Raw genomic sequence first — 275663 nt, forward strand, 5'->3', positions numbered from 1 at the left:
CCAGCCCACTGTGGGCAGTTGTTTCTGAACAGGAGTCCAGACCTGAACTCTTTGCACATAACTATCTTGCTTTGCCAGTGACCTTTACACCCTCCAGATCATGATTACGATAATTAATAATTACACTAGCAAGCATCCTGACATGATTAAGAACAAAGATATAAAATTACTACTCTTTGCAATTGTCTATCTTGATCTGTGTGGTCATTCTTCTTCCAGTACCCCCACTCTCACCTTCCATCCAGGGGAAATTCTGTGTTAGTCAACTCTGGATTTGGTTATGCAGAACTAGGATCGGATTTAGAAAGAGCTGGAAAGTAACTGCAAGGTGTAACCAATCTAAATTGGAAATGGCGAAGTTTAGTTCTTGAAAGAAAAAAAAATTGAGTGAGGAAGAGGCAGAGTGTAGAGAAGGACCAGCCAGACAGGTTCATAGAGTTTTCTGATAGACACTTTGGTTGGAAAGAGGGGTGCAGTCTGTGAGGACTGATGGGGAGAGATGGTTTTTACTAGTGAGATGTTTACAGCACAATAATAATCCACTCCCCTGTCTCATAATTGCATTCAATTCCCCCCCCCCCCCGTATGCTCCTTATAAAGAGCAGGCTGTATCAGCCTCTACTTGTACTCACATTATACTACCATTTATTTGGCATTTATGTGCCAGGCATTGTAAGAAGCACTTATGCATTTTCTCATTTGACCCTAAAAAAATACCATTGATTTTGGTATTATTACTATTTTTATTTTTATTTTAGGGATAAGAAATTGAAGTTCAGAAAGGTAAAATGATATGCCTGCTAGTTAAGGGGTCAGATTAAGATTTAAAACCAGGTCTTTGTGACTTTTTCATTCAACAAATAGTTACCAAGTGCCTCCTCTGTGCCAGGCATTCTCGTACCCTGGGATATAGCCATAAACTAGACAAAATGCCTTTCCTTACGGAGACCACCTTCTGGTAAGGGAGAGAGAGGGAAGAAAAGCAAACAAGTAAGTGAATACCACTTCAGATAATGAAAGGTGCTATGAAGACAATCAAATGGGGGATGGAGGGGGTAAAGGGGGGATGGCAGACATTTGTAATACTATCAACAATAAAAAAAATTATTTTAAAAATATTTTTTATTGGTTTTTTTTACAGAGAGGGAGGGAGAGGGATTGAGAGTTAGAAACATCGATGAGAGAGAAACATCGATCAGCTGCGTCCTGCACACCTCCCACTGGGGATGTGCCCGCAACCAAGGTACATGCCCTTGACCGGAATCGAACGTGGGACCTTCAGTCTGCAGGCCGACGCTCTATCCACCGAGCCAAACCGGTCAGGGCAATAAAAAAATTTTTTTAAAGAAAATCAAGTGAGGCATGGAGATGCTCAATCACTAATCCATAAGCAGTCTTGGGGTAGCAGGAGAATAACCCTGACTTGGGTCATTACGGTGCACTGGCATCCTGATCCCGAAGCTAGCTGGGAGCAGAGACCACACCCGACTGGCCAGCAGGCGGCGCCCCAGGTGCTGACAGGAACTGCCGGAGGCCAGGAGGGGGGTCCCTCGGGCCGCTGGAGGACCCTGAGTCCCGGAGACCCAGACACTCGTGGGCCAGGCCGTGGTGACTGTTGGCCGTGCCGTCCACACTCCAGCCCAGGCCACCCTACCCTCACGGTTCCACCCCTGCCACCAGCCCCTCCAGCCCCAGAGGACCCCATCCAGGCCTCGGAACCTTCCCAGCCCCAGGTGACCCTGCCCTTGTCCGGCGACCCTTCCTGCACAGGTGGCCCCTGCTCCTGCCTCGGGACCCTATCGTTCCCACGTGACTCCGACCCCTCCTCGCTCCCCTTCGGTCCAGCCCGACCCATTACCCTCCTCCCCAAGGTGACCCCAACTTGGCCTTGGAACCCTCGGGTCTGAGGTGGCCCAAGCCCTAACCTGCGGCTCCCCTGCCTGAGGTGATTCTGACCCAATCTCGGGACCCCCGCCCCCCCCCCCCCCCGCCTCCCCACCCTTTGGAACTGCACCCGGTCACCGCGGTCACATCCCGGGATGCCCGGCCTTCCTGCCCACCCCTACGGCCGTTTTCCAGAAAGTTCCTGGCCCTCCCAGGGCCTCACCCGCCCCAGCAGCCGTCAGCACCAGGCCGAACCGGGTCTCCGACCCAAAAGACAAGCTTGCCCACCAAGAGGGTGAGGCCGAGCTAGAGGTCCGTGAGGAGAAGGGGCACCGCACCCAACAAAAGACAGTGCTGAAGGGGAAATGGAAGGAAGCCAACGAAGGCCAAGGTTTCGGCACTGGCTGCTTCCGCGGCTTCAGGGATAATTCTGCTCAGTGTCGGACACCGCGCTCGCCGGGCTGGACGCCGCACGCCCCCTGCGGGCGAGGCACTGCGCAGGCGCGAGCCGGGAGGGGCGGGGCGTCCCGGGGAGGGCGGGGCACCCGCAGGGGCGGCCCAAGGCGCACGCGCGAGCCGGCCGGTGCGCCCCCTGCAGGATCCTGAGCGGCCAGGTCCGTCCTGAGGCGGGTCGCCGGCGCCCCCTCCCCTCCGTGCCGGCTTCCTCCGCGAGGCTGGAGCGGAGCTGGGAGCCGAAGGAGTGGACCCCGCGAGAGGGCAGAGCGCTGGCCGCCGCATCCCCGGTGCCAAGGGTCGGTGAGTGCCGTAGGACCCGCCGCCAATGCACGTGCGGCTGCGGAGCCGCTCCCCGCCCCGGCCGCCCCCAGCCCCAGCCGACCTGCCCCGGAGCCCCGCCACCCTGCACCGCCCCGCTCTGCCCGCGCCCACCCGCGCCCGTCCAGCAGGTGCACCTCCCTGCAGCGCCAGGCCGCCCTGACTAAGGCTTCCTCACCGCTCGAACCTCTCTGGGCGTGTCCCCATCCCTGCAGGCAGGTCGCTGAAGCCACTGGCCTCGGAGAAACCTAAACCTTCCCGGACATTAGAATAGCTGCGGAGTCCTTTGTGCCCAGCCGAGATGAGACCCGCCGCATTCGTCCAGCAGGCACGCTCAACACCTGTCTGGTAGCGCCCTGCTGCGTCCCAGGCTGGGCAGCCGTGGCAGGGCCTCCGGGAATGCTGCTGGCTCATCTCTCGGTGCAGAGTCCCAATGTGGGTGGTAATCCTTCTCCATACTGAAGTCGCCTTGCTCCCAACCCCTCAGTCCCAGAACCCGGGTTCATTGAGGATCCGGGGGTCCACTGTTGGTGGTGGGAGTTGTGTGGGGGACAGCAGGAAGGGTACTCCTGGTCTAGGCAGAGAGGCCTTCAACAACCCGAAATACAACCTTCTGATGTCCATGGTCAGTCCCGATTTGGTATAATTTATGTTTGCACGGGTATCTGTCCTCACACAGTACACTCTAAGCTTAATGAGGGCAGGGCCTGTCTCTTGCAGGAGGGTTTAGGGCAAGTGTCTATTTGTACGTGAATGCATGCCCTCTCCTCACTTCTTTGGACATGATCCAATTAAAGCTGTTGCCTTATAGGATTATTTATGTTTGTTTGTCCCTTTGCCTCTGGAACTGTGAGCTCCTTGAAGGTACTGATTGGCTCTTGTTTGGTCTTGCACTCCCAGCACATGCCAGGCCTAGAGACTCAGACAAGGTTCAAGTGAAAAAGTTAATGCTCTTTTCTCCTGAGCAACTATACCATTTGATTCGGTATATTTGGTGCTGCCTTTTGTGAACTTGAAAGGATGAAGGTTGTTTTCCTTTAGGAAGTTTGCATCATGGGAAATGTAAGAGAAAAAGAAAATGGGTAAAAATGGATGCCATGAGAATCCCCCCACCCCCATCTTTTTAACTTTTTAGAGAATTAAAAAAAAATAAACACTTGCTTATTCTGTCTGACAAATACGATGGCATCATTCCCTCTCTACGGTGATCTACCACCATTCTGATGAGACAGCCTTTTGGAACAGAGGGTAGCTCAAGCTGTTTTTAAAAAAGATGTTAGCCTCCCATGGTGCATGTGCCAGGCAGTCTCATAGGACCCTGTTTTGACTTAGTCTCAATTGGGAAGGCCCACGTAATACTCCCTAGTTAACAGTTTCTTCTCCAGACCTGCTTCTTGAGATGGCAGTAGACTCTTCTGCTATTGAGTCTGTTGAGGCGGAAAGCATTCTAGAACTCCGAGAAAAATGTGGGCAAGGCTCTGTGAATGATTGAAAGATTTCCTGGACATGGTCCCTGCTCTGGGGGACTTTCGGGTAGCGTTAAAGAGATGACTTATTCACAAGTAACTGTGACATAAGACAGGACAAGATACATGATACGTGAGACATCCAGAAAAGCTGCTGAAGATGTCCAGAGGTGGAGGGATAGCTTTCAGCAAGAGCAGAAGGTCTCACTCTGGCTGAATGTTATAATCACTTGGGAAAGAGCCGCATGTCCAGAACAGAGTCCAGAATCTCCAGGGATGGGCCTCAGACATCAGTTTCTGTCTTGAAGCTCCTCCAAAAGATTCTGTTGTTCAGCCAAGATGAAGAACCCTTGAACCAAGGTTATCAGTGGCTGATTGACAGGTGCTAGGACTGGGCTGAGAAGTAATAGGTGGGATTTCAGAAGGTGGAGACAGATATGGTGGATGGAATTCCAAGCAGACAAAACCCTAGAAGGCCCAGACACCTGTGGGAAAGTGTAAGGTGTGTCAGACCCTGTCCTGGGGGACTTGTGCAGTGTATGAATGGCTCAGAGTTATTTGCACATTTGAAGAGAATTGGAGTCAACAGGCAGGTAGGAACCGTTGCAGGAGATGAGTGATGAGTTGCTGCTGCCTTGCTCCTTACAGAAGATCCATGGTTACCTCTCCCTGGGGATTCCCGTTGCCCTATTACTTCATTTCCTACACCCAGAGAAGCAGATGAGCTAGCAGGACTGGAAATGGGACTGAGGCTACAGCAGGGGTTAGAAAAGCAGGCAGCACTTTCTTTTGTAAAAGAATTTAAGTGTGTATCCCCATATATTATATTTATTTATAAATTATAGCCATACACTACTGTAATGAATATTATGGACATAGAAATATACACAAATATAGACGTTTTAAAGGGATGAGCAGCGCAGATTTCATAGAACTTTCTCCCAATAACCTCCTTTGGGCCACATCTTTGGCAAACATATACCCTACCAACTCCCACCAGAAGCTTTACTGTAAACTCAGAGCCATGTGATCCTGAGGAGATGGCTGCTCCCAACCCTGAACAGAGCTGGTGGTAGTGTTGAGTGTGAAACCAGCTCACTCGGTTTCCCCCTGAGCGCTCACTCCCAATGCAAATGACCACAGCCTCAAACCTGGCCTAGAGAGGGTGGAGGGGTCTGCTCACAGACAATGACTGAGCCTTAGGGATTTCTTCCCATCTCATTCATGCCAGGACCACTTGTGTAAATAAGTTGTCTAAAGACTATTTTTTGTGCACTTTCTTGTGTAAAAGAATTTAAGTATGTTTCCCCCATATATTATACAGTGGGGCCTTGACTTACGAGTTTAATTCGTTCCGTGACGGAGCTCGTAACTCAAATTACTCGTATGTCAAATCTTAAAGTGAACGAATGAGACACGTGATGCTGGGCTGATGTTGTGGCGTTCACTGTGACGTTCGCTGAGCCAACTAGCGGTGGGGTATCTGAAGCTGGCTCGTAACCCGAATTTTAGCTCGCAACTCAAAGCAAAAAATCGGCCGAGAGATGGCTCGTATCTCGAAAAACTCATCAGTCGGGACACTCGTAAGTCAAGGCCCCACTGTATTTATTTATAAATTATAGTTATCCACTACTGTCCTGATATTATGGACTTAGAAATATACACAATATAGAACTTTTTTTAAAAAAATATATTTTATTGATTTTTTACAGAGAGGAAGGGAGAGAGATAGAGAGTTAGAAACATCGATGAGAGAGAAACATTGATCAGCTGCCTCCTGCACATCTCCTACTGGGGATATGCCCGCAACCCAGGTACATGCCCTTGACCGGAATCGAACCTGGGACCTTTCAGTCTGCAGGCCGACGCTCTATCCACTGAGCCAAACTGGTTTCGGCACAATATAGAACTTTTAAAGAATGAGAGGGAAAGTGAACACGATTAAATTTTGTCAGTGTACTAATGCTACAAAATCTACCGCACCAACATATGCTGTTTTTAAAAGAAACCATGTGATCAAGTCTGCATCGCATTTATAAAATGGTGAAATATATGTTCCAGCCTTTGAAGGTCTGGTGCTGGTTCTGTGTCCTGTTTCTCTGAGTTCCTGGTTCTTGTGGTATGTGATACCACACCTCATAGAGACACAGAGACTGTGCTATGATTCCAGTACTTGTTTTTCAGTCCCACTCACCAGTCATGCAAGGGCTCTTGAATGTGGGCTGATAAATGTTCATGGGCTATCGGAGAAGCTGGCAATCTAGTTCCCAAAGCGTTGGGTGCAGGTGTAGATGTTTGTGAAACAACGCTCTTGCAGCATCCTTGGCAACACAATCACACCTTTTCCTTAAAGGGACTGATTTGAGTATGTTGGCTTGAAAGAAATAAGCTTAGCCGACACATTGCTGCAGTCATTTGCCCTTGAAAAAAGAAAAGAAAAGAAAAAAAGGTCTCCAGATTTGGAACTTTTCATGAAAGAAAATGCAGATTTCTTTTTTTTTTTTTTAATTTTTTTTTAATATATATTTTATTGAGTTTTTACAGAGAGGAAGGGAGAGAGATAGAGAGTTAGAAACATCGATGAGAGAGAAACATCGATCAGCTGCCTCCTGCACATCTCCTACTGGGGATGTGCCCGCAACCCAGGTACATGCCCTTGACGGGAATCGAACCTGGGACCTTTCAGTCCGCAGGCGGAAGCTCTATCCACTGAGCCAAACCGGTTTCGGCCAGATTTCTTCCTTAAGTTCTAAATCACAAGATAACCAGTGAACCTCTGTGCCATAAAAGATCTTCATAGGTATTCCTGAGTCACTACCAAGTATTATAATGTTTCGGCTATTTAAGAGTCTGGCTTCTGTTTTTAATTGAATACGACCATATCTTTTAAAAATATAATTCTTTGTTGTTGAAAGTATTACATATGTCCTTCCCCCCGCCCCCAATGACCTCCACCAGCCCATCCCTGCCCCCCACCCCAGGTCCTCATTGCCCCATTGTCTGTGTCCATGAGCCTTGCATATATGCATACAAGGTCCTTCAACCATGCTATCTTGAAGTATGTAAACTCTAACATATCTTAGAGGCTTCAAGTAAACTAGTGGGAAGGGCCCACTGTCACCCCCGTATCACAGAACCTCTCCTCCATCGGGGTGCCCATGCTGCTGACACACAGGCCAACAAGGGTGCCAGGGTCCGTCCATGCATTAAATATTAGTAAAGCTGCCTAGCTGGTGTGGCTCAGTGGTTGAGCATTGACCCAGGAACCAAGAGGTCACTAGTTCGATTCCCAGTCAGGGCTCGATCCCCTGCAGAAGGCAGCCAACCAATGATGTTTCTCTCTCATCAATGTTTCTATCTATCTCTCTACCATCTTCTCTCTCTAAAAATCAATAAAAATATTTTTAAAAAATATTAGTAAAGCCAACTTTTCTCATTTTTAAAGAAAAATACTTATAAATAATATTCCTCACCATTCCATTACTCCAGCAGCTAATCTTGCTTACCACACTTGGAGACTAATAGTGGGTTCACTGGCAGGGACCATACTCAATAAATGTGCCTGCTAGTTTTAGCCTGTTTTTGTCTATTGTTATACTAGAGGCCCAGTGCACAAAATTCATGCATGGGAGGGGGCAGAGTCCCTCAGCCCGGCCTGCATCCTCTCCCAATCCGGGACCCCTAGGGGAATGTCCAACTGCCGGTTTAGGCCCGATCCCCGATCTCTTCTAGGGAGCCAGGGAGTGTCACATGCCACAAAAAGCCCCACACCTATGCTGTTTTCCCAGGTGAACCAGGAATGGGGGAGTGCAGGCAGTAGAACTCTTTTATTCAGCACCCATGGGCCTAAACTGGCAGTTGGACATCCCTCTTGCAATCTGGGACCACTGGCTCCTAATCACTCACCTGCCTGCCTGCCTGATTGCCCCTAACCACTCACCTGCCTGCCTGATCATCCCTAACTGCTCACTTGCCTGCCTGCCTGATCGCCCTAACCCCTCTGTCTGCCTGCTTGATCACCCCTAACTTCTCACCTACCTGCCTGATTGCCCCTAACCACTCGCCTGCTTGCCTGATCGCCCCTAACCACTTGCCTGACTGCCTGATCACCCCTAACTGCTCACCTGCCTGCCTGATCGCCCCTAACCATCTCTGCCTACCTGCCTGATCGCCCCTAACCACTTACCTGCCTGCCGGATCACCCCTGCTTGCCTGCCTGCCTGATCACCCCTAACTGCCTCGGCCTCGGCCTCCACTGCGGCGGCTTCGTCCGGAAGGACATCTGGATGGTCGTCCAGCTGTCCAGTCTAATTAGCAATATTACGCTTTTATTATTATAGATGAGCATTTCATCTGAAGAATTCATTGAATTAGACATTTTCACATATTTACTGTCCACTCCGCCCCAGAAAAGGATCATGTACTGGGTAAAAGATTAAGCAAAACAAAACACCACAAGCAGCATTACTGCACATTTCGAGACCCTCTCCCCCATGCCCCACCCCAACTCCCTTCTTGTTGGCTTCCCTTTCTGGCTTATTCCCTGCTGTTCCCCTACCACCACCACTCCACACGACTTGCTGTTCCCCCCACACACTCTTTCATTTCTCCGTGATCTAGTAATGCCCTCCCACCCCAACTAACAAGAAACTGGAGACCAGTGTGCTCCAAATGCTGCAAAATGTGGCTCAGTGAATCCAGAGAGCACCAGTTCTGCCATGAATATTTTGATCAGACATTTTGGATAAATCTGCCTATATATTTATGTCTGTTCTTCGCCTGACACCAGGAGGCATGCCTGTGGCTTTATGGAGACCCCTCCTTCCCACCCGTTCCTCCCTCCAGGCCTGTGCAGAGTTAGGCTTCCATGGAAGGAGATGTACTGAACCTGGGATATGACAGGAACATAATAGGGTATGTGCCTTGTCCACTTCTGCTCACTGGTCCTGAGGATAGCTCAGCAGTGACTCTCTTGAATCATTTAACACCATTCTGTTCCATATATGCAGAAGTAAAACATTATTTTTGCACCGGCATATATATAAATTGTAGGACATATTTAAGCCCATAATGAAAAAGAAAGTCCCCACAAATCTAAAAAGTGGAAGTGTCTGGGTTGCAGGCTTGATCCCTGGCTCCTGTCCAGGCACATGTGGGAGGCAACCTATGGATATTTCTCTTTCTCCCCCCTCCCTTCCTCCCTTCCTCCCTTCCACGCTCTCTAAAAATCCAAGGAAAAAATATCCTCAGGTGGGGATTAAAAAATAATAAATAAAATTGGAAGTGTCTAGACTCCTCAAGATGCACTAAGCAGCAGTCGCCAACCTTTCAGACCTCACGGACCACCAGTGGTCTGTGCTGCTGGGCAGTGGGCCCCTGAACAACGGTGGGTGCTCGTGAACTGGCACGCCCCACAGCTCTTTAACAAAAGCTACTGGGAAAACCATTTTTAGAGGAATTCTATGTGCCATCAAGAGACTTCTCAGAAATTAGCAGCCCCCTGTATGCACTCACTCTGGACCAATTCAGTTGCTCACCTAAAAAGCAAATATTGAAATACTCAACAGTTTGTGTAATGTTTAATATTTTAACAGTGAGCAAACAAGCCTTTTCGTCGGGAAAATAAAGTTTTCCCTTCCCTTCCTGGCTCTGTCCCTGGGGGAGTGAAGTGAGCCTCTGCAGGGGGAAGACATGCTCTTGTGGGGCGGAGGTGGTGGCTTTGCCAGTGGCCAAGTGTTTGCCTTAGAGTAGAACCCGCCTGGGGTGGTTCTGGATCGAGGCCATTTCCACTTCTGGGGACTCTCGGTGCCACCAGCGTCAAGTGTTTTAAGGAACTTTAGCTTCCTTTCCTCGTGTACATTTGCTTATGTAACCAGAAAGCTTTCTTGGTTTTGTAATTCCGGGAATCTCCTCCTTTAAATTCTTTTTTACTCAAACAGAACAGACACAAATGCAGCATTTAGTGAGCCTTTGGATGAAGCCTGGCGTGTACAAAGCCACAAGCTGGGTGCTTCGGGGAGACAGCAATAAATAAAATACTGAGGTGGTGGGGCTCAAGGGACATTTTTCTCCTGATTTCTAATGTTATGTTCTGGAGGCACTGTGTACAGATTTTACACAGATGTTTGTTTACTGCCTTAGGATACGCAAGGATGTAGTGGCGTAGTCGTTAAAAACACAGCCCGGGGCGTTCAGACCCTGGCTCCGTGGCTTTCTTGTGGTGTGATCCTGGGCCAGGTTTTTCCTCCCGGTTTCTTTGTCCATAAAAGGGTACTGATACCAGAAGCCAGAGTTGAAGTGAGAGACTGTGTAAGTGTAAAAGTATATCATATAAAAGCTTCTTATCTTTTAATGTAGCAGGAGAGAACAAAGAGTCAGCCCTGCGGTCTGGTCTGTTTTCCTACATCCATATTTCTTTGTTATTGGCTCTGTTCTTTTTAAAGTAACATACTTGCAATCTGCTTTGCGCTTTGATTTTCTAACTTGGTGAGGGATGTTTTATGTTTATTTTTCAAATGATTCTCTAGCACCCTCCATTTGCCCAAAGGTGCCAGGGAGTCATGCCAGGGAGCCCTGGGCCCCTCCTGATGTCCCAAGAGGCGTCAGTGCTCCTGATCTCCAAGGTCACCCTGCCAGCCCCACCCCAGAGCCCTCTGCACAGGGCTGCCTCCTTTCCGCCAGTCCTCCTGTAGCCCCGGAGGAAACCTGCAGCCAGGAGCCTCTCCCAGGACTCAGGTCAGTTCCCAGATACTGCCGTTCAGGCTGGTAGGAAGGTGGAGGGTCTGTCCTTCTGCCCCACCCCACCACCACCCTCCTAGAGGGACAGGGTTGGGCTTGTTGATGTGCCCTTCCTTGGACAGACTTTTCCAGAAAAGGAAGTCATCAACGTCTCTGACCAGAAGACCTCTATGAGCTGTGACTTTTTTTTTTTACATTCCCCTCTGGAGATAGAGGAAGGAAGATCATCTTGGCCAGGCCAGATGACCGCAGGAGGACTGGTCCCCGACGGAGGCCCTGTCTTCCCCTCTTAGCCTAACCCACTTGTAGAAATCTTTCCTAAACCACAGGCCTCCACGGATATCATTAAATCCCTGCTCTCTTACTACATGTCTACAACCGATTTTTAAGGCATGTGGATTTTAAAACAATTGGGATAATTTATTACTTTGCCACTTAATGGCACTTTATACTATTTTAGCTTTAATTTCTTTACATTTCAACCATGTAGTTAACCGAAAGCCATATTTTACATTAATTACTTCTTGCAGTTGTGTTGTCTATAAATATACAAAATATTTGTTGACTACACTTTAAAGCGTACATTTTGAATAATTATAGACACATCTTTTCTTGTGTTGTTTTATGTGTTTTTGTTTGTTTTTTTTAAAGCAGGATCTTACTTTGAAAAAAGGGCTTTAATGGAAATTATTTTCAACTGACTGGAGCCAGAAGTGAAACTGGCTGTTTTAAAAAGCAAACAAACTCTCATTCTGCGCACACGGGGTCTGAAGGCAGGTGCTTGGGGCAGTCGTGTTAGCTTGTGTTCACTGATGAATGACTGACTAGCCGTTTGAGTCTTCTGCGTGATTGTAGGCCACTTGATGGATGGTGTTGGGTTAGTATCAGCCTGAATGTGGAGCCAATTCATTGAACTCAGAACTCTTCCCCTGTGAGTCACGGAGGTTTCTCCCCACTTAAAGGGCCGTGAGCTGTGAAGGGTTCCTCTTGCTCCACCTGCGTCCTCGGTACATGGACGGTGACCAGGAGCTCTCTGGGGCCTCCCCTCCTCTGCCATTCTTGCTGACCACCGTAGGTCTGAGCAGCCTGCTCCACACTTCAGCCTCCATGCCCGCATCTTCCAGAACGTGACCACCTCCTTCTCTGGCAGGTAAGCATTTAATAAACTGAGCTCGGCGTCTCTACTCACACCTGAAGTCTAGCACAATGGGTTTCCTCAATTGAGAGTAGATACATATTTGTATTTATTGATTGGTTTGAGAGAGAGAGGGAGAGAAGGGGGGAGAGAAACATTGACATATTGTTTCACCTACTTATGCATTTATTGGTTGATTCTTGTATGTGCCCTCCCCATGGAGCCAACCTGCAACCTTGGTGTATCGGGATGGTGCTCTAACCAACTTAGCTACCCAGCCAGGGCCGAGAGAGGCCTTTCTAAACCCCACTCTTGTTTCTGCTATCTCTTTTTTTAAAAAATGTTTTTCTTTATTGATTAAGGTATTGCATATGTTTCCTTATCCCCCCAATGCCCCCCCCCCACTCATGCCCTCAGCCCCCTGTTGTCTGTGTCCATTGGTTAGGCCTATATGCATGCACACAAGTCCTTTGGTTGATCTCTCCCCCTTACCCCCACCCTCCCTTACCTTCCCTCTGAGGTTTGACGGTCTGATCGATGCTCCTCTGTCTCTGGATCTGTTTTTGTTCATCAGTTTATGTTGTTCATTATATTCCATAAATGAGTGAGATCATGCGATATTTATCTTTCTCTGACTGGCTTATTTCGCTAAGCATAATGCTCTCCAGTTCCATCCATTCTGCTATCTCTTGTGTTTCATAATCTCTCAGCAGACTTTCCCAGTTTATGTACCAGATTTAAATATAACATTCATAGTGACACAGGATAGATTTTCTTTGAAGGAAAATGACCACTCTTGTGGGAGGCTCACATACCAATGCTCAGTTAAAGCAGGAAATACTTCCTTAGGGTTCGAGGCAGGAAGGTACATTCCATCATCCCGGTGTGTCTGCTTCCTGTATCCCGCTCCTGAGTCAACAAGGCCAGTGTGGGCCCCCATTTCAGGCTTCTCCCCGCTCCCTCCCTCCACAGCCCTCTCAGACTTAGAAACCACCCCGAAGCCAGCACACTAAGATGAGTTTCCTTTCACTGGTGCTGTGTTGGTTGAGAGGAAAGCCAGTCACGGAGAGGAATTCCATCAGCCTGAGTATTTTGCTAAGAAATAGCAACTTCATATGAACTACAGAGAACATCTGAATAGCTTTTTATCAAATTATAAATACCACTCTAGCAGTTACATTGCACATAAAAGCCTGTTGTTGATCTTAAGTTTCGGGAAGAAAGAAGGCCCGTTTCCCAAAAGAGTGTACTTTAAACAAGCAATAGAACTGTTGTTTCTCTCTCACGTGTGCTATTTTGAGTGAAGATGGTATGAAAAAAGGTGAGGAGAAACATGGAGAGAAGGTTATGTGTCCCAAGACTCAACCTTCCCCTCTTTCCCCTGTGCTCCCCCAAACACAAAGCACATTTTCATGGCACACCCTAACTTTTTGTCCTTGGTCTGTAACTAGTGCTGAGGGTCCCTCCTGGTGAGAGGATGGCAGTGCTCAGGCAGCTGTCCCTCCTGCTTTGGAAGAACTACACGCTGCAGGTAAGTCCCACTCTGGGGGCATGGCAAGAAGAAGTGTGTGCCCCCTGTGTGGGCACCTTGGGAGACAGGGCCTCGGGGGGAGAGTGGAGCTTGGAGGGGGGTGTCCCCAGGGGCCGGGGTCTATGAGGCCACTCCTGTGCTTCTCAATCCGTCATCATGTGCTTTTATTCCTCTTCCAGAAGCGGAAGGTCCTGGTGACGGCCTTGGAACTCCTCCTACCCTTGCTGTTTTCTGGGATCCTGATTTGGCTTCGCTTGAAGATCCAGTCGGAGAATGTGCCCAAGGCCACCATCTACCCCAGCCAGTCAGTCCGGGAGCTGCCCCTGTTCTTCAGCTTCCCTCCTCCAGGAGGCGCCTGGGAGCTGGCCTACATCCCGTCCCAGAGCGACGCAGCGAAGACCATCACGGAGACGGCCAAAAGGGCGTTGGCGATCAACATGAGAGGTGAGACATCCACTGGGACCCTTCTTTCTGTGAGGTTCAGGGCCATTCAGCATCTCCTCTTGTTGGCCATGTTGCCAGGGCCAATCCCCCAACTCTGTCTCATGTCTCTCCTTTTTAAAAATGTTTACTTATTGATTAAAAAAAATTTTTTTTTTTTTTTAGAGAGAGAGAAGCATTGTTTGTTCCACTTATTCATGCATTCATTGTTTGATTCTTATATGTGTCCTGACCGGGGATTGAACCTACAATCTTGGCATATTGGGATGACACTCTAAGCAACTGAGCTACCCAGCCAGGGCTTGTATCATGTCTTATTATAAAGAGTTGTGAGGGCCAGATGAATTGATGTGTGGCAGCTTGAGCAGCACCCAATTACCCACAGGGGGAATAGGTGACCACATACCCAAAGAAACCCTTTTGGTTACAAGGGTAAGATGTAGTGTGAGAATATGATGCCAAGAATCTTTTCTGGGCCCTAACTGGTTTGGCTCAGTGGATAGAGCATCGGCCTGCAGACTGAAGGGTCCTGGGTTCGATTCTGGTCAAGAGCATATACCTTGGTTGCGGGCACATCCCCAGTAGGGGGTGTGCAGGAGGCAGCTGATCCATGTTTCTCTCTCATCGATGTTTCTAACTCTCTATCCCTCTCCCTTCCTCTCTGTAAAAATCAATAAAAAATATATTAAAAAACAAACAAACAAAGCCCCCCTCCCCCCCAAATGAATCTTTTCTGGGATGTGGTTTTGAGAGGACAGCTCTAAAAAAGAGTTATTAGGCCTGGCCCATGGCTGGGGGTGGGCTGGAGGGAATCAATGGGGGGAAAAAGGGAACATATATAATACTTTCAACAATAAAGAATTATTTTTAAAAATAATAAAAATAGCCCTAGCCGGTTTGGCTCACTGGATAGAGCGTCAGCCTGGGGACTGAAGGGTCCCAGGTTCGATTGCAATCAAGGGCATGTACCTTGGTTGCAGGCACATCCCCAGTAGAGGGTGTGCAGGAGGCAGCTGATCGATGCTTCTCTCTCACCAAGGTTTCTAGCCCTCTATCCCTCTCCCTTCCTCTCTGTAAAAAATCAATAAAATATATTAAAAATAATAATAATAATTAAAATTAAAAAAGAGTCATTAGGCCCTGGCTGGGTGGTTTGCTTGGTTGGAACATTGTCTTGTACACCAAAGGGTGTGGGTTCTATTCCCAGGCACATACCTAGATTGTGGGTTCGATCCCTGGTGGTGGTGGGAGGGAGTGTGGGAGGCAGCCGATCAATGTTTCTCTCTCTCTCTGTCCCTCCCTCCCTCCCCATCCTCTCTCTGTCTCTCTCTGTCTCTCTCTCTGTCTCTCTCTCTCTCTGAGATCAATAAGAGCATATATTCAGATGAGGGTTAAAAGAGAAAAAAATGAGTCGTTAGGAGCCTATTGAAATATACTCCCAATAAACACATGCTAGTCATGTTTTCTAGCTCTTTACTTTGAGGATAAAAAGTATGATCTCTTTTTTTCTCTCCTCTTGATTTTGGCATCTACCTCCTGGGGCTTGTTGAATTCAGCGTAGCAAACACTTAGGAGAAGATCCTTGGTCCCTCACTGAGTGATTACAGTAAAACCCTTTATATGGAATGGGGTCTGGGTGATAGAAAATCAGTTAACAAGCTATATGTTAGTGTCTACTCAAGTTTTTAAAGCACACCGCTATGGGTGCAAGGCTATAAGAGGACTGCCCCTGGCAGTGGACCCCAGGGCAGGTGGCTGCCTGCATGGAGGAGGGAAACGGATTTGGCATTGCTGCCAGCCCTGCCTGCAGTCTCAGCAGAACCCCAGGGCTGGCTGTGGTTTTCAGGTTCTGCCTGCCTCTCTGCCAAAGACAAAGACCTCCTCTGGTCTTAGGAAGGTTTACACAATCCTAGAGAAACGTGTAAGTTTTCAGTCTTTTATCTGCAAATGACCGAATCATTTAGATTTTTCAAGTGGGGCAGATGATTGGGCAACTCAGCTCCAATGCTCTTCACAGTTCGCGGCTTTCCCTCGGAGAAGGACTTTGAAGACTACATCAAGTATGACAACCGCTCCTCCAACGTGCTGGCCGCCATCGTGTTCGAACACACCTTCAACCACAGCAAGGACCCCCTGCCCCTGGCGGTGAGGACTCAGCCCCACAAAGCCGAGTCCTTCCCTACCTGCCCCCACCCCAAAACTAATTTAGCCTACAAAAGTGCTCTGCTGGCCTGGGAGTAAACCAACTTTTTTTGGTCCAGTATTGCCATCTTGGGCCCTACTGAGGGAGCCCTGGGGACAGTTGAACCCATCAGGCCAGAGCAATTTAGAAACCTTGCCTGCTTGAAGAAAGCAGCCTATAAGCCATCACTATAGGCCCCTTTATGTCCTCTCATTTCATAAAAGGTGTTACTGGTCTCTAGGCCTCTGTGGAAAGAGTCGTACAGGAGAGATAAGAAAGTAGCAAATACTTGGGAATGAAGTATGATGTGGCATTAGCATTACTGCTACATATTTAAAACAGCCCAGCCCAAAAGTTTTTTGCTTGCCCGATGGGATTAAGACTGGGAAACCATCAAATCCCTCTAGCATTATTTTGAGAGTTCATGTGGGTGGACGGCAAGAGAGGCGTGGCAAAGAACACCCAAAGTGCCCCTGTGGGGTTCCCTGTTACCCCTGGGGCAGGACCACTTGCTCTGACATTGGGGAAGACACTGGGAGTGGTGAGTTCACAGAATAAGAGTCCCCTAACCTCTCTCAGTTGATGCAGATGTGTGTTCCTCTGGATCCCTCAGAGCAGTTGGTTTTCTCTTTGTTTCCACAGGTGAAATATCACTTACGGTTCAGTTACACTCGAAGAAATTACATGTGGACCCAAACAGGCTCGTTTTTCGTGAAAGAGACAGAGGGATGGCACACCACTTCCCTTTTCCCACTTTTCCCAAACCCAGGACCAAGGGAACCCGCATCCCCTGATGGCGGAGAACCTGGTGAGAAGCACCTTTCAGGTGGTGTTACCCCCCAAGTGGTGACTGACAATCACATGGGGAGCCCACCTTGCAATTCTCTGCAGAAATACTTTTTAGGAATATTTTATCTTCTTTGTAGGAGAAGGAAGAAGACATCCCGTAAAACTGTCTTCTGTAAGGCTAAAATCATCTTTGAAAACAGCGAAGGCTCTCTTCCTGCTTGAGAAGACATGTGCTCTTGAATGAAACATTTATATTTCCGTTTTTAGGGAGCTTCAGTTTGCATTGAATCTTTTGGGCTTGGTTTTATGTTTTCCTTCTCTTCGCTGCCGCCTCTGTATACAGTTTTATAGGCTCTTTAAGGTCTGTGGTTGTTTAATGATCTGTGGTTTAATTGAGTCAGTGGGATGTCTGTAGAAGCTGGATCTTGGGTAGCCAATGACGAAGGGTAAATGTTTTTTGTTATCTAAAGTACTTCTATAAAGCAGTTAGAAAAACCTGAAGGCCTCGAGCAGTGTGGAAAGGATGGGAACTTGGCACACAGCAGGGACTGGGTACATTTAGTCCAGTGTTCCTCCCCAGCCCACCCCGAGAGGTCCATGTCTTAGACTCACTGATTCCCCTGATAAGAATTTAACCCTGGAATCGTCTGAAAGAAGGAGGAGATCCACATGCACAAGTATGTCCACCATAGCTTTACTTATGATCACAAAAATGTCAGCAGTGGGTGGGAAATGACTGGTTACAGAGTGTGGCATCGTTCCTCAGAGTGTTGAGCAGCCACACAAGTCAGGCAGATGAAGAGCATATGGTAGCATGGCAAAGCCTCACGGGAGAACGGTGTGTGAGCAGGCAGGCAGGATATTTCGTAGGGCAGGTGGTGTGATGTTTTGAAAAGACACAGGCTTTGAGTCCAGAGACCAGGGTCCCATCTCACCTTTGCCCCGCCACCAGGTGTGTGCCTCAACTGCCCAGGTCTCAGTGGTCCCGTCTGCTCAGTGGGGACAGCGTTACCTTCTCTGCTGGTTAGTTGCAAAGATGAGAATCAAACCCCCACCCAACACAATAATGGGTGACCTTAATTGAGCACCTACTATGATCGCAACCATAAAAAGAGTTAAATCTAAGAGAAATAGTGGAAACACACAGGCATGGTAACCGCATGTGGGGGTATGGTTGGCATATTGCTTTTCTCTTTTAACAGAACCCAGACAGTTCTGTTAGAGACACACGTTACAGATGTTCTCAACGTCACTATTTTATGAGTGAGGGTGCCCAGACCTGCACCCCATGTTCCCCCTCTGTTTCTTGGGCGCAGGCCTCAGGAGCTCAGGCTGCCTTTTTCTCTCCTGTGACCATGCCAGCTCCTTTCTTAGGCTCAGTCCCTCCCTATCTTAGCTCTGGACTGGAATAGCATATCCCCAGTTTATCACTCCTCCCAGGCCCCTTTCACTTTAAGAATTTTATTACAAACCACTTTGGGGAGTCTAAAAGGGCCAGCACGGAGAAACCACAAGGTACACAAAGGTCTTACAGCAGTGGTCTTTGGGCTGCAGTGTCTGCCTCCTTTTGAGATGGTAACTCAAGGGCAGAGCTCTCTGGTCGGCAGAGTTATGGCCCTCCAAAGAGGTCCACATGCTAATCTTCATAAGCTGTGAATATGCCAGGACACGTGGTGAAGGGGAATTAATGTGGCAGATGGAATTAAAGTTGCTAATCAGCTAGCCTTAAGCTAGCCAGATTATTGTCGATTATCCCAGGGGGCCACTGAAATCACTAGGTCCTTAAAAGTAGTAGACAAGGAAGGCAGAAGAGAGGGTCAGAGAAAGATGTGATGGCGGCAGGTGGCTTTGAAGGGGGAGAGAGGGGCCCAAGCCTGGGCATTATGGAGGTCCCTACAAACTAGAAGAGTGAAGAGGCCTTAGGGCGTTGGGCGATGTCGCTCTGCGGCCCAGTTCAACAGGGAGACCCGGGTACAGCTCGGTGGATGTGGCTCTCTGAGGGCGCAGCACCCCATGCTGCAGCTTTCCCAACATGTGTTGACCTCATTTGCTAGAATGTCCTGTGCTCCCACACGTAGGGTACATCCGAGAAGGCTTCCTGGCTGTGCAGCACGCCGTGGACAGAGCCATCATGCAGTACCACACAAACGCCTCCACACAGCAGCTGTTTGAGAAACTCACCGTGATCGCAAAGAGATTCCCATACCCGCCTTTCATTTCGGACCCCTTTCTCGTGGCCATCCAGTACCAGCTCCCGCTGCTGCTCATGCTGAGTTTTATTTACACCTCACTCACCATCGTCCGGGCTGTCGTGCAGGAAAAGGAGAGGAAACTGAAGGTAAGCCCATTTGCATCTGACTTTTAAACATTTGGGCAAGTTGATTCTAGGCACAGGGCCGCTGTGCGTGGCTGTGTCCCGGGCGCTGTCATCAGGCAGGGGCCGCTCATGGACGCGGCAGCCGCAGAGCGGTGTGGAGTGAGGCAGGCGCCAATGGTGGCTTTAGCCTACTTGGGGCTTCTTTGAAACCAACCCTGGTATATCCAGATTTTAAAAACCATAAGAAAGTATCATATTTTGTGTGCAGTTTATTAAGGCTCTGGAGCTGCCTTGTCTAACACGGGAGCCATAAGCCCTTGGGCTTCAGCACACGCTGTGTATCTGGTCTGACCTGAGTCATGCTGAGAGTGTAAAACACCATATTTTTGAAGCCTTAGTACAAAAAAAAAAAAAGAGAATGTGAACTGTTTCATTAGTACTTTGTATATTGATTATATGTTGAAAAGACAACATTTTGGACATGTTGGGGTAAGTAAAATACATTGTTGAAATTAACTTTACTTGGTTCTTTTAACTTTTTCTTTGTGGCTACTATAGAATTCTAAATTACGTATGTGGCTCGCATTCTGTTTCTGTTGAACAGAGCCGCTCTAGTGGTTAGATCAGCAGTGAGCCAAAATGCTTAAATATATGGCTGAGCACAAAGCTAATTCACTTTGCATATGGATCAAGGACAACTGTAGTTCTCGACTGCCAGGCACAATAGGATGGGAAATTCAAGTATATGAAGTGTCACTTTAAAAGGATATCATGGACTTAATTGAGTACACCTGAATGAATAGTGTCATCTGTAAACCCATACCCATGACACTGCCAAAAGCATCCAAATATTTATTTAAAGTTTCTCTTTTGGCAATATCTGCAGTGCCCGGAAATGACATTTAGAAGACTCTCCCAGGCACCAAATCTGTGATTATTGGGGCTGGGAGAACCGATGAGGTGGGTGCTATCTGCTTGGGCACCTTAAATAACTTTGACAAGATGGCAGAATGAGTGGTTTAAATAGTTAGCAGTGGACAAAGAAATGGTTCAGAAAATAATATATGTACACATGCATACCTGCAGATACATAGATAAAACCAGTGTGGCAGAATGTTAAGCGACCATGGAATCTAAGTGGTGGGTACGTGAGTGACCTTTGTACCAGTCCTCCCCTTTTTCTGAGGCTGGGAAATTGGGCATAAGAAGAAGCTGGAAAATCAACAGCCTGGCTCTTGGCTTACAAGAGACAATCAGTGCTGATCCCCTCCTCCAGACTCGTGCTACCCAATGGGACATTCCGCAATGATGGATGGACATGTCCTGTGTCCAGTACTGTCACCACTGGGCACTGGTGCCTAGCACAGCTGAGGAGCTAAATTTTTAATTTTATTAATTTCCATTGACATGTGGCTACTGGCCACTCTATTAAACATCACAGCCTTATGTGTCCTGGGACTCCCTGGTCAGTTTGGTCAGTGGAGTAGCTGGGTTTCCTCACTACACCTCCTGACAGCCTGACTGGGACCCTCGAGGAAGGCCTGTCCCCAGCATCACTATGCTCCTGTCCTTCTTGTAGGGGCCCCTGCCCCTCACAACAATAGTCTGGACCCCTCATTTCAGAATAGCAGGAGGGGAGGCAGTGCCTCTGGCTTCTAAAGAATCCCACAGCCACTGTTGATCCTGGAACAGACAGCCCTGGCACCACACTTTGCAGCAAGGGCATTAGTGGGGTTGGTACTAGACAGTGGAGGGACCGGGCTCTGCTCTCCTGACTCAAAGCCCCAACACCAGCTGCCCCACCACACAGCTTCTTGGGGGGCAGTTGGGTACCCAGAAGAGACTGGGAAGCACAAGCTAGGAGTTTGGGATTGCTTCAAGGAATGAAGGACTGCTGAGGGGGTTCATTAGCTTCGTCAACACAGTGCATGCCCCCCTCAGGCCCTGACTGAAGCACGAACTCATGGGGAAGGGGCTGTAATGGCTGAGTAGAGGGCAAGGGAGCTCACTCGGGTGAAGGAGAAGATGGCTAGTGGTGGCTGGGAACAGAGAGGGCATCTCAGGTGGGTAGCACTGAAGAGTGGGGAAAGGTAGGAAGAGGGCAAAATTCCTCATGCCCCAAGGTCAAGGGCTGACACGCCAGTGGGACCCATGTCTTCTGCCTCTGGCCAGTGTGTGTTTCACTGTTCCTGCCCTTGGCTGTGGCACAGGTGGCCCATGTACGACACCGCCATCTACACTCACACTCACACACACAGAGGCTCTAAGGAAAATCATTGTGAGGACGGCACCAGGGTCTGGCGTGGCAGGCGGTGGGAACTTGCCCCAGCGGGGGTGTCTGGCAGGGGGTGTCAGGGTGTGTGTGTCAGGACATGCGTTGGGGCGTGTGTCGGAGTGCGTGCTGCTCTTCCCCCAGGAGTACATGCGCATGATGGGGCTCAGCAGCTGGCTGCACTGGACGGCATGGTTTCTGCTCTTCTTCCTCTTCCTCCTCGTCGCCGTCTCCTTCATGACCCTGCTCTTCTGTGTCAAGGTATATGTGGCTTCAAGAGGGGGCCTGATGTCAGGAGTAAGGCATTCAATTTGATGGGAGAGCCAGAGACGGCCGTAGTATCACCATAGAGACCCCAAGATTCCACGTTTGCAGATTTCAGGGGAGTCTGCCTGGGCTCAGTAGAGAGGAGCAGTGGTTTCATAGTCATGCACTCAGTGTAGCCCCTTCACCAGTCCCCACCCATTTCACTTATGGCCGGAACATGTCCTGTCCCCACCTTCCCGGTTGTCACCTGCGTGTGCTGACCTCTGGGGTGGCACCCCACGCAGGTGAAGAAGGACGTGGCGGTGCTTGCACACAGCGACCCCTCTCTGGTGCTGGTCTTCCTGGTCTGCTTTGCCATCTCCTCCATCTCCTTCAGCTTCATGGTCAGCACCTTCTTCAGCAAAGGTGAGTATTCCTGACCCCGGAAACAGAGGACAGGGGGTGATAAAACCCCAGAAAACCTGGCAGTTTCATTTGTGATAAATAGAAACTGAAGAGTTTTTGTATCCGCACTTTCCTTTGGACTCAATTTTCTAGGTGTTGAAGTACATCCCTGACTAATTCTTTTTTTAATTTATTTTTAATTATAATTGACATACAGTAAGTATATTAGTTTCAGGTATACAACATAGTGATTCAACATTTATGTGCCTTACAAAGTGATCACCACAATAAGTCTAGTCATTATCTGTCACTGTACTTAGTTATAATGATGTTATTGACTATGTTCCCTATGCTGTACATTATGTCCTCATGACTTATTTTATAACTAGAGGCTCAGTGCATGAATTCGTGCACAGGTGGGATGCAGCTGGCCCTCCCTGATTGGGCTGATTGGGCTGTGGGGAGGTGATGCAGGGGGAAGGAGGGCTGGCCGGCTGGTCGAACTCCCAGTGGAGGGGACAATTTGCATATTAACCTTTTATTATATAGGATGGGAAGTTTGTACTTCTTAATCCCCTTCCCCTTTTCCACCCCACCCCACAACCCTCTCCATTCTGGCAACCATCAGTTTATTCTCTGTATCTCTGAGTTTGTTTCTATTTTGTTTTATTTGTTTGTTTTGTTTTTTGTATTCCACTTATAAGTGAGATCATATAGTATTTGTCTTTCTCTGTCCAACTTATTTCATGTAACATAATACTCTCTAGTTTCAGACATGTTGTCACAAATGGCAAGATTTCCTTTTTTATGGCTGAGTATTATTCCATTGTGCATATATGTACCACATCTTTATCCATTCATCTATTAATGAATACTTAGGATGCTTCCATATCTCTGCTGTTGTAAATAATGCTGCAATGAACATAGGGGTACATATATCTTTTCAAATAATTGTTTTTGTTTTCTTCAGATAAATACCTAGGAATGTAATTGCTAGGTCATATGGTAGTTCTATTTTTAACTTTTTGAGGATTCTCCATACATGGTGGTTACATTAATTTACACTCTCATCAACAGTGCACAAGGGTTTCCTCTTCTCCACATCCTCACCAACACATTTTTGTTGTCTTTTTTATGATAGCTATTCTGACAAACTGAGGTAATATCTTATTGTGGTTTTGATTTGCATTTGCTGTTGGCCATCTGTGTGTCCTTTTTGGAGAAATATCTACTTGGGCCCTCTGTTGTATAATAAAATGTGTTAACACTTAGATCTGCATAACTCAAGCAATATTATCCAAATGACCAAGGCATCATGTTATAAATCATGCAAGAAGATTAATCCATTTAAAGTGCAAGTTAGACCAATGGATTTCAGTGTAATCGTATGAAAAGTTCACTGGTTAGTTTCATTCCACATGGCACCTAACCTTTAAGAAACTACCACTTATTGAATGGTGTAGTGTCAAAAAAGAATACCCACAAATATCTAAAAGGCTTTTAAATACCCTCTCTTTTCCAACTACTTATCTGTGTGAAGCTGATTTCTTTATTCACTTGACCCAAAAAATGTAACACAAGCAGCTATGACAATTCAGCTATAATCTAAGTCAAACATGCAGAGGTTTGCAAAAATGTAACCTCTTGCGCTTGTCTTACTAAATTATGAGAAATAGAGTGTTTTTCATAAAAATATTTATGTTAGCCTGTAATGGGTTTATTATTTTTATTCTTAAATATCTTTAAATGTCCTTAGTTTAATTTCTAATGCAGTCAACATTGATGTGTGTGTGTGTATAACTCACATAAACAAAAGTTCTTTGATGTCCTTAATAATTTTTAATGAAGTTAAGGAGTCTTAAGAACAAAGCATTTGAGGGCTGCTAGCTTGGACTACAGCCACACTGTTTCCCCCACACCTCCACGACCCATCCTCACCTCTCTCAGGTCTTTCCCACATGTCACCTTCTCGTCAAAGCCTTCCTTGGCCACCTGGTCACAGTCACAGCCCCTGGTCTAGGGAATGTCTCGTCCTCCTTCTTCGCCTTGCTGGCTATCTGTGTCCCCACGGGATTATAAACTCGGGTGGGGCTTTGTCTGTCTTGTTTGCAGTGGTCTCCCTGGTGCCTGGAGCAGGCCTGGCACAGGGTAGGCACTCAGTGATTACCCGTGAGATGAATGAGTGAATGGGAAGGGGAAGACCAGGCAGGAAGCAAGGCTGTGGTGAGGGGCTCAGTGTTAGTCATGTCAGGTGTCCAATGTCGAGGCAATTGGAGGTGAAGTCTGTAGGAGAGGGCTGGAAAATCAATGTGTGGTCCCAGGATGAAGAGGACATGTACCGCCCTGAGCAGGATCACATTCCCTAGGGCACAGGCACCCAGACTAGAGAAAAGACTGCAGGCCAAGCCTGGAGTCCCCAGCACCAGCGCCTGTGTCCTGGGGGGGGGGGGGGGGGGGGCTGAGGCTCACGGGCTTCCTGCTGACACATTCCTGCAAACTCTCCTGCATGATTTTATCACACTTACCTTTCTCTCTTCATCTGTAGCCAACATGGCGGCCGCCGTCGGGGGCTGCCTGTACTTCTTTACTTACATCCCCTACTTCTTCGTTGCTCCTCGATACAACTGGATGACCCTTAGCCAGAAGCTCTTCTCCTGTCTCCTGTCCAATGTCGCCATGGCGATGGGAGCCCAACTCATTGGAAAATTTGAAGCAAAAGGTGAGTATTTTCCTTCTCACTAGCTGCCCTTGCTGATTCAGTGACACCCAAGAGAGTCTGAGCAGACGCACCTCCAAATCCGGTAATAGACACATCGGGACAGCTGAGCGAGTGATGCATTTGGAAGACAGGTTCTCGGCCTCCACCACCTGGATGGTGTAGTCCCGGCTTTGAGTTCCCTCAGAGCTCTGCCTGGAACCAGCTGTTGCTGCAGGAAAACACTGGATGTGAGCATCTGCACCTGCGGACGTGGGATTGCACTCGATTACCCGAGCCTCTGCCTGCAGCAGGAGGCATTCAGAGTTATTACATCCAGGTCTCAGAGTCCATGTTTGGTTTTTTGTTTGTTTGTTTGTTTTAATATATTTTATTGATTTTTTTATAGAGAGGAAGGGAGAGAGAGGAGAGAGAGATAGAGAGGTAGAAACATCGATGAGAGAGAAACATCGATCAGCTGCCTCCTGCACACCTCCTACTGGGGATGTGCCGGCAACCAAGGTACATGCCCTTGACCGGAATCGAACCTGGGACCTTTCAGTCCACAGGCCGATGCTCTATCCACTGAGCCAAACCGGTTATGGCCATGTTTGGTTTTTTAAATAGCTGTTTATTTTTCAGTTACAGTTGATGTACAATATTATATTAGTTTCAGTTATACGACCCAGTGATTAGACATTTATAAAACTTATTAACTGATCACCCCCATACATCTAGTACCCATCTAACACCATGCATAGTTATTATAATATTATTGGCTATGCTGTACTTTACATCCCCATGGCTATTCTGTAACTACCCATTTGCATGTCTTAATCCCTTCACCTTTCTCTCCCATCCCCCCAAACCCTTCCCATCGGACACCCATCAAAATGTTCTCTGTATCTTTGAGTCTGTTTCTGTTCTGCTTGTTCGTTTATCTTGTTTTCAGATTCCACGTGTAAGTGAAATCATAAGGCGTTTGTCTTTCTCTGTTCTGTCAAAGCCCATGGGTTTTGATCCATGCCTCTTCTCTGTAAAGTGGTACAATTAGCACATCTCCCTTTCCCGGCCCCCTGAACCTGCAATGATTGGCAGTGAGGGTGAGGAGGCCTGAGGGAAAAACAAGGACAAACCAGAACATTGTTTTCTGGCTTCACTAGCAGGAAGTGAGATGCAATCTCCTTTCTACATGACTGACCTGTGTGCAATTTAAGGCCATGTTGGCCCTAACCCATCCAGATGGTCTCTTTTTCAGGATGAATGCTCTCATTTCTCCCAACCACGCAATTCCTAGTTATTGTAGCTTCTGGTTGGGGGAGGGAGGGCCTATGGAAGGAGGCAGGTGGATAGTCACAGGAGCCTCAGTGTGGCTTTATCTTTTCTTTTTTAGTGCGGCTTTATCTTTACTTAGAATTTTTTTCTTCCAACAGTGTCTTCCAACACTTTCGTTTTAAATATATGTTTCCATGTTTAGTAGTGTGAAGTACAATGTGGACTTTTAATGCACCGTCCCTTTCAGGATTCAAATACTTTTTTTTTTATTAAATCTTTATTGTTCAGATTATTACATTAGTTACTTTTTCCCCCCATAACTACCCTCCACCCAGTTCCCACCCCACCCTCCGCCCTCACTCCCCACCCACTGGCCTCATCCATAGGTGCACGATTATTGTCCAATCTCTTCCCTCACCCCACTCCCCTTTTCCCCCCAAGAGTAGTCAGTCCATTCCCTTTCTATGTCCCTGATTCTATTACAATCGCCAGTTCATACTGTTCATCAGATTATTTATTCCCTTGATTTTTAGATTCACTTGTTGATAGATGTGTATTTGTTGTTCATAATTTGTATCTTTACCTTTTTCTTCTTCTTCCTCTTCTTAAAGGATACCTTTCAGCATTTCATATAATACTGGTTTGGTGGTGATGAACTCCTTTAGCTTTTTCTTATCTGTGAAGCTCTTTATCTGGCCTTCACTTCTGAATGATAGCTTTGCTGGATAAAGTAGTCTTGGTTGTAGGTTCTTGGTATTCATCACTTTGAATATTTCTTGCCACTCCCTTCTGGCCTGCAAAGTTTCTGTTGAGAAATCAGCTGACAGTCGTATGGGTACTCCCTTGTAGGTAACTGACTGTCTTTCTCTTGCTGCTTTTAGGAGTCTCTCTTTGTCTTTTGCTCTTGGCATTTTAATTATGATGTGTCTTGGTGTGGTCCTCTTTGGATTCCTTTTGTTTGGGGTTCTCTGTGCTTCCTGGACTTGTAAGTCTATTTCTTTCACCAGGTAGGGGAAGTTTTCTGTCATTATTTCTTCAAATAGGTTTTCAATATCTTGCTCTCTCTCATCTTCTGGCACCCCTATAATTCTGATGTTGGTACGCTTGAAGCTGTCCCAGAGGCTCCTTACACTATCTTCGTATTTTTTGATTCTTTTTTCATTTTGCTTTTCTGGTTGGGTGTTTTTTGCTTCTTGGTATTTCAAATCTTTGACTTGATTCTTGCGCTCCTCTGGTCTGCTGTTGGGAGTCTGTATAATGTTCTTTATTTCAGTCAGTGTATGCTTAATTTCTAGTTGGTCTTTTATCACAACATCGAGGGTCTCATTAGATTTCTTGAGGATCTCACTACATTTATCGGCGGTCTCACCAGTCTTCTTGAAGATCTCACTACATTTATCGGCGGTCTCACCAGTCTTTTCGAGGGCCTTATTAAATTTATCGGTGGCTTCTAGACAGTTCTTTAAAGACCTTAAAAGTGTGGTTTTGAACTCTATATCCAGCAGTTTGCTTTCCTCCCATTCTGTCGTTTGTGTCCTGTTTCTTTGTCTCGGCATTTTTTTACGCTTCGCTGTGTCGATAGAGTGCATTTCTGTGCTAAGTGTCCCAATTACCTGAGGTAGACACTCTTGGTGCACCCCCTTGTGGGCTTTGGGCACAGTCTTGTTGTAATTAAGCCTTGATTGTTGTAGTTATCACTAGGAGGAATTGACCTCCAGGCCAATTGGCTGTGAGAATCAGCTGTGTCTGCAGTGGGAGAACTTCTGTGCTGGAGACACCCCTCTGGGGCTAGATTTGCTTCGATGGGGCTTTGCTGCTCACTGAGTCTGCCCCCGAGTGTGTCTTTTATGGTTCCATGGAGCTGCAAACTGGATGGTCCCACTCTGACCTCTGGGCTTCCTGGCTCCTGGATCTCTAGGGAGGTGCTAATCTAGCCTTTGCCTGAGGCTATCCAGCAAAAGTCTCCCTCCAGGGCTTGAGCGGGGCGGGTCCCATGGGATCAACAGGGCGGGTTAGCAATTATGGCTGCTCTCAGTCTTGCCCTCAGAGGCTCTGCTTCTCAGTGTCCCAGTAATCGCTGCAAGCCCCACGGAGAGAAAGCTGCCCTAGGGTTCTGAGCGATGCCAGACAGTCCCGCTTCTCCCGTATGAGTCTGGGTCCCTAGAGACTTGCCTGGAGCTGGAGCTCAGAGCCTGAGACTCCCTCCCGATCGAAAACAACAACCACGCCCTCAGCCACCAGCCCGCTCCGCATGCACTCCGCACCTTAGTATTTTACTTCAGCATTGCCCCTCCTCTGAGTCTCGGTATGTTTTTCTCTTTCCTCCTAGTTGTAGAACTTCCACTCAGCCAGCCTTCCTGTGGTTCTGGATTATGTCCGTTCCGTCTTTTAGTTGTATTTTTGAAGTGGTTGTTCGAGGCAGCAAACTCCGGTGTTTACCTATGCTGCCATCTTGGTTTCCTTCAAATACTTTTTAAAAAGCCATTTACAGAGAAGAATATAACTGTATGACACCTCTCATTTTTCAAAGTTCTATACTGAATTTTCGAAAAACAGACAAATTTCTAGTTGTTTCAAAGTAAACATTGACCAAGGCCAGAGAGCAGCCATTTTCATCAGAGGTTCTAGATCCAACAGGTCGTCTGGCTCCACAGGATACCCAAGCATCGTTGGGACTGTGCTGTTGCAAAACAAGGAGAAGACAAAACACTATGAGCATCACTACATAGAGCTTTCTATGTGTCCAAAGCATTTTCCCATTTTTAAAAAGACATATGAAATGCACACTGATCCAATATTGGGCTTACCCCAAATCACATATATGTATGCGTATGTGTGTGCATAATGTATATGTGTATTATACATAAAGATATTTGTTTATGTATATGTGTTTGTGTTTGTGACAAATAGAGCAACAATTAACTGACATGCTAAACACAGGCAGCAGTCAGTCCTCACAATCAAATTTGAGCCTGTCTTGTCAGTTAATGAGCTTTTGCTGATTCTATAACATCGATTTTGTAACTTACTCTTACCTTCAAGACCTGAAGAGCCCTAGCTGGTTTGGCTCAGTGAATAGAGCGTTGACCTGCGGACTGAAGGGCACCAGGTTTGATAACAGTCAAGGGCACATGCCCAGGTTGTGAGCTCGAGCCCCAGTGTGGGGCGTGCAGGTGGCAGCCGATCAGTGATTCTCTCTCATCATGGATGTTTCTATCTCTCCTCTCCTTCCCTCTCTGAAATAAATAAAAATATATATTTTTTAAAATTATATTTAAAAACAGACCCAAAGAAAGTCATCAGATTGGCCATAAGAGCAGGAAGGGAGAAGTCATGCTGGCATTGCTGTTGGCGGGGAGAGGAGGCTGCAGGGCCATGTCAGGCTCATTTCCTGGTCTGTTTTCCAGGCACTGGCGTCCAGTGGCGAGACCTCCTGAGTCCTGTCAACGTGGACGATGACTTCTCCTTTGGGCAAGTGCTAGGCATGCTGCTGTTGGACTCTGTCCTCTACGGCCTGGTGACTTGGTATGTGGAGGCCATCTTCCCGGGGCAGTTTGGTGTGCCCCAGCCCTGGTACTTCTTCATCACGGTGAGTCCTGATGCCCCTGCTCCTCATGCTGACCAGTGGGGGGCGCAGGAAGCAGCTGATCAATGATTCTCTCTCATCATTGATGTTTCTATCTTTCTCTCCCTCTCCCTTTCTCTCTGAAATCAATGAAAATAAATAAAAGAAAATTATTTTAAAAAAGAAAGAAAAATACAGTTAATATTTTAATACTGTGGCATACCATGATTCCTAAGAACCAGTCTGATTTCAAAGTCACGTAAAACATGTGGTTTAAAACCAGTGGATTATGGTGTGCTAGAACTATTCCAGGCATTGGAAATGCACTGGGAACATAACTGTGGGTTAAACCAAGTCTCCCCTCGAAGGCGTACCTCTACAGGGAGTTCTAGGGCCCTGTTCTCACCTTACCTGTGGCCCTGTGTTACCTGTGCCCACTGGCCTCCCTCGAGTGTGGGGCATGGGTACGGTTTGTGGTTAGTCTTACCCCTCACACAGCCTGTCCCTGTGATAGCCAGACAGAGGGTGAGAGTCATCCCCTAGACAGGGCGGGGCGGGGCGGGGCTTCCTCATAGCAGAGGGAGGCCTGGCCCTTTGGCTCCTCCTATATAGTTCATGCGCTTCTGTGTAGGTGAGTAAGGGTGCAGTTGAGGGTGTGAAGACACAGCCTCCTTCATGTTCTGTGCCAGTGGTTCTCAAGCTGTGGGTCACGACCCCTTTGGCGGTTGAACGACCCTTTCACAGGGGTTGCTTAAGACCATCCTGCATATCAGATATTTGCATTACGATTCATAACAGTAGCAACATTACAGTTATGAAGTAGCAACGAAAATAATTTTATGGTTGGGTCACAACATGAGGAACTGTATTTAAAGGGCCAGAAGGTTGAGAACCGCTGTCTATCCTGACATCACTCTGGGCTGGAACATCCAGTAACCTGTCTGTATTAAATGTCACTGTTTGCTTTTCCTCCGTGTCACATCTGAGTGGATATGATATGACAATATGCGTGTGAGTTGTCGTCATGCCATATGGCAGATTAGGAAGCTGAGGCTGAGTGCTTCCCAGGAGTAGAGAGTGGGGGGCTGTGCTGGATCCTGACCCAGCCCTGGGGCTCTAAGCAGCGTCTCCTGTGCGCAGCCTTGTGGGCGGGAAGACCGGGGCCTGACTGCTGCCTGCCTTTAGCATGTCAGTTCATTGTTGCTCTATTTGTCACAAACACAATGACTTGACATGAATCAGCCATCTGAGACCCGTCTGCTTTCCAATCTAGCCCTCGTATTGGTGCGGGCACCCGAGAACGGTTTTAGGGAAAGAGGAGGAAGACCACGACCCTGAGAAAGCCCTCAAGACAGAGTACTTTGAAGCTGAGCCAGAGAACCTGGTGGCCGGGATCAAGATCAAGCACATATCCAAGGTGTCACACCCTGTGGGGACAGGCAGGGAAGGGGGACTTCGGAGTCACGGGTGGTAAGACCTGCTGCCTTGCCTCTGGCTCTCTCCAAGCTGGTGCCTGTCCTCTGGGCCTGTTGCCTCCTGGATCCTCGGGGCTGCTCTCTGACCAGCTCTCCCAGGCGCTGGCCACCACTCAGACGCTGCGTCCCCAGGGCCCAGTGTGGAGACGCGGGGTTGAGTCAGTAATGCATGCCACTGCGCAGACTTAACCTCTCAGCAGCTTTGCAGTGAGTGACGCGGTGCTGGCTGCACAGTGGTGCCTTGGCCTCACAAGCCTTTGATGCCAGACACCAGGGATGTTGGGGAGCTGTTGGGGGTGGAGGAGTCAGAGAACAGCGGGAGGCAGCATGGCCACTAGTCAGCACTCTGTCCGAAACTTCCGCCTCTCTGCCTGCTGAATAGTGATGGTGGGAGTGGGAGGGACCCATGGAGCGAGTTCCTGAGGGCCCCTGAAGTCCAGGGCCGCCTCTGCCTTTCCTGCAGGTGTTCAGAGTGGGGAACAAGGGCAAGGCAGCCGTCAAAGACCTGAACCTGAACCTGTATGAGGGGCAGATCACTGTCCTACTCGGCCACAATGGTGCAGGAAAGACTACCACCCTCTCAATGCTCACAGGTGAGGGGCCACATGGCCACCATGGCAGGAGCAGTGTGACCAGCAAACCGCTCACAGGCCAGTCCTTGGGTGAACTGAGGCAAAACTGCAAGGACATGGCAAGGCCGTTGCGCCTCGTGCTGGCTGGCAGGGTATCCGCTGAACCTAAGCCTTTGGTCTTCTCCTTGGCTGCAGGTCTTTTTCCCCCAACCAGTGGGCGGGCATATATCAACGGGTATGAGATTTCACAAGACATGGCTCAGATCCGGAAAAGCCTGGGCCTTTGCCCGCAGCACGACGTCCTGTTTGACAACCTGACAGTAGCAGAGCACCTGTACTTCTATGCTCAGGTGAGCCGCAGGGCATGGGATTCAGAGGTTGTCCTTGTCATATTTGTTCCTTAGTCCGCATGCTTGAGTTCCCCAGGCAGCCAGCTGAGCCCTTAGCCTCCCGGCAAACCAGACCTGCTCCGTGGAGCCCTCCCATACACTTGGAGCAGGGGAGGTGGGAGGGAAGCCAGGGCTGGGAGGCCCACACATGAAAGGATGAGACAATGCCAAGGCTAAGGGGTTCACTGGATGGCCCCTCAGAAGCCCCTGTCGAACCCTCTGTTCCCTGCTATTTCAGCTGAAAGGCTTGTCCCGCCAGAAGTGCCCTGAAGAAGTCAAACAGATGCTGCACATCCTCGGTCTGGAGGACAAGCGGGACTCACGGAGCAGGTTCCTGAGCGGGGGGATGAAGCGCAAGCTGTCCATCGGCATCGCCCTCATCGCGGGCTCCAAGGTACAGGGCAGCGGGCCCGACCTCCTGAAGGACACGGCCAGGGCCCCCATATGCGATGAACAAACACTTGGGGCAGTGGGCCCAGAGGCGTTGCCCTCTAGCTCCCACTCGGCCTGGGCTGGCTGCTGGCTCCGCAGCCGTGGCTCAGAAACCCTGGCCCTGGACACCCTGTATGGGCAGTTAGGCAAGGGCGGTCCTGCTGCGTCTTTGTGGACTTGAGCTGCATGGGCCGAGGATACGGCCAGCCCAGACCTGTTCCCAGGCTGTGCCTCGCCCTCCAGGTCCTGATGCTGGATGAGCCCACCTCGGGCATGGACGCCATCTCCAGAAGGGCCATCTGGGACCTCCTTCAGCAGCAGAAAAGTGACCGCACCATCCTGCTGACCACCCACTTCATGGATGAGGCCGACCTGCTCGGGGACCGCATCGCCATCATGGCCAAGGGGGAGCTGCAGTGCTGCGGGTCTTCGCTGTTCCTCAAACAGAAATATGGTGAGTGGCCGAGGGTGGGAAGTGGGCTGGGTAGACCAACCTATAGGTTGGTCTATATGTGGTCAGTGTCACTGACCCAGTGTGCTGAACAAAGTGCCCACTGTTGCCTTGGCCGGCGTTCTCAGTGGTTAGAGTGTTGGCCTATCCACCAAAGGGTTGTGGGTTCGATCCCTGGCCCCAGTATGGGTGCGTGTGGGAGGCAACCAATCCATGTGTCTCTATCACATCTCTCTCTCTCTCCCTCCCTCCCTTCCACTTTCTCTAAAAATCAGTAAAAAAATATCCTCGAGTGATAGGCCCCCGAGATCCGTCAGGGAGAGGCCTTCCCTAGACTTCTGTCTGCTACGTCTGGGTGGAGACCCGAGGCCCCAGGCAGAGGGGATTGTAAGAGTGGAGAGGGAGGGAAGTGGAGCAGATTGTCTTGATTGGATTAGAACAACCACCAGTCATGGTCAATGGAATAGCAGTTGAGAATCAGGGCTGCCCAGAGCAGCAGTGCTCTTGGAGAGGCCACGCCGTGTGCCAGTATTGCAGCTCTCACACCAGCAAGTGGCCTATGACATGGTCCAGGGCTGGTGGGTCGCATGTGGAATCAGGATCCTCCTTGCTATGTCGGCATGATTTTCCTCAAGGGCAGCTCATGTCCAGTGTGCCAGGTCCCATCCACATTCTGCCAGCGGGAAGGAGCAAAGACAGAAGACAAGATACCTCAGGAGTTGGATACCTTCCTTCTGTGGCTCCCCCTGCTCAGCACACAGTCCTGTCAAGTAGATGGTGACCCAGTGTAGTCACCATCAGGCTGGTGGAGACTGGATGGCCTCCGTCCTGGGGTTCCATTACTGAGAAAGCAAGGTTCTTGGGGATAGTATCTACCACAGCCTCTGAGACTTGAAGTCTGAAGTCTGGCTTGGTTTCACCTCCTTATCATGCTTAGCTCCCACTTTTTCCAGCATCTCTTCCCAGCTAGGGAGCAGGAGGCAAACCCTCAGGATAGCTCTGAGGAGTTCTGAGAGGACCCCTGCTCTCCAGCCCCTTTCCCATGAGCCTGCCATGGTCCTGAGCCTGAGGACCTGGGTAGGCCCAGAAACATGGGCGACAGCCTCCTGTGGGGCTCCGCTGTGCTGCAGGTGCAGGCTACCACATGACGCTGGTGAAGGAACCTCACTGCAACCCAGAGAGCATCTCCCGGCTCGTCTACCACCACATCCCCAACGCCTCCCTGGAGAGCAGTGCCGGAGCGGAGCTGTCGTTCATTCTTCCCAAGGAGAGCACGCACAGGTACGTGTCCCGAGAGCGCGCACGTGCGGATCAGAGAATGGGGCTCAGTGGGCTGTGAGGGCTCCAGGCTCAGAGTCACCCGCCCTGCACCTGTCAGGCCTGGCCAGTGGGCATCTCTCAGGTCCTGGGCCTGTGACAGTCAGCACAGTGAGCATGGCGATTCTGCTTGCTGGGCCCAGGGTGCCAGGCCTCCCTGTGCAGTGGAGCTGGGGGAAACACACTCATATCTGAGAAGCAAAAAAGTGTCTTACTCATCAAAGGGGAGCTCAGTGCATCGCTCACACCGGGTGAAGCATGCACAACAACCCATCCAGAGTTCTCTGTGGAATTGCGAATTTGTATGTCTTCTTGGTCTTAGAATTTGAGTCACAGACACATGCCTCATAAACAGTGCAGACTACCAGGGTGGGGAGGTAAAAAACCAAACTTGATTCACATTCTGAAACTTTGGGACATAAATCATAAAAGTACTTTTAATCTTGCTACAAGCCCGATTGAGTAATGTGGGGTTTTTTGTTGTTGTTTTTAATGTTTTTATTGATTTCAGAGAGGAAGGGGGAGAGAGTCAGAAACACCAACGATGAGAGAGAATCATTGATCGGCTGCCTCCTGCACTGGGGATCGAGCCCGCAACCCAGGCATATGCCCGTGACCAGAATCGAACTCAGGACCCTTCAGTCCACAGGCTGATACTCTATCCACTGAGCCAAACCAGCTAGGGCCTTCCTGGTTTTTCAGCCTTGCTTTTTCTGCATATTATGTGTTCATATCTCTTTCTTATTTATCAGTCAGAGTGTTTTATATGTAGTTGACCCTTGGACAACGCAAAGCTTAGGGGCACTGATTCCCCTACCCCTGCACATTAAAAAATCCACATATAAATTTTGACTCCCCAAAAGCTTAGCTACTAATAATAGCCTACTGTTTACCAAAAGCCTTACCGATAACAAAGAGTCAGTAAACTCGTGTTTTTTCTGTTATATGTATTGTACTGTACTTGTACAACAAAATAAGCTAGAGAAAAGGAAATGTCAATAAGAAAATCAGAAGGAAGAGAAAATACATTTATAGTACTGTATTTTTTATTTTATTTTATTTTTCTTAGAGAGAGGAAGGGAGAGAGAAACATCAATATGAGAGAGAAACATTGATCTGCTGCCTCCTATATGCACCCCAACTGGGGACCAAACCTGACCAGGAATTGAACCTGTCGCCTTTTGACGTACGGGGTACGCTCCAACCAACTGAGCCACACCGGCCAGGGCTATGTTTTGTTTTTTAATTTGCCTGTAGTGGACCCATTAATATCATGTTGATAATTAATATCAACCATTTTTGTTGCAACTTTTCCAATTTTGTAGTTGCCTAATTTTGTGAGATTTTTTTCCATACAGATACGTTACATTTATTTTTTTTAATTTTATGTTTTGTTTTGTTTTATTGCTGTTAGAGGGGTAGGGAGAGGGAGAGGGAGAAAGAAACATTGATTGGTTGCCTCCTGTACCAGGAATTCAACCTGCAATCCCTGCATTTACTCAGACTGAAAATTGAACCAGCAACCCTTCGGTGCACAGGATGACAATCCAGCCAACCTAGCCGCACGGGCCAGGGCAGCTACTTTACATTTAATGGGTTATATCTTCTCCCTTGTGATTTCTTTTTAGAGAGAATTGTCCTTGCCCTGCAATCAAATAAATATTCACCATTGCTTTTGGTTGGTTTTATGATCTCATGTAGGTGTATACTATTAAAGAATGCCTTTGTACACGTTACATGGAAACAAAGGGGGGGTCAGGGAACCCTGGCTGGATGGCTCAATTGGTTAGATCATCGCCATATATGCCAAAGTTGTGGATTTGATCCCTGGTCAGAGCACATAAGTGGAACAACAAATCTCTCTTCTCTCTCTTTTTCTCTCTCCCTCCCTCCCTCCCTCCTCCCCTCCTCCCCTCCCTCCTCTCTCACTCTCAAGTCAATTTTTTTAAAGGCAGGAAACAAAACCTGACTTCCTTTTTTTTTTTTGAGATGGTATTTCAAGGAGCTCACTTCTTTTGCCCCTCCCCCACACTACACGGGGGTGATTATTTAGGAATGAAGTATCTGGAACATCATTGAGAAGGGACTCATCACTCCAGGTCTTTTTTCAGGTTTGAAAGTCTTTTTGCTAAACTGGAGAAGAAGCAGAAGGAGCTGGGCATTGCCAGCTTTGGGGCCTCTGTGACTACCATGGAGGAAGTCTTCTTACGGTCAGTAAGTGTGTCTAGGACTCAGCAATGGGGATGATTTTTCCCCACTGCTATTTGCTTATTTAATGATATTGTTTGTAATATCTTGTAGAATTGAACCAGAAATCAGAATTATAATTTGTGAGTGGATGGTTTTTTTAGAATGATAAAGCAGTCCTCTCAATTATATCTCTAACACCCACCTGAGGGTGGACATATGCCTGGGGTGGAAGCAGGGCAGTGGGCCAGCTATCAGAGCCCGAGTTCGAATCATGACTCTGTTATCAAGACCACGTGAACTCAGTGAGGTTTCTGACATGCACTGCAATTCAGAAAGCGGAGAGCAGCTGTGCTCCGATCCTGTTGGGAGTGTGTACGCTTCCCCTGGGGTCTCTCTCCTGGCAACAGCAAGTTTGCCAAACTCCTCTCAGGTTTAGACAGTAGTCCAGAGCATGCCTCCACCCCTAATGGAGATGTGAAGTTTAGCATTCAGACCTTCAGAACTGCAGGGTGAGCTCGATATGACTGACGCATGCATCAGACATTTGTTGAGTGCTTATTTGACAGATACAGTGTTAAGAACTAGAGATGCAAAGAAATAGAATGTGAGGTAGGGATTTCTCCTTGAGGGCCCATGCCTAGAGCAGGCAACAGAATAAGTGAAGGTAAACACAGTGTAGCTGTCATGACCCAAGCCTCCTTGTGTCCCCTGGGACAGCCCTGATTATAAATGCTGAACTTGATCAGGCTCCCCAAGAGACCAGGATCCCCATGAGCAGGGTCTCTGTCTGCTTGTCTTTCTCTCCTGGACTTTCCTTGCTGCAATAGCTGGTGTTCTGGAGGTATTTACTGATGATTGAATGCATGCACAGACCAGCCAAAGAAGCTGATGGCATTCTATTTTAGTGCCTCTGACAATCTCCCTCTTTTCCCCTCCTCTGCTTCCTTTCTCCGTGGAACAATAGCTTCTCCCTCCCTTATGACCAGGCCTCGTGTGTTTGGTGCAGGGTCGGTAAGCTGGTAGACACCAGCATGGACATCCAGGCCATCCAGCTGCCTGCCCTGCAGTACCAGCACGAGAGGCGGGCAAGCGATTGGGCACTGGACAGCAACCTGTGTGGGACAATGGACCCAACTGACGGCATTGGCGCCCTGATTGAGGATTGCACCGCCATCAAGCTCAACACAGGGGTGAGTGCTGGGGCCTGGAGCCAGGCAGTGCAGGAGGATTGAGAGACCCCTAAGTCCCACGTGCTAAGGGTCCATGAGGGTAGATGTGGACTTCGGGAGGGTCAATGTGCCAGGAAGAGGGTAGATTACAGCTCGTGCTCCCACGGGTTGGCAAAGAGAAGGAAAACGTGAGCATTTTTATTGAGCAGTTGTAATTTCTTGACCTTCTAACTTGGCCCCTTAGGAATAAGAGTGAATTTTTGCTTATGATGCTGACAATGCTCCCTTCACCAAGATCTTGACGTGTGCCAGCATTTGATGAGGTAGAAGCAGCACTGGTTCCATTTTATGGATAGAAAACAGAGGCCTGGGCCAAGGTTGCATGGTCAGCATGCGGCAGACCTGGGGACTGGTTCCTGTGACACTCCCCACACTTAGGAAGCCAGTTAAGAGGTGAAGCTGGGGGATATGGGCAGCTGAGGGACTTATTTTTTTCTGTAAGCGCAGCCGGTGTCCTCATACCAGTAGCAAGGGGAGGCTGAGGCCTCAGCGGGAGAACTGTGGGACCACAGCCAGTCCCCTAATTCCCGTGACAAGGAAACAGTGCCTGCCCTGCCTCCATGGCTGTTGCAAGACCCCCTGAGGCTCATATCAGGACCTGCAGGGACACGAACACACGTGTCCTGCATGTCACTGACTGAGCCCTGCAAGAAGTTCAGGGGCCCCAGGGCACAATGTCAGCCAAAGGCCCCAGGCTCACATGGGAACCATGCCTGCTGCTGGTCAGATGCTGGCTCCCGAGTGGCAGCCGTGTCACCTCGTCTCCTCTGCTGCAGCTCACCCTCTACTGCCAGCAGTTCTTGGCCATGTTCCTAAAGAAGGCCACATACAGCTGGCGGGAGTGGAAGATGGTGGCGGCCCAGGTGCTGGTCCCTGTGATGTCCATCACCCTAGCCCTCCTGGCCATCAACTACTCCTCCGAGATCTTTGACGACCCCATCCTGAAGCTCACCTTGGGCGAGTACGGCAGGACTGTTGTGCCCTTCTCGGTGCCTGGGACCTCTCGGCTGGACCAGCAGCTAGCTGAGCACCTGAAGGACATGCTGCAGGCTGAGGGCCAGGAGCCTCGGGAGGTGCTGGGTAAGGGGCATCCCTGGGGCTCAGGACCCAAGCGGCACGAGTAGAGAGCTGTAGAGATTTGGGGTCGTTAGTTCTTCTTTGGCCTGTGCACCATAGGCCCCCTTGCTCCCCCACCCACCCCACCCCATCATGACACCCAGAAATGCCTCCAGACATGCCAGGTCTCCCCTGGGGGAGAAGATGGTTGCACTGAGTCAGAAGAAGACGTAAGACAGCATCTCTAGGGCCAAATTTTGTCCAAGGGGTCATTTCCTGAAGTTTTATACTTAGGCCCATTCAAAGGAAATGTGAAACTTCCATGATCTTTACATTGCCCTTTCTTTGTTGCTGGCTGGTCACAGTATGCGTTAATGTGACACAGTGTTTTCTTCCATCATCCTAAAACCAAAGCCATCCCATGTCCCCAGGGGTGGCAGTTGGACGCTGCCATGGGTTTGGAGCTGGCATCACTCTAGTGACATGGACTATGCTTGAAGGTTTGCTCCCCTCACTGCTCCCCTCCCACTTCCTGGCCAGCTACTTTGAGATTCAGTATACTGAATGGTCACCAAATCTTGGCAGGAATTCATTTATTCTGTAGCTATGTGAATGGGCAGCCTAGAATGGGCTGGCACTGTGCTGGGCACTGTGCTGGGCAGGAGCTCCTGCAGCCCAGAGTCCCCACTTGGCCCCGCCAGTGACTGTGACCCTGACTAGCCCCATTGAAACAGTGGTGGGTGCCCCTCTTTGTCACCCCATGTGCCCCCAGCCTGACCCAAAGATTGTGGGGCTCTCATGGTGCACAGTGGCTCTGGGGATTCAGGACGCTGCCATAGTCCATCTGGAAGGTTCAATTGCCTGCTCCCTGGTGGAGTGTGGGGCCTTTAGTTTCTGACCACCTCACGGCGTGGTGTTGTACACTGTACTCAAAAACACCTGACCGAGGTAATGACAGCAGGCCTTATGGAAACCAGTGTAAATATCAGTACTAGGGTTCACTGATGTGTCCCTATTCCCTTGCTGACCCTTGGGTCCTGCGATATAGGTGGCATCACTGTACCCATTTTACAGCTGAGTGAGAGGCAAGACAAGAGCAGTGAGCCTGCAGGCAGGGTGGAACAGCCTGTGTGTAGGGTGGACAGGCCATGGACAGTTTCTGTGCGCCTGGAAGGTTGTGTGTCTTTCCCTTGGCTCCTCCAGGCTTTCAGAACTCCCCAGAGCGTGGGCCATGGGCACCAGTTGTCCACACTGCTGACTCTGCCATTGTCCCCCAGGTGACCTGGAGGAGTTCCTGATTTTCAGGGCCTCGGTGGAGGGGGGAGGCTTTAACGAGCGGTGCCTGGTGGCAGCATCCTTCAGAGATGTCGGCGAGCGGACAGTCATCACCGCCCTATTCAACAACCAGGCATACCACTCCCCGGCCACCGCGCTGGCCATTGTGGACAACCTCCTATTCAAGCTGCTGTGTGGCCCTCGGGCCTCCATCACAGTCTCCAACTACCCGCAGCCCCGGAGTGCACTGCAGGCCGCCAAGGACCAGTTCAACGAGTATGTGCACTGCCCCACCATCCCTGTGCCCCGTCAGGACTCCATCCCCATCAGATCAGACCCCTGCCTCCTCCTGTCAGGACCATTCGTCAGAACTGACCGCCTCAGCACTGCCTGGGCCACCAAGGGCCATGGAGGTGGATGAAGCATAGTTTATGCCCTCAGGAAGCTTCGAGTTCTTGGCGGGGAATCCTTGCCCCATATCTTTCTCAGCTCCCCTTACCCACCCTTGACTTGGGTAGCAGATAAGGTGTTGAGTCTCTGTGCCACACACACTGAGGTCCCTGCAGGGAGCTCCTGAAGATGTAGAGGGTAGCCATGCCCTCTTCCCAAATCTGCACCCCGCTCCTCCCAGCCACTGTCCCCAGGGAATCCCAGCACACACTCGTGCTCAGGGCATTCCTGGCTGTGTGTGTGAGCCAAGACAGCAGAACGCAGCAAGACCAAGTGTTCTTGCTTCTTGATGGCGAGTCAGGGAGCCCAGGAGGCGTTTCTCTCCTTAGGCCTTGTCATGCCATCATGTGTGTCGGACTCTCAGCCGCATCCCTGTCACGGAGCCCCCAAACCTCTGGGACCATCCAGAGGAAGCCAAGAAAATCAGTTAATTTCAGAACAGTCACTCCACTTCAGGGCAGCTTATTAATGGGGGAGAGAGGTTCATCTGCATCCTCCATTCTAGACTGGGACCTGGGCCTTACCATATCTTCCTCTCCCTCTGATACCTCCCATTTCCACCCCAAAAGAAGAGACACAGTGGCAGTCACTTGCTCTCCTTGGTATATCAGAAACAGACCAGCACAAGGTAAATACTTGTGATGGAGCAGACGGCAGGGCTTTGAAATGATACCCAATGGGGAAGGGCTTCCCCTCGATGGAGACATCAGGAAGAAACGGGCTTATGGGGCCTTCAGGCCCGGGCAGGTCATCGGCAGCTGCAGGCAGGGGCTGTGCTGGAGCACCTAGAGGGGGCAGCTGCCTCCTGGTGGCTCCAAACTAGGAGACCCAGAGGTCAGGCTGAGTAGGTCCAAGCGTAGTATGCTAAGAGTGGGCCAGGCAGCAGGAATTGTTGTTTTAACAGCTTAGGAAATATAATACAACTACCATACAGTATCCCTGTTTGTAGTACAATTGTATGATTATTGGTATATTCACAGAATCAGGGAGCCCTCATCACAATGTAATTTTTCAGTATATGAAATATAGCATTATGGTAGTCTCAGGTGTACAACATCATGATTTGATACATGTATTGGGAAATGGTTGGCCACAATAAGTCTAGTTAATATCTGTCACCATACATAGTTACAAATATTTTTTCTTTTTAAAATATTTCTTTATTGATTTCGGAGAGGAAGAGAGAGGGAGAGAGAGATAGAAACATCAATGATGAGAGAGAATCACTGATTGGCTGCTTCTTGCACTCCCCCTACTGGGGATCGAGCCCGCAACCTGGGACCCTTCAGTCCGCAGGTTGACGCTCTGTCCACTGAGCCAAACCAGCTAGGGCTCAAATACTTTTTCTTGTGATAAGAACTTTTAAGATTTACTCTCTCACAGCTTTAAAATATGTAATACAGTATTATGCGCTATGGTCACCATACTGTACATGACATCCCCATGACATATATTTAATAACTGGAAGCTTGTACTTTTGGACCCCCTTCCCCCATTTCGCCCATGCCCCACCTCTCGCAACAACAGTCTGTCCTCTGTATCTATGAGTTTTGTTAATTTGGGGTTTTGTGGGGCTTTTTTTTTTTTTTTTTTTCAGATAAGTGAGATCATACAGTATTTGTCTTTCTCTATCTGTCTTATTTCACTTAGCATCGTCCCTCCAGGTCTATTCGTGTTGTCACAAATGGCAGGATTTCTTTCATTGTTGTGGCTGAATAACACTGAGATTTATATTGCATTTCCCTTATCCGTTCCCCCATTGATGGACACTGAGGTGGTTTCTGGGTCTTGGCTATTACAAATAATGCTGCTGTGAACATGGGATGCAGCTGTCTTCTCAAGTTAGTGTTTTTATTTCCTTCGTGTAAATACCCAGAGGAATTGCTGGATCATACAGTAGTTCTACTTTTCATTTTTCTTTTTTTTTTTTAAGCATCATATACATGAATGTTTATTCTTTATTCTTTTTTTTTTAATTTTTATTGCTTAAAGTATTACAAAGGGTATTACATATGTGTCCATTTTATCCCCCCGCCCTAGACAGTCCCCTAGCCTCCCCTATCCCCCAATGTCTTATGTCCACTGGTTATGCTTATATGCATGCATACAAGTCCTTTGGTTGATCTCTTACCCCCCTACCTCCTGCCCCGCAACCCTCCCCGGCCTTCCTGCTGCAGTTTGACAATCTGTTTGAGGCAGCTCTGCCTCTGTATCTATTATTGTTCAAAAGTTTATAATGGTCTCTATTATCCATGAATGAGTGAGATCATGTGGTATTTTTCCTTCATTGACTGGCTTATTTCACTTAGCATAATGCTCTCCAGTTCCATCCATGACGTTGCAAATGGTAAGAGTTCCTTCCTTTTTAGAGCAGCATAGTATTCCATCGTGTAGATGTACCACAGTTTTCTAATCCATTCATCTACTGATGGGCACTTAGGCTGTTTCCAGATCTTAGCTATGGTGAATTGTGCTGCTATGAACATAGGGGTGCATATATCCTTTCTGATTGGTGTTTCTGGTTTCTTGGGATATATTCCTAGAAGTGGGATCACAGGGTCAAATGGGAGTTCCATTTTCAGTTTTTTAAGGAAACTCCATACTGTCTTCCATAGTGGCTGCACCAGTCTGCATTCCCACCAGCAGTGCACAAGTGTTCCTTTTTCTCCACATCCTCTCCAGCACTTGTCCTTTGTTGATTTGTTGATGATAGCCAGTCTGACAGGTGTGAGATGGTACCTCATTGTTGTTTTGATTTGCATCTCTCGGGTGATTAGTGACTTTGAGCATGTTTTCATATGTCTCTTGGCTTTCTGAATGTCCTCTTTTGAAAGGTGTCTATTTAGGTCCTTTGCCCATTTTTTTATTGGATTGTTTATCTTCCTTTTGTTAAGTTGTATGAGTTCCCTATAAATTTTGGAGATTAGGCCCTTATCAGATATGACATTGGCAAATATGTTTTCCCACACAGTGGGTTTTCTCGTTGTTTTGTTGATGGTTTCTTTTGCTGTGCAGAAGCTTTTTATTTTGATGTAGTCCCATTTGTTCATTTTCTCTTTCGTTTCAAGTGCCCTAGGAGCTGTATCAGTGAAGAAATTGCTTCGGCATATGTCTGAGATTTTGTTGCCTTTGGATTCTTCTAGAATTTTTATGGTTTCCTGTCGTACATTTAAGTCCTTTATCCATTTTGAGTTTATTTTTGTGTATGGTGTAAGTTGGTGGTCTAGTTTCATTTTCTTGCATATATCTGTCCAATTTTCCCAACACCATTTATTGAAGAGACTATCTTGGCTCCATTGTATGTTCTTGCCTCCTTTGTCAAATATTAATTGAGCATATTGGTTCGGGCCGATTTCTGGGCTCTCTATTCTATTCCATTGATCTATATGCCTATTCTTGTGCCAGTACCAGGCAGTTTTGAGAACAGTGGCTTTGTAATACATCTTGATATCTGGTATTGAGATCCCACCTACTTTGGTCTTTTTCAGGATTGCTGCAGCTATTTGGGGTCTTTTTTTATTCCAGATGAATTTTTGGAGAGTTCGTTCTAGATCTCTGAAGTATGCCATTGGTATTTTAATGGGAAGTGCATTGAATTTATAGATTGCTTTGGGTAGTATGGACATTTTAATGATGTTGATTCTACCAATCCATGAACACGGTATGTTCTTCCATCTGTTTATGTCTTCCTCTATATCATTTTTCAACGTCCTGTAGTTTTCTGAGTAGAGGTCTTTTACCTCTTTAGTTAAGTTTATTCCTAGGTAGCTTAATTTTTTTGGTGCGATGGTAAACGGGATTGTTTTTATAATCTCTCTTTCTGAAAGTTCACTATTGGTGTATAGAAATGCCTCGGATTTCTTGGGGTTAATTTTGTATCCTGCTACATTGCCAAATTCATGTATTAAGTCCAGTAGCTTTTTGATGGAGTCTCTAGGGTTTTGTATGTATAATATCATGTCGTCTGCAAATAAGGACAGTTTTACTTCCTCTTTTCCAATTTGGATGCCTTTTATTTCTTCTTCTTGCCGAATTGCAATGGCTAACACTTCCAGTACTATGTTGAAGAGGAGTGGTGAGAGGGGGCATCCCTGTCTTGTTCCTGTTCTTAGGGGGAATGGTGTTAGTTTTTGTCCATTGAGTATGATGTTGGCTGTGGGCCTGTCATATATGGCTTTTATTATGTTGAGGTATGATCCTTCTACTCCCACCTTGCTGAGAGCTTTTATCAAAAATGGGTGTTGAATTTTGTCAAATGCTTTTTCTGCATCAATTGATATGACCATGTGGTTTTTTTCTTTCAATTTGTTTATGTGATGTATCACGTTTATTGATTTGCGGATATTGTACCATCCTTGCATCCCTGGGATAAATCCTACTTGGTCATGGTGTATGATCTTTCTGATGTACTGCTGGATCCGATTTGCTAAGATTTTGTTGAGGATTTTGGCATCTATGTTCATGAGGGATATTGGCCTGTAATTCTCTTTCATTGTGTTGTCTTTACCTGGTTTTGGTATTAGGGTGATGCTGGCTTCATAGAATGAGCTTGGAAGTGTTCCTTCCTCTTGAATTTTTTGTAGTAGTCTGAGGAGGATAGGTTTCAGTTCTTCCTTGAATGTTTGGTAAAACTCCCCTGTGAAGCCGTCTGGTCCTGGGCTTTTGTTTGCTGGAAGCTTTTTGATGACTGCTTCAATTTCTTCCATAGTTATTGGCCTGTTGAGATTTTTAGATTCTTCCTGATTGAGTTTTGGAATGTTGTATTTTTCTAGGAATTTGTCCATTTCCTCCAGGTTGTCTAGTTTGTTGGAGTAGAGCTGTCCATAGTATTTTTTAACAATCATTTGTATTTCTGTGGGGTCTGTTGTTATTTCGCCTCTATCGTTTCTGATTTTGTTTATTTGGGTCCTCTCTCTTTGCTTCTTGGTGAGTCTGGCTAGAGGTTTGTCAATCTTGTTTATCCTTTCAAAGAACCAGCTCTTGGTTTCATTGATTTTCTGTATTGTTTTTTTGGTCTCTATGTCATTTATTTCTGCTCTAATCTTTATTATCTCCTTCCTTCTGCTCACTCTGGGGTTTTCTTGTTGCTCTCTTTCTAATTCTTTGAGTTGTAGAGTTAGATGATTTACTACCATTTTTTCTTGTTTTTTGAGATAGGCCTGTAGAGCTATAAACTTCCCTCTCAGGACTGCTTTCATTGTGTCCCATAGGTTTTGGATTGTTGTGTTTTCATTGTCATTAGTTTCCAGGATGTTTCGAATTTCTTCTTTGATTTCATTGGTAACCCAATCAATATTTAATAGCATGCTATTCAGCTTCCAGGTGTTTGAGTATTTTGGGTTGTTTTTATTGTAGTTTATTTCTAATATTATGCCATCGTGGTCTGCGAAGACGCTTTTTATGATTTCAATCTTCTTGAATTTGGGGATACTTTGCTTGTGACCCAATATATGGTCTATTTTTGAATATGTCCTATGAGCATTTGAGTAGAATGTATATTCCCTGGCTTTCGGGTGAAGTGTTCTGAAGATGTCTATTAAGTCCATCTGATCTAGTGAGTCATTTAGGATTGCTGTATCTTTGCTGATTATTTGTCTAGAAGACTTATCCAGTGCTGTCAGTGGTGTATTAAAGTCCCCTACAATGATTGTATTGTTGTCGATCTCTCCTTTGATATCCTCCAGGAGTTTTTTTATGAATTTGGGTGCTCCTGCATTGGGTGCATATATGTTTACCAGGGTTATATCTTCTTGTTGTATTGATCCCTTTAGTATTATGAAGTGGCCTTCCTTATCTCTTGTTATGGCCTTCACTTTGAGGTCTATTTTGTCCGATATAAGTATTGCTACCCCAGCTTTCTTTTCCTTTCCATTTGCCTGAAAGATATTTTTCCATCCTTTCACTTTCAGTCTGTGTGAGTCCCTTCTAATGAGGTGGGTTTCTTGTAGACAGCAGATGTATGGGTCATGTTTTTTTATCCATTCAGCCACTCGATGTCTTTTGTTTGGAGCATTTAGTCCGTTTACGTTTAAAGTTATTATTGAAAGGTACTTGTTTGTAGGCATTTCTGTTTTTGTGTGGCTGTTTTCTTTCTGAGCTTTTTATTTCTTATTTTTATACCAGTCCCTTTAGCATTCCTTGCATTGCTGGCTTGGTGGTGATAAACTCCCTTAGCCTTTTTTTGTCTGTGAAGCTTCTTATTTCCCCTTCAAGTTTGAATGATAGCCTTGCTGGATAGAGTATTCTTGGATTCAGTCCTTTGCTTTGCATCACTTTGTAAATTTCCGTCCATTCTTTTCTGGCCTGATGTGTTTCTGTTGAGAAATCACTCTCTTTGTCCTGAACATTTGCCATGGTAATTATGATGTGTCTTGGTGTGGGTCTTTTTGGGTTCACCTTGTTTGGGACTCTCTGGGCTTGTGTGACTTTTTTCTTCCCCACCTCAGGGAAGTTTTCTGATATTATTTCTTCTAATAGGTTTTCTAATCCTTGTTCATCCTTCTGTTGTTCTGGTACCCCTATTATTCGTATGTTGTTTCGTTTCATGTTGTCCCAAAGCTCCCTTAGGCTCTCCTCCTGTCTTTTCATTTTTTTCTCCAATTGCAGTACGTTTTGGGTGTGTTTTGCTTCCTTGTCTTCTAAATCACTAATTCGGTCCTCCGCTTCTCCTAGTCTACTGTTGATACTTTCAATGGAGTTTTTCATTGCAGCTATATCACTCTTCATTTCTTCTTGGGTCTTACTTAAGTTGTTGATTTTTTCATCTGTTTCTTCTAGCTTCTTGGAGAGGTTGTCGATTTTTTCCTCCATCCGGTTTATGCACTCTAGGACCCTTATTCTGAATTCTTTTTCTGTCATGTTGCATGCCTCTGTATTACTTAGCTGCTTTTCTGGAGAGTCCTCCTTCTCTTTCCTTTGGGGGTTTCTTTGTCTACCCATGTTTGATCTCGCTGACATATCTAGACGTTGAGTCGTTCAGTGGCTGCTCCCTTGGTGGCAGTGACTCCTTGGTCTGTGGTTGCTCTTCGGGCGGTTGCGGTAGCAGCTGCTCTTCAGTTGGCAGCAGCTCCTCTGGTGGGTGCTGTTCACAGCTGTGGTGGCTCTTCTGGCTGGTGGAGCAAGGTTTCACGTACAGCTGCTGTTCCTCAGCAGAGGGTGTGGTGCTCAGGAGGTTGCTGTTGCTTGGATCTGCTGCATTGATTTAAAGGCACAAAATACAACACAACAAGGCACCACGTACCAGGCACTATACACAAATATATTCACGATATGAATAACCCCAAATAAAGGTGACCACCTGAATTAAGAGAATTAGGGGATAAGGAAGAAGGAAGAGAAAAAGAGAAAAGAGAAAAAAGAAAAGAAAATTAGGGACCAAAAAAAGGAGTGCAAAAATGAAATTGGGAAAAAGGAGGGGGGAAAATAAAAGCGAGAAAAGAAAAGAAAAGAAAAAAAAAGAGCGAAAAGAGAGAATGAAGTGGAAGAGGGGAAGAGACTTTTTTATATGAGGAGAATACTCCTATAGAACAGCCATTAATCCCAACAAATTCCAGCAACAGCTCCCTGGAGATGAATGCAAACTAGAAACAACCAATAATATAACGATGAAAATAGAATGGAGAACACTAATCCCAAAATAAAATAAAGAGAAAATAAAATGGCACTTTAAAAAAAAAATGGTAAAATGGTAGCAGTAATAATACTGGTTAAAAATAAGAAGGTAGTAATTAAAAGGGTAAAATCAGGTGATGGAAAAAAGAAGAAAAAAAAAAAGAAAAAAAGAAGAAGAAAAGAAAAAAAGAAAAAAAAAGAGAAAAAAAAATTGGTTTCTTAGTTAAAAGGTGAAAAAAGAAAAAAAAATATTGCAGTAGTGAAGGTCCTTCGGTTCTTCTATTCTTCAGTGTGGCTCGCCTTAGACCTGCCAGGTATTCAGGAGAGTGTTGAGTTTCCCTGCGATACACTGTTCCTCTGTGTTGTAAACCACAGTCCTTATTTTAAAGCAAGCCGCATTTGTTTCCCAGACTGCCTTATTTTGTGTTTAGCAAAGAGTCAGTTTGTGGGTCAGCCTCTGGGTGGCAGTGTTCTGGGGTTGGCCTCTGAGGCTACAGGGCCTCTCTGTCCAGTGGAAGTTCACTGCCCAGAGCTGGCTGCATAAGAGTTACCAGTGCTGTGTTGTTGCTGGGATTGAAAATCCCTCTATAGGCCAGACCCTGTTAACTCCCAGGGACTGATCAGGTTATTTTAATCCTTGATCTCCTACAGGGTGGAATCTGGGTGTGGCTGTGCTCCTTGCCTGGGGGCTGTGGGGAGGAGTCTCACTCTCCGGAGAGAATGGCTGCCTCAGTCCTGGGCTCAGGGGTGTCTCAGCACTCAATTCGCTGCCGCCTCTCCCGGCCCCCCTTCTCTCCTCAGTCTCTCCCCAGATTCTACTCCTCCGCACACTCTCCCTCTCTTCAGCACAGGTGAGTGTCTGTATCCGAAATGTCCCATGAACAGGGTTCAGTGAAAACAAACAAACAAACGCCGGCCGCGGAAACGGGGAAGGCTTGGTTTCTGTAAGCTTCTTCTCTTACCGGGACTGCATGGTCTGGTCAGCTCTTCAGGCTGCCCCCTTTAGGCTCAGTCCTCTGTGATCACAGACCCAGCTCTCAATTCCCCCGGCGGCGCCAGGAATCCCGCAGTTCTCCTTTCCCCCCGTCAGGGGCTCTGCCTGTCCCAAGGGACGCGGCTGTCTGCCACGCGGTCTCCCTCCGACTCTCTGGGCTCAGAGGTGTGGCAAACTTTCCTGCCCAAATCCCTGGTTTTTTTACCTTTCCAGGGGAGTTCTGCTCTTCCCGGCTGCAAACCGTCTCGCCAGCTGAGGAATTTCGCCAATTCGGGGTGGATGTTACTAGTTTCAGCTGCTCACTCCATTTGCTCAGGGACACGACCTGGGACGCGTCTGCCTATACCGCCGCCATCTTCCAAAAGCCCTCTACTTTTCATTTTTCAAGGAAACATCGTGGCTTTAACTCGCATTTCCCTGATGATTAGGGATGTTGAGCATCTTCTCATGTACCTGTTGGACCACCGTATAATTTTATTGCACCTTTCATCACCCCGAAAAGACACCCTGTGACCACTGGCAGTCACTCTCCATTCCTCTCTCCTCCATTTCCCAGCAGCCACTCGTCTACTTTCCATCTCCATGGATATGCCTGTTTCAGACATTTAATGTAAATGGAATCATAGAATACTAGAGGCCCGATGCACGGAATTTGTGCAGGAGTAGGCCTTCCTTCCCCCGGCTGCTGGCACCAGCTTCCCTCTGGCACCAGGACCCGGCTTTCTTCCCTCACAGCCCCAGCTTTGTCCAGAAGGACGGCTGGTCTAATTAGCATATTACACTCTTATTATTATAGATGTGTCCTTTTGTGACTGGCTTCTTTTACTTTCAAGGTTCATCTATGTTGTAGCAGGTGTCAGTACTGCATTCCTTTTTTGGGTCAATTGATATCCATTTGTCCCAGTATCATATATTGAAATGGTCAGGATGTGTTTAAGCAACAGAATGAAGCCATAAAAGCCAGTGTGTAGAAGGTGTTACCGGCAATTAAATGTAGAATGCCCTGGAGGGGTGGCGTGGGGGGAGATGAGCTGCTGCAGCAATACCGGCACCAGTGATGGGGGTCTGACAAAGACAGAACAGAGAGAGGCAGAGCGTTCTCAGATGTGGGAAAGGCAGAGCGACACCCGAGTGTCTGTGGGGAGTGGGGGGCACAGGTTGAAAGTGACTGGGAGAGTGGCACTGTGTCACTGGAGACAGGGAATCCAGAGGAGGGGCTATTCTGGGGATGGGGGGATCTTCCTGGTACTGGACCATCCCAGCTCTGGCATTTCCCCTTAACCTGCATCGCATGCTTTGAATGGTGGTTACCAAGGACCCCATCCCCCATCTGCCCAGAAGTGCTGTGCTCTGTCCCTGACCTGCCTTGTCCCCCCACCCCCGCAGGGGCCGGAAGGGATTTGACATCGCCCTCAACTTGCTCTTCGCCATGGCATTCTTGGCCAGCACATTTTCCATCCTGGCGGTCAGCGAGAGGGCTGTCCAGGCCAAGCATGTCCAGTTTGTGAGTGGCGTCCATGTGGCCACTTTCTGGCTCTCCGCTCTGCTGTGGGACCTCATCTCCTTCCTCATCCCCACTCTGCTGCTGCTGGTGAGGCCGCAGCTGGTGCTGGAACCTTCCCTGCATGTCCGGGGGGCTTGCCCTGGGGCCCCTGTGCAGACCAAAACCAGCCCGGGGCCCACCCTGGCAGCTCAGCCCTGACTCCAGGAGGACAGTTGGAAATGCCAGGCAGCCCCCCTCATTGATCTCCATGCCCTCAGCTTCTGCCCCCTGTGGTAGGCAGGGCCCCGGGGCCAGGTGCCCTGGTGACAGTTCTGTCAGCAAAGGGGAGAGGGGGGGTCCTCATCAGGGAAGATCCCAGGGTGAAAGCCACCATGGGGGATGACTGGTCCTGGGGGGCGGATGGGCCTCTGCAGGCATACCAAGCCACCCTCTCTGTGCTGCTGCAGGTGGTGTTCAAAGCCTTCGACGTGCATGCCTTCACACGGGATGGCCATGTGGCCGACACCCTGCTGCTGCTCATGCTCTACGGCTGGGCCATCATCCCCCTCATGTATCTGATGAACTTCTTTTTCTCGGGGGCGGCCACTGCCTACACGAGGCTGACCATATTCAACATCCTGTCAGGCATCGCCACCTTCCTCATGGTCACCATCATGCGCATCCCAGGTGGGTGCCTGGAGACCGCCCCCTACTCCCCACAACCCGGACACCCATGAACCTCTGCCCCAGTGTGGAGGTGTGGGGGTGGGGGGTACCAGTGCAGACACTGGGCCAGACCACACTCCAGCAGCACCTCCCCTTGCATTTGCAGCGGAGCGGGTGGGGCCACCCAGGGAGGACACCCAGCTAGTTGCCCTGGCTTACACACACTTCATAGGGAGCATCAGGAACCTGCCTTCCCTGATTTGATCTGAGCTTGGGGGCAGGTGTGGCGTGTCCTCCTGCACTCACTGTTCTGTGCCTTCTCCCCACAGCGGTAAAATTAGAAGAACTTTCTAGAACCCTGGACCGCATATTCCTGGTGCTGCCCAACCACTGTCTGGGGATGGCATTCAGCAGCTTCTATGAGAACTACGAGACCAGGCGGTACTGCACCTCCTCAGAGGTGGCCGCCCACTACTGCAGGAAATACAGTGAGTGTCGGCAGCCCCTTCTCCGGGCTCTCCCCCGAGACCAGCCAGGGCATCCCCAGGAGCCTTGTTCCTGTGAAGGGCTCCTCTGGGGAGGCTCCACATGGTGTGGCAGGCAGGGCAGGTCCCTGGTCCCAGGACTGAGACACCCCAGGTATAAGCATGAAAAGGGTCCTCAGAAGATGTGTGCTCACGGCCCCTGCCCAGTGATGTGCGCTTCCTCCTTCCTGCCTGGCTGACCCTAAATCTCTGTAAGATCAGCCTAGGTGGTCCCTCTCCTGGGTGGGGAGGCTCTCCCACCCCCAGCCCTACCATCACTGGGCTGGGCACCCCTTGCGGCTTCCGCAGCACTCGGACACACCCGCAGTCCCCTGCTTCTTTGACCAGCTCCCACCTGATTCCACCCATTCCCACCACCCTTCCAGCTTCTGCTGGCTCCTGGGCGTTCTTTGACTGTTGGGCTCCCTTCTCCATCTCTGTCTTCACGTGGCCTTCTCCGTGTGTCTTTGTATCTCAAACCTCCCTCTCCTTTGTTTTGTAAAGACATTTGTGTTGGGTTTAGGGCCCACCCTAAATCCAGGATCTTACCTTGAGACCTTCACTAATAATTACATCTGCAAAAACGCTATTTCTAAGTAAGATCATTCACAGGTTAGGGGGATTAAGACCTGGATGTTTCTCTGGGGGCCACGATTCATCCCCCAACACAGCCCTTCTGCACCTGGAGCAGTCTTTAGCAGGCAGCTTAGTTGTCACATCGACAGCCGTGCGCATCCCCCTGGCAGGCTCCGTCTCTGCTCTGTTCCTACCACTTTCTTACTTCACAGGACCAACTTGGGGGAAGGGAGGCGCATCCTACCTGTCTTTATGTCTCAGTGCAGTCCCCAGGCAAGGAAGTGAGAGTATGTGTGAGTGAGTGACGGCACAACTTGGTCACTTGTCGTAGGTGCCCCTTGCGAGGTGAAACTGCCCCAAAATACAGGAAGTGTTTGGGGCTCTTGGGTGGCAGTGGCAAACATGGTATGCACCCTTGGGAGATGAGTGGACCGTGGACCTTCACAGCCTCCATGTAGAGGGCTGGGGTGCCGTGCCTGGGGGGCCTAGAAGAGGGACTTGGGCTGGCACCCCAGTAGAGAAGTGAGGGCAATAGCAGCACCCTCTCCCGTGCCCACACAGACATCCAGTACCAGGAAAACTTCTATGCATGGAGTGCCCCAGGGGTCGGCAGGTTTGTGACCTCCCTGGCTGCCTCAGGGTTTGCCTACCTCATCCTGCTCTTCCTCATTGAGACCGACCTTCTGTGGAGACTGAAGACCTGCATCTGTGCCTTCCGGAGGAGGCGGGGGCTGGTGAGTGGCTCCTGCAGCTCTGCCTTGGGCAGGTCTCCCACTGAGGCCAGGCTTCCTCGGGCCAGCACACAGGGAGGGCCTCAGCACCCAGCAGGGGCCAGGGTGTACGTGCACCCAGGACGCGCAGCCTGGGACAGGGGCCACAGTCCTCCTGAGCCTTGGGGGCCTTCATCTCAGCAGAGGCGGTGCTGCCAGGCAGCGGCATGCTTGCCACATAGATCCCGTCCCCCAAACAAACAAAACCTGCTGAGACCACACTGGATGTTCAGATTAACCCAGGGCAAATTAGCTTCTCTAAAATCTTATGACTTCTCTAAAAAGAGGGTTTTGGGGGTTTTTTACGTATTAAAATCTCTCACCCTTCAGTGAAATTTCCTGGTTTTCCCCAAGGGTCTGCACTGTCCTTATTTCTCAGGCAGTTTTCTGCTCGGTGTTACTTTCAGTCCTTATGGCCCCCTCAGCTCTCTCCGTGAAAGGCCTGAGTCTGCACATGTGAGCTGTCTCAAAGACCTCAGCCCCTCCTCCCAGAGAAAAGGACCCCTCGGGCTGGAGCTCACCCCCTGTGGTCTTCTTCCGGAACAATTAGATGGAAGTGTACACCCGGCCGTCAGCACTTCCCGAGGACCAGGACGTGGCGGACGAAAGGAACCGAATCCTGGCGCCCAGCCTGCACTCCCCACTGGACACACCTTTGGTCATCAAGGAGCTCTGCAAAGTAAGGTGGCTACACCCCGCAGGCCCCAGGTCTGTCCCCAGTGCCCGGCTGCCTGGAAGCTGGCTCCCTGCCTCCCCATTGTGATTCCTCCCTGGAACCTAACAGGTGTATGAGCAGCGCATGCCCCTCTTTGCTGTGGACAAGATCTCCCTTGCAGTCCAGAAAGGGGAGTGCTTCGGGCTGCTGGGTTTCAATGGAGCTGGGAAGACCACCACTTTCAAAATGCTGACCGGGGAGGAGACCCTCACTTCTGGGGACGCCTTTGTTGGGGGCTACAGCATCCGCTCAGACATCGGGAAGGTGAGTGACACTAGGGAGACGGGAAGAGGGGGCACCCTGGAGGCAGGGATGCAGCTCATCTCTGGCTCAGGAAGTGGATGAGGCAGTGGCTGTGGGCAGAGCTAAGCCGGTGATGGGGTAGAGAGAAAGGATAGGGAGATAAGGGCCCCCTTGACTGGAAAAGCCCAGGCCTGGCCGGGGGTCAAGACTGGGCCCCTCCCAGAGAAGCCATTTCTCTGGACCTGGGAGGGCATGGTGCTCACAGCACACTGCCCCGCTCAAAAATAAAAATAAAAACAGGCTCTCTCCAGTCTGTGCACAGAGATGTACAATAATGGTCCCTGGGCTGTTCAGACCAGCCATCCCACCAAACACCAAAAGCCAGATAAAATGTTAGTCACAAACCATATTGGTAAGAACATGGAAGAGCACACAGCATGGTAAGGAACTCAGACCGAAACCCAGGATCCCTGAGAGGCACAGGGCCGTTGGTTCTAGGCAATGGGCATGGGTTTAGGGGCCTTGCTGAGTGAAGAGAGCAGAAACAAAGAGCCAGGGCCTCCGTGGTAGGGGTGTAATAGGAGACTGTCCCCATGTGGGGCTGAACCCCAAAGGCTGCCCCTGAGGGCAAGGATGAACCAGGCCAACCTCCTGCTTCCCGGCCCCTGGGGGTTGCCCGGAAGGTTCCCCGGGTGCTGAGCGGAGCAAGAAAAGGAATGAAGTAGAGCCTGTGCCAGGGAGTAACCGCGTCTCCTGAACTTGCAACAGGGCTGGGCCGCAGCACACCCCTCTCTGGAGGAAGGCCTTCGTCCTAGGCCTCAAAGAACACCCCAAATAGTGTTTCAAGGCCTATGAGTGCACAGCTAAACAAAGAAGACAGTCCCTGTGACTAGAACCTGCAGACACAAGGGCCCAGCAGGAGAAACAAGCCCACCACTTTAGATTTGCAATTGCCAGACCCAGATTACAAAACAGTTGTGTTTACTGTGTTTAAAAATAAATAAGACTGTAAATATAGGAAAGTGAAAACTATAGATGTGATCCAGAAAGTGGAAAGAAGGGTGAGAAGTCCTCAATATATTTAATCTGAGTTCCAGCAGGAAAGAAGAAAAGGGAAAGTTAATCACTGACAAGGTAATAGCTAGGAATTTTCCCAGACCGATTAAACACAAAAGCTGGAAGTGTAAGTAAATCCCAAAGAGGATAAAGGAAAGAAACCCCATCTTGGGAATCCACAGACCTCAGGCTCACCCGTCCCCAGCCAGCAGCTGAAGGTAGGAGATAGATGGCAGCGGCTGTGGGGCACCCTGGCTCTGATGAAGGTGGCCGTCTGACCAGGGGATGCCCCACCCCGAAGGTGTTGCCACCAAACCTCTCTTTCATTAGAGGGAGAAGAAAGAAAAGTCCTACCGCACATTAGGTGTTTGTTAAACATCTGATGAAGGAATGAGTGGATGATACACCAGCAGATATTTGCATGTGGTGATCACTTTGTATAACCTAGACATTCTTGTACCAACCTGCCCCCACCCAGCCCCTAGTGGATGAGGCGCTGGCCCCTCTCTGACCCCTTGTTATGGGGCAGTGTGGCTACTCGTGGCATCCTTGAGCCAGCCAAGCCCTCCTGTGTCCCTACTGAAGTGCCGCTTAGCAAGCTTTGGCTGTGCCAATGCCAGGCCTGTGCACTGGCTGATGAGAAACCTGGAGTAGCCTCCCTCTGACCTGTCACCTCCTCGGCTGTGTTCCCATCCCAGGTGCGACAGCGGATTGGCTACTGCCCCCAGTTCGATGCCCTGCTGGACCACATGACAGGCCGGGAGACGCTGGTCATGTACGCCCGGCTTCGGGGCATCCCCGAGCGCCACATCAGTGCCTACGTGGAGAACACACTTCGGGGCCTGCTCCTAGAGCCTCATGCCAGCAAGCTGGTCAGGACTTACAGGTGCACCCATGCCTCAGCCCCTCCCCCGCCCCATGACTTGATGACCCAGGGTCTTCCCAGGATGGGGTCAGGGTCTCCCTGAACAGACAGCCACACAGGTCGGGAGCCAGAGCTCCCAGGTGAGAGGCGCTGCCTGTTGGTTCTTGCCTCCTAGAGGTAAAGCCAACCTCCGGTGAGGTCAGGACCCCCTTAGGTGCAGACAGATGGTGATGCTCCATGTGGGGTGGGAACTGACCCCTGGGCACAGCTTCCTCTGGGGCCTCTAGCTCTCCAGGCACACTCCCTCATTCCTCTTCACCTGCGGCCTCTGCGGTCATTGGGCCCTGTCACCTATCGGGACCGGGAATAACATGCTAATAATAAGCCTTGCCCCCTCCTGCACCCCCTCTATCCCAGCGGTGGCAACAAGCGGAAACTGAGCACGGCCATTGCCCTGCTTGGAGAGCCTGCGGTCATCTTCCTGGATGAACCGTCCACTGGCATGGACCCCGTGGCCCGGCGTCTGCTCTGGGACACTGTGGCCAGAGCACGTGAATCTGGCAAGGCCATCGTCATCACCTCCCATAGGTAGAGCCTGGGTCTCTGTGGGTCGATGGATGAACTGGGACGGGGGCTATGGCGGGGGATGGGCTTGAGGGACTGGGTGGAGAGAGACTGACATCAGTGGGAACAGAATCTGTGAGGAGAATCCTCAGGCTCTCGCCCTCGGGCCATACTCTGAGCATGGGAATCAGGAACAGCCTGCTCTGGGTGCTGGCACCTCGCCATCTGCACATGGAGGATGGGTGTCAGCATACCCAGCCCTGAGTCAGGCCTCCACCGCCTCTCCCCAGCATGGAAGAATGTGAGGCCTTGTGCACCCGGCTGGCCATCATGGTGCAGGGTCAGTTCAAGTGCCTGGGCAGCCCGCAGCACCTCAAGAGCAAGTTTGGCAGTGGCTACTCCCTGCGGGCCAAGGTCAGGAGTGATGGGCAGCAGGAGGCGCTGCAGGAGTTCAAGGCATTTGTGGACCTGACCTTCCCAGGTGTGTGAGCTGCACAGAGGGCATCTGAGCCTTGCCCCTACCAAGTCCCATATCCCTGACCCTTGGGACGAGGGCTGAGATTCTGTGGGCCCGACCTCCCACCCAGCCCTCGTGGGGACACGGTCTCTCCTTTGTGCAGGCAGTGTCCTGGAAGATGAGCACCAAGGGATGGTCCATTACCACCTGCCTGGTGATGACCTCAGTTGGGCAAAGGTGAGCATGAGCCCCTCAGGGGCTGGGGAAGTTCCCTCCAGCAGTCACCTCTTCTGTGGTGATTCCAGGCTCTTTCCAAGGAGGAATCACTTTAGTTTCTGTTCTAACACTCACCGTAGTATCGACGAAGTTTAGGGGTTTATGCCTCAAATAATTGAGTTGGAAAAATATTGGTCCAAGAAAGGAAACTAGCCCTAACCGGTTTGGCTCAGTGGATAGAGCGTCGGCTTGTGGACTGAAGGGTCCCGGGTCGATTCCAATTAAGGGCATGTACCTTGGTTGCGGGCACATCCCCAGTAGGGAGTGTGCAGGAGGCAGCTGATCGATGTTTCTAACTCTCTATCCCTCTCCCTTCCTCTCTGTAAAAAAAAAAAAAAAAAAAAAAAAAAAAAAAAAATCAATTAAAAAAATGCTAGTGCAAATAAACTAAACTTTTTAAAAAAAGAAAAAAAAGAAAATGGGAACCAAGATGGCGGCATAGGTTAACGCCGGAGTTTGCTGCTTTGAACAACTACTTCAAAAGTGAAACTAAAAAACGGAACGGACATCACCCAGAACCACAGGAACGCTGGCTGAGTGGAAGTCCTACAACTAGGAGGAAAGAGAAACGCATACGGACACTCAGAGGAGGCGCAGTGCTGAAGTCAAATTCTGAGGTGCGGAGTGCGCGGATCGGGCTGGCGGCGGAGGGCGCGGTTGGCGTTTACAATCGGGAGGGAGCCGCAGACTCTGAGCTCCAGATACAGGCGAGTCTTTAGGGACCCAGACTCAACCGGGAGAAGCGGGACTGTCTGGCTTCGGTCAGAGCGAGTGCAGCTTTCTCTCCGAGCTTTGCAGCGGGTGCTGGGACTCAGAGAGGCAGAGCCCCTGGGGACAGGACTGAGAGCTGCCATAACTGCTCTCTCCGGCCCACCCTGTTGATCCTGTGCGACCCGCCCTGCCCAACCCCTGCACAGAGGCATTTGCCGGATAGCCTCAGGCAAAGGCTAGATTAGCACCTCCCTAGAGGACAGAAGTTCTCTCACTGCAGACACAGCTGATTCTCATAGCCACTTGGCCTGGAGGTCAAACCCTCCCTGGTATTAGCTACAACAATCAAGGTTTAACTATAAGACTGCGCACAAAGACCACTAGGGGGTGCACCAAGGAAGCATAACAAAATGCGGAGACAAAGAAACAGGACAAAATTGTCAATGGAAGATATAGAGTTCAGAACCACACTTTTAAGGTCTCTCAAGAACTGTTTAGAAGCCGCCGATAAACTTAATGAGATCTACAAGAAAACTAATGAGACCCTCGATGTTATATTGGGGAACAAACTAGAAATTAAGCATACACGGACTGAAATAACGAATATTATACAGACTCCCAACAGCAGACCAGAGGAGCGCAAGAATCAAGTCAATGATTTAAAATGCGAGGAAGCAAAAAACACCCAATCGGAAAAGCAAAATGAAAAAAGAATCCAAAAATGCGAGGATAGTGTAAGGAGCCTCTGGGACAGCTTCAAGCGTACCAACATCAGAATTATAGGGGCACCAGAAGATGAGAGAGAGCAAGATATTGAAAACCTATTTGAAGAAATAATGACAGAAAACTTCCCCCACCTGGTGAAAGAAATGGACTTACAGGTCCAAGAAGCACGGAAAACCCCAAACAAAAGGAATCCAAAGAGGACCACACCAAGACACATCATAATTAAAATGCCAAGAGCAAAAGATAAAGAGAGAATCTTAAAAACAGCAAGAGAAAGAAACTCAGTTACCTACAAGGGAATACCCATACGACTGTCAGCTGATTTCTCAACAGAAACTTTGCAGGCCAGAAGGGAGTGGCAAGAAATATTCAAAGTGATGAATACCAAGAACCTACAACCAAGATTACTTTATCCAGCAAAGCTATCATTCAGAATTGAAGGTCAGATAAAGAGCTTCACAGATAAGGAAAAGCTAAAGGAGTTCATCACCACCAAACCAGGATTATATGAAATGCTGAAAGGTATCCTTTAAGAAGAGGAAGAGGAAGAAAAAGGTAAAGATACAAATTATGAACAACAAATATGCATCTATCAACAAGTGAATCTAAGAATCAAGTGAATAAATAATCTGATGAACAGAATGAACTGGTGATTATAATAGAATCAGGGACATAGAAAGGGAATGGACTGACTATTCTTGGGGGGGAAAGGGGTGTGGGAGATGCGGGAAGAGACTGGACAAAAATCGTGCACCTATGGATGAGGACAGTGGGTGGGGAGTGAGGGCGGAGGGTGGGGCGGGAACTGGGAGGAGGGGAGTTATGGGGGGGAAAAAAGAGGAACAAATGTAATAATCTGAACAATAAAGATCTAATTAAAAAAAAAGAAAAAAAAAGAAAAATGGGAATTAAGAAAAAAGAAGCTAGAAGATTTGAAATGTAGATGCAAATATGCCACAAACTAATATAATACCAGAGCCAGATGAAAGAATAGAGAAAAATTGCAGAAGGCAGATATTGCATGATTCCACTTATATTAATTATCTAAATAATAAAACTCATAGAAACAGAAAAAAAATAAAAATAAAAATAAAAATAAATTAAAAAAAAAAAAGAAAGAAAGGAAACTGGCTCAGGGAAGGAACACAGCTTGCCTTAGGTCATATTCTAAGAGTCAGGAGGACACCCTGTCCCCCAGTCTGCTCACCAAGCATAACCCATCTCTTCCCTCTGGGATCTTGGCTCACCCTGTAAAGCCAACTCCCTGTGGATGCCCTGGGGGCTGGACTGGGCAGGGATAGGATCTCTGTGGCCATACCACCCCTTATGGCCAGGGGCTTGTTAACAGCAGCTTGTCTGTGTCCCAAAGGTGTTTGGTGTCCTGGAGAAGGCCAAGGAGAAGTATGGAGTGGACGACTACTCTGTGAGCCAGATCTCATTGGAGCAAGTCTTCCTGAGCTTTGCCCACCTGCAGCCACCCGCCGAGGACGAGGGGCCGTGAGGAGCCTGGCCGAGGTGGGATGAGGGGAGCACAGGTGGACATCCTCTCCCTCCGAGTTCACCGTATCCTGCACCTTTATTTCTAATCACTGTTTTCTATGATGGACATGAAATCAAGGCACAATGTGGACTGGGTGTGTCAGTGTCTTCACAGCAGGGATCAGCATGCGAGCACCTGCGTCTAAGGTGGTTGTCGAACCCCACTCCCAGAAGTCAAGATCCCAACCGAGAGCCGGTCCGGTCCGGTCCGTGTCGGCAAGCTGCAGGGCTGTTGGGGAGAGCTTGTCCCGGAAGGGGCCACAGCTGACCCGGGGAGTGAATTTCCCTACGAGCTCGTGAAGAGAGCACTCAGTGACATCTCCATGTCCACACGTGGCACAGAGCTTCTCTGGGTGTGAAACGGGAAACCGGCTGGGCAGTTGGCAGCCGACTCGCCAGGCTGCCCAGAATGGACCGAAAGGTCACCATTGCCATCCATGAGGGAGATGCCAGCTGTGATGAGGCACTAAAGTCTTGGCTCCCAGGATAGCCGGGGGCAACCAGAGAGTCCATGCTCCTCAGAGTGTGGACACAACACCAGGCAGAGCTGACCCTTCGTGTAGCACCATCCCGTCAGTAACTTCCAGAGTCGGCCAGCACAGGGAGGGAAGGCAGTCCTCCATTCCAGACCCTGGCCTTCTGGGAAGCCACCAGCCAGGAGACCAGGCAGGGACTGAGCGGCCATCTATGGAGGGTGCACCGAACACATGGTGACTCAGTGTCCAGAAAATAAAGGCTGGAAGGGAACATGACCACAGTCTGTGAGTCACGCACAAGATGGGAGTCACGGGCCCAGTACCTCACCCGCAGTCCTAACACAAGCTTTCTGTGTCAAGTTTCAGACAAACAAAAGCAAGAGCCCATTTCTCCCAGTATGTAGTAAACTTACAGAATTCACTGTCATGAGGTGAAGAAATAAGCCAAAAATACAAGTGCAAACGCAGGTTATATAAATAGCCAACTGACAGATGTTTGTCTACAGTGAGGAAAGACAGGTGTAGGGCTGGTGTAGGAAGGTGCGTGAACAGGAGACCTCTAGCCCCAGGGCCACTCATGGGCTTTAAGCCTCTTCCCAGATTATTCTTCAGCATCAGCTCCCTTTTTATTTATGTACTATTTATTTCTCAGCTTTCTACATTTTCCATTATTTGAATCTCTGTGCCTTTTACATTCTCTCAGAATTTATAGTTTTAGAAAACACTTGTTTTCATCACTGGTTCATCTTGGTCAGTTTCAAATTTGCATTTTTATCAGTCTCTCAAAGTTTATAAACACTGCAAATGGTTTCCAGTAGCTTTTTTTCCCCTTTAAAATTCTTCAAACTATCATCCTTTAGTTCCATGTTATAAAAAATAAACCTTGGGGTGGTTGTGGTCCTAAACATGGGCCAACGAAAAACATCTGAGAGAAGGGCCTCAGTTGTTGGCAGGAACTGTGGTTGCTATGCCCATATTGAGTTTGCTGGGTCACTGGAGGAGGGTAAAGGCCAGCACGGCTTGGCTGCATGTCCACACTTCACAACCCTACTGCAGGGCTTCCTGGGCTGTTTTATTTTAAAATATGTTTTTACTGACTTTTAGAAGAAGGGAGAGGGAGAGAAACATCAATGAGAAAGAAAAACATCTATTGGCTGCCTCCTGCACTCCCTACTGGGGATCAGGATCAAAACCTGGGCATGTGCCCTGACCAGGAATCAAGCCAGCCCCTCTCAGTGCACGGGACAACCCTCAACCAACTGAACCATACCAGCCAGGGCTCCTGGGCTGTTTTTAAGCCCATGTGTTAGAAATGTGTCATTTTTCTCCTTTGATGACACAAAAAAGGATGTGAGGAAAGATGTTTAGGACTGAAGGAACATTTAATCCGTATGTGAGGCACATATATGAAGTCAAGACTGCATCAGTTCAGGGAGAGTGGGTTCGTTGACAGAAGATGAGGTTCAGAGATTAATTTGAAGGAGACTGGCAGGATGAAAGTGGGGACAGTCGTAATCAGAGGTCCTTCTTAGGAAGATGACCTGGCAGCTGTGGAAAGGCTGATACAGGCACAGCCGAAGCTGCAGCAGTGGGGACCAGAGGGACAGGCCCACAGCACAGGGGGAGAGCCCAGAAGACTGTCTGTGAGAGGAGCACCCACACATGGAGCTTGGGTAACTGCAGGAGGGACAATGAGAAGGGACCCCGGGAGCAGCAGGAAGGAGCACTGCTGGTAGGGTCCAGTGTGTCCCAAATCATCTACAAAGCTGCTGAAAACCTGGTGTGAAGCTGAGTGTCCTCAAGGAGCAGGAGTGGGGCCTAAGAAACCATACACATACCCTGTCCCGGTTGGTTTTAGCTGTGGCAGCTCGAAGCCCGGGAGACGGGTGTAGAAAGGAGCCGTGGACATCGTGCTCCCCTCCCCCACCAGCAGAAAGTCAGTCGTTGTCATCCATCCTCCCATTCCTATCACTCTCCTCTAGACCTTCAGCCCAGACAGTCCCTAGAGATGCTGGTCCCAAACAGCTGTCACATCTGGCAGGCATAGCCCTCCAGGGGGACTCCACTCCTGCCCTGCCCCCAACAGCAGTTAGGAGACCCAGGAGACGAGGTCCTGCCTTCCCTGCCCTGTGCGGCCTGGTCGGGGGCTCCTGAAGGACAGACACCCACATCAGGGCCGAGAGCAAGGCCCAGAGAAGTCCTGCCCAGTCCAATGGTGTGGCTCAACAGAAACAGGCAGTGGGCAGAGGGACTGACCTTCATTCAGCCTGACAGCTGCCCCCAGAACTTAGAGCTCTGACAGGGAAAGGGCAGCCATGTGTGAAGGGTGGCGGAGACCTTAGTGGGGGGCAGGGCTGAAGCCAAGCCTCTCCATCACTTTCACTGTGGGGAAGGGCTGCCAGGCAGTAGGTCACAAGTCAAGGGGACCCCACCCCCCAGGCCACAAGAACAGCTTCTGCAGAATGAAGACCGCAGCAGACTTGCTGAGCACATCAGAAAATCCCAGATTGCAGTGGTTTAGAAAAGACAGTTTATTTCTCTGCCAAATACAAAGTCCAGAGCAGGCAGTGCAGGCATTCTGTCGGAGTCAGGCTGCATTTGCCTGCTCCATGCAGGTGCAGGCCTCCCTCCTCAAGGTTATCTCTCAGGGTCCAAGGGCTGCTGAGGCTTCCAGATGGCATCATCAGAAAGCAGCACAGGAGCAGGAGGGCACAGCTCCCAGCGGCTGCCAGACACTTCTGCGTCCATATCACTGCCCAGAATGCAGGCATATGGCTGCACCAGCTACAAGAAGCTGGGACATGCAGATAAAACCCAGTCACCAGGACACAACTACAGTTTCTGTCGTGATTGTAGCAGGCAGGTTGGCATCCTGAAGGTGACCCCCCTATGTATGCCTTCGTTGTCCACCTGAGCTCACCTTATCAAGTAAGCTCCAGAGACCAGCAGAAGTGGCCACATCCTAAGGCCTGCTCCCTACCCATTCTCCATGTAGTGCCCTGGCCCTCTGGTTGCAGGGGCTCAGAAAAACAAACTGGACAGTTTCTTGCTGAGCAAATTCCAATCCCAGATCTCTGGTCTGGGATCCCTGGCCTGGCCTCATAAAGTAGCAGCAGACAAAACCAAGGAGTGAGCCAAGGCCAGCACCTGGAGGGGAGGGGAGGCGGGGAGGCAGGTCCAAGGGAGGCCACAAGCTCTTTGGGGGTGAGGGGGAGAAGGCTCCAAAAGGCTGGCATAAGGCTAGACTGCCAACCAGGGCAGCTGGTTCCTGCTGCTCCATCTGAGTGACACCCCGTGCCAGCTGCTGTTAGCTCACCTCTGGCGTAGGCTCGCCAGGCCCTCTGGGACCCCCACTCGCACACAGGTGGGCCAATGTGAAGGTGAGTGCCGCCCACACTCATCCAGAGCCTGCCCGCTGCACTGAGGGACAGAGTGTCACCTGCAGACAGAGGGACGGACGTTCCTGGGTTGTTGGCCTGGGCCCTACCTGGACCCAGAGGGACTAAGTTCTATCCACTCTTGCATCTCAGAGATGGCCCAAACATTCTAAGAGGCACCCCACACACACACCAACACCAAAGTTAGGGTTAGGCCAGTGGTTGGCAAACCGTGGCTTGCGAGCCACATGGGGCTCTTTGGCCCCTTGAGTGTGGCTCTTCCACAAAATACCACGTGTGGGTGCGCGCGTACAGTGCGATTGAAACTTCGTGGCCCATGCGCAGAAGTTGGTTTTCGGCCTGGGCCAGTCTATTTTGAAGAAGTGGCGTTGGAAGAAGTGGGGGGTGTCAGTCGGGATACACAGCGCAGGGGAGGTACATTGTTTTGAGGTACATTCGCTGAGGCCGACCCCTTCCAACTCTCCCATCCACACTCATCTATCTGAAACAAGTATAGAAGACCAGTGTGGATGGGAGAGTTGGAAGGGGTCGACCTCAGCGAACGTACCTCAGATTGAGGACGTTTTTAGCAAAGGCCAGCTTAGGAGTCCCCTAATTAAGCTAATAACAGTGTACCTACCTATATAGTTTTAGTTTTAAAAATTTGGCTCTCAAAAGAAATTTCAATCGTTGTACTGTTGATATTTGGCTCTGTTGACTAATGAGTTTGCTGACCACTGGGTTAGGCTGCTCACCCCACGCCACAGCTGAGGCCAGTAGGCAAGTGTACGATATCCCACCCTCCACACAAAAGGCTGTTCCCTGAACCCTGCTAAGGTCTGATCCCAAACCCCGGAATGTTTAAGCTCCTGCAACCCGTCTCCCTTCCCCAACAGAGGGCTCTCTAGGGACCCTGCATGAGAGGGAGCTCAGGGAAGGTGGGCCTGGAGACCACCAGAGAAGGGCAGCAATGCAGAGGTCCAGGCACCTGAGGAGAGGCAGCCAGGAGGCAGCACAGTGCTAGGCCGAGTCCCATCCCCACATGATGGGCCCACGTAGTCTGGGCTTCAAGCAGACAGGGGGAGGGGCTAAAGCTGTGGGGTCAGGCCTGGGGAGCAGGGCCCCTGCCTGCCTTCCTTAACACGTGCTGCTGCCCAGGCCCCACTCCTGGGCCTGGCCCATGCCCCACAGGTGCTGGCTTCAGAGGCCTCTGAGGTCAGAGAAGCTCCAAGTTGACTAGCTGTGTGAGGCACAGGGAAGGGGGGAGGGCTGGGGGCTTGGCCACACAGCCCAAACCCACTCAACAGCACAGCATGACCTGAGGCCTACCCAGTGCTACAGCACACAATTCACCTGCTCTGCACCCAGTTCTGGCCAGGCCCCATCCTGTTCCCTGTGACCGTCCCAGAGTGGGAAGCTCAGGTGTTACTACTGACTTCCTTGGGGCAGAAACAAACATGGGGCTTTGAGCATTAAAACCAGCACAGGCTCCCAAACCCACTGCTCAGCTGGCCCGGCCCTGCAGCCCCTACTGATTTTGATAACAAAAATCAGTAATATTTAGAAACAAATTTGATTAATTTCATGTGATAAATCACATTTTATATAAAACGTGTTACACAATACAGTGTCTCCTGGGAGAGTCCAGAGATGCCTAGAGCAGGGGGGACCTAGCTGGGAGGTGGGGCTCAGGACTTGATGCCCCACACCTTGGAGACACTAACTGAGGACTCCAGACCTTCACTGGCTGGATGGCCCTTTCAGACCCAGTCAGTACCAACTGGGCTCCTTCATGATGGGCTGCAGGCATTCACCCCCACAGACAGGAGCCAGCCTTAGGAACCCGTTGCCTCTTCTAAGGCCTCCCCCAAGGTCACTGAGCCATCACACCTCCCTGACCCCACCCAAACCCCTCTTCCACCTGGCTGGGCCACCTCTGCCCTGGCACAGAGACTGCTGGCAACGGGTAAAAGTGCAGGCTTACAAGGGGTCAGAATGCCTGCTCAAAGCTTCTCAGGGGCCCACCATGACCTCCAGCACAGCCCTAGCTATCCCTGACCCTCTCTGTGTCCAGGATCACCAGCCTCCAAGGGCAGGCACTGCAGAGGGTATCAGGCCCACAGAGGATGGAGGCAGAGGGAACATTCTACTCCTTTGATGTGGGTACACTCTCAAAGCGAGAGCAGCCCCACATCACCAACAGGTGGCCGGCCCTCAGCACTGGGAGGAGAGGGAGGGGGACTCAGGACACTGGCCAGAGCCTGCAGGATACCTGTGGCTGGCGGCCAAATGCCCTGTCCACAGGAGCCCTGCCCCACCCCCTCGGTCAAATCTGGGCCAATGACCTCCTAAAGTCTCCGAAGGCCCCTGCTCCTATCCCTCAGCCCCCATGGCCTCAGCATGTTGGCACTGTGGGCTGGGGCAGGGGGAGGGACAGGGGGAAGGACAGGAGCCTCTAGTTTTATTTTTTTCATGTTTCTTCCAAACACATTCTGCCAATCCCCAAAATGGCAAAAGCCAGGATGCTTAAACGTTAAAGCTCACCAGATGATAATACACTTGATAACAAAAATCAGTAATATTTAGAAACAAATTTGATTAATTTCATGTGATAAATCACATTTTATATAAAACGTGTTATACAATGCAATACACAGATTATAGAACTGTACACCCAAAACCTGTAATTTTATTAACCAATGTCACCCAATAAATTCAATAAAAGTTCCAATAAATTCAATAAAAGTTCCTAAATAAAAAAAAAAGATTAAATGTGTTAAAATTTAAATGCATGTCAAATTACTAGTATATTACATTAGGACATTTTCAAAAAGCAGAGGGGGTTTGTGAGGCCAGCTGGTTATTTCCCCATCCTTCTCTCCTCATGCTAGGGACATGGGCCTGCCCCCCTCCCAGCCGGGATGTCCCTGCTGCCCTGGGCAAAAACTTGGGAGTTCAAGGCCCTTCAGGCACCCACGGAGGGTTGGCCCAGGATGTGTGGGGCTCCAGCATGCTGCCACAGCCTCCTCACAGACCTCCAGGCCTGGACCACCAAGGCCACCCCAGCCCCAATGCGAACACTGGGCCTCTGCACTGCTGCAGGACCAGGGCTGCCCCTCTGTTCCACTGACCCTTCCATGCCTGGCCTTGGCAGAGGTGACAGTGATGCAGAGAATTTAAGTTGCTCTAAATGTCCCCTCATCCCTGCCATCAAATCTAAATCCAAAGGGAAGACACCAACCCAGACGGACTCAACCTGCCAACCCAGCCCCAGGAACATGTTGGTGCCTTAGTGGAGGGGACTGGGGGGGAGGGGGGGGGGCCGGACTTGGGGGGGCAGGTTGCTCCTCCCACGCCTCATTTGTCCGGACTCCTCAGACACCCTCAGTACAGGGTGGGGTGTTAGGGGCACACTTGACATCCCTGGGTGGGAGACACTATTGGAGGAGGGAAAGGAGTCACCATCACTGGCTGGGAACACCAGCAGAACAAGGAGCAATGACTTGCAGAGGGCATCCACAGCACCGTCCATCCACCCCAAGTCACCAAGCCAGTCCTCCCCGATGACATCTAATCCGTCTCCAAGTCACATGGATTCCTTCCTCCAAAAAAAATCATCTAGGATCTATTCCCTTCTCTTCCTTACAGCACCTAACTGTGCAGACAACGTCTGGGGCTGGGTGCACATTCCTTCCTTCCACTAATAAGTCAAGGAAGGACTTCTTGTCAGACACCGAGGCGGGGGGGGGGGGGGGGGGGGGTGCTGGGGGATGGGGGCGGAAGTGGTGGGTAGCGGTTGGCACAAAAGGGAACAAAACCCAAAGCCTGGCCCTCTCAAGTAGGCTGGCCGGGTCGGGGCCTCTACACCCTCAGCCTTCTTCTGCCTTTCCTGTGCCTCCCTGCCCACGCCGTCCACAGGCAGGGAGGGTGGTTGGGTGGAGCAGGGAGGCCTCAGGCGGTATCTGGCTCACCCTCCACGTCCCCCCGCACCGCTGAACTGCACCTTCCCAGCCCCGGCCTTCGAGCTGCCACACGGGCCTCCCTCCGCGTCTTCCAACGAGTCTCCGCGCCTTTGCATATGACGTTCCCTCTGCCGGCGCGCCCTTCCACGGGGCTGCAGTGTCACCTCCTCCGAGACGCCTTCCCTTTGGCACCTTGTCTTCTGCCTTTCGTACCCCGTCCGTTCTGGCCGCACTGCCCCGTCCAGTCCCTCCGGCCGAGTTCCGCCAGTGCAGAAGCCAGTCTTCACGGCCAACACGCACACCACGCGTGGTTTCTAACCGCACGAACCCATCCGCTGACCCGCCCACGCCCATGCCCATGCCCTGCGGGCCTCCAAGACCTGCAGCCAAAGGCCGCTGCCACCGCCCGGTCCCCCAGGGCGCGAAACAAATCCGTAAGGAGTTTAGCGCCCGGGAAACCGCCAGGTCCCCTGCGAGCCCAGACACGGGCCCACGGAGAGAGGCGGGGCCGCGCTAGCCAAACCCGCGCCGCCCCTTCAGCTGCCCGAGCGGCTCAGGCCTTCCAGCCCCAACAAGCAGCCAACGTGTCGGCCCCCTGAGGCGCGTAGCCAGCCCAGGGCAGTCCAGCACCCCTGCAGAGGGAGTGACCGAGTAAGAATTCCCAGTGCGTCTCCCCACAACCCGCCTTGGCCCTTTAACACTCCGAGCGCTCGCGCCCATTGGCGGAGAGGCTCTACGTCATCGCTGCGCGCCGAACGGCGTCTTCCCGCTCCCTAACCCTGACAACTGAGCGTCGCCGACCTCAGCGGCTGAGGAGAGCGGGACGAAGTCGCGGTGGCGGGAAGATGTAAGTGGGGGAATCCGACCCCATCCGACCTTCGGGGGGTCGCGCCCCGCTATCGGCGGGGCGCATCTTGGAGCCGGCGCGCTCCTCGGCCCCGCGGCGAGGACGGCGGCCCGGCGGTGCAGCGCGGGGACTAAGAAGAAAAGAGTGTGGTCCGGGTGGACAGAGTGGGAGGGTTCGAGGCCGCGGCCCGGAAGTAGTTGGAGCCGCGGCGGGCGGAAGGGCGGCCTGGCATCGTCCCTTCTGCGGCAGGCCCAGCTAGGCCCACCGGACTCGGAACAACCGCGAGCGTGGCCTCTGCCCTCAGGACCCTCTCGCCGGGCTGGAGATCCGGGCCTGCAACGCCGGGCCCTGCCCTGGAAGCGCTCGCGGTTCGGCGCCTGGACTGGGGAGTTGTGAGTGAACGGGTGCGGCGAGGTCGCGTGCGAAGCCCGTGCCCGGTGGGTGCGGAGTTGCTTTGTGGGATAGATGTCGTCTAATCCTCCCTTCAGGGCCATTAATTCAAACATTTACTCCACGAATGTTCACTGAGCCCCTGTGCGCCCGCCATTCCCGGTGCTAGCCCGTGGGGATACGGCCCCCTGAGGTCACGGAGCGCGGATTGACGGCTGAACCCAGAAGGGAAGGTTAAAATCTATGGAGGAGATACGTGGCTTTTTCTCTTTGTTATTTTGCATGAATCGTGCCTAAAACGTACTTTTAAGTGGGGAAGGCTCTCTGAAGATTTGAGCTGAACGCCATCTGCTCGAGATTTAACTAATTGTTCTCTCCTCTCTCTGACTGTCGGACGCGCACCTTCTCCGGAGGATGGGGGAGGTACCCGAGCCCTGTGCTGTTAACCCGAACGTGTGTGAGCAGAGAACCTCAACCTTTGCTGGTTAGCGTTCGGCCACACCCGACGAAGAGTTCATTTACTCTGTGGTTTAATTTTTAGTGTTTAAGAGTAATTGATGGTGCCTGTTTTCACGAAGTACATTCCAGCAGATCTTTTAAGTCAGTGTAGGTAGCCATTGGCCACATAGGGCTATTGGGCACTTGAAATACCAAATGGGGGGTGTTTTTAGGCTTAATAGTGGGTGTTAAATGTTATACTAATAAGATTTTATACCGATTGCTGAAAAGGTAACACTTGTTGACTTCTACTTTTTGTGATGTGGCTTCTAGAAAATGTTAGGGTATGTTTGGAACGCTGTTGGACAGTGCTGCTCCTAGTGATCCTAAGGGGGCTGTTCAGGGACCACCTGTTGAGCACTCAGGGATATGTGGCTTTGGGGACAAGGGTTTCTATAGGGAAAGAGCCTCCAAACATGAAGAAACAGCCCTTACTGAGCCTTAACTAGATGCCCAGTCTCTTTCATGAGTTAATTTGATTGATGTCCTTGATAATTCTGAGGTGTAGGAACTGTACTTATCACCATTATACTGGTGAGAAGTTGAGGCTCAGAAAGGTTAAGTGACTTATCCAAGGTTACACAGCAAAGCTAACTCAAGCTGACTTCAGAGTCTTAACCCTAATCACTGATTGTCCAAGGACGCTAACCTTACCTGGTATTGCCAGCTCGGTGTCTGTACTGTGTTAATGTTTTAAGGCAAAACATTAAAGATTTTACAGCCCGAGAAAAGAGGAGCATTCATTTGATTGTCCAAGGCCAGGCACTTTGTTAACCATACCATTATTCACATTTTGGACACTCCCTTCACACACGGAAACAGAATCCCAATGGGTGTGCTATGTCCATTTTACTTACAGGCTATTGAAAAAGGTGGGACAGAAGTACTGACATCCTGAGATCTTTGCTTACAACTCAAGCAAATTTTACAAAACCTCACGGGAATTACTGAGGCAGCAGTCGCCAGGAAGTAGGGCACATAACGAATTAGCAGTTTGTTCTTGAGTAAAATTTACTAATGACCATTTATTGAGCATGTACTGCAGTTCAGGCACTTTGCTAAATCCTTAACCTGTGGTATTTTGTCCAATTCCAATGTCTACTTCCCATCCCCAAGCATTTTATCTTTGAAAGAATATAAACATACAGAAAGGTTGAAAGAATTGTACAGTGAATACTCACATTACCACCACCTAGATTTTATTAGTCACATTTCTGCAATATTTGCTTTATCATATATGAACCAAAGTTCAGTGGTTACAATGACTACTCTTTAACGTATTGTTTCATTGCTTTTAATTTTATAATTTATGTGTGTGGGTAATAAACTTTTTTTTTTAAACCTCATCTGAGGACATATTTGAGAGAGAGGGAGAAAGAGACATCGATCAGTTGCCTTCTATACATGCCCAATCCAGGGTCTAATCCACAGCCCAGGTATGTACCCTGACCAGGAATCAAACTGGCAGCCTTTTGGTACAATGCTCAGCCAACTGAACCACTCTGTTTTGATACCAGTACCAGTCACTTTTGAAGTAGTTTTTGCTTCCAGTAATATCATATATCCAAAGTATCCTATAAGGAAATTAGAGCAATAAAACAAGATCTAAACCTATCAGGAGAGCCACACACATTCACTTAGGTTTTTCTCTATTCTGCATGCAAATGTGCTGTAGTATTTCTGAGGGATTGTAAAGGGCTTATCGTCAAACTTAGAAGTGAAAAATGGGTAAATAACAGTGGCCAGCATTTCCTTAAGAAAAAGACAAGCTGAGGTGACGATTCTACTGTGTGTCCTGTGAAGATGGGATCTTCCCTAGGGAAGTGGTCCCCGGGTGTTCCTGGCTTTGTCGACCCTCGCTGCTGTGTTCCCTGCCGCCATCTTGTGTGCTCAGCTTTTGGTTGCGAACTAGATTTGTTGCCTTGTCAATTTGTTCACTCTGTAAATCCTTTTATCTTGTTATTAGGCTGCACTTTGGCGTAAATTGCAATCGATTAGGGATCGTTTCTCTGACTCAAGTTAGAAGTGAGAGTTCAGATAAGTGAGGCCACCATTGCTGCTTTGAACACCTCAGAAGGGGAGAATGGATTTATCAGGAGTGAAAAAGAAGAGCTTGCTAGGAGTCAAAGAAAATAATAAAAAGTCCAGCACTAGGTAATTCTTCTGTCAGATTTTTCTAGTGCTACTTTGGGGGTGCTTGTTGCTAGGGACTCTGAGAAAGGGGAAGATTGGAAATGTCTTACATTGTACGGTGAAAGTGACCTAAGCCACAGATCATTTTTGGTCTATGATGGCCTGGGATCTGTAGCCGCATGGATCCCCTCTTTTGGGTTGTGCTGTTGTTTCTGGGTTTGATCAGAGGGGCATGTGATCTCACACTCTTCTTCATCATCCAGGGCTCCTTCTCCTTCCAAACGCAAAGACCGTTCTGATGAGAAGTCCAAGGATCGCTCTAAAGATAAAGGGGCCACCAAGGAGTCGAGTGAGAAGGATCGTGGCAGGGATAAAACTCGAAAGAGGCGCAGCGCTTCCAGTGGTAGCAGCAGCACCAGGTGGGGCTGACGGGATTGTGTTGAGAGGCCTAGCTTCCCTCTTGAAGAACCCCGGGAGAGCTCTGTCTTTTTTATTATTTGTGAAGAAATCACACTCTGTTAATTGGCATTCTACTTGTGGCCAACTGGTTTGGGGTTTGCTCTGGTTATATATAGGAAGTTGGTGTCTGGTTTTTCTTTCCTGGAGATGTCGAGGAATGAGATGTCTTGGGGTATATTTTTCTCTAAAGTGCTTTTTATTCGGAGTAATTGTATTGCCATAGCCCTGAACTTTTTTCTTCCATTGAAAACCAGCCTCAGTCAGCCAATCAGTAGTTACCTTTCAAGCTGAATTGATGGCTCTGACTTGCCAGGCTCCTTCCTTACCTTTCAGTAGACAGGGCTTCTGTGTCAGTAGGAAGCAGCTCATTCTTCCTTTTTTGTCACTGCACAATGTGAATGCCGTTTCCTGTTCCTCCCAATGGTTTTGGCTTGAGTGTGAGATGGTAAATGTTTTCCCCGCTGGGGAACGTAGTGCCACTTGGAAAACAGAACAGCTATTTACTCTTGGGAGCATGGTGCAGGCTTGCTTATGCTGTAAAGAAACATTGCTCCCACCTGTTGTCTGTAACACCCGCCTCCTCCATCTCACTCCTCAGGTCTCGGTCCAGCTCTACCTCCAGCTCTGGCTCCAGTACTAGCACTGGCTCAAGCAGCGGGTCTAGCTCTTCATCAGCATCAAGCCGCTCCGGAAGTTCCAGCACATCCCGAAGCTCCAGTTCCAGCAGCTCCTCCGGCTCTCCGAGTCCTTCTCGGCGCAGACATGACAACAGGCGGCGTTCCCGCTCCAAGTAAGCTCCCCTCCAACACCATTTCTCACCAAACTTGTGAATTATCTGTAAACGTAAGTTTACAAAGGGGGACTATAAAGTTACTGTAATTCTAAAAGTAGACCCCAAAGGAGTCTTTCTGTCTTAGTAGTATTTCTAAGACAGGGATAATATGTATGAACTAGTAGGAAAGGCTTCCTTATTTAAAAACTCACGCTAGCAGTTAACATCCCAACAAAAAAACTTTGACAACAGAAATTGATTGTTTTGGTATTTTGTTTTTTCAATCAGATCCAAACCACCCAAAAGAGATGAAAAGGAAAGGAAAAGGCGGAGCCCTTCCCCTAAACCCACCAAAGTCCACATTGGTAGGCTCACCAGGAATGTGACCAAGGTGAGGAATCCCAAATGCAGTGGATCAGGGATGGTAGCCTTTTGGAGGACTTGTGTGATGGATGGTACATGATTCAAGTAGTGCACTGATGAATTCATTTTAATGGAGTAAGTGTGTGTGTGTGTGACTAGATTTACCACCAATGCCAACAATGTGGTGAATTCTCGTGTGTGTTGTTTGTTTTTATTAATGATTTCAGAGAGGAAGGGAGGGAGAGAGAGATGGACACATCAATAATGAAAGAGAATCACTGATCTGCTGCCTCCTGCATGCCCCACACTGGGGATCGAGCCCGCTACCCGGGCATGTGCCCTAACCAAAAATTGAACCATGACCTCCTGGTTCATAGGTCGACGCTCAACCACTGAGCCACCGAGGCCAGGCAGTTCTCTTTGACTCTAATACAAGTGACTGGTGCTTAAGCATTAGTGACACTCCTTTCCCTTTAGGATCACATCATGGAGATATTCTCCACCTATGGAAAAATTAAAATGATTGACATGCCTGTAGAAAGGATGCACCCCCATCTATCTAAAGGCTATGCATACGTGGAGTTTGAGAATCCAGATGAAGCTGAGAAGGCGCTGAAGCACATGGATGGAGGTGGGTGTGGGTGGCCCTTCCAGCACTCCTGGACGCCCTTCTCTGTCTCCTATCCAAGACGGGCTACCCACCACATATAGGGACCTTTAGAACCACTTTCCAACGTGGCTGCACATCAAAATCTCTCTGGAGCTCTTTCAGGATTTTAAATCCTATTCAGTGGGTGTGTTTTTACCAAAAAACATGTATATGGAACATTATTGAAAAAAATTAGCAGACATGAATATATTAGCATTTTAAGAATTTTTCAACCTGTTAAAAAGCTTAAGATTGAATGGTGTGGGTTTTGTGGGGGTTTTTTTTTTTTACAAAGAGTATATTATGGATATAATGGAGCCATTTGACTTTTGTATGAGAACATTTCCTGTAATCCTCAGTCATTTTTCTATTTTGCTAACATTTCAGCATTTTTAGGATTTTTTAAATTACCTGAATTCACAAATTTAACCCATTTTCCAAAAGCTTGTATCTTAGCTGTTTCTGATGACATTTGCAGCCATTTGGTATTGAGCAGAATGGTTTTAACGGTTAAACATTTGTGAATAGTTTCAGATGGCCAGTTTTCATTTTGTCTTTAAGGAATGTGTAATTTGTCTCTGCCCCAGCTCACTGACTGTTTCAATTTATTTAAATCCCTTTGAACTGTTTTAGGGAGTAGTTTAGTTCAGAATAAACTACAGTCCATCACTTTGCATGCATCAGCTTTTGGCTTTGTGAGTCACACCTTCGTATTAGAGACTGTCAGTCATGTTTGATGGCTTGTGCACTTGCTAAAAATTCAGGAGACTTGGACACATCCAAGGTGTACCTGATTTATAAACATTCCACATTTTCTTTTAAGATTCTGGTGGACTTTTGTGTTTCCATATTGTGCTATCCACCATCGAATGGAACAAGTCTACATTGTCTCCAGAAGGAAAATCTTGAAAAGGCTTGGCTTTTACTAGCAGCTGGCCAAAAGGTGTATTTGTCTCTGTTGTCTTATAATCAGTACCATGAATTTCATAACGGGCTGGCTTTGGTAGTGCCAGGGCCAGCTTAGGCTGCAAATACTTAAGCCTTTTGAGTCTTTTCTGAACACAGTTCCTCGTGCCTCAGTTATCCCCTCCATGCCTTTGCCATTTCCTTAAAGGTTGGAGCTGAGAAGATCAAAGAGCCCTTTACCCTGTGGGGACACACAGGGGCTGTGCTTGGTTCCCTGAGCAATTCCTAGACTGAGGTTGCAGTGTATGCTTTCCTGGGGTTCCTGGGTCTGCGGCTCAGTGTCCTTTGGTCTTTCACTGAATCTCTGCAGGCTCTTCTGGCCTCCTTCCTATGCTGCCTCCCTGTGAGCACTTCCAAACTCTTAGGGTAGACTTGGCATCTCCTGAACCTCATTTCATTTTGTCCCCTCACCCCTGAGGTTTTCTTCCTCCTGAGCCCTACTTCCCAGGTGATAATTCATCTAAAACCTGGTGCTGATCATCTGTCTCAGTTCTTGTGAAACCCCCTTGTGAGTCTCCCTTCTCTTGCCTGTCCCCTTCCCATTGTTTTTGAGAAGGAAGCTCAAGTGCTAATCCCATGGTCCGGCTCAGGGCCGGCACACTCTTCCCCTCAGTTTTGCAGATTCCAGCATGTTCTTTAGATGTTGACCCTGGGAGGCCATCCCAGTGTGTCAAGATTGAGTCCCCAGTAATGTTCTATGCCCACTTAGAGTTTTCTAAATGAAACCTTCAATGATAGTAATTTATGTGGTTATTTCTGTGAGGAGCTGAGTTTGTCCTTATTCCCAGGGCCCATTTGTCTTGCTTTCCATGGTATGCCTACATCTGACATGGGGCCTGGCCTAGATTAGGGGCATGTTAGATATTATGTGACTTGATCCTTTTTTCAACAGGACAAATTGATGGCCAGGAAATCACAGCCACTGCTGTGCTGGCCCCCTGGCCTAGGCCACCCCCTAGGCGATTCAGCCCTCCCAGGAGAATGCTACCACCACCTCCCATGTGGCGTCGGTCACCCCCACGAATGAGGAGAAGGTGAGTCAGTTTGGGGTTTCACAGGAGACGGGGGCCAGTCTGGGTTGGTTTTATTTACACCACAATGTGACAGTAATGACTTTGGGATTTTATTCGGCCCCACACGTACTCATGCACGAGTGCACACACACCATGATGCGCCTTCAAAGCTCATGTTCATTACAGCAGGAGAAAGGGAGAGAGACCACCAGAAGGTGTGGCCCTTGCAGGTTGCACCAAAACTCCAGAACATCTTTCCTTCGCAAGCTATCCTGACTCGGAGTATTGAACCAGGAAACTGTACAGAATTGTTTCAAAAAGCCAGCGTTGCCCCTGCAGTCCAAGATGCAGAGCTGCTTCCATGGTGTGTGCTTCAGTGTCTGATGTTTTTCCTCTTCCCACAGGTCACGCTCCCCACGGCGCAGGTCCCCCGTGCGTCGGCGATCCCGTTCCCCCGGCCGCCGCCGCCACAGGAGCCGCTCCAGCTCCAATTCCTCCCGATAAGCAAACCGCCGAAACTCTGCCCCGAAACGTATATCCCATCCAACTCAGTTCTGTCACTTTTCTAGCTGAAGGACAGTCAGTAGGAAACGAATCCTCACTCAGGGGCAGGCTTCCACAGGAGCATCGAGATGTTTCCTCTGAAGGCCAAGTTTGGCTGCAGAAGTGTTGTTGATTTGGGGTTGTGCCTATGAAGATGCTCTCCAGTTTCTTAGCTAGAAAGTTCCCACGTTCCCAGTCTCTGAGAGTCAGTAGCAGAGCCAACAGGAACAGAGCAGGGTTCCAGGTGGCAATGCCGCCCCAGCCTGGGAGCACATTTCCATTCCATAGATGACCTAGGGCCCATCTAGTAGCCTGAGGATCCTTCAGGAAAGGGCATGCTTTTGTGCAGCTGCTGTTCCTATAAACCTGGCCGTGCTCCCCTGCTTGAGTTCTGACTCTAGAGAAACATCCCATGTTAGTTGATGTAAATGGTTCTGTTTTCACATGTACTCATGTACATACATCCATGTGGCACATCTCCTTTTTCTCTGAAATTGGTAAGCAAATTGAGAGCTCTGCAAGGTCATCACAGACCTTCCCCCCCTCCGTGGTGGTCTTTGGGGTTACCTTGGCAACGTGTACATTGCTTTTTCGGCTATTATTGTACAGTCAGTACTATGAATTTTCTGTTTTGAAATTTTTTTGTAACTTTGTAGCATTTTAGATAATGTGTTTATACTTTGTTGTGTAGAGTAAAAGAATTGTGTTGAATAAATCTAGGATTAGAATACAGATTGAGTGTTGGGTTCACTGCTTTCTTCCTGTCTCTTGGCCCCAAAGATAGCTATGATTGTGAGGGACATGTGGCTGCCTAAAATCTTAATTGGTTTCGTTTTCAAAGTCACACCTCTAAAATCAAAAAAGAGCACTGGTCAGTTGGGTTGCTCCTGCACATAGACATATATGAGGAAGATGTTTTATCACCTTTATATCCCCAGGAACTTCTAGTTCTGCCTGACTGGAAACATGGATCTCATTTGCTGCTGCTATATTTGATACTACGGGAAAAAATATTTTTCCTCATAAATTGGTTTGTTCCAAGAGGAAGACTTTGAAACACTTAAGGTGTTAAAGAGCAAAAGTTCAAATTATCCGACATTGCACTTGACCCTTGTTGTGCCCACTGTGCATACCGAATGGTCAGAACAAGACCATGTCCTGCCAGGCGGTCCGAAGGCTTGCTCCCCATGCCTCTCAGGTCATCTTTATTTGTTTATTGGGTATCTTTTCAGTGTTTCTCCATGTGGGATCAAGCAAATGAAAACACCCACTATTTCTTGTGGAGGAGAATGGTCCTGCCATTAGTGCCGGTTGCAGTCTGCAGCAAGTGTGCTGCCCTACTGGGCTGTGGGGGAAGGCAGATATCCTTTCTCAATCACCAGGCTGTGCGGATTGCCGCGCCTACATTACTGTCCTCAGTGTTTTCCCTCCACAGGCAGCAGGCAGAACTCACACTGAGGCAGCACCCGGCTCCCATGTGTTTCCTGGTGTGAGTTTGCCAGGGTTCCCGGAGTCCCTATTACCTTAAACTGACAAGCCTCCATGACCTCTGTGAGTTATGGGCAGGCAGTCCCAGTTTCAACACTCCTGCTTTGGTAACTTGATCTTGGCCAGGTTGGGAAGCCTGCCAGCCTTCCATGGGCGCAGCTGTAAGTGGGGGGAGGGGGGGCGGGTCTCTTCTGTGAGATTTATGGGGGGGGCCTGTCTGGGACCGGCGCCCCACGCCAGTTCCTGCAACCCCGCAGCCCGTTGCACCTGGCGAGCCAAGCGGGGCGGGGCCGCGCCGGCCTCCAGGAGGCGTGGCTTGAGGCCTGGGCGGGGAAGATGCGCAGCCGGGGTGACCCGGGGCCGCGGTGGAGTGGACCTCGGCGGGCGGGGGCGTGGCCTCCCGCCGGCAGCGAAGCCACACCCCTGCCCCGCGGCCGCCCGCTTCAGTCAAGATGGCGCTGGCGACGGGGATGCGCGTCCCGGCGCGCGCCCTGCTCCGCGCGTGTGCGTGACCTCCGGGTGGGCTGGGGCCGGGGATGGCGGGCGGGGGCCGGGGTGGGGGGCGAGCTCACAAGCCTCGCGCTGCCGTTCACAGGGGCCTGGCTCCCGGGCGCGGCCCTCGGGCGGACAGGACCGGCGGCCGGTGGCGGCGTCCGACGATTCGGGAACCAGCGGGTGCTGGTGGAGCCGGACCCGGCCGCAGGTAAGCGCGCCCCGCGCCCGCGAGCCTGCTCGGCGCAGCGGCCCGCGGGCCCGGAAGCTCGGCGCCATGCCGGTGCCTGGCCAGCGTCCCGGCCATGCCCGCCGCCCAGGGGCAGGAATGGCGACACGGGATAATGCCTTGCGGTGCTGACAGCGGCTCCATGTGCCGTTTGTCGTATTATTCTCCTCCAGGGTAATTGAAAGTAATTGGAAGTATGTTTGGAATGGAATATTTTAATTTTTCTTAATACTTTCCCGTGGCACAGAACCCAGCAGATATTGCACTAATTAAAGCAGGATCCACAGGTGGAATCACTCCTAATGCCACCGCCACTTTCCAAAGGGGATAGAAAAGGTAGAAAAGGCACCTTTGAGAGAGACACCTGGGCACTGCAGAGCTGGGTACGGAGCAGGCGTGGGGGCAGAGGTGGGCGAAGTTTTGGGTTTTAGGACATGCTGTGCCATGGCCTCCCCGCTGTAAGGCCTTAGCCAGACGACAAGTGCAGCAACACATTTTAAACTTCTGGAATGGATGGCGGTCATGGCTGCACAACATTGTGAATATATACTTAACGCCACTGGATTGTACACTTAAAAAATGGTTTAAATGGTAAATTTTATGTTGTTTCTAAAAAGTATTGTTGAGATAATTTTTTTTACCAAAGTGTGTTCCCACCCCACCACAGAACTCACTAGCTGTGCTGGCTTGTTGGAAAGTCAAGTTTGGGGTGTGAAAGCCAGAGCTGGTTTTGTCCTCACTGCTGGACCCACTTAGCTTTCAGGAACCTTGAGGCTTCGATGAAGTAATGCAGTAAAAGTGCTTTAAAAATGTCTTATTTCAGTGCTGCTACTGAAGATGATCGTAGATTCGCTTGTAATATTTATTTTAATAATCACCCTGTGCCAGGAGTGTTGTTATTTGTCTCTGGTTCATCCAAGTTCAACCAAATTTCTCTCTGTTAACTCATGTTCACCTTTGGCCTCTTAACCTTTCCCCCAGTGTCCTGAATTCTGCCCCACCAGTCACCACAAAACTCCAGGGTCACCTTCAGGAACTTCCTTCTGAACCAAGTTTGGGTAGCTCACTTCTGAAAGTTTTGGTTGCTTCTTATATGTAATAATTACCTCTTCCTCCTACATTAATGGCCTCAAAAGATTCTTTAGGATTAGTTCTTACTCTTACAGAATGGTTTGTGTGGACGGTCCAGGGAAACGCACCCTAAATGAACGGTGCCATATCTGAAGTCCTTGGGGGCTGCCCTTGCTCAGCAGTGAGAACAGATGGCCCCAGCCGGCCCGGGCTAGCAGCTGCACTGTCCACAAGGGCAGGCCCTGTCCCTCCTGCTTTTCCTGCTGCTGGCGTTATGAATGAATGAAGAACATCCGACACCCCCTCCCCCCAATATTTTTCACCTCTATCCTTAGATAAGCATAAACAAAAAAGGGGGCCTTCCATGTTATTCTTTGAGATAACATGGAGAGACCTGGAGATTATGCTAAGCAAAATAAGTCAATCAGAGAAAGACAAATATCACATGGTCTCATTTATATGTGGAATCTAATTAACAAACTGACAAACAAAATAGATCCAGAGACATGGATGCATGCGAGAGACTGATGATTCTCAGAGGGAAGTGGGGAGGAGGCAGGAAGAGAATAACCAATAACCCATGGGCACAAACAATAGGTGTGGTGAAGGCCTGGGGAGGGGTCAATGGGGGGAAAAGGGGGGCAGCTATAATACTTTCAACAATAAAGATAAGTTTAAAAATAAAATAAAACAAGCGAGAACCAGAGTACCTCACTGGATTCCTCCTTGCACATCTACTTCTCAGAGTTGGCTCACTCACTCCTTAAGAAACTAAGGCTGTTTCCTACTCCCATGGAGACAGTGGACTTGTGTGGAAGGAAAATCTGTACATGAATGTTCACAGAAGCATTATTCACAATAGACAAGAGGTGGAACCAACCCAAGTGTTCATCAGCACATGAAAGGATAGACAAAATGCAATGTACAACAGGATGTTACTCGATCTAAAAAGGGAATGAGGCTTCCCTGACGTGTGGCTCAGTTGGAGCGTTGTCCCATGTGAGTTTGATTCCCAGTCAGGGCACATACCCAGGTTGTGGGTTTGATCCCTGATCGGGGCATATACAGGAGGCAACCAATTGATGTTTCTCCCTCTCCTCTCTGTTAAAAAAAAAAAAAAAAGGAATGAGGCGCTGATACGTGTTACAACATAGGTGAACCTTAAAAACATGTTAAGTGAAAAGAAGCCAAACACAAAAGGTCACATGTGATTCCACTTATATGAAATGTCCACAGTAGGCAAAATCATAGCAGCAGAAAGTAGATCAGTGGTGGCAAGGGGCTAGGACGGGAGGAATGGTGACTGCCCTGCCAGTCGGTACAGCGTTCCCTTTTTAGGTGATGGGAATGTTCTGGAACTCAATAGTGATTGTACAACAGTGAATCTACTTAATGGACCTGCATTGTTCACTTTTAAAGGGTTGATTTATGTTATGCAAATATCACCTCAACTTTTTTTTTTTTTAATATATTGATTTTTTACAGAGAGGAAGGGAGAGGGATAGAGAATTAGAAACATCGATGAGAAACATCAATTCAGCTGCCTCCTGCACACCCCTTACTGGGGATGTGCCCGCAACCAAGGTACATGCCCTCGACTGGAATCGAACCTGGGACCCCTTAGTCCGCAGGCCAACGCTCTATCCATTGAGCCAAACCGGTTAGGGCGACCTCAACTTTTAAAAACCATGTAACTTCCCATGGCCAGGTTGTGGGTGCAGGGTAACTAGGGGCACTTTTCCAATGCTGGGCATGAGCTTTCTCTTCACTTTCACACTAGGGATTGCTGTGATGAAGTTCAAGAACCCCCCAGTGAACAGCCTCAGCCTAGAGTTGCTGACGGAGCTCGTCATCAGTCTGGAGAAACTGGAGAACGACAAGACCTTCCGAGGCGTCATCTTAACTTCGGTGGGTGCTTGTTAGTGCTCCATGGCCCGGAGTTCCCTGGTCAAAGTGTGAACCTGTTACCAGATCAGAGTCCAAACTCGGAGACCATCTGTACATCCTAGTGTGGAAGAACTAGGCAGCCTTGGACGCAGATGCCCACGAGAGATTTCTGGGGATCGTGGTCCTAGGCAGGTGACGTTTTTGCAGGCACAATCCTGAGCCCACATTGATTCATGAAGTCTAGACCTGTGCAAACTGGGCAGTGGATTCCTGGGGTGCCCTCCCTGGGTGGTCCTCAGAACCTGGGCTGGTTTTAACACCAAGACCCGCAGGATTTGGCATCTCGTGTGTTTCTACCCTCCTCCAGTGGGCACCAGGCTTACCTGCTCTGCCAGGCACCAGAGGTGCCAAGAGAGGACACCGATAAGACCAGGCCAGGGAGGTGAAGTGTGGACCCAACATAACAGGCCATTTGTTGGGTCAGGAAGAGTATTAGGGTCACCTTTCAAGTTAGGAGCCACAGACAGCATGAAGGTCCCCCAAAGCTAAGTGCTATCATATTAGAGACCTGCCATCAATCAGTAAAGGTGCAGGAAGGAGACTGCCCAGCCTCTTTCAGCCAAGATTTGGAGCATCCACTGTGGGTGTACATCTGCTTTCTTGTCCCTCAGGTTGTCCCAGGGGTAGCCTGGTATTGTCAAAGCTCTGAGGAGCCCGGCTGTCTCTGACCCTGGGGGAACCAGCACTGTGCCAGCGACAGGGACCAGCAGGGGACTCCCGGGAACTGGGTGTGATGTAGGTGCCTGGTGGACCATGTGAAGCTGGCGTTTGCAGGACACCGCGTGGCCCCTGCCTTGGCAGAGAGATTATCCCATGTTTCTCCGAAGGTGGGACCGATACTCGTGGGTGTAGGTAGTTGAGGGCCTGGTGACAGAATCCCAGGGAACCTTTTGACAATCGCAGCAGAACTTTCTGGAGATGCTAAAATTGCCTGGGAACTTTTCACCCTGGGTAATTTCTGAAAATACTCCATTTAAGATATATCCTAGCATGACATTTTCTTTATTGTGCTCTAAAGTGAGGGAACTGTGTGTCACCAAATACAGGACCTTCAGAAAGAAAGGGGGAAAGCCATCGCCTCCCCAAGGCCCCAGCCTCTGTGCTGTGGACACGGTGCTACACTGTGAAGGTCCCTGCTGTCTCCAGGCCTCAAAGTCACACGGCCCTGAAGGGGGGAACCAGGGTTTGTCCCTCCACGGCCCATTTTCTCCCCACTACAGCGTGATCGCCCCCCACATGTGTCTCTGTATTGAGTGCCTGCTGTGCATGGAGTAGCACAGGCCTGCACAGTAGTTCCTCAGCAGATGAGTGTGGAATGATGTCACTAGTGTCATATGACCACCATCACAAAGCACACAAATGGGCTGGTTTAAAACAACAGAAATGGACCCTCACGGTTCTGGAGGCCACAAGGTCAAAATGAAGGCATCGGCAGGGCTGACTCCTACAAGCCCTAGGAGAGAATCCTCCTTGGCCTCGTCCAGCTCTGGGGGCTCATGGTGTTCTCTGCTTGTCTCCACCACCAGCCTCCTCCATCTTCACAAATGTCTGCCTTGTGTCTCTGCTCTCCTTAGAAGGGTACCAGTCACAGGATTTAGACACCCCCCCTCCCCTCACTGCAGTATGACCTCATCTTGATCACATCTGCAAAGACCCTATTTCTGAACGAGGTCATGTTCACGGATCTGGGGGTGAGGAGCTCACCTTGTCCTTTTCAGGGATGCAATTTGGCCCGCTGCCGCTGTGTCGCTAACTCACAGAAACAGGCCGTCCCACACCCCTTCTAGTTTATCTAACGGAGACCATCCCAGTTAGGATCATGTGGTTTATTCTCACATCCGAAATATGCTTTGCCTTTGATTTCCTGAATATGGGCAAATGCTGTTACCCTGCCCTACGTCTGTGCTGATAAAATGTATTGGATTTTGGGGGGGAGGGGACCAGGGGATTTTGGGGGGAAAAGGATGAGGAAAAGGCAGAAGCTGAATGTACTCTTGCCGTGTCCTTTAAGCAAGAGCAGCTCTGTCCCTGCTGCCATCCCTTTCCCAGCCCAGGGCTGCCTGGCTTCCAGGTCCCTGTGTCTGGCCCATGAGGAACCGTGGACTTGGTATAATGACTTCACATCTTTCTCTGTTGAGTCTTTTTAAGTTACAGGAGTAGGACACAGTCCATGGGAACAAGAGGTCAGCCTCCCAAGTATTTTGCACATACAAGCCATTGAGTATTGACTGTCCCATATTTTATCTGCCTGCTCTTCACAGGCAATGGGTGGTTGTCATTCTCAAAAGCAGTGTGGTACCCACGGTCAGTTCTAGTTGCCACCAGCCTCAAGCACCCCATCCCCCAGCCATGGGAGTGTGGGAGCATCTCCTTTGCTCAGAGGTGCTGTGCCCACATGGGAGCCCCAGGGGTGGGTGTTTCCAAGTGAAGGCTGCTGAGCCATCCCTCCCTATCCGTGTTCTTGGCCAACAATCCTTTCAACACACAGAACTTGGTGCCCATTGTGCTGGCAGCCCTTTATTTCTGTTTGTCGTTCCTCCTGTGTGTTTGCTCTCCCTCCCTTCCTTGGCAGCTGTTTCAGGACCTGGGGCATCAATACAGGACATATGTCTTCAGAGTCATTCCCCAGGCTTCTGTCTTACATGTGACAGCCCAGGGCAGAGGTCTAGCTTCTTGACTGGTCACTGCCCCTTTCCTGACCAGACAGCAGCATCTTCCTGTCTGCAGCAGTCGGCAGCTTGCTAGACCTTTGGGAGTATATCAACATGGGCCCCCAACAGACTGTCAGAAGTCCTCCCCATGCCTCTTTTAAGTTTTCTGCCTGGGATACCACATAGGTTTGCACAGAGCCTGGGGGAGTGCCTGACCCTGCCTGCCTGTTCTGCCTTTTCCAGTTTGAATTTGGAAAGGGAAGAACTTCCCAGGACAGAGAAGGAACTGAGTCAGAGGGAGGTGGAGGCTGAGTCCTTGAGCCCCAGCTTTGGGCTCCTTGGGACAGTGTCCTGCCTCACCCTGAGCAGGACCTCAGCTTTGCTGCCCCTTGAACACCTGTGGGCTCCCCCTGCTCTGGGAGCACATTGCCCTGGAAGGTGGACTCTGAATGGGCCCTTGCTCCCTCACTCACCCAGGACAGCCCCGGGGTCTTCTCAGCTGGCCTGGACCTGAGGGAAATGTGCGGGAGGAACCCGGCGCACTATGCTGAGTACTGGAAGGCTGTGCAGGAGCTGTGGTTGCGGCTCTACCTGTCCAATATGGTGCTGATTGCCGCCATCAATGTGAGTGTTTCCACTCTCCACCGGCCTTTCTGCCTCCCTGGAGGCTGGGGGATGTGGAGGGGGGGAGGGGGGAGCAGATGTGGCCCTGCCCTCGGGAAGCCCTCAGAGGGGAAGGGTGCCTTGGGGAGAGATGTGCACAGGTAAGCGTGCCATTACAGATCACTGTGACATGGTGACAAACAAGGTAGGGGCCACAGGGGTCAACTCACTCAATGAGGTGGGGGCAGAGCCCAGGATCCAAGGGCTATATGGGGAGCAAGTGGGGAATTGGATCCACATTTTAAAAACATCACTTTGGCCCGACCTGGGGAAGGCAGGGACAAACCGCTAAGGTAAGGTGCTGAAGCTAAGGCTCCAGAACTGGTGTGCCCTGAAGAGATGTGGTGACAGCCCAAGTAAGGTGCAAGGAGAGCCTGCGCCTGGTGGAGGGAGGGGTGGGGGTTAGGTCACTGTGAGAGCTCACACCCACTAGCAGGCATTCCTCGGGACCCTGACTCTCTGGAATACTATTGGGACCAGCAATAGCAGCACCCAGAGCCCAGTGGTCTTGCTTCCCCTGCAGGGAGCCTGCCCTGCTGGAGGCTGCCTGATCTCCCTTACCTGTGACTACCGGGTCCTGGCTGACAATCCCAGATATGCCATTGGGCTGAATGAGACCCTGCTGGGCATCGTCGCCCCTTTCTGGTAAGGCCAGGAACTGCACCCATTTTCCACTTGGCTCAGGGATGAACCAACCCACCTGGGAGCCCCCAGCCCCAGGTGAGTGGGTGTCTGCATTCCAGGTTCAAAGATACGCTTGTGAACACCATTGGGCACCGTGCCGCAGAGCGTGCTCTGCAGCTGGGGTTGCTCTTCCCGCCAGCAGAGGCCCTCCAGGTCGGCATAGTGGACAAGGTGGTGCCTGAGGACCAGGTGCAGAGCACAGCGCTCTCAGTGATGGGCAAGTGGCTGGCCATTCCAGGTGAGGAGCACAGGGATGGGCAGCCACTGTGGGTACTGGTGAGCAAGCAAAGCCTCCTTCCCTCCCCTTCTCTTCCTTCCCTTCCCCTTCCCTCCCCAGCCTGATACTCCTGGTGAGACCGGAAAGTTCTCAGGTAAAAGTGCACCGTGCAAGTCAAGAACATGCAGACTGGCTTAGTGCCCTGGGGCTACTATAACAAATAATCACAGGTGGATCATTTGTGCTTAAAACAAATGTATTCTCTCACAGTGTGGAGACCAGAAGTCCAAAGTCAAGTTGTAAATAGGGCGACGATCACTCCAGATATTCTAGGGGAGGCTCCTTTCTTCCTCTCAGTTCCTGGTGGCTCCAGACATTCCTTGGTTTGTGGCCCATCACTCCAATCTTTGATTTCATCTTCACATAATCTCCTTTATCCCACATCTCCCTTTCCTTTCTATTAGAAGGACCTCATCTTAATTGCATCTGCAAAGACCCTTTTCCAAATAAGGCCACGTGCACTGGTTCTAGAAGGGTGGTTAGGACTTATATCCTGCATATCTGTTTATAGAAATAGGGCTGGTTGTGTTAATTACAATAGGGACTTGGATCAGCAGACTAAAGAGCCAGGTGGAGTTCTGGCTTTGTGGGTCACACAGTCTCTGTCACAGCTGTGGCATGAAGGTAGCCACAGAGAGTATGTGAACTAATGAGCATGTTGATGTTCTGATAAAACTTAGGGCCACTGAAATTTTATTTCATGTAATTTCACATTGCAACATATTACCCTTTTTGTTCAACCATGTAATAAAAGGCTAATATGCAAATTGACCAAACGGTGGAGCAACTGGTCGCTCTGATGTGCACTGACCACCAGGGGGCAGACACTCAATGCATGGGCTGCCCTCTGGTGGTCAGTGCACTCCCACAGGGGGAGCACCACTCAGCCAGAAGCCGGCTCTCGGCTAGCGAGTGCAGAGGCTGTGGTGGGAGCCTCTCCCGCCTTTGCAGCAGCGCTAAAGATGTCCACCCAAGGGCTTAGGTTCTCCCATAGGGAGTGGGCCTAAGCCCTCGGTTGGACATCCCCCAAGGGGTCCCAGACTGCGAGAGGGCACAGGCTGGCCTAAGGGACCCCACCTACCCACCCACCCCCGGGATTCACGTATTTCATGCACCGGGCCTCTAGTACTATATAAAAATGTAAAAACCATTCTTAGTTCACAGACATGGGGATGACCAAATATATTGAGTGACTTGAAAAATATTCTTTTTTTAAAAAAATATGTTTTTATTGATTTTAGAGAAGGGAGAGAGAGAGAGAAACATCAATGATGAGAATCATTGATCAGCTGCCTCCTACACGCCCCACGATGGGATCAAACCTGCAACCTCGGCCTGTGTCCTTGACCCAAATCGAACCTGGGATCCTTCAGTCTGCAGGCTGGCGCTCTATCCACTGAGCCAAACCAGCTAGGGCTGGAAAATATTCTTGATAAGTCCTGGCAGGTGTGGCTCAGTTGGGCTTCATCCCATGCATTAAAAGGTTGCTGGTTTGATTCCTGGTTAGGGTACATGCCCAGGTTGCCCACTTGATCCCCAGTTGGGGGCATGTAGGAGGCAGTCTCACATTGATGTTTCTCTCCCTTCTCCCTCTCTAAAAAAAAAACCAAAAACCTTTAATAAGATGTTATCGATAATATAGTTGAGTGAAAATAAATAGGCTAAAAATGCAAATTATTTTTTTTTTTATTGGTTTCAGAGACAGACAGGGAGAGGGAGAGAGACATGGAAACATCAATGATGAGAAAGAATCATTGATAGGCTGCCTCCTGCACAAACTGTACTGGGGATTGAGGCCATAACTGGGACATGTGCTGTGACCTGGTTCGTGGATTGAAGCTTAACCACTGAGCCACATTGGTCGGGCTAAAAAGGCAGTTTTTACAGTATCGTCCTATCTGTTTTTAAAAGATAACGGTAGTGGGAACATAGGTGATTTCATTTTCTTTTTACTTATGTTTAACTTCTGCGTGTTCTGCTGAAGTTTGTGTTGGAGCTCTTAGGAAGGTTGGGAATTATTTTCACACATGGACCCTGTTATCTTTAGATCACGCTCGACAGCTGACCAAGAACATGATGCGAAAGCCCACAGTAGACCGCTTGGTGAAACAGCGCGATGCTGACATCAAGAACTTTGTCAGTTTTGTCTCCAGAGACGCCATTCAGAAGTCCTTGCAGATTTACTTAGAAAAGCTCAAACAGAGGAAAGGCTAACGGCGGGGCTGCCCACACAGGCTGTAGGCTTAGGCACCCTTCCAGGGGCACTCTGGTCCCACGGGGGTTTAAACAAGGTATTTTCCAATTTAAAAATCCTTGCAGCTCTTTGTTTTGCTGATCTTTCCAGAAGGCCATGTTCCTTGTAGCCAGGGCGGAAGACCCACCACCATACACGAGTGCGTTTTCTGCCTGGCAGGTGGGGTTTGCAGGCAGTGTCTGGATTGGGGAATCATGAACTGGCAGGTGGACCTATTCTGGACCTGGGCAGTGTCACCGCTGAGTGCCTCCTTTCCCAAAGAAATATGACTGAAGCCCTGGCAGGTGTGTTTCAGTGTTAGAGCATTGGCCTGTACACCAGAGGGTCACGGGTTCAATTCCCAGTCCCTGGCGTGTATGGAAGGCAACGGCTCAATGTGGGACACATCAAGGTTTTTCTCTCTCCCCCCACCCCCTCCTTTCCACTCTCTAAAAATTAATGGGAAAAATATCCTCAGTTGAGGGTTAACAAAAAAAAAAAAAGAATTGTCACTAAAGTTCTCAGGTTGTCCTATCCCTGGCCTCTGGGCTGCCTGATTGCTAGAAGCATAAGGGAGTCATGGGCCCTGATGATCCACACAAGATACCTCCCCTCTCCCCCCCATCCTTGCCCCCAGAGAAAAACCCTTTGGCTACCACATTTGTTCATTTAGATGGAAGGAATGTATGACAATTCAGAGAAATCAGGGGGACTTGAAGAGGATCAAGGGAGGCATTATTTGAGAGGCATTCTATGTTGCAAGTGTCCTATATCTTAATTTAAAAAGACTTGTCAAGAAAAACTTGCTCGAACTTTTGACAAAAAGGCTTTTCCTCCCACCGTACAATTCAGGACAGTTACCAAATCCTGCCAAAAACTAGAAACCTCATCAGGCCCCTGTCAGTTATACCTTGTACTCCCGATCCTCAGGGGATGGGTTTACCTGGGATACAGGCCATTGTCCTGACAAGTCCTTGCCCAGCCCAGGGCTCGTGAGGAGAACCTACCCAGGAAGGCACCACCGAAGGGCTGTACCACCTGGAGTTCTGTGGGCAGGATCTTAACCTGACCCCCTGCAGTGATGGACAGGACTCCATACAGACCAGTGCCTGGGGGTTGAGGAACATTGGGGCTGGAAGGTTGGCCTTGCAAGGCAACACTATACCTGTGTGTGTGCTGATCCGCACTGCATTCACAGTGGTCTGGAAGTGGTGGTTTCCAGCAGGATGTGAAATGGGCAGGCCAGACTGTGCTTGTCCCCTAAAGTAGCAGTCGCCAGCCGGTGGTCTGCGGATGAGGTCCAAAAGGTTGTCGACCGCTGCCCTAAAGAACCTGCTGGGCTGCAGGACAAGGTTTGTACCACAGAAAGACAAGCTAAGAAAGGACACGAAGGCCTCTAAGCTGACCTGTTTGTGGTCCTAGCTTAACACTCTTGTTTATTGAACAGAGCCACACCCAGTGCTCTGGGTTGCTCCTCACACCCCTGTGAGGTAGGTAGTGGTAGGCCATTTACAGATGGGGGGATCAGCTCACTGTTCCAGTAACATGTCAATGGCCACCTGTCCAGGCCCAGTTCCCCCTGCCCTGCAGCCTTGCTGAGGGCAAGCCAGCCACCTTGAGTCCTGTGGAGCTGTTCCTCATAGCCAGTCTGCAGGCAGCATGCCCTGGCCAGTCCTCGGAGCTGTCAGTGGGGCTTGAGGGTCACCTCCACAGGAAAATGGTCACTGATGGCAAGGGCCTGGAGGGAGAGGGGCCAAGTCTCAGTGGTCCTGCTGGGCAGCCTGTCCTTCCTGAGGCTTCACCTCAGAGAACTGGCCCCCCACCTAGGATGAAGCCCACTGGGTTTGTAAGAAACCACCTTCTAGGGGAGTAGGCCAGTGAGGCCTGAGCTGTTCATCCCTGCTGTTGCCTGCAAGTGGGGGGTGGGCACAGACTCAGGACCCTACCTCTGGGAGAGGCGAAGGCATCCTATTGTGCCTTCCCAGACTTGTTCCATTCAACCACAACTGACCCTGTAGGGGCCTTTTCCAGAAACTAGGGCAGGGAGGGGATTGCCAGGTGCACTGAGGCTGAGCCTGGTCCTGGACAGAAGAGAGCTGGCTCCTGTCTGCCAGTGCAGAGCGGCCAGGGGACACCCCCCTCTCCCCACTCCATGGAGCTCAGCACTCACCTGAGTCTGGTCCAGGCCAAACACCTCCTGGAAGTTGTGCACCGTGGCCGACTGGGGCTTCAGGCTCCTGCGCAGGTGAGCACCACAGACAACAATGCGGTCGTAGGCGCAGTCCGAGTTGCCCACTGTAGTGTCAGCGCTGTCCGGGATGAGCCACTTGAACACTTCGCTGCTGCGCAGGCGGATAGCCGCCCAGTCCTGCTCCTTCACGTAGCTGCAGTCCGCGTTGAAGTCGCCCAGGAACAGCATGTCCTGCAGGGGACCAGGGTCAGCCAGCCCACGCCTCTATGGCCGCCCCCAGGGCCTGCCTCCGGGGACCCAGGGCTGTGCGGGCGCGGGGCTTACGTCGGTGCCCCACTTGTCGATAATGTCCAGGTACACATCGTAGAGAGCATCGATCTCCGCCACTGCGTGGTGGGGCGCAGCGTGCAGCGGGACCAGCACAAGCTCCTTGGCAGCTGTTGGAGAGGGTGGGTATCAGGGGTGGGTGGGGCCCGCGGGGGGAGGGGCGGGGCCTGCAGTAGGGGCGGGGCCTCACCGGAGCTGGGGGCTGAAAATTTGACCACGAAAGGTTCACGACTAAAGGTGTCCTCCGGGTCCGGGTACTGGTACGTGTCTACCACCGACACCGCGTCCTTCCTGGGGGCAAAGGGCGAGTGGGTGCGCCGAGCCAGCCACCTCCTACCCCGCACGCTGCGACCCCACTTCTCACCTGTAAACGAACAGGTACATTTCCTTGTACTGATCCCGCCCCAGGGGCTCACTGCTCACGTAGCTGTACTGGTGCCTAGACACGCTGCGGAGATATGGGCCAAGCCCCGAGTCAAAGCACCGCTCCCGGGCCTCGGATGCCGGCCGGAGCTCCCGACGCTGGGCCCTGCCCGCCACACCTGTTGATCTGCTCCATGAGCACGGACACTGCGCTCAGGTCCGGGTCTCGCACCTCCTGCACGAGCGTGATGTCATAGCCAGCCAGGATCTGGAGAGGGGACCGTAGGGGCGGGTCACGCAGGGCAGCTTCACCCGCAGAGCCCAGAGGCAGCAGCCCCAGCCCAGGCCCCGCCTCACTTGTGCGATGACGCTGGCACAGTCTGAGTCCAACACTTTGCTGTCACCAAAACTCTGGATATTGAAGGCTCCAATGCGCAGCGCTGCTGCCCCGGCAGCCCCCAGGGCCCAGAGCGCAGCCAGTAGGGCCCGGGGCCGTCCCATTGCTCCGAGGCAGTGGCTGGGAGGACAGACACAGCCCTGAGCACCCACCCGGAGTCGGACACACCCAACCACCCCTCACCTCCCCAGGTGTGGGGGCCTGACAGGGCATGCCACCCGATGCTGGCCAGCACCAAGGGCAGGCTCCCCCTGCGCTCTCCCCAGGGTGGTGTGCTGGGCTCATGGCCATTCTCCTACTCTGTGGGAAAACTGAAGCCCAAACAGACGCACCCCATTACCATCCAGCTCGACTCACCTGAGATGTGGATAGGGCAGTGCCAGAGGCTCAGGATTTGGGCCCAAGTAAGGGTTTGAGGTCCAGGCTGGGAGTGTGTCCGTGGTACCAGACTCCAAGAGCTTGGTCTGGCAAAAGGTCTGTCTGATGCCTGGGCACACTCAGGTATTTGAGGCCCTGGTCCAGGGAGGGGCCAGCTGTGCTGGGTCCCGCCCCCTCAAAGTTGGTGCCAGAACTCCTGGCTCCCATTCCCACAGAGAACCCAGAAGACAAGGCAACAGGGGATCCACCCTGAGGCTCCAACCCCCAAGTCTGTCAGAATCAGGACTCAAGCCCCTGCCAACACCCCAAGATCTTCATGAGGAATGAGGGAGATGGCCAGCCAGGCCCTGAGTCCAGGCCTGCTCTTGTCCCCACCCCTCAGAAACTGGGTCATCCAGAATCTCCCTCCTAGAACAGCATCCCCTCAGGGAAACTAAGGCAGTACACTTAGGAAAGCCCCTCCTTAGCTCCACGTCTTCCACTGTTTCTGCTACACATTGTTAGAAGCTCCTGGTCTCCTGGCCTAAGTCCCCTGCCCCAGGGAACCACATCGGGCCTCAGGAAGCTGGGGTCACAGATCCCAGTGGGCAGGGCACCAGCAGATGGCTGCCTGTCCACATGCCAGTGACACCCACACGCAGCCAAGGTGTCGCCAGCCCCATCAGGAATACTGGGCGGGGTGGCCCGGGCAGGCAGGTGCTGCCATGGGAGAGCCTGCCAGGGCTGCCACTGCCGCAATATCACAAGCGGTGGGTTTTCATGTTTTATTGTAAAGCAACAAAAAACTCTATTTACACCCCCACATGTCTGAACATCTGGATTCTGTGCCGTGTCTTGTCCATACTAGGCCAAGTAGGAGCGGGGAGGGCACTCAGGTTCCTTGCCCCTGACCCAGCCCAGCCCAGTGGGACCCTACAGGCACCCACGCTAAACAATGACAGTCTGCACCTCGAGCTGGCCCTCTGGCGAGGCAATAACCAGCTCGCCCGCGTGCTCCAGGATCTCAATGTCCTCCGATGAAACCATGGTCACAGTAGCCTGTTCAGTGCCATTTGCACCCGCACGGGCAGTAAGCACAGTGCCCTCGCTGATGGCTGAAGCCAGTGTCATGGCCACCTGCTCTGTCAGGCTTTCCGGGGTGGCAATGGTAATGGTGTCTGCAGCAGCCGCTTCTGGACCTAGCTCCGCCTCCTGATCCATGGTCACATTCTGCACAATGATTTGGTGCCCGGCGCTGGCCTGGTGTACGATCTGCTGCACCACCTTCATGATATGGCTATCCACCTGTGGGTGGCTCACAGCTCAGCCCACAAGGTTGGGTGAGGGCACCACACCTCCCTTCTCCCTCTCCCCCAGCCCCTCACCTCTGTCTGGGTGCCCTCGATGATCTCTGTAGCTTCACTGGTCTCTGTATCATCCGTGGTGGCCTGGAAAGAGGGTCAGAGGTCAACCTTGCCTGTCCCTGGGCCACATCCCAGCCCTGCCCTACACCCACCTCAATGATGTACTCCTGGGTGTCAGCCACCACGGATGAGAATTCAACCAACACAGTGTGCGGGTCTTCATCAAGGACAGTGGCAGCTGCTGTGGGGCTCTCTTCGGACACCAGCAGCTCCTCCACCTCCAGTAGGCAGCCCCCTGAGGTGGAGAGCTCAGTCAGGGCTGGCCTCCTGCTGCCCCTCACCCCCTCCTGCCTCCCACTCGCCCCCAACCTTTAGTGCGCAGGTGCCGGTTGAGCGTGCCGTGCTCGGCAAAGCCACGGCCACACTTGTAGCACTTGAAGGGTTTCTCGCCCGTGTGGTGGCGAACATGCCGCACCAGTGAGCCCTTCTCCCGGAAGCCTCGGCTGCAATATGGGCACACGTGCGGCTTCTCTTCCAGGTGTGTCCGGAAGTGTACCTGCTGGGCATTCTGAGGAGGCCACTGTCAGGATCAACCTGGTCTTGTCCACACCTAAGACTGAGGCTTTCCCCACCCACTTCTAGGGCCGGGGAAGGGGGGGGGGTCCGAGCCAACACTGGGCAGAGGGGTAACACGGGAGGGCTGGGGCAGAAACAAGGGACGGAGCTGGCCCACAGAGTGGGGAGCTCATGGGCGGGGGGGTCAGAAGTCAGGGCTGGAGGGCCCACCTTGGTCTTGTAGCGCTTGCCACACTCAGGACATGGGTAGGGCCGCTCATCTGAATGGACACGCCGGTGGCCGCGCACGTGAGCGATGGTCTTGTAGAGCTTCCCACAGTCCCCACAGCGGAAGCGGCGCTCGTGCACGTGGACCTCCTGGTGCTTCTTGAGCAGGTAGGCCTTGGGGAAGGCCTTGCCACACTGCACACATGTGAACAGCTTCGGCCCTGGGGCCACAGGCAATGTCAGGCCACGTCCCATCCCCAAGGGCCCCCCCGCCAACTGCCTGCTGCCTGCCCACAGGCCACCCTGACCACCATTGCCCAAGGGACCACCCTGGCCACTCACAGTGCCCCACTCGCCACCCACCTGCGTGGCTCCTTTTGTGGGCCTCTAGGGTGGCAGCTGTCGGGAAGGTTTCACTGCACTGAGGGCACAGGTGGGTCCTGGATACCGCTGAGGCTTCATGGGCCACCTGCTGGGGGACCACAGCGTATTTCCAGCATCCACTGCAGGCTGGGTCCCACAGACAGACCCGTAGCACCCCCACCCTGAGAGGCTCATCATGGGCTCAGGGGTAAGCAGCTCAGGGGACAAAGTCACTGCAGAAAGTGACAGCAGAGAGCACAGCAAGGAGGCAGGCGGCCAGGCCAGGGTAGTGAGTAGCTTCCTCTATGGTGCGGCCCCCAGGAGTGAGCACACTGGCAGCACAGGTACCTACTGTCTCCACCTGCTCCACCTCCAGCAGCGGCAGTTCTGGGGGACCATCTCCTAGGGGCTGGGCACTGGACGCAGCGGGAGGGACTGGTTCCAGGGGCCCCTCCTCCCCAGTGACCCGCTCAAGGACAATGCCAGAGTTCTGCATGGCCTGGTGCAGCAGGTTCTCCCGACTGTCCTCGCTGGAACAGGGAAGCTCCTTGGGAGCAGGGGGCTGTGGGGATGGGGAGGGAGGGAGGTTGGCCAGGCGGCTCCGCATATGGCGCCCACCCGCACCCACCACACAGGAGAAATCCAAGGTGCCCAAGGACCACTGTGCACACCCAGCATCTTCACTCAGGAATGCCCCTGGGAGCCCCATAGTCCACTCCCATCTGCTCTCGCCTGCCCCATCTAGGGCAGCCATTGGTCTTTCATCGCCTCTACCACCACACAGAGTGCAGGCCCAGGTCAGTCCCATTCCCACTAGAGCCAGTGCCCAGAACAGATCCTGGCGCTGAGCAGTCAGAGGCCACACCCCCACGGCCCCCACCTCTGGGGTTAGGGCTTTCATGCCCAGGGGAAGCTCTTGCATCTGGACATGGACTTCATGAATGACAGTGCCCTTGGCATCTGTCACCAGATGAATCACGGGTGATGTCTCCATGGGCTCGCCTATCACCGATGATGATGTAACGGTCCCCACGGCGGAGGCACCGGACCCTTTAAGGCAGAACCAAGAAGAGTCCTTGAAGAAGCCTCCCTGACCAGGGCAGCTTCAGGGCTGGAACAGGGAGCCTTCACCATGCTGACCTGTATGCGCCTCCTCTTTGCCAACAACCACATCCTTGCTCATGGTGAACCGGATTTTTTCAGTGCACGGGGTGAGAGACTTGAGGTGCCGGGTCAGTGCACCTGACTCCCGGAAGCTCTTTCCACACTTGGCACATTTATAGGGACGCTCATCTGTGGAATGGAGTCAGCTATGGGTAAAGAAGGCAGGCCTGGAGCCATAGCCTCCCACCAGGAGGCAGGGGTGCCCCACATACTGAGCGAGCTCACCTGTGTGCCGCCGGTGGTGCCGGATGAGGGAACCCTTGGTCCGGAAGGAGGCCCCGCACAGCTTGCACTCGTGGTCCTTACGACTGCTGTGGGTGACCATGTGGGCCTTGAGGATGCTACCCTGAGAGGGAGGGGCAGCGAGGCTCAGGCAGCTGCCTGGGCAGGAGGCCTGGTCCCCTTAGCTGACACGGCCCAAGATCTGGGGCTCACCGTCTTGAAGGTCTTGTGACACAATGCACACACGTAGCGGCCATCCTCGTTCACTAGCAGCTTGAGCTGGGCCTGCTCACCCTGCCCGGCCAGCCCGGGCCCCTGAGGATCGGGGCTGCCTGAGGCCTCTGCCATCTCACTGTCGCCTGGATCCACCTCAGCAGCCACAATGACTTCTTTGATGTGTCCACTGTCTAAAGAGAAGCAGGTCAGCCTGAGTCTCAGGATGCCGAGGGCCCTACCCCTCCTGGGACCCTGGCCCAGGAATACTGCTGGAGTATACTGGAGCTGCTTGGAGAAGTTCCAGGCCCCCAGAATGTATCCAGTGGAGACCATGGTGAGCAAATGCCCCCTCCCCTAAGCCAAAAGGAGTACAGCACTAGATGTGCACAGGGGTCCTACCACTTCTAAGGGCAATGGAGTACCCAACACAGAGACAGTGGGCAGGCCAACCCAGCTCACCGTAATCTATCCTGCTTGCTGCCTCAGCTCCCACTAACATAAGAAAATGCCTCCAGAGTCACCCACTAGCATCTATTCTGAAGCAGGCAGGCGAGGAACCCGGCCTCAAAGTGAATGCTCATGAGACACCTGGGACAGCCTGAGGTTTCTGCACCTGTCGAGAGCGTTGAAGAAATCTGACAATCACGCTGGCTGGGTAGCTCAATTGATTAGAGTGTCATCCCAATGTGAGTTCGATCCCCATTAAGGATACAACAAGAATCAACCAATGTGCCCTGTCTAGTGTAGCTCATCCCTTGCACTGGGAGGTCGCCAATTTGATCCTGTCAGGGCACATGCCAGGATTGGGGGCTCGATCCCTGGTAGGAGTGTGCAGAAGGCAGCTGATAGATGTTTTTCTCTCACATCAATGTTTTCCTCTCCCCGCCCCACCCCTTCCTCTCTCTCTAGAATCAATAAAAACATATTTAGAAAAAATAAATCTGACAATGTGTAAAGCTAAGCTGTAAACACTTCACAATTTCTGTTCATAAAAATGACAGTTGGAAATGGTTGTGAAACTGCTTCTTTGAAGCCTCAATCAAGCTGGCACCATGTGTTGACAAGTCATTCCCTCCAAACAGAATGGAAGCACAACAAATAAGGGCCCAGCCAGTGTGGCTCAGTGGTCGAGCATCAATTTCTAGTCAGGGCACATGCCTGGGCTGCCAGCTTGATCCTCAGTAGGGGGTGTACAGAAGGCAGCCGATCAATGATTTTCTCTCATCATTAATGTTTCTCTCTCTCTCTCTCCCTCTCCCTTCCTCTGAAATCAATATTATATTAATAAGAAGAAGACGACGATAAAGCATGCCTGATGCTTTATCTTTCCTCTGCCCCAGGATGTGTCATACAGTAGACCAAAGGTTCAGGGAAGGGGTAACAAGTGAAGTGCAAGTTTGTTTCCCAAGAAGAGGCAGGAGTGGGTATCTAGCTGCTAATCGGCCCCAGCAGCCTCCGCTGACCATGCAAAGACACAGAACTCTCAACCCTGGGACAATAGCAGATGGTAGTTTAGAGTCTGGCCAATCCTGGGCTGTGGACCACTGAGCAGCTAACACCAAGGGGACATTTGGGGCACCCAGGATGCCTGCAAAAGGAGAGACTCCCAAGGATGTAAGAGAGGCAGGGGTGCCCACAGAGGAGCCCCCAGAGCTGCCGAGCTGCAGGCATGGGCAGGCTGGAGGTCAGGGTGGTGGGAAGATGCCTGACTGAACAAGGGTCTGCAGCCCGTAGATGCTGCCCAAACACAGAATTTGTTTTTTCTTTCTTTATTTTTATTTTTTAAATCCTTACCCAAGAATAAGCTTTTTTGATTTTTAGAGAGAAAGGAAGAGGGAGAGAGAGAAACGTCAATGTGAGAGAGAAACATTGTTCAGTTGCCTCCCATACGTGCCCTGACCGGAAACCGAACCTACAACCTTTTGGTGTACAGGACAGCACTCCAACCAACTGAGCCACCCAGCCAGGGCAGGGAACTTGTTTTTCTATGACACCACCCACCCCAGAAACCAAACACCAAGCCAGGACTGGAGCACGGCCCCACCTCCCACAGGACAGCATTCCTATCCCAGAGGGGCACCAGGTGAACTTCCTTGTCCACAGGAACCTCAGGGGGAAAGAGCATGGAGACAAGGATAGGTGTCCCCTCACCTCCCTGAGGTGGGGCCTTGGCAAAAAGCCTGCTCCAAGGTTCCCCTCCCCCACTCTCCTCCCCCACCCCTTCCTTCTACCCCAGATGGTCCTAAGAGCTTCCCAAAGGCAAATTCTACCTGTTGCCCAAACTTCCTGTCTAGCTCCTCAACCCACTCATGCACCTGCCAAGGTCTCTGCCCAGCAGGCTCCCCAGGTAACCACCATTCCCTTCCAAATTTCCCAAGGCAGCAGGCTCAACCCAGCCTTCCTCCACTGCTGTGCACACACCCAGCACCTCCCCTCCCCCCCACAACTCTCTTCACTGCCCCAGCCCTGAACTACCCTTTGAATGTCCCCCTGCATTGGCCTGTCCCCAATTAATGAGTGTGTGATCCAATCCAAACATCTCAACACCCCTCCCCTATTGTACATCAGAAGGTACTTTAACAAAAAAAGCCATCAAAGGGGCTGACTTGGCGTTGTATGCTCATAAAAGCCTTGTGAGAATCAGGTCAGGAATCACTATCCCCACAGGGAGTGAGCACTGGGGAGTAGAAGGCCAAGGTCAGGCAGCAGATCAAGGCCAAGCTGGAGCAGCAGATGCACCCCATGCATACCCACCCGGAATCTCCAGAGCCAACTGTGGGGGGGGGGGGGGGAAGGAACCAGGGAGGTAGCAGAGAAGTAGGGAAGATCCTAGGGCAGCCCAGGCAACATGCTTTCCCTTTCCTGGCAGGGGAGGGCGTGATGCCCAATGCTCAATCCTCCCATAGACCTTGCCCTGAGGAAGGTGCACACCAGGCCTCAGTTCCTCCTGGGCCAGGCCTTGCTCTCGGGGATCAGAGGAGTGCGGGCAGCAGAGGTTCCCAGCCTCCAGCCCTGACCACTGATGGCTACCAGGTCAGCGACACTTCAGGGCTGAAAGCCAGGAGTGGACACGCCCAGTGGGGCCAGCTTACCAATATCAGGCGTGTGACTGATGTCTGGTGTCAGAGCAGCTGCCTCCACAACAATGTGGGCCAAGGTGATGGGCTCCTCCGGGCTTGCCACGGCCGGGACCACCTATCGGTGGTGAACAAGGACAAAAGGAACTCGTCTGCGGAGCTCCCGAGCTCCCTTGGCTTGGGGAGTGCAGGCTTGGTTTTATGTCCATGCAGGATGGCTGGGTGGAGGCTCTCATCTCCCCCAAGAGACTCACTACTCTGAGCCCAACTCCCAGCCTGGCCCAGGGTGTCAGCCCCATCACTCTAACACCTTTAGCCCCTGAGGAACACAGCACCAAGCACCCTCCAGGAGGACTCCAGAAGGAAGTGATCAGAACTCCAGCTCGAAACTCAGCTGGCTGTGCAGGAATGAAGGTGGTGAAGGTAAGCTATTACACCCCCAGCCCCAGCCAGGGGTCACAGGAGAGGGCTCTGGGAGTGTGGGTCCAGGGGCCTTCCTAGAGGAGAGGGCACTTCCGGGAGGGGCAGGTACAGAGCATAGGGTCGGAGTAAGACAACTCTGGGCCCGCTGTCCTCTAGGCTACGCCCTGTAGTGACCTGAGGCAACAGACTTGTCTTGGAGCCTCCTTTCCCACTTCCTCCCGAGGATGACAAGAGTGCCCACTGTGCGGGGCGCCACAGGCCCTAACTGTGTGTGTACAGCCCCAAGCACACATGGGGTGCAACAACGTCGGCCATTTTTATTATGGGGTGGCGGGATCCAGAGCCATGCTGTTTGTGGGATCCACAGAACTATCTGTACAGGATAGAAGACAGGCCAAAAATACAAAAACCACCATGATACCCCTGAGCCAAGGCAGAACTCTGGGCCACAAGAAAGGAGGGACCACAGGCCCCAACTGCGTATGCTTCAGCCAGAGGCTGCTGAGAAGGCCAGGCCATCCAGGAAATCCCAGAGCACCATCAGGCTCTTGGTGGTAGAGCCAGATGCCCCCTCACCCCAACAGAGGGCAGTCCCATCCGGATGGCTCAGAGTCACAAGCCCAGCACTGAGGTGTCTGCCACCCACTTAACCCTCCCTTGGCTCAGAGTCACAAAATCGGATGCCTGCTCTCTGCCTGCCCCGGTGTCACTGGGAACCAGCTGCACAGGTCTGTCCCCGCATGCCACCTCCTCCTCATCCTGCATGTGTGTGGGTGGTGGGCTTACCTCCTGGCCCAGCAGCGCAGCGGCCGCAGGGGTGGCAGGCAGGGCCTCCGGGGGAGCCCGCTGGCAGACCTTCTGGAGCTTGTGCTGAACAAAGTCCTCCAGAGCAGTAAACTCCGCCTGGCAGCGGCCACATCTGTGCACATCGTCCTCATCTGTAACAAGCCTGAGGTCAGTGGGGCTGGGCAGGGCTTCCAGGCCCTGGCCAAATCCACCCCAGGGTGGCATCAGAACCAGAAGTGCCTTCCCTGACCCTCCCAGAGGGGCTGAGAACACCCTCAGGAGCCCAAGGTGCAAGCCCTCATCCTCTGGAGGTCAGCCTCAACAGTACACTTAGGCTGCAGGAATGCACCCAGGCCGTCATGTCCAAAGCCCCCACCTCAGAGACAAGGGGAGAGAGGCCCAGGGAGGCGGTCATGAGGCAGAGGCATTTGACCAATTCGGGGACAGTGGCTTATAGGGTTTTCATGTGACCTTGGGTACCTCGATGACCACATCTGGGTCTGTTCCCTCAACTATAAAATGGGCTGACCCAATGCAGAGTACAGCAGAGGGAGAAGAGGTGCTGGTTCCCACAGGGCTCTGGCTAAGAGGCCAGCCCTTGGCAAACACAGAAGAGGGGGCACCCTGACCCATAACTACTCTTCTCTCTCTCTGACTTGGTGCTTCCTTAGTGCCAACAGGCAGCACCTCCCTGCTCTGGTGATGACACCCAGGATGGAACCTGAGAGGGACTCCACGCCTTAGGGCCACAGCACCTGAGCCCCTCACCATCTGGGATAACCAGCCAGTAGTGCCTGCCTCTCCTGCTCACTGAGTCCCTACCACATTCCAGGCACCTCACTGGGGATGTCACCAAATCCAGACAGCACCCTGGGGAAACGGAAATTACTATTTCCACTCTAGCAGAGCAACTTGGGATTCAAGACCACCCAGCTGGTGACTACTGGGGCCAGAACCTGAACCTGAGGGTCTACTCTAGAAATCCCACTGTTTAGACAAAGGGATGGGGAGGTGTTCCCTCTGCTTCCGTAAAAGTCTGCTAGTTCCCATCATCTCATATGCAGCCCCTCATTAGGGTCAAACCCAGGCCTGGTGCACAGGGGCGGTCAATGTCTATTGAATTAATGAGCAATCAAAGGGCCAAACCACCGCCATGACTCGCCTACAGGCCACCTGACAGAGGGCAGTCCCATCCAGATGGCTCAGAGTCACAAGCCAAGCACTGAGGTGTCCGCCACCCTTTTAACTCGCTGAGTCTGACTCGGCACCAGGGTATTGAGGGTTGAAGGAACTCCTGCCACAGAAGGGGACACACCCAGCCCATGTGACACTGAGACAATGCCATGGGCAAGCCCAGCAGGGCACAGCAATCTCCAGAGAGACCCCTCTTCAAGTTGGCCCTGCCCCTCCCCAAGCTGGAATAAGGAGTACGAAAAAACTGCACCAGGAATATGAAGGCTGTAGGGAATATGAATGCTGTAGGGACAATGGCCACCAACCCAATATCACTAGCTGACCCCCTCCTGTCTGGCCCAGGCTACAGCCGCATGGGACAAGCTCAGAGGGCTGAGACCTTAGTTCTATCTCCAAAAGCTACTTCTCCGTGAATGAGCCTCAGTGTGTTCCAGCATTGTTCTCAGTGATTCACATGCTGTTTTCATTCTCACCACTGCCCTATGAGATGGCAGCACACAGGAGCGTGTTGAACTGTCTCACAGTTCAGTCCTTGCTGCTTACTAGCTGGGTGACTTGGTCACTTCCACATTTTTGAACCTCAATACTCCTCACTCACAAAATGGGAAATAACAACAATAATAATAGTGTCCAGGGTTGGTTTGAGGATGAAAAAAGCTGATACAGGTTAAATGCTTGATACCTTGTTATCAGCAGCATCCCCATTTGTAATAGGAAATGGAGCGGTGTGTGGCCACCTGCCCAGGATCAAAGAGCTAGAAACGGGCAGGTCCGGGACGGAGCCCGCAGGCTGGCTGCAGTGCACCGGCTCTCCTCCCCAGGTGCCAGCTGGACAAAGCCCAAACCTGGAGAAACCCGAGGCCCCGCCCTCCTGGAGCCCCCAGCCACACCCAGCCAGGGCCCCGGCGGCCCGTCAGGTGCAGCGGGAGGGGGCCCAGGGGAGAGCTGGGCTGGCGGTGGAGGCGGTCGTGGAGGTCCATCCGGACAGCCCCGAAGGCTTGGGCAACTGTGAGTATCCAGGAGTCAGCACCGAACCCACGGGGATGACTGGCGCCCCGCAGGTGAGGCCCGAGAGTCCGAGGAAACCGGGGACTCGTGCAGGTGTCTGAGGGGTCCCCTGGGAGAGAAATCCGGGTCTGGGAACGTCAGTCGCGCCTGCAGCTCAGGTCATCGGGGCCTCCGCCAGCCCCGGGCAGAGTTGCCCCCACCCCGGCCACACCCCGCCGCATCCGGCCGTGTTACCTTCCTCGCTAAAGGGCGCCGGGAGGCCGAGGAAGCCGCCAGGGGCTAAGGCCGCCGACGACGCCGCCTCGACCCCGCCCTCGCCCGCTTCCCTCCTGGCTTCGGCCCGGGCTTCTGCCGTATGAGCGGCCGTCACCCGCACTGCCATTGCGCCCTCCATGTCGCAACGCGCCGCAGGAAGATGGCGGATTTACGACCGTGTCGTCATAACAACGGGCCGCGCCGGAGCGAGGAAGACGACGCCAGGTTGGCGGGGCGGGGCCAGGGTGAGTTTGATGGACAGGTAGAGGGGCGGAGCTTATAACGAGAGGTGGTGGGCGAGGCTTCTTATGGGGGCTGGGTTACAGTGGAGCGGACTGACAAGCAGCGGGCTGGGTCTGGAGGAGGGCTCTTGGGTTTGGTTTAGGAAGGAAGGGACGTAGCTGTGCTAGAGGAAAGCGGAAGGCTGGGGCGGGCCTGGAAGGGGCTGGGCTCGGTCCCGAAAGCGGCATCTGGACTTGAGAGCTGGAGTATAGGGGCGAGGTGGCCCGGTGCGCCACCCGGCCAGCCTTGAGAATGTGCTATGGCCCTGGGCACCACGTGGGAACCCCGAGCTCTAGAGGGCCGTATGGGGCCCTCTGTCCACCACCGACCCCCCTCAGGTGTCAGAACGTCCCTGGTTGGTTGCCCTGGTCATAGAGTAAAACCGAGTTTGGGATGGCTCACGCACAGTTAGCTTCACTAGGCCTCTTATTCTTTTGTGTATTTTTTTAAGTTGTGATAAGTACACATAAAATTTATCATTAGTGACATTTAGAACATTCGCAATGTTGTGCAACCATCACCATCATCTAATTTCAGAACTTTTGTCATTTCAAAAGAAAACCTGTACCCATTAGCCGTCATTCTCCATTATCCCCTTACCCCAGCCCCTGGCAACCACTGTCTGTTTCTATGGATTTACCATTTCTGGACATCCTATATAATAAAAGGGTAATATGCAAATCAACCTAACTGTGGAGCAACTGGGTCGCTATGATGTGCACTGACCACCAGGGGGCAGACGCTCAAAGCAGGAGCTGCCCCCTGGTGGTCAGTGTGCTCCCACAGGGGGAGCACCACTTAGCCATAAGTTGGGCTGATGGCTGGTGAGCGCAGCAGAGGTGGCAGGGAGCCTCTCCTGCCTCCGCCCAGCGCTAAGGATATCCGACTGTGGACATCTCCCAAGGGCTCCGGGACTGCTAAAAGGCGCAGGCCAGACTGAGGGATCTGCTCTCCCCCTCCCTCTCCCCCACCTCCAGTGCACGAATGTTGTGCACAGGCCTCTAGTTTTATATAAATAAAATTACACATGTGATCTTTTGCCTCTGGCTTTTTGTATTATTATTATTTCTTTTATTGATCTCTGAGAAGAAGGGAGAGAGAGAAACATCATTGATGAGAGAGAATCACCAATCTGCTGCCTCCTGCACACCCCCCCACTGGGGATGGAGCCAGCAACCCCGGGCATGTGCCCTGACCGGGAATCAAACCATGACCTCCTGGTTCATAGGTCAACACACAACCACTGAGCCACTCTGGCTGGGCAACCTCTGGCTTCTTTTGCCTAACACAATGTTTTCAAAATTCATCTGTGGTAGGCAGTTAGACATGAGCAGAGCAAGGGCTAGGTACTGGCAGTCACCAGGGCGGGAATCCCTGGGTGCCAAGCAACAGACAAAGCCGGGGAAACAAGGACCTTGCCCTCAAGGTAACCTTTCCTCCCCTAGCATATTGCTGATCATGCAGTTTAGACCCTCTGACCTTCCATATCACTGGTCACAGTGTTCGGACCCTCCCCTGACCTTGCCTCCCCTGGCACGTTGCTAGTCATGGGGTTGGGGGTTGGGGTGTGAACAAGGGGACTGGAGAATAGCCGTTAAGCATTAACCCCGGGGGATAACGTCTAGGCTTCAGTTGTATTTCAGCTACAGAAAAGCAACAAAACCTGGCAGCTGACCTCAGGACCAGCTGCATTGACTGATGACCCCCTGCCCTGGCACCTGTCAATCTGTGGAGACCCTGACCCTGAAACGATACACCTGGAAAGTTGATGAGTATTCTATTGGGATCTTCTCCTGGTATTGCCCCTAAAACTTCCGCCCTTAAAAGCCCTTAGGGTGGAGGACCCAGCTTGCTCTCCCTCCCCTGAGCATACCCTCCACCTTTCCCCTCCCATGCCTCTTCCCTCTCCCCCCAAAGCATGTTACCTCCTGAGCCCATTTCTTCTGCCGCTCACTTCTTCCACCTCTGTGATTTTCTAAATAAATGTTCTCTCATAGTTTGAGTTTTGGCTCTGAATTCTTTCCTAGCCAGAATTCAAGTACCAAGGTTGCTGAACCCAGGTACAGTCTGACCCCACCGGTCTAACACCTGGTGCCATTCTCGCCACCTCCAACACATCCAGGTTGTTGTATGTATCAGTACTTGATTCCTTTTTATGGCTGAATAATTATATGGATACATCACAATTTATTTATCCATTCAGTACATTTGGGTTGTTTCCACCTTGTATGGTAAATGGGAACCTGGGCCGCTTCCCATGTTCCAACTCTTCTTCCAACCCTATTGGAAATATAGTGATGACCACCTGTAAGTGACTGTGAGACCTTGACCAGAAGAAATGCCAAAGAGAAACTGCTTCTAGATGTGAGCCAGGATTGTAAATAGTGTTTTGATCTCACATAGCTTATGTACGGGCACACCCCTCTCCCCCTGTGTGCCCTGTTTTTCTCTGTTTTTTGTACTCCATAAAACCTTGTGTTGGGAAAGTCTGGGTAGCAGCAAAACAATAGCACCAGCCGGCCACTCCCAGTGCGGCCTGTCTGCAGGCCAGATGGGACTTAGTGGGACAACTTCACAGGTGGAAGCCAGTGTGGTGGCAAACTTCACTGGTTGGTCGCCACTGGTATACACGTTAAGTCCTAATAAACCCATGTCTTTCACCATCAGTCCTCTGAGTTATTTCTTTGGAATTCACAAACAATACGCTAAGGTTTTCTGGGACCTCAGCACTTTGCATAACAAGTCCCAAAGTGGAAACAACCCAAATGTCCATCAACTGGAGAAGAGATCAACAGGGATATAGTATATTCTTACAATATTCCATGTGACAACTCCGGATAAAAAGTGGCTATATGCTAACCTGACTAGCTCAGGGAAGGCCTGCATGGTGGCCTTGCAAACTCAGAGAACTAAAGTAACCACAAAAGTTACTTTGTGATAAATACACAGAAAATTGTATCTATGGTAGCCTGAAATTAAAACTTTTTAGCTAAAAAAGTGTGTGGTGGGTAGTCATGTCCTAGGTCAGCATCTTCCCTGACAAAGGTCAATCTTTACCCTAATTGAGCCTGTCATTGTCTTTTTGCATCTGTGATAACATATCTTTGGAATGTCCAAGTAATTTTCCTTTTTCTGGACCCCTCAAAGCACAGGCACCATTCTGTGGAGACCAAGACCATAAATCCCCTCATTGTTACTGAGTTTATTGTTGACTGTTAACTATCCTTTACCCACCTATATGTAAAAGAAGTATGTGTCTGTCATTTTACTTTTTATCCAATCCCAGAGGTTCCACCCCTTTCCCTGGCTTTCGCCTGCCTCCCTAATCTACCACCAATGAATTTCATGTCACCCACATACATCTCCTCTTTTGATTGTAATGCATAAAATAAGGTGCAAAACTGCCATTCTCCAGAGCATTATCTCTAGTCCGAAGACCAACACTCTATCCACTGAGCCAAACCAGTCAGGGCGAGAGCATTATCTCAATCCGTTGAGATTTTGCTCCCGGCAATTGTTGACAGTTTGGCTCAAATAAACTCACAAAAGTTCTTCACAGGTTTGAATGTGTTTTTTTTTTCTTTTTTTTTTATTTATTTATTGCTTAAAGTATTACAAAGGGTATTACATATGTGTCCATTTTATCCCCCCGCCCTAGACAGTCCCCTAGCCTCCCCTATCCCCCAGTGTCTTATGTCCATTGGTTATGCTTATATGCATGCATACAAGTCCTTTAGTTGATCTCTTATCCCCCTACCTCCTGCCCCCCAACCCTCCCCAGCCTTCCTGCTGCAGTTTGACAATCTGTTTGAGGCAGCTCTGCCTCTGTATCTATTATTGTTCAAAAGTTTATAATGGTCTCTATTATCCATGAATGAGTGAGATCATGTGGTATTTTTCCTTCATTGACTGGCTTATTTCACTTAGCATAATGCTCTCCAGTTCCATCCATGACGTTGCAAATGGTAAGAGTTCCTTCCTTTTTAGAGCAGCATAGTATTCCATCGTGTAGATGTACCACAGTTTTCTAATCTATTCATCTACTGATGGGCACTTAGGCTGTTTCCAGATCTTAGCTATGGTGAATTGTGCTGCTATGAACATAGGGGTGCATATATCCTTTCTGATTCGTGTTTCTAGTTTCTTGGGATATATTCCTAGAAGTGGGATCACAGGGTCAAATGGGAGTTCCATTTTCAGTTTTTTAAGGAAACTCCATACTGTCTTCCATAGTGGCTGCACCAGTCTGCATTCCTACCAGCAGTGCACAAGTGTTCCTTTTTCTCCACATCCTCTCCAGCACTTGTCGTTTGTTGATTTGTTGATGATAGCCATTCTGACAGGTGTGAGATGGTACCTCATTGTTGTTTTGATTTGCATCTCTTGGATGATTAGTGACTTTGAGCATGTTTTCATATGTCTCTTGGCTTTCTGAATGTCCTCTTTTGAAAGGTGTCTATTTAGGTCCTTTGCCCATTTTTTGATTGGATTGTTTATCTTCCTTTTGTTAAGTTGTATGAGTTCCCTATAAATTTTGGAGATTAGGCCCTTATCAGATATGACATTGGCAAATATGTTTTCCCACACAGTGGGTTTTCTCGTTGTTTTGTTGATGGTTTCTTTTGCTGTGCAGAAGCTTTTTATTTTGATGTAGTCCCATTTGTTCATTTTCTCTTTCGTTTCAAGTGCCCTAGGAGCTGTATCAGTGAAGAAATTGCTTCGGCATATGTCTGAGATTTTGTTGCCTTTGGATTCTTCTAGAATTTTTATGGTTTCCTGTCGTACATTTAAGTCCTTTATCCATTTTGAGTTTATTTTTGTGTATGGTGTAAGTTGGTGGTCTAGTTTCATTTTCTTGCATATATCTGTCCAATTTTCCCAGCACCATTTATTGAAGAGACTATCTTGGCTCCATTGTATGTTTGAATGTTTTTTAAGTTGACACAACAAAAGCGAAACAAAAACACTAAGAAGGAAGCATTTCACAGACATTATGTTGACCCAAAGAAGCAAGAGCCAGAAGAATACACACAGTAAGATCTTCCTTTTAAGACGGTCTAGAACAGGCGAAGGAGGCCATGACTTCATGGTGATAGTAGTCAGAAAAGAGGCTGGTGGAGGGGTCTCCGCTATTGGCTGGATAGTGATGTGAGGGAAGCTGAAGTGATGGAAATATTCTGAATCTTAATCTGGGTTGTGTTAACACAGGTGTATAGGTATGTAAAAACCCCATCAAGCTGCATACTTATGATTTATGCAATTTATTATACATTACACCTCAATCAAAGATAACAATAACCTAATAATAATGATGATGACCAACTAAGGACCCTAATTCCACTGCCTCGAAGTTACTGGTTCACAAAACCACTAAGACCGCAGCGAAAGCATTTTTGGAAATGACAACGCAAGGCTTGTGAGGAAGGAGTTAGTTCCGAGGTGGCTCTCGGGACTGGCCGTAGTCTGTCCGCACGCTGACACTGTGTGCGGAGAATGTCCAGTGGGAAGGACAATGCCCGGCCCAGCCCAAGCGAAGGTGAAGACGTGACTGCCTCCGAAAGGGGGGCAGCACCCCACCCCTACCGCGCTCCTGCGGAGAGCCCCGCCCGCACGACGGGAGAGAAGCCAGCCAATCAATAGCCTGCCCGATTGAGGGTCATTCGATGAAGGGTCTCCGTCACCTAAGCTGACCACGCGCCTCCAATGAGCGAGCTGCCCACTGAGCTGCCCAATAAGCAGCGGCCTTACGTCCGGCGCCGCCTCCCCGGCTCCGCAGCGTTTCCGCAGTCAAGGTTCCACTCCGAATACCGGTCGGCTCCCTGCCAGCCAATCACCGAAGCGCCCCTGGACTTACAGCCAATAGCTGTCCTCCTCCCTGCGCCGGGCCGTGACGGTTGGCGCTGAGCTCCGGCAACCTGAGGTAGGCAGGGGCGGATTGGCGCAGGCGGTGTCCAATGGGAGGTGCGCGTGAGGCGGGGGGGCCAATGAGCACGGCGGGGGCGGGGCGGACACTGTGGCGGGCGGCTGTGAGGAGCGGCCGGTGGCTGCCGGTGGCGGTGACGGCGGCAGGCGGCCATGGCAGAGGCGGAGGCAGGCGGCGACGACGCCCGCTGCGTGCGGCTGAACGCCGAGCGGGCCCAGGCGCTGCTGGCCGACGTGGACACGCTGCTGTTCGACTGCGACGGCGTGCTGTGGCGCGGCGAGACGGCCGTGCCTGGCGCGCCGGAGACCCTAACGGCGCTGCGGGCCCGTGGCAAACGCCTCGGCTTCATCACCAACAACAGCAGCAAGACCCGTGAGGCCTACGCCGAGAAGCTGCGGCGCCTGGGCTTCGGCGGCCCCGCGGGACCCGGCGACAGCCCTGAGGTCTTCGGCACGGCCTACTGCACCGCGCTCTACCTGCGCCAGCGCCTGACCGGCCCTCCGGCCCCCAAGGCCTACGTGCTGGGCAGCGCAGCGCTGGCCGCGGAGCTGGAGGCCGTGGGCGTCGCCTGCGTGGGCGTGGGGCCGGATCCCCTGCAGGGCGACGGCCCTGGCGCCTGGCTGGACGTGCCGCTCGAGCCCGACGTGCGCGCCGTCGTGGTGGGCTTCGACCCGCACTTCAGCTACATGAAGCTCACCAAGGCCGTGCGTTACTTGCAGCAGCCCAGCTGCCTGCTCGTGGGCACCAACATGGACAACCGGCTCCCCCTCGAGAACGGCCGCTTCATCGCGGGTCCGTGCGCCCCGGGGCAGGAGGTTGGAGGGCGGCGGCGGGCCCCTCCAGCCCTCTGACCTCGGGCGCTCTCCTCCCCTCCCCTCTCCGCCCCTCAGGTACCGGTTGTCTGGTCCGAGCCGTGGAGATGGCCGCTGAGCGCCAGGCCGACATTATAGGGAAGCCCAGCCGCTTCATCTTCGACTGCGTGTCCCAGGAGTACGGCATCAACCCCGAGCGCACCGTCATGGTGGGAGATCGCCTGGACACAGACATCCTCCTGGGCGTCTCCTGTGGCCTAAAGACCATCCTCACCCTCACTGGAGTCTCCTCTCTAAGAGATGTGAAGAGTAATCAGGAAAGTGACTGCATGTCTAAAAGGAAAATGGTCCCTGACTTCTATGTTGACAGCATAGCCGACCTTTTGCCTGCCCTTCAAGGTTAAAGATTTAGCGTCTTTAATCTACAGAATAAAAAAAAAAAAATTGAAAACCACTTAACCAAATTAATAGGTGGGGCTTAAGAACTTGCTCAGCTAGGTGGCTTTAAAGGTTATACTTGGAGTTAAGCAAAGGCACTAGTTAACCTTGGAAGTAAAGGTTTGGGGGTGATTTTGTTACAGGTGTTTATAATTTAAGATGCACTTTTTTTTTTCTTTTTAAGAGAGGAAAGGAGAGAAACATCAATTTGCTGTTATTTATGCATTGATTGGTTGCTTCTTGGATGTGCCCTGACTGGGGATCGAACCCACAACCTTGGCATATCAGGACAACCCTCTTACCAACTGAGCTACCTGGCCAGGGCTTAAGGTGCACTTTTAAACTTGGAGGGCATTGTGGGAGTTCTGGGCTTTGGTTGCCATTGGCAAGAGCAGGCTTCACATCTGTCTGGAATTCAGATAACCTAAGGGCCTGCTGATGGGACTGAGGTAGGTCTAGGGGTGTCACATATTTTATTGAAATTTTTATTCAGGGATCAAGTCCTCTTGTAGGGCAAAGGGGAGAAGGGACTGATTATTTTGACTATCAGGAGAAATGTACAAACCAACCCAAGGCCCCATGGGTGGGGTCATCAGCAGAGGAGCTTGCTGCTGTATTCCAGCTCCTCACCTGCATGGTAGGGTGGAGGATGGGGTGGTCCTCTGGTAGTGTCTCCCTGTCTTTGGGGTGTGGAGAGCTGTCCTCACCACCACCACTCCACATTTCCTTACCACTCTGCCATATTGAGTGTTGTGTTTCAGATGCTCAGGGCTGCTGCTCCTCGTACATGGTCGTGCAGCTCTGTAAACTCACCCCAGCTAAACCACAGCTTTCTCAAATGTGCATTTAAACCCAAGTGACATGGAGTGAGCATATTGTTGGCTGAGTAGCCAGAAGGACATGGGTGCCTTTGCTGAACTTTGGCCTGCTGTGTAGGGAGCTCAGAGTAGCATTGTTATAAAAAAATTATTTTTTTAAACTTTTGAACAACTTTGTCAAGGGGTGGAATTGAATCATAAGCATGTTAACAGCTGTGCTCAGTCTTGTAGGGCAAATCCCACCGAAGAAATCTCCAGGCCCCGCAATGAGCAGCAGGGCTAAAGTCATATGCAGGCCAAGGAATGCCTGTTATCCAGGGTGCCCTCTGGGTGGGAGAAGAAAGAAGTGTCCCCAAGAACAGGAAAATGGTTCCTACAAAGCATCCAGCCTCTTCCTGTCCTCCCATACTTTTGGTTGTGTGGGGGTTAGATGCCAATGGTCCATGAGGCCAAATATCTCGGCTCTGAAGTCCTTGGTCAGTGGCCAGCTGGAGGACTGGCAGGGTTCACCGGCTAGCCACGGGTTCTTGGTAGGGAGCCCTGGCCTTTTCTGCCTGTTCCCTAAGTTGCTGACCTTTGGGAACAGGCCTGATAAGCAGACTTTCCAGCTGCACTTGTAGGGTAGAGCCTGGGAAGCTGTTCCTTTGGGCCGACTCCTTCCCGGGGCCTTGCTCTGCACCCAGTGGTGTCTGCCTACAACCTGTGGCTTCTCTCCTAATCCCAGAGTTACACTCTTTTACTCCTTTCTCTAAGAGTTCCCAGTAGTGAAGGGTGTCCTGAGCCTTTAGCTCTCCCAGGCTTGGAGTGTCTGGGGGTTGGACTCTGCCAACAACAGCAGGGCAGCCGGTGCCTGTGAGGTTGGTGGTGCTGACGTTGGCTCTGCAAGGTCGGCTCAAGGTGGGTCTGGATATTGAGCAGGCCTATCAGGGCGTTGTCACCCACACCAGGAGCACACAGCAGGTGTGGCAGCCAGCGACACCTTCCTCTTCTGCGCCCCATCTCTGCCCTTATTGCACTGTGTGAACTCAAATGCACATTAAACTCTCAAACCCATGCTGACTAGCGTTCCTTGTTCTCGTCTTGACAGCAGCCTTCACACACAGGCTGCAGCTGTCTAGCCTTCATGTGGGTATGGGGCGGGAGGACTTAGTTGAAGGATCTTCAATTCCAGAGCTGGAAACAACCCCAGGTTCATAACAGGACAGGTTCTGAAGATCCAGGAAAAATGAAGCACAAAGCAAAACCAGAGTAGGAAAGGGCTCCTGGTAAGGGCACCCATGTTGTGAAAGCTGCCTGGGGAGTCCTTCCTGTTGCAATCCAGTGTTAGGTGACTGGAAATGCAAGCTAGGAGCCAGGGCCATAGCACAGTTAGAGAAAAGCTATGCTGGTCAGGGCAGAGGCTGGTGGACACAAGGCTGACCTAACCATCTCAGGGTGCAAAGGAGGTTCGAGTAGGCTACCTTTTCTGCAGCAGAGCTTCCTGGAAGCCATCCTGGTGTGAGGCACATTCTCTGGGATGCTACCCAACCCAAAATTGCAGGGGTTGGGAAGTGGCTGGGGTTTATGGGGAGGGAAGTAGGGTGGCAGTGCAAAATACCAACCTTTCATAACATAGGCATTTATTGATGGTTTGCTATGTGCCAGGCCTTGTGCCCAGCCCTAGGAGTCTGGAGGTAACCCAGGAGACTAGTAACAGGCCTCTTTAGGAAAAGTTAATCTGCCCCCAACAAGACAAAGCTGCTCTTGCCAGGCCTGGGCTGCCCTGCCTGCTATTCAGCAGGTCTTGATTTCCACAATGGCCATGCTCTCATGCCCTACCAGGTTTGTGCTCTCAGGTTAGTACAGGCCAGGTGTGAGGAGAGCCAGGCACGGTGACAAGCTCATCCCCCTCCCCCAGGTGGAGGGGAGAGGGCTGTCTTGGCTCAGGTAGCTAGGCTGGGGAGGAGGCAGGAGGGGAGGGGGCCAGGACGGTTGTTTGGCTTATCAGAGGCTCCTGAGGTTTTCCTGGCTGACTCCAAGGAGTGGCAGACAATCAGTGCATTGTCACCAGGGCTGCATCATGGAGCAGGGGAGCTGCTGTGCAGAGGATCCTAGGCCTGGGCCTATCAGGGTGAGTGCCTCCCATCACCCAGTGCCCTCTCCTGGGACAAAGACCCAGGGCATGCCCTGAGCAGGGGACAAGAGGGCAACACCCATCACCCACACTTCCTCAACCCCTATCTTCCCTGAGCCAGTCTGCTCCAAGCCCCACTGACTGCAGTGTGCCCTCAGGTGAAGACCAGACCCTGCCATGGGGGCTGGAGAGCCCTGGGGCTGCTGCTGCTGTTGCTGGCATTGGCCACTGCTGGGGCTGTAACTGGAGGGCTTTTTGGCTTTGCTCACAGCCCTCCCAAGGTGAGCCTCCTCAGGACCTGGGCAGGCATGCACACTAGGAAGGGGGAGGAAAGGCCAGCACATCCAGCCCTCCAGTGAATCCAGGGTTTAGAGCTGAGCTTACAGGGGGAGGACAAAGGAGTGGAGGGGTCAGAAGCCTGGAAGAAGGGCTGGGGAAAGAGGGTGAGGGCAGCCCTAGCCTGCCCAGCTGAGCTCTGGCTTCCCACCCAGCCACTGCTACAGATGCTCCGTCTGACCCTCCCGAGCCCCAGGGTGTACCAGTTCAACCAAACTGCCCAGGTGGACGTGGCCGGGAATGTGGCAACCATCAGGGTAACCCCGACTCAGAGTAACCACAGCTGGGCGGTGCTGTTCGATGGGCAGAGCGTGAGTTGACTGGTGGGGAGGGGGAGGGGGTCACTGCCTAAAGGTGGTCAGATGGACTTTCCTTACCTGCCTGCCTCCCCAGGACTGTGTCTGTTACCGACCTGCAGAGCACCGGGCCTGCTTCCTCCACCCAATGGAGCCCAGAGATCGCAAGACCCTGCAGCTGCTGGTGAACACCTCAAAGGTGAGCAGCCTCCATACTCGCATGGTCAGGCTTTCCAGGCCATGGGCCAGACAAAGGGTCCTGTGTACCGCCTGGGCCCGGGGTGGGCTGGGGCTCTGGTTTCAGGGGAACAGAAGCTCTATCTTCCCTTTGCTGAGACTGCTGACAAGAACTGAGGGCGTGGCTGGCACAGTGCTGGCATGTCCAGAGATTCATGGGCCCTGCCCAGCCAAAGGCAGTGCAAGTATCCCTGGCCCAAGGCCCACCGGAGCCTTCTCTGCAGACCCAGGGGTCTAACAGCCCCAGCCAGGAGACCCACTATGCTCAGGAGCTGCTGGCAGTGCTTGGGAGCCATGAGGTGGACCCTGCCCAAGTGGGGGCTTCAGTGCGGCACTTTTGCTCAAAGATCCCCATTTACTGGGCCCGTCGAGCAGAGGGTGAGTCGGGGCAGCTATGGGGAGAGGCCTGGGCTCCCATGGACATTCTGGGAGAGGGAGAGGAACTCTTTTGGGGTTCATTAAGGCCCTTCCCCACAGGGCCCCGGAGGCAGCGGCTGATCTATCTATGCATCGACATCTGCTTCCCAAGCAACATCTGTGTGTCAGTCTGCTTTTATTACCTCCCAGACTGAACCCCCAGCCCAACCAGCCCCACCAGCCAGCCAGCTGGACGGCCCTATCAGTGCCATGGAAGGCAGCCACCAGCAGGGGCTAATAAACCCCTCCACCTGGCCGTGATGGTGTTTTCTGTGGTCTCGGGACATGTAAAGGGTGGGGAGGGGGGAAAGCACTGGCTTGGGGGTGGGCAGCAGCCAGGCTGCTTGGGTCAGCCTCCTGAGCCCTGTCACATCCAGATAAGCAACCAGGGACTAAGAGAGCCCTCAGCAGACCAGCTTGGCCCATCTAGGCTGGCCAAGGGGGCCAGGGCAGTCAGTCAGGTCCAGCTAGCCTAAGCTGGTAGAGGCTAGCCCGAGGAAGGGTCCGCTCTGACATGGCAGCTGAACAATCACATCAGCCAGTGCTGCCTGGTGGCTGCCTGCAATCCCAGGGGGGCACAGGCTAGCCCAGCACACTGTCATTGAAGGCCAAGCAGACCACGGCTTTCTGGTGGCCGCCGTATTCTCTCTTGATCTCTCCCGTCTCCACACACCAAAGCCGGGCCAGGTTGTCAGAGGAAGCTATGGGGAGGGAGGACATGGGTATCAGCTCAGGATTCGGCCCCACACTGGAGGCTGGCTCCCAGGTAGCAGGGAAGCCGCAGCAAGCACCACTGGGCTAGCAAGGCAGGGAGGCAGAGTAGGTGGGACTCACCCGTGACAATGTACTGGGAGTCCCCAGAGAAGGCGCAGCCCCACATCCAGCCTCGCGATGACTCTCCGGGGTTGCTGCTCTTGATGCTTAGCTCCGTCATCAGGGAGAAGTTGGACGTCCTCCAAATCTTGCACGTCTGGTCAGCTGAGCAGGTGGCAAGGAGCCTAGGGGTGGGTATGAGCATGGTGGGTGTGTCATCAGCAGTCACTCCAACCTTGCATCCCCTTGCCATCCACCAAGCAGTCCCAGATCCATCAAGCCCCCAACCCAGTCAGGTCCCTTCCTCCCCATAGCCATGGAGAACTCCTGGTCCCCGGGCCCTGCACACACGTGGAGTCTGGGCTGAAGCGGCACTGCAGGGCGTAGCGGGTGTGTGCTGGGATCTTGGTCTTGGGGATGAGTTGTGTCACCTCATCGCCAATGCCCCCCGTCAGATTCCAGACATAGCAGTTCCCCTGCGGGGCAGGAGGAAAGTCATGAGGGGACCAGAACCTCCAGTCTGACACATGGGGATGGATGCCCTAGCAGGTAGACCCAGATCCAGGGGCTGCCATCCAACACCATGGCTGTGCACAGGGGGTCTGGGGGCCAGGGACATGTTGCAGGCACATCAAGTCCTGCCTGCAGAGAGCACCTGGAGGCCTGGCCCCAATGAAGGGCTATACCTGGTGGGCTGAGAGCAAGAGGCTATATCTAGCCTTCCTGATGCTGCTGGCCAATCAGAATGTGAAGAATGAGATGGGCCAATGGTTAGAGCATTGGCCTGCATCCTGAAAGGTCACAGGTTCAACTCTGGTTCAAGGGCACACACCTAGGTTGGAGGTCTGATCCCCGCCCCCAGTCAGGGTAAGTGTGGGAGGCAACCAGCTAATGTGTCTCTGTCACATCATGTTTCTCTCTCCTCTTCCCTCCAATCCCTCCCCCCACCACATCCTCCCTGCCTTCTACTTTCTAAAATCAATGGAAAAAATATCCTCATTCCTTGGGTGAGGATGAAAAAAAAAATGAGATGAGAGGAGGGCACCTACAGTATCTTGAGGCCCTGATAAGTAGCCAGGGTCGTCATGGGATTTATTCAGGGAACAAAGGGATCAGGCTGGTTCTACTGAAGAATGCCCTGGTGGCAGAAAGAGAATGGATCGGGGTGAGGGGGGTCAGAGGGAGGCCACAGAGAAGGGGAGGCAAGGGAAACTTGGGTCAGGAAATGGGGTAAGTGGGACAGTAAGAGACTCAGGAGATGGGAACTGTTGGGGCTACAGCAGGAAACGAGAGGTGGCTTCTTGACTTTGGTGACTGGGTTGGAGCTGGAGTACAGGAGGGGAAAGCAGAACTGTGGGGTAAGGGAGACACCTGCAGGGAATAAAGGAGATAAGGGGCTGGGTGCTGAGTTGGTCTCCCCCACTGCACCCACCCCAGGACTCACAGTGCTGTTTACTGCTGCCATGTAGCTGGCATCTGGATCAATGTGGGCAGATGTGATGGAGACCTCAGGCTCAGGGATCAACTGCTCATTGTGGTCAGTTTTTAAGTCCCAGATGTGGATAGCGCCGCTCTGGTCACCCACAATGAGTTCTGCCTGGGGTGCAAGGGAGGTGAGATAAGGCAGGACCCCTGTCCCCCAAAGCCCCAGGGTGCCCAGACCTGTGCATACCCCTCACCTGGTTGGGGTGCAGGCACACACAGTTAATGGGTGCGTTCACCTGGAAGATCCGCTGACACTGCAGGTTGCGGGACCTTTGGGGTGGGAGACAAATACTGTAGGAGATGCTGTTGGTGCCCCACCCAGATGCCCTTTCCCTGGCCATTTATCCTGGCCCTCTGCTGAGAAGAGCTACCCCACAGGAAATACTTAGGAGGCTCACACTCACCAGGGGCAGTCTGAAGCCAATGATTGACTCAAAAGGGACATAAAGGCCAGTCCCCTGCCTCAAGGCAGGACTTGCTCTTTGATGCAATTTATTCTCCAGAGTTCCCTGTGGGACAGGTTGAGACTGGACTCATCTTTGTGTGGCTTTATCTCTTCTCTAACCTGCTTTCCTCATTGCTCTCAATAAATCACCCACATAGCAAACCCTGTCTCGGCTTCTGCTGAGAGGGAACCCGACCTAAGTCACTCTCCAGTTTGACCCTCATTGCCATACACCCAGAACCACTACATATCCAGGCAGCTGGCCCTCCTGCCTGGCATCCACACCTGAGGTCCCAGATCCGGGCAGTGCAGTCCTCCCCACCCGTGTACATCCAGCGGCCATCCTCGTGGAAGCCCACAGACGCGATGTTTTTATTGACCCCGTCATAGCTGATGATGGGGTTGGGGTTATTGGAGTTGAGATCATACATGCGGATGTGCTGGTAACCTGTGGGCATAGACCAAACTGAGGTTTGGCTGTGCCTAGATCAAACCACCAAGAGGTTAGGGGTCAGGTTGAGGGTACAGGTACCTGCAGCAGCAATCATACTGCGGTCAGGCGTGATTTCCAGTGCATTCACCTGCTATGTATGCTAAGGACGATGACCAGCAGAGCCCTGGAGTCCGGAGCCCTCAAGGCCTCCACCATCTGGCTCAGCTGCTGCTGTATTCTCCCCACCCCAGGCTGCTATCCCCACCAGGAGTCCTGTCCAGCACCACCCTCCCCACCTTCCCAGCAGAGGATACAGAGTCCTGGTGCTGCACCGTGCGAGTGCAGATCCCGCTGTGGGCCTGCCAAAACCGCACGGTGTGGTCATAGCCCGCAGTAGCCAAGATGACCGGATCACTGCCCACAGTGCCTGGGGATGTGTTCATGTTGTGGCTGCTTGGAAGACTCAGCAGGGATCAAAGGTCAGAGGATCTGGAAAATAGAAAGATGAGTATAACCCTGTATGTCCTAAACCAGCGATTTTCAATCTTTTACAGCTCATGGCACACATAAACTAAATACTAAAATTCTGCGGCACACCAAAAAATATTTTTGTTGATCTGACACACACACAAAAAGTTATAATTCTGATTCATTCACACTGAAGGCCTACTGTTGTGTTGGCTGTTGTCATTTTTAAATTTGACAATCTAAGGAAAAAGAGGTCAGTGTCCCGGACTAAATGGGAATTGCATGTTTTAAAAATTCTTGCGGCACTCTGGCTGAAAATCGCTGTCCTAAACAGAGTATAGGTCCACTCGGAGAGATATAGACATCATTCCCATTTTAAAGATGGAAAAACTGAGGCACAGAGAGGTTTAGGGACACGCCCGGCAACCGGCAAGGGGCAGCCTCCCAGCTCTACGGCGCGCTCCCGCGCCGGCCCCACAGACACGCCGCGGACGCCGCCACCCGCAGGGGGCAGTTCGCCCGACGCCACTCTGCCGCAGGGATGGGTCGCGCGTGCGCAAGGCAGCAGGCGGGCCGACGGGAAAGCCGAGTGCTGCGACTGCGCATGCGTAGCAGGCCAGCGGCTAGACCTGATGTGAGGGGCCCTCGGTGGCGGGGTCCTGGCGCTCCCTGGCTCTCTGCCGGCCGGCCGGGCTCCGTCCCACTGGGCCAGCTTCCTCCGGGCGCGCTCTCCGGGCCACACAGTAGCTGCTTCCTAGCCCTCGTGCCGCGACCCCAATCCCGTACAGGCGCCTCGGCGCTCCGCCGCAGTCCAGGACGGCGAGTGGGGCAGGAGTGAGTCGATAGAGCCTGAGGCCGAGCGTAGAGTTATCGATGGGCCGCTAGGGCGACACCACGGCCGTGCGGGGGTGGGTGGGACGAGACCAAAGTTCTGCTGCTGCGGAGCCAGTCCCTCCCTGGGAGAACCAGCGGAGGTCTCGGTGCTGGCTGGCGGCGAGGGGTAGGTGGACGAAGTAGTGGCCTCAGCCTTCTCACTCGAGCACCCCAGCCTTGTGGCACTCGTTTTCCGTGCTCGGGCCCCGAGGCCGGGTCGCGCAGTCCCTTCCACCCCCTACTCGCCATGCCGGGGTAGGATTCCCAGGTAAATTACGGGACGCTTAGTGACATGTGAATTTCAGATGAGCAGCAATAACTTAAAAAAAAAAAAGTCCCAAATATTGCATGAGATAAACTAAAAAGTTATTCGTTGCTTACCAAAATTCAGATGTCACTAGGCGTCCTGTAGTTTTATTCGCTAAATCTGGCAACCCTAGTCCGGGCACTTACAGGGCTTTGTAGCTCCATCCTCCATTCCCCTAACTCAGCCCAGTGATCCCTCCAAAACTGGGGTCCCTCATACTTTTATTTTCCATTCCCCCCCCCCCCCCCACACACACACACACACTCCAGGCACGTGGTCTCACCCCTTTTCACAGAAAAACAGCCCTTAAGACAGGCTCTCCCACTGTTTGTGCCCACCAGGCTCAAAACGCAGCTGCACCTCCACCCCCTTCCTCATCTGGCCCTTGTACCAAGGCCGCATCCTCCAGCCCATCCACCCAGGCTCTGGGCCCCAAGAACCTTCCTTCCTGTACCTTCCCCACCTCCCCTTCTTCCTTCTCCCCAGACTTTAACGTCCATAAAACAACCCAAAACTCTACTTCCAGCCAGCACTCTCTCCTTCAAAGAGCTGTCTTCAGTGCCTTGCTGGTTCCACATTCTCGCTTCCCACTCCTCTTGCTGTCAGGACTTTTATTCCCAGCGATCCAGTTAAAATGTCACAAGGTCACTGCCCTTCTCATGCTGCCAAACCCAGTCGATACTTTTCTTTCTGGATCTTGACACGTTTGCACAGTAGTTGACAGCACTGCTCCGGAAAAGCTCCTGTTGCCCAGCTTCTTGTCCAGGCACTCAGTCTCTTTCTCTGTCCCTAAGGCTGATGCCTTCCAGAGTTCTTGTCTCTGCACACCACCCTGTCCCGGGGTCTCCAGGGCTTCTAGTACCACCATCCCTCCTCCCGGGTCTCCAGCTCAGGTCTAGCACCCCGTGAGACACTCCCTGGAAGGCCCCACGGACATCTCTACTTTTCACAGCCAAGACAATTCACTATGGACCTACTCCTCTGTGAGCAGTGGCTACCTGGGTGTTACAACTAGTTATGATCCAGGTGCATCCACTACCCACTCTCCCACAACATTCTGGCCTGCCTTCCCACACCACTCGGGCCCCCCTTCAAGCTATCCTACACATTGCAAAACCGTCTCTTAAAAACCCAAGTCTGAGCCCTGTTAAGAGCCTTCAGGAATTTCCCGTCACCCTCCAGACTCCTGGGCCTGGCCTCTACAGACCCCACAGCTTTCTCCCCCTCTCAGCTCCATAAGCCACTTGCTCTATGCTCCTTCTGGCCAGAGCAGATGGTTTGCCACCACACACTCCCTTCTGAACCTTTCCCCACACCTAGGATGCTTTCCCCTCCACCTCTTTACCTATTGAACTCCTGGTTTTCAGCACCTTTCATAGCATTTTGAGGGCTTATTCTGTGTGAGGCATTATGCTGTTTTTGTTTTAATTGAGGTGAGATTCACATAATATGAAATTAACTTTTTTCAAAATTTGTGACATTTAGTACATTAAAAAGGTGTGCAACTACCACTTCTATCTAGTTCCAGAATATTTTCATCACCCCAAAAGAAAACCACATATCCAATTATGCAATCACTCATCATTCCCCACCCCCACCCCCCTCAACTCCCCCAGCTCTTGGCAACTACCAATCAATCTACTTTCTGTCTCTATGGACTTGCCTATTCTGGATATTTCTTTTTTATTTTTAAATTTTTCATTTCCATTTCTCCGCCTCTCCCCTTTAAGCATCAGCTTGTTCCCAGTGTGCTTCTGTTTTGTTTATTCATTTGTTTTGTTTTTAGGTTCAACATGTAAGTGAAATCATAGGGTATTTATCTTTCTTTGTCTGATTTATTTCACTTAGCATAATGCCCTCTAGGTCCAACCATGTTATTGCAAATGGCAAGATCTCATAGTTTTTATGGCTGAATAATATTCCATTATGTATATATACCAGATCTTCATTATCCATTTCTCTATTGGTGGACATCTATGTTACTTCCATACGTTGGCTATTACTAGTAATGCTGCAGTGAACATAGGGGTGCATATATCTTTCAAATTAGTGTTTTTGTTTTCTTCAGATAAATACCCAGAAGTGGATTTGCTGGATTGTATGGCACCTCTATTTTTAATTTTTTGAGGGATCTCCATACTGTTTTCCATAGTGGCTGTACTAGTTTACAGTCCCATCAGCAGTATATGTGGGTTCCCTTTTTCCACATGCTCACCAACATTTGTTGTTTATTGATGATAGCCATTGTGATAGGTGTGAGGTGATATCTCATTGTGGTTTTGATTTTAATTTCCCTGATCATTAGTGATGTTGAGCATCTTTTCATATATCTGTTGGCCATCTGTATGTTCTGTTTGTGAGAAATGTTTATTCAGGTCCTCTGCCCATTTTTTAAAATTTTTATTTTTCCATTAAAGTTGACATTCAATATTATTTTGTACTAGAGGCCCCGTGCATGAAATTCATGCACTGGGGGAGGGGGGCGTCCCTCAGCCCGGCCTGTACCCTCTCGCAGTCCGGGACCCTCGCTCCTTACCGCCTGCCTGCTCGCTGCTCCTTAGTGCTGCCGTGGAGGCGGGAGAGGCTCTCGCCGCCGCCACTGTGCTCACCAGCCATGAGCCCAGCTGACCACCATGGGAGCACACTGACCACCAGGGGGCAGCTCCTGTGTTGAGCGTCTGCCCCCTGGTGGTCAGTGCACATCATAGTGAGTGACCGGTTGTTCTGTCCATTCCACCAGAACGGTCGCTTGGGCTTTTATTATATAGATTAGTTTCAGGTGTTCAGCATAGTGATTAAACAGCCATATACTTCATAAAGTATCACCCCAATATTTCAAGTTCCCACCTGGTACCATACATAGCTATTACAACATTATTGACTATATTACGTATGCTGTACTTTTATATCCCTGTGACTATTTTGTAACTGTAGTTTATTTTTGTTGCTTTTGTTGTTGTTTTTATTGTTGTTTTTGTTGCTGTTCTTAATCCTCACCTGAGGATATTTTTCCCTTGACTCTTTTTTTTAGAGAGAGTGGAAGGGATGGGGAGAGACAGAGAGAAAAACATCGATTGGTTCCCTCCTGCATGCACCCTGATAAGGGCCAGGGATTGAGCCTGCAACCAAGGTATGTGCCCTTGCTGGACTTGAACCTGGGAGACTTCAGTCTGAGGGCCCACGCTCTACCCACTGAACCAACTGACTAGGGCCCAATTTGTACTTTTTAATCCTTTTACTTTGTTCACCCACCTCTGCCCATTTTTTAAATTGGATTTTTTTGGTGTTAAGTTGTATGAGTGCCTTATATATTTTGGATATTAACCTTTTGTGAGATGTGTCATTTGTGAGTATCTCCTGCCATTCAGTAGATTATCTTTTCATTTTATTGATGGTTTCCTTCACTGTGCAAAAACTTCTTAGTGTGATGTAATCCCTTTTTTCTCTTTTTCCCCCTTGTTTGAAGAGACATATCCAAAAAGATACTGCTAAGAGTGATGTCCAGCCCAGCCGGTGTGGCTGGGTGGTTGAGCGTCAACCTATGAACCCGGAGGTCACGATTCGATTCCCAGTCAGGCACATGCCTGGGTTGTGGGCTTGATCCCCATTAGAGGGCATGCAGGAGATAGCCGGTCAATGATTCTCATCATTGATGTTTCTATTTCTCTTTCTCCCTTTCTCTCTGAAATCAATAAAAAATATATATATATTTTTAAAAAGAGTAATGTTCAAGAGATTACTGCCTATGTTTCCTTCTAGGACAGTGGTTCTCAACCTTGGCTGCACATTAGAATCACCTGGGAATCTTTTTAAAATCCTGATTTCTGGGCCTCATCCTCCGGAAATTCTGTTTCTTGGTTACTAATGTTGTGGCCCCACCCCATAACAAAGACACAGAATTTCCGGAGGATGAGGCCCAGAAATCAGGATTTTAAAAAGATTCCCAGGTGATTTTAATATGCAGCCAAAGTGGAGAACCACTGTTCTAGGAGATTTTGGTTTCAGGTCTTACATTTAAGTCTTTAATCCATTTTGAGTTTATTTTATACTAGAGGCCCGGTGCACGAATTTGTGCATGGGTGGGGTCCCTTGGCCTGGCTGGCGACTGGGGCCGGGGTTGTCTCGCCCAGTCCCTATTGGGGCGATCAGGGCTGGCCAGCTGGGGAAAGAACTGCAGGAGGTTGGTTAGCTGGCCTTCTTGATCAGGGCTGATGGGGGGGCCAGCCGGCTGGGGGGAGGGACTGTGGGAGGTTGGCTGGCCGCCCAAGAAGAGGGACGGCAGGAAGTTGGCTGGCTGTGGGAGCACACAGACCCCCAGGGGACAGCTCCTGCATTGATCATCTTCCCCCTGGTGGTCAGTGTGCATCATAGCGACTGGTTGACTGATCATTGGGTCGTTCTGTCGTTCAGTCGCTTAGACTTTTATATATACACTAGAGGCCTGTTGCACAAAGAGATTTGTGCAATAGGCCTTCCTTTTCCCTGGCTGCTGGCACTGGTTTTCCTCCGGCACCCGGCACCCAGGCCTTCGCTCTGGCCAGGCTCCAGCTGGAGCCGACCCCACAGCCGTGAGGCTTTTGCTGCTCCACCGGCCCCGGGGCTGTCAGGCTTCGCTCCACCGCTTGGAGCCTACATATGCAAATTAACCACCATCTTTGTTAGGTTAATTTGCATACTCTCTCATTGGCTGGTTAGTGTAGTGAAGGTATGGTCAATTTACATGTTTGTCTATTATTAGGTAAGATATATAGATATAGATATATAGATATCTATCTATAGATAGATAGATAGATAGATTAGATAGATAAGGTGTAAGAAAGTAGTCCAGTTTCTTTTTTTTTCTTTTTTTTTTTTTTGCATGTATCTGTACAGTTTTCTCAACACTACTTATTGAAAAGACTGTCTTTACTGCATTGAGTATCCTTGCTTTCTTTGTCGTAGATTAATTGACCATATAAGAGAAGATTTATTTTGGGGATCTCTACTCCATTCTATTGATCTGTATATTTGTTTTCATGCTAGTATCACACTGTTTTGATTATTGTAACTTTGTAGTATAGTTTGAAATCAGGGAGTGTGATTGCTTCCACTTTGTTTTTCCCCAAGATTTCTTTGCCTATTCTGGGCCTTTTGTGGTTCCATTTAACTTTTAGAATGAGTTATTCTAATTCTGAGAAAAATGCCATTGGTATTTTAATAGGGATTGCATTGAATCTGTATCATCTGTATATAGATAGTGAGGACATTTTAACAATCAATCCTTTCAATTCATGAGCTAGGTATAGCTTTCCATTTATTTGTATCTTCTTCAATGCCCTTTTTTAAAATATATTTTATTGATTTTTTTTACAGAGAGGAAGGGAGAGGGATAGAGAGTTAGAAACATCAATGAGAGAGAAACATCGATCAGCTGCCTCCTGTACACCCCCTCCTGGGGATGTTGCCTGCAGCCAAGGTACATGCCCTTGACCGGAATTGAACCTGGGACCTTTCAGTCCGCAGGCCGATGCTCTATCCACTGAGCCAAACTGGTTAGGGCTTTAATGCCTTTTTTAAATGTCATTTTTTTTTTTTTTTTTTGCAGGGCCCACATTTCACATTTTATTGCACTTTTTCCGCAATCACTGAGTCCTGCTGGGCTGTGCCCAGGGCTTCAGAGCCAGGACCTGGAAGGTGAGGCTGAGCAGCAAGCCATTCCCATGGAGGGGCTGCCCCAGGGACCCTGTGAGGGTGACCGAGTGGGCATGGTTGGGAGACCCGTCGAGGACTGAACCCCACACCCAGCGCCCACGTAGGTGGCCCTCATGCCTCCCATCCGTCTCCCCACTGCCTCCCGGATGCTGACCCCAAACAGGGTTAAATGTCTTAATAGTTTTCAGAGTACATGTCCTTTCACCTCCTGGCTTAAGTTTATTCCTAGGTATTTTATACTTTTCGATGCAGTTGTAAATGGAATTGTTTTCTTTTTCTGATCACTCATTATTGGTGTATAGAAATGCAACAGATTTCTACATATTGATTATCCTACAACTTTACTGAATTTATTTATTCTAATAGTTTCTTGGGGAAGTCTTTAGGGTTTTATATATATCACGTCATGTTATCTATAAATGAGAGTTTTATTTCTTCCTTTCCATTTTGAATGCCTTTTCTCTAATTGCTGTGGCTGTGGCGCCAATACTGTGTTGAATAGAAGTGGTAATAATGGAGATCTTTGCCTTGTTTCTGATCTTACCGGAAAAGCGTTCAGTTTTCGCCAGTAAGTATGATGTTAGGTGTGGGTTTATCATATACAGCCTTTATCATGTTGAGATATGTTTCTTCTATAACCGCTCTGTTGACTTTTTATCATAAAGGGATGTTTAATTGTGTGAAATGCTTTTTCTGAATCTATTGAGATGATATATGATTTTTATCCTTAATTTTGTTACTGTGATGTATCACATTGATTGATTTACAGATATTAAACCATCCTTGCATCCCTGGAATGGATCCCACTATGTCATGGTGTGTAATCCTTTTAATGTATTGTTGAATCCAGTTTGCTAGTATTTTGTTGAAAATTTTTGCATCTGTGTTCATCAAGAATATTGGCTTGCCGAAACCGGTTTGGCTCAGTGGATAGAGCGTCGGCCTGCGGACTGAAGGGTCCCAGGTTCGATTCCAGTCAAGGGCATGTACCTGGGTTGCGGGCATATCCCCAGTGGGAGATGTGCAGGAGGCAGCTGATCGATGTTTCTCTCTCATCGATGTTTCTAACTCTCTATCTCTCTCCCTTCCTCTCTGTAAAAAATCAATAAAATATATTTAAAAAAAAAAGAATATTGGCTTGTATGGATATTTCATATAAATGGGATTATACAATATATGGCTTTTTGTGTCTGGCTTCTTTCATGTTCTCAAGTTTCATCCAGTTATTAACAAGTATTAGTACTTCTTTCCTTTTTTAAAAAAACTTTTTTGTATTGATTTTAGAGAGGAAGGGAGAGAGAGAGAGAGAGAGAGAGAGAGAGAGAGAGAGAGAGAGACACCCATGATGAGAGAGAATTATTGATCAGTTGCCTTCTGCACACCCCACACTGGGGATTGAGCCTGCATGTGCTCTGACCGGGAATCGAACCATGACCTCCTGGTTCATAGGTTGAGGCTCAACCACTGAGCCACGCTGCCTGGGCAGTACTTTTTTCCTTTTTATAGCCAAGTAATTTTCCATTGTGTAGCTAGACCACATTTTATTTATTAATTCAACTTAATTTGTTTCTACTTTTTGGTTATTTTGAATGATGCTGCTATGAAAATTCCTGTACAAGTATCTTTTTAAAAAATGTATTTTTATTGATTTCAGAGAGGAATGGAGAGAGAGAGAGAGAGAGAGAGAGAGAGAGAGAGAGAGAGAGAAACATCAATGATGAGAGAGGATCATTGATCGGCTGCCTCCTGCACACCCCACACTGGGGATCGAGCCCGCAACCCGGGCATGTGCCCTGACTGGGAATGGAACCATGACCTCTTGGTTCATAGGTTGACACTCAACCACTGAGCCACACAGCCAGGCTATACAAGTATCTTTTTGAGTACATGTTTTCATTTCTCATATACCTAGGAGTAGAATTGCTGGGTCACGTGGTGACTCTAACTTTTTAAGACCCACCAAACCGTGCTGAGCATTTTAACCACATTATGCATCAGGTTGTCACAATGGCTCTGCCAAGGAGAAACCACCCCATTTTGGAAACAAGAATACTGAGGCTCAGAGATGTAGAGTCATGTGTCTAAGGGCACACAGCTAGAACACGATAGAACCCATCCTGCTGGGCTCAGCCCTCCTCTGGTCTCCCCGCTTCTGGCTAAGGTCACTACTCTCTGGGCAGCCCCCTGCATTTCGTACGTCCTCCCCATTTTCCTCTGTAAGTACAGGAGCTATCCTCCTTCTGCAGGGCAGCTGCACCAGGCTCAGAGGCAGACGAATATGCAGGCCCCAAAGGCTGAAAAAGGAAGAGGGCTATGAGCCCCAACATTTGAAGGGTATCCCGAGCAAGGCGGCAAAGGAACCTGAAAGCAGGACAGAGGGAAGGGGCTGACGGGAGGTTGGAAGCCTTGGCCGGGTGCCTATGGCGTTCCACTTTGGGCTCAGGAGACAGGCTCGAGCTATTTGCTTTTGTGTGGGGGCTCTGGGTGGAGTGTGGCAGTTGCACGTGCTCCATGCCTCGGGGCAACTGGCAGACCAGGCCATTCTCCATGCCCAGCCCGAGCAGCTCCAGCGTCTCTGCTGGACAGGACGCATGGATGTGAATCCCCTCTTATGTATCAAGTATCGGAGAATGATAGAAACCATGGCAGCTAACATATACTGCATGCATGCTCCCAGCAGCCCATGGGGAGAGTACATTCATCATGTCATCCCCACTTTATATATAAGGAGCAGGGTACTAGGGCTCCACGGGCCCTAGGGAGTGCCCGTGCAGGCATATAGCTGGTGGGCAGAAGCAAGGGCTGGGCCTGCCGCTGGAGGCTGTTGTGCAGTGGGAAGGGGGCCAGCCCAGGCTGCAGTGAAGTGGCCGCCAGCTCTGCTCCAGGCTGAGCCTCAGCAATTCTGCTGGCTCAGCAGCCCCTCCTCCCAGGCATGAGGTTGGAGGCTGGCTTCCTGGAGGGCTGCCCAAGTCCCACACTTCTGCATCCTAATCCCTCCGCTGGATCAGCTGGTCTGCTCTGTGGCCCCCGTCCCTGGGGTTGGGGGATTCCAGGAAAATACACATTTCTGTTTTCCTATGGATCTTCCCGTCAGCCCTGGGCTACAGGCGGACTTACTGGCCCATTTTACAGATGAGGCAGCTGGGCATCAGGAACTTGTACAAGGAGCTAGGCAGCCGTAGATCCAGGACTTCCTGGCCCTTCCTAGGGCATTAGCCTCACTGAGCAGGTTGAAGCTAGGAGAAGCTAGACAACCCTCTTCCCAGGTCTGTCCTCCTGAAGGTGGACTACACAGCAAGGTGCCCACCCCTAGGTGTGAGGTGTGACTAAGGGTATAGATGGAGCTGGAGCTGGGCAAGGAACAGAAATGCAGCAGCTGCAGGCAGGGGCCAGTTCATTACCCAGAGGAATCAGAATTCTAAATTGGAATTTGGCCTTGCAGGTCATGATGAAGGTCTATTTGTCAAAGTAGGATGATAGGACATATTTTATTTAACAGGTTATTAGCACGATTTATAACATTGAAATATTTAGACATTTACTGTGTGGGCGTCTGTTTGTACTCTGGCCCCAGGCCCTGCAAATGTTAGGCTCAGGCCAGAGTGGTTTACCTTAGCCAGCCAAAACATAGAAATAATAGTAAGGATGATTGCTATCTTTTTACTTTTTTGTAGTGTTTCCTGTGTGCTACACTGATAGGGTCTGCAGTTACAAAGATGAATAAAATCCAATTGCTTCTCAGATAGCCCAGGTAGGGAAACACAAGAATATCACAATATTCACAGCAGCCATTTGTTGAGCACTTAATAAGTTCTACTGCAAAGTGCTTTATTGATTGCATCATAATGTATCCTCAAATAACCTAAAGTAGATATTCTTTTTTAAAAAAATTGATTTTTAGAGAGAGGAAGGGAGAGGGAGAAAGAAACATTCATGTGACAGCGAAACATCAATTGGTTGTCTCCTGCAAGTCCCCTACTGGGAATCGAGCCCACAACTCAGGCAAGTGTCCTGACTGGGAATCAAACCGGAGACTCTTCAGTGCACGGAACGATGCCCAACCAACTAAGCCACACCAGCCAGGGTGGGAATATCATTCTTACCACATTTTATGGAGGGGAAGCTAAGACTTGGAAAGACAGAGTGACAAAAAAACCCCAAACCCCAAAACAATAAGAGGCAGAACTGGGACAGTGCAGCTGAGACTAACTGGGTTCTAAGCAAAAACTCATGGCCTCGAGGCTCTGGGACCATAGGTGAGTCGCTTGGCTTCTCTGAGCTTCAGTTTCTTTACCTGTAAAATGGGCACAAGCTTATCTCTGAAGTGACTAGCACCTCACTCAGCAGGTGCCTAGGAATTAGTCACCATAAAGGATGGGAGACAGGGCCCTTGCATTTAGCGACCCCTCTGACAGACCAGATCCAGACTTGCTCCCTAAACTTCATGGGAGAACCCACTGGAGAGGGGAAATGACCAGCTGCTGGTCACCTTCCTTCTGGAGGTGCTTGATGGTCTGGGCTATAGGAAGAGGGGCATCAGGCCATTATATGTGCAAACTCTCACCAAACAGCCTTGCCCCATGGGGTAATGATCTTGCCCTCCCTGCAAGTGAGGAAACAGCCTGAGCCAGGAGACAGCCGTCAAGCCTGTTATCTCCGCAGTGCTGCAGCCATTACAAGGTGAGGGACTGAGGCTCAGGAGGTCAGAAGGGTGAGACCTGTGTGAGTGTGTGTGAGTGTGTGTGTGTGTGTGTGTGTGTGTGTCATGTGGGGGTGTCAGCATCTGTCAAGCAGTCCCTGTCTAGGGCTGCCAGAGTCTGGAGGGTACACAGGCTTTGTGGGGGCTCAGATTGGTGCTGGGCAGGCCTGTGACCCTGTTGGTACTGGAGATGGGGGATTGAGGACCCCTTGGCAATAGGTGGGGCTGCACCCTAGTTTGGGGTGCTTCACTGGGGTTGGGGTTCAGATGGAGTCTTGGGAGGGAGGAGCTATTGCCCAGTGTTGTTTGTGGAGCCAGGGAATTCAAGGGAAGAAGGTGGAGGGTGCAGGGCGGAGCGGGGGTGGGTGGTGCAGGTTCCCTGACACTGAATTCATTATTGGGAGATTCCTCTTCACAATCCCTCGACACCTCCCACGGGAACCACGGGCCAGAAATGTTTGACAGCCTCTGGCGCGCCGACTCCCATGGCACAGCTGGTGCTCTGGTCTCTCCGTGCCTGGGTCTGTGCCCGGGTACCCGCCCGCCCACTGCCACCGAGTTACTCCCCCGCCTGGGTCCCGCAGCCTCTGGAAGCCTCTCCCAGCCTCAGCCCAGCAGCGCCGCCGCCGTATCGGGGCTTAAGGTCCATCTCCCCCTGCGTCCCCAGTTCCCGGCGCTGGGGCAGCGGGGTGTTCGCGTAGGCCCGGCCTGACCCCCGCGGCCCGCACGTGGGGAGGGGGCGCCTAGGGAGGACGCGGCCCGATGTAGGGGCGGAGCCAAGGAGCCGGGCGCGCGGCCGGTGCGGCGGGCGGACGGAGGTCAGCAGCCACCAGAGAGGGACCCAGGCGTCCCGGAGGCGGTGCCAGGTGCCGCGCCCCCGCCTCGCGCCCGCCGCCGGCCCCCGCCTCCGGGCCGCCCCCCGCCCGTGACGCGCTCCCCGCCCCATCCTCGCCGGGAGCCCGAGCCGGAGCCGGAGGACGGCTAGGGGCGCGGGCGGAGGAAAAGGCGGCGGAGGAGGGAGGAGGATGCGGCCGGCGCCGCGGGGCTGCCGCCGTCGCCTCTGAGCCGCGCAGAGCGCACGGAGCGCAGCAGCGTCGCTGCGGCCCCGGCCGCGCCATGGGGAAGGAGCAGGAGCTGGTGCAGGCTGTGAAGGCGGAGGACGTGGGGACCGCGCAGCGGCTGCTGCAGAGGCCGCGGCCGGGGAAAGCCAGTGAGTGTAGGGGGCGCGGGGTTGGGGGGGCGGGGCGGAGGGAGCCGCGGCGCGCGGGGGCCACCTCCGGCGCGGAGCCCCTCACCCCTCCTGGCGCAGGAGGGGGATGCTGTCGGTCCCCGGGGGCGGGGCGGGGCCGGGCCAGCAGCGCCCAGAACCTCGGTCCACACCCGCACCCCCAGCCCTGGCGGAGGGGCGGCACCGAGCCCCCCCAGCGGGCGCCTGGCGATACCCACCTGCCCGGTCTGGGCATTCGCATCCCTCCTTTCCTCCCTCCCTGCCTCGGTCCTTTTCTCTCCCCGGGTTGTGGGGCTGGCAGCTGGAGGTCTCCACTGGGCCTTTAAAGGGCAAGGCGGATGCCCTCCCCTAGGAGGGAGGGCGGGGCCCCTTGCGGTGAGGGGCATCAGGGCGCCTGGGAGTCCCTGTCAGACCCCATTCCCGCCCCATGTTTAATAGCACGCTTTTCGGGGAAGGGGGGGCAGGGCCATGCTGGGGGTGTGGCTGCCCAGGCATGGCTGGGTGGGGGCCATTTACTGATAGCGGAGCAGAGGCCCAAGGTCGCCCAGCCCAGGCCGGGCTGAGCTCCAAGCAGGTGCAGACCCTGCAACAGATCCCAGTTCACCCTGGCTTCCCTGCTGGGAAAGAGGGCTGTGGGAGAGGGAGAGGTCTCCCACCGGCCACCCTGAGCTTGTGCCGGGGGCACCCCAGGGAAGGGTTGGGAGCTTGAAGCCCTGATCCCAGCACTTATCCCAGCTCAACCAGGAGCCTCCCCGGGGGCTGCTGGAGATGGATGGATGGGCGTGTGGACCACATGTGCGGCTGCGCACGTATGGCTGTGTCAGTGTACCAGGGCACCTGTAGGGGCGCGGGCAGGGCTCTGCGGGATGGCACGTGGAGTCTGGGGACCCCACTCCCTACACCACCCCCAGGAACTGTGTGTACGCCAGGGAGGCCCCCTTCCCCTCTCTCCAGGAAGGATGCCGAGAACTGAGACTGACTCGGAAGGTGGGAGGCATGTCCTTGAGCCCCAGAGGGACCCTCCTGCGGCAGAGCCTGCTCGCCAGCTCCCGCCTGCCCTGTGCAATTAGAGAGCTGCACAGCTGTGCCTCGCAGGCACACATACCCAGGCTGGCCTTGCCCTCCACGCCTCGCTGGGGCTGGCTTCAGGGTCTCAGGATTTCGAGGAGACTGAGCCTCGAAAGCAGGTGGAGGGATTGAGAAGTGGAAGGCAAGGTCAAGACTTCCACCTAGTGGTCGTGCCACCTTGTACATAAACAACTCCAGCTCCCCAAGCCGCGTCTGCAGGACGGATATTCATATTCGTGGTGCCTGTCTCCTGGCGTTGTCGTAGGAATAGTGAGGGAGCGAACATGAGGCTCAGGCTCTTACTGAGTGCTCAGTAAGCACTGACTGGGACCGTTTCCTCAGCCCAGGGTGGGCAGGCCAGGGAAGTGGGAGCGTCAGATTTGGAGGTTCCTCCTCCCGTCTACTCTGGCCCCTTGTGGGGAGGTGTGGGGACTTTTACCTTTACCTGGCTCTCACCTGGGTCTCTACCTACGCCCCTGCCTGGACTGGTCCCTGGGCTCTGACTCACAGGAGCGGGCTTAATAAGTCAGACGGAGAAATCCCTCCATGAATTAGCTCAGTCGTCATGACAACGCTGGCCTGCTTTGGAGTAAGATGTATTTTGATTCAGCAAAGTACAGCTGGAGTTTGGGCCACGGGGTGGGGGGCACCCAGCAGTGCTCCGTAGGGCCCACTAGACTCCAGAGGTATTTTCATAACCTTGTTCCCATGATCTCCTTCCTGTGCTGGCACCTTGCCTTGGCCCCAGCCCCCCAGTGTGGCCCCAGGCTCGGTCAGCACCCCCATCCCACCTTGAAGGGCGCCTCCCTTTACACACACAGGAACTAGCACCCTTAGCACTTGTCTTTGAGGGGAAGAAGGGAAAATACTGGGTGGGAGCTGGCCTTGTGCTAGGTGGGGGATACCCTGCCCTTCCTTCTGGCCCAACTTGCCCTTTCTGAGTTTCCTGAACATTACAGGCCAGGCTCCTGTGTTCTCACCTTGGCCCACTAATCGTTCTGCTCCAGCATCTGACCTAGAGTCCCCTGCCTGGGGGCCGTTGGAAAGGGGGCTGGACTGGAACTAAGAAAAGTGGTAGGTGGCAAGCACTGACCCTGCTTCCCTGGAGAAGTTGGGAGGGTACCTTGACCCAGGGAGGCCATAGGGCTCAGCTACTCTGAGATGGGACCAGAGGAGACCAGGACCACATCCCTGTAGGGCAGTGGTTCTCAACCTTCCTAATGCCGCGACCCTTTGATACAGTTCCTCATGTTGTGGTGACCCCCAATTTCATTGTTACAAATGGAACATAATTAAAGCATAGTGACTAATCACAAAACAATATGTAATTATATATGTGTTTTCCGATGGTCTTAGGCGACCCCCGTGAAAGGGTCATTCGACCCCCAAAGGGGTCGCGACCCACAGGTGGAGAACCGCTCCTGTAGGGGAAGAAGTAGCTCTGTGGGGCGGCCTATAAGAGGCCTCTGTAGTTGGAGGAGCGTCTGGGCAGAGGGGTACAGGGAGGCCATGGGGGTGGAGAGGGGCGGGGCCTCTGCAGCCTTGAGTTTGGAGCTGACCTCAAAGGTAGAGATGGTTCCAAGAGAGTAGTTAGAGGTCAGAGGTGATCAGAGACTGAAGTCATGTGATGGGGTGGGGGGCGAAGTTTATGCGCTGTTACTGATGTGAAATCCATAGGCTCAGTGCCCTTGTGGAAAGGGAAAGGGGGCGCCTAAGACTTTCAACTTGGTCCCCACTTGCCCCCTTATCCCACCCTTACCCAGCCCCCCCCACCCCCCACCCCAAGCCGTGCTCTGCTCCAGCTTCATTCAGAGCACCTGTCTCCACCTGGTTCAGCCTCCCCAGTTCTATGCAGGGTTCAGTTCTGGGACCTTCCTCCGTGCTCAGTGTCCCCCATAGGAATCAGGTGACTATTCCAAAACCTCAAGCTCCCCTCCATCCAATTCCAGCTGTTTTCCTCTTTGAGGAGACCAGTGGCAGGGAGAAGGTTGCGACGACCTTACCATGATGCCCCTCCTCATGGGAGGAGTGATCCCCTTTGGGATGGAGACTCCTCCTCCACTGGCGACTGAGTCACTTCCTGGGCCTTGACCTCCAGCCCCTCTGAAATTTCAACAAGTATGGGCCAGATGAGCAGGCGGGTTCCGCTTGGAGCACCGGGCTCAGCGGCTGCCTGGAAGGCATCTGCTGTGGGAGGGAGGAAAGGGGGCCAGACTGGGAAGTCTTGCTGGAGAAGCTGAGAACTGGCTACTAAGAACTGAAACTAAGAAAAGTGGTAGGTGGCAAACATTCGGATTGGGCAAGGTGTGTGTGGAGATTGGGGGGGCGGGGTTTGACAATGTCCTGAGTGTGATCCTGGACACCGTGGGAGGTGCTACAGGACAGCCATGTCTCTCTCTCTCTCTCTCTCTCTCTCTCTCTCTCTCTCTCTCTCTCAATTCTCACCTGAGGATATTTTTTCCATTGATTTTAAAGAGAGCAGAAGGGAGGGAAGGAGGGAGGGAGGGAGAGGGAGAGAGAGAGAGAGAGGGAGGGAGAGAGGGAAAGAGAAACATCGATGTGAGACACATCGATTGGTTGCCTTTGGCACGTACCCGGCCCACTCTAGCCACTGAGCACACTGGCCAGGGCATCACTGTCTTCAACGTAAGAAGGAACTGCAGCATAGGGCCCAATGCAACATGGGTGCCTTGTCCAAAATTCAGAATTTAAAATAGCAGTGTGAATGAACAGCTGCAGATATGTGTTCTATAATAGGCCAGAAATAAGGGAGATTTCAAAGTTAAGGAATAAAACATCTCTTCACTTGTAGTGTATCTCTTTATTTTTTTTATTTTTAAATACATTTTATTGATTTTTTACAGAGAGGAAGAGAGAGGGATAGAGAGTTAGAAACATCGATGAGAGACAAACATTGATCAGCTGCCTCCTGCACACCCCCTACTGGGGATGTGCCTGCAACCAAGGTACATGCCCTTGACCGGAATCGAACCTGGGACCTTTCAGTCCACAGGCCGACGCTCTATCCACTGAGCCAAACCGGTTAGGGCTGTATTGTATCACTTTAGTCAGAGTTATCCTAATATACAGTGGGGCCTTGACTTATGAGTTTAATTCGTTCTGAGACCGAGCTCGTTAAGGAGCTCGTTAACTCAAATTACTCTATCAATTCAATGCAAAAAATCAGCCGAGAGACAGCTGTTATCTCAAAAAACTCATTAGTCGGGACACTCGTAAGTCAAGGCCCCACTGCACTCTCACATTGCAGCTTCTAAAAAAATTGTTCAAAGAGCTACAGACAGCACTCTGTAAACAGATAAAAGTATTGAGCATAATGTAGGCTTAGAAATCCCATATTTATTAGGAAAAGGTTAGTACGTTTTTCAGAGATTTCCCTTTGAGTCAATAAGATTTTTCTATGGGAACAGCAACAACAACAAAAGAATTTAAGATGACGACAAGCAGCATCCAACCAGATGGGGGGCCCTTCGGCGTGACTGTGCAGGTCGCGTGCCTGACACTGGCCCTGGCAGGTGGACAGAGTGTGGGACTAGGATATGACCTCAGTCTCTGATTTACTGAGCACCTTGTGTGTACCCGGCGCTGTTTCGGCCACCAGGGATACAGCAGTGAGCAAATGGAACGTGGTCCTCTTGGAGCCAGCAGTTCAGTGACGGAGATGGACAAGAACCAGGTCAATGGTGGTGATGGGGGCTAAGGAGACATCTACAGCAGACCTGGGGCGGGAGGGGGGTTACTGTTTTAGATGGGGAGACCAAGCAGGTGACATGTGGATAAAGACCTAACGGACATGAGAGAAGCAACCCTAGGAATAACTGGCGGAAGAAGAGCCTCACACATGTATGTAACATGTGCAGGGTCAGTGGCGGGGTGGCCAGTGTGTTGGAGCGCCATTATGTGCTGAGGAAGCCCAAGGGCCGCATCATGCAGAGCCACCGTCCGGCGAGACGGGTGCTGCTGGGGGGTCTTCCCGAGAGGAGCAAAGGCATCGGGTCGGACCGTGTTCTGGCAGGGCTCCCGCGGGGATGGAGGGTGGGCTGAAGGGGGCCACGGGGAGTGAGGGCGCCCGTGGAGAGGTGATGGCAGTGATTCCTCTGGAGATGCTGGCCCGGCCCAGGGTGGCGAGAAGGGGTAGATCCTGAGTGTGCTCGGGGAGTGCCTTAAAGACAGAGCCAGCGGGACTCACCGGTGGAGGAGATTTAGGTGGTCAAGGAGGGACTCCGGGTTTGGCCTGGACCACTGAGGAAGGGTGGCATTGCTGCGGAGACAGATGGGTTTCAGCACCAGCAGTGTCTGAGCAGAGGGCCGGGGCAGGGAGGGGTGAGGCCTCTCTTCCTGGAGCCTCTGCTCTGGGCAGGAGAAGCCCCCCATCACTGGAGGGTGTGGGTGGGGTTCCCATAGAGCTAATATTAGTCATCGCCACTTACTGAGCCGACTCCTTGCCAAACGCTTCATGCTTTCTGTCTGGAAACGTCCTTAGGTCTCCGAGGCCAGCCTTGTTAGCCCCCCTCGAGCTCATTGCCGAGGCCATAGGGGGAGTCTGAGGGGCAGAGTAAGAGTTTGGATCTGGGTCTGTCTGACTCTGTGCGCTTTGTGGGCCATTTGGGGGACCTACACCCTGCACTGAGCTGCCCTGCAGCAACCCCTCTGTGCCTCAACTCCCTTGGTTCCCTGTCCTTGGGCCCCCCTGCCCCCATCCCTGTCCTGGGCCTGGACAAAGGGGCTTCTGTCCTGCCAGCCCCTCCCTCCCTCACAGAGCAACTGACCCACAAATAGGTTATGTAACCACGGCCTCGACAGGCAGGGGCTTGGCCTGAGTCTGGCTGGACCTGAGCCCACGGGGAGGGTGTCGGAGGGCCCCCCTCCTTTTGGCAGGCAGCTTCTGGGGGCCCCAGGAGGAGACTAGAGCCCTGAAGGGAGGACTTGGGCCCCTCGGGCTTCCGGTGGTGAGCCCTAGGACCTGATGTGCCCCGGAGCCTGTATATGAGGTGGCCGCGCTCATGTGGTCACTCGGAGGCACTGGCCCAATCGCCTCCCTTCCCTTCCTGCCCTGCTGAGTGGCCAGCCCCAAGGCTGGGTGTGGGGGAGGCTGCGTTGTGGGAAGGCAGATCTTCCCTCAGAGACACCCTCATTTCTGGTGTCCCAGCCTTCCCGGGCCACCCCCAGCCCATCTGGGTCCTTCTGAAAGACAGATTGGGCCGGCTCCCTCCCTCCCACTGTCGGCCGGGGATGCGTGTGCACATGTGTGTGCCTGTGTGGGTGCACCATCCTGGCTTCTGTCCGCAGGCAGGGCCAGGCCTGAGACCTTGGACCTGTGAACCTCCCAACGTCTTAGTTTAGTGGGAAACCAAGGTCTAAAAAGCTGGAGCTGAGTGCAGGGAACAGAGTTGAGTGAGTGAATGAATGTTTTTCAGACTAAACACTTAGATAGCTTTGGCTCTGAGCCTGCCAGGGAGCCAGCTAGCACCCTCTGCCTGCTTTTAAGCGGCGGGAGTGGGCTAGGCCCCAGGCTGACTGCAGGAGGGGCTGGGCAGAGCCTCCCTCACTTGTGTCTCCTTCCCACTCCCAGAGCTCCTGGGCTCCACCAAGAAGATCAATGTCAACTTTCAGGACCCGGATGGGTGAGTTCTCAGGCAGGGCAATGCCAGATGGGATGGGGGCAAAAGGGCTTCTGGGGGAGGCTGGGTGCCTGAGTCCCTGCCCATATGTGTTTGTCACCTGTCCCAGCTTCTCTGCCCTGCACCACGCGGCCCTGAATGGCAACACGGAATTGATCACCCTGCTGCTGGAGGCCCAAGCTGCCGTAGACATCAAGGACAACAAAGGCAAGGCCTGGCAGGGACCTTAGAGCAAGGGGATGGGTTGAGGTCAGGGGTCCCTTGAGGACTGGATGGTTCTTCAATTGAGGTCTCCACCCAGGGTCTCAGGCTGGGTCTAGGCAGGTCCTCGTGGGCTCTGCATCCTAGAGGTCAGGGGTGGGCCCCGGGTGAGAGACCAGCTCCCAGTGGCTCCTGCCTGCCCCCAGGCATGCGGCCACTGCACTATGCGGCCTGGCAGGGCCGGAAGGAGCCCATGAAGCTGGTGCTAAAGGCAGGCTCAGCGGTGAACATCCCATCAGATGAGGGCCACATCCCCCTCCACCTAGCGGCCCAGCACGGTCACTATGATGTGGTGAGGACCACCTCGGGGGTGCGCGTGTGGGAGGCGTGAGCCTGGCGGCACGGGGCTGACTGTGCTCCGCACCCGCAGTCCGAGATGCTGCTGCAGCACCAATCGAACCCGTGCATGGTGGACAGCGCCGGGAAGACGCCTCTGGACCTGGCCTGTGAGTTCGGCCGTGTTGGGGTAAGTCTCCCAGGAGCTGAGAGCCACTCCATCTGCTCTGCTGCCTCTTCTGGGGTTGGAGTCGGGGACAGACCTGCAACCCCCCTGGCCTGTTTCTGGGTGCCCCCTACTCTGACCCCTCCTTCAAGGTGGTCCAGCTGCTCCTGAGCAGCAACATGTGCACAGCCTTGCTGGAGCCCCGGCCGGGGGACACCACCGACCCCAATGGAACCAGCCCCTTGCACCTGGCAGCCAAGAACGGCCACATTGACATCATCAGGTACGGTTCTGTGGGGGTGGGGTTCCCAGCTCTAGGGCTCTGCTCCTGGCTTGGTGATAAGATGGGAGCAGTCTCGGAGCTGTGGCATCTCCAGCTGCCCACACGAGGAATGTGCTAGAAGGGGGTGGGGAGTGGGCATGGATAGCCGCATGGCCTGGGCTCTGCTGCAGTCCGGTCACTCGCTGGGTGGCTTCGCGGATACACTTAACCTCTCTGAGCCTCAGCTCTTCCATGGGCCTCACAGCAGTGCCAGTGGGAAAAGACGAGGTAGCTGCTGTGAAGGGTTAACACAGGGCGGGCACTTCCGCAGTGCTTCGTCACTGTCAGGTATGTTGTCAGGGAGATGGGTAGGGCTGGTCAATCCTTAGGCCCTTGGAAATCGGGGCTCAGCTTTGGGGTGCTGGGGCCGAGGGCTCCTGCTGTAGGCCCCGCCCGCTCCCCCTGCCTTCCCACCAGACTCCTGCTCCAAGCTGGCATTGACATTAACCGCCAGACCAAGTCCGGCACCGCCCTGCACGAGGCTGCGCTCTGTGGGAAGACAGAAGTGGTTCGGCTGCTGCTGGACGTGAGTTGGAGGCGCAGGGGGAGCTGGGTCCAAGGCAGGGTTGGGAGAACGGGGTGCTCTTGACAGACCTCCCCTCCGGGCCCCTGCAGAACGGGATCAATGCCCACGTGAGGAACACGTACAGCCAGACGGCCCTGGACATCGTGCACCAGTTCACCACGTCACAGGCCAGCAAGGAGATCAAGCAGCTGCTGCGAGGTGGGCCCAGGTGGGGCAGGGGGTCTGGGGCGGGGCCTGGGCCAGGCTGGTTCGAAGGACTGGGGAGTCTACCTCCTGTGTCCCCAGAGGCCTCGGCGGCTCTGCAGGTCCGGGCGACCCAAGATTATTGCAACAACTATGACCTGACCAGCCTCAACGTGAAAGCCGGGGATATCATCACAGTAAGGACGGCCTGGGGCTGTGGAGCTGGGATGCTCACCCCACATTTCCCCCTCAGCGACTGGGGAGTCAGTTGACCCAGAAGTCTCCCTGCATGTGCTCTCCCCACCTCATCTGGCCAGGTCCTTGAGCAGCATCCAGATGGCCGATGGAAGGGATGTATCCATGACAACCGGACAGGCAATGACCGGGTGGGCTACTTCCCATCCTCCCTGGGCGAGGCCATCGTCAAGCGAGCAGGCAAGTCCTACCCAGGTCTGGGCTTGGGGGACAGAAGGAAGGAAGTGCACATGTGTGTTGGATGGCAGGGCAAGGACCGAGCTCTAGCCATGGCTAGGTGTAGGGTCCAAAGTGGTGTTCAGAAGTGTGTCCTGCCAGCTGTCTCCTCAGTGTCCTCGTGCCCATTCCTTCATTTATTCAACCGACATTGCACACTGACCACTAGGAATAGATGGCGACTCAGATGGATATCGGTCCTGCTTTCAAGGAGCTTGCCCCCGGGGAGGGCGGGGAGCAGGGGACAGTGGAGTAACCACAGAATGAAACACACCAGCCAATGGCAGAGAATGTGGATGGAGACCTGCTTTAGATGGGGTGGTCAGAGGAGGCCCTGAGAAATGGGAGGGACTGGCTACAGGCAGAGCAATCCAGGCAGTGGGAACCACGTGTGCAAAGGCACTGAGGCAGGAAAGAGCGTGATGTGTGTAAGGGTCCATAGGAGGCCAGCATGGCTGGCGCAGAGTTAGGGAGAGGGAGGGGGGTGAGGACATGGCCACGGGGCCACCGAGTGGTTTCAGGCAGGGGACTGGTGAGATCACAGAGGTGGACAGGTGGGATAAAAGAGAGAGTGGCCCAGTTAGGCGATGCGGCTCGTCTACCCATCTAACTGGACCACTAGTTCTCCTGGGGTGGAGAGCCTCGCCCCAGGCTCCTGGAGGCCTCTTTCCTCCCCGCTGTTGCCCTGGCACAGAGGAGGTTTCACTCTCTGGCAATCTGCACCCCTCCCCCCAACAGGACCGCAGGGCCACTGGTAAGCTGGCCGGGTAGCCTGGCGCGGGCTCCTCTCTGCCACATGCTCCTGCTCTCCAACATCGGTGTGGGGAGGGGGTCTCCTAAGGGTCTCTCAGGGCAGGAGGAGACTGTTGTGCATGTGTTGGGCCTCTACCTAGGCTTGGGGCTGGGCCAGGGGACGCCCTCCTTTCGGTGTCTGGCTCCCAGGCCTGGGCTGGTCCAATACTCAGGGAGGCTATGGTTGGCCCACAGGTTCCCGAGCAGGTGCTGAGCAAAGCTCACCTCAGGGAGGCAGCTTGCCGGGACCCTCTGCACCCCCTGAGGAGATCTGGGTGCTGAGGAAGCCTTTTGCAGGTAGGTGGGGGCCTCTGGAGGGCGGGGTAGCAGTACTTCTGCAAGGCAGCTCCCAAGCGAGGCGGGGCCAGCGCTGGCTGATGCTCCCTTGTGCCGGCAGGTGGAGACCGCAGTGGCAGCTTGAGCAGTGTGGCTGTCGGCCGGAGCAGCGGAGCCCATACCCTGCACGCAGGCTCTGAAGGAGTCAAGGTAGGTGGGGTGGTGCCGGGGCCGGGGCGGCTGGGCCCAGAGCAGCACTGGCCAGCTGACCTGTCTGGGTTGCAGCTCCTGGCAACCGTGCTCTCCCAGAAGTCCATCTCCGAGTCTAGCCCCGGGGACAGCCCCGTCAAGCCTCTGGAGGGCTCAGCAGGTAAGAGCAAGGACGCAGCACTGCTGTCCTGGCTGACAGGTAGCCTTTGAGCAGCCCTTGGCCTACCGTGCCCTCTCTTCCCCAGGGGCGGCCAGGTCCCAGCCTCCAGTGGCCCATGCTGGGCAGGTCTATGCGGAACTGCCGTCCAAGAAGCTGGAGCCGGCATCGGAGGGCAAGGTACAGGGCCTGGGCTGGCAGCAGGGAGGGGTGCCCGGGGCAGCCTGCCTGGCCTGGCCACAGTACAGCCGGGGGCTCTTGACAGGCTAGCCCCCTCCTTCTGTCTGTGTCAGTCTGTGTGTGTAGGTGTTGTCTATTGTGTGGGCTGTGCGTGTGAATTAGTATGTGTAAGAAGCGTGCACGGGTGTGAGGTGAACGAGGGTGTGCATGTGTGTGTGGTGTGACTGTGAGGCGGGCACGTGTGCATGTGTGCGTGTGTATGAAATGGCACAAGTGAGACAAGACGAGTTGTGTACATGGGTGAGGTGGGTCCTGTGTGCATGACTTGCGTGCTGGGGAAGGTGTGAGCTGCCGGCTGAGTCCTGCAAACTTCTGGGCAAAGCTCACCTTCCAGGGACTGAGGAGCAGTGCTGAGGCCCCATCCTAGAGCCTCACCTGGGGCCACACTGCAGGGTGTCCCTGGTGCAGGAATGGGGGGGATGGTCAGACGCAGCTGAACCTTCCCGGTGGAGAACAGAGCGATGCTGCAGTGCCGTGCGGAGCTCGAGACAGCGGCAGCCAGGACCACAGAGTGAGGCGGGAGCACCGGTGCCAGACTGACTGGGGCCTAGCTGCACGTGGACCCGTGGACGGCAGACTGAGCTGACACAGAGGAGGCACCGTGGCGGCTGGGGTGTGCGCCCGGCGGGCGGGCGGGCGGGCGGGCCTGCAGCGGTGCCTTGTGTCTTCCAGAGCGCTGAGGCTGTGAGCCAGTGGCTCGCCACGTTCCAGCTGCAGCTGTACGCCCCCAACTTCCTCAGTGCTGGCTACGACCTGCCCACCATCAGCCGCATGACCCCTGAGGTGAGCTGCCCAAAGGCTGGCCACCAGCCATGACCCGGAAACAGATCCCCTGCCTCCAGCTAACGGGCTGCTCCTCTAACTAGGACCTCACGGCCATTGGGGTCACCAAACCAGGCCACCGGAAGAAGATCACGGCAGAAATCAGCAGCCTCAGCATCCCCGACTGGCTGCCTGAGCACAAACCCGTAAGGCTCCCTGCACCCTGTGGCTGGGCCCAGGATGGGCAGATAGACAGACAGACTGCCTCCCTGGCTACAGCCCTCAGCTGCCCTCTGGAGCTCCAGAGAGTGGAGACCAGAGGACGGTCCCTCAGCGTGGCCCACCTGGACGACGTTTGTCCATCACAGGCACTGGGACCAGCCTTCCTGAGGCAGGAACAGGGGTGACAACCTGTGAGGGCCGTCAGGGTGAAGGGAGAATACCTCTCTCCATTCCATGCTCCTGCAGAGACCCCCCTCCATACTCAGGCAATCACACAGGGACACCGGCACCCCAGCAACGCTGCCCCTTGCACACCTACCCAGACACCAGAGAGGGGGCCTGCATTGATGGGATATGCTTGCACACACCAGGCATGTGCGTGGGGACGATGTGTGAGTGTGCATGCTCCATGTACACAGACAGCACACGCACACTAAATATATTCAAGGTGCCCATTGATGACTGCACGCACACACCCACACATTTAACTGCACGTGCCAGCTGTGTTGACAGCTGACACCCACTCTGACCGGAGGCCGTGCTGTTCACTGACAGGCACTCATATGGTAGAACCGGTTCTGGGCCAGGAGAAGGTAGGCTCAGGGCCTGTTGCCTCAGTGCTGCCTCTCTGGTTCTCACGCAGAGCTGTGATTCCCCATCCACTGATGGGGGCGATGCCATGACCACCAAAAGCCCCCAGGGCTGTGGGTCAGGGACAGGTAGGTTGACACTCATCTGCGTTGCTGCACTCAGTCAGTGGCTCCGCGGTCCTTCGGGTGAGCACGTCGGGGTCCCAGGGTCTCACTCGGCTCTTCCAGATAGGCTGTGCGTTGGTGCGTTAGCGATGCCCTGCTGGGCGTGTGGACAGGTGGATGCCACTCAGGAAGTCACTGAGTGGTACTGGGTGAAGACTCTGATGGCTGTTTGCACACATGTGTGATGTGGCCGTGTGACTGTGCCTGATGCGGGTGGGAAGTTGTGAGAGGGTGTGAGCATGACACAGAGGGAAGTCAGTGCCCGTGTGTGGCTGTGATCCAGGGTATGCGTGTACACGTATCTGGTTGGTGGTACTGTGTATCTGCGTCCATGATGTATGGTGTGTGTCCACTGGGTGCTGTTCCCATGGTTGCCTGGACAGGTGAGGAGGAAGTGCAGTCTTTCCCAAACGGTGTCCTGAAGATAGGGTTGCCCTGTGTGTGCGTGTTTGTGTGTGTTTGCACGTGCACGTGAGCTGGACTTGGGCTCCTGCTGAGGCTGAGCTGTCTCTAGGACTGACACTTCTGTTGGTTTGTCCTCTGTTTGTCTGTACCGGGCTGGCCCGATGCCCCTGCCCCAGCAGCTCCCAGTAGTCTACGGGCTGTGGGTAGCCAGCTCTGGCTGCCCTCTGTGTCCCCTGCTCTGTATACAGGCTAACCTGGCTGTGTGGCTGTCCATGATCGGCCTGGCCCAGTACTACAAGGTGCTGGTGGACAATGGCTATGAGAACATCGACTTTATCACCGACATCACCTGGGAGGACCTGCAGGAGATTGGGATCACCAAGCTGGGTGAGGCTCCAGCCCCCACCACTTCCTGGTCCTTGCCACTCTCCCTGGCCTGACCTGCCCCATACCCCACTCAGGACACCAGAAGAAGCTGATGCTGGCAGTGAGGAAACTGGCAGAGCTGCAGAAGGCCGAGTACGCTAAGTATGAAGGGGGACCTCTGCGCCAGAAGGCGCCGCAGTCTCTTGAAGTGATGGCCATTGAGTCGCCGCCCCCTCCTGAGCCTGCCCCAGCTGAGTGCCAGTCTCCAAAGATGACCACCTTCCAGGACAGCGAGCTCAGTGGTGAGCTGCAGGCTGCCATGACTGGCCCGGCAGAGGGGGCTGCCACCCCCGCCGCTGCCGAGAAGCCCTCCAATCACCTGCCACCCACCTCAAGGGCCTCTGTGCATCAGGAGCCCAGTCTGGGTGGGCGGGCACGGCATATGAGCAGCTCTCAGGAGCTGCTGGGTGATGGGTTCCCGGGGCCTGGCAGCCCTATGTCACGAAGCCAGGAGTACCTCCTGGATGAGGGACCAGCCCCTGGTACTCTGCCCAAGGAGGCTCGGCCCGGCCGCCACGGCCACAGCATCAAGCGGGCCAGTGTGCCTCCGGTGCCCGGCAAGCCACGGCAGGTCCTTCCACCAGGCCCCAGCCCCTTCACGCCCCCCCAGACTCCCACGAAAGCTCGGCCAGGTTCCCCCCAGGCCCTGGGGGTGCCTCATGGTCCAGCCCCAGCCACAGCCAAGGTGAAGCCCACCCCACAGCTGCTGCCACCTATGGAGCGACCCATGTCGCCCCGCTCCCTGCCTCAGTCACCCACACACCGGGGCTTTGCCTATGTGCTGCCCCAGCCCGTGGAGGGCGAGGCAGGGCCAGCTGCTCCTGGGCCTGCCCCCGCCCCCGCCCCCGCCCCCGCCCCTGCCCCTGTGCCCGTGCTGTGTCTGCCCCCCGAGGCCGATATGGAGCCAGGGCGGCCTAAGAAGCGCGCCCACAGCCTGAATCGCTATACAGCGTCTGACAGCGAGCAAGAGCGGGATGAGCTGCTGGTGCCGGCGGCTGCCGGGCCCTATGCCACAGTCCAGCGGCGTGTAGGTCGCAGCCACTCAGTGCGGGCACCTGCTGGTGCCGACAAGAACGTCAATCGCAGCCAGTCCTTTGCTGTGCGGCCCCGGAAAAAGGGGCCCCCCCCACCTCCGCCTAAGCGCTCCAGCTCAGCCATGGTCAGCGCCAACCTGGCTGATGAGTCAGCACCTGATGCTGAGACCAAAGGAGCTGGGACTGAGGAGGGCCAGCTGGGGGTCCGGGCACAACGCCGGCGGGCTAGTGACCTGGCTGGCAGCGTGGACACGGGCAGTGCTGGCAGTGTGAAGAGCATCGCAGCCATGCTCGAGCTGTCATCCATTGGGGGTGGGGGCCGGGCAGCCCGCAGGCCCCCTGAGGGCCACCCCACGCCTCGCCCTGACAGCCCGGAGCCAGGCAGGGTGGCAACAGTGCTGGCCTCCGTGAAGCACAAGGAGGCCATCGGGCCTGATGGAGAGGTGGTGAACCGGCGCCGCACGCTCAGCGGGCCTGTCACAGGACTTCTGGCCACTGCCCGCCGAGGGCCTGGGGAACCGGCAGGGCCTGCAGATCGTGGCCACCTTGTAGAGGATGGCACTGCCCGGCAGAGGCCTCGAGGTCCAGCCAAGGGAGAGGCAGGTGGGGAGGGTCCTCCCTTGGCCCGGGTGGAGGCCAGCGCCACGCTGAAGAGGCGCATCCGAGCCAAGCAGAGCCAGCAGGAGAACGTCAAGTTCATCTTGACTGAGTCCGACACGGTCAAGCGGCGGCCCAAGGCCAAGGAACGGGAGGCAGGTCCGGAGCCACCGCCCTCACTGTCCGTGTACCAGAACGGCACAGGCACTGTGCGCCGTAGACGGGGCTCTGAGCACGCTGGACCCCTGGAGCTGCCCCCGCCACCCGCACCCACCGAGCCCCTGCCCTCTGACCTGATGCACTTGCCCCCGCTGCCCCCACCAGACAGTGATGCCCGGAAGCCAGCCAAGCCGCCTGTCTCTCCCAAGCCTGTCCTGGCTCAGCCGGTACCCAAGATCCAGGGGTCACCCACACCCGCCTCCAAGAAGGTGCCGCTGCCAGGTCCCAGCAGCCCAGGTAGGTGAGGGAGCCAGCTGGGGAAGGGCCTCCACCCTACCTCCCCACTCCGTGGTCTGAAGGTTTTTCTCTTCTTGGATTTGATGGCAGCCAGGTGGAGTAGGGTGGAGTGTCCTCAGACTGTCTCATCCATCCACCTAGAGGACAACTCTGCCAACCCAGAGCTGGGAGGAGGGTGGCTGGTCCTCCACTTGCTCCCTGAAGGAGGCACAGAAACTTATTAATAGCAGCACCAGGGGAGGGAGGACTCTGACCCAGCTGGAGAGGGATCCCAGCACGCGGGAGGGAGGGGAGAGGCGTCCAGGCAAAAGGATCCGAGGTGCAAAGGCCCTGTGGCAGTCAAACACGCCAAGCGCCACACCTAGAAGGGGATGCAGTGTGGGAGAGGGGGGCGGACCCGGAGGGATTTGGAAACAGCCATGCCACCAGGGTTTGCATGGGGAAGCACGTTCTTTGGTTGCCATGGGAGGCTGGGGTGGGAGGGGCAGTGGAGAGCTGCGGCGGCGGCGACGCTGTGCTGAGGACCACGGTATCTCCGCTCCTGGGTGGGAGGCAGCGGGCTGCGGCGGGGCTGGTGCAGGGATGGGCGGCGTGCGCACTGCGCGACCCCCCGCAGCGTGCGAGTCTCCTCCTCCCCGCAGAGGTGAAGACACATGGCACACCGCCGCCCGTGTCTCCCAAGCCGCCGCCGCCGCCCACGGCGCCCAAGCCGGTCAAGGCCGCGGCGGGGCTGCAGTCAGGCAGCGCCAACCCGTCGCCCACGCCCTCGCCGGCGCGCCAGCCGCCCGCCGCCCTCGCCAAGCCAGCCAGCACGCCGCCCTCGCTGAGCGCCAGCCCCGCCAAGCCCCCGTCTCCGAGCGCGCCCGCGCTGCACGTGCCCGCCAAGCCGCCGCGCGCCGCTGCGGTCGCGGCCGCTGCCGCCGCGGCCTCCGGGCCCCCTGCTGCACCCGAGGGCACCTCGCTGGGGGACAGCGCCCAGCAGAAGCTGGAGGAGACGAGTGCGTGCTTGGCGGCAGCGCTGCAGGCAGTAGAAGAAAAGATCCGGCAGGAGGATGCTCAGGGCCAGCGGTAGGTGGGGCGGGGTCCGGTTGGGCGTGGGCATCTGGGTGCCCCTCGGGTTAGTGAAGGTGTAGTGTGCGGGCTGGGGCGTAACCAGTGCCTTGAGGGCGTGGCCTCGGACACCTTACACAGCGGGACGGGGCCCGGCGTGGGCGGGGCTTGCACGCCACCCTGTCATTTATTCTGAGGCAGCTGTGCTCCGCTGGAATAGGGGGATGGGGGAGTCAGAGGCCACTGCTGATTTGAGTGGGAGGCCTGGTCTATGTAGGGAGGGGGCACGGCCTTTTCCGCCGACCCCACCTTGCCCCCCTCTTCTCACACTGCGCCCACCCCAGCCCCTCTGCCTCGGAGAAGAGCACGGGCAGCATCCTGGACGACATCGGCAGCATGTTTGATGACCTGGCGGACCAACTGGACGCCATGCTGGAATGATGTGGCACACGTTGGGCCCACCTATGCTGCCTGGGCTCTAGCTGCACACTGACCTTTACCTCAGGATGGGCACTTCTGGGTGCAGCGCAAGTGGGCATGGTGGGCGGCCGAGGGGGACGGGGTGCAGGGGACAGCCTGCCAGGGCCGCGAGGCGGGGGCGGGTCGTGCTGCCCTGTCCCTGCACAAGCACAACTCCTGCCCCCCTGGGCCCAGGCAAGATGCCGAGCGCGGAAGACTGCCTGGCCTAGGGGCCCAAGGGCTCTGGACAGACGCTGCTGCTCTGTGGGTGCCTGTCCCTGTCTGCTGCTCCCTGTGCAATAACTGCTGGGCTACCCGCCCACCCGCCACCGGGCTCTGCCCAGTGTGTAGAGAAGGGGCAGCCCCTGGCACACCTGCCCTGAATCCACGTTGGGCCCACCTTGGGAGGTAGTGGGAGGGGGGGCAGCCACTGTAGCCCCCTCCCCAATCAGTGGCAGAGCACAGGCCTATGCCCAGCACAGAACTGCCCACTGGGGACCTCTGCCAGCTGCTCTGGCACAGCACAAGGGGCTGGGGTCAGGACCCCTGCCCTACTCTACCCCACAGAATATAAGCTATTGAGAGTATTAATTTATTGGGAATAAGCTGAGGCAGATTTCCCTAGAGAAACAAAAAGGTATAACTTTAACGAATATATATTTAAAGAAAGAAAAAATATTATTGATTCTATAGAAAACCATTTACCAACTGCAAGGACACTGGAGTCTAGCTCGAGACAAAAGCTGTTCCAGGCTCTGGCCACTGTCTGTCCTTTCCCTCTATCCAGGAGTGGCCAGACCCCTGGGCCAGTAGCGCACACAGTAGGCTGGGGTCTGTGCTCCACCAGGGCCTCCCTCTGCGCTCTCTTAACTTCTCTGTGTCTGAAGAACTCGAAGGATGTGCCTTGCTGCTGGGCTGTGTCCTCCATGCCCTGGAGATGGCGGGGAGGGCTCCCTCCTCTCTGGGGGATGCTGCTGTGAAGGTCTGCCTGGGTTTGGGGGAAGCTATGTGCACAGCGTGAAGTGGAGGTCAGCCGGATGACAGCAGTGGGTGCAGGGCGTGCATGCCAGGCTGTGTGTGGCGCGTGTGAAGGTGTGCCTGACTCTCCCTCCCCAGGCTCCGAGCAGGCAGCCAGCCCACCCCCATCTGAATTCCCACGGATGCTTCTGCTCGTGGTCCAAGGCTGTGTCGTGTGGTTGTTCTCGCCTCTCTCTCCTCGCCCCCTCCAAAAAAGTACTGACCAGCCTCCTCTATTGTGTTTGCTGACCCACGTGTGTTGGACACAACTTTGACATTTCTTAAAAAAAAAATTAAAAATGCCAAAAACCAGCAATTGTGATGCAGGTGGGCGGAGGGGATCAGCCAAGGTGGCATCTAGGAATGTGAGGCCCCTTTCAGCTGTCATGTGGTGGCGCTTCCCCTAGTGGATTTACCTGGTCGTCCACCTGACCTCTCCTTAGCGGGTGGCCAAGGCTGGGGCTCCGGCAGGTCGGGAGGGGGGGTCTGGGCAGGGCAGTACTCTTGGCTGTCAATAAACAGCAGAAAACGGCCTGGCTCACTGGTGGTGTGTGTTGGGAGAATGGTGGTGGTAGTGGTGGTGGTGGTGCTGGGGTGGAGGGGGGGGTGAGTTGGCCTGTCCATGGCCGGGAGGGGAAGTCAACTGAGAGGGCTACATCCTGGGGTCAACAGACAATAGGAACGCTTTTTGTGACCCCTCCCAGCTTCCCTCCCACTGGCTGCTGGTGCCTGGGCACACCAGTGCTCTTGGGCAGCCTCTCCCTCATCCCAGGACCATCCCTACTCACAGCCACAGTCTGTGCAGCTTTTATTTCAATCAGAAGTAATCAAATCTATGTACAGTCTAAAAACAATAGAAAAGGTGAGTTAAAAAGTCCTGTAGTCCATCAGGAATGGGGATGGAGGGTGGACCGGGCAAGCATTATACCTGGAGTGTAGAGAGAGGGTCTGGGCACTGTCCTGGCAGCAATGATGACAGAGCCAGACAGAGGGAGACTCGCCAGGTGCAGGATCAGGACAGTGCCTGGCCAGGTGAGCCTGCCCGCCTATCCCCTAATAGGCAGGCAGAGACCCTGAGACCAGCCTGGCTTAGACAGGCCTAGGGTGGGCCCAGAAGAAGTCAAGACCTGGCCTGGATTCTGTCAGCAAGTCCAAACCTGTAGAGGAAGGGCTCTGTTTCAGGTGCCCCTCTGGCCATCCTGCCCCAATACCACCTGCCGTTTATAGCTGCCCTCCACTGTCACCTGCCCGAGGCTCCTGGCTCCTCACCCCCAATACCCTGCTCTCCAGGTGCAGTCAGCCCCTTTGGATGGCCCCAGCCAAGGCTCTGACCTTCACAGTGCTGTCCACAGCCCCTGAGAAGAGCCGGCCCCGGGACACGGCCAGAGCAGTTACACTGCCCTGGTGACGCAGCAGGGTCTGTGTGCAGATCATGTTGTCCATACTCCAGACCTGGGGGCACATAAGACATGAGGACTGCCAGGCCGGGCTACCCACCCTGAGCCTCCCACTGTCACCAGGCCAGCACGGACCCTGAGAGACCGATCATAGGATGCGCTGAAGACTTTGGTCTGGTCTGGTGTCGAGATGACTGCCAGGGCATACACGGTGCCAACGTGGCCTGTCAGGGTCCGAACCTGCTCCTTGGACTCGATGTCCCACACCTGAAGTGATGGCACAGGCAGGTCAGAGACACAGATGGGAGAGGACAGGGGCCCAGAGTCAGGCCTTGCCCCTAGGTGTCCACCCTTACGTGGATGAGGTTCTCGTAGGTGCCACAGACAATGTGGTGATTCGTCACGGCGATGGAGTACACACTGCCACCAGATGTCTGTAGGACATGGATGCAGTCGAGGGTCCGGATATCCCAGATCTATGGGCAAGTGCAGAACACTTGGTCATAGGCCAGCGTCTCTGGGGCTTCAGATGTGGGCAGCCCACCCACTACCCAGGTTGTGTGTGAGGGTCTCCCTGTTCCAGTGGGAAGGGGGCAGGGCAGTGCTGGTACAGGGAGGGGCCCTGCCACCAGGAAAGTGGCAAAGGGGTACCTTGATTGTCTGGTAGGAGCCACTGTACAGGTAGCTCTGGGCAGCCACCAGGGCCCGCACCCAGTGGTTTAGGCCTGTTAGCTCCTTCTTCAGCTTCAGCTCAGTGCCCACAATGTCCCAGACCTGTGAGAACGTTGTCAGCATGGGCTGGGTGGCCAGGCATCCGGCACCCCAATGCCTGGCGCATGCACACACACTGCCTTGCCTGACCTTGATGGCCTTCAGGGAACCACTGAAGAGCATGTTGTGAGAGGAGACCAGCGTGCACACCGGGTTGTCATGGGCCCGGATCGTGTTCACCTTCTGCAGGTTCTGGATATCCCACACCTGGTGGGTGGAAGGACAGGAGCCTCAGCACCAGCCCTGCTGCCCTGAGCCCAGACCCCAGCGTGCCTGGGACTCCCAGATACCAATACGTATCCTGGACCCCCCACGGGCCCTACTCACAATGATAGTGCAGTCTGCGGAGCCGCTGTAGAGCTTGCACCTGGGGAGGCAAAGCTAAGGTGTCAGGGCGGAAGGCACTGTCCTCACTGACATTGCCCTGCAGGCCAAGGTAGCACTGGCCACCAGGCATCAGCAGGTTGGGCACTGCCAAGGCCACTGCCGCTTCCTTGGGCCAGTCTTAGTGTTTCGGCCTCAGTGAGGGATGCTGGAAGTGGAGGCCCAAATCCTGGTGCCTGCCTGGCAAGTGCCGAGCTGGGAGGTAATTACCCAGTTAGCACTGCTGGCAGTCAAGCTGCTACTTCTTGTGATTGAGAATCCACCCGCCCTTACTCATGCCCAAATACAACACCTCATTACCCGAGACAGGAGGGAAGGTCTAGAAAGGGCCCCCCTGGGGGCATGGAGGTGGCTGAGCAGCTGTTGTGTGGTCCTTCCCCGAGCTGTGCCCATGCCAGAGCGAGCTGAGCTCCTGCCTCCACTCTGTGATGGCCCACCTCTGTCCTCTAGCTGTCTGAGGCACCCAGGGCCAGGGCTATGTTTTGTGAATGCCCATCGTCAGAGATGCAGGGCCCACATTACCACCGAGATGCCACCCTGCTCAAGGTCACAAGTGCCTCACAGGAGAGGCGGACACATGTGGGCTATACAGGCTTGAGCTCACCATCCATGGGGCAGTAGCATGGGGTCTCATGTCCCCAGCTCCATGTGGGCCTGTGGACAGTGGGTACACACATACACTCACCCCTGGATGCAGAGTGCCAGCACAATGCCATCATGGCCCTCCAGTGTCTTCTGACACTTGTAGGTAGTACACGTGTCCCACACCTGCAGAGACCAGGGTCAAGGTGGGTCCCACAAGATCAGCCAGGTGCCAGGGGTGGCATGGTGGGAATGAGGAAGCAAGCCATCCTCAGAAAGCCCTGCCTATAAGAGGAAGACCCGCCCACGGCCAGTACCCACCCTTCACCTGCCAGGCTACAGAGCCCACCCAGGCAGGATCCCACCCACCTTGATGGTCTTGTCAGAAGAGCCACTGAAGAGCAGGTCCCCCATGGAGTAGACACAGAGACACCAGACAGGGCCCTGGTGGCCCACAAAGGTTCCTTTGCACTTGAAGATCTGCTGCGGGTCATAGGCTGCGGAGACAGGAGTAGCTGTGAGAGACGTGGGGAGGCCTTGGGGACAGTGGTGGGACAGCAGGGGGCCCATACTCACATCCTAGGATGCCCATGTTCAGCCGTGCATTGATGTGGGACAATTCATCCTGCAAGGCCGAGAGTGGAGGGCATGGTGGCTGTGGCTCCACAGTACCCCTGCCCGCCAGCCTGAGGTGCAGCAGCAGCCCTCCCCACCTGACACCTAATCCTGAGCAGGGCAAGCCTCCTGTTGGGGCCCAATCAGAGGGATAGTCCTGTGTCCCCCACACCGCCCAGCCTTCCTGTCTCTGTCTCTCGCCCGCTCACGTTCAACATGGATGCGTCCCTCCGGAACTCCATGAGGTCCTCGCTCAGCTTGCTCTGGTTCTCATCCAGGACGTCTGGGCGGCAGGGCAGAGGGTGTCAGGGACCAGGAGAAGGAGCTGCACCCCCATCCCTCCTGGGCTGGGCTCTCACCGAACTTGAGCTCCAGGCTCTTCTCCAGCTGGTCAATCTTCTCCGAGAGCTTGCCCAGCATGGAGCGCAGGAAGGCGATCTCCTGGTCCTTCTGGGCCAGTGCCACGTGCATCTCGTGGAAGCGGTCATCCGTCTGCTGGAGGAACTCCTTCAGGCCCTCAAAGCGGCAGGTCTCCAGGTGCGTCTCATACGTGTCCTGGTTCCCGATGAACGTGCATCTGGAGGGACAGGATGGCTGCCTGCCCCTTTGCTCACCTGCCCGCCCATTAGGACCCTCCCCTCGGCCTCCCCAACCCTAAAAATCTCTCTTGAATCTCACTTTTGTGCCCACTGCACCCCAGATGGGCCACCATGCCCTCCACACCTGCACGCCCGCCCATCTCTCCTGCTCCCATCAGCACCCAGCAGGCCACTATGCAAGGAATATCCAGTCACTCTACTCCTGCTCAAAGCTGCTAAAGGGCTCCTCCACACCCCTCATCGGCGTGCCTCTTTCCCCTCCACCTCCCCTCTGCTCTCAGCTCTGGCCATGTGTTCAAGTCCACCCCTGCTGGGTCCAGCTGTTGGAAGCCCTGGCCCTGGTCTTTGCCCGGCTTATGCCCACACATAGGTTAGTGCTCATCTCACCCCTTCCCTGACCACCCTCCACTCCCCGAATGCTCTGACCCCTGTGTTCCCATTGGACTTTGATCTCTCCTTCGAAGCACCTGTACCTCCGTTTGTAATTACATAGTCGACGGTGTGGCTCCGCTAAGGTCCATCTCCCCAGGGACCCTGGCTGTCTCCCCAGTGCCCGGCACACAGGTGGACCTCAACAAAGGTGTGCTGAAGGAGGGACTGTGAATGCCAGCCCAGGCCCACCCACCCTCCTGCCCACCCGCCCCCGCCCGAGGACGGCCCCCTTGAGCCCACCCCCGCCCACTCACCCGTACTTGGAGTGGGGACACTTGATGTGCTCGCACTCCTTGAGGTGGGCCTCCAGGTTCATCTTGAGAAGGGGCGGGCAGTTGGGGTTGTTGGGGCACCGCACAGGCCTGTAGTCACAGCTGCTCTCGTGGTCCCTGTGGGAGACAAGACACAGAACAGCTGAGTCCCCAGAGGCACCATTTTTAGCACCCTGACCGGTGGGGAGCTGGGGGCCAATGGAGGCACTTACTTCCGGGCACTGAGCTTAATGGTGAAGGGGCACCCTCGGGGGTCCACCTCAAAGACAGTGGGCTTCCCGACCCCCACTGCCCGACAGCCATGCTTGCAGTGGATGGAGAGCTCCCCGATCTGCTCGGCCACGGCAATATTGTTCACCACCACCGTCAGCTTGGCGTTGTCCACAGGACACTTCTCTGGAGGGGAGGAAATGCTGACCCCATGGCCCGCCCAGCCAGCCTCTCCCCTGGAAGCTCTGCCCAGGGCACTGTGGCCAGGCTTTGCAGGGGCGAGTGGCTTGGAACCTGCTCCCCCTGCTGGCGGGTTGAGCCTGTTGGGGGCTTGATCTACCCATCTACCTGCCCTTCTGAGGTGCCCAGAACAGGAAGGGGGTCACCAAAAATGCCCACTGGGTGAGTGAAGGCCTCTCAGCTGACCCGAGAGGGTGAGACAGGGCCAAGAGGACTGGAGGCAGAGCAGGAGGGAACCCAGCCCTGGGCCCAGCAGGGATGCCCGGATGCTACTAAAGTTGGAGACTGCGAGGCAGCAGCCTTGACAGTGAGGGCGGCCTCCACCAGGGAGAGCGGGTGCAGAGCCCTTACTGCTCTGCTGGTCAATGCCTTGAGCCTGGCCCGAGTGCAGCCAGGGGCCGCCGCCACCCACAGCAGAGACGCTTTGTGCAGGCCTAGGGAGAAGCTGCCATGCAACCAGGGGCACCGTCAGTGCTAGAGCTGGGCTGGGACCTCCCTCGAGGGGCCCTCCCCCAGCTGGGGAACAAGGTGGCCAGGCCTGGGCCTGAAAGGGCCCTACCTGACTTCAAGGCACATCTTCGACAGAATGTATGCTGTGGAAACAATGGGTAGAGTTGGGGCATGGCCGTAGTCACCCCTACCCCGTGCCCCTGCAGAGGGCACCTGCTGGGCAGCCAGACCAGGCCTGTGACCAAGGCCCAGGTTCCAATGGATGGGCTGGCAGCCCATGGAGCCCCAAGGTGCATAGGTCAGGGAGGGGACAGGCAGCCTCACCCCACAGGTGGTGATCACGGGGTCCTTGAACACACTGCAGCACAGCTGGCAGCACAGCTTCACCGAGAGCTGCTCGGCAAACACCAGTGGCTCCTAGAACCAGGGAGGGCAGGTGAGGGCAGGCCCTGGGGTGCTGACATGGGTCGGGGAACCCAGCCCCCCTCACAGGCCTGGGCTGCCCTCTCAGTGTAGAGGCACCATAGCTGAGGTGTGTCCCAAGAGGAGCCTGCTAAGGCCAAGGGCTAGACCTGAACTTGAGGGTGGCCAAGCAGGGAGGACTCCTCCAGCCGTGTCCTCGGCCTGCCAGCACCTACCCTCTACCTGGGATGGCAACAAGAAAGGGCCCCACATGGGTTCCTGAAGCTGGTCCCTGGGCAGCCCCCCACTGGGGTTGGGGACCTGGCCTGGGGTCCTTGATGTGGATCAGACAAGTTGGAGGGCTCTGACGAGGCCCTATCACCCCCTCATTGTGCCTAAGGGGAAAGTGCCCCCTGACCACGGCCACAGGACAGTAAGGGTCCTTTGGGACCATCGGCACTGAGCCCACCCCGTGACCACCACACCTACCGGCTCCTCCTCCTCCTCAGGCAGCGAGAACGTGGAGCGCAGGGACATGCTGGACTCGGAGTGCAGGGAGCGAACGGAGATGGCAGAGTCCGAGCGGCGTGGGGTGCTGATGGGGGGCTGCAGCATGGAGACAGACACCCATCAGCCAGGAGGAGGGCGGGGCCCAGCCCCTGAGTACACTGAGGGCAGTGGGGCCCCCAGGGCCACACCATCCTAGTGGGTGCTCACTCAGGCTGCAGGGACTGTGGTGTGTGTACAGGGAGCCAGTGCAATGCCCAGGCCCCCTCCTGCCCAGCGGCCCAGGCCCTGTTGGGCCGCCCACTCACGTCTGCCAACTTTCTTTGTGTAAATGGAGAGACTTCCTGCTATTCAATTCTGCGAGGACACGCTAGCCCTGCTTCCTGCTTCCCGTGAGGGAATGTGGGCTGCACAGGGGGCATCTCCAGCAGCCAATCCCAAGGCGGCGGCAGCCCTGGACTGCTGGAGCGAAGGGAATGGAAGGCTGGCCGGAAGAGGCTCCAGGTCCGCCTGGCCTCCCTGGCCGGGGACACTGGGGCAGGCAAGTGAGGCTCCAAGGGAAGGCTGGACATCCTAAAACCCTGGCCAGCCTTCCGAGTGCAGGAGAGATGGCCACGGGTGCCAGCCTCTGCCAGAGCCACCAAAGGTGAGGATTTGGGGGAATCCTGGGGTGGGGGCTGTCCCTTCCTCCCCTCCAGGCCTGGAACGCTCCAGAAGAGATCCTCCAAGAGCCACTGCTCCCACACTCCTCCTCTCATGCTGAGAAGCCTCATTCATGAGCCATAAACCTTCTGCCTCCACAGGCCCCTCCCCGTCCTGGCAGCTCTGGGGCCCAGTTGCCTCTGAGCCTCTGTGGGTGTGGGAGCTGTTGGAACCAACCCCTCCCCACCAGCCGTGTGTTGGACACACCAGGGACAGAGGGAGGCTTGGCCAGGTGCTGCCAGCTCTTCACAGAGGCCTGGCCAATTCCAGGGGCCGGCTTTCCCAAGTGAGGGCAGCAGATACCCGTGCCCCTGGTGTGCCCACAGAAGCACCTCCCTCACCAGTGCTGTGCCCACCTCCCTTCACAGCATCCCAAGTGGTGAGTTTGCATGGAAACGCCGCATGAGAAACCAGGGGAAAGTCAGAGGAAGTGAGTCAAACCATCCCCATGGGCAGCATGGAAACCAGAGAGCAAGAGCAGGTCCAGAAAGGAGCTGAGCCAAGCAAGCCAGGCCCGGTCTGGCTCCGCTCTCCACTGCCTGCCCGCCCTCCTCGGTGAGGAGGCCGACACTGTCAACCACCCAGGGCAGTGGAGGGGCAGCCTGCGGGGGCCCAGCAGCCAACAGAGAAGGTGCCCAGGTGGCCATGGCCTCAGGGCCCTCAGCACATTTCCACCTCTTTCGAGCCAAGATCATAACCACACACACAGGAAATTTGCTTCCTGGGAGGCCTGGATGGGAGGGTAGGCCTTCAGATCCCAGCCACACTCCCGTGGGCCAGTCAGGGGTTGTGCAGACGGAGGCAGGAAGAACTGGGGGGAGTGGAGCACGTTGTGTGACTTGTCCTTATGAAGGCCTAGTGCAGTGCCTGGCACACAGTGTGCTTGTTCATGTAATCAAAAAAACTCTTTTCTTCCCATCACATAGGGAACAAAGGCCTGGCAGCTCAACGTGAGAGGCCGGGAGGGTAGGGGAACCAGGAGGGTCTGTCAGGGGCCACCGCCAAGGGGAAGCAGAAAGCAGGGCACAGGCCAGGCCAGTGGCAAGAGGGCTCAAGCGTGCTCATGTCCCCCCACGTCCCCTCCAGCTGAACCAGTCCTTGCTTCCCCAAGCAGGTCCAGACCCCAGCAACAAGTGTCAGTGGACAGACAGGAGGGCGTGTCCACTATGATCCCAGCCACATGGCCTGGGCACCGACGGCAGGGTCCACTCTGCCTTGAACCCTTTTCTCGCTCTGCCGACCAGCAGTAGGGGACTCTCCGGCTTCCCCGCAGTCAGCACTGCAGGCCCCCTCTGCTGACCCTGTCTTCCTTCCCCACCTGCTGGGGCCCATCTCCCTCATCAGGAGCCCCTGCTCAGGGCTCCTGCCTCCACCTGGCAACCCACCCCTCATCCTCCACTTGGGCAGCTCAGGGGCTTAAAAAATGGGGATCAGATTGAACGTTCTGTGGCTCCCACCCACTCAAGATGGAGCCAAACACACCACACCCTGGTCCAGCAGTCCCTGGCGGCTGCCTCTCCATGAATCCAGCCTGGTGCTCAGGTCTCAGGGGTGCACATGTGCTAGCCTAGCCCTCTGTCCCCCAGCTCACTTCCCACGACAGACTGTAGCTAAGGGCTTCTGGAGGCTGAGCATCCCACCTTCAGCTTCTACTGGGATCCTGCCCCGGGAGGGATGAGTGAGACCCAGACCTACCATGCTGTCCTCCTCATCCCGAGGGGAGTAGGCCAGGGTGCTGGAGGAGGAGGGCGTCCTGCGGTGCTGTTTGTATGTGCTGGTCCCATCCGCTGCCGAGAAAAGAGGGCCAGGATGCCATGAGTGTGGGCCACAGAGGGAGGCCTGACTTAGCGTGCCCACGCTGGCTCCCACTGCCTTCTTCTGGATTTGAGGGCAACTTGGCTAGGGCTGGGCTGGGGGCAACGGGAAGTATACAGGGCTCAGCATGAAATGGCCCTGTCCTTCCGTGAGAGCCCCGGCCTGCTCTGTGGACCATCCCTAGCTCTCAGCCCTCCGCAGGGCCGGGCAGGCGGGGAGGGACCGGCTCAGGCGGCTCTCCAGGTCTAATCACTGGGGGTGATGGTGGACGGGTCTTCTCTCAGGCTCTGCCAGCAGCTCCCGGCACCCAGCCGGCCCTGGGGCCACTTTGCCCAGCTGAGGCTTGAGGTCAACACCTGAGCGATTACACCGAGGGTCAACGGTAGGAGCTGGGATAGCGTCTTACCTGACCCTCGAGGTAACTCGGCCGAGTGGGTTCTCCGACAGCCTCAGTCCATAGAGGAAACTGAGGCGTAGAGAGGTCTGAAGCTCCTCCGCCGGCATACGGAGAGGCCAGGACGGCAGCTCCTTTCCCACCTCCTCCCCTGGCTCCACCACAACCCGGAACTGCCCGCCAGCCTTCTTGCTTCCTCCAGGGAAGGCAGCTGGACGCTCTCGCCCTCCTCCTGCTGCCCGTCACCCTGGCTGCCCTAAGAAGGCACTGCTCAGGGGCCTCCCTCATAGCCCTGCAGGCGGCAGCCAGAGGCTAGGAATGGCTGCCACTGGCCTCAGGCCCCAGCCGGGCCCAGATGTCACAACCACCAGCGCTAAAGGCCTGGGTTTATGATTCCGGCTTCGACAGGCTGCCCTGTGACTGGGCCTCCCCCGTCTGCAATGAGGGGCCGGACAAGGCAACTGGTCATGCCCAGCTCTGGCCCATCCCTGCCGCCGAGGGGGTTGCTGGGCAGGAAGGAAGCGCAAGGTGGGCCTGTCATTCACTGCCGGGGAGCTTTCACCTGTGACAAGGCTGTGCCATCTCCACAGGTAGATGGGGATTAAGAAAATTACTTGGGTGATGAAGTTAGAGGTGAGGTTTATTTTTCTCACTCAGGAAAGCATGCCTAAGGAGAAAAGCGGGCGCTTCCAGAGCCCCTGAGGACGTCACCAGCGATGTAGACGCGCTGGTGTGAGCAGGTGTATGCAGTGGCCCTGTGACCACACCGCCACACGATCAGAGGAAACCAGGGAAAAGCAATTAGAAAACCGATTAGCAGCTAGTGTGCTCCTACGAGGGGCTGAGGGCCTGACAGGAGGGGCCCACCGCCCTCGTGACTTTGGGAAGGGAGCTGTACTCTCTCGTCCACGACCTCCTCGAACACACTAGCTGTGGGATCGGACTTGAGAAAGGACCCATGAGCACTTCTTCCCCCTACCCGTGCCTGCTAGGAGCCGGGGGCAGGCATGAGCGGGGGTCACTGTGACAAGGAACAGGTGTGCATGGGGTGCCGGGGAAGTTGGGACAGCCCTCCCTAGGCAGGTGATGAGCAAGGCACCAGAAAGAAGGAGCAAGGGGAGGCCGGGGGGCGGGGCGGGGCAAAGGACACAGCGACAAGAGCAGGGCCACAGGGAGCAAAACGTCAGACTCCTGCCCGGGGGGTGGGTGGGGGCTGAACCAAGCTGCCAGCTCCCACTCCCCACCCCACCCCACCAAGAAGGGCCCCACAGGGGGCCCAGATTCTGCCTCGCTGGGCTGGCCCGGCCTCACAGGCTCACCTTTGGTGATAGTGGTGACAGCTGAAAAGGCGGGCCCGAAGGTCGTTTCCATTCTGGTCTGGAAAGAGAACTGATGAGACTGTGGACTCCAGAGAGAACATGGACACACGTGGACATGCAATGACATGCTTTCACACTCACACACCATGTGTACACATCACAGACACACCACCCACACACACATCACAGCCTGCCCACTGGACCTCCACGTGGGAAGCAGACTGCTCTGGAAGCTCTACTGGGGGAACCTGGACCTATGGGGGGTACACAAAAAGCAGACCCTTACTCATGGGGTGTCCCTTACCCCGGAGGCGACGTCTGGGGTGGGAAGATTGGCAGGTCCCCCAGAGAAGCGGTTGTACCAGGCGCTTTTGCCCAAGCTCATGCTCTAGAGAGGCATCTAGGGTCCTCCGGCAGCGTCTCCTGTGGGGGGAGCACAAAGAGGGGCTTTAGAGATGGTGGCCAGACCCCGTCAGCTGGACAGGGCTGCTCCACACAGCAGCCTGCTCTGACCGGTCACCACAGGCACACCTCCACCTTTCTCCATCGCCAATACCAGCAAGGGCAGTCCATCCGGGCAGCTCCTTCCTCCCCTCCCTCCCGTCCCAGGTGACAGGCCTGAGGAAGGGAGGAGGCCCTGGGTGCAGGCAGGCAACGGGCACCCAGTTTTACTTTCCTTTAAGGCTTAACCCTTCGGAAATGCCCACCAGCTTCAACCCAGAGGTGGAGAGCCCCCACCCAAGCTCTGTCTGCTCCTCCGGGTCTGAGGGCCAAATGTCCCTGGGGCCAAGGCTGGGCACACAGTGACCAGGTTACATCCCGAGCTCCTGCCACGATGGCAGAGACACTGGCCATGCCCTGGAGGACCTACTGGGTGCCGTGCCTGGAGCCCAGCTCCTCACAAGCCTCGTCACATAAAGAAAGCCCTTCTGGGCGGGGCAGGGAGGGACTGAGAGAGGAGCCAACCCTTCACGCTGTGCAGGTCACCCACCTGGAAACAAAGGGCACCCTCTTGCCCCCCAACTGTGTGACTCCAATCTCAGGGGTTGGAGGCAGGGAGAAGGCAAAGTGTGAACCCTCCCAGGACTCCAACGATCCCACCCCCAGAAGAGGGGGACCAGAGTGGCCCAGGAGCACCGGCCAGGCCCGGGTATCCTGCAGAAGAGGGAAGATTAGAGATACTGACGACAGCCGGGAGACTGCTCTACTGCCGGCCGGCGCCCACCCTCCAGTGGTCTTCCTACCGATGACACACAACAGTCTGTAGGCAGGAGCCCCACCCGCCCCACTGGGATAGAGTCGGTTGTGTTGAGCCACAGGAACAGGCTTGAAGCTGGGCTCCCCATGGGGAGGGAGGCCAGACTCACTCTGCTCGCAGTGGAAGGCCCCTGTTCCCCCCACACTGTGGGAGAAGGTGGGAGACACACTGTGAGGTTAGTACAGCATGGAGGGCGACTGCACAGTCCAACTGGTTCTGTCATTGTCTCCACCAGGCCCTCCTGGCCTGGCCCATCTGGCAATGGCTCCCTCCCTACACACCCCAGCCACGCACTGTGACCTAGGGTCTGCCCAGGGGTTCTCCATGCGGGTCTCAGGGAGGGGGGCTGGCTCCTGAGCCCTGAGTCCCCTCACTGTGCTCATGAGCTACCTGCCATCCCTGCTGTCTCCTTGTCCCTCTCTCCCCATCTGCCTCTTCAAATGCCACCTGCAATGCCACCCTCCCAGCCTTCATGCCTCAGTCCTCCTCGGGAAGGCTCTCGGACCCTGAAGTTGGCACTGACACCAGGCACTACCCCTAACCCGGGTTCTGAATGCCCTTTGGGTCCAGTGAGAGAGGGAGTCCTGAGAGTTTGGCCAAAGCCTCCCCATCTGTCCGCCGCTCCCCCTGCTGTGCCACAGACCAGGCTCTCTAGTGGCTTGTCCTCTGGGGACAGGCAGAGTCTCCTGAGAGTGGGCAGTGCCCGCTCTCAGGCAGAGGTGTGACGATGGGCTGTCCGGGAGCCTCACCTCCAGCACCACTGCTGGTGTCCACACTAAAAAGGAAGTTTTGAGGGCCACCCTGCTTTGTGTAAGAACACCCTGCCAGGGTGAGGCCAAAAGAGCTCAAAGCAGGAGCTCCAGGACTCTACCAGCAGGTGGAAAGGCTCCGCCTTCTCAGGAAACCCAAGGTTCACTCATGTCTCGGCACCACAGGGCAGAGAGGAGGTGGACCCACAGGGAGGTCACTAGCTGAATCGACCTGCATTTACAATCCATCTGCTCCCTCCACTGCAAGCTCCCAGGGCCAAGAGGCCAGCTGATGGCTCCAGTGAGCAGTGACTGAGGTCCGGGGCCAGGACACCAGCAGGCATTCCCCCTGGGACCACGGCCAGCCCACCAGCCTCTACGGGTTCAGCCTGCCCAAGTGCAGTCTGGGAGAGCAGGCGGCTGGCTGTCCCTCGCTATAAAATGAAGTAAACAGAAAGGCATGCGGGGCTCACTGGAAAGTCCCGGGAGGCCAATAGCGGCCAGGCCCACAGCCCTGACACATAAGCTGCTGAGGCACCTACAAGATTGGCCCACCAGTCAAGCTGAGCCAGGCAAGGAGGGAGGGAACCGTTTCTGGGTTCACACGGGTTCAGCATACAGGCCCAGCCAGTGACTGGGGTGGGGGACCCAGTGCTGCAGTCCAGCACCCCTCATCAGTATGCCCCGCCCAGCCCTGAACACAGTGACTGCTTGCTAAACATCCCAGAATTGAGCAAGATGCTCTCAGCCCGGTCCCCCAAGGGCTGCATTTTGCAATAACAGTCTTCCCCTTATGGTGTCTTCCAGCCCTGCAGGCCAAAACCCCAGCTATGGGAACGCAGGGCCCAGCTGTCCTGGGGATGTGCCCTCCGCTACCCCCAGGGCAGGAGACCGCCACCCCCCAGGGCAGGAGACAGCTTCCCTACCCCATAGTCAGCCTGAGGCTCTCAGGCTGTCAGAAAGTGGTATCTAGAGCAAGAATCCTCACTGCCTGAAGGCCTGGTCTCAGCCAAACTGGGAAAAGCCTTGGGCTGAGCAGGCTAGGGAACCCTGGGTGAGGGTGGGGAGGGTGAGAAAGGCTTTCCTCCCCTCAGCTACCTCCAAGCCTCCACCTGGCCTGTTTCCAGAGGCCTCAGGGTAGCCCAGGGGAGGGGCCCAAGGATCTTTGTCTACCCAGGTCCATATCCAAGGGGCTCCTGGCCCTGGGAGGAGGGGGCGGCCGGGAGCCCCTTGGATATGGACATAAGAAACCACAGAGTCACCTGCCGTGCTCTAGCCCCTCTTTAGGCAAGCCCCCACCAGACCCCTTCTCTGAGCAGCCTGCATGGGAGGGCAGGCCAGCTAGTTGGGAACCTCTCCCCAGCCCACGCCTGGAGAGAGCCCATGATCTGCTGCCCCCCAGCGGGGTTGTGGATCAGGTGTAGCTGGAGTTCCCGCCCACTTGGGTCCTGTGGCTAGTAGCCAGGGGAGTGGGAGGCCCAGGCTGGCCATGCTGAAGTCAGGGGCAGTGGGGTGGCCAGATGCAGGTCCCCACTAGGCACCAAGCCTTGCCTTGAGGCAGCTCCTCGAGTACCCCCAGGCCTTTGCACATCTTGCTCCCTCTGCCCCGCATGCTCCTCAAGCAACTTCCAGGGCAGTCTGCTTTCTATAGGTCCCCCAACCCACCCCAAACCTTTCAGGAGCCTTCCGTACTCTCTCCGCGCCCTGTTTCTTTCATAGCACCTACCACAGTCTTCATGAATTTGTCTTGTGTATTATCAGCCCTACGCCCTCTCTAGATCACCGGTTGTCAAGAAGGGAGGATTTTGTCCCCCAGGAGATGTTTGACAACATCTGGAAGACATTTCTGGTTGTCACAACGGGGTTGGGAAAGGTTACTGGTATCTACCGGGCGGAGACCAGGGATGTGGCTCAACACTCTAAAAGGCACAGCGGAGAATGATTGGCGCTGAGTGTCAACAGTGACGGGGGTAAGAAATCCTTCCCTAGAAGAGCCTCTGAGAACTGGGATCCTGCTCTCCACGGTCTTCCGGCGCCTACAACAGTGCCGGGCACACCGGCGGCGCTCAATAAACGCAGGAAGAAGGAATGAATAAAGAGGAAGAGGAAAAAAGAATGGAGCGCGCGATGGGCCAGCTGACAGTCAAAGAAAGGGACAGGAGCGGAGACCCCGTTTCGTCTCAGCCCCGCCCCCCCAGGCTCAACCCTTCGCCGACCCCGAAGCACCCGCCCCCGCCCCACCGTGCGGCTCCGGGGCGTGAGCCCCCGGCCGGGCGCGCCGCGGGGACACTCACCCGCCCGCCGCCGCCGCCCGAGAGTGGCAGCGCCACCCTCCCTCTTCATCGTGCCCCCACGGCCGCCGGCTTGGAAAGGGACTGGACGCGCGAGCCGGAAGTGCTCAGGCGCGGAGCCCGTCGGGACTTGTAGTTCTCCGGCTCGCTCAAGGCCCGCGCAGCCGCCTCCAGAGCGACTCTTCAGAAACTACGACTTCCGGCGACTCAGATGTCGCGGGACGGGATTGGCAACTTAAGAATCATTCTATGTAGCAGGTAGGAGTCTGATTGGCTCTGTGCATCCGTCACTCACAGGTTTAATAGTCTCTTCAAAAGGGAGGCTCGCCCCAAAAAGAAATGCTGTGGCGCTATTGGTGGAAACAAGGAGTAGGGAGCGGAGCGTATCAGCATCGGGGGTGGAGGATGGTACTTCCGCTGGGATTGCCCAATCGCCGAGGTGGGGCAGTTTCTATAAAAGCTTGAACCTCAGCCATTCTCGCTCTTTTGGGTTAAACTTCAAGGCGGAAGAGGGTTATGTCCGTGTGCTACGCTTGGAGTGGACCTGAGCACCGAGTGAAGCTGAGGGGGTCGCCCAAACCCGTAGGCCGGCGTAGCCCCGGGGCCAGCCTCGGCCTGAGCGCCATCGTGGTCCTCGGCACTGTAACATGCTCCTTTCGCGCTCCCCTCCCCAGTTCCGGCGGGGAAGTCCGAACCTCCAGACCTGCAGCTCCCTACAGGTGAGACTGGGCCCGGCCTGGCTTTCCCGATGCCGCCCAAAGCCTATGATGAATTGCTTTATTTTCTGACACCTCGTATGAAAACTGCACGTGCAGTCTGATTATTTTGCAAGACTGAGGCTTCGGGCCTCCACCTGCCATGGGCGGGTGGGTCTGGGGGTGAAGACGGATGGGGAGAGTGGGCTTCTGTCTAAACTGCGGCACTCCTTGCCTTTCAGTGCCGTTGGTGGGCTGGTTGGAGACCTTGAATGTGAACCAGCGTCAGTCAGTCCAGGTGCCTGGTGGTAAGTAAGGCTGGAGCAGTCCTGTGAGAAGCAAATCATCTTTTCATACATCTTTCATCCCAAGATGTAACCCAGACATGGTGTGACTTAACCTGAGACTAACAGTCCACATCTACCCGAAGTGCTTAGCAATAAAGCAAACGTGGTATGAGTTGATTGGGGTGCACGAGTCTTTATTTTCACACCAAACGACTCCGTGGGAGGACGGGCTCATCGCCGGGCAACCTTGGGAAGGGGTAGAGGCATGAAAGTGAAACTTAATACTTGCCACCTGCTGAGACAACCGCCATTTTTGCCTGTAAAGCCAAAAAAGGATTTTGTGTGCCTTTTGCCCTGGGGGGGGCGTCATGAGGTGTTTTTAATGTTTTTATTGATGTTAGAGAGGGATAGATCATCAATGAGAGAAACACTGATCTGTTGCCTCCTGCACGCCCCACACTGGGGATTGAGCTCACTCCCTGTCCCACCTCTTCCAGGTCAAAAAACAACTAGGATCTTCTCTGGCCCCACAAAATAATTTTGAAATCTTAACTTCCACTCCCGGAGAAAAAGGGGTCTGGCTGGCAGCTCAGGCACATGCCGATGTCTCCATTGGTGAGATGACCAGCAGCTGCTCAGAGAGGATGCAGTCCCCCAAAAGGGCCGTAAGTGGGAATTCCAAGTAGACTCCCCAGCCCACATGGTAACATGCCTCCTACCAGGGCTCCAAAAGACTGCCCACACGGCAGTCAATTATGAAACAGTTCAAAGACATTGCCCAAGGCCAGGGGGAAATTCTGCCCTTTTTCTCTCTCCTAACAGACAAAAAATTTACTGCCCTACATCCCACTTCTAGGGAAGGACTAATTTTTAAACAGGAATTCCATCTCTCAATTTGTACCAAACATCAGATGCAAATTACAGAAATTATAGGACATCCCTCAAACCCCACAAAAGGACCTTTTAACCCTTTGCAGTCCAATTTTATTTTTGGAATTCAAACAGTCTGGTCCAAATTAATTGACGGGATTGAATGTTTAACCAGTTTGTGGTGTCTCAGCCTCCATGTTGGATTGAGAGGGGTTAAATATAGCCTTTAAGGTTTTAACAACTGGGATAAGGAGGCCAGAGTACAGAAACAAGCGATCAGGCTATCAGGGCTCTTATGGGAATAAGCCTTCTCTCAGGGTCAAAAGTCCCAAATCATTCAAATGTAACAAGGAAGGACATTGGGCTGAGGCCACACCCTCCCTGGAGCTCTGTCCCTGCTCAAGGCAGGGTTATATCCCTTCCTTCAGGACATTCAGACCATTTACCAAGACTCCTGGGCTTGGCCAGAGAAGACTGGGGCCCTAGGGTAGCAGGTAAACCAATCTCTTGATATTCTGCCTTACTGGAATTTACAGACCCTGCTTACCTCGAAAGTCTATTGTGGGAGTTGGCCTGCTTTCTAAACCCCTAGTCACCCCTTTAAGTTGTCTCCAATAAGGAATTCCTTTTAGTCGTTTCTAATTTGCCCAAGTGCTCAACCCCCATTCTCCACTGAGACATTTTGTCAACCTCCCACTCCCTGCCTTCCTAATTAACCCAAAGTATGGCATACCTCAACCCTTCCATTGCCTGACATCACAGCCAGATTTAAATAAAGCGGGGAAAAAATCTACATTTTCCTGTCAACATTTCCTATCCCTAGAGAACAGAAAGGGCTTCCAGCCTGTCATAAATGTCCTAAAACCTAATAGCCCCACTAACTCCCCATACAATACCCCCATTGTACTCCTCAAGAAACCAGATAGCTCCTACCACCTAGTGCAGAATCTTTGGGTCCTCAAGCTGTCCTCCCCACACATCCCATGGTACCCAACACCTCTCACTTCGTGGTCCTGGACCTGAAGTGTGCCTTCTTTGCCATCCCTTTACACCCAGACTCAGATTCTCTGCCTTCACTTGGACTGATCTCACAACCCAATAATCCTGTCAGCTGTCATGGTGGACTGTCCTTCCCCAAGGCTTTTGAGGCAGCCCCCATCTTTTTGGACAGGCACTGGTGTCAGACCTTCCCAATCTCCACCTTGGCCCCAGTATTCTCCAATATGTAGACTACCTCCACCTCTGTAGCTCCTACTATCTCCCACCAACATACTACTACTATCCTCAATTACTTAGCAGAGAAAGGATACCAAGTCTCAAAAAAGATTCAACAGTCAGCCTCCCAGGTCACTTACATGGGCCTCACCACAACTCCCCAACACCGTGCCATCATCCTACATGGAAAGGAACTTACTGTCTCCCTTTCTCCCTCAAAACAAGACCTCTCCTTGGGACTCACAGGGTACGTCCACATTTGGATCCCCAATTTCAGTGTCCTTGCTCATGCCTTATATCAGACACCAAGAGGTCCACTGACAGAACCTTTAAATCCCACCACTAATAGCCCATATTTCAAAAGACTTCAACAAGCTCTCATTTTGGCTTCTCACTCAGACCTCTCCAAACCAACCTTTCAACTAATGAAAACTAAATGCCAAACACAACCCTGCCACTCTTACCCATTCCTAACAAAGATCTCACATTCATGCAGAGAAATTCTTGACTTCAAAACCCCCCACTTCTCAAATATGGATCAGCCTTTATCTAATCCTAATTACACTTGGTTTATTGATGGTAGCTCCTGTTCCCAACCCTGTAATATCACTCGATGGACTTGTTGAGTCAGAGTCTCTTCCCCAAGGAACTCCCTCCCAGAAGACAACTGACTGCCCTAACTCTGGTCACGGATAAGACCGTCCATGTATACACTGATTATAAATATGCCTTTCACATCATACACTCTCATGCCTCAAATCTGGGAAGAAGGGATTCTTTTAAAAAAAAAAATATATATATATTTTTTTTTACAGAGAGGAAGGGAGAGGGATAGTTAAAAACATCCCGATCAGCTGCTTCCTACATGCCCCCTACTGGGGATTGAGCTCACAACCAAGGTACATGCCCTTGACCGGCATCGAACCCCCTTCAGTCCGTGGGCTGTCTCACTATCCACTGAGCTAAACCAGTTAGGGCGGGATTTTTTTTTTTTAATCCTCACCTGAGGATATTTTTCCATTGATTTTTTAGAGAGGGAAAGACAGAAATATTAATGTAAGACACATCAATTGGTTGCCTCCTGCACATGCCTGGAGTAGGGCCTGGGCCAGGGAGGAACCTGCAACCAAGTACATGCCCTTGACCGGGATTGAACTCGGGACCCCTTGGTACATAGGCCAATGCTCTATCCACTGTGCCAAATTGGCTAAGGCAGAAAGGGGATTCTTAACCACCAACAGCTCCCCCATAACCAATGCCCCCTTAATCCTCAGTCTCCTACAGGAAGCAGACCTTCCTAAGGCAGCAGCAGCCATACACTATGGCAATAATCCCGTAATACAGGGCAATAACTGGGTGAACCAGGAAGAACAGTGGCCCAAAGAAAACCCTCCTCTCAGCTCCTAGCTATTTATAACCACAATACACACCTGGGGAACTTGAGTCCCTCCTTGTTCTCGGAGCCACCCAGGAAAACTCCTAGATAAGACTTCAGGGCACACATGTCCTCCGCCAGGGACAAGCTCACCATATATTATGGGCCATTTATGACTCCTTACACAGAGCATACAGACCACTTGTACAGCTTTTAAGACCTCTTATTACATGTCCTGACCTAGCTTCCTTATTACAAGATATCAGCAAAACTTGCTCTGTCTGTTGTACAGTATCTCCACAAGGACACATTAGATCTCCTTCCACACTCACCAGGCCAGGGGCCAGGTTCCTGGACAAGACAGGCGAGATGATTTCACTCATATTCCCCCTATTAAAAGAAGAAAATATCTTCTGCCCCTGGTAGATACCTTCTCAGGCTGGGTAGAGGCATTCCCTACCACATCTGAGAAGTCGTCTGAGGTTACACAGGCCCTCATACAACATGTCATTCCTTGATTTGGACTGCCCACCTCCTTACAGTCAGACAATGGACCTGCCTTTATATCCCAAACAACCCAAGAAATCTCTTCTATTCTGAATATCCAGTGGAACTTATATACCCCTTACTGAACCCAATCTTCAGACAAAGTAAAAAAGGCCAACTCCCTAATTAAATCCCATTTAACTAAATTAAGTCTTGAGACTAAGGAACCTTGGACCTCCCTCTTACCCCTCACCCTCATATGCATCCGAGCAACTCCCTGGGCCCCATCCTTTCTCAGCCCCTTCGAATTTGTGTGGAAAGCCCTTCCGACTAGGAAATTTACCTTCCAAGGAAAACCCTTTAGGAGATTATATACCTCCTAGAGGCCCGATGCATGAAATTCGTGCAGGGAGCTCAGCCCTCGCAGCCCTGGCTTCGTCCAGAAGGTCACTTGGCTGTCCGGTCTAATTGGCATATTACACTTTTATTATTATAGATAACCTCGTCAGGCAACTAATGAGTGCATACAGACCAGATTTTTCCACAGCCCTTTACGGGAGAGATCCCTCCCACTCCTCTACAGCCAGGGGACTGGGTCCTACTGAAGGAAATGCATCCATCAAATTACGGCCCCAATGGCAAGGCCTATATTAGGCCTATATCACTCCTCTGGCCACTAAACTGCGTGGCCACCCCACAGGGTTCCACTTTTCTAGGTTAAAACAGGTCCCCAGAACACCATCACCACAGAAGCCCCTGACATTGAAATCCCCAAGATACTACAACCACCAAGTCGGACCCACGAAACTTCAACTCACCTGCATTCCAGAGGAAGAAGACAAATGAGTGAGCACCTTCCTAAGGCAGCACATGTCCCCTCTGTACAACCCTCGATACTTCTGAGCCCCCTGAAAGCCTACCACCTCTTCCCCAACAAATCCTCTCATCTTAGCCATGGCCCCTCTCCTCCTTCATGTCTGGATTCTAACCTATGGGACTCTTATTTACAAGGAGACTTCAACTACCCATGGAACAAAATCCCTACCTGGATCCAGAAAACATCCTCATTTTCCCTTGGGGGAACCCAAGCCCTGGAAACTGGGACTAGCTCTCCTCCTTTCCCTCTGCCAACCCTGTTCTCCCACTGCCCTGAAAAACTTCCTTACCTCAGTTCTCTTAACCGCACCCATTCTCTTCTAAACAAACCAAGCCCAGCACTAGCTCAAGACTGTTGGCTTTGCCTGTCCTTTTCTTCTGTCTACATTGCTATCCCGGTACCACGCTTTAAGTGGAATCAGGCAAAGGCCACTTTTACCTATAAAAAGGAAAAAGGAGCCATTTTCCTAGATAAAGCAAATACTCTCCTAGGCAACTATCCTGCCAATCAGGCTTCTCTTCCGCACTTACATTCAAACCCTCGCCACTGTAGCTCCCACCTCCATACTTGTCACAGGCCCTGTCACCCTACACACCCCACTAATTGCCCAGATCCCTTTGTGCTTTACAAGATCAGAGGGCAATATATCAATAGGCCATCTTCCATCATCACCTTGCAACACCACAGTTACTCTAGTGAGGGGGAATACAGGGGGCCCCTGGGGGTGGGGGTTAGCAATCTGAATCTGTGCCAGTAACCAGTGTCCTAATGCACAATCTTGTTAGCCTATAATTAAGTCACTGCCCCTTCCTTAGGCAATAATCTGTTTTCCTAAATACTCCCAGTTTACAAAGGCCGTAAACCAAGAATTTAACAGCTTAGCTAGAGGGGAGGTCACTGGCAGCACTCAGGCCAGGCCTCTGGGTGTAATCTCATTTCCCCCATCCCAACCCACAGAGGGACTGCAAAGCCCCCCAAAAGTCCAGAGCCTGGTCCATATTTGGGGAGACAAACCAAGGGGACAAATGGGAGAGGCTCTCCACATTCGGCACTGGGGCTTTGGAGGACTCCCCTGAGTCACCATACTTGCACATCTGCAAATAGAGAGTTTTTCCTGAATCTTCCAAGTACCCGTTGTTTATTTTTCAGTCGTCTGGTAAATTCTGAAACTCTAGAACTCCTGATAGGCCGTTGATCCCAGTCGGTCAACTAGCAGGTCTCATCAGAGGCCAGTGGTCATTTCCTACGGCCGGTCTGCCTTACTGCCTACCCAGTCACCCAAGCCCAGGGCTTCAGCTGCTCCTTTCTTTCCCTCTCGCTCTTTCCCTGGGTGACAAGCCATTCTAGCGCTCCCGCCCACTCTCACTGCACTAAAACCTCAACCACTCAGCTGTCACTCCTTGTCGGCGGCACTTTGGCGACCACCCTTATGATTTGGAGCACAGAACCAGTAAAACAAGGGGAACCCATTACATACCCTCTATCCACCTTTTTTCCTCTACATTTCTCAGTTTGCCCGATTTGGGATTTTTTTTCCCTCTGGGGGGATAATGGCTACATCTGCCTCCCAACTAATTGAACAGGAACTTGCACCCTTTCTTATCTCTCACCCAGTGTAGATATAGCTCCCAACAACCAGTCTTTGCCCGTTCCCGTAACCCTTCACATTCGACATAAAAGGGCAATACAGATAGTCCCTTCCTAGTAACCCTTAGAATCACCTCAGGAGTCGGGACTGGCATAGGGGGGCTGACTACTGCTCTCTCATATTTCAAAACCCTATCCTAGGACTTACAAGAGGGCTTAGCCCTAGCCGGTTTGGCTCAGTGGATAGGGCATCAGCCTGAGGACTGAAGGGTCCGGGTTCGATTTTGGTCAAGGGCACATGCTCAGGTTGCGGGCTCCATCCCCAGTAGGAGGCATGCAGGAGGCAGCCAATCAATGATGCTCATCATGGATGTTTCTATCTCTCCCTCTCTGAAGTCAATAAAAATGTATTTTTTTTAAAAAAGAGGGCTCAGACGATATTGCTAAAAGTTTAGTTAAAATCCAAGACCAAATTGATTCCCTTGTAGCTATAACATTACAGAACAGATGAGGCTTAGACCTGCTGACAGCTGAGAAAGGTCTTTCTCTCTTCCTGGAAGAGAGCTGCTTTTACATTAACCAGTCAGGACTAGGCAGAAGTTGACAGAAATGGCCACCAAAATTAGAGAGCGTCAGTCCAACACATGGGACTCGGCTAAAAAATATAAATTGGTGTACCTGACTTCTTCCTTTTATAGGCCCGTTAACATTCATATTCCTTAGTCTGGCCTTTGTATTCTGCACCACTTTTCTTTATTTCTTCAGGACCATTTCCAAGCTTTCACCAACCATCCATACGGAACCAGAACCTCACCCAGACAGGAGGGGACCAGTACCTCACAGGGGCTGACTACCAAAATCTGCCTCATTACGTCTTTGGTGCCCCCATCCAGCATGAAGCAGATACAGAAGAAACCACCTCTGCCCCCATTCCATAAACAAGATCTGGGCAAGCAGTGAACCAGACCTCCTCTAGAGCTTGTCCGTCCCTGCATGAGAACCTGGCTTTAGACATCCTCCTTGACTAAATGCAGTAACTTTCCATCATACCCGCCCAGAAGAAACCCACCCAGGGTCCTGTAAAGGCCCTGACCACTCATGGGTGATGCCATTTTGGGACTCAGCCCATCTGTTTGCAGATGCCTTAATAAACTTAACATTCTTTACTTCACCTGGCCTCATGCGTTCCTCCTCCAGCAATCTAACACTTACTACAGGATTAATTGGCCACTGAGAGCTTTCCCACTGGGTCTTGTGGAGGGAAGTTGACTGCCCAGATTACCACGTGCTCCTTGGATAGCGCTGAGGTTCCCAGCAGCCCTGCTCTGTTTTCTTTTGTGGGCATATTCTTGAGTCTCAACCTGGTTATGAGGGAGTACCACCCTCTTAGTGTTGAAGTCGGGATCTGGGCTTTGCCGAGAGCTCTAAAAGGTGATTTCAACAGACGAGACAGGCACTCCAGAAAACACAACTTTATTCGCTAGGACTGAAAACAAAGGCTCTCTCTCCACAGGCTTGGAGACTTTAGTGTAAGGTGTGGTGCACTGCCAGCCCTCCCAGCTTGACCTCACCCAGCACAGGCCTCAGCTGTGTGAAGACGGTACCTTCGTCAGCAGGTGAGGGCTGGTGGTCCCAGTGTACCTGACATTTTTGTAATTTGCCACATGCTATTCCTTGTATGACAAAGCCACAGTCTTGGCATCCTTCAAGGGGACGTGAGAAAAGATCCTGTTGATTGAACCAGAGCCTCCTAGTGGGTGGGCCGGGAGCACGTGCCCCTGGTCCTTGGCACAAACGCATGTGATTCTCAGTGAAGTCCTCTGCCTGGGGCCTGGTCAGGAGTCCTGCCATTCTCTGTCTGGGCAGCAAGCATGTGCAGCTGAAGACATGGCTTGTAAGGGGTTAGGAACTGCTGCCTGAAAACTGAAGATGTCCAGGAGGGGGCAGCAGAGAGCACCAAGTGCCCTGCACGGTGCGTCCCTTCCTACAGTTGCTTTTCCGTGAAGGCCTTGCGGGTAAGGCTCTCAGGCAGCAGCAAGTGAAAGGGCTGCAGACCCGCTAGCTCTCTGGAGCCCATTCGTTAGGACTGAGGTTATACAGATTGCAACACAGACAAGGGAAGGGCTAGGCTCAGCCCGAGAGTCCTGGAAACCCTGGGATTGACCGCTGGGTGACAAGTAGAGGGCCCTGTCGACCAGCTTTCCCTGGTTCAGGGTCTGCAGCAGGAGGCCCTGCGGCCCTCCCTCTTGACATAGTCGTGCAGCTGGAAGTGGAGCTCGCTGGTGCTCTTCATGGAGCGCTGCTTCAGCTCCCTGTGGGACAGGGGTACCATGGAACAGGGTGGCCAGTACCCCCAACAAGGGGATTCAGAGCTTGGATCTGAATCTGGAGGTCTTCCTGGTGACTGCGAGGACTTACTTTGCTATGGCTGTGAAGGCCAAATCCACGTTGAGGCCCATCTTGGCACTGGTCTCCATGAAAGGCAGCCCATACTCCTGCAAATAGCTGCTGCCAGCCAGGTGGCAGCCTGGTGGGGACAACCCAGGCCCTACAGCCCCATGGGGGGCAGCCCTAGCCACCCACCTCACCCAGACTCACCTTGGCCAGCTTCTCCCCATCCTCCCTCTTCACCACACGCTCCTGGGCAGAATCCACCTGACACAGGGATCTTGGTGAGAGCTGGCCTCGGGCTCACCGCCCTGTAGAGCCAGGGGAAGAGGACAGGCAGGGGTGCCCACCTTGTTCCCTAGCAGCATGAGCACCACGTCGTGCTGGGCATATTCTTGGATCTCGGTCAGCCAGGCCTGTCACGGGAGAGCTGAAATCAGACTGGAGGCAGGTGTTCTCCACACCCCTTGCCTCTCCAAGCCACACCCCACACAGTGCCTCTCTAACAGGAAAGGCCCAGAAATTTAGCCATGGGCCATGCTGAGATACCCCTGACAAGTATCCAAGATGGTTGGGCCACCTTCAGCTCATACTCTAAACTTGGGCCACCAGGAGCCCAGAGGCGCCCTCCTTCCCGCTCCCTGCTGTCAGTAGGGTCCTCAGACCATCTACCTAAACGAGTTTGGAGTGGGACCAGGACCCATCATGGCCTCTCACACCACACACACACACACACACACACACACACACTCACCAACCCAGAAGGAAGCCACTGACCTGGATGTTGTCAAAGGAAGCCTTGTTGGTGACATCATAGAGCAGTAGCAGTGCTGGGGGCAGAGGGCCAGTGAGGACACCTCCAGTCACCCACAACCCTCCTCTGAGCAGAAGCCTAGGGAACAGGGCACACACAGACACAGACCACAGCCCCGACTCCTTGGCCTGGGACACTGCCCACAAGCTCACCATGTGCATCACGATAGTAGGCATGGGTGACGCTGCGGAACCGCTCCTGGCCAGCTGTGTCCCAGATCTACAGTGACAGGTACAGGCCGGCGGTCAGGCCTGCCCAGTCCCTCCTGAGTGCCCTCAACTCACCCTCCCCCAGTTGCCTCACCTGCAGCTTCACCTTCATGCCATCCACGTCCAGAACTTTGTTCTGAAACACAACCAGCCAACTCCAGTAATGGGCCCAGTGCCATGTTCTGGCAGGGGCCAAGGGGTGGGGGAGGGGAGAGGCAGGCAGTGCAGGACCAGGACTGAGCCTAAAGTTGATGAGCCCCTGAATTGACTCTGCCCCCAACACCCACATGGTAACACTTCCCCTTGAACCCAAGTCCTAGAGTCAACCCAGCTCTCCCTGGTGCCTTTGGGGAGCCCCTCCTGATAATTCATGCTCAGAGGGCACCAGGCCGCTCTCCGGCTCAGATGGCCATACTGATAGACTTGCAGGGTGTCTAATTCTGGGCCAGGTTGTCCTTCCTCTGCCCACCCTGCAGCCTGGCACCTGGCCCCACCAGCTCCACTGCCCCTTGCCGCCACCCACCACAGTCAGTCACTGACTCCAGTTGCTCTGGCCCTCTCCTAGCACCTCTCAAGCCCAGTCCCTTCACCCTAGCCTGCCCTCTCCCTGGTACTCCCGATTCAGCCTCACCCCACACACCTGTCCCCTACACGCTCCCCAGAGTGCAGACCCCAGCCCCCTTACCAAGGACTGGCATCTCTCAGCTCTGCAGGTGCTGCTCCTTTTGCTTAAAGCCATTGGCGTGATATTGGAAGTCATCCACCGTGAGATTACAGGTCCATTACTAGTACCCTGTGCCTCAGTTTTCCCACCCACAAATGGAGATAACCAGGGCACCCATCACATAGCTGCTCCAATGACTTTATGAGTTACTATGTGCAAAGCACTGAGAACTGTCTGGCCCACAGTGACAGCTAAGAGCATTTGTTCTAATATATTTAATTTAATGTATTTATTATTGATTTTAGAGAGGGAAGGAGAGAGAGAAACATCAATCCAGTTCCCTCCTATAAGTGCCTCAACTGAGCCTGGACACATTTGTTCTAATTTAAAAGCTGCTCTCTGCCCTAGCTGGTTTGGCTCAGTGGATAGAGCATCGGACTGTGGACTGAAGGGTCCCAGGTTTGATTCCGGTCAAGGGCACATGCCCAGGTTGTGGGCTCGATCCCCAGTTGGGGCCTGCAGGAGGCAGCCGATCAATGATTCTCATCATAGATGTTTCTCTCTCTCCCTCTCCCTTCCTCTCTGAAATCAATAAAAACACATTTTTAAAAATAAAAATAAAAGCTGCTCTCCACATGGGGATGGCAGTTCTCTGAGGACAGGGCCCAGTGCAGTAAACAGAGTGCAGAACTCTGCCTCGTACACAGTGGGTGCTCTCTATGTGTTGGCTGCCTGGCCATGCCCTCTAGTCAGCCCTAAAGGTTGGGGCCCAACCCTGGCTTCCATTTGCTGGGTGGGGATGAGGGGTGGCTGGAATGTCACTGTCTCCCTTTTCCTAAACTGCTGCTGTCAGGTGCTTCTGGGTCTCCAGGGAACCAAGCCCAGCCATCTGCCAGGCTGGGGAGGACACCCCGCCTTCCCTGACGCCTGGGACAGAGGTATGAACCTCCCTCACCACCTGCCCCAGAGCCAAGAGGGAGGTGAGAAGGGGGAAGTAGGGCAAAGGACCACCTGCCCTGGGTCTACCACAGCCCCTTCTGACACCTCAACCTTTATACTTCCTCCCAGAGGACTTGAGGGGACCTTGTCCCCATAAAGAGGGTAGAGAATGGCCCCCAGACTGGAGGGAACTCCCCTTTGCTATCCCCAGAGTGGGCCTCCCTCCCAGCCTCAGAACAACTGTGTCTAATTAAAGGGTGAGAAAAATGCAAATTCAGGATTTGCAGAGAACACACCGGCACTTACACAGCACCTCAGCACTGGCACGTGGAATTTAGACTGGTAGGCAGAAGTGGGAGCTCTGATGCTGGAGCCCTGCAAGCCCTGCAAGCCTCAGACGCTGGTCCCCATCATTTCCTACTGACCCCATAAGCTGCCTGGGGCGCTGTCGGGGCTTTGGAGCCAAGAATCCCAGAAGAATCCCAGGACACAGCCCTCCTGCTAGGGGTGGTAAGGGGACTTTGGCAGGGGAGAGTAGCTGGGTAGGAACATTTCCCATGAGCCTCCTCACCCAAGGGCAGGGACCTCTGCCCTAAGCAATCCCTTGGTCTCTAGATAATACCCTTTCCTCAGCTGCTGGATGGGGTGTGTGTTCAAGGGCCACAGCCACCTGTCTTGTAGATCTTGGATGGCCTGCCTGGCACCTCAGGGCCCCCTTTGTACAGTGCGGCAGCAATGCTGGCCTTCCCTGTGAACACGGACCTTGAATTCCCTCTGACAGCTCTGGGGGCACCCATGACCACCTACCCAGAGGCACAGGTTAGAGCCCCGGGGTGTGCTGGCCCCAGGCACAGGGATGCCATCGCTGCTTTGGTTAGATGGAGCCACCATCTGCCTCCAACACCCTGGGGTTTTCAGACGGCAGGCAGCTTGATGGTTATGGCATTCCACCTCACCCACCCTGACCCTGGGAGCCGGGGGTCCATCTAGGAGCTCCACCTCATGAGCCTGTAAGTGCCCCAGGATCATGGAGAACCAGCTGCCAGGGGTGTTGTGAGAACTCAATGAGCTGGTATGGGGGGCCCCGGACATCCATCTCACTCACCCGGAAGTCGATGCCCACCGTGGAGATGAAGGTCCCTGCTAGGAAAGCCCCATCCTTGAATCGCACAAGCAGGCAGGTCTTCCCCACGCCTGAGTCCCCCACCAGCATGACCTGAGGTGAGCAGGAGGGGCAGAGGTGTTAGGGCAGAGGCGACCAGGGTGCTGGCCCACTGAGAGGGGCGTCTAGTCTTCCCTGAGCTGGCCTTGTCAGAGAGAGGCTGTGACTGAGGGGCAGGAATGGAGAGAGGCATCCCAGGCCCACAGGTGGACCCCAGGACTTGGGTTTAGGACTGGGGCGGGGAGGGTGGTGGGAGGAAGAGACACAGCAGCTATGATCCCAGCTGGCCTGCACCTCCAGCTTCTACCTACCTCTGCAAGGTTCTGTCCCTTCTATCCCAGAAAGAGGCCCATCGCAATCAGTGAGGAGTGGGGGCAGATGCCTCCACCCAGGGCCCTACCGGACCCCCACCCCTCGGCCCTGAACACCATGCTTGATCTAGAAGGGGGCATCTGGGGAGCAGAGCCTGGGGTTGGCGGCTAGGAACCTCCTAGGAGGCCTGTGGGGGCCTCTATGCCAGAGAGTTTCCAATCTCGACCAGACTCAGGAGGAATGTGCCACTTGAGGGTCAGATCTTGTCAGAAGGGGCCTAAGCCAGGTCTGTGGATAGGAAGGGGCAATCAGGCCTAACCCCTCCTCCACCTCTCTGGTACCCCCCCCCCCCCCAGGCCTGCTGCCAAAGGCCCCAAACCCAAAGATGGTCCTGCCACCCCCCACCTCCATCCCTGTGCCACACACACACACACACACACACACACACACACACACACACACTTTCACAAGCTTCTACAGCTCCGGGGCGGGGGGGGGGGGGGGGGGCGGGGAGGGGAGGGAAAGCAGCATATGGTAAATAATGAGATTGGGGCCCCAGCGGGGGAGGAGACGTTGGGGAGCGGGGAGAGAGCACCTGGATCTGACTTCCGCAGGACCCCTTATCCTGCCCCGCCACCTGGGGGTAGGGTGGGGGGCAGGCCTGTTGGGTATCCCAAACCCAGGTCTGACAGCTGTGTGTGTGTGTGTGTGTGTGTGTGTTGCGCGCGCGCGATGCGCTGTGCCAGCCGCTCCAGCCAGCTCCGCGGCGAGGGATTCGTAGGGCCCTGCACCCCTGCCCCGCACAGCCTCCGGATCAGCTCCCGCCAGACACCACCTGCTGCCGCTCGCATGGGGGGTGGGGGTTTGCCCGGCTCACCTTGAAGGCGACATCGTAGAAATCGCCACCAGTGCCCAGCGAGGGCCGGCCGGGCTGCGGGGGCCCGTTGGGGGGCGCCTGGGGGCCGAGGCGCGCAGTCCCGGGGCGCGCCGCCCGGGGCCCGTTGGCAGCGGGCAGCACGGAGGCAGTGGGCGCGCTGGCCCCCTTGCTCTTGGGAGTCTTCTTCCTGGACATGGCTTGCCGGTGGGCACTCAGTGCGCTCCCCCTGCAGGCGCCGCACACGCGCACTCGGCCGCCCTGCTCTCTGCTCCCGCGGAGCGCGACCCGAACCCGAGCCCGTCCCGTGGCGGCGGCCGGGGCATCCTGGGCGCGGGGTTGTCCACAGCCCCACCCGCGCCGCCCCACGGCCCCGCAGCCACTCAACCCCGGCCTGTCGCCGCTGCCACCAATGGCTGTGCGGAGGCGGGGCCATGCAAATGAGCCCCCGGAGGCGGAGTCAGGAGGACCCCCACCCCCACCCCCACCGCACAGCCCTGAGTGAGCGGGTCTGTGCGCCCCTGCCTGGTGGGCAGCTCCGTGGCCGCCTCGTGGTCTGCGCGGAGGTATGGGGCAGTGGGCCTGGGTGAGGGAACACGCGGGGTCCTGTCGCTCCTCTGCGCGCTGTGAGCCACTACTCCCCGCGCTGCCTTTTGCCCAGTGACCACCCCCCGCACCCCCCCTCTCCGGGCCTGGGACAAGGGGAATACTCTGAGGCAGGGGGCGCTGAGGCAGTGGGTCTGCATGGGGGGCGGGCACCCTGGGATTCTGCTTCTTCGCAGCCAGAGATGCCACCTGGCCTGTTGCAGAGCCCCCCTCTCTCCAGGGCAGGCGGGTCCAGGAAGCTCCAACACTTGGTCTTGGCAAACAAACGCCGCCGGTGTACCAAGGGCTGGGGCTCAGGTGACAGCTGGTTATCAGAGGCAGGACTTAGCGGCACCGCTGAGCGTCAGGGCTGAGCTGGCAGGGCCCTCCCCCACAGCTCCTGCCTGCTCGGCTGAAGTCGTGGGAAGTCAGCTCTCAAAGATCTGGTTGCTGAAGGGGGTGGGAGGCCCCTCCTCCAGGCAGTGGCTGGCCCTGGGGCTTCCATCGCCAGGTTCTGGCCCCAAGCAGGCCAAATGCTGATTATCAAAACCCCACACGGGTCCCTCTCCAGAGTCTGACACCCTCTCCCCACCTGGGCTGCCTAGAGTTCTGTCTCGGGACCCCCACCTAGGTGTTGAGAATGAGGCTGAGATGGTAATGGAATCTAGGAATAGTAAACCACGATGCCCCTCACCCAGGGTTCAAGGATAGTAGGTGCAGACGGAAGGGCAATCTCTGTTCCATACTCTTCTGGGAGCTGGAGGGATGGCCTTGCTGTCCCCCGCCCCCCCAGATGTGACAGCGATCACTGGAACCCTGGGCCCTTCTGAGGCCTGAGCCTTGTCAGCTGGCAGTGGCCAGAGCTCAAATACTTATGCTGCTCACAGGCTCAGAGGTCTAGGAAAACACAGATGGAGATGGAGGGATGCTGCCCAACAGAGCAATTCCTCCAGAGGACCTGGCAGGGACCTGCCTGGGAAAGGCTGTGGAAAACTGGCCTTCATTAACATCGTCATGTGCCAGGCACTTGTCATTGTCAAAACTGTCCATGAGGTGGGTGCTGCTATGATCCTCAGTGTGAAGATGGGAAAACAGGCCCAGAGAAGGGAAGGGAGCTGTCCGAGGTCACCAGGCAAGGGAGTGACAGAGCCAGGATTTGCATTTGGGAGCTCAGGTTCCAGAAAGCACAATTGTCTCATGGCAGGGTGGACCCAGGGCCCCTGGAGACCCAGCCCTCATGGCCCTGTCATAGCTGGGGTGCAAACCCGAGGGAGCCCCTGGCCTCCTTTCCTGACTCATTCCTCTGGCCTCCCACTTTTTCCAGGCCAATGAACGACAAAATATGAGGGTAGTGGGACTTGGGGTGGGATTGTTGGGCTCCCACTGCTATGGCCCTGGGGACTCCAGGTGCCCCACCCCTATGAGGCCAACTTCAGGGTGGCTGGCCAGGGTCTCAGCTAGCCAGATGTCCACTGGCCCCAGGGTCCTAGGGAGTGGGCTCCCTGCTTCCTTCTGACAGCCACTGCCCAGAGTGTCCCCCCAGGCATGGAGCCATGTGGAGTTTGGGTGCCCTAGAGGTGGGGGCTGCAGGTAGGGCAGTCTGAGTTGGGGTAAAGGTGAACGAGTGCTGATGGGGTGACCAGGAAGAGAGGAGGTAGGCATGCTGGGGGTGGGGGGAGGGGAGAGGCCAGGAGGGGAGGAAAGCTGAGAGCAGCAGAGCAGAAAGGCTTGATCTTGCAGCAACCTTTAAAATTAGAATAGCCCTAGCTGGCTTGGCTCAGTGGATCATTGGCCTGCAGACTGAAGGGTCCCAGGTTTGATTCCAGTCAAGGGCACATGCCTGGGTTGCGGGCTCAATCCTCAGTGGGGGCCAATCAATGATTCCCTCTCATCATTGGTGTTTCTATCTCTCTCCCCCTCTCCTTTCTCTCTGAAATCAATAAAAATATATTTTAAAAAATAAAATGAAAGTAGAAAAATATGTACAACTCCAGGTCTCTGAAAAGAGGGGGTTCTGGGACCCTGCATCATAGCACCCCCTTGCTTCTCTCCCTCTTTTTTTCTTTTCTTTTTTTTTTTTAATATATTTTATTGATTTTTTACAGAGAGGAAGGGAGAAAGATAGAGAGTTAGAAACATCGATGAGAGAGAAAAATCGATCAGCCGCCTCCTGCACATCTCCTACTGGGGATGTGCCCGCAACCAAGGTACATGCCCTTGACCGGAATTGAACCTGGGACCTTTCAGTCCGCAGGCCGATGCTCTATCCACTGAGCCAAACCGGTTTTGGCTCTCCCTCTTTTTTTCATCCTCACTTGAGGACATGCTTAAAGGGAGGGAGGGAGAAAGAGAGAGAGAGAGAGAGAGAGAGAGAGAGAGAGAGAGAGACACGAGAGGGAGAGACGAGAGAGAGAAATCGATCAGCTGTCTTCTATATGTGTCTGTATGCACCTGTACACTCCTGTATGCTCCCCAACTATGGATCAAACCTGAAACCCAGATATGTGCCCTGATTGAATTCGAACCGGCAACGTTTCAGTGCACAGATGGTGTTCAACCAACTGAGCCACTCTGGCCAGGGCCCCCTTGCCTCTCTTGCCTTCCAGTCCTCCTAATCTTTGATCATTATGTGTCTTGGTGCCTCTGTTTGCCATCTGTAGCACCCTCTGGAATGTAAGCTCTCTGGGCACAGGGAGTCTCTTGTCTTAGTCACTGCCATATCCCTGGCAGCTGGCTCTGGGCCTCAATAAACAGTTATTAAATTGGTGAAAGAAATATGAGTTAGACACATGGCTCCTACTTCAAGGGCCATGTTTCTAACAAGGATTTCAGGCAGAATGTGCTTCAATGGGCAATGATGAGACTAGTGTGAGCAGGCTTTGTGGAGGGGGGGGGGGGCATTTTCTCTGGGTTTTGAAGGTAGAGCAGAAGTCTCACAGAACAGGAGACAGAGAAACTTGCCAGGCGGAGGGAGTGAATATGTGCAGGCTCAGAGTGCCAGTAGGTGGCCACTTGGAGCAGAAGAAGCTACAGTGTGGTCCAGTTGCTTGGAGAATAAGGCAGTCCAGTTGGTGACAGGAGGGGGCTAGATTACATGGCAAATGTAAATGTATTACCTAGGAGCTTGGAAATTGTTCAGCGAGAAGTAGGGAGCCATTCATGGTTTCCGAGCAGAGCAACAGAGAAAGGACACTGCTCTAGGAATATTGGAGAGCAGCAGAAAGGGAATGGATGTGGACAGGGGGGTAAGCTTGGAGGGATTGCAGTAACCCAAGGGGAGGTCACAGGGACAGGGGACCTCCAGGAGAGACAGAATCCGCAGGCCTGGAGGTGAGGCTAAGAAGAATGAGAGCCCACAGGGCAGGGAGAGTGGAGCGCTGAGATGGTTGGAGATGGAAAAGTCCTTGCTACGCCTCCCGACCAGAAGGGAGGGTCTGTGTTCCCTGCCCTTGGGTGTGGGCAGGAGTTGTGATTGCTTTCCGGGCAGAAGTGACCCCGTGTCCATTTGTGGACTCAGAACTTACATACTGGCAGCTCCTCCTTCCTGTTTCCTGGGACACTCGTTCTTGGAATCCAGCTGCCATCCATGAGAAAGCCCAAGTAGCCTCTTGGAGAAGCCATGTGGAGAGGAACCCATTTGCCAACCCGCTTTCTGCGAGTCAAGTAGGCACACTGGCGGTGGGTACTCTAGTGCTGGCAGATGCCATGCAGAGCAGAGTTACACCATCCCACCCAGCCCTGTCCAAAATGCAGAACTGTAAGCATTTGGGGCTTGTTTGTTACACAGCTACAGAGAACTAGAACAGGCTGCCAGCTACGGGAAGGGAAAGGGCCCATTTGGTGGAAAAGGTCAAGAGAAGACACCTCCCCACCCCCGCGGTCCAGGTCAGGTTCCGGTGGCAGGGCATGGGTTGTGAGCCATAGGGCTGAGCAGTAGAGGGTGAGGGCCAAGCCCCACTGGGGAGGGGTACCTACAGCCCTCAATCTGCTGGCATGGGGCTGGCTCTGCTGAGCAATGGAGGGTCTACATGTGTTCATGACACAGAAAAGGGATGGAGCAACACCAGCCTCCTTGAGGTCGCATCCCTGGGCCCCCACCCCCAGTACCCTCAGGCCCTGATGTCTGTCTCCTCATGCCTGGAGCCTCTAGCTCTTAAACTCTGTCCTTAGCTTACCCTTCTGAGTGTCTTACTCCTTGTCCTGGAGCAATATGTGCCATGAGTCCCACATACAACAACCCTCTAGGACCTATGGTCTGGGGCAGTGTCTCTCCGGATTCCTGTTTTCCAAGCCCTCCAGCTTCACCCCCACATTTCACTCACCCATAGGGATTTGCCCTCAAGACAGGCAGGCTCAGGAAGGAATGAAAATTCTCTACCTTCCAGGCTCTGCTTAGAACCCACTCTTCCAGGCAGCCCTCTCTGATTTCTTCCCCCCTTCTTGCTCCATGGACACTCAAATTTGCTGTTCAGCGGTCCCCCCGCCCCGGGGGGAGGGGGCACGTGCACTGCCTTTCTCCCAGCCTGTGAGCTTCCTGAGGGCAGTTCCCAACCTGCCCCCACCAAGCACTGAATAGAGAGCTCAGTGACTGAGCAGGACAGAGGTAGGCTGGACTGCAGGAGCCCGTTAGCAAGGGGGACATGGCAAAGCCCCCAAAGATTTTGCGCCCCAGTGCACCTTCCAAGACGTCAGTCCTGCAGAATTCAGCTGTCTGCTATATCAGGGAAAGGAACCCTGGCTGGGAATGGTGCCAGAAGGTAGAAGCTCCCGCGGGGTCCCTGGCTTACTGTGTGACTCTGGGAAAGTGGCATCCCCTCTCTGAGCCTGTCCACTCTTTGAAATGAGGGTGTGGAAGGAGCTGATCTCTGAGGCTCCTTCCAGTTCAAACACCTTATGTTCTACAAAATCCACATGATTGTTGCCATGGAGACATCAGAGAGGAACTGTAGCAGTGCTAAGTGCAAATTCTGCCTCAAAGAGAGAAGAACCCACTTACCCCAGAAGCAAGTGGAGTCAGAGATGCGCTCCCCCATTGCCCTCAGTGCCCCGGTGTGGCCCACTCACCTTTGTGACACTGAGGCCCTGCCCGGCAGGTGGTCGGGTACAAGTGTCCATTCCTGCCTGAACGGGGAAGGGACCGTTCGTGGAGGGCTGGAGCAGGGGCAGGCCCACCTCGGCTATCACTGCTCACATCAGCTCCGTCCTCACACGTGAGTACTCTTGGCCGCCTCAGGATGCAAAGAGTGCCAGCTGTAGAATGGGGAGGCCTGGCTCTGACCCAGGCCCTGCACTGAGTCTCCATGTGGGCGAGACCTCTGGGCTCGGGCAACACAGAGCCTCTCCAGTGGCCTCATGGCCCAGGCTCTCCACCCGGAACAGGTCTACCTCGGGCCCACGGTAGTGTGTGGGTTTTCTACTCTGTGTAGGAAAGATATCACATACGAGTCCAGGTGATTTGGAGAGTATGCTAATTAAAGCTGGGACAGTGACGCACAGGAAGGGCGACCGCAGAAGCAGCAACAGGAGAGAGAGCCGAGGCAGGGCTGCATTGGCTCACGGAGAAATAAAAGTCACAGCGACAGAAGGGAGCTCACGGGGGAGTAAAAAAAAAAAAGGGGGGGGGGCCCTTGATCAACAAAAATATATTAAAAAACCAAAACCTGAACCTGGAGACAGGTTCAGGGGTTAAGCCCGGATGAGCTGCCACTAACCCCTGCTCCCCTGGTGACCCTAAGAAAAAGCAGAGATACAAGGCCTGGGCATGCTCTAGGCCAGCGGTTCTCAACCTGTGGGTCGCGACCCCTTGGGCGGTCCAACGACCCTTTCACAGGGGTCGCCTAAGACCATCCTGCATATCAGATACTTACATGACGATAATAACAGTAGCAACATGACAGTTATGAAGTAGCAACGAAAATAATGTTACGGTTGGGTCACAACATGAGGAACTGTATTTACAGGGCCAGAAGGTTGAGAACCACTGCTCTAGGGAACGTGTGATGTGGCTCCTTTGTTTTGAGGCTCTTTATCTTTCTTTGGCCAGCTGGAATCCTAGGGAAGGTCTCAGGAGAAGGTTTTTTTTTTTTTTAATATATTTTTATTGATTTCAGAGAAGAAGGGAGAGACAGAAACATCAATGGCGAGAGAGAATCATTGATCAGCTGCCTCCTGTACGCCCCCAACTGGTGACTGAGCGGGGAACACGGACATGTGCCCCTGACCGGAACCGAACCTGGGACCTTTCAGTCTGCAGGCTGAGCTCTATGCACTGAGCCAAACCGACTGCGGCTCAGGGGAAGGTTTTAATAGAACATTCATTAGCTTTTCAGGTGTGTCCTTCAATATGTCGATTCAGCAACGTGTTTGTATAGGGAGGTCAGGGGTTATTTTCTTTCTTTTCTTCTTTTTTTTAATTGTCACCTGAGGATATGTTTTCATTGATTTTTAGAGAGACAGGAAGGGAGAGTGAGAGAGAGTGAGAAAGAGATCTCAATATGAGAGAGAAACATTGGCTGCCTCCCCCCTCTCCTACTGAGCCCACAAACCGGGCATGTGCCCTTGACCAGAATTGAACCTGGGACCCTTCAGTCCTCAGGCTGACGCTCTATCCACTGAGCCAAACCGGCTAGGGATACATGATTAGATTTTTACAAATTAGCTTTATTTATGTACAATAACATTAACCAATTTTAACTATACAATTTGGTGCGTTTTGACAAGTATATAGTCATTTATTTATTTTTTAAAAAATATATTTTATTGATTTTTTACAGAGAGGAAGGGATAGAGCGTTAGAAACATCGATGAGAGAGAAACATCGATCAGCTGCCTCCTACACACCTCCTACTGGGAAGTGTGCCCGAAACCAAGGTACATGCCCTTGACTGAAATCGAACCTGGGACCTTTCAGTCCGCAGGCCGATGCTCTATCCACTGAGCCAAACCGGTTAGGGCAACAAGTATATAGTCATTTAAACATCACCATACTAATTATTATTATTTTTTGTTAATCCTCACCTGAGGATATTTTAAAAATATAACAGCAAGATTTATTATTATTATTATTTATTATTATTATTATTTTTAATCCTCACCCGAGGATATTTTTTCCATTGATTTTTAAAATTTTTTTAAAATATGTTTTTATTGATTTTTAGAGAGAGAGGAAGAGAGAGGAATAGAGAGAGAAACATCATCAATTGGCTGCCTCTCGCTTGCTGCCTACTGGGGATTCAGCCCACAACCTGGGCATGTGCCCTGACCGGGATTCAAAGCGATGACCTCTTGGTTCCTGGGTCAATGCTCAACCACTGAGCCACACTGGCTGAGCTCCATTGATTTTTTTTAAAAGAGAGAATGGTGAGAATGGAGGAGGGGGAGAAAAAGAGAGAGAGAGAGAGAGAGAGAGAGAGAGAGAGAGAAACATTTATGTGAGAGAGACACATTGATTGGTTGCCTCCTGAATGTGCCCTGACTGGGCCAGGAATCAAGCCTGCAACCAAGGTATGTGACATTGATGGGAATCGAACCCATGGCCCTTCGGTCCGCAGGCCAATGCTTTAACACTGAGTCAAACCTGCCAGGTCCCGAGAATATTTTTTTCATTGATTTTTAGAGGAGGAGAGAGGGAAAAAAGAGAAACATCGATGTGAGATAGACACATTGATTGGTTGCCTCCTGCACATGCCCTGACTGGGGGCTAGGGATTGAACCTACAGCCCAGGCTCCCTTGACTGGGAATCGAACCGAGACCCTTTGGTGCACCAGCTGACTCTCTGACCACGGAGTCACTTCAGCCAGGACAACACCATACTAATTATATAAAACATTTTTTATCACCCCCAACATTCCCTCCTGTCCCTTTACAGTAATTTCCTTTCTCTATCTCTAATCCCTGACTACCTGCTTTTTTTTGTCACTATAAGTGGTTAGATATTAAAAAAGCAGTATTGCCTTAGCTGGCGTGGCTCAGTGGGTAGAGCATTGGTCTGCAGACTGAAGGGCCCTGGGTTCAATTCTGGTCAAGGGCACATGTCTGGGTTGCAGACTCGATCCCCAGTGGGGGGCGTATAAGAGGCAGCCGATCAATGATTCTCTCTCATTATTGATGGTTCTATCTCTCCCTCCCCCTTCCCCTTTAAACAAACAAACAAACAAAATCAGTGTTATTGAGGTCTGATTGACATCCAATAAATACACATATTTAAAGTGTACAACATAAGTTTTGACATATGTATGCACTCATGAAACCATCGCTGTAAACAACATAATTAAGATATCCATCACTTGCACATTTACCATCCAATTGCCTAGATCAGTGGTTCTCAACCTTGGCTGCACATTAGAATCACCTGGGAATCTTTTTAAAATCCTGATTTCTGGGCCCCATCTTCCGGAAATGCTGTTTCTTTGTTATGGGGTGGGGCCACAACATTAGTAACAAAGGAACAGAACTTCCGGAGGATGAGGCCCAGAAATCAGGATTTTAAAAAGATTCCCAGGTGATTCTAATGTGCAGCCAAGGTTGAGAACCACTGGCCTAGATTGTCAGGATATCCAGCCTCGTCCCAAGGTCCTCTGTAGACAACTTTCTACTCTGGTGGGCTAGGCTAGGGCTAGGGTGAGCTGAGGGGTGGGCTGGACTCAACATGTGTTGTGGTGAGCAGGTGAATGGACCCACAGCACCTCTAGGGGGCGGTGTTGCTTAAGGCCACTTTCTTGCCTAATCATTTTCCCTTGACCTTGCCAATATACTGTTACATAAACTAGAGCTTGTTCATTGTGCTGTTCAAATCATCTATATCAGTGATTTTTCAACCAGTGTGCAGCAAGAATTTTTAAAACATGCAACACATGACTATTTAGTGAGGAGGACTGACATCTTTTCCCTTAGATTGTCAAATAAAATAATGACAACAGCCAACACAATAGCTGTCCGGTGAAAGTCAATCAAAATTATACTTTTTTTTTTTTCAAATCGGCAAAAGAAAAATATATATATACCTTTTGGTGTGCTGCAGAATTTTAGTGATTAACTTATCTGTGCCATGAGATGAAAAAGGTTAAAAATTGCTGCTCTATCTCTGCACTGACTTTAAAAATTGCTTCAGCCCTAGCTGGTTTGGCTCAGTGGATAGAGCATCGGCCTGAAGGGTCCAGGGTTTGATTCTGTTCAAGGGCACATACTTGGGTTGCAGGCTCCATCCCCAGTAGGGGGTGTGCAAGAGGCAGCCTGATTAATGATGCTCTCTCATTATTGATGTTTCTCTCTCTCCCTTCCTCCTCTGAAATCAATTTAAAAATATATTTTTTTTAAAGAAAAAAATTACTTCAGCCATGCCCAGTTGGTTAGATCCTTGTCACCATACCCCAAGGTTGTGAGTTTAATCCCCAGTTGGGGAACATAAGAATCAACCAATGAATGCATAAATGGAACAGCAAATCGATGTCTATCTCTCTTCCTCATACCCCTCTCTCTAAAATAAAAAAAAATATTTTAAAAAGTTGCTTTATTTTTTTTAATGTTTTTTATTGATTTCAGAGAGGAAGGAAGAGGGAGAGAGAGCTAGAAACATCAACGATGAGAGAGAATCGTTGATTGGCTGCGTCATGCACGCTCCACACTAGGGATGGAGCCTGCAACCCAGGCATGTCCCCTGACTGGGAATCAAACCATGACCTCCTGGTTCATAGGTTGATGCTCAACCACTGAGCCATGCTGGCCAGGCAAAAACATTGCTTTATCTTTACACTTCAAAGGAAGGTATAATAAAGTCTCCCACAACGATTTGGTGAGTTTCTAATAATTTAGCTTTGCATATTGATATTCTATTTTTGAGAATAGAGTGGTTCATTATATATTTTACACACGTTATACCTTTAATTAGTGTAACATAGAAGGGTTATTTTCCCATGTATTATCTTTTGGTTTAGATTCTATTTTTTTGTTTTTAATCCTCACCTGAGGATATTCTTTTTTTTTTAAAATATATTTTATTGATTTTTTACAGAGAGGAAGGGAGAGGGGATAGAGAGTTAGAAACATCGATGAGAGAGAAACATCGATCAGCCGCCTCCTGCACACCTCCCACTGGGGATGTGCCTGCAACCAAGGCACATGCCCTTGGCCGGAATCGAACCTGTGACCCCTCAGTCCTCAGGCCGACACTCTATCCACTGAGCCAAACGGTTAGGGCAGGATATTCTTTAAATTGCTTTTCAGAGAGAGTAGAAGGGAGGGAGAGAGGGAGATGGAAATCAATGTGAGAGAGACACATTGACTGGTTGCCTCCTGCATGCCCTTGACTGGGGGCAGGAAGTAAACACAAAACCCAGACACATGCCCTTGATTGGGAATTGAACCCGAGACCCTTGGGTGTCCAGGGTAATGCTCTAACCACTTAGCACACCGGCCAGGGCAGGTCCAATTTTTTAAAATATATATTTTATTGATTTTTAGAGAGAGGAAGGGAGAGGGATAGAGAAATAGAAACATTGATGAGAGAGAAACATCTGATCAGCTGCTTCCTGCATGCCTCGCACTGGGGATTAAGCTCACAATCTGGGCATGGACCCTGACTGGGAATTGAACTATGACCTCCTGCTTCATAGGCCAGCACTCAATCACTGAGCCACACCAGCAAGGCTCAATTTTTTAAAATTAATATTGCCACATTCTCCTTATTTATGTGTTTACTTTCCTATCTTTTTATTCTCAGCCTTCTGGGTTATTTATCTTTTTTTTTTTTTATTTTTTATTTTTTATTTATTTATTTTTTTTAGGTGGCCAGCCCTCCGGAGACTCAGGTGAGCACTTTCCTTTTCTGCTGAAGCCGGAAACCTTCTTTTTTTTTTTTTTAATTAAATCTTTATTGTTCAGATTATTACATTTGTTCCTCTTTTTTTCCCCCCCATAACTCCCCTCCTCCCAGTTCCCGCCCCACCCTCCGCCCTCACTCCCCACCCACTGTCCTCATCCATAGGTGCACGATTTTTGTCCAGTCTCTTCCCGCATCTCCCACACCCCTTTCCCCCCCAGGAATAGTCAGTCCATTCCCTTTCTATGTCCCTGATTCTATTATAATCACCAGTTCATTCTGCTCATCAGATTATTTATTCACTTGATTCTTAGATTCACTTGTTGATAGATGCATATTTGTTGTTCATAATTTGTATCTTTACCTTTTTCTTCCTCTTCCTCTTCTTAAAGGATACCTTTCAGCATTTCATATAATCCTGGTTTGGTGGTGATGAACTCCTTTAGCTTTTCCTTATCTGTGAAGCTCCTTATCTGACCTTCAATTCTGAATGATAGCTTTGCTGGATAAAGTAATCTTGGTTGTAGGTCCTTGCTATTCATCACTTTGAATATTTCTTGCCACTCCCTTCTGGCCTGCAAAGTTTCTGTTGAGAAATCAGCTGACAGTCGTATGGGTATTCCCTTGTAGGTAACTGAGTTTCTTTCTCTTGCTGTTTTTAAGATTCTCTCTTTATCTTTTGCTCTTGGCATTTTAATTATGATGTGTCTTGGTGTGGTCCTCTTTGGATTCCTTTTGTTTGGGGTTCTCCGTGCTTCTTGGACCTGTAAGTCCATTTCTTTCACCAGGTGGGGGAAGTTTTCTGTCATTATTTCTTCAAATAGGTTTTCAATATCTTGCTCTCTCTCATCTTCTGGCACCCCTATAATTCTGATGTTGGTACGCTTGAAGCTGTCCCAGAGGCTCCTTACACTATCCTCGCATTTTTGGATTCTTTTTTCATTTTGCTTTTCCAGTTGGGTGTTTTTTGCTTCCTCGCATTTCAAATCATTGACTTGATTCTTGCGCTCCTCTGGTCTGCTGTCGGGAGTCTGTATAATATTCGTTATTTCAGTCCGTGTATGCTTAATTTCTAGTTGGTTCCCCAATATAAGATCGAGGGTCTTATTAGTTTTCTTGTAGATCTCATTAAGTTTATCGGCGGCTTCTAAACAGTTCTTGAGAGACCTTAAAAGTGTGGTTCTGAACTCTATATCTTCCATTGACAATTTTGTCCTGTTTCTTTGTCTCCGCATTTTGTTATGCTTCCTTGGTGCACCCCCTAGTGGTCTTTGTTCGCAGTCTTATAGTTAAATCTTGATTGTTGTAGCTAATTCCAGGGAGGGTTTGACCTCCAGGCCAAGTGGCTATGAGAATCAGCTGTGTCAGCAGTGAGAGAACTTCTGTCCTCTAGGGAGGTGCTAATCTGGCGTTTGCCTGAGGCTATCCGGCAAATGCCTCTGTGCAGGGCTTGGGCGGGGCGGGTCGCACAGGATCAGCAGGGTGGGCTGGAGAGAGCAGTTATGGCGGCTCTCAGTCCTGTCCCCAGGGGCTCTGCCTCTCTGAGTCCCAGCACCCGCTGCAAACCTCGGAGAGAAAGCTGCACTCGCTCTGACCGAAGCCAGACAGTCCCGCTTCTCCTGTTTGAGTCTGGGTCCCTAAAGACTCGCCCGGATCTGGAGCTCAGATTCTGCGACTCCCTCCCGATTGAAAACGCCAACCGCGCCCTCCGCACCTCCGAATTTGACTTCAGCACTGCGCCTCCTCTGAGTGTCCGTATGCGTTTCTCTTTCCTCCTAGTTGTAGGACTTCCACTCAGCCAGCGTTCCTGTGGTTCTGGGTGATGTCCCTTCCGTTTTTTAGTTTCACTTTTGAAGTAGTTGTTCAAGGCAGCAAACTCCTGCGTTAACCTATGCCGCCATCTTGGTTCTCCTGGGTTATTTATCTTAGCTTGTTCCTGTAAACACGTTTAGTGTGTTTTCTTTAATAGGGGATTTGACTCATTTACATTTTCATCCATGTGCTTGGTCTTAGTTTGTGTGTTTGATTAAAATACATTATTTCCTTTTAAAAAATTTATTGATTTTAAAGATAGAGGAATGGAGAAAGAAAGAGAAAGAGAGAGAGAGAAACAACAATTTGTTGTTCTGCTTATTTATGCATTCATAGGTTGATTCTTGTATGTGTCCCGATTGAACCTGCAGTCTTGGCGTATTGGGACGAGGCTCTAACCAACTGAGCTACCCCACCAGGGCTTATTGTTTCATTTTTGTTTTTAAATTTTTTTATTCATTTTAGAGAGGGAGGAAGGGATATATGTATATGTATATGTATATGTATATGTATATGTATATGTATATATGTCTATATATATTAGATAGATAGATAGATAGATAGATAGATAGATAGATAGATAGGTAGATAGATAGATAGATGTGAGAGAGATACATCGATTGGTTCCCTCCTGTTTTGCTGGGTCCAGGGATTGAACATGCCCTAACAGGGAACTGAACCTGAGGCCTTTGAGTGCATGGGGATAATGCTGCAACCATCTGAGCCACACTGGCCAGGGCTCATTGTTTCCTTTTTAATCCTTCCCTGGACCAATCAGGTTTTTTTGTTTGTTTGTTTCTCCCCTTCCCAGCAGTTTCCACCTTTATTTTATGCTAATGGTTATATTAACTGTTAATAAAAACCTTAAAATCAATATCCAATCATGAATTAAGCATTTCTCCAATGTCCCCCTCTCAGAATCAAATAAAGATCTTTGGTAAATTTTTTTTTTTTAAATATATTTTATTGATTTTTTACAGAGAGGAAGGGAGAGAGATAGAGAGTCAGAAACATCGATGAGAGAGAAACATCGATCAGCTGCCTCCTGCACATCTCCTACTGGGGATATGCCTGCAACCAAGGTACATGCCCTTGACCGGAATCGAACCTGGGACCTTTCAGTCCGCAGGCCGACGCTCTATCCACTGAGCCAAACCGGTTTCGGCGATCTTTGGTAAATTTTATTTCCTCTGTTTTACCACAAAGTTTGTTGAACTTGTCTGGAATTTCATTTTGAAATTATTAATTTATTCTTTAAACATATCTATTTTCACTCTGGCCAGTGTGGCTCAGTTGTTTGGGCATCGTGCTTTGCACCAAAAGGCTGCTGGTTTGATTCCTGGTTAGGGCACATGCCCGGGTTTCAAGCTCCATCCTCTATAGGGCATGTGCAAAAGGCAGCCTGTCCATGTTCCGCGTTTGATGTTTCTCTTTCTCCATCTCCCTTCTTCTCTCTCTCTAAAAATCAATAAGCTATTAAAGAAAAAATATGTATTTTCTATTTCAGAAATATTTCCAAACAGTTGCATTTATTCTACAACCATATTCAAACAATCATTTAGACTCGATTAATCTTTTTTCCTCATTTTGCACCACTGTTTTTCGTGTGGATATCTTCTCTCATTTTGAGTTCTTTTTTTTTTTTTTTTTAAATATATTTTATTGATTTTTTACAGAGAGGAAGGGAGAGAGATAGAGAGTTAGAAACATCGATGAGAGAGAAACATCGATCAGCCGCCCCCTGCACATCTCCTACTGGGGATGTGCCTGCAACCCAGGCACATGCCCTTGACCGGAATCGAACCTAGGACCTTTCAGTCCGCAGGCCGACGCTCTATCCACTGAGCCAAACCGGTTTCGGCTCATTTTGAGTTCTTGACTCTTACCAGTTTGTCATTTGTCTGGATTTAAAAGTTTGGGTTTGGGGAGAACCAAGATGGCGGCATAGGTTAACGCCAGAGTTTGCTGCCTTGAACAACTACTTCAAAAGTGAAACTAAAAAACGGAAGGGACATCACCCAGAACCACTGGAACGCTGGTTGAGTGGAAGTCCTACAACTAGGAGGAAAGAGAAACGCATACGGACACTCAGAGGAGACGCAGTGCTGAAGTCAAATTCTGAGGTGCGGAGTTCGCGGAGCGGGCTGGCGGCGGAGGGCACGGTTGGCGTTTTCAATCGGGAGGGAGTCGCAGAATCTGAGCTCCAGATCCGGGCGAGTCTTTAGGGACCCAGACTCAAACGGGAGAAGCGGGACTGTCTGGCTTCGGTCAGAGCGAGTGCAGCTTTCTCTCCGAGGTTTGCAGTGGGTGCTGGGACTCAGAGAGGCAGAGCCCCTGGGGACAGGACTGAGAGCCGCCATAACTGCTCTCTCCGGCCCACCCTGTTGATCCTGTGCGACCCGCCCCGCCCAAGCCCTGCACAGAGGCATTTGCCGGATAGCCTCAGGCAAAGGCTAGATTAGCACCTCCCTAGAGGACAGAAGTTCTCTCACTGCAGACACAGCTGATTCTCATAGCCAATTGGCCTGGAGGTCAAACCCTCCCTGGTATTAGCTACAACAATCAAGGTTTAACTATAAGACTGCGCACAAAGACCACTAGGGGGTGCACCAAGGAAGCATAACAAAATGCGGAGACAAAGAAACAGGACAAAATTGTCAATGGAAGATATAGAGTTCAGAACCACACTTTTAAGGTCTCTCAAGAACTGTTTAGAAGCCGCCGATAAACTTAATAAGATCTACAAGAAAACTAATGAGACCCTTGATGTTATATTGGGGAACCAACTAGAAATTAAGCATACACGGACTGAAATAACGAATATTATACAGACTCCCGACAGCAGACCAGAGGAGCGCAAGAATCAAGTCAATGATTTGAAATGTGAGGAAGCAAAAAACACCCAACCGGAAAAGCAAAATGAAAAAAGAATCCAAAAATGCGAGGATAGTGTAAGGAGCCTCTGGGACAGCTTCAAGCGTACCAACATCAGAATTATAGGGGTGCCAGAAGATGAGAGAGAGCAAGATATTGAAAACCTATTTGAAGAAATAATGACAGAAAACTTCCCCCACCTGGTGAAAGAAATGGACTTACAGGTCCAGGAAGCGCAGAGAACCCCAAACAAAAGGAATCCAAAGAGGACCACACCAAGACACATCATAATTAAAATGCCAAGAGCAAAAGATAAAGAGAGAATCTTTTTTTTTTTTTTAATATATTTTATTGATTTTTCACAGAGAGGAAGGGAGAGAGATAGAAAGTTAGAAACATCGATGAGAGAAACATCGATCAGCTGCCTCCTGCACATCTCCCACTGGGGATGTGCCCGCAACCCAGGCACATGCCCTTGACCGGAATCGAACCCGGGACCCTTCAGTCCGCAGGCCGACACTCCATCCACTGAGCCAAACCAGTTTCGGCAAAGAGAGAATCTTAAAAACAGCAAGAGAAAGAAACTCAGTTACCTACAAGGGAATACCCATACGACTGTCAGCTGATTTCTCAACAGAAACTTTGCAGGCCAGAAGGGAGTGCCAAGAAATATTCAAAGTGATGAATACCAAGAACCTACAACCAAGATTACTGTATCCAGCAAAGCTATCATTCAGAATTGAAGGTCAGATAAAGAGCTTCACAGATAAGGAAAAGCTAAAGGAGTTCATCACCACCAAACCAGGATTATATGAAATGCTGAAAGGTATCCTTTAAGAAGAGGAAGAGGAAGAAAAAGGTAAAGATACAAATTATGAACAACAAATATGCATCTATCAACAAGTGAATCTAAGAATCAAGTGAATAAATAATCTGATGAGCAGAATGAACTGGTGATTATAATAGAATCAGGGACATAGAAAGGGAATGGACTGACTATTCTTGGGGGGGAAAGGGGTGTGGGAGATGCGGGAAGAGACTGGACAAAAATCGTGCACCTATGGATGAGGACAGTGGGTGGGGAGTGAGGGCGGAGGGTGGGGCGGGAACTGGGAGGAGGGGAGTTATGGGGGGGGAAAAAGAGGAACAAATGTAATAATCTGAACAATAAAGATTTAATTAAAATAAATAAATAAATAAAAATTTTGACACACAAAAAAAATAAAAAAAAAAGTTTGGGTTTGGAATATAATCCCAGTTTTGTCATTTACCTGCTGTGTGACATGGCACATTTCTTAACCTCTCTGTGCTTTAGTTACGTCATTTAATAAAGAGAATAATAATAGCCCTAGCTGGTTTGGCTCAGTGGATAGTGTCCGCCTGTGGACTGAAGGGTCCTAGGTTCCATTCTGGTCAAGGGCACATGCCCAGGTTTTGGGCTTTGTCCCCAGTGGGGTGAGTGCAGGAGGCAGCCAATCAATGATTCTCTCTCATCCTTGATGTTTCTATCTCTCTCTCTCCCTTCCTCTCTGAAATCAATAAAAATATTTTAAAAAAGAGAGAATAATAATAGTATCCACATCCTAGAGTCTTGAAGACTCAATGGAATAAGGCAATGAATGAATGGATGGGGAAATGACAGATATGGGATTCCTTCCTCCTATATCTGGAGAAACTATCACTAATCGTCCCACTCGCTGTGCCCAATGATGGAACAGTTTTTTAAATTAAATATTTTTGTTGAATTTTAGTGAGGGAGAGGGAGAAAGAGAAACATCTAGGTGAGAAAAAAAAACATCTATCGGCTGCCTCCTGCACGCCCCCTACCAGGCGCAGAGTCCACAACTCCGCACGTGTCCTGACTGGGAATGGAACCAGTAACCTTCTGGCGCAGAGGAGGACACCCAACAACCGAGCCACACCCGCAGGGCTGGACCATTTTATTATTTCTTCATTATTTAAAAAGCTGAGATATAATTCACATACCATAAAATCCACCCTTTTAAGAGCACAAATCAGGGATTTTGAAAGTATATTTACAAGACTGTGCAACCATCATCACTAATTCCATAGTATAGTCATCCCAAAAAGAAACCCAATATCCATTAGCAGTCAACTCTCCATGTACCACACCCCCTGGAGCCACTAATCCACTTCCTGTCTTTATAGATTTGTCTATTTTGGACATTTCCTGTAAATGGAATCATAATAACATGTGGTCCTCTGTGTGGGACTTCTGGAGTGTTTTCCGAGTGCATTCGCGTTGTTAGGTGTGTATTCTTCCCACCACGAGCGTTAGTTTTGTAATGAAATCTTGCACAGCCAGGGGAACAGATGCCTCCTCTGCAGAGCCGAGCACGGAGTACTTAGTGGGCAAGCGGCGGCCGGAGACTGGGGACGCGGTGCCCCGCGAGCGAGCAGAGCGCAGTGCTGGCTGCTGGCAGGCGGGCGGCTGGGAGATGACGCTGCCTTTCACTGTGGGCGTCACCTTTGTGACTGCGGGGACTAGCAGTCCTGCCTCGCCGGCGCTCTGGCGGAACTCCAGGAGAGGACTCAATGTATGTTTATATTTTTTAAAATATATTTTATTGATTTTTTACAGAGAGGAAGGGCGAGGGATAGAGAGTTAGAAACATCGATCAGCTGCCTCCTGCACACCCCACAACCAAAGTACATGCCCTTGACCGGAATGGAACCTGGGACCTTTCAGTCTGCAGTCCGACGCTCTATCCACTGAGCTAAACCGGTTAGGGGGCGCCTACAGTGCGCCAGGTTCTCGGGATACCGCGCAAATCGAAAGGGACAGAGGCGCTGAGAGTGGATGAGCACGCACAGCAGGCTCCCCGAGATCTCCCTCTGAGGTTGTTATTGCCGGTGCTTTCCGTGTGGTGACTGTGGAGACCGCGCGGGGCTGGGAGGCACCAACGCGACCGGGAACGGAGGCGAGCGCACTGTGAAGAGTGCAGAGGGGGCGTGGCCTTAGGACGCCCCGCCCCTCGCGCCTCACCCTGTGCGGCGGCCACACTGCCAGAGCGAAGGGCGGAGCCTCCAGACGGTGACGGAGGGGGCGGAGCCTGTGGGCGCCCCGCCCCGCCTCGCCGCGCGGGGAGGAGGCGGAGCCGGTGGCGGGCCGCATTGCAGCGCGAACGCGCGAGCGGGTGGCGGTGGACATTGCGCGTGGCGGGAGCGGGCGTCACGCAGGCAGACAGGCCACGGTCGCCCCTGGATCCCGCCCCGCCATGCCGTCCGCAGGCCCCGCCTGAGTCACGGCCGCCGGCGCCGGGCGGGCTCGGGGTCGGGGCCATGCGCGCGCTGCCCTGACGATGCCGCCCGCCCGCCTAGCGCTCGCCCTGGGCCTGGGCCTGTGGCTTGGGGCGCTGGCGGGGGACCCCGGGCGCGGCTGTGGGCCTTGCGCGCCCCCTTGCCTCTGCGGCCCGGCGCCCGGCGCCGCTTGCCGCGTCAATTGCTCCGGCCGCGGACTGCGGACGCTCGGGCCCGCGCTGCGCATCCCCGCGGATGCCACCGCGCTGTGAGTAACCCGCCGCCCCGCAATGCGGACCGGACAGTTGCCATGGCGCCGTGCGGGCGCGAGGACAGAGTTGGGCGGTGGGGGCCTAGCGGGGAGCGGGACGTGGGGAGGCCTCCGCGCGCCTGCACCCTCCTGGGAGAGGCTGGCCGGGCAGGCCGCCGGCCTGGCGGGCCTCGCAGGGCGTGGGCGCGTCCCCGGCCTCTAGAAGGGGAAACGGAGTGCGGGCCAGGCCTTTCCCAGGGCGAGGCTCCAGCGCAGTTAGGTCGGCCCAACTAAATAAGGAAAACCTGGGACCGCGGCCGGCTGTCAGCCCGCCTGGAGTGAGCCAGAGTGAAACAGAATAATCTCTGTTTCTGTGAAAGCAGAGACATCCCACCCGGTGGGGCTCTGCAAACGCGAGCTGACGGGGGGCGGGAGGGGGGCGCCGTGGCAGCGTGCGGGGGCGGGGTGGGGCGGTCTCTGAGTGGAGACTGCAAACACTGAAGCCCTAATTAGGGACTAATAGGGTTTGGCCGGCGGATACCCAGCACCTTAGAGCCCAAAGGGAAGCTAGGAGGTGGAGAGCTCTCTGTGGGATGGCAGGGAAGGGCTCCCAGGAGGGGTGTCTGAACACGGATTTGATGGATGTGTAAGAATTGGCCTGAAACCTGAGGATGGGCAGGAAGGTGGGTCTAGGGCAGGGGTGGGGAAACTTTTTTCTGCCGAGGGCCATTTGGATATTTATAACATCGTTCCATCATTCGTGGGGGTCACACAAAATTATCAACCTAAAAATTAGCCTAAGCTATCTTTGGTCAAACATTTAATTAACTCACCCCTAGTGCCCTGGCAGGGCCAGACCAAATGATTTCACAGTCGGTCGGAGGGCTGGATGTTCGGTACCCCTGGTCTAGAGGAAGGGAGGAGGGAACCATGTCTGCAGAGACCTGGAGGCTGGGCTTGGTTGTGTGTAGCTGCAGTGTTGCAGCTGCAGGGAAAGTGTGAGGGAATGGAGGCAACATGGGCAGGGGTCCTGAGGGGCCTCAAGGGGCCTGTCTAGGTCTCTGATGTTATTCTGGGAACAGTGGGTGGTGAGGTTTTAAACACCAAAGAGCTGTCAGGCTTGCATTTTGGAAGTAGTAACAAGTCAGCCTTTATGGAGAGCTTGCCTTGAGTGAGGTCCTGTGCCAAGCTCTGGTGGTGGTTGTCATGCTTAACCCTCACCCTAACCCTCTGAGGTGAAGGTACAGTGAAGATCCCCGTTTTACAGACGAGAAAACGGAGATGCAGGTGATGCATCTTGTCCAAGCACAAATACCAAGTAATAGCCAGTACGTGGCAGAGCTGGGTTTGACTGAGGTGCTCAGGATCCAGAGTTGGGATAAAAAGGTTGCAGGGGACCAAGATTTGCAGACAGTTTTTCCTGGGGGTCGGGGGAGGCTCAGGGCCTGCTGATCCACATCCCTGTGGTCCCGTGTGGATTTCTTGGGCAATTCCAGGCACTAAGGCAGGACTCCATCTCTCCTTGGCCGAAGGTTGTTAAATCTGGGGGTGGGCTCTGGCATTCAGTTTTGTAAAATTGTTCCCTGGGTGACTCCAGTCACCTTTAATTAGGGGGCCTGATGGTCAGTGTTTGGATGTTGCGGGGCGGGGAGTAGGGGTGTGTGCTTCTCCTGAGCAGTCCAGATGTTCTTGGGGCTTTGCCAGGTGGACTTGGGGGTGGGGGAAGAGCCGGTTCTCCAGGACCAGCCAGGAGCTGTGGGGGCTGCTCTGGGCCTATTGTCTTGCTTCATGACCACTAAAGCATTTGCCATCTCTGCTGTCTCTGTGGAGATGAGCCTCCTGCCTGCCACCAGCGCTCACATAGTTGCATCAGACCCACCCTATCCCTTGTTCCTGATGCTGTGGGTGAGATTACTTTAATCCCTGGTGGGCTGGGAGTTGCTAGGGATCTGGCCTGGCTCCTGCTGGCTAGTCCCAGCTGGCTTCTGGGAACTATCCAGGGAATAAACAATGCTGGTGGGTCCAAGGCCAGCAGCAGGGCCCATGCTCAGGAGGCTCTAGGAGACAGTGATGGGGCCCAGGCCTGTTGCCTTGCATGTGTCGCCTTAGGCTCTCCTCCTGGGTTTGGGAGGTCCTGGGAGCTGGCGGCCTGGCCCGACCTGACCTGGCAGAATTCCAGGGTTGTTGGCCCCTCTGAGTGTGTGTGACAGGACCCTTGGAGGCAGGTGGATGGGGACTAGAGGAGACTTCATGCTCTTCTTTACACCCTCAAGCTGCTTCTGGGAGATTTCCAGAAGGCTGAGGACTAGGACTCAAGGGAGACTGGTCCCTTGGGCGCAGATGGTGAGGCCCCCGCTGGCTTCCCATCTGCACTCTGTAGGCTGCCCAGCCATTCTGCCTATCCACCCTGCAAATCCCCTCCTCAGGAAGAGGGAGATAGATGGGCCTTCTCTTCTCCAAGGGAGAAGGACTGAACTTGGAGAAGCCAGGAAGCCTTCTGGGCGAGGGTGTGGATGTGCAGGGGACCCAGCAGCCTCTTCTGGGAGGCTTGGTGCCTCTTTATCAATGTCTTGCAGCCACCCTCTATTTGAGACCCCTTGGCAGGACCTGGGTGAGAGTCTGACCCGTGTGGGCTCCCAAAGCTCCCAGCCTTTCTTAGGTTAACCAAGCAGCCTGAAAACGGTGACATCACTCAGCAAAATGCTGCTACTGTAGTTGTAAAGCTTTATCATGGAGACTTTGAACATATATAGAGGTAGGCAGAATAGCCTGGTGAACCTCAGGGACCCACTGCTCTGTGGCCTGATCTGCCCCTCCACCTCCACCGCCCTTTTTGAAACAAATTCTAGCATCCTGTTCTTTGATCTATAAGCATATTGGAGTGTATGGCAACACCATGATTATACCTGCAACAGTAATTCCTTAATCCCGTTACATGTCCATTGTGTTCAAATTTTTGGTTGTCTCAGTTTTTTTTTTTTTTAATATACAGTGGGGCCTTGACTTACGAGTTTAATTTGTTCCGTGACGGAGCTTGTAACTCAAATTACTCGTATGTCAAATCAGTTTTCACCATTACAATGAATTGAATGCTGGGCTGATGTTGTGGCGTTCACTGTGACGTTTGCTGCGCCAACTAGCGGTGGGGTATCTGAAGCTGGCTCGGAACCCGAATTTTAGCTCACAACACAAAGCAAAAAATCGGCTGAGAGACAGCTCGTATCTCGAAAAACTCGTTAGTTGGGACACTTGTAAGTCAAGGCCCCACTGTATATACATTATTGATTTCAGAGAGGAAGGGAAAGGGAAAGAGAGATAGGTCTATGAGAATCATTGATCAGCTGCCTCCTGCACGCCCCCTACTGGGGATCGAGCCTGCAACCCGGCACGTCTCCTTGACTGGAATTGAACCCAGGACCCTTCAGTCTGCAGGCTGACACTCTGTCCATTGAGCCAAACTGGCTAGGGCAGCAGTCGTCGACTGGTGGTCCGCGGACCTCTGGTGGTCCATGAGGTCCAAAAGGTTGGTGACAGCTGGGCTAGGGCGTCTCAGTTTTTTATAGTAGTTTGAATTAGGATCCAAATAAGGCCCACACAGTGCAATTAGTTGGTGTCTTCTTTTTTTAAAAAGGTAGTCTTTTTTTTATTCCAATTTTTTTAATTTTTATTTTTAATTGATTTTAGAGAGGGAGCGATACATCAATACATCCATGAGTTATCTCCCTTATGAGCCCAGTATGTGCCCTGACTGGGAATCAAACCTGAGACCTTCCAGTCCATGGACAACACTCCAACCAGCAGCCTCACTGGCCAGGGCAGTTGGTGTCTTTTAGATCTCTGCTGGTGGATAGGCTTCCCTTTCATCTTTCCCCCTGTGCACTTTGTTGAAGAAACTGGCTTGACAGTCCCTGGGGTTGGCTTGTGTCTCTGCGTCACCTCCATGGCAGCATCCAACGTATCCCTCTGCCCTCTGTTTCCTATAGATTGATAGTTGGGTCCAGAGCTGCATTGTGTGGCGACACATATTTCAAGTGCTCTGGAGCCAAGTGGCTACTGTGTTGGAAAGGACAGCACAAAGATAGGATGTTCGTGACCACAGAAAGTTCTGGGTGTGACAGCGCTGCTGCTCCAGGTGTGGTCTGTCCATCAGTTAGTTTCAGGTGGGGGTGATTTTGGCCGACCATTTCTCAGGTATTGTGTGCTGCGAATTTTGGCCAGGGGCCCTTCCTGGGTTTTGTGTACTGTCTTGTGCATGTTTTGTATCTGGGTCTAGGCTAGGAACAGGGACTCAATTGGTTTGCTGATTAAAATTTGGGGGGCCTTAGGATCATCTGTTGGCTGGGAGCACTCAGGGCCTCTCCCTTCCCTGCCTGTACCCCTAAATGACAGGAGAGTGTGGGGGAGGCTCACCCCCTGTTGTCAGCACAGGATGTGTGTGAGGTAAGGTGAGCAACTCCTGGACTTGGTCTGGCCTGGTGTGTGTGTGTGTGTGTGTGTGTGTGTAAGTAAAACATGTTAGACTGCAGGTGCCCCATGCGATGCTGCCTTAAGGGCTGGCTCAGCAACAGAGGGTTCCTTCCATGAGTCCTGGGCATGACTGCTGTGTGCCAGCCCTGTGCCAGGGGTCTTCAGGACCCACCTTTTTGAGACTCAGTTATGAGGAGCCGTTGTTAAACCATAGACAGATAATGGGGGGGCACTTTGGAGGGTCTGCCTACAAGGTCCCCCAGTGTAAGTGACATTGAAGTCAAGACTCACAGAAATCATGTAGGGGCTGGCGAGAGTATCCCAAACAGATGGGGGACAGCCTGGCAGAGTGTCAGACGGAGAGGTGGGAGGTGGGGCCTTTATTGAGAGAGCGGGTAGGGGCGGCATTGAAGGATCTAGGAGGAAAGTGGCATGGTTGGCATCTTCTAGAAAGAACACTGGCTGCTGTGTGGAGATAGCATGTACTAGGACAGTGGTCGGCAAACTCATTAGTCAACAGAGCCAAATATCAACAGTACAACGATTGAAATTTCTTTTGAGAGCCAAAGCTTTTAAACTTAAACTATATAGGTAGGTACATTGTTATTAATTTAATTAGGGTATTCCTAAGGCTTAGGAAGAGCCACACTCAAGGGGCCAAAGAGCCGTATGTGGCTCGCGAGCTGCAGTTTGCCGACCACGGCCCTAGGAGGATCCGTGTGTCCTGCACACTCTGCTGGTCTCACCCTCACATTTCCTGAGCTGCACATGACAGTTGGCACTTGGGAATTCAGACTATAAATGTGTGTGTAATGTTAATTTCCTGATGAGACACAGAATGCAGATTTGCCAAAACTGTGGACAGGAGGGCACACACCTCCTATACCTGGTCCCCTGAATGGGGACCAGGATGGAGAAAATGTTCAAGTCATCTATTTGATGAGGGACTTGTAGCCAGAATATATAAAAAACCCTTGAAACTCAATGCAAAAAAAGACAAATGACCCGATTAAAAAATGGGAAAACAGACATATCTCTAAAAAAGATATACAAGTGACCAATCAGCACATTAATAGATGCTCAGTGTTTAGCTTTCAGGGAAATGCAAATCAAACCCCAGTGATAACATCCACTGGGATGACTAACACCAAAAAGGCAGACAATAACAAGTATTGATGAGGATGTGGAGAAATTGGAAACTTCCTCCACTGCTGGCGGGGATGTAGAATGGGGCAGTCCTTTGGAAAACAGTTGGGCAGTTCCTCAAGAGAGTAAACATAGAAGTTCCATAGGACCTAGCAATTTTGCTTCCAGGTATCTATCCACGAGGAATGAAACGTACGTCCACACAAAAACTAGTATGGGAATCGAACCTGAGGCCTTCCAGTCTACCTCCCAGTGTGGCTCAGTTGGTTGGGCGTCGTCCCATGCACCCAAAGGTTGCTGGTTCAATTCCCTGTCAGGGCACGTGCCCCGGTAGGGGGTGTGCAGGAGGCAGCTGATCAGTGTTATGCTCTCACACATTGATGTTTCTTCTCCCTTCCTCTCTTTCTACAAATCAATAAACTATTCTTTTTAAACAAACAAACAAACAAACAAACAAACAAACGTGTATACAAGTGTTCATAGCAACATTATTCTTAGTAGCCAAAGGTGGAAACAACCCAAGTATCCCATCAGATGAATGAACAGAATGTAGTCTATTCACACAGTGGAATATTACTCAGCCTTAAAAAGGAATGGAATACTGACACATGCTATAATCATAGATGAATCTTGAAAACTTGATGCCGAGTGAAAGAAGCCAGACACAGAAGGTCACATACTGAATAATTTCCCTGATATGAAATGTCCAGGTGGCCAAATCCATGGAGGCAGAAAGCAGACTAATGTTGTCTACAGCTAGGGTGCGGGATGAGGGTGGGGCAATTATGGTCAAGGAGTGTGGTGATGAAAATGTTCTAGAAGTAGCCCTAACCGGTTTGGCTTAGTGGATAGATCATTGACCTGCTGACTGAAGGGTTTTAGGTTTGATTCCGGTCAAGGGCATGTACCTTGGTTTCAGGCACATCTCCAGTAGGGAGTGTGCAGGAGGCAGCTGATCGATGTTTCTCACTCATTGATGTTTCTCTCTATTCCTCTCCCTTCCTCTCTGTAAAAAATCAATGAAATATATTTAAAAAAAGAAAAGAAAATGTTCTAGAAGTAGATAGTGGTGATGGTTGCACAACCTTGAGAATATCCTAAACCACTGAATTTATACTTTAGAAGGGTGAACTTTATAGTATGTGAATTATGTCTAAATTAAAAAACAAATCTCTGAAGAAAATAGCCACCACTGCCTTGTCCTGTCCCTCTAAAGTTGCCAAGTGCTGGGCTCTGTATTAGACTCTTTCTTGCCTTTATCTCAGTGTCTCACAGTGCTATGGGGGTGGAACCACTCTTGGTCCCATGTTACAGACCAGGACACTGGTCTCCTGGAGGTTGAGTCAACGCCTAGGGTCACATGACTGGTTTGTTGTGGCAGAGAGGTGATTTCATCAGCATGCTTTGGGGCATAGCCCCCACAACTGCATGCAGGGGCCTGGGGTACAGCACCAGCAACCTGGCTTATAAATCAGAGAGAAGTAGCAGTGGGGGTATCCCTGAGTGGGACCAAGTGGGCTCTGGACTCAGGCCCCAGCTGCTTACTTGGCCCTGCCCTTCCCACCAACTCCTCAGACCTCCCTCTGCCGTCTCTGTTCTAGTGCTTTCCACCGACTTCCTGTTTGGTTTTAGGAGGGGGGCATGAGAACCCAGGAGTAGGGAATTCAGGCCCTGGGTCAAACCTGGTTCATATCCCAGCTCCTATACTTCCGGTGTGACCTTCGCCAAGTCATTCAGCCTCTCTGAGTTTGTTTTCTCACCTGGGAAATGGGTGCCATGAGTGGATACATATCTCACAGGGTTGTGGGGCCTCAGAAGTAAAAGTGTCTGGTACATCCACGGGAGTCAGTTGCTGATGGTCCCAATAATTATAACTGTTGCCAGAGTGGCCCCTTCTACCTGTTCCTCTCCATGGTCTCAGAGCCCATTACTGTATCCTAAGCACTAGCCAGCAGGAGATGGTTCCCTAGGACCTTCCTGCTGCAAAGCAGAACTCAAAAGCCTGAGTAGAAGTGCCCCTGAGCTGGTGCATATATGCCCATGACTTTGTTGCTCAGACCAAATGCCACAGCAGATAGAAACACAGATGAGGCTGAGCAGGCAGACTCCTACACACCCCTCAGCACCCAGGCTGGGAGACCACATCCAGAAACCTGGTCTGGCCCTGGAAGCGCCTTCAACGCAGAGCCACACAGCTGGTGGGATTCGTCATGCCTAGGCCTAGCACATTCCACTTGTGTTTTTATCTCAGTTTTAAGCCTTTATTTTTGATGCGTTTAGGTGAGGATATGTAACACAGTGAAGTTACGAGGCATGAATAGAGTTCTGTGAACTCTCTTGAGCACCTTGGTCTTGATGTGGAATCCACACGCATGGAAGCTGCTCAGTGTCCCCCGGCACATCCGCTCTGCTGCCACCTCAGCTGTCACGTGCACACCCTGTGATTTCACTGGGGGAGCTAGCCTGTTATGCAGGTGCTTTAAGGGGACTCAGTTTCCTTTTCCCAGTTCTCTGCAGGCTTGGCCTGCAGCCCATGCCTCCACCCCCCTTCCCCAAGGCCAGGGCATCTCCTGGTAGACTTCCTATTAGGACCTCTTTGTCCTCTCTTCAAAAGCCATGCCTGGGGGCCACTATCATGTGACAACTGGCTGGGCTAGTTGGTACTGCCAGATGTGGTCCCACCCTCAGCCCCTCTCAGCTGCCCCTGTGGCGGTTGGGTAGGGACTGTGGGGAGAGACCCTGGCTGGGTTCGGTTTCCAGTGAAGAAGCCATTTTGGATGGCGAGGCACATTTTCCTTTCTGGAACGTTGTGTGGTGGCAGTGCTGCAGTGAGAACCCAGTGGGCCCAGCCTGCTGAGCACTCTGGAATGAAAACATCCCGCTTCCCCTGCCACTGTCTGGGGTGGTGTGGTGTCTGGGCTCTCGGCACACCGGGGCCTGGCCCTGCCTGCTGGGTGTCTGCGTCTCCAGCTGGCCAAGGCGGCAGAGGCGCTGCCAAGTGAAAGGCAGCTGGAAAATGCAGCTCATGTCCTTTTTCCCCGGAACACCTCGTTCTCTATGGTTTGGCAGCCGTCTCCGTCAAGGGGCCCAGTGATGCCCAGCTGCTGATGTCAGGGAGGAGACTGCATTTGGGGGCCAAGGTGGGCGGAGCCCTTTCTCTTGCTGAGGAGCCTGTGGGCCCGGGCCTGACACGGTGTAGTGCTCCCAAGTTTAGCAGCCCCCCGCCCGGAAGGCATGGCGCCCGCTCCTGTATCCTGGGCCCACTCTGCAAGGGGCTTTGTACCAAGGCAGAGCAGAGCCAGCTTTTCCTTCTAGTGGAGATGGAGAATGAGAGCCAGGCTCAGGGCAAGGCTAACGGCACTGGAGGCTCCAGGGTCCCGCACCTCCAAACAGCTCTGTAGCCCTGGCCTCAGGCTGCATCGTGCCATTGGCAGTGCCCAGCAGCTGAGTGGGTGGTGGGATTGCCGGCCATGCTGGACTGATGCTTCTGCCCCTGTGTTGGCCCCCTGGCCAGGTTGGGAGAGCCCGGCTGCCTTCTTCATTCTTCATATTCTAAATAAATGATGGTGGGGTGTGGATGGTGGCTTCCCTGAGCCTCAGCATTCTCTGTAAAGGGGTGGTGCCCCCCCTGCTCGGGCTGGCTGTGACAGGCCAGCGTGAGAGGGACATACCAGTTGAGTGCAGTGCCTGGGGGGCACCCAGGTGCTGGTTCTTTTCCTCTCAACTTGGAAGGGGGTCCCCAACTCCCTAGCTGCAAGTGGAAGGGTGAGCTGAGCCCCTCTCCTGGGCGGGCCCCCTCTTTCCCAGCCCCTGGCCCCCACCCTGGTCTGTTAGTACCCTGACAGTGGCTGATCTCCAAAATGCACCTCCTCAGGGCTGGGCTGTGTGGAGGACACCCCCAGCTTCATCTGCCTGTGGTCCCAGGGGGATCCTAGCCAGTTGGTGTTACTGTACCAGACACCCATGGCTCATCCTGGTGACAACTTAGTAATAGGATGGCAAAGCTCCTTGAGGGAGCCCCACAGAATACCCTGTGAAATGGGCACCGCCTGCTGTTCCATGCCCTGGGGCTGAGAGGCTGTGGCGGGCTCTCACTCTGGCCTTTCCCTCTCGTTTCCAAGGCTGAGACATCCCCCACCCCCCTTGCTGATTCCCTGGGCCCTGGTTTAGAGCCAAGTGGGGGCTTGGGCACAGAGCCAATGTGGGTCTGGTGGGCCCTCCCTGCCCCTTCTCCCTGGCAGGCCTGCCTCCTGCCCCCCTCCCCAGCTCATCCTCTCTGCATGTTTTTCTTCAAATCGGCTCTCTCTCTTAAACTTGAATTTATTAAAAGTCATCGTTTCCGGCCCTGGAAGCCAGCCTCACTCTCCACAAATAGAAGGGAATGAAAACAAAATGAGGTTATTAGACTCAAACTGGCACAAGACTGGGCTCCTGACTGCCTGTACCCAGTGCTACAGGACACATTAGTGAGTGACGAGGTGGCAAGTGGGTGACACTACCTGGCCGGAGGGCTGAGGTGGGGGCAGGGGTCCCCTGAGGGGCCCAGGACCAGCACTGTGGCCTTTCTTCCCTTCTGCCTGAGCCTGGCTTCCAGGGACTGTGTGTGGCGTTCCCCTTGATGGGTGGAGGGGAACCTGTTTCTCCCGGAGTGTGTGGCACCTCCAAGGAGAGGACAGGCTGGCCCAGCCAGACCCACTGACACTGTATTTCCAGGAGATCTGAGGGTTCAGGCTGGAGGGAGCCTTGGGCCCTGGATGGGGAGTAGGGTGCCTTTTTCTGCTACCGCTATGCTGTGCTGTCCTGTCGGAGGGAGGAGGCAGCTGCTGGCTTGGGAGGAGCAGGTTACATAACATGTGCAGGCGGCCCTTCTGGAGCCCATTCCCCTCAAGCCCTGTATCCAGCACAGCGGCCAGCACTGGGGTGGGGGTGCTGGGCTGGGGCCTGGCACTCACCCCCGCCGCTGACCACATGTGTCTGGAATGTGCAGATGTTTCCTTGGGGGCTCTGACTGGCCCCCAGACCTCGCCCGGCATCTGGACTGGGGAGCTCTAGACGAGAGCAGGCACCCAGGCCAATCCCGTCCTCGGCCGAGGAGAAAACTTAGGCAGCTCTGGGCTGCAGGGCAGCTTCCCGGCTTGCCTGGGGCGTTATTTCCTCAGCTCTGAAAGGGACTGCCCTCGGAGCCCCCAGGGGCCACTCCAGCCCTGCTGTCACAGCAACCTCTCTCCTTGGCCTTCACCTCTCCACCCCACTTACCTTTGCACTCAAAGTCCCTTTCCATCTCTTTCTGTTCTGGTCCTGGGACTCCCTCCCCTCCCTTTCTCCTCCCCTCCCCTCTCCCCCTACCCCTCTACTGCCACCCCTCCTCACTGCAAGGCTTGGGATGTGAGCAGGGGCAGAGCCCTGTGTGGGCAGGGGAAGCTGCCTTTGTCCATTGGATTGGGAGGGCCCTCAGCCCCTTCTGCTGGGCAGCTCCAGCTTGGTGGTGGATGCAGGGATCCCCGCTTCCCTCACCCCACCCTCTCTCTTGCTTGGAGCAGGAAAGATCAGAGTCAGAGGCATAGGGATGTGCTATTGGGTGCTCAAACCCTGAAGACAAGGATGCAGGCCCAGGGGAAGCTAATGGTCCTCCCCTTGAGAATGTCTGATTTAGAAGGCAGAGGGAGTTGGGACCACCCCTGCGTGGGGACAGACCGGGCTCCCCAGTGACTGCTGGGGCCCTGTTGGGGGAGGAGAAGGAGGGCCCAGATGTGTGGGGTAGACCAGGGATCTCCCCTTCTTCTCCATCACACTTGCCTGTCTTGGAGCAGGAGAGGGGGCGGCAGAAGGAATGGGCTGGGAGTGAGAGTCCCCATCTCCGTGGGACTCGTGTTCAGTGTAGCAGGCAGTGGGGGCCCCTCCCAGCCGTATCCCTGGTGCCTGGGGAGGTGACACATGTCTTGTGCTGTTGTGGGTGTGTGCCTGTTCCCAGGTCACCCCCCCCCCCCCCAAGCTGGCCTAATCTCTCCAACCTTGGCATCCCTGGAAGTTGCTGGCTTGGGGTTTGCAGGGACCTGGGATGGTCCAGCTGGCTCAGAGGGTGGGCCTGCTTGGCCTAGCATCTCTCAGGGTGCTGTCCAGCCAGGCTGCTGGCTCTCCTCCCGTGGGTCTGGCCTCTGCTGTACTGCCCACTGTGTGGGCTCCTGTAGGCAGCTCCTTGGGCCTGCTGTGTCCTGTCGTTTTCCCCTCCCTTGTCGTTTCCCCCCACTTTTGCAGGACTGTGGGCAACTGAGTGTGGGACAGGGTGTCAGATTGCGATGACATCACCTGGGGGTGCAGAGGAAGCTGAGGGGCTGGAGAGGGGATGGGGCTGGCCCGACGCCTTGGCGTTCCCCCAGAACAGTGATGGCAAAAGCAGATGGAGATGTGGAAAGTGGCTGTTCAGGGCCTCGGGGCTGTGGGGCTGGGTGAGGACTCTACCTCTGTCCCCTTCCAGCGGTTCTCCTTTTAGTGATCCGCCCCCATGACCCTTCCAGTGACCTCCACGCCAGTGTTTTCTCTGCTCCCACCCTTCCCAGTGTACACCGAGCACAGAAATGGGTAGTGCTGCCCACTGTGCCCCCTAGTAGAAAGCATATGCCCCCCCATGTCTCCCAGACCCACTTTAAAAAATATTTTTATTGATTTTAGAGAGGGGGAGGGAGAAGGAGAGAGAGAAAGAGAAACATCAGTGATGAGAGAATCATTGATTGGCTGCCTCCTGCACGCCCCCTGCTGGGGATCAAGCCCGCAACCAGGGCATGTGCCCTTGACCGGAATCGAACCTGGGACCCTTCAGTCCGCAGGCCCACACTCTATCCACTGAGCCAAGCCGGGGAGGGCCCAGACCCACTTCTGAGCATGTATCTCGGCTTACCTGATGGCAGCTGCCAGACTGAAAGGAAAAAGTCTCCTCCCACCCCCATGTCGGAGGGAAGGGGGAAGCTGGGCTCAGATGGGGAGAGCAGAGGTGTCCCTGCCCGAGGCCCCACCTCCATGTCCCCTAGCCCACAAAGGTTCTCCCTTGGAGATCTTGGAACCACACTCTGGGCATGGGTTCCTGTCCCACAACCCTTGAGGCAAACAGACCTGTATGCGCAAGCACACACTCCCGTTTCCAGATGGAGAATCTCAGAATCTCAGGTCTCGGTGAGAGGGTGGGGCACCGAGCTCAGCAGCAGGGCAGGGATCTGACCCTGAGGCCACAGTGCCACTTCCTGGAGTGGAGGAGGCCTGGGTCCTGACCTCCTTGGCTGGAGTGGCTTCTGACTTCCCTTGCCCACCCTCCTATGTCACGAGCAGAATGCGAGTGTGGAAAATCTAGGGTACCTGCCTGCTCTTGAGAGCGGGTTTGTTACTCTGCACCTCTTCCAGCGCTTTCTTTAGTTCTCAGTTTGAACGTTTGGGGAGCGGGGGCTGCGGTTTGCACCTGTGTTTCTCGTGCCTTTGTGTGCTGAGGAGGCACCGAGCCACACCGCTGATGGGCTTAGAGCTCTCAAACTAAATCAAGTCTCGTGTCACAGGGGAGGGCAAGGGACGTCTGGGCCTCCCAATGTGTGTGGCTACACCGGTTCCCAAAGCAGTCAGGCCCTCAGGTGCGGGTGGCATGACTGCATGAACTGGTACCTGCACTGCCATTCGACCTTCTTGCTGGGCGGAGAGCCTTGCCAAGTGAGGTGTCCTGGCATCCTGCCTGGTTGGGCCACTCGGTCAGAGCAGTGGTGGGGCTGCTGTGGGTCCTCCTGGCGGAAGTCCCTGTCTGGTCCCAGCAGGAGCTCTGACCCACCAACGCCTCCCCTGCCCTGTAGGACCCCAGTCTGGTTCTGCAGAGGCTCCACCGCCGGGAGGACCTGCCTGGCCCGTGTGACTGTCTGGAGTTCCTCTCAGCCCCTCTTGCTCACTGGAGGACCGTGTGCTTGCTCACTTGCTGCCTGTACCCTCTGACTGAGGCTGCCCTTGGCCTGCTGCCCACCCCCGGCAGGCCTCGGCCAGTGTCAGTGGAGCTCTTCATGTCCATGTGCTGTCTGCTCATCGGCAGAGAGAGACAGAGACACACACACACACACACACACACACACACACACACCAACCACACCAGGCTCCCAGTGTTAGCTGACTGCGTCCATAGTTCAAATCCCCACGCCCCCTGAGTGGAAGCCATAGGGGGACTGGGCCAAACCCCCTGCATTGGTTACTCAAAGGCCAGTGGTGTCCCCCCAAACTCCCTAGGTAGCCCCCTGGCTATGTTGGGAGCCAGGATAGTAGGAGCAGCCTAGCTGAGACCCAACTTTCAGTCCCTGTCCGTGGTAGGTGGCCAGCATTCAAATATCGGTTGCCATGAAGCTCCATGTGGCCAGCAGGTCTCCAGGGAGGAGCAGTGGTCAGAGGCTGGGGTGGGGGTCATTTCCTGAGCCTGGCTCCAGAGGTGGTCCTGGTTGTGAGCTGAGCGGGTAGACTGTGTCAGGCATCCCAGCCAGCCAAGCCCCGGGACCGTGTCTTCCCCTCACCCCCATGACCTCGGGCCTGTGTGTGTGGAGGCCCAGAGGCCTGGGCTGGTCCTCAGTGCCTCGGCTCCAGGAGGACCTTGTTTCACACCAGCCTGTTCTTACTCCGCTCTTGTGTTCAGAGCAGGCTGGAGAAAGCAGAGCCAGAGGGTGACTGATGGGAGCTGGGCTTCAGGACACTCTCCCACCCCAGGCTGCCATGGGAGCTTGGACAGGAGAGCCCGTGGTGGCGGGGCCAGGGCCAGGGATGGGGGTAGGATGGGGGAGCCTGTGTGTTTTAGGAGCTGGGCCTGGAGGAGGCATCGATGGACCCGGTCTCTGCATGGCTGTGTGGTCACTGATGGGAAGACAGGGTTGGTGAGAGGCGTTCTGAGACATCAGAGGGCAGAGGCTTATGGGTAGGAGGTCCAGGCCTTATTTATTTAGAGACCTGTGGGAGCCTGGGGAGAGGATGAGGAGGATAGGGTGGTTAGGTGACTGGGGGTGTCTAAGTGGTCTACGGTCCCTGTCCCAGGAGATAGATGGGCAGAGTGACTGTGATCTCCCCCTCGGGGCTGGGAGGGAAAGTGGGATTATTGGCTAATGTCCTTGTTGTGTCAGTCCCGTCTTCCTTTGCACAGATTCTGGTGGGGTCACAGTCTGTTTCAGGAGATTCCCTTGCTCTCATCTGTCAGTTCATCCACTCCTACACAGGCAGCACAGTTTAACATAGGGTCAACCCATGTTTCACCTTTTCTTGATGGTTCTTGCCCAATTATGCTTCTCACTGAATCTGTGTTATCTTGACCGTGTGGGGCATGTTATCGAGGTCATGTTAACCTTGAGGTTTAATTGGGGCTGTTACCATCACTATGGTGCTGGGTCATCCACTAGGGCCCTATCCCTTGTTCATCTGGACTTTGTGCCCCACTGTGTCTCAGGGACATTCAGAGGCCTCCCCAGTGGCAGCAGCTGGCCCCTGTGTGGAGGCGGGTGAAGTCTGCCCTCTGTGGTGTGGATGGCCTTGCTGGGCCAAAGGGAATTGGATCTGCAGGAGAGGGGGCAGGGCATGGATGGAGTTTGAGGGGCCCCAGGCCTCTCCTGCCTTGGTTTTCCCAGCTGAGAATTCATTCTGATTCTCCATTCTGGCCCTAGGGATAGGGAGCTGGGGGGGGGGGGGGGTCCTGGGGAGCTTCCAGGACGGCGTCGGGTGGCTTTGTGTCCTGCCCAGGGATCCAGTGCTGACCTGTGGCCGCTTTGTTTCCCAGAGATGTCTCCCACAACCTGCTCCGGGCGCTGGATGTTGGGATCCTGGCGAATCTCTCAGCGCTGACAGAGTTGTGAGTGTTCCCTTCGACTCAGCTGTGGAATTCCACAGGGTGGGAAGGTGGTGGCAGCTTGTCACCATTGTGGTTATGGGGGCATCCCTCAGACTCTGCCGAATCCTCCCTTTCTTTCAGGGACATAAGCAACAACAAGATTTCTACACTAGAAGAAGGAACATTTGCTAATTTATTTAATTTAAGTGAAATGTAAGTTGCATTTAAAAAAAAATATATTTTTTTATTGATTTCAGAGAGGAAGGGAGAGGGAGAGACAGATAGAAGCATCAGTGATGAGAGAGAATCACTGATTGGCTGCCTCCTGCTCGCTCCCCCACTGGGGATCGAGCTTGCAACACACATGTGCTCTTACTGGGAATTGAACTGTGACCTCCTGGTTCATAGGTCGATGCTCAACCCACTGAGCAACCCGGCTGGGCTAAGTTGCATTGTTTTTGTTTTCTATTTTTTGTTAATCTTCACCCAAGGATATTTTTCCATTGATTTTTTTTTTTTTTTAGAGTGGAAGTGGGGGGTTGGGGGGCGGAGAGGGAGAAACATCGATTGCTTGCCTCCTGCATGAGCCTGGACCAGGACTGATGATCAAGCCTGCAATCCAGGTACATGCCGTTGACCGGAATTGAACCTGGGACCCTTCAGTCTGAGGGCCAACACTATCCACTGAGCCAAACCGGCTAGGGCTAAGTTGTGTTGTTTTTGATGGGTGTCAGTGGCTTGACCCATGGCCCCCCAACAACACCCTGCCCTCCTGACCTAGCCTTCATACTTGCTTCCTAGTTTGAGACCAGACTCTGAGAGGCTGTTTGTTCACTTGTTGGGGGTTGGGGGCTGACCTCCCTGGGATAAGGACGGCCTAGACCAGCCGTGGGCAAACTACGGCCTGCGGGCCGGATACGGCCCGTTTGAAATGAATAAAAATTAAAAAAAAAAAAAAAAGACCGTACCCTTTTATGTAATGATGTTTACTTTGAATTTATATTAGTTCACACAAACACTCCATACAGGCTTTTGTTCCGGCCCTCTGGTCCAGTTTAAGAACCCATTGTGGCCCTCGAGTCAAAAAGTGTGCCCACCCCTGGCCTAGACTCTTCCTCAAGGCCAAGCCTGGTCCCCTGTACCTGCCCACCACACACTGAGTGCCTGGCCCTGCTCCTCCCACAGAAACCTGAGTGGGAACCCGTTGGAGTGTGACTGTGGCCTAGCTTGGCTGCCGCGCTGGGTAGAGGAGCAGCGGGTTCATGTGGTGCAGCCAGAGGCGGCCACTTGTGCGGGGCCTGGCCCCCTGGCTGGCCTGCCCCTCCTTCGAGTCCCCTTGTCTGACGGTGGCTGTGGTGAGTGTGGGCAGGGCCAGCTGCGTTTCCTGGGGTACAGCCCTTCCAAGCAGGGCCTCTGCCGGTGCTCGGGTCCCCAGCCTCCACAGTAGATGGGGACCTGGGGAACAGGGCTGAGACAGACTAACTGGGCCAGGAAGGCCCTCTGGACCAGGGTGTGGGCAGGGTGGGGGAAGACCAGCAGTGGGGTGGGGTGGGGTGGGGTGATCTGGGATCTAGAGTGGGGCCTGAGAGGCAGCCATCTGCCCCTTTCAGGTGAGAAGTACGTTGCCTGCCTCCCCAACAACAGCTCAGGTGCCACGGTGCTGGTGGCCTTCTCAGTTGCTCATGAGGGTCCACTGGTGTCCGAGGCCTGCAGTGCCTTCTGCTTCTCCACCGGCCAGGACTTCGCGGCCCTCTCAGAGCAGGGCCACTGCCTGTGCGGGACTGCCCATCCCCCCAACACCTCCTCCATCTGCCTGTCCTTCTGCTCTAGCTCCCCACAGCCCCCTGCCCCTGCCTGCGGGGGCCCAACGGTCCTCCAGAATGTCTTCCCTGCCTCCCCAGGGGCTGCCCTGGTGGGGCCCCAAGGACCCCTGGCCTCTGGCCAGCCAGCAGCCTTCCATGTCACTGCCTTGCTGCCTGTCAGCTCCACACACTGGGACTTTGGTGACAGCTCCCCTGAGGTGGACATTGCTGGTCCTGCCAGCGTTCACCACTATGTGCTGCCTGGGCGCTATCACGTGACAGCAGTGCTGGCCCTGGGGGCTGGCTCAGCCCAACTGAGGACAGAGGTGCAGGTGGAGGCAGCTCCCGCGGCCCTAGAACTCATGTGTCCAGCCTCGGTGCACAGTGATGAGACCCTTGAGCTCAGCATCCGAAATCGTGGTGGCTCAGGCCTTGAAGCTACCTACAGCATCATGGCCCTGGGCGAGGAGCCAGTCCAAGGTGGGTACTTCCCTGGGCCCGGGTCACCACTCCTGTTTTTCACCCCAGGGTCAGGGGTGGGTGGGGCAGAGGCCCAGGTGGGCACACATTAATGCCCCATCTCTCTCCCTGCCGGCCCCCAGTGGTGCATCCGCTATGTCCGTCTGACACCGAGATCTTCCCTGGTAACGGACACTGTTATCGCCTGGTAGCAGAGAAGGCAGCCTGGCTGCAGGCGCAGGAGCAGTGCCGGGCCTGGGCTGGGGCCGCCCTGGCCATGGTGGACAGTCCTGCCATCCAGCACTTCCTGGTTTCCCGCGTCACCAGGTACCTGAACCCAGCCTTGAGAGGCTGGGAGGTTGGGGTGGCAAGGCTGAGCACTGTGGTGGGGACAGAGCCTGAGACAGTCAGGAGGACAGGTGAGAGGCTGGGGAGGCCTCAGTGCCAGCCCAGGCTGGTGATGGGGCAGATCCCCCTTCCTGGTCCCTGTGTGGGCAGAGCCTGAGACAGTCAGGAGGACAGGTGAGAGGCTGGAGAGGCCTCAGTGCCAGCCCAGGCTGGCGATGGGGCAGATCCCCCCTCCTGGTCCCTGTGTGGGCAGAGCCTGAGACAGTCAGGACAGGTGAGAGGCTGGAGAGGCCTCAGTGCCAGCCCAGGCTGGCGATGGGGGCCAGATCCCCCCTCCTGGTCCCTGTGTGGCAGAGCCCAGTTAGACAGTGAGACCATATCCTGCCATCGTCAGTGTGGAGGAGGGGACATTAGTTGAGGGTCAGTGGTCAAACCCATGCCCAAGGCCACTGGTTAATATGCTTGGCCCCAGTGCCTGGCTCTGACTACAGCGCCTCATTTCTTTCTCTGTGTCTATCCCTGTCCCTCTGCTCATCCCTGTTCTGTCCCTATCCCTATCTCTCTGTCTGTTTCTGTGTCCATTCCTAGCTATGTGTCTACAGTTCTTGCCCCTAAGAGGGTCTTCCTACCTTGGCAGAGCTATGGAGAATATCCCTTCGGGAACTGATATGTGGGTGTCATGGTCCCCAAATGCCACACTCTGGGCCTCCCCACAGGACATAGTGCTGGTCTGATTGAGGCAAGATCCTTTGACTGGGCCCCTAGCCGCATGGTGAGGGTGGCTGGATGGGAATTACTATGGGCCTTGCTCTCCAGGTCATGTCTCTGAGCCTCGGTTTTCCCATCTGGAGAGTAGGGGCAGGGCCCACCTGAGGGACGGCTATGAGAAGCCTGCCCCTAGAGAGGATGACTGGAGGGGCACTTGTCTTTGGGGAGCCCCCTGAGTCCTTGCCCTCCCCATCATCTGCAGGGGCCTGGATGTGTGGATCGGCTTCTCGGCTGTGGAGGGCGCTGAGGCAGGCCCGCGGTCTCAGGGTGAGGCCTTCAGCCTAGAGAGCTGCCAGAACTGGCTGCCTGGGGAGCCACATCCCGCTACTGCAGAGCGCTGTGTGCGGCTTGGGCCTGCTGGGCAGTGCAACACGGACCTGTGCTCGGCACCACACAGCTACGTCTGTGAGCTGCGGCCTGGAGGTGCGCTGGGGCTGCTGGGCTGGGGGGTGCCTTCTGCCCTGGACCAAGACAGCTACTCTTCAAGCACAGTCTCCTGGCCCCAGAGCTCCTCCTACCCTTGGCTAAGACAGTGCCCCCCCCTCCCCCACCCGGCTCCTTTCTTAGCCGGTCAGTGTTCATTAGGGGTTTGCTGAGCACCTGCTGTCGTCCTGGGCACCGGACGGAAACAGACAAAGATAGAGGAAGCTGGAGGGTTGGGGGGCTGCTGCCAGGTGGCTCAGTCCTGCCCTGGCCCCTTTCACTCTCCTCTTTGGCCTGGACCAGTACCTCATTGCACACTTGCCACCCCAGGCCCCGTGTGGGATGCGGAGAACTTCCTCCTGGGGGCGCCCAGCGGAGACCTGCAGGGACCACTGAGCCCCCTGGCACAGCAAGAGGCCCTCTCTGCCCCCGAGGAGCCCGTCGAGGTAGGCCAGCCAAGACCCTGCCCCCGGACACAGATCACTCTTACTGTGTGCCTCTTTAGAAAACAGCTGCTTTTTTTTTTTTTTTTTTTTTTTTTTTTTATTGATTTCAGAGAGGAAGGGAGAGGGAGAAAGAGATAGAAACATCAATGATGAGAATCATTGGCTGGCTGCCTCCTGCACGCCCTCTACTGGAGATCGAGCCTGCAACCCAGGCATGTGCCCTAACCAGGCATCGATCCATGATCTGGTTCAGAGGTCGATGCTCAACCACTGAGCCATGCTGGCTGGGCAACAGCTGCTTTTTTAAGGACCCTTTTTAATTTCCTGTGTGCCCAGAAGAGATGGTTTAGAATAGCCGTTGCCAAACTTTCGGACCTCGCGGACCACCAGTGGTCTGTGGACCACCAGTTGGCGACGCTGGTTTAGAAAACCCGCTGTTGCACAGGGAGGAGAAGCCCCTGGCCTGGTATCCAGGGGAGTTCTGAGTTCCTGTGCCTTTTCTCTCTGTGTCTGTGGATTAAAAAAAACCCACGGTGGGGGTCCTGCTGCTCACAGATGCTTTGACATGACTTTTCCTGCCTAGCAAAGCGTGTGGGGAGCCTCATAAAGCCCCTGTTGTGGCTCCTTCCCCTCTCGGCTGGTGGGGGCTACACGCCAGGGTTTGTGGAGCTGAGCATACCAAACCCCCCTCCTACCTGCACCTGCTCCCCACCCTCCCCCTTCCTCCCCGTCCTTATTCCTTTCCGCCTCACCAGGTGATGGTGTTCCCTGGCCTGGGCCTGAGCCGTGAAGCCTTCCTCACCGCTGCCGAGTTTGGAACCCAAGAGCTCGGCCGGCCTGCCCAGATGAGGCTACAGGTGTACCGGCCCATGGGAGGAGCAGGTGGGACCCTGTCCTGGTGGTGGGAGTTGGGGGGCTTGGGTAGCCTCTGTGCGTTGTCATGCCTGCTGGCCTCTTGACCACTGGACTGGTCTCTAGCCTCAAGGTGGACAGAATGGTGTCCACAGAGACCACTCGTGCCGGAGTCCCAAGGACAGATTGGATAGGGCTTGCCTGGGTGGGGGTTCTCCCGGCTGTCAGCTGGCCCGGTGTTGGGAAGGGGAGGGGAATGATGGTAGAGGCCGGGAGTACTTCATGGCAGGGCCCCAGGTAGTAGTGGACATCCTGACTGGAACTCCCCATAAATCAGGACCTGTGACACCCTTCCTCTCCTCACAGGGGTCCCAGCGAACAGCAGCGAGCCTGAGAGGAGGTCCCTGGAGAACAGGACTGAGCTGGCTCCTGACTGTACACCAGAAGGCGTCTGGTGCCCCAGATCCAACATCTGCCTGCCACTGGACACCCCCTGCTACCCTCAGGCCAACGGGTCCACGGCGGGGCCGGGGCTCCCAGGGGCCTCCTACACACTGTGGAGGGAGTTCCTCTTCTCTGTACCTGCGGGGCCCCCTGCCCAGTACTCGGTGTGTGTCACTGGCCTGGGTGCCATCTGCCTCCCCATTAAACAGACAATATGCAGATTCTCCCACATCGTCCACGGGCCCCCTGCCCACCCCCGGCCTTGTCAGAGCCCTTGTTCATCTCCCAGCACAAGAAGCTCCCGCCCCAGGACCGTTACGCTTTCTGTGCCTTCTGAGGAGGACTCTAAACCTCCTGGCTTGGCCTTTTCCTTCCTCCTCTTCAAGTCTTGGCTGCAGTGTCCCTCAGAGGTCCCTCCCCTGTCCGGGAAGCCCCATCTGCCCGCATTCTCTCTGTCTTGCCTAGTGCATGTTCTGTTTGTCTGAGGCTGTCCCTTCTGTCCCCACCATGAGTGCCTGGGGCCCTTATGACGCCTGGTAGAGTGAGTGAGTGGTAAGTGTTGAGATCATGTGGAGGAGTGACTCCGGGTTACCCGCTAGGGTCCTACCTGCCTGTTGGAGCCCTGGCCCAGTGTTCTCTGCAGGCCCCTGACCAGAGGTGGCCCGCTGTGAGGCCCTGACACAGCCCCACCTCCCTCTCCCGTAGGTCGCCTTCCGTGGCCAGGATGGCCCCCTGCTCCCTGGTGACCTCATAGGCTTCCAGCATGATGCCGGGCCAGGCGCCCTCCTGCGCTGTACCCCAGCACTCAGCCATCCTGGCCCCGAGGCCCCATACTTCTCTACTAATGCCTCGGGCTGGCTGGGCTGCCTGCCTACCCAGCTAGAGGCCAGCCGGGCTGGCCAGGCCTGTGCCCTGCAGCTGCTCACTGCCACGGAACGGCTCACCCCACTGCTGGGCCTCAGGCCCAATCCAGGGCTGAGGCGGCCAGGACGCTATGAGGTCCAGGCCTCAGTGGGCAACAGCGTGTCCAGGTGGAACCTATCCTGCAGCTTCGATGTGCTCTCCTCAGTGGCCGGGCTTCGGGTCGTCCACCCCACCCCCCATGATGGCCTCCTCTACATGTCCACCAATGGCTCGGCCTTGGTGCTCCAGGTAGACTCCGGTGCCAACGCCACAGCCATGGTGCGCTGGCCCGGGGGCAACATCAGTGCGCCCTTCGAGGCCACCTGCCCGGATTCAGTGGCTGCCCTGGTGCCAAGCTGTGCCCATGAGGCCAACAACACCCTGTTCTCAGTGTTGGCACTGCCGAGACTCCATGAGGGCGAGCATGCAGTGGAGGTTGTGGTGGAGAACAGCGCCAGCCGGGCCAACCTCAGCCTGTGGGTGAAGGTGGAGGAGCCCATCTGCGGCCTCCGAGCCATGCCCAGCCCCGAGGCCCGCGTGCTGCAGGGTGTCCTGGTGGTGAGTGTGGCCAGCAGATCTGTACGACCTCTCCTGAGATAAGGTGTCCGTGCAAAGAGTGGCCTCTCCCCGGTGATGAAAGAGCTTGGTTGGTTAATGGGCAGGTCCTGTTAGGTGGCCATTTATTCCTAAATTACTGAAAAGTCACTGCTGGAGCAGTGGCTCTAAAAACGTTTTTTCCACTCTCACATTTCAAGAAACAAATTGTAAAACTCTTCGCATACTTCTGACCTCATTAACCCTGGGTGTGTTTTCAGGCCCTGAGCACTTTTTGAGAAGGGGTCTGATGCCACCTGGCCACATGAAGGCCTTCGGGGAAGGGACTATCCCTGGGCCTGGGGTGCCCACCTGAACAAGGCAGCCACCAGCTCTGCACCTTTGCACAGGGACTTTGGAAGGGCTGTTTCTGACAGTCCTGCCACTGTACAGTGTGTCCCGCAGCTTGCCCAGTCACACCTGTTCACACCTGTTCTATCGGGTGATGCAGGTAAATATCTAGCATGAGACGCATTGAGACTCATGTGCCTTCCCAAATGGCACTGTGCTGTTCAACTAAGGGGCTTGAGCAGGAGCCCTGGAAGGGGTGTGCCCATTCAGAGATGACAGGTGGCGAACTGAGGTACAGAGAGGTCAAGGTGTGACTAAACCCCAGCTCAGCCCCTTACCATGTGGCTCCTTAGTCGAGGGTGAGCCTGAGGCCCTCCTCCTACCCCTTCTTGCCTTCACTCTCCTCCATAGTGTCTTCAAGACCTGTCCCAGGGAGCCCCACAGGGAGGTGTGTCCAGGACGGTAGACGTAGGCTGAGGGCAGAGCTGGTCCTCCAAAGACCCTGTGCTGGGGCAGGGTCACCGTGGGCTGACGCTGTGCCCTTTCCTCAGAGGTACAGCCCCGTGGTGGAGGCCGGCTCAGACGTGGTCTTCCGCTGGACCATCGATGACAAGCAGTCGTTGACTTTTCACAATGTGGTCTTCAACGTCATCTACCAGAGCGCCGCGGTTTTCAAGCTCTCGGTGGGTGAAGGGCGCAGGAAAGGCTGCGGGCGGGCGGATGACTAGTGCTCGCCCTTGCCTTCTGTTTCTGTTCCGCGTTGCTCCTGCCCACCCGGTGGTAGCTGGGGTGAGTGCCTGCTGGCTACCTGAACACCACCACCTGTCTCCACAGCTGACAGCCACCAACCATGTGAGCAATGTCACTGTGAACTACAACGTCACCGTGGAGCGGATGCATAAGATGCGGGGCCTGCGGGTGTCTGCAGTGCCACCTGTGCTGCCCCCCAATGCCACGCTGGAGCTGGCGGCTGATGTGCTAGTGGACTCGGCTGTGGAGGTGGCCTTTCTGTGAGTGCACTGGGCCCAGCAGGTAGCAGGGGTGCCAGGTTCTTTCTCAGCACCCCTTCCCCAGTCCCCTCCTCTGTCGGGAGGTGATGGGTACATAGGATCTAGGAGGGGGTGGGAGCTGCAGCAGGGCTGGGTGGTACCCTGAACGAAGGTACAAGAATAATGACTATAGCCAGGCAAGGGTGCCCCCTATGAGAGCGGCCAGCCTGTCCCACTCATCCTCCCAGATGTTCACTGCCTGCCTGCTGCCCTGGCAGGTGGACCTTCGGGGATGGGGAGCAGGTGATCGGCCAGTTCAAGCCTCCATACGACGAGTCCTTCCAGGTCCCAGACCCCATGGTGGCCCAGGTGCTAGTGGAGCACAACACCACTCACACCTACACCATCCCAGGTGAGGGCGGGCCCACAGCCCTGCTGGCCCCCACTGGGCAAGCCCTCCTAGGGGCAGCCCCCTTCAAGGAGCTTGGGGTGATGGCCCAGGGCCTTACTAGGGTGAAAGGGGTGGCTGGGGGTGAGGGGTGGACTAGGTCACTGATCCCTGTGAACTGAATTTGCTGATAGGAAACTAGACCCTCCTGTGTCCTTCTCTGAGCCTTTTTTTGGAGAGAAGGGGTGGAGGGCTACTGTTTAGTTACTTTTAAAATTCCAGAACCCTCATACACAGAATGCAAAGTAAATAGCAGGGTTCCCACGATCCTTGCTTTGCTCTGGCCTCACTCTGTTAACCCCAGTGAAGTCTCACTCAGAGACGGTCTGTTCCTCATCCCAGCTCTGCTGTGGCTCTGTGTCGCTCTGTGCTGATGGCACCTGACACACACCTCTCTGTGAGGCCCCGGGGGTGGGACCCAAGGGTGTTCTTTCCGTTTTGACCACGGCCCTACTCTGCCCTTCTGAGAGGTTCCTGCACACAGCAGCCCTCATGAGGTTAGGGAGGGATTGTGCTAGCAGGCGGCATGGTGGCCACAGCGCCATTCCCACTCTGGGCCTGTCTCCCAGGTGAGTACAACCTGACCCTGCTCGTGTCCAACGCCTTCGAGAACTTGACGCAGCTGATGCCTGTGAGTGTGCGTGCCATTCTGCCTGCCGTGGCTGTGGCTGTGGGCAGCCCTGTCCTGGTGGCTGGCCGGCCCGTCACCTTCTCCCCACACCCACTGCCTTCTCCTGGGAGCATCCTGTACACGTGGGACTTTGGGGATGGCTCCCCAGCCATGGCACATCACCAGCCAATGGTCAACCACACATACACCTCGAGGGGTACGTACCACATCTGCCTAGAGGTCAACAACACAGTGAGCAGCACGGGGACGTGCACTGATGTCCGCGTCTTTGAAGAGCTCCGTGGCCTGCGTGTGAGCCTGAGCTCAGCTGTGGAGCAGGGCACGCCGGTGGTGGTCAGCGCCGCCCTGGAGTCGGGCGACAATGTCACGTGGACTTTTGACATGGGGGATGGCACGGTGCTCACGGGCCCGGAGGCCGCAGTGGAGCATGTGTACTTGCAGGCTCGGAACTACACGGTGACCGTGGGCGTGTCTAGCCCCGCTGGCCACCTCGCCCAGAGCCTGCCCGTGCAGGTCTTTGTCCTGGAGGTGTTGTGGATTGACCCTGTGGCTTGCATACCAGTGCAGCCGCAGGCCCGGCTCACGGCCCACGTCACGGGGAACCCTGCCCACTATGTCTTCGACTGGACCTTTGGGGATGGCTCCTCCAACATGACCATCTGGGGGGACCCGACTGTGACTCACAACTTCACACAGAGTGGCACGTTTCCCCTGGTGCTCATCCTGTCAAGCCGTGTGAACAAGGCGCATTACTTCACCAGTGTGTGCGTGGAGCCCGAGGTGGGCAACGTCACTCTGCTGCCTGAGAGGCAGTTCGTGCGGCTTGGAGACAAGGCCCAGTTGGTGGCCCACGCCTGGCCCCCGTTCCACTACCGCTACACCTGGGACTTTGGCACCGAGGATGCACCCTGCGTCGGGGTCCCCGAGGCCACCTTCACCTATTGGGATGCAGGCTCCTACCTGGTGACGGTCACTGTGTCCAACAACATCTCGGCTGCCAACGACTCAGCGCTCGTGGAGGTGCAGGAGCCCGTGGAGCTCACGGGCATCAGGGTCAATGGGTCCCGTGTGCTGGAGCTGCAGCAGCCTTACCTGTTCTCCACTGTGGGCCACGGGCACCCTGTCACCTACCTGTGGGAGCTTGGGGATGGTGCACGGCTGGAGGGCCCTTCGGTCACTCACATCTACACTAGCACAGGCCACTTCACCGTCAGGGTGGCTGGCTGGAATGAGGTGAGCCGCGGGGAGGCCCAGCTGAATGTTTCAGTACAGCGGCGTGTGCAGGGGCTCAGTATCAATGCCAGCCGCACAGTGGTGCCCTTGAATGGTAGCGTGAGCTTCAGCACCTCACTGGAGGCGGGCAGTGATGTGCGCTACTCTTGGGTGCTCTGTGACCGTTGCACACCCATTCCTGGGGGCCCCACTATCTCCTACACCTTTCGCTCTGTGGGCACCTTCAACATCATTGTCACAGCTGAGAATGAGGTGGGCGCTGCCCAGGATAGCATCTTTGTCTACGTCCTGCAACGCATTGAGGGGCTGCAGGTGGCTGGTGGTGGTGGCGGCTGCTGCTTTCCCACCAACAGCACCCTTCAGCTACAGGCTGTGGTCAGGGATGGTACCAACATCTCCTATGGCTGGACTGCCCAGCGGGACAGCGGCACAACCCTGGTTGGCAGCGGCAAAACCTTCTCACTCACTGTGCTTGAGGCTGGCACCTACCACATCCAGCTGCGGGCCACAAACATGCTGGGCAGTGCCTCAACCAACCGCACCGTAGAGTTTGTGGAGCCCGTGGGGTGGCTGTCTGTGGCTGCCTCCCCGAACCCGGCCCCTGTCAACGTGAGTGTCACCTTCTGCGCCGAACTGGCTGGTGGCAGTGATGTCATTTACACCTGGTCCCTGGAGGAAGGACTGAGCTGGGAGACCCCAGAGCCATCCACGACCCACACCTTCCCCACTCCTGGCCTATACCTGGTCACAGTCACGGCCAAGAACCAGCTGGGCTTGGCCAACATCACCATTGAGTTGGCCGTGCAAGTGCCTGTGAGTGGCCTCAGCATCAGGGCCAGTGAGCTGGATGGAAGCTTTGTGACGACTGGCTCCACTGTGCCCTTCTGGGGGCAGGTGGCTTCCGGCACCAATGTCAGCTGGTGCTGGGCTGTTCCAGGTGGCAGCAGACACGGCCAGCACGTCACTGTGGCCTTCCCTGATGCTGGCACCTTCTCTGTCCAGCTCAATGCCTCCAACGCCATCAGCTGGCTCATCGCCACACACAGCCTCGTGGTGGAGGAGCCTGTCGTGGGCCTGGTACTGTGGGCCAGCAGCAAGGTGGTGGAGCCTGGGCAGCTGGTCCACTTCCAGATCCTGCTGGCCTCTGGTTCAGCCGTCAGCTTCCACCTGCAGGTCGCGGGGGCTGGCCTCGAGGCGCTCCCAGGGCCTCGCTTTTCCCGCAGCTTCCCCCGGGTGGGGGACTACACAGTGAGCATCCAGGCCGAGAACCACGTGAGCCGGGCGCAGGCGCAGGCACGCATCCTGGTGCTGGAGGCCGTGGGTGGGCTCCAGGTGCCCAACTGCTGCGAAGCAGGCATCGCCACAGGCACTGAGAGGAACTTCACGGCCCGAGTGCAGCGGGGGTCTCGTGTTGCCTATGCCTGGTACTTCTCCTTACAGAAGGTCCAGGGGGACTCGCTGGTCATCCTGTCCGGCCGTGAGGTCACCTACACTCCTGTGGCCGCGGGGCTCCTGGAGATCCACGTGCGTGCCTTTAATGAGCTGGGCGGTGTGAACCAGACTCTGGTGGTTGAAGTCCAGGATGTCATCCAGTATGTGGCGCTGCGCAGTGGCCGCTGCTTCACCAACCGCTCCGCCCGGTTTGAGGCTGCCACCAGCCCCAGCCCCCGGCGCGTGGCCTACCACTGGGACTTCGGGGATGGGGCCCCGGCAGAGGACACGGAGGATCCCTGGGCTGAGCACTCCTACCTGCAGCCTGGGGACTACCACGTGGAGGTGAATGCCTCCAACCTGGTGAGCTTCTTTGTGGCACAGGCCACAGTTACTGTCCACGTGCTGGCCTGCAGGGAGCCCAAGGTGGACGTGGCCCTGCCCCCTCAGGTGCTGATGCGGCGCTCCCAGCGCAACTACCTGGAGGCCCACATTGACCTGCGCGGCTGTGTCAGCTACCAGACGGAGTACCGCTGGGAGGTGTACCGCGCCGCCAGCTGCCAGCGGCCTGGGCGCACAGCCCGTGTGTCCCTGCCTGGCGTGGACGTGAGCCGGCCGCAGCTGGTGGTGCCTCGCCTGGTGCTGCCTGTGGGCCACTACTGCTTTGTGTTTGTGGTGTCGTTTGGGGACACACCCCTGTCGCAGAGCATCCAGGCCAACGTGACAGTAGCCCCGGAGCGCCTCGTGCCCATTGTTGAGGGAGGCTCCTACCGAGTGTGGTCAGACGTGCAGGACCTTGTGCTGGATGGGAGCAAGTCCTATGACCCCAACCTGGAGGATGGCGACCAGACACCGCTCAGCTTCCACTGGGCCTGTGTGGCCTCAACGCAGGTCCGATTCTCGGCAGGGCCAGAGGAAGGGGCGTCCTTCAGTCCCCTCGGGTGTCTGCAGTAATGAGCCCAGCAGGGGGAGAGGGTTCATCTGCTGGCAGAGTCCTGGTGGCTTGATCCCAGCAGGGGGAGGGGTGTCCCCAGCTGTCCTCCGGGTCAGGCTCTGCTTTGAGGGGGAGGGGTCCAGGGTCTCACCGCCCCTGTTCTTGGCCACAGAGCGAGACTGGTGGGTGTGTGCTGAACTTCGGGCCCCGCGGAAACAGCATAGTCACCATCCCTCGGGAGCGTCTGCAAGCCGGCGTGGAGTACACCTTCAATCTGACCGTGTGGAAGGCTGGCCGGAAGGAGGAGGCCACCAACCAGACGGTGGGTGCCACCTGCCCTTGGCCTTAGCCCAGGAAAGGGGAGCCAGAGGCCTGCATTGCAGGGGGACGGGGCGGGGCGGGGGGGGGGGGTGAGGAAGGGCTGCCAGGAAGGCTGAGTACACAGGGCTGCCTCCTACGGATAGCACCAAACACCCTTTAAGGTTTTCTATGTTTAGTACTTCTAGCTGCTTCAGCATTATTTCCTTCCAAACCTTAGAGGAGCCGTACAGCTCTTGTGATTTGTGAAAAATAAACTGTCCCAACAGCACAAAGGCCACAGTGAGGAAACACATTCTCCCTGAGAGTGGCTGTCCTAGCCTGACAGGGAGGCCTGTCTTCCCTCTCCATGGGCTGTGCTCTGCTCCCCTCCCCTGGACTGGCCAGGAGGTCAGGGCCCCTGTCAGCCACTGCAGCTGCTGTTGAGCAGGGCCTGCTGATGGGAGCAGGTGTGCCAGGCCCTGCTGGTGCCTGGGTTGGGGTGTCTGTCCCCAGAGCCAGGCCTCTCCCGGATGGCCTGCCTCGGGACTGTCTGGGAAGGTAGGCGCTCCGAGCAGGGTCCAGCTCCGCTGGGCTGTCAGAGGTGGACCCCGCCCCCCAGGACAGCAGGAACCTCAGAAGGGGCTGTGTAGAACACGGCTGTCCTCATTCCTGTGTGCATTCACATGTGAGCACATATCAGGTGCCTCCTGTGTGCCAGGCCCAAGATAGGCACTAGATGCAGAAAATATCCCAACATGGTCTCTGCTCCTTTAGATGATCCCTGCCCCCAAATTGGAAGATACAAAACCCGATGAATGCCTTGGGTGAGGGCCAAGCTCACTGTCCTTTGGGAACTTGGACTTGGGGCCTAGAGGGGAGCTTCCCCATTTGGGACAACAGCATGTGCAGAGGACGAGGCCCTTCTCCTGGGCCCAGCCGCCCCGCTGACCTGGGCAGACTTGGGGTCTGGGCCTCAGAAGCAGCGGCCCTTATCTCAGGGCCTGGTCTTCCTGTCACCCCCCCCCCCCCCCCCATCTCCAGGTGCTGATCCGGAGCGGCCGGGTGCCCATAGTGTCCTTGGAGTGCGTGTCCTGCAAGGCGCAGGGGGTGTACGCAGTGAGCCGCAGCTCCTACGTTTACTTGGAGGGCCACTGTGACAACTGCAGTGAGGGCTCCAAGCGCGGGGTGAGCTGGGTGGGCCTGGGGTGGGCAGGGCTGGATGTAGGGTTGGTGCTTAGGTGGCGACGTGTCCAAGCCCTGAGGGCTCAGCAGCCCCCATCCTGCCCCTGAGTGCGCATCTACACCCACAGCTCTGGGCTGCTCGCACCTTCAGCAACAAGACACTGGTGCTGGATGAGACAACCACCTCCACAGGCAGCACTGGCATGCGGCTGGTGGTACGGCGCGGTGTGCTGCGGGACGGCGAGGGCTACACGTTCACACTCACGGTGCTGGGCCGCTCTGGCGAGGAGGAGGGCTGCGCTTCCATCCGCCTCTCCCCCAACCGCCCTCCGCTGGGGGGTTCCTGCCACCTCTTCCCACTGGACGCCGTGCGTGCTCTCACCACCAAGGTGCACTTCGAGTGCACGGGTGAGTGCGGCCGGGAGGGAGGCGGGAGGCACGGTGATGCCCAGGGAGGCCCGCACGGAGCGGCTGAGGTGACTTGTGGCCCGCAGGCTGGCGGGATGCAGAGGATGCGGGTGCCCCCCTCGTGTACGCCCTGCTGCTTCAGCGCTGCCGCCAGGGCCACTGTGAGGAGTTCTGTGTGTACAAGGGCAGTCTCTCCACCTATGGGGCTGTGCTGCCACCCGGTTTCGCACCCCACTTTGAGGTGGGCCTGGCTGTGGTGGTGCAGGACCAGCTGGGTGCTGCCGTGGTCGCCCTCAACAGGTGAGCAGGGCCCCTGGGAGCAGGGCCTGGGGGATGGGAGCAGGGGCTGCTGCCTGTTCACCTATGACCTCTGTGTGCAGGTCTCTGGCCATCACCCTGCCAGAGCCCCCAGGTGACCCCCTGGGAGGCCCCCCAGAACTCACCCCATGGCTGCACAGCCTCACGGAGAGTATGCTGCCCAGGCTGCTGAGACAGGCTGACCCCCAGCATGTCATCGAATACTCACTGGCCCTTATCACTGTGCTCAACGAGGTCAGTTCCGGGGCTGGGGCATTTGCCCTCAGCTGTTGGGTGCTGGCCCAGAACAGTACTTCTGACTGTAGCCTCGAGTTCTTGCAAAGGGCTTGTCCCTGGCTCCCGACAGACAGAGTCCCTAACCTCCTTGAAATGGCTTCTCCTCTCAGCAGAAGGCTGAGCGCCTTCACTGATGGTCCCTTCCTGGGACCCTCCCCAGTGTTAGATTCCCCCTGCCTTGCCTCTTCGTGCACCCCAGAACCTCAGGAGGGCCCTTGAAGAAACAGGGTTTGAGTCACTGCCTGCAGTATGCAGCACCTGAGATGGTCTGCACTGTGCCCACCAACATGGCTACCTGTTGTCCACTGATAGCTGCCTTGTGCCCGCCACCCACAGTATGAACAGACCCTGGCCATGGTGGCAGAGCCAGACTTAAGGTGGCAGCTGCAAGCCGAGATACGCAAGAATATCACAGAGACCCTGGTCTCCCTGCGAGTCAACACCGTGGACGACATCCAGCAGATCGCAGCCGTGCTGGCCCAGTGCATGGTAGGATGGGACCCGGACTCTTCGGCAGCACTAGGCCTCCCTACCCAAGCGTCTGGCCGGCCGTGTGCCCTTCCTGGGGGAGCCCAGCATGAGCCATAGGTGCCCCCCAGGATGACCCTGCAGGGTGGCCCAGGGCAAAAGGAGCAGCCCAGGTATGGAGAGGGCTGACATGGCTTCTCCAGCCCCAAGAGGCTGCCTACCACCTCGCCTAGGAACCGGGAGCTGCTGGGCTGGGCCACATCTTGATGGGGTGGGGGGCACTGTACCTCGAGTGCCAGGGTTGCTACAGAGGCCTTAGCAGAGGAGCAAAGAGCCTTCTGGGAGTCTCCCTGTCTGCCATGTGGCCTTTGTGGCTATTTGTGTGGCTGGGGTGGCCAGTAGGGCCATATTACCTTGGGTTTTGTTGTAGGTAGGGAGGAGCCCCAGGGAGGCTCTCAACAGGGAGGCATGTGGGGGAAGCTGTGTTTGGGTGGTTTGGAGAGACCCGATGGAAACAAACAGGCTGTGGTCATGGAGGTCACCCCAGAATCACAGTGAATGTGATGGAGTTAAGCTGGGACAGGAGCTTAAGGGGGAGCTACCAGGCTAGAGCGAGGCTGGACATGGCCTGGGTTTCCTACAGGCGGCCAGCAGGGAGCCTGTGTGCCGCCCATGCCTGCAGAAGACCCTGCACAAGCTGGAGGCCATGATGCGCATCCTGCAGGCCGAGACCACCGCGGGCACTGGGACACCCACCGCCATTGCCGACAGCATCCTCAACATCACAGGTGCGGGCTGGGGCCGGGGACCCACGGGACTCCTCCATTCCTCCATCTTTCTGCCCCCCTGCCGCTGCTCCGTTTCTCTCCCCCAGCCCTTCTTCCCTTGTCACATTTCTTCCTACTAACCTCTCCCCCAACCCTCCCACCTCTCCTCCATCCACAGGTGACCTCATCCACCTGTCCAACTCAAACGTGCAGGACCTGCAGCCCTCAGAGCTGGGGGCTGAGCCGCCTGCACTGAGGGTGGCCTCCAGGGCCTATAACCTGTCGTCAGCCCTCATGTGCATCCTCATGCGCTCCCGAGTGCTCAATGAGGAGCCCCTGACCCTGGCGGGCGAGGAGATTGTGGCACAGGGCAAGCGCTCAGACCCACTCAGCCTGCTGTGCCAGGGCAATGCCTCGGGCCCCGGCTGCCACTTCTCCATCCCTGCCGCCTTCAGTGGGGCTCTGTCCAACCTCAGCGACGTGGTGCAGCTCATCTTCCTTGTTGACTCCAACCCCTTTCCCTTTGGCTACATAAGCAACTACACCGTCTCCACCAAGGTGGCATCTATGGCCTTCCAGACGCAGGCTGGCACCCAGATCCCCATTGGGCAGCTGGCCTCGGAGCGTGCCATCACCGTGAAGGTGCCCAACAGCCCTGACCAGGCTGCCCGGGTCCACCGCATCCCTGCTGGTTCCGCCATCGTCCCGCCCCGGGCCTCGGTCAGTGCTGTGGTCACCCCCAACCACAGCAAACCTGAGGCCGGGCTACACCTACAGCTCACCTACACGGTGCTGAACGGTGGGTGCCATGGGCCGGGCAGTGGGCTGTGGGGGAGCCAGGGAGGAGCAGGAGCCGTTTCCCGCATTGAGTTCCTCCAGCCGTGCAGGAGGGAGGGTTCAGGGGCGCTCCGGGGTGTCGCCCAAGTGGGTGGTCATCTGACCCTATACATGCCGCCCCCAGAGCACTACCTGTCTGAGGAGCCTGAGCCCTACCTGGCTGTCTACCTGCACTCAGCGCCCTGGCCCAACGAGCACAACTGCTCGGCCAGCAGGAAGATCAGCCTGGAGGCGCTGGTGGGCCAGGACCACAGGCCCTACACCTTTTTCATCGCCCCTGGGTAAGGACCGGGAGTGGCCTCCATGCTGGGCCACTGGGTCTGACAAACCAGACCAGGACTCGGTGGCAGGAGTGGGGGAGCTGGACACAATTAGAACCGTATGTGCCGAGGTCGCGTGGGCTCCCTGCGGGGGCAGGTGTGCAGCAGAGTGACGGGGGCATGGCCAGGCCTGGCCTTGAATGGTGAGCGTGGCTGTGGCAGAGAATACTGCGGTGACTTGAGACCAGGGGCTGGGCAGGGTGTGGCTGTGACATCCCCCCTGCTTCTAACAGGACCCGAGACCTGGGCGGGAGTTACTACCTGAACCTGACCAGCCACTTCCGCTGGTCTGCGCTGGACGTGTCTGTGGGCCTGTACACATCCCTGTGCCAGTACTTCAGTGAGAAGGAGATGATGTGGCGGACGGAGGGGCTGGTTCCCCTGGAGGAGACCTCGCCCAGCCAGGCTGTCTGCCTCACCCGCCACCTCACGGCCTTCGGAGCCAGCCTCTTTGTGCCCCCCAGCCACGTCCACTTCATCTTCCCTGTGAGTGGGCCCATGGTCCTGAGCAGTGTGGGGCCAGCTCCATCCTGAGACTGGGAGGCTAGGGCCATGCTTCCCGCGCCTGATGGCTCTGTCTCCCCAGGAGCCGGCCGTGGACGTGAACTACGTCGTCCTGCTGACGTGTGCCATGTGCCTGGTGACCTACGTGGTAACGGCTGTGATCCTCCGGAAGCTGGACCAGCTCGACGTTAGCCGGGTCCGCGTCATCCCTTTCTGCGGGAAGGGAGGCCGCTTCAAGTACGAGATCCTGGTCAAGACTGGCTGGGGCCGAGGCTCAGGTGAGGGGAGGCCACTTTCTTTAATAGCGACCGTCCTCATAGATGACAGAACAGGGCTCACTCGACACAATGCTGTGACCTGTGGACAGGTTGTCACCCTTCCTGAGAAGGAGAGCAGTCTCTGTGAAGCAGGTGCTGTCGGCCTGGATGGTCTTGCTTTGTCCGGCCACACGGGGCCTGCTAGTGTGCGCAGGGCATGTGAAAGCGAGCTCAGTGATCCAAAGAGGAAATTATTTTGTTGTCATTTTTTTGTTAATCCTCACCTGCGGATATTTTTCCGTTGACTTTTTTTAGGGAGGGAGGGAAGGGGAGAAGGAGAAACACATCGATTGGTTGCCTCCTGCATGCGCCCTGACCAGGGCCAGAGAATGAACCTGCAACCCAGGTACATGCCCTTGACCAGGAATTGAACCCGTGACCCTGTGGTCTGCAGGCTGATGCTCTAACCACTGAGAACACCAGCCAGGGTGGAAAATGATTATTAAATGATAATAAATCATTGTGAAAACAATAAAAATTATTTCCAAGATGGTAAAAACCATTGGCTATAAACAGTACAGTATAACTTGAAACATTTAGTTAGTACAGCGTACTTAAAACAGACACACTGGGAATTAAAGTGTTTTATTTCTTTGTGAAAAACTTACCAAGAATAGTTTAACAGTGTTTTCTCATGTAACTCACAATATGGAGTGACCATCTTTCTGTGCCCTGGCGAAAGGCCATATTCTAACACAGTGGTTCTCAACCTTCCGGCCCTTTAAATACAGTTCCTCATGTTGTGACCCAACCATAAAATTATTTTCGTGGAACAAAGACCACTAGGGGGTGCACCAAGGAAGCATAACAAAATGCGGAGACAAAGAAACAGGACAAAATTGTCAATGGAAGATATAGAGTTCAGAACCACACTTTTAAGGTCTCTCAAGAACTGTTTAGAAGCCGCCGATAAACTTAATGAGATCTACAAGAAAACTAATAAGACCCTCGATCTTATATTGGGGAACCAACTAGAAATTAAGCATACACGGACTGAAATAACGAATATTACACAGACTCCCGACAGCAGACCAGAGGAGCGCAAGAATCAAGTCAATGATTTGAAATGCGAGGAAGCAAAAAACACCCAACCGGAAAAGCAAAATGAAAAAAGAATCCAAAAATGCGAGGATAGTGTAAGGAGCCTCTGGGACAGCTTCAAGCGTACCAACATCAGAATTATAGGGGTGCCAGAAGATGAGAGAGAGCAAGATATTGAAAACCTATTTGAAGAAATAATGACAGAAAACTTCCCCCACCTGGTGAAAGAAATGGACTTACAGGTCCAAGAAGCGTGGAGAACCCCAAACAAAAGGAATCCAAAGAGGACCACACCAAGACACATCATAATTAAAATGCCAAGAGCAAAAGATAAAGAGAGAATCTTAAAAACAGCAAGAGAAAGAAACTCAGTTACCTACAAGGGAATACCCATACGACTGTCAGCTGATTTCTCAACAGAAACTTTGCAGGCCAGAAGGGAGTGGCAAGAAATATTCAAAGTGATGAATACCAAGAACCTACAACCAAGATTACTTTATCCAGCAAAGCTATCATTCAGAATTGAAGGTCAGATAAAGAGCTTCACAGATAAGGAAAAGCTAAAGGAGTTCATCACCACCAAACCAGGATTATATGAAATGCTGAAAGGTATCCTTTAAGAAGGGGAAGAGGAAGAAAAAGGTAAAGATACAAATTATGAACAACAAATATGCATCTATCAACAAGTGAATCTAAGAATCAAGTGAATAAATAATCTGATGAACAGAATAAACTGTTGATTATAATAGAATCAGGGACATAGATAGGGAATGGACTGACTATTCCTGGGGGGGAAAGGGGTGTGGGAGATGCGGGAAGAGACTGGACAAAAATCGTGCACCTATGGATGAGGACAGTGGGTGGGGAGTGAGGGCGGAGGGTGGGGCGGGAACTGGGAGGAGGGGAGTTATGGGGGGAAAAAAAAGAGGAACAAATGTAATAATCTGAACAATAAAGATTTAATTTAAAAAAAAAAATAAATAAAAAAAAAAAAATTATTTTCGTTGCTACTTCATAACTGTAATGTTGCTACTGTTATGAATCCTAATGTAAATATCTGATATGCAGGATGGTCTTAGGCGACCCCTGTGAAAGGGTCGTTCGACCGCCAAAGGGGTCACGACCCACAGGTTGAGAACCGCTGAACCTAACATTTCTTGTTTGCACTCTCCATATCATGAAATGCCTTGGAGAGTTTTTTTAATATGAAGTTTTTGCCCCCATATTTGTTCTGTAACATCATTGTCCATTTTGTCACGGCCACTGTCCTTATTTATGCTGGAAAGTTGGTCACTGGTGGCCTTTCTGGAGTCTCCGCAGGGTCCGCACTCCCATGGCTGCCCCTTCAATGGTTCATTCACCTTGGATTCAGAGTTCACATCCAGCATTACCATTTTTCATTTATTTGCTGTACTTTCCTCTTTGCCGGCCAGTGCCCTGCTTTGATGGCTCATTCTTGTAAAACACGGGTGGCTTCATTTTGGGGAGACCAGGAGGCAGCACCATTACACACTGGGGGGTCTGTGGGAACTGAAAGACGCACCGTGACCGTCATCAGCCGGCTTTGGGAGAAGTGAGCGATGGCCACTGATCAGGCTGTGCATCCCTTATTTACACAGTGGACTGAAGAGCTAGCAGCCAAGTTTATATTTCACACAGTTACAGTTAACATACCGTCATATCTAACATATGAATCATGTCATTGGGGCTGTGTTTACTTAACAAATTAGGTAACTGAGATTTGTGTTCATAGCTGAGCAGAGTGAGGACTGCCTATGCTTGAATGAAGGAAGACAGGAAAAAAACGGCTGGTGGGCAGCAAACCTAGAGTCCTACCGCCTCCCCTTCCATCCCCAGGCACCACGGCACATGTGGGCATCATGCTGTATGGGGCGGACAGCCGGAGTGGCCACCGGCACCTGGATGGGGACAGAGCCTTTCACCGCAATAGTTTGGACATCTTCCAGATTGCCACCCCGCACAGCCTGGGCAGTGTGTGGAAGATCCGAGTGTGGCACGACAACAAAGGTCTGAGTGGGCACCTGCTCCTGCCCCTCTCTCCTTCCCAACTGGCACTCTGCCGCCCTGACCCAGCTCCCGCCCCCTCTGCAGGGCTCAGTCCCGCCTGGTTCCTGCAGCACGTCATCGTCAGGGATCTGCAGACTGCCCGCAGCACTTTCTTCTTGGTCAACGACTGGCTGTCAGTGGAGACTGAGGCTAATGGGGGCCTGGTGGAGAAGGAGGTGCTGGCAGCGAGTAAGGGCCTGCTACCCCTGTCGCACCCTGAGGCTGGAGGAGGAGCCAGCGCCCCTGGCCTCCTGGAACCCCATCTGTGCCCTTTCTCTAGGTGACGCAGCCCTTCGGCGGTTCCAGCGCCTCCTGGTGGCTGAGCTCCAGCGTGGCTTTTTTGACAAGCACATCTGGCTCTCCATATGGGACCGGCCGCCGCGGAGCCGCTTCACTCGCGTCCAGCGGGCCACCTGCTGTGTTCTCCTCATCTGCCTGTTCCTGGGTGCCAATGCGGTGTGGTATGGGGTCGTGGGAGACACTGCCTACAGGTGGGTGCCTGTGGGGGTTCGGATGTACTCCCTCTGCCCAACCCCTCTTCTGCCCCTCCCAGCCTAACCTAGCCAGGTCTCTCCTCTCTTGCCACATAGCTCAGGGCCTGTGTCCAGTCTGATTCCGCTGAGTGTTGACACGATTGCCGTTGGCCTAGTGTCCAGTGTGGTTGTCTACCCCATCTACCTGGTTATCCTGTTCCTCTTCCGGATGTCCCGGAGCAAGGTGGGTTGGGAACCTGGGAGCCTGGAGAATAGGGCCTCATTGCCTGTGCAGAGGGCTGTGCTGTCCAGCATGGCAGCTAAAGAGGGAAAATCAGCAAGGCCTTCAACTGGAGGGAAGGAGAAATACAGTTGTTGAAATGATGTCACTACCAACAACACAGAAATTAACAGGACTGATAACTCAGAAGAAACAAACAAGTTCCTAGAAAGACAAACTACCAAAACTGCCTCAAGGAGAAATAGAGCACACATGTAGCAAGTACAGAGGTTGAATTTAAAACCTCCCATGAAGAGAAGCCCAGATGACCTCACTGGTGATTATACCAGTTACAGAAGAATCAGCAGTTCTTCCCAGGCTCAAAAGCAGAAGGGCACTTCCTAACTCACCCCATAAGGCCAGCATGGCCCTGACACCACAGCCAGACAGGGGCACCACAGCCCACTCTCGTTAGGAACATGCAGGCAAAAATCCTCAACAAAATAGCAAATCAAATCCAGCAGCTCATAAGAGGACTATACACATGACCAAGAGGGATGTACCCCAGGAATCCAGCACAGTGATATTAGCCATATGCAGCTGTTTATATTTAAACTAGAGGCCTGGTGCACAAATTCATGCACAGGTGGGGTCCGGCTGGCCCGCCCCAATTGGGGCCAAACTGGCTGGGGGGAGGAGCCACAGGCAGTTGGCCAGCGGGCCCCACCCCCTCGTTGAACTCCTGGTCGAGGGGACAATTTGCATATTAGCCTTTTATTACATAGGATAGGATCAACACCTCGGTTCCTCAGTTGCTCCAGCCACATTTGAAGTGCTCTGTAGTGGCACGGCAAGCATGTCAAACTCAAAGGCTAACACGGGCCAAATAAACAAGGTTTAAGTTTATGTGGGCCGCAAAAAACAAAAGCTTCAATTTTCATGGAAACAGGTTTATTTCGATAGAGACATGCTGAATACAAAGGGCTGAAATAAATGAGTAATCATTAACACAAAATAATAGAACATTTTAATAAAAATTAATATTTTTTCTTGAACATTAACTTACCAGACACTGAATAACTGCACAAATTAATAAGCATAATGCTAATAAACCTATTTTTCTTGTTCTCCAAAAGCGATACATTTCCTGTTGCACACACCAAATAAGTCAGTACAAGACTAATGACATGGCAATCGGCTGCTAAAATATTCGCTGCTAGTATTGGTGGAGAGAAATGGTGTGCCTGCGTGTAAGGGAAATGGATGCAACACAATTATAGTAAACAGTCATTAGCTAACATTGTACTTCATTATTAATAGTCATGTATAACAGGATATTGTAAAAATTAAGTTAGGACATTTTTATTAAGACGTTTCTTATATGCTGTTATATTGGCTGGGCCGCAAAAATATTCGTTGATGAGCTGTGAGTTTGACATGCTTGGGCTGCGGTGACAGTGCAGGTATAGAATGTGTGCGTCATTCCAGAACATTCTGTAGGAAAAGCTAGTCTAGACTCCGCCTGCTCAGGAGGTTGCATGTCTCCCTGAAATAGGAGCTAGAGCTGCCCCTGCTGACTACCTGCCTTTCCCTGTAGGTGGCTGGGGCCCCAAACCCCACACCCACAGGACAGCAGGTCCTGGACATGGACAGCTACCTGGACTCTTCTGTGCTGGACAGCTCCTTCCTCACCTTCCCTGGGCCCCGTGCTGAGGTGAGGGCTCCCGACGGGCCCTGCCTGGGTTGGGTGGGTGTCACTGCCTCTGGGCAGCTTGGAGTCTGAGGCTCTGTCTGTACTTTTCAACAGGCCTTTGCTGGACAAATGAAAAGTGACTTATTTCTGGACGATTCCAAAAGGTGGGGGCCCCTAGAGAAAATGTGGACCTTGGTGTAGGTCAGCTGCACATGCCATGTCATGGTTACCTGGGCTGTATGCGTGCCATGTCATGGTTACCTGGGCTGCGTGTGTGCCATGTCATGGTTACCTGGGCTGCGTGTGTGCCATGTCATGGTTACCTGGGCTGTATGTGTGCCATGTCATGGTTACCTGGGCTGTGTGTGTGCCATGTCATGGGTATCTGGGCTGCATGTGCTGTTGCGTGTCCTCGTCCAGTGTTTGTTGGCCCTTTGTGTTGTCACACACTGTTCCAGGGGGGTGTTTGCTCAGAAGCCCCATGTATCCATGTGTGACTGGATGTGCAGACGTGTTTCCTTGGGCTCCCCCTGCTGACCCGTGTCATCTATAGCCTAGTGTGCTGGCCATCCAGCGAAGGCACGCTCAGTTGGCCAGACTTGCTGAGCGACCCATCCATCATGGGCAGCACCCTGCAGCGGCTGGCACGAGGTCGGATGGGCCACATTCTGGGCCCTGAGGAGGACAGTCTTTCCCTGGTCAGCCCCTCCTCACCTGCCAAATACTTCTCAGCTTCAGGTGAGCAGGAATGGGAGACACCCGTAAGTTCTCCCAAGAGGGTTCTAAGGCTCAGGGTGGGAGGAGCCCAAGACGCCCTGATGACACGTCCTGCTTTCTTTAGATGAAGACCTGATCCGGCAGATCCTGGCTGAAGGGGTCAGCAGCCTGGCCCCCACCCAGGACACTCAAGTAGAAACGGATCTACTCACCGGCCTGTGAGTGCCCCGCTCCTGGGGGGTGGAGGCATGCGAAGGGGACCCAGGCCAAGAAGCCCTGCTTCCTGCATGGGACTGGCCTCATGTTGTCCAGCCCCATGGCCCCAGTATGGAGCTGGGGTAACGTTGTTTGACCTCTGAGTCCCTCATTGGTTGAAAGGACTTCCTGGGGTCAGCCGTGGCCCAGCGAATGTTCCCTTTAGTATAGCAGGAGAAAGGACATTTGAGGAACAGATAGGGTGGCTGTGATAAGAATCGTTGTCAGGTTTTTAAATGTCCCATTTTTTTCTTTTGAGATGACTTATTTCCAATTTAGTAACAAGATTCACTAGGAACTCCCTGCTACTTTTTGTTGTTGTTGTTAACCCTTACCCAAGGATATCTTTTTCATTGCTTTTTAGAGAGAGTGGAAGGGAAGAGGGAGGGAGGGAAAGAGAGAAACATTGATGTGATAGAGACACATCAATTGGTTGCCTCCTGCACATGGCCCGACCAGGGCTGGGGATCGAACCTGCAAACCAGATACGTGCCCTTGACTGGGAATCGAACCCGGGTTCCTTGAGTGCGCAGGCTGGTGCTCTAACCAGAGAAACACTGGTCAGGCACTTTGCTTATTTTCTCGTATTTATTTTACTATCTATATTTATATTCCTTTAACTCTTTTAATTTCAAGCAACCAAAAATTACTGAGATGCACAAATTGTCCCAGAACACAGAGAAAAAGGGAAAGTTTCTCCAATCATTTTATGAAGACAGATAACCATGACATGATGGCATTTTTATGAAGAAATGCCAGTTGATTAAAAACTGTAACATAGGGAGATTCTAGGGTAGTAATTATAAGCTGACCACCCCAAACAACCGAATACCTGCAGCAGCACACCCCCTGCGGATCCCTGTTCAGACACCGACTGTCTGCCCACAGCTTCTCCTTGTGGATAGTTAGTGTGCAGTACAGACTTAACAACATGCACTGAGCATTTATTTCCCCCCTGAGACGTTGCCACCCCAGCCAAAAATTGTAGCTTCATCCTTGACTCCTTTCTGCATCCTTCCCTACACAATCTTCTCTCCATCTGCCCGTGTCCCTTCCATCCAGGCGTCATCTTCTGCCTGGTCCATTCCAGGGCCACCTTAGCAGAGTGCTCCATCGAAACCAGAGAGTCTGCTCCGTGAGGCAGGCCCTGTCACAGCCTTCCTCAGGCACTGGTTAGCTATGGCTGCATAATGGGTTGCCCCAAAATTCCGGGCTTAAAACAGCTCAGATGACGGGCATCTTGGTGCTGGCTGTTGGTGGGAGGCCTCAGCTTCTCCGTCTGGACCACACCATTGAGCTGCTCAGGCGTCCTCACAGCGTGGCGGCCAGTGCCCCAGAGTGGATGGTCAGCTCCCTCGATGGTCAGCCTCGTTAGTCACACACTGTCATTCCACAATGTCTTGGCTTCTCCCTGGGAGGAAACTACGTAGGGGTGTCATGCCAGGAGGGAAATGTCATCGGGGCAACTTGGAGGTGCCCACCAGGACTGGGTGCACTCCTCACATGCCTCACAGCCGTACCCAGCCAGGTTCCACACCTTCCCTCTGTTACCCACTTCCTTTCGGCTACAACAGCCCTCACTCTTCCGCCTCCATCTTTTGTTTCTGCTGCTCCCTCTGCCTAGCCTGCTCCTCCCCAAGACAAGAGCTTCATGGTCTACTTCCTTCAGGTCTTCACGCAAAGCTGCCTAACCAGAACCTTCCTTTCTGCCTTAAGCAAAGACAGTAAGGTGCAATAACATGGACCCATGCACGTGTGCACATGCGTGTGCGCACACACACACACACACACACACACACACACAGGTAGGCCTCGGTCCCCTCCCCTGCTTCCCATACAGTAAGCAGTGTTCATGCTTAATGTTTGCTTCCCCCACTACTATGTGCACATTGTAAGTTTATGCACTTTGTTCTTTTCACTCAGTGCTTGGAATAGTGCCTATATTTCTAGGGGATCAACATACTTGTTGGGTGACTGAAGGAATCGGTGAATGCTTTCCAGCAGCAAACATAGTCTTTGCTGTCATGCGGCTTAGAGTTGAATGTAAATTTGTGTGTATGCTATGCTGTATCCACTATATGATTTGATACATGTTTATACACACATGTGAAATATAAACATGAACATATAGAAAAGGGATTAGAAATAACTATAACAATACTGCTCCTGTCATGATGGAAATGCGGATATTAAGTATCTGTTCTCTTTCGAAATTCAAATGTTTAATGAACTGAACAGGGCTGGGGTAGGGTAAATTTGCCACATGTTGGGGACACCACAGCTGGGCCCATGGCGGTGGCTGGACTCGCTGCCTTTGTGTGGGGTGTGTGTGTGTGTGGGGGGGGTGTGGGGTGTGGGGAGTGTGTGTGTGGGGGGGGGTGTGGGGGGTGTGGGGGGTGTGTGTGTGTGTGTGTGTGTGTGTGTGTGTGTGTGTGGTGTGGGGTGTGTGTGTGTGGTGTGGGGGGTGTGGGGGGAGTGTGTGTGTGTGTGTGTGTGTGTGTGTGTGTGTGTGCGCGCACTGAGATCACTGTAGAACTGTACAAACAGCTTTCTAAGTGGCTGGAGTGGTGGCCTCGGAGCCTTCCGAGGGGTGTCCGTCATTGAGAGGTGACTCAGAAGCTGTCAGCATTCACCGTCTTCATGGGCTTGTTTTCTTCCAAAGCAGGAGCTCTACCTGGACACACAGGTCTGTACATGGTCTCCACAGTGTGGCACAGTGTCTGAGTTCTGTTTCCAAATGGCTGCTCTTGGCCCTTTTCTGGGTGAAGTCTTGAAACCTTTCCTGAGTGATCTTGTAATTATAAAGCTGATGCATCCGCTCCTCCAGCTGCTCTGTCAGGTCCAAACCTTGGTCTTGAGGCTGTGCCTGAAGTTGGTCGTGAGCGCATGGTGCTGCCTGCTCTGGTCCATGTTTGCGATCAGCTCCGGGGCCCTCTCCTTCAGGATCCTGATGCTCAGGCCCAGAGAGGAAAAGCAGGGTCCTGGCTTCCCATCCGTCACCATCAGCGGGCGACTGGCCCTGGAGGCGGCAACAGGAGGGCTAGAAACCCCACTTCTGGCTGCCCCACCAGCTTCCTCTTGGCGGCCTCCTTGTCCTGCTGCTGCTCCTTGCTCTCCTCCAACGGCTGTGGCTCCTGGTCCTCACACTTCATGTGGGACATGTCTACTCCCTGTCTCTCCACCTTGTCTTTTCTGTTCTCTATTTATTAACCTACTTTCTACAAATAGTTTATGCTACTTTTATAATCAGAAAAGTCAGTTTCAAGGAGAATTTGGCACTGCTATCCTCTGTGATCGCCCACTCCTCTGGACAATGTTGCCTTTGATCCTCTAGGACCGTGGTCGGCAAACTGCGGCTCGCGAGCCACACGCGGCTCTTTGGCCTCTTCAGTGTGGCTCTTCCTAAGCCTTAGGAGTACCCTAATTAAGTTAATAACAATGTACCTACCTATATAGTTTAAGTTTAAAAAATTTGGCTCTCAAAAGAAATTTCAATCGTGGTACTGTTGATATTTGGCTCTGTTGACTAATGAGTTTGCCGACCACTGCCCTAGGAGATGCATAAACTAGAAATATTCAGGGTAGCTCAGTGGCAGGCAGGTTCTGAGATCGTGGGGCCTGTTCTCTTCTGTTTCTGTAGTCAGGGCACAGCTGTGCAGACATCACCCTGAGTGTGTGCACTGCCTGCTCGGTAAGTGCCTGCCCCGGTCCTGCTTCCCTTTCCCCGCTTTCTTCTTTCTCCCCATTTCCTCTCATTCTCTCTCCAGGGTAGCAGCTCTGGCGCTGGGAAGGCCGGTGGCGCCATGAGAGACACGCAGTGTGTGGGTCCCATGGAGTGCTGTGTGCTATTGGAATTTGTAAAACATACGTCCTCGTTCAAAAGTTAGTCTTAGGTTACAAAGGTTCACGAGCACAGGGCTCTCTGTGCACCGTGTGCAGCGGGAGGCTGAGGAGGAAGGCCCGAGGCATGGGCAGTGCTCACTGGAAGCCAGTCGTAGTTTGCTGGTGTGAAGAGCGGGCAGGGGGACGCTGCTGTAAAGGCGATGGCTGCTGGAGTGGTGGCAGGACAGGAGAGAGGTGGCACAGGTTACAGAGAGTTATGGGGCAAGATCGACAAGTAAGCAGGAAGTGAGGGGGTGAGAGACAGGCTGCCAGGACCTGGAGGCGGGAGCGAGGCTCAAGGAACGGCCTCAGAGGAGGTGGGCAGTGTGTGGGCTGCCAGGTGAGCGTCCGCTGCTCCCCTCCTGTGCCTCAGGTCCAGCGCTCCTGGGGAGAAGACGGAGATGCTGATGCTGCAGAGACGGGGGGAGAGCGGCCTCCCCAGCCCAGGCCTGATGTGGGAGCAGCCCCCGTCAGCAAAGCTCGCCAGGACAGGTGCGCTCTGTGTCCCCAGGATGCCCCTCCCTGCCCTCCCTCTGGGCCCCCGGTCACCCACCTGTCTCTGCCTCCCCAGGGCTGGTGGAGGGCCTGCGGAAGCGACTGCTGCCGGCCTGGTGTGCACCCCTGGCCCATGGGCTCAGCCTGCTGCTGGTGGCTGTGGCCGTGGGAGTCTCGGGGTGGGTCGGCGCCAACTTCCCCCCTGGAGTGAGTGTCATGTGGCTCCTCTCAAGCAGCTCCAGCTTCCTGGCCTCGTTCCTCGGCTGGGAGCCGCTCAAGGTGAGTGGGATGCGGGGGCCAGGCTGCCAGCCTCTGGCACGCGTGGGCCTCTCTGATGCCACCCCTGGCTCAGGTTCTGCTGGAAGCCCTGTACTTCTCCCTGGTGGCCAAGCGGCTGCACCCTGACGAGGATGACACCCTGGTGGAGAGCCCTGCGGTGACACCTGTGAGTGAGCGTGTGCCCCGTGTGCGGCCCCCACACGGCTTTGCGCTCTTTCTGGCAAAGGAGGAAGCCCGAAAAGTCAAGAGGCTACACAAAATGCTGCGGGTGAGTCAGGCTGTCGTGGCCAGTGCCTGCCCACCCTCTATACCTCTTGGCCAGTGCAGCCTCTTCTCAAAAACCTCACATGTACCCCTTCCTCTCCAAAGAAGGCCCTAGGGCTCTGCAGCCTGGGTCCGTCTCCCTCCCTTCACCCCAACTCCTGATGCCCCTAGTCCTTGCTCTGCCCCTTGTACCCACTTCCAGTGCCTGCTTCTGCCTGTTCTGGCAGGGCCCTAGGTGTGGCTTCCCTGGCCTTCCGTGGATCACATGTCTGCCCCCAGGTGGGGTGTCTGTGCTGCCCTTCTCAGTGCTGGGCGCCCTGGCCGTGGGCAGTTGGCTGCTCAGAACCTCGCCCTGTTATGGCAGCTGGGCTGGGATTGGCTGACACGAGGCTGTCCCTGTCCCCCAGAGCCTCCTGGTGTACATGCTCTTCCTGCTGGTGACACTGCTGGCCAACTATGGGGACGCCTCGTGCCACAGCCATGCCTACCGCCTGCAAAGTGCCATCAGGCAGGAGCTAGATAGCCAGGCCTTCCTGGCCATCACCCGGTACGGACACTCTGGACGCATGTACACATCTGTTTGCTGGGCCAGGGTGGTGCTGATGCCAACCAGGGTTCACTGTGATCCTGCCCTTGGTCAAGCTCAGCCCCCAAGGGACATTGGGAAGGATCTTGACACATTTTTGGTTATCAGGACTGGAGTGGGTGCTGCTGGCAATGGGTAGTGACCAGAGATACTGCTGAACATGCTACGGCACCCAGGACAGCCCATAAGAGTTATCTGTCCCCAAATGACAATAGGCCAAGGTTATGCCTCATCCCCTCTGGTGCACTGACAGCCTCTCTGGGCTGGGCCAGGCTTGCAGTAGTTGTGCTCCCTGGACCTCTGACCCCTGGCAGCATGGGGAGCTGAGAGGCGAAGCATGTGACTTGTTTCTGGTGCGGGCAGGTCTGATGAGTTCTGGCCGTGGATGTCCCATGTGCTGCTCCCCTACGTCCATGGGAACCAGTCCAGCCCAGAGCTGGGGCCCCCACGGTTGCGGCAGGTGCGGCTGAAGGAAGGTGAGCTGGGGGCCGCCCTGGCACTTGTCCCTGCTCGTTTCCAAAGAGAAGCCTTTGGGAGGGTTTTGATTCAACTCCCTAGCTGTATGACTTTACCCTCTCCCTGATTCATTTTCCTTATCAGTCAGTGAGACCAGGACATCTATCTTCAGGTTACTGGGAGGGTTTCAGGGGAGAGCATGTGGAGCTGGTCAACAGTAAGCTATCCTGTTTGGGTCATGCTCAATGCCCGCCCTCTGATTTCAGCTCTCTGCCCAGACCGGCCAGACTCAGGGGCGCACACGTGCTCAGCAGCTTCAGGTGGCTTCAGTACCAGCGACTATGGCATTGGCTGGGGGAGTGCTGCCCATAACGGCTCTGAGATGTGGGCCTACTCTGCGCCAGACGCGCTGGGGTGAGCACAGGAGGGACCAGGGTGTTCTCCAGAGGAGCCCCTCATCCCAGCCAGCATGGCTCCCAGGTTGCTGCAGGGCTGGGCTGTCTCACACTGCCCCTCACTTGCAGCGTCTGGTACTGGGGCTACTGCTCTGTGTACGACAGTGGGGGCTACGTGCAGGAGCTGGGGCTGAGCCTGGAGGAGAGCCGCGAGCAGCTGGGCTTTCTGCAGCTGCACAACTGGATCGACAACAGGTAGGCGCTCATGAGATAGGCTGCCTCGCTCTGCCGCCGCCCACTCAACCCTGGGTGGTCCCCTCATCAGAGATCCCAGTTTACTCCCACTCCCCAGCTTTGTCGCTCCAGATCAGTCACTGCACCTCCTCCCCAGCCCACACATCCCCACCCCCACCCCAGGACACCAGAGGCCCTGCCTCAGGTTCCTGCCCTCTCACCCCTCCCTTGTCCTGTTCCTCACCCCTGCCGTCTGAGAAGGAGCCGCGCAGTGTTCGTGGAGCTCACACGCTACAGCCCGGCCGTGGGACTGCACGCCGCCGTCACACTGCGCCTCGAGTTCCCCGTGGCGGGACACGCTGTGGCCTCCCTCAGCGTCCGTCCGTTTGCGCTTCGGCGTCTGAGCGCAGGCCTCTCATTGCCTCTGCTCACCACGGTAAGCTCCGCCCCTGGCCCCGCCCCCAGCACAGCCCAACCCGCCCCTACCCTCACCCCAGCCCTGCCCCCAGCGCACCCTGACACCGCCCACACCCTCACCCAGCCCCGCCCCCAGCGCACCCTGACACCGCCCACAACCTCACCCAGCCCCGCCCCCAGCTCACCCTGACACGACCCACACCCTCACCCAGCCCTGCCCCCAGCACAGCCCAACCCGCCCACACCCTTATCCCAGCCCCGCCCCCAGCACAGCCCAACCCGCCCACACCTTCATCCCAGCCCCGCCCCCAGCACAGCCCAACCCGCCCACACCCTCACCCAGCCCCGCCCCCAGCGCAGCCCAACCCGCCCACACCCTCACCCAGCCCCGCCCCCAGCGCACCCTGACACCGCCCACTCAGGTCCTGCCCCGCCGCGGCCCCCTCCGCAGGTGAGCCTGTTGCTGTTCGCACTGTACTTCTCGGTGGCGGAGACGCGTGCCTGGCGCAGGGAGGGGCGTGTGCGCTTGGCGCGGCCGGGGGCCTGGGCGCGGTGGCTGCTGGTGGCACTGACGGCTGCCGCCGCCCTCCTGCGCCTGGCCCAGCTGGGCGCTGCCGACCGCCAGTGGACGCGCTTCGTGCGCCGCCGCCCGCGCCGCTTCACCAGCTTTGAGCAGGTGGCGCAGCTGAGCGCTGCGGCCCGTGGTCTGGCCGCCTCGCTGCTTTTCCTGCTCTTGGTCAAGGTGAGGGCTGGACCAGCGGGCATGGGGGTGGGCAGGCGGGGCCAGGGTTGGTCGGCTGACGCCCCTTGCCCACAGGCCACCCAGCAGCTGCGCTTCGTGCGTCAGTGGTCGGTTTTCGGCAAGACGCTGTGCCGGGCCCTGCCGGAGCTCCTGGGGGCAGCCTTAGGCCTGGTGACGCTCGCGGTGGCCTATGCTCAGCTGGCTGTTCTGGTAGGTGATGGTGGGGCTCTAGGGGGAGGCTTAGCCCGGGATGCACCCCTGACTCATGCCACCTTTCCCCTAGCTGGTATCCTCTTGCGTGGACTCACTGAAGAGTGCGGCCCAGGCCCTCTTGGTGGTGTGCCCCAGGGCTGGTTGGCCAGCCCTGTGCCCTGAGTCCTGGCGCCTGTCCCCTGTGCTGTGCACGGGGCTCTGGGCCCTGCGACTGTGGGGTGCTCTGAGGCTGGGGGCAGTCCTCCTCCGGTGGCGGTACCATACTCTTCGGGGGGAGCTCTACCGCCCGGCTTGGGAGCCACAGGACTACGAGATGGTAGAATTGTTACTGCGCCGACTGCGCCTCTGGATGGGCTTCAGCAAGGTCAAGGAGGTGGGTACGGCCCAGTGGGGGGGAGAGGGATGCGCCCTGGGCTCACCAGGGCGCAGCCGGACTAACCGAGCCCCTGTGCCGCCCCCAGTTCCGCCACAAAGTCCGCTTCGAAGGGATGGAGCCACTGCCCTCCCGCTCATCCAGGGGCTCCAAGTCGTCCCCAGATGTGCCCCCGCCTACCGGGGACTCCGATGCCTCCCGTCTCTCAACCTCTTCTAGCCAGCTGGATGGGCTGGGTGTGGGCCTAGGCAGGCCAGGGCCACGGGTGGAACCCGAGCCCTCCCGCCTCCAAGCCGTGTTCGAGGCCCTACTTGCCCAGTTTGACCGACTCAACCAGGCCACAGAGGACGTCTACCAGCTGGAGCGAAGGCTGCAGAGCCTGCATGGCCAAAGAACCAGCCGGTCCCCAGCCTTACCTGCCCCTGGCTCCTCCACAGGCCTGCAGTCAGCCCTGCCCGGCCGCCTTGCCCGGGCCAGTCGAGGCATCGGCCTGACTACAAGCCCCAGCAGGGCTTCCTTACGGGCCAAGAACAAGGTCCACCCCAGCAGCACTTAGTCCCCAGGGACCTGAGCTCATGCCTTTCCCCGGGGTGGCCTGTGGCTTCACTCCAGCCCCTTGGGCCCAGGAGATAATGCTCAGTATTACTTTCTGCCGCCCTCAAGGTCTAGGGCCAGGCAGAACAGCTGCATGCAGCTCCCCCATAGAGCGGGCAGCACTTGTCTCTCTGTGGGCTTCAGCACTTTAAAGAGGCCAAGTGGCCAGTCAGGACCCAGGGTCCCCTCTCCAGCCCCCTGTGGGAGGACACAGCAGTATTGGACCAAGTGCCCGGCCTTTGAGATACTAATTTATTTCCCAAGTCCTCAGGTACAGCGGGCTGTGCCCGGCCCCACCTCCTGGGCAGACATTTCCCCCTTGCTAAGGATCCTGGCTGTGGGGAGGGAACCTGCACCCCTTATCCTCCCCCTAAATTATTACCTCTCCTGTCCCCTGCTGAGTGCACTTACTTCCAGCTGCCATCTATGTGTCTATTGTCAGTAATTTATATGGGGTTAAAAATGTATATATTTTTGTACGTCGCTATTTTTCACTAGGGCCAAGGGGCCTGGTGGCTGCAATGGCCTGGTGCCCACTGTTGCCTGCATGGAGGGGGAGCTGGGACTGCAGAGCTGGCCTCCTTCCCTTAGACATGTCCCCACATGGCCAGAGCCAAGGAAGTGACAGCTGCTGCTTGTTTCTGAGTCTGGCCTTGGGCAGGTGCTGGGGCTTTTGTTTGAGGGCACGGCTACTCCCTAGGTAGTTCTTATCACCACCATGGCCTTGCTGCCCTGCCCAAGGCCAGGCAGTGAGAGGCAGGGCCCAGGCCTGCTGGTGTCGGGTCTGAATCAGGAACAGCACTACTGTGGGGGAAAGACCCCTCCCTGGGGCTGGCTCCTGGGGCTGGGGCAGGGGAGTGTGCAAACAATTGTGTGAGGCTTTCCTGAAGGGGGGAGGCCTTGAAAACAACCTGATGGGCCCCCTTAACTCTGTGGACATGGCCAAAGCTTCAGCCTTGATCCTGCCCCTCTTCTCCTCCCCCCAACAGACAAAGTCAAATAAACGAGTTGGCTGACTGCTACCTGTGTCTGTCCGAGCATTGAGGGCCAGTGGGCACACAACCACTTTATTCATTTGCACAAATAAATGCTGCCCAATGCCTTGTAGGGGGGCAGGGAGTCTAGCAGGGCAGCTGCAAGGAGCCCTGGGCATGTCCTCAGCGTCGTGAGCTCCCCCAGGACCAGGCACTGCCCCAGCTGCAGCCTCACACAAACTCTGTGAAGTCATCCACGGAGGAGATGAGGCGCTTCCGCTGGCCTGTCTCATAGGTGGGCATGGGCTCGGCGGGGGCCTGCGCTGGGGCTTTGGCATGGCCCGTGGGGTGCATCAGGGGCAGGCTGGGGTTCGAGTAGTGGGCTTCCTCACGGATCTGAGGAGAGAGGAGGTGTTGGCAGCAAGCCCAGAGGGCAGCACATGTTTTCTCCCAGGTGGATATTGGTGCCCACCCTGGCCAGCCACCACTGTCTGGGGGAACCTCTGCAACCAGGTGCCCATCCTCCCTACCCGGTGGCGGAGCCTCTTGATGTGGCGGAGCCTGGCGATCCACTTGGAGGGATAGATGTCGGTGGGGTTGGAGCGGCTGTGGTGCACCTGTGAGGCCATCTGGGGCAGGGTGGGCAGAGTGGTGAGTCCTCTATGGGTGGGACCTATGGCCTGTACCACCTGCCCAAGATGCCGCCTCTGCTCACATTTGCATGTAGGGCCATCTGGCGGGCCACGAAGGGCAGGTTGCGGTCAGACACAATCTTGGCCACGCTGGTGTCCACAAGGCCCTCCATGTCTGGGGGAAACACAGCACTCACATGGGGCTCAGGACCCCGAAAGCCTCCCCACCAGGCCCCAGGCCTCACCTTTCCTGCACTGCAGCGACACCAGGTTGCACTCGTAGTCCAGGGGGGTGATGATCACATGGACGAAGTTGAACTGGCCCTGCTCAGACAGAAGCAGGGTCACCCCACACCGAGGCCACGTTCTGCCCCTTCCTCATGAAGGGCAGCGGCTCGTCAGTGCTAGATGCTCGCTGATGCCACTGCTGTTTTTGCACACTCCCTCCTATCCAGCCTGGGGACTGGGGCTGGTGTATGTCCTCTCGGCTGCCTTATGTTCTAAAACCCAACTTCTCCACACCAGGATCCCAGCATATGAATTTGCCAAAGTTTAAATTCACAGTCAAAATCTTAAAACAGTCACAGAGTCCCTCCCTGTCCACCCCCTCCCCCTCCACACACATACACACACACACCACTGTCCAGGGCACTTGCTGCCACCCAGCTGAAAACTGCCTCATTGTCAACTGAAAGCAGCACGTGTAGCTCTGCAGGCTCCCAGCCCCTGGCTCAGATGCCCTCCACACACTGACAGCTCCCAAGAGCCTCACCAGCCAGCACATCCCAGTACCGCACACTCACCTCACGGGGCAGCCTCACCACCCACGCCTTGGCACTCCCTGGGCTCCCAGCTTTGCAGCAAAGGAGAACCAACCAGCCTCCCTATGGGCACTCCTGCCCTCCACTGGGTCTGCCCAGAGCCTGTGTTCAGTAACCTCCAAAGCTTCCCGTTGCATTGAGAAGAAATCTGAACCCCTCTGAGCACCAGCACCTCAGACACGGGCTGCGCTGGGCTCCCCACCCTGCTTGGCCTTAGCTGTCTTCCATGTCCCCACTCTGACAAGTTGCCAAGACTGAGCCCACCTCCTCCCCTTAGGACCTCGAGCCCAAGCACATGAAAAGGGGAGGGAATCCAGGACCTATCCCCACCCCCACCACTCTGCAATGACAGGAGGTAGCAAGGGAACAGGGCTCACAGCATTATGCGCACACTAAGCACCTGCTACATGCACGCACCCTGCTAAGCACATGTGCATCCAGTTATTTCTCACAAAACCACCGCCATGTGCCACAGGCTCAGAAGAAACTGGCAGGGTTGTCATCCTCATTACAGAGAAGGACACAGGCTCAGGGGGAACCTGGCCACCCCGGCTGGCAGTGGGGGACACCAAAGCAAGTCAGTGCTGCTGCTGGTCACCACACTGATCTCAGTGGCACTCACTGCTTCTATTCAACATGTGCCAGTGGGCACTTCCCCAGAGATGTGGCCCCCAGCTAGGGTGCCCAGGGACCCAGATTCATGCCCACCTGCCCTGAAAGCCCCTTGCTCACTTTGATGGTACCCAGCTTGAAGTCCTCGCCAGAGTCATTGTAGACAATGGACACAAAGTCGTTGCCCAGGTGGCGCTTCTTGTCACAGCGGTGCTTGTCCACGTCCTTGGTGGGCATCAGGGTGGCAATGTGGAAGACAGCTGTGAGGGAGAGGGGGAAGCTGCATGGGCCTGGCCCAGGCCAGGCAGGGTGCCGGCCAGGGGCAGTGGGGCCTCTATGCCTCTCGGCAGGAGCAGAAGCTCTGGGCGCCTGCAGGAGCCACGTCTCTGGTGCCTGGCCAGCAGCTTGGCTCCTCCCCCTGAGGGCAGAGCTTCTGGAAGCAGAGCTGCAACCCAACTGCTGCCTCGGTGCTCAGGCTGATGCCCTCAGGCCCTTGGACACCTCCCCTGCTCCCCGGAGGACAGGCCAATAGGAAGGAGGCTGGGAGGACACATGCCACAGGACGGCTCACACCTTGCATGATGTCATCATGCCAGCAGTAGGTAAACTGGCCGTCCTCGCCACACACGTCCAGGCCGCCTAGGTACACCTTGTCCGGCTGACAGTCCTTGAGCTCGATGAGCTTGCCCAGGCCTGTCAGGAACTCCGTGTACCTGTAGGAGCCATGCTCGTTGGACAGGATGGCGAGCTCACTATTGCTCTGTAGAGAGAGAAGCGTGGTGGCACCTCTCCCAAGCTGCCCCCCGAGCACAGCTCCCAAGGGCCCCAGGGGGTTGCTGGGAGCCAGGGGTGGTTGGGGCGGGGTGAATGGTGTGGCTTGGCAAAGACCCCCACTTCTGTCATCAACCCGGACTCAGGGCAAGGTAACTTCATCCCAACAGTTGCCCAGGTGACATCCTGGACTTCCCCCTTCTCTCATAATTAGTCTGCCAGCAAATGTAGTCAGCTCAACTGTCAAAACACACCCAGAACCCTAGCATTCCTCAGCACCCACTGACTACTCCTCAGACCTGCCCCTCTCTCACTTGGACTGTCACTACCCCACTTCTCCACTCGGCAACCAGAGGATGCTTTTGCGGTTTCGGTTGAGACATAGCAAGCCCTTGACTCAAAGCCATCCAAGACCCTCCCACCTCACTGGGAATAGAAATGCAGCCTTATAGCGACCCATGAGGCTCTCGCTGATTGGCCCCTCCCCATTAGCTCCCCACCTCCACCTCCAGCCCCTGCCCAGTGCTCACTCACTGCCAACCCTCAATTACACAGGGCGTGCCCCTCCCCAGGGCCTTTGCATGGGCTTTTCCTACATGGATGCTCCCACACACACCTGCACACGTACTATCTCCCTCACATCTCTGCTCAGTGTCACCTCCCTTGGATCTCTGACGAGAGCAGCACCCTGCTCACAGTCAGGCTCCTGGGACCTCCCCTCCTCCTCCAGTCCTCAGCACCCTCTGGGGTACATGTGCTCACACACTGACCTTTCTCACTCCTGGGTCCTCACATCAGAATAGTACCTGGCATGGAGCTCAACAACCACTTCATACTCTAGCAACTTACACGGTAACAGCTCTGTGGAGGACCAAGGTCCATACTCCCAACCCCCAACCCAAGCAGGAAGGCCGCCCAGCTCTGCCTGGCACTCAGGCCAGGTCCTGCCATCCCAGCAGCCTCACCTGGCCTTCTCCCACGTACAGGACGGCAATCTTGTGCGTGTCATATGATGGGATCTGGTCGAGGAGCTGCACTGACCGCTCGAAAGACTATAGCCACAGAGCCTGGTCTGAGTCCAGGGCAGTGGCTTGTCCCCTGCCACCCGCCCTGCCTAGCCAGGCTCAGCCAGATGCCTGCCAAGGGAGGGCTCACCCCACCCAGGTAGATCACCACAGGCTGCCACAGGGAGCGGAGGCTGCAGCCCTCTGCAAGCCTGGGTTAAGGCCACCTCTACCCAGAGCTGGACATCCCACTGTGCCCTGACCCCGGCTCCAGGGAACCCCTGAAGGGGAGAAAAGGCATGCCCACCTCATTGGGCAAAAGGATTGGCTTGTTGGACTCGTCACCAAAGAAAGGCGAATGGTAGAGCTGTAGGAACACAAAGCTGCAGAGGGAAAGATGATGAGGGCTGAGCGTGGCACTGCAGGTCCCAGATCGAGGTCCTGGCAGTGCAATCAGCACACACAGAGCAGCCGGGCCTGTGCCCACGGCCCAAGGACTGCCCTCTCCTGTGACTCTGAACAGCCAGAACAGAGGATATGCAGACCTGGACCCCAGCCTTTTCTACCCAAGCAATTAGATGCCACGTTACCCGAGACTGTCCGGGGGCTCCAGCCCAGAGGGTGCGGCTCACCTGGGATTGATCCCTGGCACCTTCTCGGCATTGGCGGCTCCTGCTCTGCTTTTGAAGGAGTCCCTCTCCACCCTCTTGCCCCTGCGTGAGGGGGCGGAATCGGAGATGGTGTAGCCTCGGGGCCGCAGGCCACTGGGGGAGCGGGGACAGCTGGAAGGCATGGGACCCTCGGCATGGGAGGGGCCCCGGCTGGCTTCGCCTGGGGCTGACCAGGCAGTGCCTTCCCCATCGAGGATCCCTGACTGTGACCGAGCCTTAGCCTCAGGGCTCAGCCGGCCAACATCAGCCTTGTTCCCAGGGTCCCCGAGGATGTCCTGCAGGGTCTGCAGTTCAGGTGAGGAGCTGGACTTGCTCAGGGGCTGTGAGGGCTGGAAGGAGAGGTCCACGGAGGGCCGGGCTGCCTCGGAGGAGACAGCCCGCTCGATGGGGATTCCCCCAGCAGACAGCTCCTCTGCGTGGAATGACTTCTCCTCCTGGCTAGAGGTTGAAGATGACTGGAAAGAACGTATCCCAAGAAAGCATTCATTGTCACTGAGCCCCCGTGGGGTTTACCTGGAGGCAATGAGGCCCCACATGTCCTCCTGCCCAGGGCCACAGAGCCACCAGCACCAAGCTGATGATCCCAACCTCCCCCAGGACAGCACCTGCCTGTGCAACATGCTGGGCAAAGGAGCCAAGAACCCCACAAACCAAAGGCTGCCCCAGTGAGAAGCCACCCCTAGATGGAGCTCTTAGAAACCCACTGTCTGAGCAGAAGGGACTAGAGGAGCAGCCATTTCTCTGATGAGAAAGGTGGGTTAAAAGACTCGCCCAAGCCCTGGCTCTATCAGTGGATAGAGCGTCAGCCCAGGGACTGAAGGGTCCCGGATTCTATTCCAGTCAAGGGCACATGCCCGGGTTGCAGGCTCAATCCCCAGTGGGGAGTGTGCAGGAGGCAGCCGATCAATGATTCTCTCTCATCATTGATGTTTCTATCTCTCTCTCCCTCTCCCTTCCTCTCTGAAACGAACAAAAATATATTAAAAAAAAAAAAAGAGTTGGGGAAAAGACTTGCCCAAGTTCAGAACCACAAAGCTTGAGAATGGAGGGTCCCTGCCATCCGCTTGCCTGAGACCCTACCCCTTTGCCTTGGCTGTACCCCTGCCTCAGCCCCGCCCTTCCACCTCAGACCCTGCCTCAGTCTCACCCCTCCTCCCTCACCCCGTGGCTCAGGCTGAGAGCTGAAAGCAAGCCTGGCTCTGAAGGCCCAAATGGAGAATACCCACAGGGCCCCTCAGCCAGTGGCTCTGGTGCCCAGCGACACTCACCCTGCTGTAAGCCTCAGCGTGCCGACAGCGCCTGTCTGTGCCTAGTGTTGCCTCAAAGTCCTCCAGTTCTGGGGGCAGCAAATTAGCCTCGTCTGGACTTCCCTCCTCAAGAACCACAGCAGAGTCTGGGAGGACACATATGGCTGCTGGGTGCTGGTCCGGCCCAGGGAGCTCACGTGGCCTCAAAGGTACCAGCCTTTTCCCCATGACAGGGCACAGGTGCCCCCAGCAGAACCTGACCCAAGGCCCTCCTTGCCTGTGGCTCTAAGCCACCCCTGCCCACCAGGCGAGCTGGAGTGGGTGTGAGCCCTGACACAGGGCGACTCCTACACGGGCTCCAGGGGATCAGGATGAGGGGTCATCTGGCTTCTCGAATTCCCACCCACCCAGCCAGGTATCCAGAGAAGCGCCGCTGCTCTTGCAGCAAGGCAGGGAGGCGAGGGCAGATGGTCCCCGAGAGGGAGGAACACCTTGGATGAGGCCCAGCTCAGGAGGAGTGGCTGGACAAGCCGCAGGACCTGGGGAAAGAGGCCTGAGCTCCTCCGTGCCTGGACCGGAGGAGAGACGGACACGGGAGAAGTCCCTGTGCAGACAAACTGGGGAGCCTGTTCTGGGAAGCAGAGGCTTGCCTTCCAAATCCAAGCCAAACACGAAGCCAGGTGTGCTCAGAAGGCATGATGCCCCAAAGCAGCATTTCCTGTGCCAGTATCAGGGCCGGGGGCAGGGTAAGAAGCCACCAAGGGTTAGCTCAGCCCAAGGCCACCCACAAACAGCCCTGCACATGCGCAGTGCATTAGCTACCTGCCAGAGCCCATCTGCACACTGCCCCTTCCTAACCGGCTCCTGCCCACACAGGGGATCCGGGAAGACCAGAGTGCTGCCCAGGTCAAGCCCCCCCCTGCCAGGGCCTGGGGGTAACAGGCCAGAGGCCAGTCTGCAGGGTCCTCAGCCAGCCCATGACTATAGTAAAGGCAGACAGCCCAACCTGTGAGACCACCAGAGGCCAGGGCAAGGTCAGCTCGGCTGAGCCGCCAGGGCCAGGCTCACTCCTAAAAAGCTGTGCCCTGCCGGCACCTGTGGCTCAGCTGCCCAGTGTCACCTCATCAAACCTGAAGAAGGGGCTGGAAGGGCCCATCCAGAGGGGTTCCTGCCGGCAAAGCAGACATTATGCACAGATATCTCCATGCGAGTCAGGGCCCTGATCCTGGAGGGTAAGGAGAGGCTGACAAGATCATGGAGGGATGAGCGGAGGAGGGACAGTGAAAACAGCACCTACGAGGCAGAGCGGGGCTCTGCAGCAAGCCCTGCTTTCCTGAGGAGATGCACGAATACCTGCCCAGGAAATGCTCCTGTGCAACCTTCCTTGGCAACTGGACTGGTACAGGGACGAGAAAGAGGCCACTGCAAGGGAAGCCAGCAGAGACTAGCACGGGTGGAGCAGAAAGGACAGGCACCACGAGAGCCTGGAGAGAGGGGAGGGCCCGCAGCGTCCGGGAAGGCAGGTGGGCAGGTGCACATGGGGTCTCAGCTCTACGCTGCTGGAGAGGATTCTGGGGAGGGAGTGCATCCCTCCTCCTCGGGAACAGAGCTCGGCCTCTGAGCCTATCTGTGGCCAGAGGGTGGCCTAGGATGGCCCCAGTCCAGTCAGGCAGGGGCACCAGAGCTCACAGGCAGGCTCAGGCTATGTACTTGGCGCATCCAAATCCACATCCCAACAAAAGTGGGGGCCCCCCTGTAGCCCCACACACTGAGCACCCTGAGGAGGGAGCAGGGCAGAGGCTTCTCACAGCCCTGCCCACACCCATCCTGAGGAGGACCGCGGAGGGGACATCAGCCTGCCGCGCCCCCAGTGCCGCCTCTAAGGAGAGTCCCGCCTGCTGGAGCAGGCCCTGCTCCCAAACATCAGGGTCGGCAGCGTAGGCACCCTCCCTGCAATGCCCGAGGCTGGCAGTACCAAGAAAGATTTGGGGACCCCATTGGGCATGTGCCATAGTGTGGTAGACCACACCGCCACCAGATGGGGTGTACCAGGTGGGAGACAGGCCAGTGCTCACCTGTGTTAGACCGTGGGGGTGGGGAAGGCTTGGCTGAGCTGGCTGCCGGCACTGACAGTGACTTGTACAGGGCCGTGTCGCGGCGCTCCTTGAAGCGCTCTGCGGCCATGAGGGCATTGGACAGCTCCTGCAGTGGCATGTTGTTGATGTCCGAGGAAAAGGGGCTGAGCGGGTTCTCCAGGCTCATCAGCCAGCTGGTATTCCCTGAGGGCAGGCAGTACCCCTCAGGCTGCAGGTCCATGCATCCAACCTGTCACCTCCCCACCCCCAGCCCTCCCTGGGCAGCCCCTGGTACGCTGTCCTTTCGGGTATGCACCTGGGGCCTTCAGGGCTCTTCGTGCTCAAAGCAGAGAGTGAAGGGCCCCGGATCCCCAGGCCCCAAGGTTAGAGTAACACCTATCTAGTGGTCACCCTTCTTAGTGATGAGCAAGCCTCTGCCCAGGTCAGCTCTTGCACCCAGACCAGGCTCAGGAGGCATTTCAAGGCAGCAGACTCCTTGCCAGTGGACTGGGCAGGGCCTAGTTTCAGAGGCTCTGGGCTCTGTCCTCCTCCACACAAGGCTCTGACCCTGGAGGGCAATGGCTCAACCTTTCTTCCTGAGCCTCCTCACATCAGTGTCTCACCTGACCCCACCCACATCCTCCTGCCCTATCTGGCCCTTTCTCACCTCTCGCCACTCGGTCACCATCAGCCCAGACCATGACCAAGGTGCCTCCTCAACCCTGCGCCTTGGCTTCTAAGTCCTTCTTTAACCCGAAATACCTGTTATAGTCTGTCTCCCTAAAAGTCATGTTGAGTCTTAACCCCCAGGATCTCAGAGGGTGACTCTATTTGGCGATGAGGTCTTTAAATAGGAGATTAAGGTAAAATGAGGTCGTACTGGTGGGCCCTATACAACCTGACTGGTGTCCTCATAAGCGGTGATATGGGCAGAGACACATGTAGAAGGACTCAATGTGGGGACATGGGGAGGAGATGACCATCAATAAACAAACCAAGGCCTCAGCAAGAACCAGCCCTGCCGACACCTTGATCTCAGACTTCCAGACTCCAGGACTGAGGAAATGCATTCATTACGTAAGCCCCTCAGTCTATGGCGCTTTGTTATGGAACCTGGGCAGACTGTTTTGTTCCCACTTAGCCACCTGCATGTCCCCCACTGTTCACCTCTGCGGACTTAACTCAAATGCCTGTGGCCCAGCCTGCCTGTTGCTCGCTCGTGTGACTCCCCCGTATGGGTAACTGTCCCCCACTATGTGGTAAGAGACCCACGCTGGCTGAGCACAGGGCCACCCCCTCAGTACCTGTGGGCCTCCGGACCAAGATCTCTGCCCAGCCCTGGGTCAGCAGGGGCACATAGGCCGCCAGGTTGGTCTTCTCCTTCTGCACCGGGCGCTGCGTGCTGGCCGAGGCCTTCTCAGGCTTGCTGGCTGGTGCAGTCTGTGGGCCCGGGAAAGCAGGGCTGCCTGGGAAGTGGGAGGCTGGAGTGTCCAGGGCACCAATGCGAAGGCCGTGGCCCCCTGAAGGGGTTGAGGGCAGAATGGCTGGTGACCACCTCTTGCCCGGTGCAAAGCCACCCACACAGAGCTAGCTGGCTACTCCACCCAAGGCCCATCTGGCCAAGAGGCCCCACGTCAGTGCCCAGAACAGCTCAGCCCTCCTTGGGCATGGCCCTCTTAGGGCATCGGCTTTAGTGGACCCAGAACCACAGGAAGGGCCCCAGCACCTGTCCCATAATTGGACCATGGCTTATTCCAGCTGCATCTGAGAAGAGCCCAGGGGTGACTAAGCTAAAGGCCAGGATTGCTGAGGGATCACAGGAAACACTGGCCGTGAGAACAGGCCCCTCAGCGGCCTTTGTTACACCCTCTCCCACCCACGATGCGGGCTCACAGAGACAGCACCCCATCATTCATGAACTGGGCCAGGCCTAAAGCCAACCACCTGGGCCCCTGGCTCTCAGGGCCTTGCTGAGCTCAGGGGTCTAGAGACACGTCTGTGAGGGAGTGGGTGGAGGCTCACCAGACATGGAGCGAACCCGGTCCCGGGCCCCGAGGCACACCTGCTGCCCAGCCTGGGACTCCAGTTTGGCTGGTGCCTCCTTTGTCTGTCTCCTGTGCATGCTGAGGTCAGAGCTGGAGACAGAGGGCCCATACAGAGCGTAACCAGGGTGCCCCATGGGCTCAAGACCAGCACAGCACTGTCCCATGCAAGCCTGGGCACTGTCAGGGTTGAGCAGGCAGGGGGCGGAAGGTTCAGTCACCTCAACTCTGGACTGCCCTCCAGTTCTCCGGAGTCCAGGCCCAGAAGCGACCGGGTTCCAGTCCCCACACTCGTTGTCACGGTGATAAGCTTATTCCCAACCAGCCAGGTTTTGGTCCTACCGCCGGCCAGGAGAAACTCTCCCACGGGGGACCTGAAAGCACAGGAGTGGAGGCCCTGCTGCTGGACCACCCAGGGGAGCACTGAGGGGCATCCTCGGTCACGCAGAGCTGCCCTGCCTGGGCCAACCCGAGGGAAGGGGCCCCGCAGGCCACACCTGCTGCCACCACTCTGACCAAGTACAGTCACTGGTCAGAGCAGTGGCAGGAACGCTGGCCCGATGCCCACCCTGCCCCGGCCGCCGAGCCTGGCCACACCTCTTAGGGACGGCAGTGAAGTTGGAGAACACGTATCTGGCCATCATATCCAGACACGTTTCTGTGAGCTCCAAGTGGAGATTTTTCAAGTTGTCATCGGCCTGGGCCATCGAGTTCTCATCTGCAGACCCCAAGCTGGAGCTCGTGAGGGACGTCTGGATCCTGCTGGAGGGAGGGGCCATCGCAAGGTCAGGGCACTGGGCAGGCCAAATTATCTACCATGGGGACCAGAGATGGAGGCATGCATGTGCTGAGAGGGCCAAGCCAGAAAGACCCCGCCAGTGCACGTGGCCATGGAGGCCACAGCTTGGCCAACGGAGTGGACATGTCACCCCAGAGAGGAAGTGCAGGAGCTGATGGCAGACCCAGGCCCACTCCTGGGAGCAGAGGCTTAGGAGGCAGGAGAGATAGGACATCCCCTCACCAAAGCACGGGAGTTAGGCGATGGCTTCATGGCGGAAGTTTAGTCATGCACAGACAGCGAGACCACGGGACGCACGCACAAAGATTGCATTCTGCCCACAGGGCCTCCCACTGAGGACAGGAAGGGTCTGGGCTTCATGTGTGGCTCTTTACCCTCACACTCAGGTCACCCTGTGCTCCACATGCACCCCAGTGACCAGAAGAGGGGGGTTGTGCAGGTTTAATTCTGATACAAATGCCACATCACCTTTGCCATGTTTTGTGCATGGAAAAAAGCTAAGAGGGAGCCTCACTGACCACTGCCCCCCCACCCCCACCCCCGCCGAGCCAAACTCCATTCAGTGGAGGCCAGCCTGAGGCTGGAGCCCAAGCCAGGCATCAGGGAGGAGGTGGGTCTTTGAGCAGCGGGACACAGGTCTGAAGGGGCTTCCAAGTGAAGAGGCAGGTATCCCTGGTCAACACGAACAGTGACCCCGAGAGCCAACACCTGCACCCCAACACAGCAGGAAGGAGACCAAGACTTCACCCCTCAAAAGTCCAGGCCTCCCGTGTCCCTCCTAGGTTGGCCCCCACCCCTACTGCCCTACAAACACCCGCCCCGTTCCCTTTCAGCTACCACAGAAAGCAGACCTTTTCTACAAGAAAGCTCAAGAAGAATGTTCACTAGAGAGGATATGGAAAGCCAAACCCTGGAGAATGTGGTCCCACTGCTTTAACTTGCAAAGGCCCCTGATCACTGGGGACAGGCCTGCAGGAGGCTGCCAATGGACACTTGCTTCCGGCTCCCAGACGGCCTGAGGAAGCCATGTAGCCAGCCCGTGCTTGTTCGAGGCTTGGGGACAGAATGCAACCTTCCCACCCCTCACTGCCAGGCTCCCTGGACCAATGGCTGGGGTCAGCAGGGCAGGCCACTGTGGCCAAGAGGTGCCACTTGGGCTCTCCCCCTGCTTCAGCCAGGGAGGGCATGGGCAGGCAACGAAGTCATGCAAGCAGCCCCATGCACCGCCACCCAGGTGCTCCCGCCTGGCAGCGCCACTTCACGGGCCAAGCTCCAGGGTCTGAGCCCCCCGCCCCACAGAGCCCACTACCTGCGGACCACATGTTCAGACACACTGATGCTGCGGCACCGGAAGGCCTCGGCTGCAGAGCTCTCCTTGAATTCTTTGACGGGTGGAGAGTTATTCAAGCCTTGTTTGGGGGGTCTGGCTATCCTCAAACTACCAGGTGAGGAAGGAAGGCCCAAGCCCCAGGGAGCCCAGCTCCCGGGAGGGGAGAGCAAGCCATTGGAGGGATGAGGAGGAAAGGTCACAGGCCACAGGGTCAGCATGGAGAGCCCGTGGGTGAGATGAACAAAAAATCATGCCAGAAGCCAGTTAGCAGGGGAAGAAACAGAAAACAAAAACGCATGAAAATACATCTTGTAAACATGACAGAAAAAGGTTTCACTCGTGATACCAAAACAAAGAACACTAGTGCAAACTAAACGTGTGGATCTCCCCGCACGGCAGATTCCAGGCTGTGCTGACCAGTGTCCTGCGCCCGGAGGAGGCCAGCACTGCCCAGCTCAGGGACTAGGAAGGGCTGAGGCCCTGAGGGTAACTGTTCAGAGAGACCCCCAGCCACCAGAGGCTTGAGAACAGCTTGTGACTTTTGGTCCCACTGACCTGGTCATTCTGGAAAATGCCGTATTCCCACTTAGGGAGAGCCAAAAAAGCTTAGGCAGGAAGGTGGGGGACAGGGAGGGGGGAGCCGTCCAAATGAAATGCAAACAAGAACACAAGGCCTAGCACAGATCTTTGTCAGATTTGGCAGAAGCGGCTGCGATGGTAGAGAAGAACATGTCCCCTAGTTAGCCAAGGGCTGGGAGGTGAGTTCTGGAGAAAGGGCACCCGGCCCGAGGCTGGGCTGACCACAGGGCCCTGGGTCCCCAGGGGAGGATGCTGAGGCCCTGAGGCTCCTCCCCATCCGGGCCAGGTGTTTGGCTTCTCAGGAGTCACAGATGCCCTAATGCAACCCTGGGCTCGTTCAGTAGAGTCAGACCCAAACACAGATGTCCTACTTACTGTTGGCACCCCAAACCCCAGCTCAGCACCTCCTGCACTGGCCACCCAGGCAGGCCAGGACTGGCCACGGTCCAGCACGCAGTCTCCATGATGCCGCAGACCACACGGCCGCTTGGTGAGAAGAGCTCTGTGCTCTCCAACTGAACGTGGAGCACTAGTGGCCTTCACAGGCCCTGCCCTGCCTCACAACCCCAGGGCACCTTGGTGCCCAGCACAGCCTGCACAGGGGCCTACCCTCAGCCACACGTCCCATTTCCATTTATTAGCCTGGGGACAGCCGGGCAGCCCCAGGCCCTGCATGCACCATGCTGGTCACAGGTCACAGCTCACAGACCTGCCCTGCCCCACCCGGACACCAGGCACACCCATGATAGGCCCCACACCTCTTGGGCCTCTCGTTGAGACTGGTGCTCCGTGCTCTGAAGCTGTCCTTCTCAGGGGTATCATCAAAAGACCGGAGGACGTTGGAGCGCAGGCCCTGTCAGAGTGGAGCAGATTGAGCTGGAATTGGGGGAACTGGCCCTTGAGGCACCCACATGCTTCTTCCCTGTGCACTTATCAGCCCCACCCAGGTATGCTGCCAACCGGGATAAGCTGCAGGTCTAGGACAGCGGTGGCAGCTCCTGCCCCCATGCCCACAAGTGTGTCCCAGTGGGCCAGGCTCAGCAGAGCAAGTTCCTGGGCATCGTAAGCATAGAACCAAACAATGCCCGACCTCTATCACCATCTATCACCCAGCTCCAGCCATGGACAGCCGACAGCAAAGCCAGTCCCAGCCCGAACACTGGCTTACCTTCGTGATAAAAGGAACAAAGTCTTTCCGGAAGGGCAGGCGGCACCTAATGAACCACATAGCTATGACATGATGGGCCAGGCACACAATGTACTGGTTGAACCTGTGAGAAGAAAGTGCAGGAGCTCCATCCTGGCACTTGAGAGAAATGCTCCAGGAGCTGGAAGCACAGACCAATTCCAGGGCACGGAGGCAGCGTGGCTCTCTGCTCCAAGAAGCCTGGCCTCTGGGCTGGCCTCCCAGGGCACGCACACCAGCACTTACTTGGAAGGGTTGGTATATGGCAGGGAGATGGCAAACACGCTCGCATACTGCTCTGCTGCGAAGTTCCTGTAGAGATGAGGCAGCCTGGCCAGAGCTGCGAAGCAAGAAGGTAGCCAGTGAGAGTGCCCAGGCTAGCCCGGCAAAGACAGCCCAAGGCTGCAGCGGGGGCTGATGTCACCAGAGTCCTCTGTTGTCTCTGAAAACCAGTGCTGTCATTTTGACCCAAGAGGGCTGCAAAGGAATAAAGGTCACAGCCCACCAATATGACCCTTGGCCCTGGCCCTCTATACCCAGGGCTGACAAACTATGGTCCCTAGACCAAATCTGGCCAGTGGCCTGCATCTGTATGACCCATGAGCTAAGAATCATTTTTACATTTTTAAAAGGGTTGTAAACAAAATGAATGTACAACATATGTGGCCCGGCTTCTGTTGTCCACACACCTGAGGGCCTACTTAGGGCCAAACACACACTAGGATACTGGGAATGGAGGGGTGAGAGAGGCACCTTTGGTTCCTGGAAGTCACAGTCTGAGAGGTGAGTCAGCAAAGCCCCTCCAAGCTGTGGTGTGTGCTTTGAGGGGGACAAAGAGGAGGCTGTGAGAGCCAGGCTGATTGCAGGGGCCAATGTCAGGTAACAGGAAGCTTCTGTGCAACTTAAACTGACACTGAGGGGAAAAAGGAGCCAGCCACTCAGAGGCTAGAAAGAAGGAAAGCATTCAAGGCACAGGTGCAAAGGCCCTGAGGCAGCAGAGGGTGGCATGTCCCAGGTTCCCAGGAGGATGGTGTACCTACATGCAGCCACAGAAAGGTTACAAGATGAGGTCAGAGAAGTCAGCTCAGGGTGTTTCAGGGAGGGCAGGGCACAGCCCCAAACTCAAGGGTCCACCCCACACTCACACATGCATGCACATGTGCACACATTTACACACATGGAGTGCAGACACTTACTTGACAGGAACTCAAGAAGTGGAATGGCCATACTGGCTGTGGCCGAGATGTGTGTGAGCTTCACAACCAGGATGGGCAGAGCTTTGATCATGATGTCGGGCATCTCCACGCTGCAGATGGCCAGGGCCACCACACACTGGCTGGCGCAGCGGAAGATGAGGCCTTGCTCCAGGCAGTACACCATCTCCCGCTATGGGCAGCACAGATGCCTCAGACCCAGCCCCGGACAAACCAGCCCTCTGTACCCTCACCTGTCTGACAGCTATTCTGGTGAACCAGGGCGTGGTCTACCCTCACCCGCTCTAAAATGTTCTGCACAGAAGGTCAAGGTTTATGAAGGTTAAGTGCCTTGTCCCAGGTCTCTGAGCATCCAAGTGGCAGAGCCACCAGCAGCTGGCCCCACCCAAGCTGACTGGATATGGGGGCTACTCCAGTCAGATGCTTCCTGACACTTCCCCACCAGCCAACACCCTGGAGCCAGGACACGCTGGGCCCATCATTCCCTGGGTTCTGGGACCCCAAAATGGTTGGCCTATATAAGCAAGGGGAGGTTCTGCCTGACACAGTAAGGCCGCGAGGCCCACACGGGCCCCGGCAGTATCCTCCATGAAGACAGTAAGGCTGGGCCCGTAGACTAATGCCAAGTGCAGGCTTGGGCCACAGCCTCAGCACAAACCACCCGGCGGCTCGAGGCCCCACGGATGATCTTGATTTCCTGCAGCTGCCCCACCCCCCAGAAGTGTTTCAGGCCTCAAGGTTCTCAGGGAACTCAGCCCAGCATGGCTAGCTGCCCCCTGGGGGATATGAGGAGGGAACGGGATGGGAAGTGAAGTGTGAATTCCCACAGTGCTGTGGTGATCAGGAACTCAGGAAGCCCAGAGTACAGGCCTCTCTCCTTGCTGGCCATGACTTTGAGCATGCTACCTGACCTCTCTAAGGCAAGGTTTGACAAAAAAAGGTGTCAGGAATTTATTTTATTATTATTTTTTAATCCTCACCTAAGGATATGTTTTTATTTATTTTAGAGGAAGGGAGAGGGAGAGAGAAAACAAAACAAAACATCAATTTGAGAGAGAAACATCAATTGGTTGCCTCCTATATGCACCCTGAACAACCAGGGATCAAACCCACAACCTGGGTATGTGCCCTGACCGGGAATCAAACCCACAACCTTTTGATGTATGGGCTGATGCTCCAACCAAGCTATTCTGGGCAGGGCAGGTGCTGTGAATTTAAATGAGATAGTAGTAAATGTAAGGGCTCAATGTGGGCCTCACTCACAGCAGCAATGAATAAATAAATCAAGCATTGCTATTCATGCTTGCTGCACCTGATGACAGATGTGGAGGTAGACGGAAATCAGGGGGCCCTCGGCCCAGCCACACTGCCTCTCAAAACAGGGCCAGCTCTGCCAAGAAGCTTGGCCACCTGTCCTAAAGCTGTACCAAGGACAAGCCAGGCAATATTCCTCAAAAAGACGCTTCTGCCCGGCCAGCATGGCTCAGTGGTTGAGCATCGACCTGTGAATCAGGAGGTCACGGTTCGATTCTCGGTCAGGACATATGCCCGGTTTGTGGGCTCCATTCCCAGTGGAGGCGTGCAGGAGGCAGCTGATCAATGATTCTCATCACTGACGTTTCTCTCTCTCTCTCCCCCTCTCCCTTCCTCTCTGAAATCAATAAAAACATATATTTTTTTTAAAAAAAAGATGCTTCTGGGTGTGTGTTGGGCGGGGGAGGGGGGAAATCCGGTGCTGCATTAAGCCCACACACCCCAGAGGAGTGCTCAGGAATGCCAGGGGATTCAGATGTCTGCAGTGCCAGGGTGGGTCAGAGCAGGGGTCCAGTGGGCACACACGGAAGCAAAGCCAGGCCCCTTGCCCCGGCCTAGCAGCCACAGTAAGTTAGGAGGAAAATGCTGAGCCCATTTGCCTGAAGTGAACACCCTGAGGATCAGACAGGCACCACAAAGTCCGACTGTCACTCTCCCATCTGGTACCTGTCTGACTTTGTCCAAGTAGTTATGGTAAGAGATCAACGCTGTCAGCACAGGAACCACAGCCAGATATAGGTCAGTTCTGGAGAACCCTTCTGGGGTGCCTCGAAGTCGTTCAAGGGTCTTGGGACCTGAAAGCTAACAGACAAGGGCCAGATGTGAAGCCGTGCTTGGTGGCTAAGTCAACCGTCGGGGGGGCAGAAGTCCCTGGGAACATAGGCCCAGTGGGAGGAGGGTCAAAAGCCCAGGGCCTTCCTACTTTCTTTTCCGGCCAAAGGTCTGCCTTTTCAGGGAGAGACAGGAAATGTGATTGGTGTCCCTATCACAGGAGCCCCGGTGAGGAAGAGACCTCACACTCAGTATCCTGAGTTCTAGCTCTATATTGGGGACCTCCCATTTTCTGCCCCATAAGCTGGAAAGAAGGGCGGGTCCTGGACGCATGGTCTGCACTCTAGACAGAGATCACATCTCTGAAGGAAATGCTTTGATCATGTTGGTTTCACCATGCCTCCCAGGGCTTGAAGCCTTTTGGAGAGAGAGGAACTATGCTGCAGCACCACCGCCAGTGGCACAGGAACCCTTCAGTGAGTGACACAGGAAGCAGCATGTTACCATGGAGCACAGAGCAGAAGACAGCTGGTCAACGCTGCATGGAGAGGTGAAAATGAGGACCTTGTAACGCAGCGACTCAGGCAGCTTGCTGAGCACAAGCTTCAGCACCTTCCAGTCAGTCTCCTGCAGGAAGAGGGGTCAGTCAGGGGGAGTTCTGCACCCTGGAGAGGGGAGATGGAGTTTCCAAGTTTGAATCTCTAGGCCAGCGGTTCTCAACCTGTGGGTCGCGATCCCTTTGGCGGTCAAACGACCCTTTCACAGGGGTCGCCTAAGACCATCCTGCATATCCGATATTTACATGACGATTCATAACAGTAGCAACATTACAGTTATGAAGTAGCAACGAAAATGATTTTATGGTTGGGTCACAACATGAGGGACTGTATTTAAAGGGCCAGAGGTTGAGAACCACAGCTCTAGTTGGAGCTGAATAGCTGGTGCGGGTGGGGTGTGTGGACCCTCCTCTTGTTTTCCACGCTTCTGGGCAGGGCAACAGCTGCCCTTCCCTTTGCCAGGGAGGCCCAGTGCGGAGCCAACACTGCCTCTCTCTTCTTAGCTGGATCTGGAACTTCCACCCACCTGGCTCCATCCTTCCCGTTCGCCCAACAGAGACCATGGGACTGCCTGCCTACTGCAGGGGCCCTCACTGATGCCCACTCAGCACAACAGATAAGGTGCTAGTACAGCAGGAAAAGCTATTGCACCAGCTCCAAGGGAGCAGCAGCAAGCATCCTCTACAATCCACGAGCCCGGGTAACTGTTGCAGGACTGAAGTCAACTCAGGGCCACAACAATGGGAAGGACACAGTCACGGCACCACCAGACCCATTTGGTGGCCCCCCAACCTCCATTAGAGGTGACCCTGCCATGAGCTACACCAACCGCCACAAGTCCTGAAAGCCTTCCTCAGGCCCCATCTGTGATACGGAGGCCTTGAGAGTCACAGGAAATCTCTGACGGTGCCCTCCGCTGTAGCCCTCAGGAGCTCCCCTAGCCCGTTACAGGCTGTGCTGCCCCACCCTGCCCCGGCACACTGCTGCCCACTTCTTTCTTGCTGTCCCGTCAGGAAATGGGCCTAAACTCTTCTGCCTCCCCATCTCCACCCAGCTACACCTCTGCTAACAAAACTGCACCTACCCTACTTCAAAGCTTGCTTCCTCCTGCCCCTGGGACCTTCCCCGCCTTTCAAAACTGCCTTACATGCCCCTCCAGGTGCCCCAAGCAGATGTGGCCGCATTCCCTTGCAGTCCCACAGGCCATCTGCTCCGGAGGCCAGCCCTGCTCCAGGACTCCAGCTGTCTGTCTGGACACCTTAGTCCTGCACCAAAACCATCTCCTGGAGGCAGGAACATTCCACACCCAGCTCTGCACACAGCAGATGCTCAGCACATCGCTACAGAACTGCTGTGCAACCTCAGGACAGACACCTGAAAACCAGCAGCAAGCTTCCCAAGGTCACTAATACAGGGAAAGGGACTGTATGACACTGGGCAGCACCAGTCATTGCTGTCTGCCATTAGGGAGCTCAAGGGACCAGCCAGCTCACCTGCTTCAAACACTGCAGGAGGACTCCGAAGACCAGGGAGTAGGGCAGAGAGCCAAGCCGTACAGCGGGGCCTGCAGATGCTGGGCCAGACAGCCCGGTGGGAGGGGACAGGGGGCCACTGGCCTTCTTCTCAGAGCCTCTCTCTACCTCCCTGTGGAAGCAAACGGGGAAGCACTGAGGCCGAAGCCCCCGATCCGTAGGGTAAGAAGACCCACTGGGCCCCTCAGACACAGGGCAATCCTTGGGGTGAAGAGCAGCTAGCTCCACCAACCTGCCCCGTAACCTTAACGCCATGACACGGGGAAACGGGTCTGACAGCGGCAGGGAAAGAGGTCAGCCACACGTACATGTAGTCACAGAGGCAGTAGGGGCTGAACCGCACCACGCCATCCTTGGTGGGCAGGCCGAGGCGATGCAGCGAGTCGGCCCGCAGCAGCAGCAGGAAGTCGAAGGCCTGCAAGAAATAGAAAGCGCCATCCACAGAGCAGGACCATACTGGACCCACGCCCTCACACCCACACGTTTCTCAGGAAAGGCTGCTTCCACTAACAGCAATCACACCCCAACTTCTCCACGCAGTGGCAGGTGGTAAGCTGCAGCATTCACGGCCCTGTCCCTCAGAGCCCAAGGGCTCTGTGACAGTCCCATAGCAGATGGCAATGCTGTGGCCTCTCACACCATAGGTCCCACCCCCAGGACAAAGGAAAAGGATGCCTTTCCTGCTGGCTGGACAGCACTGCACCAGGCCTGAAGTGCCGGAGAGCAAACCTCTACTCAGGACACTGTCACTTCCTCCAGTGAATGAAGGCTCACTTAACTGGGCTCCCTTCAGGGCTGCCCCATCAGGGAGATGCTCTGGGCAGGGCCGGGCTTCTGTCCCAGAGACCTTGGCTCAGCCTGGTGCCAGCATGCACAGTGGAAGCTCAAGGCAGTTTGTCCTGCCAAGCCCCCAACCCCACACAGCCACACGCTCTGCGGTAGGTTGCCGACAGACTGAAGCACCAGGAATGGAACACATGCCACCCTGTAAGTTGGTGTGACCCTTTCTCTGTCCCCCTCCCGGGCCACTGTGTGACTCCGAATGACATGCCAGAGGCTCTCAGGCTGCAGGCAAAGAGAAGGGCAGCAGGTGCCGCAGCTGGTATTAGCGGAAGGAACAGTCTGCTGAAACCCCTCCCCCTCCCCGGGACATCTGCCACCAAGTCTCCTGTTTGAGGTCCCTATACCACCAACACTGAGGCAGCTGCTGGGCCCCCGGGGAATCTACCTCAGGCCAGCCCAGCAGGCCCATCATACCTGCAGCCGGATGCTGCTGGCAATGGGCAGGGTATAGCTGTGCTTATAGTGGAGCTGGATGTGACTGACGAGCATGTCGTACACACGCATAGCGTGGCTGGCAGGCAAGGTATACAGCTTGGTCTGCAGAGAAAGTAAGCTGGTCACCAGGAGGGCAGGAGGCCACAATGCAGCCAGGGAGCTGGCACCTGGCACCCAGAAGGAGAGAAACCAGAACAGGCTTTAGAGGCAACTGGGTAGCATCTACCATTTAAAATGCATGAACACTTCCAAGTCTCCAGGACTTTGCCCCTCAGACATCCCCACACGCAGGCTCTCAGTAATAGCAAATATCAGAGCCAGCCTCGTCCCTGTCATCACAGGGAATCAGTTACTACATCAGGAAAGTCCATCCAGCAGAGCACCATACAGCCGGGTGTGAGAGGAGACCCTGGGCTGACAGAGCACTCACCACCACACGGCAGAGGAGAATAAACCAGGGCACGACAAGCTCGCAGGGTGCTCTGTGAGGGGTATAGGGTGTCTTTTTATTTTTTTTTAATTGAATTCAGAGGAAGGGAGGATAGAAACATCAATGATAAGAGAGAATCACTGATCAGCTGCCTCCTGCACACCTACTGGCGAATCAAGCCCACAACCCAGGCATGTGCCCTGACCAGGAATCGAACTGGTGATCTCTTGGTTCATAGGTCATAGGAGCCACTTCAGTCAGGCATAGGTGTCTTTTTTTTTTTCCCCATAGGTGTCTTTTGAAGTGATAAAGATGTTCTAAAAGTGTCTGTAGTGATGGCTACACAACTCTATGACTACACTGAAAACCACTGAATCATACACTTTAAACAGGTGAATTGTATGGTATGTAAATCATATCTCAATAAAGCTGTTAATAAAATCAAATAGCCTTGGGGACAAATGGATGGCAGCCCTCCCCTCCTCAACTGCTGGGAGAGCTGAGGGCATTGTTGGGCAATGACTCAGGAATGGCTCTGCACAGTATGGCCCTGACCAGGCTGCGTCCACCCCTCTCCATGCTGTGACAAGTCAGAATCACACCCAGGCTGCCCTCTTTGACCCCCATGGAGTGCCCAGTTCTCCCAGGAGATGTGTCCCCCAAAGATCAGCACTCTAACAGACACAGCTGGTCATCACACCCCCTCCCAGAAGAGCGGAGGCCCACCTGAAGGATGACTAGGAGCCCCAGGACAGCAGTCTTCACGTCCTCCAAGGAGGCAGAGTATGCCGCCATGTCTCTTTCCTCCAGCTCTGGGGGCGGAGAGAGGGAGCGGGCAATCACCTTCGGAGAGAAGACCTGTATTTAAATCCCGGATCCAGGCTCCCAGAAGGAGCACCCGTGAGATTCCGAACTGTCCCCCAGCATGTACTTTCTCCTTGACTTCTCAAAAGGAGAGGTGCACTCTATGCACCTGAGGAATCGCTCAGACACTGTGCTGCCTTTCCAAATTAAAAGAAAAGGGTGCTGTCGGTGTAGGCAGACCGTGGCCAAGCCCCACCCCAGCTGACTTGGGCTACCACCGCAGCCGCTTCCCAGGCCCCCGGCAGCAGGACACTGCTGAGCGCCCATCACTGCTGGGAGGGAAGCCCTGCCGCTGAGAGACCCAGCCAGTCACTCTGCAGAGGATGGGGACAGAGTCCAGAGCATGCTGCTGCATGCAGGGCTTTGCCCCAAACAGGAGGGGTCCTTCTAGCAGCCCAGGGACCCGGAGCCCCCGGAGCTCTCACTTTCTCAATGATGTCCAGCAGGCTGTTGAAGTGGTGGGTGTGGCAGCCTTCGGCCAGGTCCACCAGCAACTGGGTGGCCAACTTCCGGACCTGGTGGTCTCTGTCCTCAGGGATGTGGGAGAGCTGTGAGATGACCACCGTGTTGATCAGCTCCTCCTACAGCAAGCACAGGGGAGTGAGGGGAGCTGCCTGAGACAGAGGCTGGAAAGCAGCCAAGGCACCACTCCAAATGGGGAAACGCATGGCAGGGATGTGTCAGCGCCTAAGAGGCCAGAGTCCCTCCCAGGGTGCTCTACCTGGCCCCTCAGTTCAGGAGAATGGCAATGGCTACATGACGGCCCCGCCTAGGCACAGGCCCTCAGCCTCAGACATGATGCCACAGTGAATGTCCTCACTTGCTCTTTGTCACTGACCATCACAAATAACACACTCTTACATGGAAGGCCCTGTGTGTGTGCATCTGGGGTATGAAGGCCTTGTCCCTAAATCACGGAGTCCACCTTAATAGGACAGCATGACGAGAGCTTTGGGGAAGGCAGGGCAAGACTGACCCTGATGGGAGGGATCCGAGAACCCAGAGCGGCTTCCTACAAGAGCGGCACTGCGCTGGGCTCTGAAGGAGGGCGGAACGCCAAGACACAGGGACTCAGGGAAAGGGAAGGCTGAGAGGGCAGGAGGAACACCGGGAATGCCGGGTGCGCTGAAAAGCAAGGGAAGCACAGAGCCTGAGGTGCCTCTGCTGGAGGAAAGAGCATGGCGGGCAGGCTCCGGCCACAAACCCAGTGAAAGATGGGCTGGAGGGAGGAAACGCAGTGGAGAGGCAGGCAGGCCTGGCACTACCCCAGCAGCTAGTGGTCGGGCTGGGTCCAGAGGGTGAGTGTGATTACAAAGACAAAAAGGAAGAAAACATCCCCATGCAAGACTCTGCAAAAACTCCTAACAGGACAGGAACCGTGCCCTCCTGGCTGCTCAGCCACACCTCTGAGCCCAGCACAGGCCTGGCAGAGGACACCATGGAATATATGGATGGATGGATGGATGGATGGGTAAACCAACAAGGGAGAAACAGACAAAGCCCATTGAGAAAACCTGCTACAAAGGAGTGTGTCAGATCCCAAGTCCCGGGCAGATCCCCGGAGGCTCTCAGTGCCCAGTGAGGGCCATGCAGGGCCTCTAGGGCCAGCCTCACCCTCAACCCTGATGCCCCAGGTGCCCCCGCCAGCCATGGGACACACACCTCATAGAACTGCCTGTTGATGAGCAGCACGAAGGACAGGACGTCCAGCACCTTGATGCGCACAGCACTGCGAGATTCATTCCTAGGGACGAAGGCACACCTCCTGGGGCCTGGTGGCAGCACCACTGCCAGTCTCACCCCCTGCACGCAGCCCTGCTAACACTGCATCCCAAACTCCGAGAGCTCCCCCAGGGACCCAGACCGCAGGCCCACCGCAGGAAACTAAGCCCTCCCACCCAAGCCTGGGTGGCAAGACACTGACTCTATTTCTCCCTGTGTGAGGTCCAGCTTGTCAACATCCAAGGAACTGAGGAATGAGACACCGAGCTCGGCCCTCAGAGAGGCATCTTTCTAGACAACCACTCTGCATGAAGAAGCAGAGGCCTCCAGAATTCTGCCCTACAGGAAAGCAACATTTTCCTGCTCATTGAGAACAATTACTTCCAAGAATCAGAAAGGAAAGCCCTCACTCTTGGTGTCCTAGACCCCAGCCCAGTGGTCGTCAAACTCATTAGTCAACAGAGCCAAATATCAACAGTACAACGATTGAAATTTCTTTTGAGAGCCCAATTTTTTAAACTTACACTATATAGGTAGGTACACTGTTATTAACTTAATTAGGGTACTCCTAAGGCTGAGGAAGAGCCACACTCAAGGGGCCAAAGAGCCTCCTGTGGCTCGCGAGCCGCAGTTTGCCGACCACTGCCCCAGCCCAAGGCATAGACACAGGGTCAGGGTCCAGGGCCCAAGAGGTCTCCAGAGTCTCCCTACCTGAAGAATTTCTCCATCAGTAACTGCAGGTTGTGAATCCAGCCAACCTTCGCTGGGTGGATTGACTGAGCCCTGTAGGTTATTAAGTTTAAGAGGGAGGACTCCTGTCAAAAGAAGAAAAACCTGTTGTGAATGAGCCACTTTGCCCCTCCAGAGATTCTGTAATAAGCACACCCTGTGCTAATGGCCCAGGAGAACAGTTTGCTCAGTGAGACCAGCCACTTCAAGGCCCAGGTGGGGAGCCTACCAAGACAAAGCTTTACTGGCAGCAGCGAAAATTCATTTAAAAGCGCATGTAAAGCCTTGGCATTAAGCTGAGCATTTCTGGCACAAGGACTGCCTACCGCCGAGAGCAGACATGCTGAGCAACAAGTCTCCGCGGCGCTGGCCAGCGCCTTCCTCCGCACAGGTGGGAGGAAACTGACAATTAGGCTAGCGCTGTGCTCTGACCCACACACTGTTTTCTGACGCCTTCACAGGCTTCCCTGCTGGAGTACAAATCTCAGGAGAGCAGGAGCCTTTGTTTCAAACACAATTTCAAACCCACGCAGCCAGGGTTTCCGGAGCTGAGCAGAACCGCCCTCCCTAGAAGCCTGGTGGAACCACCCTCTTGCCTGAGCAGCAAAGGCCCCACCAGGTTTGCGAGAGGTGGTCTTACAGGTCTTTGGTCTGCACATCTCTCAATGAGCTCAAAGTATCTCTCCTGTGAGCCATGGAACTCGTTCTGATCACATAGCTCTTCCACTGTGGTCAGCAGGTCATGGACAATGGCTCTGAGCTCTGGGCTCTCCAGGCTCTGCAACACAAAGGTGCAATTACACAGGAGTGACTTCTGGCTTCCCTCAAGGACTCAAAACCAGCTGCATCCAGATCCCCCTCATGCCCTTCCACTGGACAGGGGGAATGACCCCCACGATGCTGGGACCCCTAAAGCAGCCGGGCTGTTCCTGCTCATTCACCAACCCCAGGGAGTCCTGGCTGTGCCCACACAGGGATCAGCTCCCAGTACTTCACACACCCCCAGGCTCAAACACCCTCTGAAGACCCCAGGGAACCGTCTCCAGCCTGCCACTCTGGGATGAAGCGCCAGCTGGTCAATGGACAATGAGGGATGAGAGTCCAATCCTTCCTTCCCCTGGCTGGCCACCTAAACACTGGTCCACGCCGAGTCCCCCAGAAGACCCAGCTCTGAGCCCTTGCTAGACAAGACTTGGTGATCTCTGTAGCCCCCACATCAGCATGTCCCCCTCCTGCTGTGGTCACACTGTCCATATTATACCAAGGTATGGCTGGCTTTCTAGATGCTGAGGGAACTGTCTTCAGGGTCCACTTCCAGGCCATCAAGTTGACCCAATCCTGATCAATGCCAGCACTTCCCCCTGAACACCTGCTACATATTCCTGCTCCCAATGATGGAGCATACTTGGAAAACCCAACTGTCTTTAGTGGATGGTGAGTTGACCCCACTGAGAATCATCAGGGAACACACCAGGCAGGCTCAGAGGGAAGGGCTTATGAGAGCTATCGTTCAGGTGAGATGAGCCAGCCAGCCCCACAGGTCCAGGACCCTGGTCCCCTTGGGCCTGCTTGTCCATGGTCTTGGTCCTCCCTGTCCCCAGTCTCCTCACTGGCCTGACCTGAAGCTGCTGAAGCAGGCGCTCGATAATGTTCAGCAGAATGTCCCATGTCACAGCCTGGAGCTCCCTCTTGTACTTCTTGATGAGCCTGGTTATAGAGAGGACGATCTCATAGGACACCACCTCGTTTGGACAGGACATGGCCTGGAACACAAGGCCCAGGGAGCAGGCGATGGTTAGCCACTTCCTGCTCACCCACAGGAAGCCCCCATCACGTCACCCTTGAAACCAGGCATAAGACGCCTGAGAGGGCCACGCTCCCCACACTTATCCCAGGGGCCACCCAAGAATCACAGGAATCCAGAAGTGTTTTCTACACTGGCTCCAAAAGGCCTGACTCGGCTAAATTTCAGGGCCCTGCCCTAACCAGTTTGGCTCAGTGGATAGAGCGTCAGCCTGCGGACTCAAGGGTCCCAGGTTCGATTCCGGTCAAGGGCATGTACCTTGGTTGCGGGCACATCCCTAGTGGGGAGTATGCAGGAGGCAGCTGATCGATGTTTCTCTCTCATCGATGTTTCTAACTCTCTATCCCTCTCCCTTCCTCTCTGTAAAAAATCAATAAAATATATTTTTTTAAAAATAAAATAAAAAAATAAATTTCAGGGCCCTGACTTACTGGCCAAGAGGAGCCTGAAAGCTACCTTGAGGCAAGCTAAGCCCAAAGGCCCCACACTCCACGGCCCAATGAGGTATGGGCAGGGCAGGAAAAACAGCCCATCAGGAGATTCGTTGTTGACCCTGT

At 53.9% G+C, this 275663-nt stretch overlaps 12 protein-coding genes, 1 long non-coding RNA gene, 1 other non-coding gene and 1 pseudogene across 51 annotated transcripts in view; 9 read left to right on the top strand and 6 right to left on the bottom strand.

Moving 5' to 3' along the window:
• The first annotated feature begins 2442 nt into the window (after nucleotides 1-2442).
• ABCA3 (ATP binding cassette subfamily A member 3) lies at nucleotides 2443-61893 on the top strand. Of its 2 annotated transcripts, XM_036310126.1 has the most exons (33): nucleotides 2443-2640; nucleotides 10672-10859; nucleotides 11825-12012; nucleotides 13449-13528; nucleotides 13708-13972; nucleotides 15987-16114; nucleotides 16794-16959; nucleotides 19019-19278; nucleotides 21674-21790; nucleotides 22081-22201; nucleotides 24726-24899; nucleotides 29558-29739; nucleotides 30989-31132; nucleotides 31654-31783; nucleotides 31958-32112; nucleotides 32390-32545; nucleotides 32827-33037; nucleotides 34165-34315; nucleotides 36463-36561; nucleotides 37548-37731; nucleotides 38547-38850; nucleotides 40104-40377; nucleotides 50543-50747; nucleotides 51107-51326; nucleotides 51635-51793; nucleotides 52967-53139; nucleotides 53726-53854; nucleotides 53960-54154; nucleotides 55888-56075; nucleotides 56472-56642; nucleotides 56909-57099; nucleotides 57239-57312; nucleotides 60158-60289. In XM_036310126.1, exons 4-33 carry the CDS (start codon nucleotides 13475-13477, stop codon nucleotides 60287-60289), a joined length of 5112 nt encoding a protein of 1703 aa, XP_036166019.1. In that variant the 5' UTR covers nucleotides 2443-2640; nucleotides 10672-10859; nucleotides 11825-12012; nucleotides 13449-13474. The 2 variants fall into 2 exon arrangements, with proteins under 2 accessions (XP_036166019.1, XP_036166020.1); XM_036310127.1 differs by lacking the exon at nucleotides 10672-10859 and having other exon boundaries at nucleotides 60158-61893.
• Nucleotides 61894-68840: 6947 nt separating this feature from the next.
• On the top strand, nucleotides 68841-77509 carry RNPS1 (RNA binding protein with serine rich domain 1). Of its 6 annotated transcripts, XM_036308885.1 has the most exons (9): nucleotides 68972-68989; nucleotides 69239-69381; nucleotides 71844-72031; nucleotides 72274-72429; nucleotides 73068-73259; nucleotides 73530-73632; nucleotides 74082-74235; nucleotides 76112-76253; nucleotides 76637-77509. In XM_036308885.1, exons 3-9 carry the CDS (start codon nucleotides 71961-71963, stop codon nucleotides 76734-76736), a joined length of 918 nt encoding a protein of 305 aa, XP_036164778.1. In that variant the 5' UTR covers nucleotides 68972-68989; nucleotides 69239-69381; nucleotides 71844-71960; the 3' UTR covers nucleotides 76737-77509. The 6 variants fall into 6 exon arrangements, with proteins under 6 accessions (XP_036164782.1, XP_036164776.1, XP_036164781.1 ...); XM_036308883.1 differs by lacking the exon at nucleotides 69239-69381 and having other exon boundaries at nucleotides 68858-68989; XM_036308886.1 differs by lacking the exon at nucleotides 68972-68989 and having other exon boundaries at nucleotides 69291-69426.
• Nucleotides 77510-78612: 1103 nt separating this feature from the next.
• Nucleotides 78613-89013, top strand: ECI1 (enoyl-CoA delta isomerase 1). Its single transcript, XM_036308955.1, has 7 exons — nucleotides 78613-78767; nucleotides 78859-78966; nucleotides 81836-81963; nucleotides 85131-85277; nucleotides 85840-85961; nucleotides 86060-86238; nucleotides 88325-89013. Exons 1-7 carry the CDS (start codon nucleotides 78716-78718, stop codon nucleotides 88489-88491), a joined length of 903 nt encoding a protein of 300 aa, XP_036164848.1. The 5' UTR covers nucleotides 78613-78715; the 3' UTR covers nucleotides 88492-89013.
• An 889-nt stretch (nucleotides 89014-89902) lies between these two features.
• On the bottom strand, nucleotides 89903-103202 carry E4F1 (E4F transcription factor 1). Its single transcript, XM_036308956.1, is given in 21 exon segments — nucleotides 89903-90248; nucleotides 90681-90932; nucleotides 91026-91138; nucleotides 91219-91319; nucleotides 91393-91476; nucleotides 91571-91718; nucleotides 91721-91904; nucleotides 93142-93450; nucleotides 93531-93593; nucleotides 93662-93804; nucleotides 93879-94077; nucleotides 94296-94513; nucleotides 94656-94764; nucleotides 95008-95217; nucleotides 95536-95705; nucleotides 95796-95948; nucleotides 96045-96165; nucleotides 96255-96448; nucleotides 99350-99452; nucleotides 100544-100695; nucleotides 102980-103202. Coding segments are annotated over 21 exon segments (3240 nt in total). The 5' UTR covers nucleotides 103140-103202; the 3' UTR covers nucleotides 89903-90194.
• A 6074-nt stretch (nucleotides 103203-109276) lies between these two features.
• LOC118656156 (phosphoglycolate phosphatase) lies at nucleotides 109277-110471 on the top strand. Its single transcript, XM_036309035.1, has 2 exons — nucleotides 109277-109997; nucleotides 110096-110471. Exons 1-2 carry the CDS (start codon nucleotides 109358-109360, stop codon nucleotides 110419-110421), a joined length of 966 nt encoding a protein of 321 aa, XP_036164928.1. The 5' UTR covers nucleotides 109277-109357; the 3' UTR covers nucleotides 110422-110471.
• A 2861-nt stretch (nucleotides 110472-113332) lies between these two features.
• BRICD5 (BRICHOS domain containing 5) lies at nucleotides 113333-114858 on the top strand. Its single transcript, XM_036309036.1, has 6 exons — nucleotides 113333-113383; nucleotides 113545-113667; nucleotides 113878-114033; nucleotides 114116-114217; nucleotides 114480-114633; nucleotides 114733-114858. The coding sequence occupies exons 1-6, from the start codon at nucleotides 113333-113335 to the stop codon at nucleotides 114825-114827; spliced, it is 681 nt and encodes a 226-aa protein (XP_036164929.1). The 3' UTR covers nucleotides 114828-114858.
• Nucleotides 114792-119153, bottom strand: MLST8 (MTOR associated protein, LST8 homolog). 3 transcript variants are annotated; one of them, XM_036309033.1, is made up of 9 exons: nucleotides 118946-119153; nucleotides 118163-118337; nucleotides 117948-117996; nucleotides 117701-117863; nucleotides 117165-117240; nucleotides 116930-117082; nucleotides 115837-115961; nucleotides 115507-115670; nucleotides 114792-115373 (listed from the first exon to the last, which is right to left on the bottom strand). In XM_036309033.1, the coding sequence occupies exons 2-9, from the start codon at nucleotides 118289-118291 to the stop codon at nucleotides 115255-115257; spliced, it is 978 nt and encodes a 325-aa protein (XP_036164926.1). In that variant the 5' UTR covers nucleotides 118292-118337; nucleotides 118946-119153; the 3' UTR covers nucleotides 114792-115254. The 3 variants fall into 3 exon arrangements, with proteins under 3 accessions (XP_036164926.1, XP_036164924.1, XP_036164927.1); XM_036309031.1 differs by having other exon boundaries at nucleotides 117948-117999; XM_036309034.1 differs by lacking the exons at nucleotides 117948-117996; nucleotides 118946-119153 and having other exon boundaries at nucleotides 118145-118271.
• An 11479-nt stretch (nucleotides 119154-130632) lies between these two features.
• On the top strand, nucleotides 130633-149470 carry CASKIN1 (CASK interacting protein 1). Its single transcript, XM_036308895.1, has 20 exons — nucleotides 130633-131096; nucleotides 137773-137824; nucleotides 137931-138028; nucleotides 138229-138374; nucleotides 138453-138548; nucleotides 138677-138807; nucleotides 139264-139372; nucleotides 139462-139570; nucleotides 139658-139752; nucleotides 139873-139990; nucleotides 141014-141115; nucleotides 141216-141304; nucleotides 141380-141464; nucleotides 141550-141641; nucleotides 142374-142484; nucleotides 142568-142669; nucleotides 144094-144232; nucleotides 144307-146358; nucleotides 147000-147426; nucleotides 147753-149470. The coding sequence occupies exons 1-20, from the start codon at nucleotides 131003-131005 to the stop codon at nucleotides 147847-147849; spliced, it is 4344 nt and encodes a 1447-aa protein (XP_036164788.1). The 5' UTR covers nucleotides 130633-131002; the 3' UTR covers nucleotides 147850-149470.
• A 205-nt stretch (nucleotides 149471-149675) lies between these two features.
• On the bottom strand, nucleotides 149676-164423 carry TRAF7 (TNF receptor associated factor 7). 13 transcript variants are annotated; one of them, XM_036308899.1, is made up of 22 exons: nucleotides 164277-164423; nucleotides 160280-160398; nucleotides 159976-160028; nucleotides 159219-159238; nucleotides 158143-158234; nucleotides 155728-155844; nucleotides 155161-155253; nucleotides 154946-154979; nucleotides 154149-154332; nucleotides 153925-154053; nucleotides 152993-153210; nucleotides 152843-152916; nucleotides 152595-152643; nucleotides 152388-152515; nucleotides 152122-152204; nucleotides 151380-151419; nucleotides 151143-151259; nucleotides 150933-151055; nucleotides 150638-150757; nucleotides 150417-150548; nucleotides 150217-150336; nucleotides 149676-150041 (listed from the first exon to the last, which is right to left on the bottom strand). In XM_036308899.1, the coding sequence occupies exons 2-22, from the start codon at nucleotides 160358-160360 to the stop codon at nucleotides 150027-150029; spliced, it is 2022 nt and encodes a 673-aa protein (XP_036164792.1). In that variant the 5' UTR covers nucleotides 160361-160398; nucleotides 164277-164423; the 3' UTR covers nucleotides 149676-150026. The 13 variants fall into 13 exon arrangements, with proteins under 13 accessions (XP_036164792.1, XP_036164791.1, XP_036164789.1 ...); XM_036308898.1 differs by having other exon boundaries at nucleotides 153919-154053; XM_036308896.1 differs by having other exon boundaries at nucleotides 152993-153231; nucleotides 153919-154053.
• A 312-nt stretch (nucleotides 164424-164735) lies between these two features.
• On the top strand, nucleotides 164736-165432 carry LOC118656098. The gene is made up of 2 exons (XR_004967488.1): nucleotides 164736-164992; nucleotides 165211-165432. It is a non-coding gene; the product is annotated as an uncharacterized LOC118656098 (long non-coding RNA).
• Nucleotides 165033-165115, top strand: LOC118657180. The gene has a single exon (XR_004967908.1). It is a non-coding gene; the product is annotated as a small nucleolar RNA SNORD60 (small nucleolar RNA).
• A 7690-nt stretch (nucleotides 165433-173122) lies between the features above and the next one.
• Nucleotides 173123-179425, bottom strand: RAB26 (RAB26, member RAS oncogene family). Of its 4 annotated transcripts, none has more exons than XM_036310857.1 (9): nucleotides 179031-179425; nucleotides 177785-177895; nucleotides 175171-175212; nucleotides 175020-175086; nucleotides 174831-174883; nucleotides 174404-174469; nucleotides 174264-174320; nucleotides 174084-174170; nucleotides 173123-173977 (listed from the first exon to the last, which is right to left on the bottom strand). In XM_036310857.1, exons 1-9 carry the CDS (start codon nucleotides 179223-179225, stop codon nucleotides 173690-173692), a joined length of 966 nt encoding a protein of 321 aa, XP_036166750.1. In that variant the 5' UTR covers nucleotides 179226-179425; the 3' UTR covers nucleotides 173123-173689. The 4 variants fall into 4 exon arrangements, with proteins under 4 accessions (XP_036166750.1, XP_036166749.1, XP_036166751.1 ...); XM_036310856.1 differs by having other exon boundaries at nucleotides 174084-174173; XM_036310859.1 differs by having other exon boundaries at nucleotides 173744-173977; nucleotides 174084-174160.
• An 18801-nt stretch (nucleotides 179426-198226) lies between these two features.
• Nucleotides 198227-249168, top strand: PKD1 (polycystin 1, transient receptor potential channel interacting). Of its 6 annotated transcripts, none has more exons than XM_036309207.1 (46): nucleotides 198234-198644; nucleotides 214009-214080; nucleotides 214201-214272; nucleotides 215245-215414; nucleotides 215670-216341; nucleotides 216464-216647; nucleotides 217639-217859; nucleotides 218190-218305; nucleotides 219061-219187; nucleotides 219524-219765; nucleotides 220307-221062; nucleotides 221941-222072; nucleotides 222224-222399; nucleotides 222627-222790; nucleotides 223396-227012; nucleotides 227228-227377; nucleotides 228397-228540; nucleotides 228666-228945; nucleotides 229032-229245; nucleotides 229326-229497; nucleotides 229852-230028; nucleotides 230651-230795; nucleotides 230953-231573; nucleotides 231736-231892; nucleotides 232165-232417; nucleotides 232518-232713; nucleotides 235651-235821; nucleotides 235906-236049; nucleotides 236141-236351; nucleotides 236451-236577; nucleotides 238151-238267; nucleotides 238361-238410; nucleotides 238800-238984; nucleotides 239088-239181; nucleotides 243474-243592; nucleotides 243672-243874; nucleotides 243948-244142; nucleotides 244546-244685; nucleotides 245088-245200; nucleotides 245447-245594; nucleotides 245705-245830; nucleotides 246071-246245; nucleotides 246678-246968; nucleotides 247044-247178; nucleotides 247252-247554; nucleotides 247643-249168. In XM_036309207.1, the coding sequence occupies exons 1-46, from the start codon at nucleotides 198439-198441 to the stop codon at nucleotides 248108-248110; spliced, it is 12951 nt and encodes a 4316-aa protein (XP_036165100.1). In that variant the 5' UTR covers nucleotides 198234-198438; the 3' UTR covers nucleotides 248111-249168. The 6 variants fall into 6 exon arrangements, 5 of the variants coding, with proteins under 5 accessions (XP_036165105.1, XP_036165100.1, XP_036165101.1 ...); XM_036309208.1 differs by having other exon boundaries at nucleotides 229876-230028; XM_036309209.1 differs by having other exon boundaries at nucleotides 198439-198644; nucleotides 222657-222790.
• LOC118656218 lies at nucleotides 241753-242649 on the bottom strand (annotated as a pseudogene).
• Nucleotides 249169-249174: 6 nt separating the features above from the next.
• The window catches only part of TSC2 (TSC complex subunit 2), a 37095-nt gene continuing 10606 nt past the window's right edge, over nucleotides 249175-275663 (bottom strand). For 3 of the 10 annotated variants that reach the window (XM_036309213.1, XM_036309221.1, XM_036309220.1), the window contains 31 exons: nucleotides 274922-275065; nucleotides 273943-274080; nucleotides 273285-273388; nucleotides 272514-272595; nucleotides 271277-271432; nucleotides 270714-270830; nucleotides 269537-269659; nucleotides 268588-268694; nucleotides 268241-268391; nucleotides 266695-266817; nucleotides 266086-266220; nucleotides 264088-264277; nucleotides 263138-263231; nucleotides 262874-262976; nucleotides 262464-262558; nucleotides 261106-261234; nucleotides 259595-259759; nucleotides 259219-259371; nucleotides 258978-259090; nucleotides 258260-258475; nucleotides 256956-257159; nucleotides 254902-255026; nucleotides 253595-254088; nucleotides 253270-253345; nucleotides 252924-253010; nucleotides 251761-251947; nucleotides 251308-251447; nucleotides 250000-250078; nucleotides 249838-249929; nucleotides 249653-249751; nucleotides 249175-249518 (listed from right to left, as the gene is read on the bottom strand). In XM_036309213.1, coding sequence (XP_036165106.1) covers nucleotides 249354-249518; nucleotides 249653-249751; nucleotides 249838-249929; nucleotides 250000-250078; nucleotides 251308-251447; nucleotides 251761-251947; nucleotides 252924-253010; nucleotides 253270-253345; nucleotides 253595-254088; nucleotides 254902-255026; nucleotides 256956-257159; nucleotides 258260-258475; nucleotides 258978-259090; nucleotides 259219-259371; nucleotides 259595-259759; nucleotides 261106-261234; nucleotides 262464-262558; nucleotides 262874-262976; nucleotides 263138-263231; nucleotides 264088-264277; nucleotides 266086-266220; nucleotides 266695-266817; nucleotides 268241-268391; nucleotides 268588-268694; nucleotides 269537-269659; nucleotides 270714-270830; nucleotides 271277-271432; nucleotides 272514-272595; nucleotides 273285-273388; nucleotides 273943-274080; nucleotides 274922-275065 — 4386 coding nt within the window. In that variant the 3' untranslated portion in view covers nucleotides 249175-249353. The remainder of the gene's footprint in view (nucleotides 249519-249652; nucleotides 249752-249837; nucleotides 249930-249999; nucleotides 250079-251307; nucleotides 251448-251760; nucleotides 251948-252923; nucleotides 253011-253269; nucleotides 253346-253594; nucleotides 254089-254901; nucleotides 255027-256955; nucleotides 257160-258259; nucleotides 258476-258977; nucleotides 259091-259218; nucleotides 259372-259594; nucleotides 259760-261105; nucleotides 261235-262463; nucleotides 262559-262873; nucleotides 262977-263137; nucleotides 263232-264087; nucleotides 264278-266085; nucleotides 266221-266694; nucleotides 266818-268240; nucleotides 268392-268587; nucleotides 268695-269536; nucleotides 269660-270713; nucleotides 270831-271276; nucleotides 271433-272513; nucleotides 272596-273284; nucleotides 273389-273942; nucleotides 274081-274921; nucleotides 275066-275663) is intronic. The other 7 variants (XM_036309214.1, XM_036309215.1, XM_036309222.1 and 4 more) reach the window with 7 other exon arrangements.

Source organism: Myotis myotis, unplaced genomic scaffold, assembly GCF_014108235.1.
Source record: "Myotis myotis isolate mMyoMyo1 unplaced genomic scaffold, mMyoMyo1.p scaffold_m19_p_5, whole genome shotgun sequence".
Taxonomy (NCBI): Eukaryota; Metazoa; Chordata; class Mammalia; order Chiroptera; family Vespertilionidae; genus Myotis; species Myotis myotis.

Coding starts and splice junctions, on each gene's coding strand:
- ABCA3 (XM_036310127.1), top strand. CDS start 13,475: ATGGCAGTGCTCAGGCAGCTGTCCCTCCTGCTTTGGAAGAACTACACG. Junction 13,973..15,986: donor GTTGGCGATCAACATGAGAG/GTGAGACATCCA, acceptor TGCTCTTCACAG/TTCGCGGCTTTCCCTCGGAG. Junction 19,279..21,673: donor AAAAGGAGAGGAAACTGAAG/GTAAGCCCATTT, acceptor CTCTTCCCCCAG/GAGTACATGCGCATGATGGG.
- RNPS1 (XM_036308883.1), top strand. CDS start 71,961: ATGGATTTATCAGGAGTGAAAAAGAAGAGCTTGCTAGGAGTCAAAGAA. Junction 72,430..73,067: donor AGTGGTAGCAGCAGCACCAG/GTGGGGCTGACG, acceptor CTCACTCCTCAG/GTCTCGGTCCAGCTCTACCT. Junction 74,236..76,111: donor GCTGAAGCACATGGATGGAG/GTGGGTGTGGGT, acceptor TTTTTTCAACAG/GACAAATTGATGGCCAGGAA.
- ECI1 (XM_036308955.1), top strand. CDS start 78,716: ATGGCGCTGGCGACGGGGATGCGCGTCCCGGCGCGCGCCCTGCTCCGC. Junction 78,967..81,835: donor GGAGCCGGACCCGGCCGCAG/GTAAGCGCGCCC, acceptor CTTTCACACTAG/GGATTGCTGTGATGAAGTTC. Junction 81,964..85,130: donor GAGGCGTCATCTTAACTTCG/GTGGGTGCTTGT, acceptor TCACTCACCCAG/GACAGCCCCGGGGTCTTCTC.
- LOC118656156 (XM_036309035.1), top strand. CDS start 109,358: ATGGCAGAGGCGGAGGCAGGCGGCGACGACGCCCGCTGCGTGCGGCTG. Junction 109,998..110,095: donor GAACGGCCGCTTCATCGCGG/GTCCGTGCGCCC, acceptor TCCGCCCCTCAG/GTACCGGTTGTCTGGTCCGA.
- BRICD5 (XM_036309036.1), top strand. CDS start 113,333: ATGGAGCAGGGGAGCTGCTGTGCAGAGGATCCTAGGCCTGGGCCTATC. Junction 113,668..113,877: donor TTGCTCACAGCCCTCCCAAG/GTGAGCCTCCTC, acceptor CTTCCCACCCAG/CCACTGCTACAGATGCTCCG. Junction 114,634..114,732: donor CTGGGCCCGTCGAGCAGAGG/GTGAGTCGGGGC, acceptor CCTTCCCCACAG/GGCCCCGGAGGCAGCGGCTG.
- MLST8 (XM_036309031.1), bottom strand. CDS start 118,291: ATGAACACATCCCCAGGCACTGTGGGCAGTGATCCGGTCATCTTGGCT. Junction 117,241..117,700: donor GCCCGGATCTGGGACCTCAG/GTGTGGATGCCA, acceptor CCCACCCCAAAG/GTCCCGCAACCTGCAGTGTC. Junction 115,962..116,929: donor TGGCAGCAGTAAACAGCACT/GTGAGTCCTGGG, acceptor CCTGCCCCGCAG/GGGAACTGCTATGTCTGGAA.
- CASKIN1 (XM_036308895.1), top strand. CDS start 131,003: ATGGGGAAGGAGCAGGAGCTGGTGCAGGCTGTGAAGGCGGAGGACGTG. Junction 142,670..144,093: donor GGCTGCCTGAGCACAAACCC/GTAAGGCTCCCT, acceptor CTCTGTATACAG/GCTAACCTGGCTGTGTGGCT. Junction 144,233..144,306: donor GATTGGGATCACCAAGCTGG/GTGAGGCTCCAG, acceptor TACCCCACTCAG/GACACCAGAAGAAGCTGATG.
- TRAF7 (XM_036308896.1), bottom strand. CDS start 160,360: ATGAGCTTGGGCAAAAGCGCCTGGTACAACCGCTTCTCTGGGGGACCT. Junction 153,232..153,918: donor TGTCCCCACTCCAAGTACGG/GTGAGTGGGCGG, acceptor GCAAAGGGGCAG/GCAGCCATCCTGTCCCTCCA. Junction 150,337..150,416: donor CCTATGATCGGTCTCTCAGG/GTCCGTGCTGGC, acceptor ATGTGCCCCCAG/GTCTGGAGTATGGACAACAT.
- RAB26 (XM_036310856.1), bottom strand. CDS start 179,225: ATGTCCAGGAAGAAGACTCCCAAGAGCAAGGGGGCCAGCGCGCCCACT. Junction 177,896..179,030: donor TCTACGATGTCGCCTTCAAG/GTGAGCCGGGCA, acceptor TGCTCACCTCAG/GTCATGCTGGTGGGGGACTC. Junction 174,884..175,019: donor CTACTATCGTGATGCACATG/GTGAGCTTGTGG, acceptor CTCTGCCCCCAG/CACTGCTACTGCTCTATGAT.
- PKD1 (XM_036309207.1), top strand. CDS start 198,439: ATGCCGCCCGCCCGCCTAGCGCTCGCCCTGGGCCTGGGCCTGTGGCTT. Junction 214,081..214,200: donor CTCTCAGCGCTGACAGAGTT/GTGAGTGTTCCC, acceptor CCTTTCTTTCAG/GGACATAAGCAACAACAAGA. Junction 245,595..245,704: donor TCTGCGCCAGACGCGCTGGG/GTGAGCACAGGA, acceptor CCTCACTTGCAG/CGTCTGGTACTGGGGCTACT.